Raw genomic sequence first — 288,358 nt, forward strand, 5'->3', positions numbered from 1 at the left:
CTGTACTATACCTGACAGGAGAAGAGATGTCAGACTTCGTGGATTTCCTCAGGAGAGTATCGAACGGATCATCCTCAGCCCTGGAAAGGCAACATGCAAACAGCACACATGTAAATTTAACATACATAGCATTATGTGATTAAAGTAAACAACATACATCAGAATGACAGAGTATATCTAAGCAGGAAACAATGTTATATTATATAAACAGAAACTAAATAAGGAGTGCTAGAGGATGAGGTAGTGTTATAGTGTTATATTAGTAGTGGTCATGTCTTACGTGGAGGAGGTTGTTGTAGTTTTGGTGGTCGTGGTAGTTGTACTAGTACCATCCCTGGGGAAAACAAACACGCAGAAGCTTTACCCGGTAGATGTATCAATTCACATTCACATGATGTATTTTGGTACAATAGCATATAGCCATGTGGCTCTACTTTCCTATCCATTGTCGCATAAGACTTACCCTTTAATGCTGCTTTTCACGCTCACAGTCTCTTTTTTGGACACACTGTAATTAAAAAACAAACATTAAGTACATGCACAATTACCTATTATTATAAAAATTAAATCAAGTTCCAATGACATTTGAGACGTTTCCAATGTCAATTAAAAAAAGGAAAATATTAAAATTACCTCTCTGGAGAATCGTCTTTGACAGACTTGGGCATCATGAGTGTATCATAAAGCTTGTCCTCAGTTCTACACAGTAAAATAAAAAGTGTAACATTATTATTATTATTTATTAGTATTGAAGATGAAATAATTGAATAATTATGTCAAAATGATTTTTACTAGATGTTAATTTAAAATAATTTAAAAGTTGCACACATTCCCAAGAACTTAATTTAGTCAAGAGATTATATCTTACGCTTTATTGTTTGTATCAGTTGTCTCTGTCACTTTGGTTGTTTTAGTAGATGACGAATAGGATGGGTGTGTTCTGTGTTGTCATGTGTGAACAGATATGAAAATCAATCAACGTATTATTTTCTTTTGTGATTTGTTCTTGTTCTTCTGTTTAATCTCTAACCAATATGTTTTATTATTTTATTTACCCTTTCTTGACATCAGCGAAAACCCGGTCAGTGAAGGCGGTAGGTTTATTCACAGAGGACCTACAAATACAGAGAATATTAAGGTCACACAAAATCTGTCATGTTTTTGCCCGTCTGTCTGCGATCAACCATCTTCCATGAAATTTGTTCTGTATATTTATGGTCCCAAGAAGAAGAAATCTATTATTACTTGCGCAAGCAGACTGCGCAAGTATTGTGGTCGTGCTGTCTTTTTTATGCGTATGCTCGGAGGTATATAAACTAGATGTTGATGGTGACATAATTAAGATTCAGGCCTTGGTGAAGGTCTCCACTCTACTGTGCATTCTTTATAGGGTCTAGCTAAATAATTGATATTGAAATTGAAATGGACCTGGTCCCACACATCAGATTCTATTTGTACACAGTTATCAAATCAATCATTCATTTTTTGTATAAAATGGGGTCCTATTAAGCCTAATGCAGCTCCTTGAAATTAAAATGTTTGAAAATCACAGTTGCTCAATGCTCTAGTGTCTGCTGCCTATACCTGCTAGTGCTGGTGGTGGTTTCAGTGGTCTTTCCATCCTTGGTAATGGCAGTGGTTGTGGTACTGTCAGAAAAGCAGTAGAACAGAACATTTACCTCAAGTGTCTCAGTGTGATAATGTTTTTAATAGCAGTTTGCTGAAGTGAAGGGATCAATTTTCTACCTGGTCTTAGGAGCCTCTGTATCTGTCTTGGTGCTCGTACTTCTGTAATGATATAATATTACACAATTAGACGCTCAATACATGTTTAAAAGAAACAACTGTTCTATTTTAACTTGTACTGAATTGTTGATGTTGATTGTATAACCCCAGATGTAAATATATATATTCCGAGCATTGGATGCATGCTACAGAAAAATACAGTATTTAGGGTGTTTCTACAAAGTAACTCCTCTATCATAAATAGCAGCTTTTTTAAAGTATACCTTCTGGTATAAGATGTGGAGGTCCGTCCATAGCTGGAAGGTAGTGTGCTGTCAAATAGAAGTCATAATTAATCCATGATTCTGAAGTATGTCAAGTGGATTTTGCCATTAAATTATACTCCAATATCTATATCCACTTTACTCATTGAAAAACATTGAGTATTGTTTAAAGGCAAAAGTGAAGTGCAGTATGTTTGTTGAATGGGAATACACCAACCTGCTGTCATTGAGCTCATCCTGACTTGCACTGAATCTGTGAGCAAAAGAAATAGGCTTTAAAGTAAGCACAGTTGTATCAGAACAGGATATCAGTGATGATAGAACTCAATTAAAGTCAGTTACCTCTTGCTGAGAGACTGCACCGAGGATGTCGAACTTAGTTTTGTTGGGCTTGTGGTTTCAACAGGCTCAGCCCTATGAGAACAAAAAGTGGTTAACACTGTCTGTCTTACATTTAAATGAAAGTATACAGCGATTCTGTGATAACATTAAGTCATTGTCAATGTATTGTCTAGATGGCTATATTATTTAAAGAAATGTGTAAAAGGAGAAATGTATCAAAGATTTTACCTGTCAAGAGTCTCACTGGACTTATAGCTATATCGGCCCAAAATTGTCTTGCCAAAATTGGGATCTCGACTAATGGGGGAAAAGAAGACAAAATTATTCAAACAGGATGACTTAACATAACCATGCACTGACATGTACGTGCATGTGTCCGAAAAATGTGCGACAACAGAAAACTGCACAGTATGAACTTCTATAATGAGCTCCTATGACAAGTGACACAGGTGTGGTGTCAAACCATGTGTGTACACAGTACACACACATGGTGGCTGTGGCTCAGGAGGTAGAGCAGGTCGTCCAATGACCCGTGGGTTGGCTCCTCTATGAATGAATGAACCATTGTAAAGCACTTGGAAAAGTGCTATAAAAATGCCATTCATTATACACACCCATTATACACACCCCTAGGCTAATGTATCTTTCCGAGTAGTCTATCTCTATCTATCTTTGACAATGACCCCCAACATACCCAAAACGTTATGATATTGTGCCGCATGTTTAAGATTTTGGACTACAAAAACCCTCCAAACAGACAAGGCCTCACCCCCCGACAAGGTGGTTCCGGACCCTAGGTTGAGAACCACTGGCCTATCTTATTTTATATCACAGTGAGTGACTTACTCGACTGCTTCATCCTCATCATCATCCTTCTTAATCCAGCTGCTGTCTTTTAGCAGAGAATGAGATGACTTCTTCTTGCTGTCCTCAATTGCCTGGCTAGGACTGGTGCTCTTGGCTGGAAACACGTGGTGATGACAGACATTAGTTTACTTTAAACTCAAGAGGAGCCACAGGCATTGGCAACACCATGCATAACTACTGTATTGTTGGAATGATGTTGACAAATTGACACAGAAGAAAATGTCACCTAATGTCTTATGACACTACAGTGAGTGAGTGAGTGGTAGCCTAATTAACGCTCACTCGCTCAGTGCCTGTGTGAATGCTTTCTAACCATAGCACTTACGTGTCTGGGAGGTGTAAGTCCTTCTTGTGTAAGACGACATGTTTTGTATTTTCACCTAAAATAGATGGATGAAAGGAGAACAAAGACAAAAGGAGAAAACATTAGAGCATGAACTGTATGTATATGAGCCACTAGATGGCACTGTTCATTGTGTTTGTCATGTATATTTACCAAGCACTATCAACTGTAAATATTAAATATTAGCACATTTAGATTTTAAATCAGACCATAGATATCAACTAATTCAATGTAGTCTTACTGAACCCATTTTCTACAACTTTTTGTTGATTCATTTGAAAACTAAGACTTGCAAACTTAATTTAAAGAATAAATGTAATTTTAACCAAATGTGGTTATGTTAATGACCATATTGTTAATAGCCTGGTGGTTGGAGGAGGTATTCATATAGACATTTTGACCCTGGTGTCAGTTGTAGCCTATCCAGCCTGAAGCTCATACGCTGTGATATCTCCCCAGGCCAAACAAGCATTCCATCTTGGAAGAGCGTTAGAACCTATAGATTGCAGGTTTAACACCTGTGCATGCTCAGTCATTCTATCATTGTAGTGCTTGTAGTGCTTATAGTCTGTCAAGCACTGCTCAAGCCTGACTTGCTGATTAAGCCCCAAACCAGTTTGGCTTGATTTGACCCCGTATGCAGACAGAGCAGGCACACCCGTCACCCACCCTCCACAGCATGCACCTTCCCTAAACACACCTTTGGCAACAGAACAGTGCGTGCAGCCATGGGCAACATTCCATAGACCATTCATGATAAGGATTATACACTTTCTGCTGCATGAACAGTACAGTATGAACACTATAGGCTACTCTGTGAGTGACTTATCACACACACACATCAACAACTTGTTTAAACAGTAATTTGTAATTTGTTTGACTTATGTTGCATGACGATTGTGGATCCTTTTAAGATAAATATACTAGTATAATGCATTTAATGGGACTTTTAAGTAATCATATTGCTAGGCTATCATAATGTATTTAATCAAAGTCTAAATAGGCTATGGACAGCTTCCATAAGCTTGATGTTTAATATCTGTTGTGTGAGTTGACAACACAACACCAGATAAAGGAATTTAGTTTAGGTTTAGTCAGGATGATTCTGGAACTGTAAACCCCTCAGGCACAAGCCAAATCTTACAACACATATTGGACTGTATTAGAATAATTCATCTGTGCTACAGCACATTTATACTACATTCCAAAAGTAAGAAAATGTAGATAAAAGTATTAAATCTTGATCTTGACTACATGCCATGGATTTGTAACCTGAAATTATGATTATTTTGATAAGCAATGTGTGGTTTAAATGGGGCAGGAGAAAGCTTGAAAAGAATACCAGATGCTATCTTTATTTGTTTGCACTATCAAGTTCAAGTGAGGATACCTCACTTGAGTGGATGTATCAAACATATACCAAAATGAAGGTATTAATGCTTTCATTCTGACAATAAAACACAATCTACTGCACTCCCAAAAATGAATGTGTTGGGAGCAAAAGTACTAGTAATGGATAATTAGGCTTAAAAGCTTTTGGATTTTTGACCTTCATTAGAGCATTAATTCCATTAAATAATAATTTACAGTACCACCTAATACAGCCCTAATCTATTTCACCACCAAACATCGAGTTATCTCAAAATAAGCAGTATGATACAAACGCAAACCTGTTAAAAATTGTAATTTAAGTCCTAGACTAGCACATTTTCACCCAAGCTTACAATGCTAGTGTTAATATTAATGCATTAGGAATCCGAAAAAGAGAAATAAGCTGCATACCTTTGCTGACGGTTTCTCCACACGCAAAACACGCAGCTACGAACTTTGCCAAGAGATCAGGTGTTCACAACTCTCACTGCTTTACCCCCCGGCTTTTGACCTAAAGGGAGGAGATTCCATGGCCACCTAAGGGTGTGGCATTAGACAACAATCCAATAACAGTGGGTCTCTCTCTATCTCTCTGCACTCCAATTATTGTTTTACAGGTTGAAATGGAATTAGGTGGAGTGCTGGAGAACTTGTCCATCGACATGTATTCCAGGAAATTGCCCTTTCAGCCATTGCCCTACAGTGCAGGGTGTGGAGAGTCCTGCCTTTGTTTGTAATCATCGTTTGGTGAGTCATCTCCAAAAATGAAATTCTTTAGATAACTGAACCCACCCCATAAAAAAACATTTAATTCACACGTGTCAGCTTATAGCTACCGTACAAGTCTTAATGGAATGCAAAAACAGAGGTTTGACAGTGAGAGGAGAGATTGTTTAAGAACATGATAGTGTTATCTTACTGCAATAACCTTTGAACTACTTAGTTCTACTACGTAGTTATTACTACGTGACGTTACGTGTAAACAGAACACATAACTTTCAAATGCCACCACTAACATTACACAAATTGTAAAGGGATCACTGACATCATTAGAAGCTTAATTGATAATTATACAGAGCAATGTTTTAACTATCATACATCAGCTGAACTTTTGTGTATAGATTCCCAGTAGTTTTAGCTTCGATTTAGGTTCAGTGTCGTTTTACTTGCTTCATGTATCCTGCAACGTGACAACGTATTTGTATTAGTCTGACATTTGTCACAGTGTGTGACTGGGCATTTTTTCTATTCAGACTTCATAAAAAAAACTTTTTTTGATTCCAATCTGGATAAACAAAAGATCTGATTTGGGGCACCAGTGTGAACATAGCCTTAAAACTACAGCAGTACAGCCAAAGACAGTGAAGTCATGGGTCAGGGTTCAACATAGTTGAATGCCATGTTTAGCAGAAGTTGCAGAAGTTGCTGTGTCACAAGAACTAATTAGCTAATCTGTGACCGTAGCCTCAATTTTCAAGCCTTCCCCACACACAGGAAAGAGTCTCTGTGACTCTGTCATGATAGCATCCCAGGCGCATAATCTCTGTCTCTGAAAAGGAGGAGAAGGGTGGAGTTGGCTGGTCACTCTGGGGTAGAGTGCCTCCCACAGTCAGGTATGTGGTGTGGGTGTGGTGGCTGTCACTGCTGGTCCAGAGTCTGAAATCAGCCACCACCCACACTACATAGTTCTAGCCTAACTTTGAGTGTGAGTTCTATAATAAAAAACTTTATTTGTATAGCACCTTTCATGACATGAGAGTGATTCTGAGATGCTTGTCAATACAAACTCAGTGAAGATTGCTGGTCTGGGGTCAAAGTGTGCGTAGAACAAGGCCAAGGACACTGGCATAATACAGCTTCTACATACACACAGACGTACACGTACTGTAAATGGATGTAGAATAGAACGCTAAAGAGGTGTGTGTGTGTGTGTGTGTGTGTGTGTGTGTGTGTGTGTGTGTGTGTGTGTGTGTGTATTATTCAATAATAAAATAAACCTTGTTTCAAAATATCCCATTGACTCCTCCTATGAATTTCTTTCAAAGACACCGTTTCTTAACTTTGTCTAGAGAATAATAGACGATCGTTTTTGCATTTATGTCTTTTGTCCTATGAAAGTGTCCTAATCTGTCTCCTACGTCCAGTTTGGTAAAGAGTTGGATACATGCTTTGGTGCAATCTCTTCCTATGTACTCAGCTACTCTTAAAAACCTTAGAAGAAATGCTAAAGAAAATCAGACTTGTCCGAAGTGAGTGGTGCAACAGCGTCCCCTGTTGGTACGCTAAACATACATAGGGACGGACGGACATTGCTGGTTCTACTTCTAGGAGTGGTTGCACCACTCAGAAATATATAGAGTAGTAGGCCTATATATATATATATATATACATATATATATATATATATATATATATATTTTTTTTTTTGTGTGTTCATTTAAGTCATACAAGTGTGTAGGCTACAAATGGAACAAAATTGACAAGTAGGTTTGCTTACATTGTAATTCAGAGTTAAATTAACATTGAGGATGTTACATTGTATAATATGCCCCTCAATGGATCTCTGCTTGGCACTCAGCATAGATGAGATGAATTGGTGCAGTTCATATGGCATTAACAAAGCTGGGGATTATGGCTTTTACCCCATATACTGTAGAATTATATGTAGAACTCATGGTACTGTAAAGGAGCTTTTGGATATAAAGATAATAGCATCCACCAAATGATACATATTCTATATTAATGACTTGGGCCTAAGCCCTCACCAGACTGGCATTCATGTCCATGAGAGGTGTATTTAGTACAACTAAGCTGCTTCAGGACACAGGATTGGGGACTGTGAATAAAATAAGGATCGATTACTTAATTTAAAAGAAATCACAACCGTATGTGAAGTGAGGGGCGCTCTTATCATCAATCACAATCATACATCATCATACAGTACATCATCTCATTCTGGCCAATCACAATTTGCGTCCTCACTTTCTTCTTCAATGTTTGTGTTTACACACTTTTGTCTTCAATGTTTGTGTTGTGCACAAACACTCAAAGCTGGGCACAGGAGCGCCCCTCAATAAATTGCATGCTACTTGGGGTTGGGGAAGACAAAAAACAGGGCTGAACTGTACACAAACAGTTGTCATGATTGTATCAACATTTTTGGGAGTGTCTGAATGTGCCAGACTGAAACTATGAAGGTGCATACCATGCAAGGGTGTGACAGAAGAACAGATCAATATGCCACCCCTCCCAACTCCTGAGGAATGCAGGCATTACATCATTAAATTGTCCGTGTTAACCCATTCTGACCTGAGATCAGATTCATACGAGGTTTCCACTGGACACACACTGGTCTGATGAACCCATTCTGACCTGAGATCAGATTCTAAAAATGTCAGTCGTTCTTCGAATCTTTCAAAAATAGCAGACCTACAAGCTCGTATCGCGCCACTCGGTGGCGCGATATGAGCTTGTAGATCTGCTATTTTTCAATAGGTAAAGCATAACATGATGCTAACACCAAAATGGGTGCCCGGTCAGAATGGGTTAAAGGAGAATTCCATGCTAGAAGGCTTTCTTACCTTTATTTGTAGTTGTTACGTCCTCCCCACCAAAGAGGTCCAGGTGTTATTTTGTGCAAAAGCGCATTATTGGCTATTTCCCCTACCATAAGCCCTCAATGAATTGAATTGAATTGCATTGAATTGAATGGGGCATTGGGGTGTCGTGCTAATTCGCTTATTTCCATCGCTCAAAAATAATTCTTTACTCTTACATTCATAATGTAATAGTATCCCAAGTTGCACACTAAGTGAATACATCGACACCAAGCTAGACAGGAACGCCCACAAATGTCACATCCGGTTTTAGCCCGGGGTAAGAATTTTCTATTTTCTAATCCTTAATCACATATGGACAAACATCTATGCCGATAATATGTAACTTGCGGAGGTACGTAGTGTGCCTTGTCCACGGGCAACAGATCTTTCAACGTATGGCATTGCAAATACGTTTTATAATCGCTACTCTGCGCAATATTGTTTTGGAAATGCCGCAAATTGCATTGCAGTGAACGAGAGCAAATCACAAAAACCCAACCCCCATTGAGTGCTTATATTAGGGGAAATAGCCAATAATGCACTTTTGCACAAAATAAACCTGGACCTCTTTGGTGGGGAGTGACGTAACAACTACAAATAAAGGTAAGAAAGCCTTCTAGCATGGAATTCTCCTTTAAGTGTAGGCCTACAAATGGACAAATGAACACTGAGGATTTTACTGGGTACTGACAACTTTACCACAGTAAGTATATAAACAAAAAAACAAAAACAAACAGAGGGAAACCGAAAAGGCAAATATTTCTATTAATAAAGTAAAGAAAACTGTCTTTCATGAATGAACATTTAACTTACAGGGTGCATTGCAAATGCTCTGTTTTGCCCATTAGAAGTGGCTACCTTTAAGCAATTGGATATCCATATGAGAAATGTATTAAACTGACTGACAGTCTTGAATTATATCTAACATGAAAGAAATGGTACAAGTAATAATAATAATACTGTTTCTGTGTTTAGTAGGAATAAGCAACACTAGGGGGCACCAGTGTCAGCTAAATCAAAATACAATTTGTGCAAAACTATGTACAAAACATGCAATCCCCTGGCCTGAAGGCTATAAAAGCTCTATCATTTAATTGAACAATAAGAGAGGGGAAATGAAGACAAACATTATATTGTGTTATATTGTGACCACTAAAAGAGGCAGCATATAAATGTGATACCACTCCTCTGATGCCATGGAAACAGATCTTCCTGAACTCAGCATCTGTATTTCATTTCCACGTTAAAGGACCATTTCACCACTTTTCAATCTATCTTCATATAATGAATTGGCATTCACTAATGTTCATGATAAAATAGCACCATTTCTTTCTTCTCTGTCTCATACTCATAGGAGGGCTGTGAGCAGTTTAGAAACCAGTACACACAGACACACAGACACAGACACAGACACACACACACACACACACACACACACACACACACACACACACACACACACACACACACACACACACACACACACACACACACACACACACTTCAAAACGTTATACATAGCAGCAGTCCCAGTCCCTGAATGAGGTGGACAATGGACAGTAACTGGATACCATCTCTACAATCCTAGCTCATCATTGTGACACTCGTGACTGACCTGGCCTGGGCGCCGCTGTCCTCTAGACAGAGAGGGGTCAATTTGTCCCCAACCCTCCATTATTCTCATCTTAGTTTCAACAGTTATAGGATAACAGGAGATGTTGAGCGGCCTTTGCTGCCAGTTCACGTTGATGCCAGTTGCACTCTCACTCTATAACCTGCATACCCAGAAGTGTATGTATACTGTATAAAGAAAATAAGCATTTGACGTCAGTAATGTATGACTCAGGGTGTACACTAGGCCTTACACCTACATGTATGACACAATTGCTATATTGCTACCATCCATCACTATTGAAATACATTGTTTGCTTTATAACCTGGGAATGCTTCCTGGGTTGCTAAGAGAAGAGACTGCAGACCTACCCCTCTTTCCTCATTGGGCCACACAAAAACAACCAATAAAGCACCACTAAGGGCTATGTGAACCTCAATTTATCTCTCTCTCTCTCTCTCTCTCTCTCTCTCTCTCTCTCTCTCTCTCTCTCTCACACACACACACACACACACACACACACACACGCACACACACACACACACACACACACACACACACACACACACACACTAGAGTACTTGACAGAACAAGCAAGCAGGCTGGGCACAAGTTGGATAAAAGTTTAAAACATATGATCTGGAAATAATGTCAATAAAGATGTTTGTGCTTGGTGGGTCCCCAGACTCCCCACCGATGTATAGTGACTATTTCACTAGTCACTATACAGTACACAATCATTTGTTTTGAGTTCTGATGTGTAAAGTAGGCTATGTACAAGTTATAATTTATAACAAGTTATAATTATGATTCCCTACAGTACCTCACAGCTCACACCCACATGTGCCATCTCTTGTCAGAGTTCAGTATCATCATGTTATGTTACAGTGACTGTAGGCTACAACATATTATAAATTATGCACCAGTATGACTCCCCTTTCTTTATGTTGAAGTCTATTTTATACAGTCTATGGTTGAAGTGCAAAACAAAGGAAATAATGTTTCATTGGCCAAGTTGGCCTTGTGTACGTGGCAATTGACATCTTCTATGTCAAGCCACAGTGAAAACAATGAGACATGAATCATGATCACTATAACAAAGAGGTTAAAAATGTGGTTGTGCATGGCTATAGTCATTCATGAATAGATCATATCTTGGCTCAAGACCTAAAGAGATAATACAACCCACACTCACATAATTTATCAATTGGCAATGGCAACCATTTAATCAATTAATTGCAGAGTAGGCCTATTGCACAGAAGATTAAAACATGAATTGTATGTAGTCAGCTGCTCCAGGGGTCTGCATTGTGCTTTTCCTTTTAAAAGTATTAAATTGTGAGGCCTATACTGACCTTGGTCTGTTGTAAGAAACGCATCCTCTTCTGTCCATCATGATATGAGCTGTCAGTTTCATTATTATTATGATTATTATTTTAAAAAAAAAAAGATTATGGAACTATGGAACCTTTATTGTGAGGAAATTGATATTCAGCCTAGAAATATGCATGAGATGTCAAAATGATAATAGGTAGGTTAGGTAATATAGGCCTACCATGTCGAAAATGTACCATTATACGAAATGTTTTTAATTTTGCAATTAAGTGGCGAATACGCCTTTGGTACTTGGTTTAGCCACATGGAAATATCCCAGCATGCTTACAGCGAAACAAGCCTGAGCCAGGCAGGCAGGGGAGTGATGATGAAGCTAAGATGGCAGCCCGACTGAGGGTGCTGCCTCTCCGGGGTCAAGAAATATTCAAGGAACAAATTAAAACTAAAGACGACCAGGCGCGATTTTGAGATTAAAACGGTTGTTGATGCAAATGGGAATTTCATTATGGCTTGAGGACGTAACCTCGCCCGGAGATAAGGACCGTGTTGACGCTCGGATCGGGATCGGAAGCCCATCTAGTACAGTTGCACCACAGTGGCTACAATTTACGCCGATAATTATTGGACCTACTGGATGCTAATCAATCAATTTCTGCATTTTTTCAACAGACCCATGGCGTGACTTGTGGGGTTTTCCAGTGACAAATGGGTTATGATTGTTGCCTTGTTATTATCTAACGTTTAGTAGTCGTATCTTTGATGTGATATATATGCATTGTTCTCCAAAACGATGATGTGTGCTGCTGCGGCAGCGGCCGCCGGTGGTGGGATCCTGCCACCCTCCTCATCCCCGTCGATGGGGCTGGGTGTCAGGGTCGGTTCTGGAGCTGGAGCCGATTTCCCCAACATGGGTTCGGGACTGGGTTCGTGTCCGACACCCGGAGCCCAGTCCGATTGTCGGAGTCGGTACCAGCTTCTACTCTCAGGGCGAGCTTTGGCAGAACGATACAGAAGGATTTATACCACAGCTATCAGTGACAAAGAACAAGGGATCAATCAAGGAAGGTGAGTTGGACTGGCCACTTCTCGTTGAGAAGATTGTGTCAAATATAGCTTGGAATGGTTTGACATGGCGTTAGCTAAAGACCCGTTACAATACCACAGCATTTCAGCTGGAATGTTGACTTCCCTAGCTTGTCTCAACTAGCTAGGGAAGCTAAACTAGCCTTGACTCTCGGGCTTGAATGGTTTGTTCACTTCTGTAGCCCGGGTGCGCTGAATTTCGCATTTCGTTGCATTGACAGAAGCACTGAAAACGAGAACTCCGCCCACTCGGACCATGGCGGAAGAAAAAAAACGAGGTCTCATCGAGAAACCCTTTTAGATAAGGGTCGATCCACACAAATGACGTTATTTCTACTGGAAAAGAGTGTCGACGCAAGTGGTGTCGACACTTTCTGCACTAGAAAATAGCATTTTTGTAGCGCAAAAATATCACGTGACGAAGTAAAGAGTGCCTCTCCAAAGCAAAGCTAACTGGTGGCTAGCTGTCATGATGACAGCAGCCCTATGATTTGTCTTGCGCTATTCTTTTTTTTTTCTTTTTTTGGGGAGGGGAGGGGGGGGTGTTGCCGTTTACTGAAAGAATAAACAATCAATCTCGGACCCAAATATTACTTTTCGTTTGCTGTGCATTTTATAAAGGCTATTGTTGATGTTGTCAACAAATGCATTTGCTATAACCGTGTATTTACTAGGGGACAGCAGCAGCCCCGCTGTCTAGGTGGGCCCAACCGCGTCATTCTATCTCTACAGACAGTACCAAGAGCATCAGCTCAACGGCAAATTGCTTGATTTTTCTGCCTTGGGTGATGGGTCGTCTAAAAACGCACAGTGGCACGTACACAACCTTATTACCCTCGTGTGCCCCCCCGGCCCCTGCACCCACCCACACACACACCCTACTGCTCTAAGCATGAAATTATGCATACTTTTTGGACAGGACTGTGTTGGGAAATGGGTGAACTCTGCTTTTCTGGCTCAAGCGGGTATTAGACTGACGTCATCCAGCAAGTCAGGTTGTGGAATGAGAAGGTTGATCATTGCAGAACCCGCCCTCAGAGGACTGTGTTTTTCTCATCCTCCCATGTGCCACAGTGTATATACCATTACCACTGCAGCACCGCATACTGTAGCCAGTTTCATGAAACACATTTCAGCAAGAATTATGAAATAATTATTGTGGTTAAATGCAATGCAGCTTAAACTAATTAGTCTAGCCATGGTTCACATTAGGACAGTCATGTTTCAGGGCTACTAATAGTCCTACATTTGTGAATATGATTTAGAGATTGTTTTCAACACTGTTTAGAGTGTTGCTGGTATTATTTCTAAATAAGATACCTGCATTACACACATTACACAAGCAGGCTGAACTGAAGCAGCTTGCCCAAAGAGACACAACTGAAATAAGTTAGGCAACTGTTGGTGGAGACTTTGCTTGTGAATACATTTGGCTGGGATTAGGGGTGTCCAACCGACAACCGTTAGCTGGGATGTTGGTGAGAAAGTTTAACTCAGAATGGCATTGATTGATCTTCGAATGGCTACCATTTCTCAAGGCAGTGTTCTGTAGGATTTCAAATAGTTTGTATGTTCATGAAAGTGGAATACTTATTAGTTTGTATCATCACATGGTGTGTAAATCATTAAGACTGTTAGACTGATGGTGATTAATTCCTAAAAAGCTTCCAGAGTGGCTAGGCTATCCTTTGCAGTGCTCGGATTGAAAATCTATAATGAGTATAGTAGATCGTAATAGATGTCTAGTATACATGAAACATTCATTGTCAAAAGCTTGAGAAAGGCAATTCAGTTTATCATAATACTAATTTATGTTATTTTAAATGAAACTGAGCTTCTGCAACTCTCTTAATAAGGGAGATTGTGCCCTCTGGCATGATCTCAGAAGCATTACATCATACACTCAAAGCAATGCCATTGGTTGGGTTTGACCACATGGGCACCTGACACCTCCCCTATAGGTATCAGGGCGCACATCTTTGAATATATATTCTTTCAGAGCGATGTTTTCAACTCCTCTTTGCTTCTGGGGGGTCCCTGGAACTACATATTTTCAGATGGGGGTCCGCAGCCAAATACAGATAATTCTGGGGGTCCTTGACATTAAAAAGGTTGACATGGAAACAGAACCCTTTAAAAAAATATCTGCCTCAGATCTATTTGGGTTAAGGTGAAGTGGCACTCTACTCGGGGTATTTCGACATCCTGGGCCCTTTGTAAAGGGGTCCAGCATGTGTGTACCGCCTCACGTTGGTGGTCCATGTCAACTTTTGCCAACTCGGACAGTCTGGATGTGACGGCAGCACCAGTGGCGCATGAGAACCGTGGTTCCTTAGGCCTATTGAGAACCACAGGGGAGACCGGGTCTCGCCACATGTGGTGTGTGGATCTAAGGTTTTCTCTCTCTCCCTCCCGCCGTAGGCTGGAAGGTGTGTGTGTGGCAGTTATAGTCTACAGGACTTTGATAAACTGTCAGGCCTAGGAGTAAGAAAAAAAGAGTGGGGTACGGAAGCAGGTCTTTGGACCGTCTTGGTACTCTAGTAGCCCTGAGCATGTAAATGACTGTCAGGCTCTCGTGTTTTGAGAAATGACGACCCCTTTGGTTGTTCATATAGGTCCTCAATATACCTTACAAGCGATGGGTCTGGATCCTCTTCACTCTGGGTCTAGACTAGAAGGGAGTGTATTTATGTCTCCCTTAAGCGAGTTGCTAATGCGCAGTTTAATTTAAAATAATTTAAGGTTACGAACGTAACCCCGGTTATTTAACTAAACTAGAGAATTCGCCAAAACACCCTTCTTGTGAATTTGCTTCATGAGAAGTTTCAATGTTCTCTATGGAATGGCGACAACATGGAGGGACACGCTACATCCGAGCAAAGACTTGGTAACGCCCCGCCTGCCTCTGATTGGCATTACCAGAGTTTCCTCCGAGGTGGAAGATACATGCTGGATAGTCTTCTGCGAGGTTACTCTTGTGGCGTGAAATAAATAAATAATACAAGTACGATATAATACAAGAGAATGACAGCTTGGCACGCGCGACAGTAACCTTTATTTTAGGCAAACTAATATTATTTTATGCCGTTGGCTTGTTTATTTGTATACATGTGTAAACTTGAAATAATAATAATAATATCTCAAACTTATATAGCGCTTTTCTGAGGGGGGCTTTACAGAGGTAACGACAAAATAAAAACAACTATTAGAAAAAAAGGAAAAAAACACTAAAAGCTAAAGAACATTAAAAGACTGTGAAAAGCTAGGGAAGGCAATATTGAAGAGGTGGGTCTTGAGGGTGGTTTTGAAAGTTTGGAGGGTTTCCACAGGGTTGGGGCAGCAAAGGCGAAAGCTCTGTCACCCCACGTACGGAGTTTGGTTTTGGGGACGTCGAGGAGGTTTGCAACTTTGCATCACCAGACCTGAGGGAGCGAGAGGGGACATGGGTATGGTATGGGGGAGCCAGGTTATTTAGTGCTTTGTAGGTGGTCAGGAGTGTTTTGAAGTGGATTTCTTTGTTTAACCGGTAGCCAGTGAAGGTCACGGAGGACTGGTGTAATGTGGTCTCTGGAACGGGTACTGGTGAGCAGACAGGCAGCTGAGTTCTGGACATATTGCAGTTTATTGAGGACTTTGGAGGTGGTGCCGTAGAGGATACTGTTGCAGTAATCAAGGCGGGATGTGACGAAAGGCATGGATGAGTGTTTCAGCTGCGGAGAATGACGGAGTGGGTCGGAGACGGGCGATGTTCTTGAGGTGGAAGAAGGCGGTTTTGGTGACTTGGTTAACATGGGGGAGGAATGAAAGGGTGGGGTCAAAAATGATGCCAGGGTTGCGGATGCGGGTGGAGCGTGTAACAGTGGACCTGTCAATGTTTAATGAAAGATCTTGGGTGGAATTGGTGAGGGAGTTGGGACCGATGATGATAATGAAACATTATTGTACTGTAAAAAGGTGTCTTTTCCCTTGATCCTTTAACAGTATTAGGTTTACTATAATTAGATTAATACCTTGATCTTTATATATTTTTTGTATAATAGTATTAGTTTACTATAACTAGATTAATACACGATAATCAACATGTACAAAATTCCCTATAGTTATCTTTATTTTGCCCTTTGTGTGCAGGCTTTTCAGGCACCTCGTAATTCTCCAGGGCACCCTCAGTTGTTCAGGACCCCAAGTTGTTTATACTGAGCATCTTACATGCATACAGACAAACAGAAGCTACAGAATGTGTTCTTGAAGAAGTAGGTTACAATATAAATGTATTTGCAAAGATGAGTATATATACATATACTGTCCAAAGATCGTTTTTGTATGTTATTACCATGCTAATTTTAGTTGCTAATATTAGCTTCCTGATTCCCTGCTACATATACTGCCCCCAAAGATCGTTTTTTGTTAAGCTAATTACCATTCTATGTTGCCAACACTAGCTTTCTGATTCCCTTAGCTCATGAGGCTCCATTTAAGCTAACTTTGAAACATGACTTGCATATGTCTGTAATTCCTTTAGTATGTGGTTCAGTGTGCTAAAGTTACATTACTAGCCTGTTACCTACAGTACACCAGGGCCTCTATTGTTAATACCCAACTGTATTTATTCCATATCCCACATCTTTCATTTCTGTCACTATTTCAGATACCATTCGCTTATGACCACCCTGCATGTCTGTACTAAAACGAATAAACACCGTCAAAGTCATCCTTGTCCAAGCTCCCTGACCAGAGCCCTGTGGTGGGCATATGCATCGAACACCCTAAGCCTAGACAAGCTGCTATTTTTTACACAACACTTAACACTTTATTCAATCAAAGCAAACGCACAAACAATATTAGTTTGCCTCTTCTACAAGAATTAAAGTTATACAGTACCCTTGCATCTCGGAGGACAGACAAGACGGGGCAGTGTCGGTAGGCCAATCAGAGGCAGGCGGAGCCTTAACATGTTGTCTATGCTCGGACGTAGAATAGAGTCCCCTTTTGGTGTTTTAAACATTGTTATAATTTAGCTATTGAAAAATGGCAGATCTACAAGCTCATAGAGCGCCACCGAGTGGCACGCTATGAACTTGTAGGTCTGCTATTTTTGAAAAATCGTTAAAATGTGCCTCTAATCTTTCCGGAAATTGTCATGATTTAGAAAACTTTTTTTTTAAATTTCGACGTCAGGCCTGAATGGGCTAGCTGCACTGGGAGGATCAGGGATCAGAGGTTCAGTGTTTTGCTCAATGGACACTTTGACACCAAAAGGAGGAGAGCTGGGGAACGAACGATGGACCTTCCCGTCCTCCGCCACTGTTGTAAATGTAGTTGTGGCAACTGGCAACATGTAATCTTTCAACAGACATAATGGTCACACGATCTTGCAGGATTGTTTCCTTTCCATGCCTAGCAGCCTGAAGTTAGGGTTGAGGCAATATTGACAGATTCACATTTTTTTCCCCTTCATTTCTTTTTACCAAATACAAATATATATCTACAAATAAAAAAATATCTACAAACTCCTCATGTGTTCTAAGCGTGTAGATTTAGCTGTTTTTGAAAACCTTTGAAAGTATAAAATAAATAAAATAAAAGATTATATATATCTAGTATCGATGTATTAAATATTGATATTATACTGCCCAGCTTTCCTAAAGTAGAATGTTTGATCAGAGTAATTAAAAAGTCACACGGAATTATTGTGACCTTAAATTGAGGATTCATTGATTTTATTCTAAATACTTACTTCAATAATGCTATTATGCTGATCATTATGTACTTTCAGGGGGAAAAAGGCCTTGAGTAAGAAGAAGCTGAAAAGACGACAGAAGGTCAAGTCAAAAGTCAAAGCAAGAACAAAGGTAAGATCCAGGACTCACAACTTGATATCGGTATTAAACTGCTCCTGTGTATTGTCACTCTTGAGTCTTGACATCTTGATATTGGTTTCAATGACCTAAGCTGCTAAGTTGTGCCCACACCACTCTGCCAGAAGCGGTGCTGCTCAACCAAGCCAGAGCATCAACATGTCTTTTAAATGCATGCATGAGGTCAGTCCGTTGCTCTCCACAGGTTGGCAGAGGGAATGTACTAGTGCCCACTATTACATTAGATAATTGACGCTGTGCATGATATGACATTACTATTCCAACAACTAAATACAGGGAAATGTTAGAGGGAGAAACGGCATCTAACTAATATCAATCAGCTACTTTAACTTCATTATATAAAAGTGTTGGACTGTTGGTGTATCACACAGTGATCAAAGAGTGGCAGGCCATAAGCCATACAGTATATGCCATTTTAGCAAGTTAGCCAAGGGTGCTAGCATTGGACAATCACTATTAGGCGTGGGGCTTAGCGAAGGGTATATCATTTAGCTATACAGTATGTGAAAGAGTTGCACATTTGTAAGGGTTGCATATAAAATAACTGGATTATTTGTAACTATTTGTTTCTTTATAGAATATACGGTAATTCATGCTTTACATTTGAGGTATTTCTAAGCCTTATGATAATAAAACACAAAACCAACTCTCAAGAAGATAAAATGTGCATAAACACATTTGCATATGCTGCTCTGTGTTTATTAGCTGTGCATGATCAGGACCTTGCTTGCGAGATTCACTCCCCAAACAAAAGAATTTGGCAGATTGATGATAACAACATTAGTGCATTAGGTTCCCCCCCCCCGCAATCTTTTAAGTTGATTGCCAGGAACATGGTTTTAATTGGCAGGGCTGAACAGGTGCCAGTAAGTGAGAGACAGAAGGGATGGGGAGAGAGAGAGAGAAACAGAGAGAGAGAGAGGACGAGAGGCAGTGTTGGGAGTGGTGCTGGATTGGTCATGATGATGGCCTGTTGCTGAGCGACCTAATGTGTGCCATATCTCCATGGCAACGCTTGCCTTCCCTCATCTCCATCCAAAGCATCAGATGTGTGTTTGTCTGTATGCATGTAGATTACATATGTAGAGTGTGTGTGTTAACTAGCTGCCTATAGTACCAAACTCTGTCAACAAACATAATCCCCTCTTCTGTCACCGGATCATTCCCTTTCGCCTCTTTCTGTTAATACTGCTTGGCTGTGTTCGTATTGCACATTTTGTTTTCGGATTAACTTTGTGTTGCTCGTCTTGGTTTCCCCCCTTGTGCACGGAGCAGTGTGCTGCCAGAGGGTAGAGATTAATGTGATTGCTTTAAGACGGTGGTTTTCAACCCTTTTCACATCAAGGCCCATCATTATTTTATTCAGCATTTGAGTCCACGGAACCACCATTTGGTTAGATTTAGCCTCTCGGACCCAAAACTCTGAATATTTTGTTGTCGTTGGATACGGTTTTGTCCAATTAGGCAAACATACATTCTCTAATTGTGTCGACTTCTTGTGAATCAAGTAGTGCAGAGGCTTAACAATAATACGGGTCCATTTGGATTAATCTCACGCTCTCGAGAGTTAAAAGATCCATTTGGTTATACCAACTTTAGCTGGGGACCAACTGGAACCCCCTCAAGGAACACTGGTGGTCCCCGGCCCACTGGTTGAAAACCAGTGCCTTAACCCATTCTGACCTGAGATCAGATTCTAAAAATGTCTTCTACACATCCTGACAGTTTTCTGAAAAAGCTATGTTTCTATGCCAGTCTTTCTTTGATTTTTCAAAAATAGCAGACCTACAAGCTCGTAGCGTGCCACTCGGTGGCGTGCTATGAGCTTGTAGATCTGCTATTTTTCAATAGCTAAAGCATAACATAATGCTAACATCAAAAGGGGTTCCTGCCCAAAATGGGTTTTAAGAGCAGGTCATAGACACAATTCAGCCACATAATCGTCTGTCCCCCTACACCCCAAACCCTCGCTAGGCAGGCAAAAAAAAGAGTTGGTGTAGCAGGAATCCTTCGGTGAGTTTTGGGCCTCCATTCATGAATAGAATGAATAGATTAACCTCGCATTTATTATTATTATTATTGTTATTATTTTTATTATTATTAACCTATACCCATGAGGGGGTGGTGGAGTTGGCTGGCTGGCAATTGTGTAGTCAGTCACACGGGCAGTCATGCTGTGCTGTGTTTGGACGGGTTGTGCTCACTCTCTGGCTCTGTCACGCCTCTCACTCGGACACAGCTGCGTGTCACAGCGTGGTTTAAAAGGACCACGTCTCCGTCTTTCACTATTCCTGTGCTTGCAAGCATCAGGGAGGGATTAACCCTCACAAGGGCCCCTGGGGCCCCCATAGCGCTCGTGCGTGCGACATTTATGTTTTTTTTTGTTGTGTTTTTATCACATTTTTGACCTAAATTTAACAAAATCAATGGCCCCAGGAGCTTTTTTCAAGGCCTCAAACCCAGTACCCGAAGGGCCCCTGAGAGCCAAGGGCCCCTGGGCCACGGCCCCACTGGCCCAATGGATAATTTGGCCCTGGCAAGCATGCCGGGGTAGAGTCAGGGCAAAGAGACGGCCTTTAATTCTAACAAGGAGTAATGTCTTTTTCCTCTGCAGACAGGATATTTGTCTAAATGTGTTTCTAAAGCTACATTATAATTGAATGCTTCTAAGCACACCGCAGTGGTATCGAATGACAGAATATTGTCAACCTTGCTATATAAAGCGGGTGGCGGCCGGTGCTTAGCATAGAGCTAAATCTTTGAAATATTTATGGCAAAGCCATGGATGAAGCCATGACGTTAGATGTGGCCTATATTATTGACTCGAGATCATGAATCAATGGCTCACTCCTGTCGGACCAGCTGTAGTATATATTGACTGATTTAGAAATGAGGGTACCGACCTACGCGGCGGGTTACAAATCACCCGTGCTGCGGGTTACAAATCACCTGTGGCTTCCTGTGAGGTGAGGTTAGGGTTTGGGATAGTGTTAGTAATGGTCAGACTGATGCCACGCTACCATAAATATACCATGGTTGGAATTTCTTCCTGCTGCCGTTCACGGTTTCGGAAAAGCACACATGCATCATCAGGTTTCAGTAAAGGTTTGTTGTTTTGGCTGCTTTCGGTAAAAAGGCGTCATTTTGAACCTTGAACCTTGAAGACTTCACTGAATGGACAGCATCAGCACTGGCTCGATGTTTTTGTTAGTCGACGACGTCAGGCTCTTCATGGATTTGCTTCTTTTAGCAGTCAGGGAGGTGTTGAAAGATTCAGGGTGCAAAGGCTTCATTCTACCAAGAAATGGAATAATTGACTTATCAAACTCAATTCCACGTCGTCAATCCAATGCCTGTCTGTCAGGCCTGCGGCCCTGACATGCTGTGTGTGTGTGTGTGTGTGTGTGTGTGTGTGTGTGTGTGTGTGTGTGTATGTGAGTGACAGTCTGGGCATGCCGAGCTGAGAGGTGAGAGAGGCAGTCAGTCGTTTCATGCTGTCATACAATACTATAAATCATTATTAAGCGTAAGAAGTTGACAACTGCGCAATTTGTGCTGTAAGCTTGTCTCGTTGGTACTGGTACGTAGGTGGTGGTGTTGTGTACTATGTATGAGAGAGAGGGAGGGAGAGAGAGGGGAGGGAGATGCTCACACCCAGGCTGGCTGGCTGTGTGTGTGAGAGACAGGCTGTTGTGTAGCCTATAATATATATCTGCATCTGCAATTACTCCTCATTATACAGCAACCACCATATCTTCAACACAGGACCCCTCTACTTTTAATTAGGTGCTTTTTTAAGCCTACTCTACTATAATGTTTTCGCCGTAGTTTTATTTTGCAAATACATTTGTCACGTTGTTTTTTTCCCTCACCCCGGATACATTTTCATCAACACATGAATATATATACCGTACATGAATGTAACCATAATTCTAACCATATATGTTGAAACCCGAGTTAAACACGGCAATTACTAAAGAACGAGAATGTCTCTGGGATCCCATCCGCTGGACCACCCCGTGAGTCCCGGAATGCAATACATTGAAAACCTAGCAATCACTGCCTTCCTCTCTCCCTCTCTCTCTTGTTAATCGAGCTCCGGTCCCAACGTGGGTGAAATAGGCTTGTGAGCTTACACAGATCAATTATTTCCACTCTATTTGAAGAAATGGAGCTAAAGCGATTAAAGTATTTTTGTAGGTTTGGGTCCATAGCCAGGGAGAAAAAACAACTTTATCTTTTTGGATCTTGAGCTTAAATGTTTAGTAACCCTGGCCTGGACTAGGTTGACTGAATGACAGACAGACGGACAACTTGAACATTATCGTAGACGGGGATGTGTGCGATTTTGGGCAGGATCTCCTTGTTTATCTGAGGACTCTAGACAAGCCCTCATCCCTAAACATTTAAGCTCAACACCCAAAAGAGGGTGCACGGTGGCACAGTTGGTAGTGCTGTCGCCTCACAGCTAGAAGGTCCTGAGTTCGATTCCCGCTCGGGACGCTGTGGGTGCTGGTGGCGTGTTTCCTCCTCCGCGTCATCAGTGCCCATACCCAAAGGCGGGGTTGGTGAAAGGGCCTTTCTGTGTGGAGTTTGCATGTTCTCCCCGTGTCCCCTAGGGTAGGTACCCTCACAAAAAACATGCAGTAAACCTGGTCACTAAACTGCCTCCCCCTGGCCAGCCGGGGCGCCTGATGGAGGGGAAAGGAACTGGTTGGAATAACGTGTTACTTCCACGCGCTACGTCCAACCAGGGAAACTCCCCCCTGTCGGGTGTAAAGGAGCAACTTGGACACTCAGGCAAGAAGGAAGCATGAGTTCAAGTCCGTTGCTCTCCCCTTGTCCCCCATATATGGGGACTAGGTTGGTGGAGGGTGTGTAGAGCCCAGGATCACATTAGATGATTGACACAGGGGTGAAAAATGGGTTACAAAATCGTGGGATAAAAAATATATTAAAAAAAAAATAGACCCAAAAGATAAAGTTGGTGTTTCCCTGCCTATATGGACCCAATCTTACAAAAATACTTTAATCGCTTTAGCTCCATTTCTTCAAATACAGTGGGAATAATTGATCTATGTAAGCTCACAAGCCTATTTCACCCACGTTGGGACCAGAGCTTGATTAACAATGCTGTACCTATGCTGTACCTCATGGTTTACTGTCCCGTGTACCTAAAAACAAAAGTAATAGACTTGTCAACTAGCCATGGCAGGTGTCACTTACCGGCGGCGGTACTCACACTCTGTGGGACACGCAGTCCTCAAATTGAATAATCTCTTCTAGTGAGGGTTGTCAAGTACTATTATGTATTTTTTTATTAGCGTTTTACAGTCCTGGAAAAAGTACAAGCACACAACGTGCTGCAGCGCGATCATATGCCCTAGGATAGGTGGCGTTCCGGAATGGAATTATACCATTCTATATTCTATGCCTGATTTTTGCACATGGAGAGACTCATTATTGCGCTGAATGATTGTTATATATAGGCCTGGTTATTATTATTAATTATGTTAAATATTCTGGAAAAGTTTTGGAAATTCATTGGTGAAAATGTGTGGGAACCCTGAACGTCTCAGTTAATTTGTATAGCACATTTCATTGTGATTTACATAAAATGTCGGACCGTTTAGCTTATTATTTTAAGTACAAATTATAGGCAAATTGATGACATTGATCACTGGAAGAAGCGAAAATATAGAAGAAATCTGCTCCATACCGATTTGGCGATTTGGTGTTTTTTGAGTGGTGCAGTACAGTACAGCAATGTCCGTGTTCCCGTGTTCACCTATGTGTTCGTCTATGTGTTGGTCATGCACCAGTATGTACCAGTAGGGGCGCTGTAGTACTGCACTGTTGCCTGCTAATTAGAGAGAGAGAGAGAGAGAGAGAGAGGGGAAGGGGGAAAGAGAGAGAGGGGAGTTGCACCATTCGGTTCACACGGGTGTGATTTTATTTTTATTTTTACATCTGGTGTAGATAATGTGGAAAATAAGTCCACACAATGTTTGGCCCAGCCTACCTTCTTAAGCCCTAACCACACCAAAGGGTCACCATGCAACGAAAAATGTTAGGATTTTGAAGCCTTTTTTATCCACCTCAGTCCACAATGGTTTAAATCCCCAGCACCCTATATAATTCGTATTCATTTCTTTCGCCACTAACGGTGGTTCACCGACACATTATCAACATATTTCAGTAAAAAGAAAAGGCTACTGCGGAATTCTCCTTTAATTTAAAAGGAAACGGTGCATAAGATAAGGCGTGTCATTTGGATACTTAGTGGTTAATGTACTGTAGGATTTGCATACACATTTCCTTGCATACACATTTCCTTTTAGCATACCGGTAATTGGATGACATAAATACAGAGCTGGATGATGTTAGCCAGCTTCTACATTCTACAGTTCCATGATGAATGACTGTCAGCAAGTCTGGCTTGAGTCTTCTTAGAGAGCGCTTGGACAATTGTTTAAATCTCAAATCCAGTTAATGTCAGAAGTTAGCGCTTTGGATGAAATTGCTTGCTTAAATTAAATTGGCTAACTGTCAGAAGAATCATTGTAGAGAATTATGTGTAGTCGAAGTTGCACTTTATTGACTAGTTGATGATTTTGTAGGGCAGCCTGACATTGGATATTATAAACAGAATAATCAATTGATTTATTTGCTAATAGAGCCACTGTTATTTAGGCTATAGCTGTCTTCAATATTATTTTTGTCCAAGAAAGAAAAGAAAGTTATGCACTGTCAAAATCCACTTAGTTATTCACTTAGATTCAACGCAACACATCCGTGTCTTTTCTCCAAGTAACAGAAATAACGGTGATGGATCGCACACACACCCAGAACGGCTTCAGTTTTTATTCTTGCATGATAGTGAATAACAGACAAACGTTTCAGCTATCCAGCCTTCATAAGTGAAAAGTGATTCTCCAAGAATCTTTTCTCTGAGTCCCCCCTCCTATATGCACTTGGACCATTATTGTACAGTACTAAATGGTTTTAAGTGCTCTTTCCAGGCAGTGTGGTCCTTGCTGAATGCTGTATAGCTGTGCTGGAAGTGCTACCCTTTGGCAGGGGAGGAGGAGGGGACAGGGCTGAGTGCAGGCATACAGTAGATGAGAGGCGATGTCTCCTCCCCAATTTGGTGTGAGCCGAAAATGAATGACCTCTATCTCCAAATAGATGACATCACCACCCTCTGCCATTGCGATGCCAAAAAGGCAACTTGCAAAACAACAATGGGAAAATGTGGCCACTTGTGTGTGAGTTGTGTGTCAAGGGGAGGCAAACATCTTAAGATATTTATTAGGGATGTTATTGACTCACCATTTGGCAAATCGATTAGTCATGGTCATTTACCGACGTGTTGACCGATTTCTTTTTTCTCTCCCCTTTTTTTGTGCTACGCAGCAGTTGAGGAGAATGCAACTATGCATTCCTTTAACCCATTTTGGACTGAGGTCGATTAAAAAAAAGACAGTTTTCAGAAAAACCCTATGTTTCTATGTCAGTGGTGCTCAACCTTTTTCATCTCAAGGACCCCCAGAATTATCTGTATTTGGCTGCGGGCCCCCATCTGAAAATATGTTGTTCCAGGGACCCCCCAGAAGCAAATATTTTTGTTAAAAACGTGTGCTCTGAAAGAATATACATTGAAAGATTTGCGGCACATTTCTTCAAAGACCTACAAGCTCGTAGCGCTACAAGCTTGTAGGTCTGCTATTTTTCAATAGCTAAAGAATAAAATAATGCTTAAAACACCAAAAGGGGTTCCCGCCCAGAATGGGTTTAAGCAACACAACTTCTGCAGCTGCAGTTGCAAAGTCGTGGGACAACATTTGTTTTTAAATAGAAAGGATGTTGGACAGGTGGAAAACTTTAATTTGTGACTCATAATAGTGACTCATTACTTTACCTGGGTATAAAAGCTGGGTTACATCTTCTGATACTTGAATGTTGACAATGAAATAATAATCCTGTTTACTGTTTAGCATGCTGAGAGGCTAGGATACAGATACCAAGGATTCTACAGTGTCAGTGATGTCACTTTTTATGCGACACTGAAGGAGCAAAATGTTTTTATCTGTGGCATAATGTCGCTGACCGCCTGCCTCTGTTCTCTGACACCCCCCCCCCTCCTCCTTTGACCCCCGCCACCCTTCCTAACCACAGACGGAGACTCTGGACGGGGCGTTTTGCATTCCGGACATCAAGCTGCACAGCAACCCCTCGGCATTCAACGTCTACTGCAATGTGCGGCACTGCGTGCTGGACTGGCAGCAGCGTGAGGCCTCCCTGGCGCTGGCCTCCAGGGGCTCGGTGCAGAGCGGCGACTCGGACAGCGAGGAGGAAGAGGAGTACCGAGAGCCCGCCGTCAAGCTTCCCAAGGTAGGTACACATGGTGGTCCGAGCAGGTGTTGCAGAATGAGATGAGTACCAGCTGTCGGCACCGCTTGCGTGGTGATGGTGGTGATAATAATACCAGTACTGTGACGGGCTGACACACCGTACCGTACCGGAATACTGTCACTTCATTATGTCAGCTCTGTCACAGAAGTTTCATTTTAAATGGTTTCATATAAGCAGGGGCGCACATTAATATTTTGGGCTAGTTTTCAAAGGAACACCTGAACAGTGGACAAGTTGGTGCAGTGAGGGGGGATACGGACATTTCTACACTGGCGCAATGTTATGCTGCCCACACGGGCAGATGCAAAAGATACAAAGATGCTAAGCTACACAGAGTCACAGACACTGTATTTGTGGTCGTTAAGCAGCAGGAGGAAGGGGATACGACGTTTCTACTCTGCCACAATGTTATGCATTAAGCGTTGCCAGGTCCGCGTATTGTAAGCGAGTGGTAGTGTGTGTAAGAAGGCTGTAGAAAGTCAGGCTCTCCGGGTACCACCGTTATGACTTAAGTTTAAATACAGTCGCGTACACCTAACCTATCCCATCCATATTCACATAGGAGGCAAATTAATTCTAATTAATATATAAAAACCTGGCGTTTTGTTTTCATTTCTCTGACCCCCCACTCCAGTTATGTTGAACCCTAGTTTCTGCGTCATATTTAATGGTGTGTTTTTCCATTTGAACGGCGACCACAACACCAGCCTGTGTGTCACTTCACTGGCGCTCCTGAATGCAGCAATATTGTTGCTGCATTCGTGTCTGACAATTTGTGTCTGACAATTTACCCTTAGTAAATTGTGTCTGACAATTTGTGTCTGACATTTTACCCTTAGTAAATTGTGTCTGGCAATTTCTGTCTGACATTTTACCCTTAGTAAAGAAGCTCTTCTCCTTTTGTGTGACATACTATATTATTATGATAAAAGACGTGTGTTCATGAATCCACACTGGGAGAGGAATGGAGCTGCTGTTGGCTGTATCGATATTGATTGAAACCTTTATTTCAGGGAAATCCAATTGAGACCAGGGTCTCTTTTGGAATGGTGCCCTGTATACAAAAGAAATTACATTTACAGCAATGATTTTAAATACAAAATGATATAGTACAAAAATACACACACAAACAAAACCTTAAAGCCAAATATTACAAAAAGCAAGTGCATAATCCTCCCTCTAGTTTTAAGGCGTATGCACCTGCTTTTTGTAATACTGTATGTGATATTGATACCATTCACTCTCGTGATAACGTGTGTGCCCCTTTATCCAGGACCATTACTATGTTGTAACAATTAAGATGACATCCCCAATTAATTAAGCCTGATGAAATTCGTATCCTGTATATTTTGACAACACTCCGTTCTGTCTATGCCTGCTCTGTCGCACCAGATCTGCGAGTGGCAATGTGATGCGTTGTTAATAATAATAATAATATTTTTTTATTTATAAGGCGCCTTTCAGGGCACTCAAGGTCGCCGCACAACAGATTAAAAAACAGTCAATACAGACAGAGCACAGTTAATTAAAAGCGAGTCAAAAGTACAGCTTGCAGCAGAGACAACAGAGGTCAGCTGTTGTCAGTTGTTAGCTTGTAGGTGTGTTCTTCAAGGCAGAACACTGTCATACTGCGGAGTCCATTTGAGACTCTTCCAGGTACGTATGAATGGTTTTACCATCGTCATATATTTGCATGCCCTTAGTAGCCGTCCCACTTTGACGATATTTTTTATCGAATGAACGTCTCTACCTTAAATAATCAGATTGTTCATTTTACACTGATGATGGTCTAACATTGCGTTCAATTCAACCAAACTGCGTTGGATGCCTGGCATGCGAAATAACAAGACACAATGTCTTGATATATACGTTATACAATTAGACTTCTAGTATTGCAGAACAAGCATGACAATTTTTCTTACTTAACCAGAGTCCCGTGGCGCTAGTATACAATTTCTCACCTCTATATCAAACTAACCCTTTGCCTAGCCGCTGCTATTTTCGGTGAATGTTCTCCCCTGAACAGAAATGCTAGGTTTCATGTGGTTAAAACAACATGGTTTTGGTTTTGGTCATTTTTAGGAAATCGAAAGTGAAAGCAGGCTGACGGCGACATATAATATCTGCAATGGCAGTGTTTCAAAGGGCGTCAAGTTTACCCACATTGGTTGATAAATAATTGGTTAATACCATGCATCTGTAATGCAATATTGAATCGGTAGGCCGACTATTGGTAGATAAATTACTCTGGAGTTGGAAGCAAAGAAATATTGACCCTAGATTATTACTAATAAACTCACGCAAGGGACCGGCGGGGGGGGGGGGGGGGAGAGACAGTTTTCCAAGTACTTTTCAATCAAAATCACTCAGACCCATTTCAAAGGAGGGGCACCTCGGAAATTTTTAAATGACTGTGAAAATTGGTCTGGCTGTAGATGTTAGAATGTAAAGCTAGCCAGCCGGCACTTGTGAGACAACAGACAACCACAACTTGTGAGACAACCACAACTTGTGAGACAACTAAAACAAACCAAATGTCTACAGCATGCCGTTAGTTCAACATTATGCTGTGCTTTTGTTGTAATGCCACAAAACAAGCTCTTTACTTAGACTGGGAAAGACCGAGGGACTTTTTTGCGTATTTGATTCATACTAACGAGCTATACGGAGGGAGTAGGGAGGCAGACTTTTCCGGGCCAAACTCTAATGGCGTCCCTCCCTCGACAAGCATGCCACTCTTTTGTTGTATGGCGATGAGGGTGTGGAAAAACCTCTCCAAGTACGTCCTGCTATACTCATCGGTCATGGGAAGAAGAACAAGCCTCAATTGTCTTTTGAAGGCAGACATGACTCGAAACCAACCTCCCAAATGCTGTGCATTAGTAGAGTATCGTATAGTTTTCTGTTGTTGATGAGCCTTGCTTTGTCCCATTTGCTCTGGGCGGTGTGTGGTCCTTTTTTTAAAATCTCGTGTCAGTGGCACCAAAACCACCAAAACACAATGTCAACAAAAGAAAAAAATGTCTGTACTGTATTTTGGCAGTTAAAGTGATTGTGACTGTAATGCTGGTATAAGATACATTTGTAAATGCACTTTCCTTTAGCATCCATTCTCTGGCTGGGTGACAGACAGTGCTGCGCTGATAGTGCCCTAACTGTGGTGTGTGTGTGTGTGTGTGTGTGTGTGTGTGTTCCTCCCCCTGTGTGTCCATAGATCATTGGTATCGGACTGTGTGGGGTGTTTGAGCTGATAAAGGAGACACGGTTCTCTCACCCCTCGTTGTGCCTGCGCAGCCTGCAGGCCCTGCTGGACATGTTGCAGGGACAGCAGCCTGAGGGCTTCCAGACCGAGCCACCCGATGTGCTAGGTAAGAGCAGTGATGTTTTGTGAATGCAAGGCGATCGTACACAGTACACACAGACGTACACACAGACGTACACACACGCACAGAGCGGCTGGTATGAACTCCCTCTACCCTCCTCGTGTTTTTTCTCAGAGTCTCTGTTCCAGCTGCTTCTGGAGACCACGGTGCGGAGCACGGGGCCCAACGACCCCACGGGTCAGGCCCTCACCGCCCTGTCCTGTGCCTGCCTCTTCAGCCTGGTGGTGTCCTGGGGGGACACCGGCAAGACCCTCCAGGCCGTCTCCGCTATTCTCACAAACAACGGCAGCCATGCGTGCCAGACCATACAGGTGAGAGACCCAACCCTACAGTAAGCAGGGTCCTATAACTATCTCGCACGCACGCACGCACGCACACCCGCAAGCACGCACACACACACGCAAGCACCCACGCAGAATACTGTGCTTGCTTTTGTGTAGGTCGGATGTTCTTTTGGATTCACATGAAAACTTCAGTTGCACGCGGAGTTGGATGAGGCTACAGCAACCTCTGGCTCCTCCGTGCATCAGAGCAGTGGCTGAAGCACCCAAATTGAGTTGGGGAAATGTCAAGGCTCTTTGAGTCTCCTGTCTTATTATGTTACCCTGCCTGCATTCTTCCGCCAATTACTGTAGCCAGCCAGCTCTCTTCTCCGTTTGCCTTTGATCTCTCTCTCTCTCTCTCTCTCTCTCTCTCTCTCTCTCTCTCTCTCTTTCTCTCTCTCTCTCTCTCTCTCTCTCTCTCTCTCTTCCTTCCTCTCTCTTCCTCTCTCTCTTCCACGTTCTTCCTCTCAATTTGCATTAGCCGTTTGGCAGTGTTCTTCGTATGAATATCTGGTGTAGGTTTTATGGCATAACTTGTTTTTGGCTTCATACAAATTTCTCCTCCCCCTCTGCAAATTTGATGGCATCGCCTGGTCAGTCAGCACTTTCATTTAGCAGGCGACCGTTTAATGTAATTGTTTATTGTGCTGAGGTGACTTAAGGTAACCACGCAATGTTTCTTGGCATTGCGTGTGCGAATGGCCAGTGAAGGTTTTCGTTGTAAACACACACAGACAGACAGACAGACAGACAGACAGACACATTGATGAAGTAGGGGGGGTCTTCCCTGCTGTCTTGTGTTAATACCCTGCAGTACTGCTAGGGTGGCCATAGCGGAGTGCGTAGAGACGCTCACGGGGAAATAGAAAGTCCCCTGGTTCACGTCCCATGGTTCACGTCCCCTGGTTCGCGTCCCCTGGTTCACGTGCCCTGGTTCGCGTCCCCTGGTTCACGTCCCCTGGTTCGCGTCCCCTGGTTCACGTCCCATGGTTCGCGTCCTGGTCTGGAAGTGTCTCTGAGGAAGACACTTAACCACCAGCTGCTACCTGTGCAATGTACTAACGACGCTCACTGCTCCTAATTTTGTTATAGGATGGGTAAATGCAGAGGGCAAAAACGAAAGTAGTGGGCCTGGGCCATGGCTCAGCGGTCCAGGCACCTTGGCTGGTAATCCAGTCTGGCAGTGTACCGCGGGTTCGACTCCCGATCCCGACGGCCTTTACTGCATGTCTTCCCCCCTCAACACACACACACACACACACACACACACACACACACACACACACACACACACACACACACACACAGAAACCCCTCCCTCCCCCTCCCCATCCTATTCACAAAACAATCAACCCACAACACATCAATTACAATATCACCGGGTCAGTAAGTCTTTCAGGTCTGATATTAGGTCTGTCCACATTGAAATTGTGCCCTCTTGGGCCTGATTAAACCTTGCCGATGACAGTTCCAGATAAGCAATGTCCAGAAAGCTTCGCAGCCAATGTGTTTTTGAAACATCATGGGATGCAAGTTGATAGGCCGGACCATATCATTCTCCACTGCATCTTCAGCCCCAGACTGACTGTATAGTGTGAGTCATCACAATGGCTGGCTGGCAGGCAGGCAGTCGGGAAGTGTGTGTGTGTGTGTGTTTTAGTGTTGTACTTACTTACATGTGTGGATTTTGTGCACGCGACTGCGCATGTGTGAATGCTGAGCTCAACAGAGTGTGAAATCGCTGCCAGCAAGTGATGGAGTGTGTGTAAAACTAGTCAGGCGGAGAAAGACATGGAAATTGCTGGCTTTCCAGTGATACCAGAATTGTATTGTATTAATACTCACTACCCAGAGATGAGATGGAACTCTTCAGAGATTAAAATAGGGTGCATTTTTCACTATAGTTATAGTTTATAGTTATAGACGCAATAAAACAACGACCTCTGCATCCACAGCACTACTGTACTGTTTTTTTTATTCTAGTTTTTTTTGCTAGCTTTAGTTATAATAGTCATTTCTTTTTCATGAATATAACTATATTATAACCATATGAAATGGGAGGTAAATGTTGCAATTTGTAAAAAGGGCTCATAAAATGTCCCGGGGACTCATCTAAAAGACCCCCCCCCCCCTGCGTCCCGGGACTCATTACATTGAAAACCTATTTACATCACTGACTCTTCTGTAGCGATACTAATAAAATCATGAAATGGCCTCCTACGAATCCACAGGCCCAAATCCCAGTCTAATATTGGAGGTGTTCTTAGTCAAAGTGACCCCCCCCCCCCCCGGAACCAGTGGCACATCAGGGAGAAGAAGCTCCGTCCTCCAACTAAACCGACCTCTTAAATTCTCCTCTCCCCCGGCCTATAAGGTACCCACCATCCTGAACGCGCTGCAGAGGAGCGTCCAGGCCGTGCTGGTGGGCAAGATCCAGATCCAGGACTGGTTCGGGAACGGCATCAAGCGGGCGGCGCTGATGAACAAGTGGGTCCTCAAGGAGGTGTCCATCGACGAGGACGAGCGCTGCCTGCTGCAGACGGACGGCTCCTTCCTCTACCTGCTGTGCAAGGACGGACTCTACAAAGTGGGCTCTGGATACAGCGGAACCGTCAGGGTACTACAGCCCCCACACATAGCCATTATTTTCGTGTGTTCGTATCAGTGTTGTTGTTTTTGGCAGCAAATTTCTATTTTAGTTTTAGTCATAGTCTCCTGAATGTTTTTCACTTAGTCTTAGTCACATTTTAGTCACCTGGAATGTATTAGTGTTAGTCTAGTTTTAGTCGACTGAATGTCATAAGATTTTAGTCGACTAAATCTACAGGTGATTTAGTCAACTAAAATGTATTTATGCGGGCCTTGTTGCCGTCATAATGACTTTTTTTTCCCACTTGCTGAAAATAGACGATCTACGAGCTTGTAGATCTGCTATTTTCAGCATGCAACCAAGTGTAAATGACTTATACTGGATCTGTTGTCCACTAGTCCCTTCCTAACATTTTAGTCTAGTTTTTATTTGTTGACGAAATTGTCAGTATATTTAGTCTTAGTTTTAGTCACCATAGCATAGTTTTAATTTAATTTCCATTTAGTTTTCTTCAGTGAAAAAGGTAGTCGACGAACATTTTTCGTCTTAGTTTTAGTCGACGAAAACAACACTGGTTCGTGTGTGTGTGTGTCTGTCTTTCTATAGCGCACAGAATAATGCTTGTCAGAAAATTGCATGTGCCAGCAGTGCTCTTGAGTGTTGAAAATGGGCTTATAACGTGGACACGAATGATTTGTCTACCAAGAATAGCTGTTATTTTATCAGGCCTGATTTATTTTTGTAGTGTTGTGTGTCCATGCCGGTGCCATAAGTGCCAAATATCAAAACGGTGGACTCTTTTGTTTCTCTTGTTTATTTCCCCAACTGTTTTAATCCCTATACCTGCAAGAGAATAGTTCCCAAAGTACTCTCTATGAGTTCTGATTTAGGTGTTTGTGTTTGCGGTTGTGTGCTGACATAAGATCCATGTTCTATATAGGGTCACGTGTACAACTCCACGTCTCGCATCAGGAATCGGAAGGAGAAGAGGTCATGGTTGGGCTTTGCTCAGGTGCAGTCTTTAGCCTTTGTTTTTATATTTATTTTCATTGTCTTTAATTACAACACCTGTTTATTTAAACCTGTATTTTAAATTGCAATCTAATCTCAATTGTGATTTTTGTGGTATTTGCTCGTTTCATTGATTTAATTTCAACTAGTTTGGCACTAAACTCGGCCGGTAATTGGGGGGGGCCTCAAGGCCTTGGGTCAATAGTTCTTGGGGATGTACAGTACTGTAGCCATGTCCTCTGGGAGAATAGGACACAAAATGTTTTATTTTCAAAGAAGCTAAAAGTCTCGTGGCCGAAGAACTCGCAGGCTAAATTGACCGAATAGGCGTTTATCCTGCGCCACCGAGTGGCGTGCTACGAGCTTGTAGGTCTGCTATTTTTTGAAAAATCGAAGTACGACTGACATAGAAACATAGCTTCTTCAGATAACTGTCATTTTCAAACAGACATTTTTAGAATCTGATCTCGGGTCAGAATGGGTTAATTTGTGGGGGGTTTCATTGCGTCTTGTCTCACGTCCTCAGGGCTTCCTGTTGTATCGGGACGCAAGTAATCATAGTATGTCAGCCATCAAGATCAACCCGGAGACCCTGGAGCACGAGGGGACCGTCACCATGCCAGGTACAGCCAAACTTAAAGGACCACTTTTCAACCTATCTTGTCCTCACTAATAATCGTGAAAAAATGGCACGATTTTTTTCCACTCAGTCTGTGTCTCATAGGAAGGCTGTGGGCAGTTTAGAAACCGTCTTCCAGTGACATCATCATTAGGCAGATGTTTTTTTTTTTAAACAAGATTTCTTTACAAAAATATTTAGATTTTCATTATCGTGAGAACGATGGCTTCCATTTTTGCATTGCAACTTTTCAGGCCTAGAAAGCCTACAGTTTCTATTAGCTTGTATTCCCCATCGATGATGTCACTGGACATGAAGATGGTTTGAACCGTCGTTTGATGAGCTCTGCAGAGGCCGAGGCTCCTTGCATAACTGCAAGCCCACCTTGAATATTATTAAAGATGCAATTTAAGCCAACTGTGTGTCCCTCCCTGCTCTCCTTTGCCAGGTCAACACGCGGACGGACAGAACATCGTCTTCACCGACGGAGAGTACATCAACCAGATCGCTGCATGCAAAGACGTACGTTAAAACACGCTCTCCATCCAATTCAACCATTGTTCCCGTAATTGCTTTCATCGCCTTTATAGTCTGGCTCCTTAAATAAGAAAAAGAGGCTTAGGCTAGTAGGGCCATCTTAATTGGAATGAATACATCCCCAGAGCTCCAGCGACGACCCCCCCCTCCCCCCCCCCCCCCCCTCCCGGTCATCCTGTGTTATTGAATCTAATAAGAATCCGAGCATTGTCACGCTGGCCTCCTGTCTGTCGCAGCAGCAGCAGACATCATGGGAGGAGGACTGATTGTATTATTATGCCTGGTGCTGCTCGGGGGTGGCTGCAAAAAAAAATCTCTGGAGATGGAAACGCTGTTCACGTGACACGTATCTCAGTGTGTGTGTGTGTGTGTGTCGATGCAGCCCAAGCCTGGCAGTGGTCTCTGCTTTGTTTTTACTGAGAACGGAGGAGGACCGATGAGATGCAGAGGCTTGTTGGGGGTTTCATGATCTCGTAAGACTATTTAGGAGATTTTAAACTTTTCACACTTCACGTTTCATAACCAGTCGCTCCTCCTGATCATGCCTGCTGACTCATGTCACCGCCACTCTCTCTCTCTCTCTCTCTCTCTCTCTCTCTCTCTCTCTCTCTCTCTCTCTCTCTCTCTGGCCATGACGGCTGAGGCTCACTCTTAACAGAGGAGGGACCCCCTCGAGCGAACGCCAGCTGTGCCACAGGAAAAGGGTAGAGGAGTGTGTCTGAGGCTGTGTGTGGGTGGGAGTGGCGATGTAAGGGCGTGAGTGTAGGGGGGTGGAACCGCCGCATGTGGCTGTTCTCCAGAGGGCTTAATCTCGCATGCAAGATATCTGCATAAGTAGTAGCGGGGGGAAGGGAGGATGTGAAATTCATACATCTATACCGCCACAGCCAGTCTTCCTCCCGGGGTATAGCAGCCTCTGGGCTGAACGAGGGAGCTGGATGCAGAGAGAGAGACACAGAGACAGAGACAGAGAGAGAGAGAGAGAGAAAAGTGGGCTAAACTCCTCGGCAACCCAGCGGCAGCACGTATTGGTTTGTGCAGCCAGCCAGTGCACCCATCACATCATCACAGAGACCGGCTCCTGCAGAGGTGAAAGAGAGGATGATGTGAGAGAGGATAAAAAAGACGAAGAAAGGATGATGTGGGTAAACGATATGAGGTCAAGGGAAAGGGAGGAGAGCAAAGGGGGAACGGAATAGATCCAAGGCAACCGAGCTGATGAGAAAAAAAGAAAGGGAAGAAGGCGTTCTGTTCTGTGCTACGGCTACAGTCAAAGTGCAACAGAGGAGATGTGTAATCATGACCCCATGAGAGTGGCTGAGCTCCTTGACGCTGCTTTACTAGCCTTCATGCCCTCCTCCAACTCTCTGCTGTTCCCCCTCGTCCCTTCCCCTCGTTATGCCGCTTGCAAAACCTGAACTCTCTGCTATAAATCTTCCTTCTCTCAGCCACGCCCCCTCCCCAGCAGCCTGTGCCAAAAGCACATCCCTGCTTTGGCTTGTCATGGGCTGTGCTGCGTCAGTTCATTGTCCAGTCAATATACCAACCGAGCTACCACAGTTCGAGGGATATGGCAACCGTTTTCGATATGCACTCTAATATATTCACTAATTGTGCTGTAGTGTACATATATATATATATATATATAAAATATATGAAGTATGTATGCGCCTGCAGTACAAAAAGGAACATTGACTTCAGCAAAAAAGTAGTGGATATATCTGTTTGGCTGATATATCGACTATTATTTGACTGGTTTCATGTCCAAGGTATTGGCAAGAGTTGTGAGCATGTTTTAATTTTTTACATTGTTATGGGGATAATAATTGTGTCAAACCAGTAACGGGGATAGTGTCAAATGTGTCTCAATATAAAAGCAGGGAGTTAAAATTGTATAAGTTACACCACATACAGATTGACAAAATAGATTTGTATTCGCTAAGGAAATTACATAATAAATCTTAATTGAATTCCGTTTGTGTGTGTATATTTAACACTTGCTTGCCTGCTCATTATATAACTAAAGTAAAATGTTTTATTCATTCAAGTGATTTAATTATATCAGGTATGTTCACATTGATTACAATATTCTCCAAAATTGCGATCGGCATCGGACCCAAAGATCTCGCATTGGCTGTGCTCTATGTAATTGGTAGGCGCAGCCCATCTTTCTGTTCGTAGTCCCAGAGTAGATGGATCCAGCCACGTCACCAGTGAATAGACCCCACCACCACAACCCCATCCAATTCCATGGTGTAATCCTTTTCTCAGAGCCTCGTGCTATTGAAACATCTCTAATCCTCAGCACAGACTAGGTCTAGCTGCACATCTAATGTGCTAGACTCTAGCACATTAGATGTGTTGCGTGTGGCATTGTAGTCCATGGGGAGAATGACGATGTGGTATGTGTTGGCCCTGTGCTATAACTTTGGGCGTGGCCCATGTACTGATCTCACTCACAGTCTCACACGCACACACACACACACACACACACACACACACACACACACACACACACACAATTCAGCTGTGTTCTATAGTCTAGGGTTTCAATTGATTTTGGGGCTTTTTATGCCTTTATTGATAGGGAATAGTAGTCAGACAGGAAAGGGGGAGAGAGATGGTGAGTGACACCGGCTAAGGCCGTCGGGCTTGGGAGTCGACCCTGCGGCACGCCGTCTGGCTGGTTTGGCAGCCTAGGTGCCCAGACGGTTGAGCTAACCGTCAGGGCCAATGTAAGAGATCTTACCATTTAAAGTCCAAGCTGTCTCCCTGAGGCAAATCAAACAAGCTCTTTTTTCTTTTTTTTTAGATTCGTTTTTTTTGCCTTTATTGATAGGGAACAGTAGTCTGACAGGAAAGGGGGAGAGAGATGGGGAGTGACACGCGGCAAAGGCCGTCGGGCTCGGGAGTCGAACCCGAACCGTCCGGGGCCAATCAAACGAGCTCTTAGCGCCTTTTAACCCACCACGTTCAGGCAGCTGAGTTCGAGGTTAGGTTTTTACTCTATTCCATATCAAAGTATCTCTTTGACTATAAAAAAGTGTGAAGATGTGTTGAGTCAATGTTTCAAGATTCAACATTTTATTTGTAATAATGTGTCGTAGTGAAAATAGCCGATCTACAAGCTCACACAAAGCATTGCCAGGTTGTAAGCTTGTGGATCCGATTTAATATAAAATACGAACGGTTTTGGACATACAGGGTTTCCCCCCCCCCCGACAACGATATACTGTACAGCTACATGATTTGGTTTGGCTCCTCGACATTGTAGCAACAATATATTGTTGTGGAACTAAAAATGAGTCCTGTTGTCCTCGTGCCCTCAGGACGGATTTGTGGTGCGGATCTACGCTACAAGCTCGGACCCGGCCCTGCAGCAGGAACTGCAGCTGAAGCTGGCAAGGAAATGTCTGCACGCTTGTGGCATCTCTCTGTTCGACCTGGAGAAGGATTTGCACATTATTAGTATGTCACGCATTGCTTTGTTTTTGGCTGTCATTCTGAGGTCACGAGACTCTAATTTTGCTATTCGATTGTGCATGTGTGAGCTGATGTTCATTACCCATGGCTGCGTAACCGTGTGCTTCAAGTAGTTGTAAACCGCCAATAACGATTTTAAAGTTGTGTTGCATATAGCATATAGCGGGTTTATAACTCGTATAGGACATGTCTTATGCCATGCGTGTATGTTTGTGCGTATGCTAGTGGTTCTAAACTGTGTCACTCTCTTAGGCACAGGGTTTGACGAAGAAGCAGCGCTGCTTGGAGCCGGGAGGGAGTTCGCTTTGATGAAAACTGCTTCTGGAAAGGTGAGTCAAAGCCTCTGCTGCTGCTGCTGCTGTTTGTGTGTACATTTTCAGGCAGACAAATATGACAATGGGGCTGCGTGCGTCGGCGCAAACATTTGCTATTGCAAGCACCTGCTTTTGATTTCTTCAATCTGCATGTCCTTCATTTTTCGTGGCTCTAAGCAGCTGTGCTTTCAGTGCTTTGGTCTCGCTAATGACAGGGCTATTGCTTTAGAGGGTGCACCTGTGGGGGGAAAAAAAGGCTTTCACTTGATAGTTTTTCTACTCCCCTGCAGCCTTGTACCGCTAGACTAAAGTCTCTCTGTCATTATTACCATTCTCTGATTTCACAACACCTGCTTACAGTTAACAGCGCTGACTTATTTATTTTCTCTCCCAGGAGCAAGATATACAAAAATATACCCAGGAAAGGATTAAAAACTCCTTGTTGTGGTCGACCCTCTTACAGGCTAAATTGTCTTTAAAGGAGCATTCAGTGATTTTGGGGGAAAAAACCCGTCCGCCCCGGTATAACAAGATGTGCACATACACGCTCTACAGTGGGGGGGGGGGGCATGTGACAGGCCAACAGCACACACACCAAGACCCCACTCGATCATGATTGGCGGAAGGCCCCTCTCTATCCTGATTGGATGAAGGCTGGGCCACCTATAGCCAAAAACTAAACCTACAGGGTTTTTTGACCCCCAGGGGTTAACTGGGGACATGGAGGAACTCCTTATATGGTCAGCACACTCTATAGTAGGGAAGATTATCGCAACAAAACAAAGAAATAAGTGATATTTGAATTAAGTGAATGCACTGGATATACCTTTTAAATCATTAACTTAATGGGTAATAATGTGATTTTGTGTGGTTAAGTGAGCAGGCAGCAGGTTTACAATTCAGGACTGAGATAAGCCGGTGCAAGGTGTAGTTAATACCGTGTGTGTGTGTGTCTGTCCATCCGTCTGTTTATCTATCTATTTTAAGGTTTTGATTTGAACATACCTGAGAACTCTCGGTGCGAGAGATAAGTACTTGTTCGGTGTTGGTACTGTGCTTCTGCTCCCCTCTGGCCACGGTCTGCGAGCGTACACTGAGCTCATGAAGAGCTTAAAACAGTGGAAGTGATTCGATTATTCCATCCGTTGAGCTAAGCAGCAGCTATGGCCTGTGGAACGCTATAGCCTCTGCAACCCAGGCGTTTTTATTTCCAGGGAGATAAAAAAAAAAGAGTCCACTTCAATTCGGCATAGAATAGCGCAAATCACTCTGCTGATTTCTGATCGTCTGCACCTTTGTTAAATTGACGCACACATGCACACACAAACACACACTCCTCTCTCTCTCTGTCGCTCGAATTAATTAGTCTGATGACGCGCAGCTGCGTCTGGATTCTCCCGGCGGATCCTGCCGGGAGCTGCCTATATGCCATAGAAAGCATAGGTGGACCCCAGGCTAATGCAACACTGCTCGATACCTATAAGACAAACCAGGATCTGTCATCGGGAAGACACTGGCACTCGGCATCAAACTGGTACTTGGCTGGGAGGGAGGGGCCCCACCTCTTGGCATGTTGAACTGCGGGCAGCGGGCCCATTTAACCACTTTTGGTGTTTTAACCATTATTATAAACTTTAGCTATTGATCTACAAGCTCGTAGCACGGCAACTCGGTGCCACGCTATGCTTGCAGATCTGAGCCGAGCTTGTAGATCTGCTATTTTTGAAATAATTATCGTCAAAATGTGGCACAAACCTTTGAATGTATATTCTGTCAGAGCGAACGTTTTTAACTCAAATATTTGCTTGTGAGCGGTTCCTGGAATAACATATTTTCAGATGGGGGTCGGTCGGTGGCCAATTACATAATATAGTTTCTGGGGTCCTTGACATGAAATATTGAGCACCACTGATATAGAAACATAGGTATTTCAGAAAACTGTCAGCATTTAGAAGACATTTTTTAAATGTCGGCCTAAATGCGTTAATGCATTACCATCATACCCCTCAACTACTTTCATCTCCTATACAACATACACAGTAGTGGATGATTTAGCTGAGTGCCATGGCCCGTTGAGTCCCCTCCAAATGTTAGTGAGTAGTCTGTTGCGAAACTGAATCTGTACTTGAACTAATGGTCTGCCTTGCCAACTTTTCCTTCCAACTATTTATAATTTAGCTACAGACAGTGTTGCTTATTAGTCGAAGTGGGTTCCAAAATATCATGTTCGCTGTCCATGGTGCTGAACTCGCATGCTTGTAAGCCCAGCAGTTGTGGTGGTCATTTTTGTTGTACAAGCGATGTACTTTCTAATAAAAACACACTTGACTTCAAGCTTTACTTTATTATGGAGCCTTGCCTATAGCACCACGAGGTATACCTACCATGACGATATACCGGTAGTTATTTCTCTGACTGGCTGGCTATGTGTAATAGTTGAGGTGTCGGGTGGGGTCCCAAATCTTCCCAAATCATGCAGGGGCGGCTTTGATTTGCTCCGTCACTGAACTTGGGGCTTTTATGAAGACATTGCTGTAGGAATGTGTGTGGGTGTTATGGCAGGGGAATTACATAATGTGTGTTTGTGTACATAAAGGCTAGGGCACGGGGTTTCTTTACTCAACTATGTGTTTCACCTGTGGGTTCTTTGTAATATGTCAAATCAGTCAGCACACGCATTAGCACAAAAAGGCATGCTATCTGTAGGTGGTTAGGGCGTGCTGTTTCTGTTGTTTGTCTGTTTGCTGCTGATGTGATGCTGGTAAGTGGGTGTGGTGCCCTGGCCTGTGCATCCTTTAGCAGATAGGAGCCACAGGCCAAGTTAACCCCCTCTGTACAATGCAACATATACGCGTGCTGAGGCCCTAATCTCCCAGCAGGCCTTATCGGTAGATTACCCCATCGCCAGACTGGGCCCGACAAAGTAAAAAATAGGAGTAGTGAGTTGACCCGTGCCTCGGCATAAAAGTTCACTCTTCAGTCACCTGGACTATAGCTATATAGACTATAGCTGATCTCGGGTCAGAATGGGATAGGGACCGTAAGCTCGGTAGTGACACACCGTGCCTGGGAGACTGTGAGGGGCTAATGGCAGTCGGAGTCAAAGGCCTGCGATTCACTCCCGTCGTTTTATGGGCTCTAATCCTCTTGTCATCACCATTACACCAGTGTCTTCTGTCTTCAGGGATTATTTCATTCTGTGCGACAGAATGTTAGGAGCGGTAATACGCATATTACCGCATATTATGCATCATCACCACCGAGTGCCCCTAGCTGCACTATTCCAATAGCTCTAATGACACACAGTGCGTTTGTGTGCCGCTGACGGCAGTATATCGTCGAGGTAATGATGATGATTGTGCCGTCGCATTTTGTTCTCCTTCTCAGTTGGTCCCTTGACTACAGAGGCTCTGCCGTTCTGAATTAGGCCCTGTAGCAGCTGCAAGTTAGCTAGATGCATCACTTTACTGGGAGCTGCCAGGCAGGGGAGAGCTATAGTGTCGGCTGTTTACCCTCTCTTTACACTTTGTATTTTTGCCCATTTGTCACTCGGGGCTAATAAAGTGTAGCAAGTGTTCTTTCTTTGCGAGCTTACTCCTCCAGTTATCAATAACAGCCACAGCAAAGGAAGGTATTGCGTGAGCTTCTTCTCTGTGGTTTTCACTTACAACGCCTAACCCCCTTGGTTTTCTTCTTTTCCGTGTTTCTCCGTTCTCCTCCTCTCCCAGATATACTACACTGGGAAGTACCAGAGCCTGGGCATAAAGCAGGGCGGCCCGTCGGCCGGTAAATGGGTGGAGCTGCCCGTCACCAAGTCCCCCAAGATCATCCAGTTCTCCGTGGGCCACGACGGCTCCCACGCCCTGCTGGTAGCCGAGGACGGCAGCGTGTTCTTCACAGGCTCCGCCAGCAAGGGAGAGGACGGAGAATCCAGTAAGACCCAGTAACACCAAATCTCCCACTGAGCAATAGTCGTCTAATAAGCCCTACTACACAACACACACCGTCTGCGAACGCCGCGCGTCAAAACCGGCGGCGTCCGACGCGCGTTCACGCCTCGCCTGACGCTCCGATACGCCACTGTTCTATTTTCCAGGGCGTTGCCGCGCGGCAACGCCTGACGCCTGTGCCGGCGTCAGTTTTTTAAACGTCATACAGTATAGATGTTGAAACAACGTTGTTTCAATGTCTAATCTAAGCCTAGACCGCTAAAAACGTTCATTTTTAGACCTTTTTTGGCGGCCCTTATGCGTATATTAGACAAAATAATTGCGCTTGTATAGTAACTGGCAAGCATGGGTCAAGCATAATAATATCCATGACCCCTATATTATTATTATATAGGGGTTAAGTACTCAGGGACACCTCATTGATCAATAAATCACTCCCACGCAGGGCTCTACACCTCAACACATTTTCATTCAGCTTATGGCTGCCAAGTTCCTACTAGCCAAAAGTAAAAGCCTGTGGTACCGAGGCTAGGTTCCTACCCATCACCGTGGACTGTGGAGACGTGTTAAATTCCTCTGTGGTGCCTCCGGCTCAGCCAGAACCCACAACTGTCCATGTTTACGGGTTGGATAGCCAGCAGCAGCGGTAGTTCTGTCGCTGCATTAGCAAGATTCAATAATTTATTTGACCATGTCAACGAGTTGATAGGAATTTGTCTTGGTTCATACTCAACATATACAGACAACCATAGATACACAAACAAGAAGGACACAATACAAGGACCAGCAGCATAGGAAATTACATTCAGTTTTTTTAAAGTGCTACAAGTTCAGATGTCTAATGGCTACGGGGTAAGTGCTATCTCTGAAGTGAGATGTTGAGCTCTTGATATCTCCTGCCTGATGGCAGGATGATTGAAGAGGTGATGTGCAGGATGGGAGTTGTCTGCAATGATTTTGTTTGCCTTCTTAACTATTCTGGTGGAGCAGAGTGAGGAAAGTGTAGGGAGGCTACATCCAATGTTTTTTGATGCGCGACGTACAGCGTACTACTCTTTCCAGCTTTGATTTGGGAGGGGGGGGTAGCGTGTTCCTCTGTGTGCGTTACGCCCACCTGGTGAAACTCCTCAGTGTCGGGTGAAAATAAGTGGCTGGCTGTGTATCACAGGAAATGTAGGGACAAATGTTCTAAACGAATGCATTGGGGAGAAAAGAGAAAAACAAAGACAAGGGGAAACCGTGGGCCCGTTCCGTAATATATTCTCATTCTCAGTGTCTCCATTCTTCTTCTTCTTTCAGCCAAGAGTCGCCGACAGCCAAAGCCCTACAAGCCTAAGAAGATGATAAAGCTGGAAACCAAAACGGCTCTGCACACGGCCTGCAACAATGGCAGCAGCAGTATTGTCACCAAGGACGGAGAGCTCTACATGTTTGGCAAAGATGCCATCTACAGTGACAGCACCTGTGAGTAGACTAGAAGACCAGGGGCTATTTCAAGCTCTTAACCCATTCTGACCTGAGATCAGATTCATACGAGGTTTCCACTGGACACACACTGGTCTGATATAACCCATTCTGACCTGAGATCAGATTAAAAGAATGTCAGTCGTTCTTCGATTTAAAAAAAATAGCTAAAGCATAACGTAATGTTAACACCAAAATGGGTTCCCGGTCAGAATGGGTTAATGCCCACTTCAATTGTTTATAATTGATGCTTAAAATTATGAAACTACAATGTTGGTATCCACACTGGAACAGTGCAGTGTATCTGTGTTAAAGAGGCTGAAAGAAGACTGCAGCGCTACACAGGTGTGTTAATCAGCTGGGTGGTGCACACACACACGCGAACACGCACGTGACATAATTTCAATATGGCGGATTAATTGTTTCTGTGCCGCTAGCTGTTAGCATAAATGTAGTTAAATGTAGTTAACCACCATCAGCGTTCACTTTAAGTGGAGTTGTTTCCAACCCACGCCAGCCCCATACAACACACACTCAACACACACGCTTTGCTATCATTAGCATTAGCGCACACAGTGTTTACATTTACATGTCGGGAGCGACGCGCTACAGAAAGAATTAATCGGCCATATTGAAATTATGCAGACATGCAAAAGTGTAGCTTTTCGGCGAAAATCGCCGTTTTTATCCCAAATATAGGACCTGTGTGATTCATGCAAATCCGTTAAAAAAATGTTTGGGGGGGGTGAGGGGGTCTGTGGGTGGGGGTGGAGCCCGAGCTCGCTGCCCGGAGAATTATCTGACGGACTACTCTCGTGAGTCACTAATGATTCTGAGCGATATTTCTGCTTGCATCTGGGCGGCATGATGTGCGCCGCCGCTGGTCGCTCCGCGGAAAAAAAACCTGTTTGTGTGGACTCGGCAGGAATTTTGACACACTGTCTGTGACTCGCCAGTCGATCCATTAGTTTAGCTGCTACAGTTAGCATTAGCAACGTTAGCACTTTGCGTTATACTGTCTGTGGTGTGGACACGCCGGCGTCAGTTTCTCTCGCTGTGTGTGTGTGTGTGTGTGTGTGTGTCTGTCTGTGTGCTCGTGTGTGTGCATGCATGCGTATGAGTAAATAAATAAAGCACGTGTGTGTGTGTGTGTGTGTGTGTGTGTGTGTGTGTGCGTGCGTGCGTGCGTGCGTGTGAGTAAATAAATAAAACGCTTGATACATACAACTGGTAGTCCTACATCCCCCCCCCGCCAGGGCTTATACTAAATGGATATATTAAAAACGAAAACATGCAGCTCAACTGTTGAATAAGGAGAGGATGTTACTCTACATGTCTTAAATTGACTAAGGCTAAAATAATGAAGTAAACTGACCCTGTTGACTAAACCATCCCAAAACATTTTATTTGTATTATAATTCATTATTTTGCCAGTGAATATAATTTTCTATTTTACATGATGTGAAGAGTGTAACTGTAAGGGATTTTGAGATGGGAGTGTGAGTGCTGGACCAGTTTCTTTCTTTAAATCACACCTGTGTGAAGTGACCCTTATCATCATACATCATCCATTCATTGTCATTTTTGTGACAATGAATGTGTAGGATTGTGTAGGACAAAAATAGCCGATATATGACAATTCATTCATTGTCAATGGCATTTAGGACACAAATCTACTGAATATAGGAGGGGCTATAGTGCTCCTCGAGGGGCTAGTGCTCCTGTTGGAGTAAATTAATTGTTCTATGACTATCAGGACATGAATGTTAACATCTTGCTCAATACTGACTAGATTTGTACTGATTTAGTAAATAATCATGTGTCATTTTTGAGTATTGCAGCCACTCAACCACACTATAGACAGCTACAGTATGTGTGTGTGGCTGTGTCCCTGTGTCTGTCCCTGGCTGGGTCCCTGTGTCCCTGGCGGTGTCCCTGTGTCACTGGGTCTGTTCCTGGCTGTGTGCCTGTGTCACTGGGTCTGTCCCTGGCTGTGTCACTGTGTCATTGGGTCTGTCCCTGGCTGTCCCTGTGTCACTAGGTCTGTCCCTGGCTGTCCCTGTGTCACTAGGTCTGTCCCTGGCTGTCCCTGTGTCACTAGGTCTGTCCCTGGCTGTCCCTGTGTCACTGGGTCTGTCCCTGTGTCACTGGGTCTGTCCCTGGCTGTGTCCCTGGCTGTGTCCCTGTGTCACTGGGTCTGTCCCTGGCTGTCCCTGGCTGTGTCCCTGTGTCACTGGGTCTGTCCCTGGCTGTCCCTGTGTCACTGGGTCTGTCCCTGGCTGTCCCTGTGTCACTGGGTCTGTCCCTGGATGTGTCCCTGGCTGTGTCCCTGTGTCACTGGGTCTGTCCCTGGCTGTCACTGGGTCTGTCCCTGGCTGTGTCCCTGGGTCCCTGGCTGTGTCCGAGCACGAAACATAGCGTTATAGCATTTGTTCACCACCAAGTGTCACTGTTGCACAGCCTAACACACAGACACACAGGCCGGGAGGAGGGCTAGTACAGTACAGTGTAGTATATACTGTCCCCCATGACACTCCCCCCCCCCCCCCCCCCCAAAGTGGGTTTAGTACCGATAAAAAAAAAGATTCTGCAGGATTGCCACATACAGTGATTGGTCTGCTCATTCTGCCCCTCTTTTTAAACAACTCAATATTTTACCAATCTTTAATTTAAATACATACCAAACCTGCAACTTTATTTTCAAAGTATTGTTCCAGCCAGTTTCATTTCCTTTGCCATGTAAAGACTTTTTTCAGTTCAACAGTGATGTGCACCACTTCAATACGAGACAGTCAAATCATTTACATCTCCCAAAGTTCCGTACTGCTCTGTGTCAGTTCTCCATCAGATACAGGGGGGCCCAGCTATGGAACACCTATACAGCAATCTCATCAAATTCTACTTCATTAAAAAATTTCAAACATAAGTTTAGGACCCACTTAATTGACCAGATCACCTAATTATAATTATATTTCTTTGTATCATCTATTATTTTCTCTAATCATGTAAATAACCAAAAATTCTAATCATGTTCTTGTTGTGTTTTTGTTTTGATTTGTTTATGTTTTATATACTGCAATCATGTTTTCTGGATATTCTATATCTCATATACAATGTTTCATTTTAATTTATATAGGTAGAGGCCTCGTATAAGCCCCTTGGGCTTTTTTGCCTCAGCCTAGCACCCTACCCTTCTCATATTTATATGTTCACTATGCTGTTTTTTATACTGTGCTGAATAAATAAATACAAATACAAAAATACAATAAACGCTTAAAAGATTTGCGCCGCGGCTTTGCCCGCGGCACAACGTTGGCCCCGCACACTGTCACCTTTTTCACCTTGGGCCTGTTTGCATGCCTGATTATGTCACATGCGTGTTCGCGTGTGCACCACCCAGCTGATTAACACACCTGTGTAGCGCTGCAGTCTTCTTTCAGCCTCTTTACCACAGATACACTGCACTGTTCCAGTGTGGATACCAACATTGTATAGTTTCAAGTCACAAATTACATTTGTATGGCTGAAGCTCCACCAAGGACAGTTCTCCTGGATTCAGACTTATGGTCGGTTTGAAAATCCTGCTTGTAACCGAGGTAAACTGATTTAAAGTCCCATAGCTGGTGGTGACCTGAGGCGTTGCCTAGTAACCGGATCTATCTTAAAAGCTGCCGTGGGGCTCAACCATTATATACACGGCAGTATACGTTGGCGTCCGTATATATACAGACCTAGCAAATAGCGTCCCGTAGCTGGGGGGTACGTATATACGGACATGAGAGAGAAATAATTAATTATAAAGTTCTCGGGTAAACTATATTATTAATAACTTATTTTAATATATTTTTGTAGATACATTTATGGTTCATTAATTCACGACGATGACAGTTAAACTGCAACCTCTACCCTCTGCCCTCTACAGGCCAGGTGACAGACCTGAAAGGTCACTTTGTAACTCAGGTGGCCATGGGGAAGGCGCACACCTGTGTCCTGACGAAGAGCGGGGAGGTGTGGACGTTTGGGGTCAACAACAAGGGACAGTGTGGCAGAGACACTGGCGTCATGAGCCAGGCAGGGAAAGGTGAGAGAATATCTATTTTAACTGTATCTATTATCTCTCTCTCTCACACACACACACACAGCATTGCATATTTAAGCAGCTTTTCTTTGTCACAAGGAAACATCTTAAGGGTCAATGTTTTGGCAGTTAACGCCTAAACGTAATGTCCACTCCTGACCAGGACATGGGCTTGGTGTTGTGCAGTCCCCCTAAGACTCCTAACTCGTTGTGTTTTCCGTTTCACGTTTGCCGTCGCAGCGTTCGGCGTGGAGAGCATGGCCACGGCCATGGACGAGGACCTGGAGGACGAGCTGGAGGAGAAGGAGGAGAAGAGCATGATGTGCCAGCCCGGCATGCACAAGTGGAAGCTGGACCAGTGCATGGTGTGCACCGTGTGTGGCGACTGCACCGGCTACGGGGCCAGCTGTGTCAGCAGCGGCCGGCCAGACAGAGTGCCAGGGGGGTAAGTCGTCTGACTATCGTTCGCTATAATCTTGTCCGTTTTTGTGTGTCCTGTCTGTGTTGCACATCACAGGGGGGTAAGTCGTCTGACTATCGTTCGCTATAATCTTGTCCGTTTTTGTGTGTCCTGTCTGTGTTGCACATCATCACCGGTATGACTTATCTCATCCTCTATACCAGCATCTGTGGCTGTGGGTCCGGGGAGTCGGGCTGCTCGGCGTGTGGCTGTTGCAAGGCCTGTGCGAGGGAGCTGGACGGCCAAGAGGCCAGACAGAGGGGCATCTTTGATGCCGTCAAAGAGATGATTCCATTGGACCTGCTGCTAGGTATTATCATGCTTGTTCACTTCCTTTTGCAAGACCTTGTCTTCCCCCCAATGTTTTAGGCTGATATCTTGGCGTCCATTACTTCTGGCATCTTCACTCACTTTTGCACTGCTGCATTTTTGTTGTTGTTGTTGTTGCTGAAAACACTGGGCCAGATAAAGTATATAACCCTAATTGCTCTCTGCCAGGCCGGAGGCGTGGCTGAGACAGTTTTTTTCCCCCCTGTCTGTCCGTCCGTTTTGCCCCTGTCCGACCGTGTGTTCGTCTATGAACAGCTAATCTCCGGCCAATTATCAGTAACTATTCGGCACTACCTCGCGGTTACAATATTAACGCTTCTGCCGATAACTACTTCCGGTTCATCCGGGATGAATTATGGGGTTTTCAAAATAAAAGACGGGTGGCAGTGAATTTGTGTAGAACTGTTCTACACTGTGCGAGTGTAGATATTCTACACTCCGACAAATTAACATATTTTGTCAATGTGCAATAACCTCATCAACATCAATCCCGCAACTTCTACAGATTCCACTCACCTCTATAATGACTGAATTCCGAACATTGTTGGCCCACAATAACCTACCTTGAGGCAGCGGTGGCCGAACAGTTTGCGTCGCTAGTTCGTATCCCCGGACCGGTTAAAATGACCACAGCTGAAGTGCCCTTGGACAAGGCATTGAACCTCTACCATGAAATGTTCTATGAGCAGGGCCTGGCTGTAAACAAGTTCTTGAGCTTAGTCCAGTTAACCTGGGTAAACATAGTACCTTTCCTTTCCTTACCTGACCTGGCACCTGTGCTCCGAGGAGCACTTTTTCTAGTTCAAAGTTTACCTATTTTGTCTCGGCTCTTCCTAAACCAGTGATTGTCAAACTGGGCCGTATTATTCTGCTCCATGCAAGCATGCCACTTGTGCCGTCACACAAGCACATTTTTTACATTTCGCTTGATGCAGTATTTGTATTCGTGCTTGGGTTTCCTCGTGGTCATGTTGTGCAGATTCATGGAACTCATCGCTCCTCCTCCTCATCATGTCTGCCCATCATTCATGTGTGTGTGTGTCTTGTCCTATTCCGCTCTTTGCCCCCCCTATACCTCCCTCCGTCTCTTCTCTTTGCCTGCATCCTCCTTGTCTTGGGGTTGCCTCTCCCTCCACCGTGGGGCCCTCTGTGTTTCAGCTGTCCCTGTCCCTCCCCCTCCAGGAGTGAACATCGAAGAGCACATCCAGATCCGGCAGGAGGAGAAGCGGCAGAGGATCAACCGTCGGCACAGGCTGGAGGAGGGCCGAGGTACGGGGAGAGAGAGAGAGAGAGAGACAACAAGAGGAACAGAGCAGCGAGGGGAAATGTTGAGCACTGGATATGTGCCCGTGTTGGTGTTTTTGCTATGATAGAAGAGAATTAGCCCAAACATTTAGACTCTCGTAGACGAATCTCTCTACGAGAGTCTAAAAGCGCGGACACCCAAATATGGTCTAGGGATCAACGTTTGTGCCTCAAAATCACTCTTACCTTGTACAAATGCAAAATCTAAGCTGCTTTTTCGTTTGCCCCACTTGTCCGGTGGGTGTGCGGCACCAATTAAACACAGTAGGACTGTAGTTTTCAATAAAAAAAGGTATTTTGATCCACTCTCTCGGAATCCTCCATTGTAAATGCGAAACAGAACATTGGCCCCTAGCGGCCAGGGTTCTCTTGCGCATTTACAATTGGGAGAAAACCAAGATGGCCGCCAGATTTCCGAGACAGAGTATGCATCAAAATAGCCTTTTTTTTTATTGAAACCTCTACGAGAGTCTAAATGTTTGGGCTAGAAGAGAATGTGGATACTTGGTAGAAGCGGGACGTATATACCCTCAAGGAAAATGTTGGGGACAGCGAGGGGGAAGGGAAATAGTAAGCAACAAAAGGATGAGACTACGAAACGAAAAAAACGCCATGTGTTCTCCAAGTTAGCATGTGATAAATCTCCACCCTCGGGTATACCTGCCTTGAGTTTGGATGTTATTGCCTTGGTGACTTCCCTCTTGCTTTGTGTTTTTTTTTTTTTTTCATAATTTTGCAGTGTGTGCGCGTGTAATGTTGTGTTGTGTTAGTATTGACATTGTGTTCTCTCCCATTTGTGAGCCTTGTGCATGCATGTGAAGGTTTCTTTCTCCCCCAGGCCCCCTTGTTTTCCCCGGCCCCATATTTATGAACCAGCGTGAGCAGGCCCTAGCCAGAATAAGACCCCTTCAGGCCCTAAGGCATAAACGGGACAAGCACAAAGGTACTATGGTCTTCACTTATCTTAACGCAACGGGTGCAAAGACGCCTCTCCCCCACCCCTCTGACTCACCTCCCAATGTGGCTGTCCCGCCCACCTCCTCTCTCACTCTCTGGAGACAAGAAGCTTATGCTGTCTTTACCAACATCTTATGGTAAAGAACGGTGTATAGTCTGTAGGCAGGATAGACTCACTCTGGACCAAATGCAGAGGGATGGGGAAACAGGAGTAGTCTAACAGGCCCAGGGTTATAAGATCTCTTCGACGGGAGGGGATGTCTTTACATTGTCGTTGCATTTGAATGCTACTTGTTTTATAGTATGCTGGATTGAAAATAAAATTTCAATTGCAAAGACATACAGTATAGCATGGAATTCTCCTACACAATCTCTCTCCCGGTGAAACTCCTCGCTGTTGGTGAAAAGGTGACCGGTCGGTGACTCCATGTTTATCGGAGGAGATACATGGTAGTCCACATGCTTCCCAGACCTAACAGTGGGGGGTTGGCAGTGCCAGGGACTGCAGTACAGAAGGGGGCAATTGGCAACTACTAAGCTGGGGAGAAAATGTCACTGAATATTTCATTGACATGACCAGTAAGCAAATGATTTCTCACTTTTCTGGTCTGCTCTGCAGGATTAAAAGAAGATACATCATTGTGCACTGGGGGAGAACAGGCTTTTGGTAAATGACAATGGGACACATCTGACAAGGAGTGTAGTTTGAGCTATTTTTGAGGATGTGAGGAATTAATCGAACACGACTCATTTGAAGAAAATATAGTATAAATAGACATTGGCCTTTCCCCCCCCCCCCATTGTGTAACAGTTATATCTGGAAACAATGGGATATGTAAAGAGCTGCAGCAGTTTCCTTCCTTTTGTCACTTGACGCTGTACTGCTTTGCTAAATTATGATTCTATATGGGAGTGAAGTATTACACAAAAATTATGAATCCTATCTGAAAGGATGCCGTTGAAAAGGCCATGTTCAGTGGTGCTACCACTTAACACAGGTGTTCCACTTCCTCCCACCCATGCCGCTATAGGCCGCATAATAGTGATACACTGGTGTTCCCCCACTGCAAACGTCACCAAGAAAAAGTTAAAAGAGTGCCCACAGTTTTTGTCAGTTAAAGGCGGTTCACTATAGTACTGATTGAGATCATGTCCGCGAGCTGGATCTTCAGCCCTATCCTCTGCAGATTCTTGGGCCACGGACCAGCAAACAAACCCTCTTAAGGTCCCATTTACACAGGGCAGCCTGAATCAGATCTGGGCCACATCCCCAGATTGGGAATCTGATTTTGTTTAAATGAGTCCATGTGACCATTTAAACCAATCGGATTTGAATCTTGACGTGGCACATATCTGATGAATAAAGGGTCATTTATTTATTTATATGAATAAAGGGTCAACTCACAGTAATTGATCCATAAGTAGTGCGATTCATTTCATTCAAACCTTTATTTGTTCTCGAGAGACATTGGGGTTACCCTCATTTGCAGTGTCGTCGAGACACAGTACCACATTTTCAAAGCGATAAAGCTAAAAAACTAAACGGAAAGCATCATTTCCTCATCGTATGATCTAATACATATTTAAATAATAATAATAATAATAATCTTTATTGACCCGAAGGATATTTTGTCTTCACAGTCTGTTCCAAATACCCACATCAAAAAACAACACATTGCACATAACACCAAGACAATTACAATACAAAAAAACCCTTTTGGTGTTTTAACTAAGCATTATGTTATACTTTTAGATATTGAAAAATAGCAGATCTACAAGCTCATAGCGCGCCACTCGGTGGCGCGCTACGAGCTTGTTAGGTCTGCTATTTTTGAAAAAAATCTTAAAAATGCGGCACAAAATCTTTGAATATATATTCTTTCAAAGCGAAAAATTTTATTTATTTTGACGCCACGACCTAAATGGGTTAATCCTTACAGGGCTGTTTGAGTAAAGTCACCGCTGTATGTGAGCTGGTCCATGGCCCAAAACCGGGGTGTTCATTCATAGACACCGTACGAGTAGCAATGCATGGGCCTGCCTCTACTGTACCTCCACTGTACCTCCATGCTCTGACACCATCATGACCTCTGAAACAGGGGCTTGGGTTCAACCAGACTCCCTCTCTCCTGTAAAGGAGTCCGTTTGATGAGGGCTAGGACGGTGCACAGAAAAATGACATACCAAAAAAATCTCCAATTGATGCCAAAGATCTATTTTCTTCAAAAGGTTTCCAAAAATAATGTTCAATCATTGTTCACTCATCCCTCATGTGAAAATTTGCACCTAACCAGATTCAACAAAGTAAAAAAAAATAATCATTCTTTTTATTTTTTTTATTATCAACAAATGTAGCTATTGAAGAAAGGATTTTTGTGCTCAATACTTTTTAACACACGGGTGCTGGTTTGCCAAAAAGCCTTTCTGTTTTAGACGTTTTTGCTTCCCTTCCCTAGTCTTTTTTAGCATGTTCCTCCTATTCTTTTGTTGATTCTACTCCTTCCAGCTCTCTTCCCCAACCCCCCCCCCCTCCCCCCACCCACCAGGACTGTACAGAGACGTCCACCTCTGGGGGGGGGCTCTGAAGTTGCAGCTTTATATCTTCTGCTCTTCTCTCTTTCATCTGTGTGTTACTGTCTCTCCCGTCCCTCTCCTCCTCCTCCGCTCACCCTGTTCTGACTGAATGTTTGATCTTGTGTATAGACGGCAGCAGCGAGCGAGGGGAAAAGGACGCCAGCAAAATCACCACCTATCCTCCGGGGGCCGTGAGGTTTGACTGCGAGATGCGGGCCGTGCAGGTCAGCTGCGGTTTTCACCACTCCGGTAAGGTTGACGACCTCCTTCAATCAAAGCCACTTTCTGTTAGGCACTTTCTATTATTTTTTTTGTCTTCCACTGTGGTGTTTAAGCATAGGACGGGACCACTTAGCATTATCGCCTCAGCGATTCTTTTCAAAGAAACAACGAAATCAAGAGTTATTGGCTTTACTAGTGTAAAGGGAATTATAAATGACCAAAAAACCAATTTTCCATTAAAAGAAACATGTTACTTCCTTCCTGCCTCCTTTAGTGGTACTGATGGAGAATGGTGACGTCTACACATTTGGCTATGGCCAACATGGACAGCTTGGACATGGAGATGTCAACTCCAGGTAAGTAGCCTGCTTGGATGAAACTACATGCATACTGTAATACAGTATGCATGTAGTTGTACATGTACATTGTACAGGCATACAGTAACTGTATGCCTGTACAATGTACATGTACAACAGGGGTGGGCAACTTTGACGATGGCGAGGCCCAATATATTTCCACACTCACTCCAGAGGGCCACAGTGCATATTACTGTCGTAGCAAAAATAGCCGATCTACGTACAAGCTTGTAGATCAGCTATTTTTGCTATATTTGAATTGGAAACCTGAAATTTATTTTGCTATTTTTGAATTGGAATCCTGAAAAGTAACCTAGTTTTTATTGAATTTCAAATGGTATAGTGAACTATGAACTGTTAACATAAATACATTGGACACAAAAAGACAATAACATGTTAATACTAGTCATTAAGTAGGCCTACTAGTCGTTTTAATACTAGTCATGAAGTAATTAAAGCGGGTTTTGGAACAGCTGAAATTAATACTATATCAGTGTTCTGATATTAACATGAGGGCCGCATTAGGTGAAGGTGGGGGCCCGCATGTGGCCTCCGGGCCCACCCCTGATGTACAGTTTATGTATGGTTGCAAGCCCACACACACTCACACCCCTGCCCATGCCTGCCCAGTGCCTACCCCAAACCATGCCTGAACTGCTGCTTTCTGGGTGTAGGGGTTCTCCCACGTTGGTGCAGGCCCTCCCGGGTCCCAGTGTCCAGGTCACTGCTGGCAGTAACCACACAGCTGTGCTCCTCATGGACGGGCAGGTGTTCACCTTCGGCAGCTTCTCGGTAAGGGAGTGTTTTCACTAGCATTTTCTTTGTTTTAGTATTATTTTGTTGACGTTTTATTTTAATTTTTTATAATATTTGTTTTATTTGGAAATAGCAATACATTATAGACAGCTTTTTTTTTTTACATAGGACACAAGTGCAATTCCCAAAGATATATATTTTTTTTCACCCCTCTTCCCTCCCTCCCCCCCCTCATCCCCCCATACAAGTAGCTCCATCTCCAATGTCTCTCTATAGTCCTCTTTCTTTAGATGAGCTACATATGACATCAAGTCCACACTTAACCCATTCTGACCTGAGATCAGATTCTAAAAATGTCTATTACATCCTGACAGTGTCATTATTAACACATTGAGTACGCCAACGTGCATCAAAATAAAGGCCGCTATAGTGCCAGAGTAGTCTGATCGCATTTACTCTGAAAGCCAAGAACCGGAAATACTTTCTTAAAAAAGTTGACTTGACAAAGTGAGCTCATAATCCCCGATCAACTTAATATATTTATATAAACTCCAAAAAGCGTTCATATTTTGCGGGAGAGACGGATGAGGAGCAGAAATGCAGCGCCAGCATATCGATCCATTCATCACCACGGAGAGCGCCCTGGATGAGGAGATACGAGTCATTCTTTCCGCCGCGCTAACATGGGAGTCAATGACAAGCTAATACTTGCACAGAGCGTTAGCATACGGCAAGCGAAAAGCGAAATGCCAAAAAAAAAAATAGGAATAATTCTGATTATTATTATCTCGCCCCGCGTCGTTTGGACGTCGCTAGGACGTCCACAGACGTCTAAGGTATTACTCGTTTCTGATCCTTATGACGTTTCCAGACGTGTTTTGTACAGAATGTGTTAACCCATTCTGACCTGAGATCAGATTCTGAAAGTGTCTTCGATTTTTCAAAAATAGCAGACCTACAAGCTCGTAGCGCGCCACTCGGTGGCGCGCTATGAGCTTGTAGATCTGCTATTTTTCAATAGCTAAAGCACAACATGATGCTAACACCAAAACGGGTTCCCGTTCAGAATGGGTTAAACAGGGCAATATCACTTCAGATTGTACATTTCAGAAGGATAAAAAGAAAAGAGTGGGCAGACAAAAGACAGACAAAAAAAAACAACCAAATAAACGAAAGTATTTACATTATTGCTGAGGGGGACAAAAACAATACAGCTTTGGTCTTCGACCATGAGAGAAGGAAAGGTGTCTTAAACATTTTCTACAATCATAAAGCAGGCAATGGACCAGTGAGATCACACGGAGTCCGCTCTCAGAGGGGCAATGTGCACTATCCAGTTGTTCCAAATTTGGTAGAAATTGTCTAATCTAGTTCTTAACATGTATAGTAGGGAGTGTTTTCACTAGCATTTTCCATATGTGTTTTTTACAATAGTGTTGTTGTGCCCCAAGTTTTTCCTTAGATTCCTATTTGATCCATATCCGCGTAATAGAGCGCCGCAGTCCCCGCCCCCTTTCAGAAAAGCGAGTGGCCCAGGAAGTGGAAGCCCCATGCATTCTGCCATCGGCACTTTTAATATAATTTATTTAAAGACGGTTACGCCGCGGACAAAGCCAATTCGGATCGTGACGAATCATGACAATGAACACAATATTTTGGGACGATCAAATCATTAGAAAGAAGAAAAGAAAGTCAGGAGACAACACTATTTGTTTTATTTTTCGTCTTATAAATTATTTGATCGGCCCAAAATATTGTGTTCATTGTCATGATTCGTCACGATCCGAATTGGCTTTGTCCGCGGCGTAACCGTCTTTAAATAAATTATATTAAAAGTGCCGATGGCAGAATGCATGGGGCTTTCACTTCCTGGGCCACTCGCTTTCTGAAAGGGGGCGGGGACTGCGGCGCTCTATTAGCCTCTGTGCAATGACGTGATTGGCCACAGAGTGTGGTCTGTTGGCTGAATGCTGGTCTGTTTGTTGTCTTGCAGAAAGGACAGCTGGGCCGACCCATCCTAGACATGCCCTACTGGAATGCCAAGCCCTCCCCGATGCCCAACATCGGTGCCAAATATGGCCGAAAAGCCACCTGGATCGGCGCCAGTGGAGACCAGACCTTCCTGAGGATCGACGAGGCCCTCATAAACTCGCACGTCCTCGCCACGTCGGAGATCTTTGCCAGTAAACACATCATAGGCCTGGTGCCCACCTCGGCCTCCGAGCCCCCTCCCTTCAAATGCCTGCTCATCAACAAGATGGACGGCAGCTGCCGCACTTTCAATGATTCTGAGCAGGAGGATCTGCAGGGCTTTGGCCTGTGTCTCGACCCCGTCTATGATGTAATATGGAGGTATGTCACTTAATGCTGTAAGGATTTATCAAAGGATAGATTAATCGACATGGATGAGTGACTTAAAGTGAAATGAAAAATACCTTTTTCACACTTTTAGACCATATCCGTGGTCATCATATCCATAAAAAGACCATTTTAATGACTTCCTTTGAAGGAAAACGTGCTGCGTGATGACTCGCATGCATATAAATGAATCTTAATTCACGGCCGTCTGTCACTCTGTAAACCATCACTCTGCATGGGTCGTGCATGAGACGGAGCTACGTCCTGGGAGAAAGAGAGTTGGGTGGGAACCGAGTGGGAGTTGCACCACTCGGTTCACACGGGTGTGATTTTTTCATTTCACTAGGTCTTTGATAATCCCTGGGTTTTTCAATCTATAACAAAGGGTGTGTACGAACATAATCGGGTTTGCGTATTTTATACCTCCTTTTTCTTTTTGCCTACTCGACCGATACCATGGCCGTGACCCGTGTGTGCTGCTATTTCCAGGTTCCTGCCGGCCTCCAGGGAGATGTGGTGCTACAACGCAGTGATCGCTGACGCCAGGGTACCGTCCGCCACAGACCTCCAGGCTCGCTGTAGCATCCTCAGCCCAGAGCTGGCGCTCCCCTCCGGATCCCACGCCACTACCACGCGCTCTCACGGCGCTCTGCACATCCTGGGTAATGAGCCTGTCTGTCTCCCAAACAAGACGGTTTCCATGATTTCTCTTTTTCCAACGTGAAATAAGACTACATGCATCCCTACTACTATACTGATGATGAGTAATACTTTATGTAGGCATTCATGTAGAGCAGTGGTTCCCAAAGTGGGGTTCCGGGGGACCCCCAGGGGTCCTTGAGGGAGTTCCAGGGGGTCCCCAGCTACAGTAAATGATAGTTTGGAACCAAATGGACCCTTAAGGCCTTTTCATAGTCTGGATTTTCGGTGGTGAGGTGACCACCGCTCCGGTTTGTGAGCTGACCACCGGAGCTGAAATAACGCTGAGCGGTGGTGAGTAAAAACAGAGAGAAGGGCTGGAGCGGTGGCGGTGGTTTGATCTTCACCGCACCTCGTGACGTCATGTTGTAGTTCAGGTGGTAAACTAACCACCGAAAATCTAAATGTATGAGCCTTTATGGGTCTGTAACTCTGAGAGTGTACACTCATTTGTACACTCTCAGAGTTAAATTAACATTGATTTTACAATATAAATTGGGAGTCCCAGAGATAGAAATGCCATTAACCCATTCTGAACGGGAACCCATTTTGGTTTTAGCATCATGTTATGCTTTAGCTATTTTTGAAAAATCGAAGAACGACTGACATTTTTAGAATCTGATCTCAGGTCAGAATGGGTTAATCAGACCAGTGTGTGTCCAGTGGAAACCTCATATGAATCTGATCTCAGGTCAGAATGGGTTAATGGATCCGTAGACTAATGCATGTCAAACTGGGGTGTCATCGATGAAAAGGTTTGGAATTGGGAACCACTGATGTAGAAGGAAGTGTCAAGGTAAACTTTATTGTCCACGAGGGGAAATTTCAATTTGTCTTGGGCTTTCAGAGCCCTGCTGCAGCCACACATAAAACATCAGTGACAAACAAAAAAATACATAACGGAGGGAGACACACGACAACAATACACAGTGTGTGTAATCTAACCTCTCACATGCACTGCTGTTTCAGAGCTTCGTTCAACATCTTAGTTTATGCTGAGATGTTGTTGTATACGTGTGTGTGTGATTAGGTTGCCTAGATACGCTGGCGGCCATGCAGGAGTTGAAGATGGGCGTTGCCAGTGCAGAAGAGGAGACACAGGCCGTCATGAAGGTCTATTCCAAGGAAGACTACAGCGTGGTCAACCGCTTCGAAAGTGAGTGGACACGGCTTGTGATGTACTGCAAAAAAAGGGGGAAAATACACTGAAACGTTACATTTTGTGACATTTTACGTGTCCAGTACACTATAGGGATGGGACGTTATTGATCCATTTGCAGACGGCGGCCATGTTTCCATCAGAGTTCGGAAGCACTCGTTTTCAGTAAAGCAATAATGTCCTGCTGCCTCTTACGTTATGTGCTAATTCAAAACAGGTGGTGCTCACAGGGCAGTTGAGTGATATCTAACGAGCATTTCCAAACTCCAGCACTTAGAAGAATAATCATCTGCAAGGACACAAAGTAGCTCATAACATGTCTACAGTGGATTTGAATGAAACAAACACTTGATAGAAGTGATAGAAAGAGAATAATTCAAGCTTTCCGTACAAGCTGCAATGTTGGTGAGTTTTGATGTTGTTTAATACAATTAGATAGGACTTTTCTCTTTGGATGAATGGGCTGCCATTGGAAGTTGCACCTAGGTACCACCTTGCCATTAACTTATATGGTGCCCAGGCGGTGGCGTAACCGTCTGGGCACCCGACTGGTAATCCATGCAGTCGCAGTGTGCCGCGGGTTCGACTCCCGAGCCCGACGCGGCCTTTACTGCATGTCTTCCCCCATCTCTCTCCCGTTTCCTGTCAGCCTACTGTCTGTCCCTTCAAAAAACCAATAAAAGGCGTAAGCCGCAAAAAAATATCTTAAAAAAATATATATATATTATATGGTAAGATGGCTGCGGTCTGCATATGGAGAATATGACATTGTGTGCGTGTGTGTGTGTGTGTGTGTGTGTGTGTGTGTGTGTGTGTGTGTGTGTGTGTGTGTGTGTCGCTCCAGGTCACGGTGGTGGCTGGGGTTACTCGGCCCACTCGGTGGAGGCCATCCGCTTCTGTGCAGACGCAGACATCCTACTGGGTGGGCTGGGCCTGTTTGGGGGTCGAGGTGAATACACTGCCAAGATCAAGGTGAGCTGTCCTTCCTGACGTGTATCTTTTTCTCTGCATTGGGGCCAATATTTGCGGCAGCATTTTGTTGACCCATTTGTTTTCCTCCTGTAGCTGTTTGAGCTGGGCCCTGACGGAGGAGATCACGAGACTGATGGGGATCTGCTGGCGGAGACTGACGTGCTGGCCTACGACTGTGCTGCCAGGTACAGCACCATACAGTACAATATCAGTACCTCTCATTTCCTTGCTGTCTGGCAGAAAGCGTGGATCTTGTTTTTATTTTGGATGGCCTACTACCTAAGCAAAGTTCTTTGTTTACCCAGGGAAGTGGACTAAGCTCGAGATGCTCGTTTACAGCCACACCCTGCTCATAGAACATTCCATGGTAGGGACCGTTCAATGCCTTGCTCAAGGGCACTTCAGCGGTGGTCATTTTAACGTGCTGGTCCGGGGATTCGAACTGGCGACCTTCCGGTATCAAGACCGCTCCGCAAACCGTTCGGCCACCATCGTATACCGATCCACAAGCATTTCATTAGATCTGCTATTTTGGGGTACAAAAAAGTATTTACGTTTGTCTGTGTGGGGGTATTTAACCAATGAAAAGTATCAACAAGAGCTTTTGACAAAAATGACTACGTTGGGTCCACTTTTTCATTTCTTGAAAAGTAACTGTTTTGGAAGGTTTTTCGGCCCGACGGCAACGCTTTTCAAACCTGCAGGCTTTTACCGTTTCCCTCTGTTTTTTTGTTGTTGTAAATCTCGGCGCGCACACAAGAGGTTATGATGTAATGTCGATGTGATATTTGACCATGATGCATGTCTATTCCGTTGTCTTTAGGGAGAAATATGCCATGATGTTTGACGAGCCAGTCCTGTTGCAGCTGGGCTGGTGGTATGTGGCGTGGGCCAGAGTGTCTGGTCCCAGTAGCGACTGTGGTTCCCATGGACAGGCTACCATCACCACTGATGACGGGTAATGCAGTGGACATGTTACTGTATAAACCAGTGGTTCCCAAACTTTTTACCATGTCAAGGACCCCCACATTGACACTAATTGGCCCGTGGGTTCCCCATTTAAGCAATATTACACGAGAGGGTGTGGGTTAACGTGATTATTGCCACGACAGGGATGCGGTCAGGAACGAGACGAAGTCGAGTTCGGCAAGCATCACTGAACTACGACCACAAATGTCCCAAGAAACTAGCTAGCCTAGCCACCGAGTTTGCTAGCGCTCTGGGAGAACAGAGCAGCTGAATTCTTTGTTTTGATTAGGTGGTGAATGGTGCTGGTTTAACCCACGGCTAGAAGGCTGTTTCAACCAATCAGATTGCTTCCTCGAAACGACCTGTGGTAGAATTGAAAATATATGCCAAGGACCTCCATAAGAGCAGATCTTTGCGGCTCTTAGCAGTGATTTTCACCGGTTTGACCTGAATTAGGCTACGGTCCCCTATTTAATGGCATTGTTTTTTAAATCTCTGGGACCCCCAATTTATATTGTAAAATCAATGTTAATTTAACTCTGAGAGTGTACAAGTTTAGTTCCATTTTGTTTTTGTACACTCAAGAGTTACAGACCCATTAGGGTCCATTTGGTTCCTAATTATCATTTAGCTGGGGAACCCCCGGGAACTCTCTCAAGGACACCTACTTTGGGAACCACTGGTATAAACCAATGTTTTTTTGATCCTCACATTTATCGTATTTAAATCGACTTGTTCAGGCTTGACTTGTTGTGTTGTCCGTCCCCCGTTCTCTAGTGTGGTGTTCCAGTTCAAGAGCTCCAAGAAGTCAAACAACGGTACCGATGTTAATGCAGGTCAAATACCTCAGCTACTGTACAGGTATATACACACACTGTACATATTGACACACACACACACACACACACACACTGTACGTTATCTCAGTTGTCTCATATTTAACCGCTTTCAACCTTCGTCACTTTTATGGCATTCTAGGTGTGGTTAGGGCTAGTGTGGTTGCCTAACAGGGCAAGCACACTACAGAGCGTCGCAGTCCCGCCACCCCTACCAGGGCCCAGGAAATGATTCTCCGTTGTTCATTTTCCTCATAGACATTTCAAAAAGTATTTATTTAAAGACCTTTTTTAAGCCTCGGACAAAGCCAACTCTTGTCGTGACAAATCATGACGACAAATTTTTCGGGCCGAACAAATAATTCGAAAGAAGAAGAAAACACTTTCTTTGTTGTTTTTCTTCTTTGTAATTATTTGTTTGGTCCAACATATTGTGTTTGTTGTCATGATTTGTCACAACTCCAGTTGGCTTTGTACGACGATTATAAGGTCTTTAAAATAAATACGTTTTGAAATGTCTATGGGGAAAAATGCATTGGGAATTATTTCCTGGGCCTGGCGTCGTCATGAAAGGGGGCGGGACTGCGACGCAATAGTAATTGCCTGACTTTATCTGTAGACCAACGCCCAAAAAAGTTTAACTTTTATTATTCTGGCCCTTGTCATCATCTTCATACATCATCAATCATACTGTACTTGGCAACCACACTTGCAATTTCCCAGAATTGCAGAATTCTCTAGTTGTCCACATTTTTCCTGGTTATCATTGATGTTCATTTATCACCAGGCTTCCATCAAATGACGGCAATGCATCTAAAGGGAAACAGCAGACTAGTGAACCGGTCCACATACTCAAGCGCTCGTTCGCTCGCACAGTCTCAGTGGTGAGTACCGTCGTACTTGTCAGCACACAGTGATTACCCTCTGTCTGCCAAGGAGTGATTTTTGTAGAGCATCATGACAGTGTTTATTTTGTCGACTAAAACTAAGATAAAACAATGTTCATCGGCCACCTTTTTCCACTGACGAAAACTAAATGGAAACTAAATAAAAAACTAAGCTATGATGACTAAAACTATGACTGAATATATTGACAATTTCATCAACAAATAAAAACTAGACTAAAATGTTAGGAAGGGACTAGTGGACAAGACATCCAGTAAAAGTCATTTTACAATTAGTTGCATGCTGAAAATAGCCGATCTACAAGAAGCTCACAACGCATCGCAGCGCGACGTGTTGTGGGCTTGTAGATCGTCCATTTTCAGCAAGTGGAAAAAAAAAACATTTTGTTCAATTAAATCAACTGTAGATTTAGACTAAAAAACTAGACTAACACTAAAACACTCCAGGTGACTGATTTAAATGTGACTAAAACTAAATGAAAACTATTCAAGAGACTTATAGGACCAATACTAAAATCAAAATTTGCTGCCAGAAACAACACTGGACAGTCTCAGTTGGCATTGCATTTATGTCTCTCTCTCTCTCTCTCTCTCTCTCTCTCTCTCTCTCTCTCTCTCTCTCTCTCTCTCTCTCTCTCTCTCTCTCTCTCTCTCTCTCTCTCTCTCTCCCTCCCTCCCTCCCTCCCTCCGTGAATATGCAGGAGTGTTTTGAGTCTCTGCTGAGCATCCTCCACTGGAGCTGGACCACGCTGGTCCTGGGGGTGGAGGAGCTGCGCGGCCTGAAGGGCTTCCAGTACACCGCCACTCTGCTGGACCTGGAGAGACTGCGCTTCGTGGGCACCTGCTGCCTCCGTCTGCTCAGGGTCTACATCTGTGAGATCTTCCCCATATCTGGTAATGGAATGGCCCCCACTACTACACACTGTAGGAGTTTTAACGTTGTCGGCGAGTCATCAGATATCGTTATGTACTTCACACTGCAGGAGTCTTTTTTTCCTTCTTTTTTTTATCGTCTGTCATTATATCGTTGTGGCTTTCACACTAAACGATTGGTCGCCGACTCGGCATCACACACTGCGAGAGTTCACCAAGATGCGATCCAGACCCGATAGCCGATACATACTGTAATAGATAATTTTGATATCTCACGCGCGTGCAGGATACAAGCACGAGACCGACACAGGACGCTGAACGCATCTCTCTCTCTCTCTCTCTGCGTGCACGACACACACACACACACAGGAATAGCCGGCTACACACACACACAGGGCGAAATGTTTGTGATAGCCTATAGCCTACGTGTGTCGTGCGCTATTACCGTACGAGACAGGACGTTAAATCTAGATTTTCATTAAATAACATGCGGCGGTGTGTGTGTGTGTGTGTGTGTGCGCGCACGCACACACACACACATACACACACACACACAAACACACGCAGCGCACGAGGTCCAAAAATTTGCTCTGTACTGTTGAATCCGATGCGCTTTTATCAACATTGTTCAAGTTGAAATGCGTTGGTTTCATAGACTATTTAACAGCGACATTGGGCTAATATAGCTTGCATGTACGACACAGGACAGGGATTTACCCCTGGAATAACGGTTATATATATTCATCTGATCATCTATCGATACAGTCAGACAGTGAGTGCTCTCATTGGCTGTAATACAGGACTTCTCTGGACGTGATCGCAACCCTTTTCATACTGTACGATGCCCAGTCGGCGACAGAGCCAAGGCGCCAGCGAGCACTTTTATCGGCGCTATATCTTCCCGCAGAGCCTTTCACACACAGCGAGCAAAAACCTCTGCGATCAAAGCCCGATCTCGCGTCAGATCGGCAGTTTGCCAAAAATGGTCCCCGACAGCATAATCGGAGCAAATATCGTGCAGTGTGTATGACCCATAAGGAAGGATACATAACGGTTACTACTTCTTGGGGAAGGGGAATATATATCTCTGCTGTCGGAAGGAAACCTCATGACTCCAAAATGACTCAAAAATATACATTTTTCAGGAAATTAAGAAAACCATTATATCTTTTAAAACAAAGCAATACAGCCTTGTAGTTGGTGTTTTATATATTGTCAATTACTTCCATGAGAGGGGGAGAGGTGGTGGAGTTAGTTGCTTTAGCAGACATTTTGAGGGTCCAATGGAGTTGAGAGGTTTTGTCCAAAGCACTTTTTACTACTTTCCATTGGTTCAATATTTTCGAAACAACACACAGACGTAAAGGGTGTTCAAAAAAAATCTAAAACCTGAAAAATGGAGTTATGAGGTTTCCTCCCGACAGCAACGATATTTCAAATCCCATCTGCAGCTCTCCCATGAAAAATAAATAAAAAGTGAGATAACGTACAGTATATACAGGAGGGGAAACAAGCTCTCGTTCAAGAGTTTTCCAGATATAATCACACATCATCATAACACTGCTTTGACATACAAAATATATTTGTATTAGTATCTCCCCCAGCTCACCCCAGACTATAATCTAACATCGTCTAAATCCTCTTGTCACCTCTTTCTCTCTTTCGTTCGCCGTCTTTATCCCATTTTGGGGCGGGAACCCCTTTTGGTGTTTCAAGCATTCTGTTATACTTTAGCTATTGAAAAATAGCAGATCTACAAGCTCATAGCGCGCCACCGAGTGGCGCGCTATGAACGTGTAGGTCTGCTATTTTTGAAAAATCTTAAAAATGCGGCACAACTCTTTGAATAGGTATAATTATATTCTTTCAGAGAGCGAAGGTTTTTTTTTTATTTCGACGTCAGGCCTAAATGGGTTATTATCTATCTCATTTTGGTCTCCACGATGCAGCCAGCACCAAGGCCGTGGTGGAGGAGTCCAGCAAGCTGGCGGAGTGCGTGGGCAAGACGCGCAGCCTGCTGAAGAAGGTCCTGTCCGAGGGCATGGACAACTGCCTGACCAAGCTGGACAACGACCCCGAGGGCTACCTGTCGCAGCCCCTCACCCTGCTGGAGGCCGTGCTGCAGGAGTGCCACAACACCTTCACCGCCTGCTTCCACTCCTTCTACCCCACGCCGGCCCTGCAGTGGGCGTGCCTCTGTGACCTGCTCAACTGCCTGGACCAGGTCAGACCTACATTGTGTAGCTTTACTGTTGCTCCGCTTGCGGCTTGAATGGCCCTCCTAAAGGCCTCACACCGTGGGTTTGTTGGGGCTTCTTCCTCACGGAAGACACAAGGCTGGGGCCACCAGAGGGCTAACGATTACACACCTTATAGCAGTGGTTTCCTTCAAATGTTTTCATGTCAAGGACCCCCACATTGACACTTAATTAGCCCGTGGACCCCTATTTGAGAAGATATGCCAGGGACCCCCATAAGAACTGATTTTCACGGCTCTAGCAGTGATTCTCAACCCGCTTAATTTCAAGGACCCCCAGTTTGACCTGCATTAGTGACCACCCTCCATTTAAAGGCATTTCTACCCCCGATTTTATATTGTAAAATCAATGTTAATTTAACTCTTAACGGGTCAATTTGGTTCCATTTGGACACTCAGAGTTACAGACCCATAAGGGTCCATTTGTTTCATAACATTTCGCTGGGGACCCCCTGGAACTCTCTCAAGGACCGCTGGGGGTCCCCGGACCCCACACACGGAGAACCACTGCCTTATAGACTGCGTCTTGTACAGTAGTTAATTTTCTTTTGCATACAACATACAGTAGGATTGCTGGGCCTTTACATACATTGTTTTCAATATGAATATGGTTCCACAGATACAATTGTAATTAAACTATTATTTTATTTAGAAATCAAAATTCCTTAAATAGTATTATATAAAACATGATATGGTATATGATATAGTACTTTATTGTCAGTTCACACTGAAATTTGTCTTGCGACACAGCAGCCAAGTATGCAGAACACATATACACACATTTGACATAACACAAAGAACAAGACAATTTACATACATAAAGACATGAAGACAAGAGCAATATCCACCGATCTCAATATATATATATATCTTTTTTTACTTTATACTATACGTTATACGGTACTATACTTACTAAAGTATCAGTACTTTCCAACACAAACCTTGAAGACAAAAGTGAGAACGCAATTTGTGATTGGCCGGAATGAGATGATGTATGATGATAAGAGCGCCCCTCACTTCACACGGGTGTGATTTTTCTTTTTTTTTTGAGGAGCACTAGCCCTTCCTATATACAGGTTTAATGTTTGTTTTTCCTTAAACAAACGCCATTGACAATGAAGGGAAATGTACGTCATCTTGTCCCTAACACAAACATTAAATGCCATTAATAATAAAGAGAGTTTAATGTTTGTTTTACGTCACCACCACATCACCTAATCATAGCAACATGAGTTAGACTTTAATATATTCGTGCACCTCACTTCACATGGATGTGATTTTTATTTTAAACTGGTTTAAGTAAACGGGGCAAGTTGAGACAAAACTTAACCAACCTCTTTTGGCGGCATATCATTTATAAATATTCACTTTGGTCTACATAGTATTATGTACTGTATCTCTATATTATACTATTTGTTATTAACCCATTTAGACCTGAGGACGATTCTACGAATGTCTTCTAAATCCCGACAGTCTTCTGAAAAACCCCATGTTTCCCCATGTCAGTCGTTCTCAAACATTTTCATGTCGAGGACCCCCAAAAATATATGTAATTGGCCGCCGACCCCCCATCTGAAAATATGTAGTTCCAGCCAGGGACCCTCCCCAGAAGCAAAGATTTGAGTTAAAAACGTTCTGCTCTGAAAGAATAACATATATTCGAAGATTTGCGGCATATTTTCACGACTCTTTCAAAAAAATATTTTTCCAATAGCTAAAGTATAACATGACCAAGAGGGGTACTTCCCACCCCAAAATGGGTTAATCTCCCTATAGCTCGCCGTAGTTTGAAAACCCACCTTTTCAGACTCCATCATGGCCCATAGCACTTACCCCACCCCCTTAGATAGCAATTCTGTAGACTTAGATAGCATTTGATACAGACTTATAGCATGTTATGTAAACAGCATAAGTGCATTGTATGTAGTCATAGCACGTCATAGTACATAATGCATATCATAGTAGTATAGATGTATAGCTTATATGTATAGTTTCATTATAGATATTCCACTGTTACTTTCTTAGCTTACGCATGTTTCATGATAAATGTTTTTATGTGATGTATTCCCATGCTTTTTGTTCTTGCTTAATGTAAATCGCTCTGGATTAAGAGCGTCTGCTAAATGCCTAAATTGTAAATTGTAAATTGTATAGCTCTCTACAGATGGACTAATTCTCTCTCTCTCACACACACCTCTCCCCCACCCACCCATATACTGCAGGACATCGCCGAGGCCAACTTCCGCACCTCCAGCAGCCGCCTGCTGGCGGCGGTGATGTCGGCCCTGTGCAACACCTCGGTCAAGCTGACCTCCATCCTGCCCATCGCCTACGACGGCGAGGTGCTGCTGCGCTCGCTGGTCAAGCAGGTGAGCACGGAAAACGACTCAGCCCTCGCTCACCGCTTCCCCCTGCTGGTGGCCCACATGGAGAAGCTCAGCCACGTGAGTGCATGGGCACGTTCAGCTCGCGCTCGCGCGCACGCACACACAGTCACAGACACACACACAGACACACACAGACACGCACACGCACGCACGCACACACACACACACACACACACTCCTCACCGGGTTAATATTGGTGCTGCACAATTAATCGAAAAAAAAGATTGAGATCTAGAATCTAGACATCTATGCAATCTAATTTCTAAACGTGAGCAAGGGTCGTGTATAGCACTAGTTGGCTGTCCAATTCATTTTAGTTATACTCTTATGTTTTTGCTACAAGATGGTGGTGTTAAACATGTCTTTATGCCCTGTCAGAGATATTTTATGCAAAGGGGGGGGGGGGGGGGGGGTGTTTATAATCCTTTCCATGTCCATGGCTGCTCCTGAACAAGTGCAATAACCATGCCGAGGTGTGGTTTGGTTGTAACAGCTTGTAACAAACTGAGATTTACACCTTTTTTTTCTCTTCTCCACTCCCCTTTGCCACAACGCCTGCCCCCTAGACGGAGGAGAACCTGATGGGGATGACCAGTTTCCGGGAGGTTCTGGAGAAGATGCTGGTGATCGTGGTGCTTCCGGTGAGGAAGAGCCTGAGGAAAGAGGTGGAGCTCTTCTCTCCACACCTGGTCTCCAACACCTGCGGTCTGCTGGCCTCCATCGTCTCTGAGCTCACCGCCTCTGCTCTGGGATCTGAGGTTGGCCATTTTTTGTTGTTGTTGATCAAACTAACTAGTATGCACGCACCAGGGTGTCATCATCGCCATTTCGTTGGCTTGTGGTTGTCCACATTCCATTTTTGTCACGACATTACAAAATGGAGTGGACAAAAATCTTACCAGAAACGCATGAATAGATGGCCCTGAATGACCATAACGGGTCTGTAACTCTGAGAGTGTTCAAATGGAAGAACGAAGAACGATTTTGAACACTCTCAGAGTTATGGGGCTCTTTGCATTTGAACGCTCTAAGAGTTATGGGGCTCTTTGCAAATACAACATTTGAGAACCACTAGTACTAGTTGGACTCCTAACGTGTCCCTAAGTGTCACAATAAATAATTGTCATAGTTATTCTGAAGAAATCCTCAAGACTTGACATTCAGTAAGTGGGTGTTATGATCAAAATGAGAACATCATAATGGTGTGTACATTCTTTGTCGGACATGTTGGTGACCCCTGGCGCGCACACGCACGCACACACACACACACACACACACACACACACACACACACACACACACACACTGCATGTGGGATCTAACTATGTTTCATATAAAAATCAATATTGTCTGCACTAATGCATTCAAACGCCTTCAAGCACAACAGAGGTCCCTTTGGTTTTCCATACATGTATGTGCTTGCCACGGTTGGTGCTGATTAATGCGCTCTCTCTTGCGAGATGGAATGAATTATTCATACCAATGTTATTATATGGCCTCATTTGAATGAAGCTGTGATGGTTTAGAATACAAGCCCCAACTTGTCTGGAGAAGTATGTGATCATTGTGTTGGGATGGAAGTTGGAACCGTTTTTACCTCGACTTGAAACTCAGGAAATTCAATTTATTTGTATTTATTTTGTAGCACAGTATAGTACAGTACAGTGCTACAAGTACTAGCACAGTACAGTACTGTAACATACTACGAAGAACAGTACAGTAACAGTACTACGAAGTACAGTACAGCACCACTCACTTCAGATGGGTCTGATTTTTTTTTTTACCCATTTTGACCTGAGATCAGATTCTGAAAATGTCTTCTACATCCTGACAGTTTTCTGAAAAAGCTATGTTTCTATGTCAGTCGTTCTTCGATTTTTCAAAAATAGCAGACCTACAAGCTCGTAGCGCGCCACTCGGTGGCGCGCTATGAGCTTGTAGATCTGCTATTTTTCAATAGCTAAAGCATAACGTAATGCTAACACCAAAAAGTTACTGTGCATGTGTCTGCGTTGTGAAGTCTGTGTGTTTACACAGCGAGGCAGCTGATTTATCCTTCGTCGCATGACCATGTCCCGTTGCGTCAGCAAAGCACTGAGGACTTGCAGATCGGTGCGCAATTCACATAGATCGGCTCGCCTTCACGTCGTACGATGCAGTATTAAACTGCATAATCTGATCTCGTCAGATCAGCTGACGTATACGGTTATACGATAATAGTGCCCTCGCGAGAACTCGCATGGCAGATTGTTTTTTACTTTAATTCGAACACACGCAAAGCTACCATCATATCTAATGCGCTCTCTGCCTTACCTTTTGTCCTAGACCTAGACATTACATTGTAATCACCCACCAGCCACCATACCCAATCAAATTCATTTCTATTCTTGGATCAGCCACGATCACAATTGAATCAGCCCCTTCCCCCCCCCCGTTGCCGTGCCAATCAAATTAGAGTTGGTGCAGAGGTCTGTGTCGGAGAATGAGACCACTGAATGATGAGACTGTCTGCCGTTCAGAAAGCATCCATTTTCCTCTGTCTTCTCCCCTCCTCCTCTCCCACCAAAACAACAAACAAACAAATGCACACACGCACCCTCCAGCGGCTGCATTGTTCATCAGCCTTTGCAGAGGGACAAAGTCACGGCACTGATCCTCACTGTTGCCAAATGTAAGATAACAGAAAGATGGAGCACCGGTTTTGTTTTTTCTGCGATGCTGAGTCACGAGTGGGGGTTGGGTGGTGGGTACGTCAAAAGTCTAGGCAAAAGTGTGGTGTTGCCGCCTGTCTTCCCCCTCTGTCCCCTGATCGGTGATCACTCCCGTCACCTTCCCCTTCACCCACGAATTACTGCAATATGAACTCTCGACTCGCGTTGCCACGGTAACCGCGCTGTGGGCTAGGGTGCCTTGACGACAGCCTTGGCCACAACTGTGTTTTTGTGCCACTCCTGTCTCGTGTTGTCAGGGAAACAACTATTCTGCTCTCTAAAGCACCTGCGTGTTGTCTCTGCCTTTCCCTCGTGCTCTCTGTGGCCCGAGATCATAATGGCAAACCACTGACCACACATCCTGTGTTTTTTTTGTTTTTTTTAGTTAAAATTCACACTGCAGATATTCTTTCCATTTTGCCTTTCTACGGTCAAACTGAGAAAACACTGTCCCTTCCTCTGTCGGCACATCCCTTTCACCCGATGTAGTCCCAGACTGCGCGAATTACGCAGTCTGGGCCCATACGATGGGAGACATTTATAGTAATTCCTGTGCATTCGATGGGTGGATTCATACTACATCGGGTGTCCCTTTCTCCTCCTCCTTGGGTTGGCCTGAAAATGAAATGGCACATGATCATTGAACATTGGCAGGGGCAGGGTCTGATTAAACTGTTTTTGCCATGTCTGTGTTGTTGGGTTCTGCGATCTGTAGTCATGCTATGTGACCCATAGCCCAGACTGATGGCTATGTGGTGGTTTTAACTCGTAGACATATAAAGGTAGACGCCTCTTCTGGCTCTGGGGTGTGTGTGTTCTCGAGAGGAGGCAAAGCTTTCCCGAGATTCCTTGCGAAGCATGAGCGGGAAGCTTCCGCGTCCGCCACAGAGCGGATTTTCAGGTCTGACAAGTCCCGGAAAAGATGCGCTGTGATTGGCCAGTAGTCACTTGAGTGGCAGCGTCTCGTAAGCGTGCCTTCCACACACTTCCAGCTCACTTCCGCCCCCAGAGTGTAAATTGTTCCGCCCTCCTGTCGATACACATGGCTCCGCCTCCAACGAACTGCAGCGGCCAATGAGCATCTATCTTTTGGTCTATCTATGGTTTTTCTGGTTGTTTTGTATCAGCAGGGAAACACCTTAACTGATTGCCTGATGGGCTCTCTGGGCTCTCGGGAATTAGGAAGAAAAAGTCAATAGCAATTATGTAGCCAATAGCAATTAGCAATAACAATAGCTATGTCATTCTTTGGTGAAGAAAACCTGACCGATATCCTGTGCTACTCAACCTGTGGCCCGTGGGCCACATGCGGCCCCTGCTGAATGTAACTGTGGCCCGTTATTTTTGAACAAAAGTGGAGGTATTGTTTGTTCCAAGAGAAAGTGATATGGCCTGATGTCAGCTGAGAATTAACCATTTCACCTGTGATAATCTGTTCATTATATGTTCTCATTTGGTAACCTTTTCTTTTTGTTTATTGAGGTTTGGCCGTATAGATGGAAATGTGGCTTTTTACTCAAGTTTCCTTATTTTTTTAGACTAGTCGTGTAGTCTGTTACAAAATATATGTATAGCTTGCGGCCCTTGGATTTTTGGAGTGGCCCCTGAGCAATCTTAAATTAAAGTAGCTCTGTCTATGCCACTCTTCAAGTAACACTAATGCATGCTTGTCAACACAATGACATGACCCTGCAGTGAACTAATGGAAGGTTGGATGTTCATCTTTGAACAAATTCTGGCATGTGCAGTGCTTTCTGTGTGATCTTGGCATCTATATTAACAATTGGTTTAATTACTAGCCCACAAAAAGGGATCTTGTTGTTATTTAGAGATGGACATCTCTAAATAACAGTAAGTAACAGTAATGATGTTTAACAAAATCACACCCGTGTGAACTGAGTGGTGCGCAATCCCCCCCCGCTCTCAAGACTTAAAGATGTGTAACGGTTAATTAACCAGTTAACCAACTCTCCATCATTTAGCTAAGGGACCACCTGGAACTCCCTCTTTGGGAACCAACTGATCTGATAAGCCTGCTTTGTTGTCACTCTCCAGGTGGACGGGCTGAACTCGCTCCACTCGGTGAAGGCCACTCCCAACCGCTTCACCAAAACCAGCCAGGGGCGGAGCTGGAACACGGGCAACGGCTCCCCGGACGCCATCTGTATGACGGTGGACAAGCCCGGCGTGGTGCTGGTGGGCTTCTGCGTCTACGGAGGTGGCGGCATTCACGAGTACGAACTGGAGGTGCTCGCCGACGACGTAAGAGACAAACTGCTGTGCCATTCATTTATATTGTTGTGAGTGGGGTGACGGGGCTGGCTTTGCCAGCTCACAGGCGCACCTGCAGCATATTGTGTCAATTAAATATGTGAGAGGGAGGGTGACTGATTTAAGCAGTCACACCTGGCCTGAGTCAAACTAGAACTGGACTCAGAGCTGGGTGTGGCTTAAATCAGTCACCCTCCCTCTCACAATTGTATTGTTTATTGTTTTATGCTTTTTACCAGTGTTGACCGTTTTGGTATAGCACCATGTTATTCTTTCTTGTGTTCTTTCTCACTTTTTTAAATGTCATTTCTGTTATCTCTCCATTAGGCCCAGACGGAGCATCCAGGAGACTCGGCCCACACCCATAGATGGACGTCTCTGGAGCTGGTGAAGGGAACCTACAGCACCGATGACTCCCCGAGTGACATTGCTGAGATCCGCCTAGACAAAGCCGTTCCACTCAAGGTACACAGGAGGACATTGTTGCATGACAGTTCACATACCCATTTGACATTTTGACCTGATTTTTCAAAAATAGCAGACCTACAGGCTCGTAGCGCGCCACTCGGTGGCGCGCTATGAGCTTGTAGATCTGCTATGTTTCAATAACTAAAGCATAGTATGATGCTAACACCAAAAGGGGTTCCCGCCCCAAAATGCGTTTCACAAGGAACTAAAAGGTCATGAAATAATAACAGCGGAGCTGATAATAATGTAATTGGTTTATCATAGATTATGGTGGTTTTCTGATGGAACACGTTTATACTTTGTCGACTAGGAGGGCGTAAAGTATGCCGTCCGTTTGCGTAACTACGGCAGCCGCACGGCCAACGGAGACGGCGGGATGACCACGGTTCAGTGCTCCGACGGCGTCGCGTTCACGTTCAGCACGTGCAGCCTGAGTAGCAATGGAACAAACCAGACCAGGGGTCAGATCCCTCAGATCCTCTACTACAGGTACACACACACACACACACACACACACACACACTGTATGTATTCTACCATTGCATTGAATGTTTGTCTTTTTCTGACCGTCCTGTACTCTTATTGGCTGTAGGAGTGAGTATGACGGTGATCTACAATCCCAGCTGCTAAGCAAAGCCAACGAGGAGGACAAGAACTGCAGCCGGGCTCTGTCGGTGGTCAGTGCCGTGGTCAGAGCCGCCAAGGACCTTCTGCACAGAGCGTTCGCTGTCGACGGTGAGAAACATGGCGTCAACATGCAGTACTTTGGTCTAGAGTCCTCTAGTCTATACAATGAAGACACTTTTTGGTTGAATCCGCTTGGTTTATTTTTGTTGTTAAAACATTTTTTTGTCCTCCAATTTTATTCAGCCGAAGACATTCCAGAGCTACTGAGCTCCTCCAGCCTGTTCTCCATGCTGCTGCCCCTTATCCTGGCATACATCGGCCCTGTGGCTGCCTCCGTACCCAAGGTAAGAACAAGCCAGTTGTGCATCTATTGTCATGGTAGTATGAATTGTGGTACTTTTGATGTAATATGGTGGTTTAAATCTACTGTACCGTCCTCTCTCTCTCTCTCTCTCTCTCTCCTTCAGGCTGCTGTTGAGGTCTTTGGCCTAGTCCAAGAGCTACTACCTGCTGTCTCTGCCCTCAACCAGAAGTATGCCCCACCCACCTTTAATCCCAACCAATCAACAGATAGCACTACAGGGAACCAGCCCGAGCAGGGCCTATCAGCTTGTACGACCTCTAGCCATTACTCTGTGATTGAGAGTGACCACCCGTACAAGCAAGCTGGAGTGACTCAGTACAGAGTACGTCATACCGTTACCTCACCATAACATATTTTAGCAGGAAGCGTACTTCAAAAGAAGTCAAAAAAGAAATATTACCGGCTGTGGACGAAATTGTTTTAGACTTGAAGTTTCAATGGCTGACTTGATATTCTTCACCTAAATGGACTCTACTGTCACGGGAACAATGATTAACCGGTGTTTCCATTTGCTCTTATTCCCCTTCCCCAAGGTGTCCTTCCCAGACTGTGTCCGTTGGACCACCATAGAGTTTGACTCTCAGTGTGGCACGGCCCAGCCTGAGGATGTCCTGCGCCTGCTCATCCCCTGCCGCACATTCCACCTGGCCGGCCTCGGGGGCAAGCCTCTGGCCAATGACACCATCAACACCTGGACAGAGCTCAAGAAGTTCTCTGGTGCCACTGGCTGGCCCACCACTGTCCTAGTGCTACCAGGTACAAACCCACCACTGTCCTAGTGCTACCAGGTACGAAACACCACTGTCCTAGTGCTACCAGGTACGAAACACCACTGTCCTAGTGCTACCAGGTACGAAACACCACTGTCCTAGTGCTACCAGGTACGAAACACCACTGTCCTAGTGCTACCAGGTACGAAACACCACTGTCCTAGTGCTACCAGGTACAAACCCACCACTGTCCTAGTGCTACCAGGTACAAACCCACCACTGTCCTAGTGCTACCAGGTACAAACCCACCACTGTCCTAGTGCTACCAGGTACAAACCCACCACTGTCCTAGTGCTACCAGGTACAAACCCACCACTGTCCTAGTGCTACCAGGTACAAACCCACCACTGTCCTAGTGCTACCAGGTACGAAACACCACTGTCCTAGTGCTACCAGGTACAAACCCACCACTGTCCTAGTGCTACCAGGTACAAACCCACCACTGTCCTAGTGCTACCAGGTACAAACCCACCACTGTCCTAGTGCTACCAGGTACAAACCCACCACTATCCTAGTGCTACCAGGTACAAACCCACCACTGTCCTAGTGCTACCAGGTACGAAACACCACTGTCCTAGTGCTACCAGGTACAAACCCACCACTGTCCTAGTGCTACCAGGTACGAAACACCACTGTCCTAGTGCTACCAGGTACAAACCCACCACTGTCCTAGTGCTACCAGGTACAAACCCACCACTATCCTAGTGCTACCAGGTACGAAACACCACTGTCCTAGTGCTACCAGGTACGAAACACCACTGTCCTAGTGCTACCAGGTACAAACCCACCACTGTCCTAGTGCTACCAGGTACGAAACACCACTGTCCTAGTGCTACCAGGTACGAACCCACCACTGTCCTAGTGCTACCAGGTACAAACCCACCACTGTCCTAGTGCTACCAGGTACAAACCCACCACTGTCCTAGTGCTACCAGGTACGAAACACCACTGTCCTAGTGCTACCAGGTACAAACCCACCACTGTCCTAGTGCTACCAGGTACGAAACACCACTGTCCTAGTGCTACCAGGTACAGACCCACCACTGTCCTAGTGCTACCAGGTACAAACCCACCACTGTCCTAGTGCTACCAGGTACAAACCCACCACTGTCCTAGTGCTACCAGGTACAAACCCACCACTGTCCTAGTGCTACCAGGTACAAACCCACCACTGTCCTAGTGCTACCAGGTACGAAACACCACTGTCCTAGTGCTACCAGGTACGAAACACCACTGTCTTAGTGCTACCAGGTACAAACCCACCACTGTCCTAGTGCTACCAGGTACAAACCCACCACTGTCCTAGTGCTACCAGGTACAAACCCACCACTGTCCTAGTGCTACCAGGTACGAAACACCACTGTCCTAGTGCTACCAGGTACAAACCCACCACTGTCCTAGTGCTACCAGGTACAAACCCACCACTGTCCTAGTGCTACCAGGTACGAAACACCACTGTCCTAGTGCTACCAGGTACAAACCCACCACTGTCCTAGTGCTACCAGGTACAAACCCACCACTGTCCTAGTGCTACCAGGTACAAACCCACCACTGTCCTAGTGCTACCAGGTACGAAACACCACTGTCCTAGTGCTACCAGGTACAAACACACCACTGTCCTAGTGCTACCAGGTGCGAAACACCACTGTCCTGGTGCTACCAGGTACAAACCCACCACTGTCCTAGTGCTACCAGGTGCGAAACACCACTGTCCTGGTGCTACCAGGTACGAAAAGGCCCTGCATTTTGTAGCAGTTTGGATTTGTAGGGCTCCTGCTGCTTGACCATTTAGACCTGAGATCAGATTCTAAAAATGTCTTCTACATCCTGACAGTTTTCTGAAAAAGCCAGTGGTTCTAGTGGTTCTAGACCTACAAGCTATGAGCTTGTAGATCTGCTATTTTTCAATAGCTAAAGCATAACATAATGCTAACACCAAAAGGGGTTCCCGCCCCAAAATGGGTTAATCCACTTAACCCATTTAGGCCTGACGTCGACGTTCTAAATTTTTTTTTCCCTACCTATTCCTGGTGGGGGGGCTCCTCACTGGCAGGCGAGCCAGTAGGATGCATCACAACAGCAGTGATAACACAGACATGTGTGGGGTTGGAATATGCATAACGGCTAAATTGGGCCGAAAAAAGGGATCAAAAAATGTATTGGCTACTCAAAATGAAATAAATAATAATAAAAATGTAAGGCAATTGACATTTATTTATTGTTGTACATACTGAAATGTATTCTTGTATATAATGGACGTTTACTAAGACACCTGGCCACGCTGGCTCTCTTTTGGTCTACCCATGACTGATCTGTCACTGTCAGTCTTTCTTTTGGTCTACCCATGACTGATCTGTCACTGTCAGTCTTTCCTGTGGTGTCAAGGTCATGATTTTCCGCCCTCTCCTCTCCTCTCCTTTCAGGAAATGAAGTTCTGTTCTCGCTGGAAACGGCATCCGATTATGTGAAAGACGAGAAGGCATGCTTCTATGGCTTCAAGTGTGTCGCTGTGGGATATGAATTCAACCCTGGGACTGATGAGGTAGGAGGAGGAGGAGGAGTGCCTGGGATAATATTCTGCTGTGTGTAGTCTCACGAATGCATCAGTCGATTTCTTTCTTTATTTTTCAACTGAGAGATTGGCAGTCGAATCGGACTAATCAAAGCCAAGATTTAGGTAATAACTAAAGTGTGTGTGTGTGTGTGTGTGTGTGTGTGTGTGTGTGTGTGTGTGTGTGTGTGAGTGTGTATATATAACACACACACACACACACACTGTACAGTACATACACATGTGAATTGTGAATATACAGTCTTTAAATCTAATCCAATCTGTAAATTGAGCAGTTGTCTTTTTTTTAACTTTTTGCGTCAATAAAACTTTAATTGACGGAAATAAATGAATCCAATCGAGATTATTAAAAAGCCATCCGGGCAGAATCACTTGTTATATAACTATCCAACCATCCATCTATAATTAGTATCACTGTTACAAAGACATCCAGTCAGACTACAGAGTACAGTAGGCTGATGGGGAGTGACTTACAGTAGCAAAAGTCGTCTGAGAAACAGCGATTCGAACACGCAACACGCTGTCAGGCTGAATTAGCAGCCTTGGTGACCGGACAATCTATGGCAGCCATCCAGTTGTTTGTTTAAAAAAGAAAAAAAGCCATTATATGAAAATTCTATCACCCATGTGCATGTATGTGTACAGTATGTCGTTCCTGTCGGGCAGAAAGCTCATATCTCATTTGGACATATAGAAGGCACAGAATGTGCTGATTGTGGTGCAAGGCAAATGGTTAATAATGACACAAGTGTTTTTTTGCGTTGTGTCAGGGCATCATCCAGTTGGAGAAGGAGCTGGCCTACCTGGGCAGTATGTGTGCTGCAGCTCTCATGAAGAAGGACCTGGCACTGCCCATAGGTAAGGAAGGAGGGCCACTGGATTTGATCAATTATATGGCTCACAGAGCTAGCTCACACTTTGGGAGTTTGCGGCCTCCTGGCGTGAACACGGAAGCACTTATTAACCCATTCTGACCGGGCACCCATTTTGGTGTTGGCATCATGTTATGCTTTAGCTATTGAAAAATAGCAGATCTACAAGCTCATATCGCGCCACCGAGTGGCGCGATACGAGCTTGTAGGTCTGCTATTTTTGAAAAATTCGAAGAACGACTGACATTTTTAGAATCTGATCTCAGGTCAGAATGGGTTATTATAAGCTCACAGACAACTTTTGACTGGGACTTTTAAGACGCACGGGGCGCTGACCCCGCCCGCCTCCCCGGGCAGAGGGTATGCAGCATGCTTAGAGTGAATGGCACATCGAGTGGCAAAGCAACATACGTACAGTACAAAGTGAGTTTAACATTGTTCAATGTTGTTTAATGCAATCAGATATGACTTTTCCGTGTGGATCTATGGGCTGTCAAAGGCCAGAAAGTACTCTTTTGCCACTCTAGTAGGCGTTTCCTGCGTAACTTCCTGGTCTGATGATGATGTCATGCGCCGCATACCCTTCTATAACAGTGCGTCATAGCCCTGCGTCTTCATTCGTATTGGTCTTCTCACGTGTGACGCACAAGGCAGCGAAGTATCCCGTCTTCCCGCGTGGAATGGATTGTCTCATGCCTCATTCTGCTCTGGTACTGTGTGTACAGTACAGTACAGTACAGTACACGCAGTGGTTCTCAATGTGTGGGTCGGGGGCCTACTGGGGGACAGTGAGGGTATTGCAGGTGGGCCCACAGATAATTGCCAAAACGCAAAAGATTTAAATGATAAAATTGATGAAATTCATTTTTTTTTCACAATCGAGTTGATTGATCATAAAAAATAAATATGCTCCGAAAATGCAATTCGGTCCACCCATCTGACCACTTAACATGGCAGCGGAACACTTTCGACTTTCATGATCCAGAAAATGTTGAGAAACGCTGCTGTGCACGGTTGCTTTATTTCTTCCATCTTTCTTTCGTTTTTTTTCCCACAGGCAACGAATTAGAGGAAGATCTTGAGATTCTCGAGGAAGCCTCTCTCCAGGTACACACACACCTTTAGCTGTGATCTGAGAACTCATAGTCTCCTGTAAAGCAGGAAAACGATATGCAGCACATCCCAGTTTCAGAATACGGTGCTGGATCCAAAAAAATGACTAAATGAAGAAAGAAGTGGAATGTCCGCACACGATATAATTCTGCTCCCCGTTTTTTTTTTCTCCAACCTATCAATACAACAACGTTTCGCCCCTCCGGGCTTTCTCAAGTTACATGGGTATATGGCCTTGACAACCTTAAATAGGTGGAACATAACTGGGTGTCGTCATTTAATCAATTGATAAGCCAATAGGCTGTGTGTGAAGATCCACTCCAGAACAATACAAATACATCAATTAAGGGGCCATACACTCACGAACAATAGGTTTAAAATACAATACGTACATACACCAAAATATAATACATATATATACAATATAATAGGAATACACAGAGATAATAATAATAAGCGGCATGTCAGGCAGGTGTATTACAGGAATGGAATAAAAAAAAAGACGGGGAGCAGAATTATATCGTGTGCGGACATTCCACTTTTTTCTTCAACTAATCGTCTCCCTCACAGATATTGTCCCTGTCTTCAACCCTTTTTCTTTTTACCAGGTGGTAAAGTCCCACTCGGGTATACTGGGGAAGGGCCTGGCCTTGTCTCACTCCCCCACCATCCTGGAGGCTCTGGAAGGGAACCTGCCTCTGCACCTCCAAACCAATGAACACTCCTTCCTGGAAGATTTCATCACCTGCGTGCAGAGCTCGAGTGGAGGACGCCTAGCTAGGTGAGATATTGTTGTGTCTGATAATCTTAAGATAACCTGATGACGGTCTTAACAGACCTCATTAAACCTTTTTATTTGCATATGAAGAGTTTCTTCTTTTTCAAGATATTGACTGATAAAATATACACGAAGAAGTATCTCATTTTGACCTGAGATCAGATTCTAAAAATGTCTTCTACATCCTGACAGTTTTCTGAAAAAGCTATGTTTCTATGTCAGTGGTTCTTCGATTTTTCAATAGCTAAAGCATAACATAATGCTAACACCAAAAGGGGTTCCTGCCCCCAAAATGGGTTAAGGATTTTTTTTTATGATGTCTTGCCTGCACAAGATAGAGTCAACACTTTAGTTCGGTGTTAAATCCCTGCTTCTTAGTGCTCAAAACAACAACAGACATCGAAACGTTGTTCCTGTTATTTTCCGCTGCTCGCAGGTGGCTGCAGCCGGACTCGTATGCGGACCCCCAGAAGACGTCGCTGATCCTAAACAAGGACGACATCCGCTGTGGGTGGCCCACGACGGTCGTCGTACAGACCAAAGACCAATATGGAGACGTGGTGCACGTCCCCAACATGAAGGTCAGAATACCTTTTTTTACATTCTGTCTCGTCATTTCTTCTTCTTAACTCTTTTTTTCCCCAGTTATGTATATATACGGACGTCAACGCTAGGTGGCGTCATATCCCAGGTCCTGTATACACGTACCCCAACGTATACTCTTATATAATGGTTGAGGCCTACGGAAGCTTTTAACATTGGTCCGGTTCCTATGGCAACGCCCCACCGTTCCAACTATGGGATTGAAAATATATTCACAGTGCAAAGCAGTTGAAAGGAGGATTTTCAAACCTCCATAAGTCGGACTCTAGCTGGATCGCTCTCCTTGGTGGATCTTCTGCCATCCACATTTCGGATTTAATTTGGGCCTTTGTACCTCAACGCTGCCGCCATGTAAAAGCTTCTGAAGCTTCTGACGAAAGGTAAAAAGTGTGTTCTTGTTCCAAAGGGGGGGGGGGGCAGGCAAATTCCGTCTTTTAAAGTAAACGCGTATGCTGGCACTGGGAACTGGGGTTTATGCTAACAGCTAGCGGTAGAGATAGAGTTAAGTGCTAAATAGTTCATACATGTGTAAGTAAGTAGATAATTTATTGGCCTGTGTGAGAGTATAGAGCCACTGTGCCGGCTGTTCTATGACATGTTGCAGTGCAGGCTGGTCTGTTTTACCGTGCACACCGTCCCCGTCCAGGTGGAGGTGAAGGCCGTGCCGGTCTCCCAGAAGAAGTCCATGCAGCAGGACAACGTGAAGAAGCTCCAGAGGCTCCCTGGAAGCGCCTCCTCCTCCTCCCTGGGCACCGATCTGACCTTCGGCGGTCTGCCCACGCCCAAGCTGGAGGCCACCTACGAGCCCATGATCGTCAAAGAGGCTCGCTACATCGCCATCACCATGATGAAGGTCAGAGACCTTTTCAACACATGCTTAAAACACTTTAAATGCACTTATTGGTCAAAAATAGTCGGTTACTCTGGAATCAATATATTGCACTAAAGGTTAGCATTGAACAACTTTAAACATATATATATATATATATATATATATATATATATTTGGGCAGCTCCCAAAACATTTCAGGGTCGCACACTCAATGAGGTGCCAATTATAGGGCAGGAAACTTTGTATTTTGGCTGTTGTTGACTTGGTGCATTTGGGGGTTTTTTGGTCACTTAACAGGCTTATGAAAACTACTCCTTTGAAGAGCTGCGTTTCGCCTCCCCTACGCCGAAGAGGTAAGCAGGCCACTGCAGGAATGGTTTTTGCTCATCCAGAAGTGATGCGACATTAAGTCCGCTCACAGTTGGATCATTGTCTTTCTCCCCCTACAGACCCAGCGAGAACATGCTGATCCGGGCCAACACGGACGGAACCTACAGTGCCAACTGGACTCCTGGGGCAGTAGGCCTCTACACAATCCATGTCACCATCGACGGCATTGAAATAGGTACTTCAAAAGTCGCCACATGCAGCCATTGGCACAGTAGCAATCCTGTCCGCTCTCAAACTCTCTTACAGAGAGAATGTTGAATTCTTTATTATGCTTGTGTGAACATGCAATTTTGTCGTTTTTTTTTTTTAAGATGCTGGTATGGAGGTGGAAGTGAAAGACCCTCCCAAAGGCATGATCCCACCCGGCACTCAGATGGTCAAACCAAAAGCTGAGCCTCAGCCTAGCAAGGTGAGCCATTAGCTGTTCTACACAAATCCATTCATGAAATGCATGCATGCGCACTGCCGATGGTAAATTGCAATGCACAACACAGACAAAAGTAAATGCATAGACTCAACCGTGTGGCGTGTGTTGAATGGTTGAGCAGTCAAGCCGTTTGTGAAAAGAATAGTTGGATAAATGCTTTGTTTAATCAGCCCTTCACTAAATCCCACCCCAAAAAGCGATTGTCCAATGCCAATCCAAATAGTTTAGCAACGGTTGCTAATATATGCAGGTCATGCTTTCTTCGCTGCTAACGTGCCTATTGGACAAGGATCTGTTGGGGAGGGACTCGGTGGAGGGCTAATTGGTAAACTCCAAAGTTCAAGGTGCTAAAGATGAATACATCATTGTCACAACTCGCGAGAAGATCATTTTGAATGAGGCATAATTTCTACTGACATTTTGCCGCTACAGTTATGTTCTTTTCGTTTAACTTTTCACAAAAACACTTGACACACCTTGGGGAAACAAGCAACAAGGTGTGCATATTGAATCGAATTCAGCACAATGTTTTTTTTCTTTCTGAGAGCACAGAAACCACACCTGCATGCATGTAGTTCAGTTCAGTTCAGTTTATTTTGGTCATAGAATGAGCATTAATTTAATTTAATTTGATCATAACTTTGCACTAAGACCAAAATGGTATAGGCTGAAGCCAGTTGCTTATTTTGCCTATCCTATTAACACCAAGCACATGTACAGTATCTGTATAACAGGATTAAAAACAGAATTCATCCAACTGGGGGGGCACTGTTGGTGGTGGTGGTGTGGGGGGGGACTCCTGCCCTTTCTGACGTTTCTGCCGATGGTTTTGCTTTGTGCGTGTTGTGTTTTCACTGAAAGCCGTGTGTGAGAGAGTTGTGCGTGTGTTTTCACTGAAAGCCGTGTGTGAGAGAGTTGTGCGTGTGTTTTCACTGAAAGCCGTGTGTGAGAGAGTTGTGCGTGTGTTTTCACTGAAAGCCGGGTATGAGAGAGTTGTGCGTGTTCACTGAAAGCCGTGTGTGAGAGAGTTGTGTGTGTGTTTTCACTGAAAGCCGTGTGTGAGAGAGTTAATGCGTGTGCCCCCCCCCCCCAGCTGTCGGTGTGCTCTGCCTCTTCCTCCTTCTGCAGCACTTTGTCTTATTTGTCTCTCTCGTCTGTCTGCTCCGGCGGCTCACTGTTTCCCTGTCTTCCTCTGCTTCCTCTCTCAGGTCCGCAAATTTGTGTCCAAGGACAGCGCAGGCCTGCGTGTGCGTAGTCACCCCTCCCTGCAGAGTGAACAGATAGGCATAGTGCAAGTCAATGGCACCATCACTTTCATTGATGAGGTAACCCACGTGGGACCGGGCGGAGTTGAGCCTGTGTTTTTAGAAGCACTGTCCACTTTCGCTTGAGCTCCCATTTCACTATTTACACACTTCTGTCAGTTAGTGAAGGCAGATTCATTTTTAAATTATTGTTTAAATGTCTTCGGAGTAAATCTGACACATTTATTAAATGCAATTGCGTGTATGTCATTGTTGATTCAGAACCCACTTCTAAGCTCACAGATTTGTTGCTTTTCTTTGATTTTGCTGCATACCCATGTGAGACTTTTCTGAGGCTGCAGGGAGAGATAAAAAGAAGAAAAAAAATCTAAAAGCATGAAAGGCATAAATGCCTACACAGCATTGCTCCCTTCGAAATTAAATAATCTACTAAAAGCTCCCGACCCCCCAGCACACACACACACACGCACACACACGCAGCCCTCTATATGTCTGACATATAATTGGTTTGACAATAAAGAAATCTTGAACACTCACACACTCGCTCGCTCATTGCTATCGTCTTTTTTGGCTTCCCTATCCTCAACATAAACTCTTAAGTTCAATTCATACTGAATCCCAGTGCACTGTTTGCTCGCCATCTCAACTTGGCAATTGTGAATTTTTTTTTCTCTCTCTCTTCTCTTTTTGACTCTGTGTAGCCCCCCTTTCCCCTTCAAATTGACCCGGGTCTCTCCTGCAGCCTCCAGAGGTGTTCTGTTAGAGGGGCTCTGCCCCCCCCCCCCCCCCCCTCCTGTTTCCATAGTAACAGGAGGGGCGTGGCTCTGCTCTGTTCCTCTTGTTTTCCCCCCATAGATGCACAATGACGACGGTGTGTGGCTCAGGCTGAACGACGAGACGCTAAAGAAGTACGTTCCCAACATGAACGGGTACACCGAAGCCTGGTGCCTCTCGTTCAACCAGCACCTGGGCAGGAGCCTGCTGGTCCCGGCTGACGTAAGTAAACGGGCCTGCTCGCGCAGAAGGGGGCAGAGGTTTCTTACGCTGCCCACACATGCGGAAAAGACACTAGAGATCACCACCCCTGTTGAACTCAGTAGAGAAAAGGCTTCGAGTCAAGAGAAACCCTCCCCCCACCCAGACACATGCTTCCCAAATGCTTCCCTTTTAAAGCATGAGAGCCTCTTCAGAATGATAGGACTACTGCAGGGGGGTGTGTTCTCTTGCATGATGTGTTTACCTGAGCAAGCACTGCCAAGCGTCACAACTTTCACTAACAAGACGGCAAAAAGGAGGCGCAGCAGCTGAGTGCGTTGCATGCCTTAACTCATGTGCAAGGGAGAGACATTTACTGCAAATATAACCATGACGTGTCTGTGTGTCAGTGTGTGCGCCCGTGTGTGTGTGTGTGTGTGTGTGTGTGGATGGATTTGACCCTTGTAAACCCTCACGGAACTACAGTAGTTAGTACTGTGCGTGTTTCAGAGCACTCAAGTCAACCTCCCTCCCCACTTCCCCAATGCAGGAATATTGTCTGGAAAAAAGGGAGCGGTAGCAGTTGAGAACTGTCTGTGTATGGTTTAGTGGGTCCAACCCAACTGTGTCGTTTCCTCACCGTTTGCCTTCTCACAGCTCACAAACGCAGCAGGCGCTGCAGCACAAAAGGGTCCAGGTGTTGTTGCTCCATGGTGCAGAAACCCCTAAAAACTCTAGATTAAGTAGATACAAATAATATATAATAATAGCCCAAAATGCAGTTGCCAACATACGTCGAAAGTGGTTTAATGTCCGTTCCTAACAAGGTATCACAATCTTGTGAGTGCGTTTGCTGAGTGAGTATCAAAATTAAAGGTGGTTTTCTGTCATGAAGCAATCACTGGTTCCACACAACGCTTCTGCAGTAAATTGCACTTTTTCTTCTACCACCACTCCACCAATTCCACCTTTTGCATTGGGGCTGCTTTGAGGTTCTATAAGAGGCTTCCATGTAAGATCTTTGTCTTGAACAGCATGACACACTACATCATCCAAAGTGGAGAATTTTTTTGGAAGTTCTTTTTCTTTTCTGGTGCTGTTGTTTTTGCTGATCGAATCATGTTTTGCAGATATTCTGACCCTAAACGTTTTTAAGTTCAAAGGGAAGGTCCATCCATATTTTTGCTCATGAATGCAAGAATGCATCAAGATCCCACTTGGCGCCAAGCAATCACATTATTTAACAGGCTTTGTCAGTGTTCCCAGTTCCTCATGGTCACCCACACATCCCTGCATCCCTAACTAACAGGCCTCGCTATACCTTAACACTGGGCAAAATCTGTTACTCTTTTCTCTCTTCTTTGCCTTCCTAAATTACTTTAAATGTGATAAAAAAAAATATATCAGAAGAGCCAAGCCAAACATTGTTTTCCTTCCAAAAAAATACATCAGCGTCCCCGTCCCCCCTTCCCCTCCTTTACGCTCTCATCTCGAGTCCTGTGTCGTTTTTTGACTTGTCTTACAATCTGTTGCTCAGAATGTCTTTAATGCTAGCCAAGGAGTCAGGGATATCGCCTTTTTGTCGTGGACCCCCTTAACTATATTCCCACCACAGGTGAGTTGTGTATGAAGGAGAGATGTATTCAGCCTGGCTGTCCTGTAGCTTTGCCATGAGTTTTTTATTTATTTATTTTTTCATTTCTACCTGTCCCCTCGAAACCCCTCTGTGATGTTGTAGACTTAAAGGCCAGAGGAGATCAAGACACAATTGCATGGTTGTTAATTGTGTTCTGGGTTTTTTTTTTAGAGCAGTGATGGAAGCTTAAATATCACTGCTATTACCCTAGACTCCTTGACATTATTAAACGGGATATATTGTCGTCATGACTGTTAACCCCTGTCTTGATTCAACATTGATTGGAAAATGAAAGTAATGGGGAATGAAGCAAGGCCAAGTTTGTATGTTTGCATGAGGATAAAGAAATCTGGAACTAATTTGTTGCATGAGGGTTGCCATGTACTGTACAGTGCTGTATCCCCGTGTGTAATGGCATGCTTCCCAAGTAGATTATTTGGAAGAGGTTCATTCACTGAATTTGAGCTGGTCCATTTGTCTACTGGTCACTTACCTGCATCACTACAATGTTGGAACGTTGTGTCGAATTATTTATTTGTTTTACATGCAGGTATTTTTTTTTAATCTCTTCGCCGTTGTGTATAGATCATTTACATTTATTACAATTTGACAATTACAGTGTAGACATTTAGCAGATACTCTTATGAGTGATCTAAGTGCATGAACACTAGTCAAGAAATGACAGCGTATTATTATTTTATTATTACTTATCTGTCAATTATATTCTGAAGTTATGTCAGAAATACAAAATGCCTAATAAAAACAGTATTTAAAAAAAAAGAAGAAATGACAGGGTACATAATCACAAAACACTGTAGTGCTTCAAATACACTATGATATCGGTTAAACGTCAAACCTGCTTGTCTAAACAACACATCTAAATAATATTCTTAACATAATTTGTGCCCAAGACGTCTCCAGACGTCCTAGGAATTATTATTTGTTTTCAAGCTAATTAGTTGTGGAAAAACATGCATTGAAATTTCCGTTGCCACCCTGAAAAAGAGTGGATTCACTGAATCCGGGGGAATAATAATTTGAACACTAGCACTGACTCGCTCTCCCATCACGTTAACTCACGACTCATCACTCTCTAACTCAGTCCTTTGCTTTCTTTGTTTGTTTGTTGTTGTCGCACTCTCTGTGTACTATCCTGTCTCTAACCCCGTGTCCATTCCCTGTTACAGGAGGCCAGGGGCCAGTCGGAAGAGAACATAAAGGAGGTGAGCAGCCGGGCCCCCTCCCACGAGGCCCCCATGCGGGAGCAGAGCGGGGCGGGGCAGGGCGGCGGCCCGGGGCTTTATAAGGTAGTCAAGACCGGCCCCTCTGGTCACAACATCAGAAGCTGCCCAAACCTTAGGGGTATCCCCATTGGAATGTTAGTACTGGGGAACAAGGTCAAGGCAGTAGGCGAGGTACGCACTCAACCCCCCCACCACTCCCTCCACCCTAAAAAAAAAAAAAAAACGAAAAGAAATGCTGTGTTTTTTGTTTTTTTTTGTGGCTTCAGCTGAATAAATCTAAAATTGAGATCACTGTGAATATACTAAAAGTTCTTGTTGCCAGATATTGCCCTTTTCCTCGCTAACAAAGACAGGAATCACCATTTCTCACTTCCGCTTGGATTTCTCAAATTATTTCACTGTAAAAGAATGTAATTTATTTATTTTTTGCAAGGGGGAATATACACGATGCTTCTGGGCGAGGGTGTGTGCTCTGTGTCTTTACACTCGTCGTGGACTTCTCTTTTTCCCTGGTTACAGCATTTTGACCTTTTTCCTTATTTCTTTCAGCCTGTCTGTGAACTCACTTCATTCTCATTGCTCATGATACTCGAATGCCTTGAAAATACTTTTATTTTGAATCACAAAATGCTGGAGCCACTCTGTGACTTGCTATATCCTTTTTTTTTTTTGCACTCTCTTTAACTTACCTGTGAATAACGGCACTTTTGAGATCTCTAAACTGCCTCTGACCCTATAACTGAATGGAGCCTCTCCTTATCCGACCTGACCTGGCCTCTCATTGGCTGCTATAGTGTGTCATGCTGTTCTAGAACTTCCTCTCTGAACCTGTTCTGGATTGCCCTGTCTGGATCTGAAACGTTGCAACCCCCCCCCACACACCCCACACTCACTAACGCTTCCTCATCTATGTCTGTTTGTCCAAAATGATGATATTTCAGGGAGTTAAGAAAAATCAGCCCCATGCATTTACCTTTCAATAAGCTACCCTTTTAGAGTAAGTTTTGTTCTTCTTTTAGTTACATACATTTTGTCCCCTGGTGTCGTTTTAATGCCATGAAATCGATTAAACCAAATCAATGTGATTTGCCACTGTAGGGTGTGCTTGTAAATCGGATGATAAATGGATCGTGTATTTGCATGGACTGATCTCGTGTAGTGTCTGTGTCTGTGTTTGGGGATTGTGTGGCTGTGCTAATGGTTTTCGTACCTTGTGGTTGCAATGAGATTTTAAGTTGTATGATCCCCGGGTTGGCTGTATAACGAATGAATTTCAATTGGACGTGATGTGTGCGTGAGGACGGTGGTTCACGGCATGCGAGTATGTACGGATAAAGAGGATTGTCTGTGCAATCAGGTGGTCAACTCGGAGGGAACATGGGTGCAGCTGGATAAGAACAGCGTGGTGGAGTTTTGTGAGAGTGACGAGGGAGAGGCCTGGTCGCTGGCCAGAGACCGCGGGGGGAACCAGTACCTCCGCCATGACGACGGTGAGTTTTCCTTTGACGCCTGAACGTTTCACTTGATTTGACAGAAATGGGTTCAACCCGACAGTCATCCCACCAATGGGTAGGGAGCTGCACGTGTCGGATCGGTGTAGTCAAAGTGATGTACTCACTGTTGGTCTTGCTCAGGTGCAAACAAATAAACTTAAACAAGACTATGTATAAATGTAGATTAAATTCAAGACACACTAGAAGGAAATGTACAAAAAGTACAAAGAAACATTTAAGACACTTAAAAGGGACAGCACAATTAATATAATAAAGAGAGGACATAGTCCCTGTCAAAACTATATTTTGGTAATAAAATGCAGACATTAGTACCCTTTTTTAAAGTATTAAAATAATGAATGTCAGTCATTTCTTTGTATATTTCAGTTATACAAATTGAGATATACAACATACCCTGTGCATCTTTTGATTACCAGCCAAACAGAAATGTATTCTTTATCCATATGTTCCATTGTTCAATGCCAAAAATCTATTAAATCGTTAAATCACAATTATTTGTGTGACAATTAATCTTAAACTTAAATTTGTAATCGTGACAGCCCTACATACCCATAATTGTATTTATTAAAAAACACAAGAGTTAATTTTACAACTACCGTATATGATTAAATTACTGTCTATATGAGGAACTGCTCCATTTAGTCCTGCCGGGGATTCCCCAACAGCGTGGAGGGAGTTGGCTGAAAAACATGGCTGGTGCTGCTTAGCCATTCTGTGATCAGCTGCCATAATATGGCTTTGTTCAGCTGCCGTATCGGCAGATATTATCTGCCGATACGGCAGCTGAACAAAAAAACCCTGCTTTTATCATCCTCGCGGGGTAAATAAAGTGTGGGTATGTGATCAAATATAGTAGCATAACCCAAGAATGTAACAGTAATAGAATGCAATACCAGTTAATTGCGAACGCAATGAGCCCCCGAACTATGAGACCTAGCAGCAGGGGCGCAATAGCCTAGGGGACGCGGGGGACGCGTCCCCTGCCAGCGTCACATTGGTCCCCCCCAGATGAGTTTGGGCCTGGTACGAGACTATAGGTACAGCTGTTGCTTCTTTCGAAAAATATAACGCAACATAGGAACCCCGCTAGTGTTTTTGGTCTTCGTCTGACAGTTTCTGTAGCAGAAAGACCTCTTTTCTGGAGGGGGGGGGGGGACAGTCGGTTTGGGGGGGTTCCCGACGGCTGCGCGTAGCTTCCACCTCTGACAGAGGGGAAGCGAGTAAGCGACGCCGTCAGAAACCCCCTCACTCAGGAAGGCCCCCTCACTCAGATCTCAGACGGACCAAATTGCGACAATAACATGTAAAGAGGAATATAAACAAGACCTTGGCGCAAAACTTCATATTTACCCTGCTCTAATACAACAAAAGTGTGTTCTTACATCCTCCATTTCACATCAGCACTCGTGAGTAAATTTAATTGCCATTATGAAAGTTTTCAGTGACGTTGGACCCACAGGTTGCATTGTCGTCAATAATTAATCTGTCTTTAAAACGTTCTAATGTTAATATAGCATATTGGCATTGTCTGTTGGTGGTCTGGTGGTATGTTATATGGACCATGTAACAACATGGTCAACAGCACTGTTTGCAAATGTAGCTACATTTGTTGGCCACAAAGACAATTTAGACAAAACATGCTGCTGCCTGCTAATGGAGCTTGTATAGATATAGGCTAATTATTTTTCGGGGAAATTGCAGATAGTTTAGCTTCCAGTGACTCAATGATTGAGTCACTGGAACAACCTCTCTGTAGTCCGACCCTAACCATAACCCCACGTTTTGGTGGTTAGACCCCCCCATCCCCCCCTCCCCTAGGGTAGTGGGGGGGACGGGGGGGACGGATTTTTCGGCGGCGCCGCTTCGCGGCGCCGCTCTATATCCCCCCCTAGCGTTCGGTCAGTGTTGCGCCTCTGCCTAGCAGAACATGTCTGTCTGTGTGTCACGCTGTAACACCACCCGCCCGCCACCAGAGGGCGCAGCTGTATCACACACAAAACACACGCAAACACACACACACAAAAACTTAACTTAAAAACAAAATTAACTTAAAAAATAATTAACTAAAAAGAAAACTTAAAAAAGTACGTAATTTATTCGAATTGTTATTGCAATTTACGAGCTGCGTTCGCATCCCACGTCCGCGCGTCTTACTTGTGTTAATGTTAATGTTCATTTATTTGCTCTTGTAGAACAAACTCTAGTGGAGCATGGGGCCCAGACCCCGCCGCCCAGCCCTTTCTCTGTCCAAGCCTTCAACAGAGCCACCACCTCCAACGGAGCACAAGGCTTTGACTATGGCATCTCCAACAACAAAGGTGAGATCAGCTTATAATGGTTCTTTGTCCTCTCTGATGTGACAGGATTTTGTCTAGTATTCCACTCCGACTCTACCTGGCATGAAATCACCTTTTTATATTTCCAACATCCAAACGGTTTCGTTATGATGTTCACTTTTTTTGTTTGTTTAATGGTTGCCTTTTCATTAACCACATTCACACGGTGGGCAACCCGGTGTCTGGGGTATGGCAGCAGAGCCAAAATGGCCACCGTGTGATTATGGTCAGTTAGCGACACTCCTTTCCTGATGCATATCTCACCCTTTGCACTTCTCTTGCCCTTTCGTTTACTCCCTGCTTTATCTGATCTGGTTTCCTCAGGTTTAATAGGACCTTTCAGTTGGATGCTTTGTCCCATTTTCACAATATTCTTCTTTCACAATATTTAGGCTAACCACTTAAAGGGGGGGGGGGGGGGGGAGCAGGGACATTTCCCATTAACCCATTTTGACCTGGGAACGATTCTGCAAATGTCTTCTAAATCCTGACTGCTTTTTTGAAAAAGCTATGTCAGTCGTTCTCAAACACTTTCATGTCACTTTTCACGATTCTTCAAAAATAGCAGACCTACGAGTGCCACGCTATGAGCTTGTAGATCTGCTGTTTTTCAATAGTTAAAGCATTACATAATACAACACCAAAAGTGGTTCCCGCCCAAAATGGGTTACGAATAACGATGCATATCTATCAAAGACCCCCTAAGGATGTCCCTTTTACCCTGTACTTACCCTGTACTGTCGCCTCTTTATTCCCATCTACAAGTACATTTATTCGCCAAAGCTAGCCAATCCACAAGCTCACAACATTGAGAGAGTTTATAGATCTGCTCATTTCTTTGCCACAACGTTTTTTGCCAATTACTGTATTACATGCCCCAGAATATGGAAGCTAGGGTTCATGTGGTTTTGCGAGGCATTTATTCTATTCTAAAAAAAAAAAGAAAACGCTAACAATCTCCACACCACTTGGTGGTGTACAGTAACACCTTCATATTGTGTGCACGTCGTGATACAGTATGGATCGATCAATCACTCTCTAAAGTCACAAATGCCACCATTTCGCCACTCGTCTCTCATCCATTTTTCTCTCTTTTTTGTTTTGTTTTGCGCATGGTTCTTATTGCGTGGTTGTATCTTTGCCTAACATTACTGCAGTGTATAAGGCATGTGTGTGTGTGTGTGCGCGTGTGTGTGTGTGTGTGTTTGTGGCATTGTTGCATGGACCAGTCGGTGTGCTTCTTGTCCAGTCGGTCTGGGCTGTCTGTCCAGCTGCTGCCGCAATTCACCCGTCTTGACGAGACGGACCGTCCTAAACACTAGTCTGTGATGACATCACCCCATTATCCCACCTCGCTATTAGTTTACTCCCCAACAAAACTGCCACCTCACCCCCCCCCCCCTTCCCCCCAGCATACCCTCTCAAACCCCCGTTAGCTGATTGATTGATCGATATGGATAATCTCAATGGTTAATGTTGAATGACTTGACCCACCCTCAACCCCCAACCTCCCCTTTGGAATCCTAAAAACCGTAGTGTAAGCTGTAGTTTTCCCCCCTTCCTCTGTCTCCCATATTTGCAGGTGACCGGTTGAGTGCCATACTGAATTCCGTTCAGTCTGGGCCCTTCCTCCCGGCAGCTCCCACCTCCTCCTCCTCCGTATTTGAGCAAGCCGCCCAACCTCCCTCTTCCTCCCTTGTCCACAGCCCATTTGTGTTTGGACAATACCCCTCCCAACTGTCTCAGCCGCAACCACAGCTTCCGAGTAAGTCTGTCCGTCTGTCTGACAGTGTCGGCGCTTGCTTGCACAGGTGCTGGTGTCCTCCTTCCTCCCCAGCTGCTCTGCTCCCCCTCGTTAGTTTTGTATTTTGTCGTTCCCCCCTGTCTTTTCTGTTACTTTATCTTGCTTATGTTTTATGTTTTAGATTTTTTTGGGGAGGGAGGAGAGGGGGGGGGGGGGGGGGGGGGTGACATGTGACACATAACATTGCTGTTATGATGTGCTGAAGTTTGATTTGTGGGGCTGAGCTGCTCGTCTTATTCAGCTTGATTGCTTTTTCCATGTTGAATGAAGTCGGCGTTTTCGTTCTCCTTCCTCGTCATCATCATCGTCATCATGTTCATCCCTGCTTTGCCTTTTGGCTCTTGCTGCTTCCGTCCATCCTTGCTTGGCCACCCTGTCTCAACCAGCCCAGGGGCCACCCTGTCTCAACCAGCCCAGGGGCTACACCCACCCTGTCTCAACCAGCCCAGGGGCTACCCTGTCTCAACCAGCCCAGGGGCTACCCTGTCTCAACCAGCCCAGGGGCTACCCTGTCTCAACCAGCCCAGGGGCTACCCTGTCTCAACCAGCCCAGGGGCTACCCTGTCTCAACCAGCCCAGGGGCTACACCCACCCTGTCTCAACCAGCCCAGGGGCTACACTGCAAACTTTACAAAGACAGCAGCCTCCTTCGTTTGATATCTTCAGGCTAGAATTTTATGCTGAAACGGCATAGCTAAAAAAACACTTTTGTACATCACTGGGATTCATTCATTTCATACTAATAAGAAAACGTAAACTCTTTTAATTGAGTGGTCCTTACTAGCCCCGGGTTCAAAATATCTGTCTGTGCTAGTTCTATATCCCTCTACATATATATATATATATCTGTTTGTCTATCTCCCTTTATTTGTCTATCGTAGTCTATCTCCCTCTGTCAATCAGTCGATCTTCCTGTCTCTCTATCTGTCCATTAACCTCATCTGTCTGCCTATGGATATGTATATTTTATTGCCTCAATCAATGCCTCTTGGGTGTTTTCTCACCTCACTATTAAATCTCAAACCCCTCGATTCCTCTCTCTATGCCTCCTTTCTCTCTCTCTCTCTGTGATGGCCTCCCTGCATTCCGTGCATTGTTTGTTTGTTTGTTTGTTTACCTGCCTGCTGTTTTCCGCTGTAGATGGTTCATCACGCGGCCTTGCTTCTCGTGAGCGTGTGCATAAAAGCAGTTCTTCTGTGGCTGGGCACGGTACTGCGCCTCTCTCATCTCTCGCTCCTCTCAGGCAAAAGGGTGGGTAACCACAGAATGCATGCCTACTTTAGACCGAACAAAGGGTGGGTAGAAACGTACTTGGCCCCCCCCCGAAACATGATCTATTCTCTATTGAACTTTTTTTATTGTATTTTGTGAATGACGTGTTGTTAGTGTAATGTTAACCCTTAAAGAAAAGTGTCCATAATGTAGGTCTTGACATAATACTGTCATATTTATAATAGGATAATCAGAAGTAGGCATTAGGGAAAGGAAAACTAAAAACATTGAAAAGAATACCCGTAAGTTGGTAACACAAACCTATTGTTACTGAATTTCGGTTGAGATATCTTATCGGGGAGAATGTTTACATTTGGACTAGTTTCCAATCTTGTTCAGATTGTTTGGATTTAAAAACAACAATGGCCGTCGACAGGATTCATTTTGGGATACTGGTTAAAATAAATTACTTCTGAATTGTTGGTCTCAGGGCTGGGCTAGACACCATGTTCCATCAGCCTCCTCCCCATGATCCATTACCTATTTCCATCTGCATCAGACACTTAAACTAATACATTGGCAGAGTGGTGAGAGAAATACATTATAAAAGTGTGTAAATTGCATCCAAACTCATTCATTGGACATCATTCTCAGTAGCGCTGCTTCTTTTCTATACGTGTGAGATCTCATTCACCCTTGCGGCCGGTCTCCGTTTCATTTAATTTCTTCCTTCAATTTTGTATTTCCTTTCCATGACTCACTTTGTTTACTTGCTCAGAGAGGTCGAATGTTGTGCCCAGAGAATAGAGTGGCTGTGCCATCACCCCTTAAGTCAAACAACTTTTCCCGTGTAATTGTTTTTGAATTGTGAATTGTTTAGGTGAACGAGGTAACCTGCTGCCCGGCGCGCGGCCCATGTCTCCGGCCTCCAAACACCGGCAAGAGGGCCGCTCGCCGAAACAGGAGAACCGGGGGAACCGCTCGTCGCACGACCAGAGCCGAGTCAAGGCGGGCGAGGGCAGCCTCTCCGCCAGCGAGGCCCTCATCCTGCGCTCGGACACGGCCAAGCTGAGGTCGGACTCCCACAGCCGCTCCCACTCGCCCAACCACAACACCCTGCAGGCCCTGAAGGCCGACGGCCGGAACTCGGGACTCGGACGCGCAGAGTCCCCGAACCCCAGCTCGCGCTCCTCTTCCCCTAAACAGAAAGGCCACTCCACCTCCTCGGGCAGGTCCAGCCCTTCCGGCACGCCCTCTCAGCAGCGCTCCTCCTCGCCCCACCACGACAAGAACCCCTCGCCCAAATTGAGCCCGTCGTCCAAGGCCAAACAAGACCCGCCCAGAGAGAGGTCCAAGTCGGACTCGTACACCCTGGACCCGGACACCCTGAGGAAGAAGAAAGTCCCACTTACCGAGCCCCTCAGGGGTCGGTCCACCTCCCCCAAACCCAAACTGTCTCCTAAAGATCCAAACAACGGAGATCCAAACAACGGAGGGATCGGCAATCTGGAGAACCGCGCGCCGTCTCCACACGTGACCCAGGAGAATCTCCACAGCGAGGTGGTGGAGGTGTGCACCTCCAGCACGCTCCTCTCCAACGAGGAAGGCAACGATGAGAACGTGGACGCCATGCAAAACGCCGAGGATGGCTCGGCGAAGGTGCACTTCAGCATCGGCAAGGCGCCCGTCAAAGAAGAGCAGGAGAGCCGATCCTCGCCGAAGGTCAGCCGCAAGGCCTCCAGTCGGCACGTGCGCCCCAAGAAGGACAAATCCGGGCCGCTGTTCAAAGGCGAAAGCACGTCCAGGCTCACTGAGCCCGCCAAGCAGGCCATGTCACCGTCGGTCGCGGAATGTGCCCGAGCGGTCTTTGCGGCTTTCTTATGGCACGAGGGCATAGTCCACGATGCCATGGCCTGCTCCTCCTTCCTGAAATTCAACCCAGATTTGACCAAAGAGCATGCCCCCATTCGCAGCTCCCTCGGGGCACAAGGGGCGGAGGAAAAGGAGAGCAAGTTGAAAAACCGCCACTCCTTGGAGATCTCGTCTGCGCTGAACATGTTTAACATCGCTCCGCACGGCCCCGACATCTCCAAGATGGGAAGCATCAACAAGAACAAGGTGCTCTCCATGCTGAAGGAGCCGCCGCTGCCGGAGAAGTGCGAGGATGGCAAAGGAGACGCCGTCTCCTACGAGACGGCCTCCAACTCCAACCCCTCGATGAGGGCCAAGTCCATACTGCCGCTGACGTTGCAGCATCTGGTGGCTTTCTGGGAGGACATCTCTTTGGCCACGATCAAGGCGGCCACGCAAAACATGATCTTCCCCAGCCCGGGATCCAGTGCCATCTTAAAAAAGAAGGAACACGAGAAGGACGGTAAAAAGTCCAAGAAGGAGAAGAAGAAGAGGGACAAGGCGGAGGTTCGTCCCAGAGGGAACCTGTTCGGGGAAATGGCCCAGCTGGCCATGGGCGGACCGGAGAAAGACACCATCTGTGAACTGTGCGGGGAGTCTCACCCTTACCCCGTCACCTACCACATGAGACAGGCTCACCCAGGTCAGTCTCTACATTGCCTCTGTGCTAACCGAGTCATTTGACCAGTGTTGTTTTCGTCGACTAAAACTAAGACGAAAAATGTTCGTCGACTACCTATTTTCACTGACGAAAACTAAATGGAAACTAAATGAAAACTAAGCTAACATTTTAGTCTAAAATTGTCAATACATTTAGTCTCAGTTTTAGTTAGACTAAAATGTTAGGAAGGAACTAGTGGACAAGAGATCCAGTGTAAGTCATTTTACACTTGGTTGCATGCTGAAAATAGCCGATCTACAAGCTCAGCGCGACGCGTTGTGAGCTTGTATATCGGCTATTTTCAGCAAGTGTAAAAACACTCATTACGACGGCATCAAGACCCGCCAAAATCCATTTTAGTCGACTAAATCAACTGTAGATTTAGTCTAAACTAGACTAACACTAAGACATTCCAGGTGACTAAAATGTGACTAAAACTAAATGAAGTTTCAGTCCAAAGACTATGACTAGACTAAAATAGAAATTTGCTGCCAAAAACAACACTGATATTGACTTATTTAGTTTTTTGCTTTTTCTTATTCAAATGTTCATACTTGTGTCTTTCTGCTTTTGTCAGGCTGTGGGCGATATGCTGGAGGCCAGGGCTACAACAGCATAGGCCACTTCTGTGGAGGCTGGGCTGGGAACTGTGGAGACGGAGGCATAGGAGGCAGTACCTGGTATCTGGTGTGCGACCGCTGCCGAGAGAAATACCTGAGAGAAAAACAGACCGCTGCCAGAGAAAAGGTAATCTAACATGTGTTTTATAAAATGCTAATCGGGCATGTTTAGTCCATTAACTATAACTTACAGTATACTGTAAGTTATAGTTATAGCCAATATTTACATTAGTGTTCGCAGTTACTATGAAAACCAGTAGCAAGCTGTCACGCACTTCCTGTTACGCTCACACACACAATGTGCTATTGCAGTTTCGAGCAGCATAGACTGACACCCACAAATGTCACATCCGGTTTTAGCCCGGGGTAAGAATTTTCTATGGCTGCCAATGCAACTGGTCCAATCCTTAATCACATACGGACAAACATCTATGCCGATAATATCTAACTTGCGGAGGTAGCGTGCCTTGTCCACGGGCAACAGATCTTTCAACGTATGCCATTGCAAATACGTTTGATAATCGCTACTCTGCGCAATATTGTTTTGGAAATGCCGCAAATTTGCATTGCAGTGAACGAGAGCACATCACAACTTACCCCCGGGGGTGGGCGGAGTCACAGCTTGAAGTTCTGAATACACGCCGTGGTGTCAGTCTATTGGGCCAACACACATGAGCACGCACTAGGCTCCGCCCACTCCAGAAAGTTTCAGCTCCGGAGTAACAGCGGAGCGTTAAGCGACCGCCCGCATTAAACCAGGAAATGTCGCATCAGGACTTTTGCTTATTCCTTATTAATCTGTGTATATAAAATATAGCCAACTCGTCGAATCTCTTGGGCACAAACCAACTATTTTATAAGAACAATATTGATGTAACTAAGTATTAAGATTATAAAGATCGCTTTTGTCATTTTGACTGCCAGGGACTTCCCATTCACTTCCCATAGGCTTCTGTAGAACTAATCCAAATTCAAAAAACTTTTTTTTTTAAATAGCTGCAGGTTGCGTTACAGGCATCTCTGTTCTTTCTACTCTGCTCCATGATTCTCAATTATGCTCAGCTGCACGCAAACTTTATCGCCATTTAATGTCCGCCCCCACCATGTCTCATATGCACGGCTGTCTGTATTTATGTTGACAGCCCCACTTCCCCTTGCTCCTGCAGTCGCTTCTCGCCCTTAAGGCGTCTTACTGGTTAGTAGTGTTGTCACTTCTTTCATTTGGTGGCAAAAGACAGACGGGTAGAGAGAAAAGTGCTTTGGCGAGACTGTCAGAGGGAGGAGGGTGGGATGACTGGAAATGGGCGGTGCAAAAGTCTAGTTTACAGGCTATAGTTTACAACTGACGCAGTTGTAGTCATTTTCATGCCCAGCTTGTGCAAATACTTGGGCCTATATGTCAGTCTCAAAATTAGGTGTGATCAAGGAAATTCCCACATACTCTGCTGTCAAAACCCCTCCGAATTTCATGTAAGGTTTTCGGGTAGTGCAGAGATTTGTTTAACCTTTCTCAGTGACATGTCAGTGATGCTGGTATTTTTTTTAAATCACTAAATGCACCGTGGCATTTACCCTCTCCAGGTGAAACAGTCCAGGAAAAAGCCTCTGCAGGTGAAGACGCCCCGGGCGCTGCCCACCATGGAGGCCCACCAGGTGATCCGGGCCAACGCGCTGTTCCTGCTCTCCCTGAGCAGCGCCGCAGAGCCCAGCATGCTGTGTCACCACCCTCCCCGGCCCCTGCACTCACAGCTGCCCAGCCTCAAGGAGGGCGTCTCCGATGAACTGCCCAACAAAATTGGCTGTCTCTACCTGCAGACGCTAGCAAGGTACGTTACGTACTGTAGCAACTATAACATACTAATTGGTTGCCTTTGGATAGACTGGACCGGTGCTGACCCGAGGAGCACCCGAGTTGGGAACCATGTATAGTAAACCGGAAAGTAAGCAATCTGTCGTTGTCTGCGATACGCACAACGACTTTGAGGTCTATTGGTTGGACGGTTATTGAGGTATAGACTGACTTGCACTCACACACACACACACACACACACACACGCAGAGATTGCATCGGATTCTGCCTATATACTATCATGTTGGTTGTATCGACATTTCTGCCTAGAAACAGCCTAGCCGACCAACTTTGTCCCCTGGACACTGCACTCCCTTGGGTCTTTGCCGATATGCGATATGTATGCAGAGTTTGAAATCAATCTGTCAGGCGGTTCTCGAGATACATTAAGGACAGATATACTCACACGCGTGTACGTACATATGCAGAGATTTCACACATTCATAGTAGGATTGTAGATGTTATGATGTGGCATTATTGAAAATGTGTGTGTGTGTGTGTGTGTGTGTGTGTGTGTGTGTGTGTGGTGACTCGGGTTAAACACTAAAAACGTTAAACTTGCAGGCAACACACGGAGAACTTTGGAGGTTACCAAGACGACAACCTTTTCCAAGATGAGATGAGGTACCTTCGCTCTACCTCGGTTCCTGCCCCCTACATCTCAGTCACGCCTGACGCCTGTCCCAATGTGTTTGAAGAACCAGAGAACAACATGAAATCCATGCCTCCCAGGTAACACAAATCCTGACGTCTTTTTCCCTGCCACTTTGCATGACTGAAGCATTTTGTCCTACATCAAGAATTACATTTTAATTCTAATGTCTTGAACATTAATTTACACTCCTGACACTACTTTTGTATTTCGTTCAGCCTGGAGACGAGCCCCAACACGGACATCGACACAGCCAAGCGGACAGTGTTTCAAAGGTCTTATTCAGTAGTAGCCTCCGAGTACGATAAACAGCACTCGGCCTCAACAGCCCGGATCAAAGCCGTACCCAGACGCAGGGTCCACAGTGGTGATGCAGGTGAGCTAAAATGATCATAATATAGTCATTTTCCATCCAGGAAATGAATGATCGAGCTCTGAATGTTAATGGGAAGTTGAACGAGTTCTAAACAAAAACGTTCAATGAATGAACATGTATTGACCGAGTCAATTTATTGGGCCAGTGAAATATGAATGTAGATTAATATAGTTATTTTTAGTATATTTTTATCATTCATGGAAAAGGTACTTTTGGAGCTTGCGTGTCCAGATAAAAGCATTATAGTACTTGCTTAACCCAATTTGGTGTTAGCATTATGTTATGCTTTAGCTATTGAAAAATAGCAGACCTACAAGCTCATAGCGCGCCACCGAGTGGCACGCTACGAGCTTGTAGGTCTGCTATTTTTTGAAAAATCGAACAACCACTGACATTTTTCAGAAAACTGTCATGATGTAGAAGACAATTTTTAGAATCTGATCTCAGGCCTAACTGGTTCAACTTAACACCCTCCTCCATGCATCCAGAAGTGGGCTCCTCTCTCCTGCGCCACCCGTCTCCGGAGCTGTCCCGGCTGATCTCGGCCCACGGCTCCCTCAGCAAGGGGGAGAGGAACTTCCAGTGGCCCGTCCTGGCCTTCGTCATCCAGCACCACGACCTGGAGGGCCTGGAGGTGGCCATGAAGCACGCACTGCGGAAGTCTGCCTGCAGGGTCTTCGCCATGGAGGTACACTACAGCAGCTGTCTGCTTTGATTGTTGGTGGCTCTCATTTCATCAGGTCCATCCATGCCTCTGTAGTGTGTGACACTGCTGTTAACAATCAGTCAAATTACATCGTCAATGAACCAAGGTCGTTGGCAATTAGCTGGCTGTTGTCTTGTTCATCTCTCTGCCGTTTTGCGGGTGGTCATACAGTAATTAGAGATGCTATCGCGTTCATATGTGTGGACTAATTGGTAAGATTTAACCCATTCTGTGCGGGAACCCATTTTGGTGTTGGCACTATGTTATGCTTTAGCTATTGAAAAATAGCAGATCTACAAGCTCATAGCGCGCCACCGAGTGGCGCGCTACGAGCTTGTAGGTCTGCTATTTTTGAAAAATTGAAGAACGACTGACATTTTTAGAATCTGATCTCAGGTCAGAATGGGTTCATCAGACCAGTGTGTGTCCATAGTGGAAACCTCGTATGAATCTGATCTCAGGTCAGAATGGGTTAATCTCATTCTTCCTCATCATAGGCCTTCAACTGGCTGCTGTGTAACGTGATCCAGACCACGTCGCTGCATGACATCCTTTGGCACTTCGTAGCGTCTCTCACGCCGTCGCCCTTTGAACCCGAGGAGGAGGAGGAAGACGAGAACAAAGGGAACAAAGAAAACGTGGAGCAGGTGATGGTGGTCAGTAGATATTTTTTCATAAAAACATTTTATTTTTTAACCATTAGAACCATGCTCTGTCAACGTTCTGCAGTGTTTTAAACCCCCTTCAGGACGGGAACCCCTTTTGGTGTTTTTTAAGCATTATGTTATACTTTAGCTATTGAAAAATAGCAGATCGACAAGCTCGTAGCGCGAAAGATCGTGAAAATGTGGCACAAATCTTTGAATATATATTATTTCAGAGCGAACGTTTTTTAACTCAAATCTTAGCTTCTGGGGAAGTCCCTGGAACAACATATATTCAGATGGGGGTGGGGTCTGCGGCCAAATACAGATGATTCATTTTCAAAATGGTTTGAGCACCACTGACATAGAAACATAAGGGTTTTATAAGAAAAACGTTTATATTGTTCCACACAATCTCGTCCACGCAGGAGAGAGACCTCGGCGTGTGTGAACACCCTCTGTCGGACATCGTGATCGCCGGCGAGGCGGCCCACCCCCTCCCCCACACCTTCCACCGCCTCCTGCAGACCATCTCTGACCTCATGATGTCGCTGCCCAGTGGCAGCTCGCTGCAGCAGATGGCTCTCCGGTACTGTTTGTATCATCACTTGAAATAAATATTTCTATTTATAAGAATTGAAGTGAAGGGGCGCTCTTATCATCATCATTTGCTCAGACACATCGTGCGAGAGTCTGCCTGCACATTCATACAAAGTGTTTTACGAAGCCTGCTTGCCAGTTTTAGGGACTACTTTTCCATTTCATGAGAATCTAAAGCATATATTTATCTCTCTCGTCAGGTGCTGGAGTCTTAAGTTCAAGCAGTCGGACCACCAGTTCCTCCACCAGAGCAACGTTTTCCATCACATCAACAACATCCTGTCCAAGTCAGACGATGGAGACAGCGAAGAGAGCTTCAACATCAGCGTGCAGTCGGGCTACGAAGCAATGAACCAGGTAACCCCAGCCTTTAACCAATGAACCAGGTAACCCCAGCCTTTAACCAATGAACCAGGTAACCACAGCCTTTAACCAATGAACCAGGTAACCCCAGCCTTTAACCAATGAACCAGGTAACCCCAGCCTTTAACCAATGAACCAGGTAACCCCAGCCTTTAACCAATGAACCAGGTAACCCCAGCCTTTAACCAATGAACCAGGTAACCCCAGCCTTTAACCAATGAACCAGGTAACCCCAGCCTTTAACCAATGAACCAGGTAACCCCAGCCTTTAACCAATGAACCAGGTAACCCCAGCCTTTAACCAATGAACCAGGTAACCCCAGCCTTTAACCAATGAACCAGGTAACCCCAGCCTTTAACCAATGAACCAGCATTTCACTAAGCAATGAACCAGGTAACCCCAGCCTTTAACCAATGAACCAGGTAACCCCAACCTTTAACCAATGAACCAGGTAACCCCAGCCTTTAACCAATGAACCAGGTAACCCCAGCCTTTAACCAATGAACCAGCATTTCACTAAGCAATGAACCAGGTAACCCCAGCCTTTCACTCGGAAGTCATGTTTATTCAAACCCAATTATTCCCACTGATGTGGTCATTTGCGTGCATGAAAAACACTGTTTTAGCCCAGTGCTTCCCAAAGTGGGGTCAGGGAGGACCTTGAGGGAGTTCCAGGGGGTCCCCAGCTAAATGATAGTTTGTTACCAAATGGACCCTTATGGGTCTGTAACGCTGAGAGTGTACAAATGGAACCAAATGGACCCTTATGGGTCTGTAACGCTGAGAGTGTACAAATGGGACCAAATGGACCCTAACAGGTCCATTTGTTTCCAGTTACGTCAACATTGATTTTACAATATAAATTGGGGGTCCCAGAAATGGAAATGACAATAAATGGGGGTCTGTAGACTTAATATGCATGTCAAACTGGGGGTCCTTGAAGTTAAGGTTGAGAATCACTGCTAGAGCCGTCAAAATATTATCTTATTGGGGGGGGGGGGTCCCTGGCATTATCTTTTTCAAATGGGGGTCCGCGGGCTCGTTAGTGTCAATTTGGGGGTCCTTGACATGAAAAGTTTATTTTTTATTTTTTATATATTAGTCCTTATTGGTTCTCCCTTTGAGCTTCTTCGGTAGTGGGTACTGTATTTATGAGCATTGTATGCTGTTGTCTGTCCTGTTTTTTTGTTGTGTATTTTTTGTTACTGGCAGAGCTGTGTCACTTATTTTGCCTCTTGTCTTGGCCAGTTCACACCTGTAAAAAAAAGAGACTTCAGTCTCAATGTGGTTTTTACTGGTTAAATAAAGGTTTAAAAAAGAAACCCCACTGTTTTAGCCCATGATGTCGTGGGCTAGATATGATGCTAACTAAGCTCTCTCTCTCTCTGTGTGTGTGTGTGTGTGTGTGTGTGTGTGTGTGTGTGTTGTGTAGCAGGACCTCTGTCTGGTGACGTGTCTGAAGGATCTGACCAGCGTGGTGGACATCAAGACGTCCAGCCGCCCCGCCATGATCGGCAGCCTGACGGACGGCTCCACCGAGACCTTCTGGGAGTCCGGAGACGAGGACAAGAACAAGACCAAGAGCATCACCATCAGCTGCGTCAAGGGCATCAACGCATCCTACGTGTCTGTCCACGTGGACAACTCCAGAGACATCGGGGTGAGTGGGCAGTGGGGTGGGGTGAGGAGGGCAGTGGGGTGAGGAGGCCAGTGGGCTGTCATGGGGTGAGTGGGCCGTGGAGTGAGGAGGGGAGTGGGCAGTGGGGTGAGGAGGGCTGTCATGGGGTGAGTGGGCAGTGGGGTGGGGTGAGGAGGCCAGTGGGGTGAGGAGGGCTGTCATGGGGTGAGTGGGCCGTGGAGTGAGGAGGGGAGTGGGGTGAGGAGGGCTGTCATGGGGTGAGTGGGCAGTGGGGTGAAGAGGACAGTGGGGTGAGGAGGGAAGTGGGGTGAGTGGACAGTGGGGGCGATGAATGATTTTTTTATTTTAGTTTCCTTGCAGGTTTCGTATTTTAAATTTCTACTTTTCTCCTCCACAGAACAAAGTCACATCAATGACGGTCTTGTGTGGAAAAGCGGTAGAAGACCTCTGCAGAATCAAACAGGTATTAAACCCATTCTGACCTGAGATCAGATTCTAAAAAATGTCTTCTACATCCTGACAGTTTTCTGAAAAAGCTACGTTTCTATGTCAGCCGTTCTTCGATTTTTCAAAAATAGCAGACCTACAAGCTCGTAGCGCGCCACTCGGTGGCGCGCTATGAGCTTGTAGATCTGCTATTTTTCAATAGCTAAAGCATAACATAATGCTAACACCAAAAGGGGTTCCGGCCCAAGCATTTGATGTTCCTTTTGACTTCCCAGTGAAGACGTCTGGGGTGGAATAACCAATATAGCCTCTGCTTTAGTGGATGATGCACTGCCCAGAGAGACTGGGGGCTTATCTCTGCCATCCAGCGTTTGAAGCGCAGTTTAAAGAATACAGTTTACATCAGAGTATTTTCCTGCCAGGAAATCACTGCTGGCCTGTCTTATCTCAGCTGTGCTTAATTTAATTTAGCTGTATTATTTATATTATCTAGGTCCATTCTCTATGCTCCAGAGTACAGATCATCATGTTATTTTTGGATGGACCAGCCCCAAATAGACATGTCTGGACTGACTGATGACGTTACAGCGTCTTACAAAACAAACATTGAACTAAAGACAAACATTAAACCTGTGTATAGGAGGGGCTAGCGCCCCTTAAAAATAGCAGCGCACTGAGTGCCGCGCTACGAGCTTGTAGATATGCTGTTTTTCGTAACGTAATGCTTAAAACACCAAAAGGGGTTCGTTTACGATAGTCAGTCAGTCATATTTGATACAGTCTGTCGTGTGGTCGGGGCCAGAGGGGCGGGGAGGCGGGTGGGCATGGGGGGGAGCCCCACGGCAACTGGCATGGGAATTAGTCACTCACGGCATGCCGGTCCATGATAACCTTACTATAGGAATACTGGCCATTTCAGCACCACGGACAGCTCCACTCTCTCCATCTCCATCTTATGGATATTGTCACGGGCCACAGTCGGTGTCAATTGATGTTAAAATGATCCTTTGTCAGAACTCTCAATATGTATGTCTAATAGGTTTGTGAATTAATTACTCGTATGTCTGGTGATGTAATGTTCACTGGTGCAATATGTATTGTAGTTTTTAATCAAGCCTAGTTTAACCATGTCATGGGATTATGCCACTTCAGTACACTTCACAACATATGACTGCTGCAGAAGATTGCACATCATATCACTTGCCTACAATTTTGCACATTTCCCAAAGTCCAGTCATACATGGTAGGTTTCAAGGAACATATAATATGGTGGAGTAAGAATTGAGGAGGGGAGAACACTGCACACACTCAATTTATCTCTATTTAGATTATTGTAATGTCCAATGTTTTGACAAGTTGTCTTCCATCAGATAACCATGATATAGTGTGAAGACTATATTCTACACTATTTGAATCTCCCAACACACAAAGAGGCTTGTACCGGTACCAGCCTGAACGGATCCCCTATTCTTCCTCTTCCTCACTCCCAGGTTGACCTGGACTCTCGTCACATCGGCTGGGTGACGAGCGAGCTCCCCGGAGGCGACCACCACGTGATCAAGGTGGAGCTGAAGGGCCCAGAGAACACCCTGAGGGTGAGGCAGGTGAAGGTGCTGGGCTGGAAGGAGGGCGAGAGCATCAAGATCGCCGGGCAGATCTCCGCCAGCGTCGCCCAGCAGAAGAACTGCGAGACGGAGACCCTGCGAGTGTTCCGCCTCATCACCTCACAGGTCTGTCAGCCTTGCCTTTATCTCCTAGAAGATACCCAGTCTGTCTTCATTTAAACCAGCTGCTCAGATTAAGATAACCAGCCTGTCTTTATCCAAGTCAGCTGCTCAGATGAAGATAACTGTTTGTCTTTAATCTAGAGGCCTAGATGAAGATAAGCAAGGAATATATACATTTATTTTCTTTCTTTGACTGTTTATAATAGTGTGCTTGTTAATTTTCACACTATTTCTGCAAAATGTTTGCCTATTGTGCTTTTGTCTAAGGTTGCATTGAGCTTGAATCTGTCATTAACACGGTATACCCGTCTTGTATGGTCAGGTGTTTGGGAAGCTGATCTGTGGAGATGCAGAACCAACTCCAGAACAGGAAGAGAAGAACCTGCTTTCGTCACCCGAAGGAGAAGACAAGGTCTGCACTGCACCAGTAGAGCTTTTGACCACATGAACCCTATATAGCGTCCCTATTCTCAGCTCACAATGTTGCAATGTAGATCAGCTATTTTCAGCAAAGGGGGTTCGTTGTAGAGGGAAGAAACGTGGTGGCCTCGTAGACCCCCATGGGGATAATTGAAGAAACGTGGTGGCCTAGTAGACCCCATGGGGATAATTGAAGAAACGTGGTGGCCTAGTAGACCCCATGGGGATAATTGTACTCGCAGTGCTTTGACAATCTCTTGATTTTGACGTATGGATCCTATCCAACCAGGCGCCATCTGATGCAGACCTGAAGGAGCACATGGTGGGAATCATCTTCAGCAGGAGCAAACTAACCAACCTACAGAAACAGGTCAGTAGACATTCTCCACACATTCCAGTTAAAACGAGTCACAGTCCCCTTACAATTGGCGAAAGTGAACATCATGTCTGAGGTGTTATGCTACAGAGAGACCAGTGGTTGACCACCTTGATGGAAACTTATGATAGCTGTAGTTAGTCTTTTTGTTTTTAACCCATTCTGACCTGAGATCAGATTCATACGAGGTTTCCACTGGACACACACTGGTCTGATGAACCCATTCTGACCTGAGATCAGATTCTAAAAATGTCAGTCGTTCTTCGAATTTTTCAAAAATAGCAGACCTACAAGCTCGTATCGCGCCACTCGGTGGCGCGATATGAGCTTGTAGATCTGCTATTTTTCAATAGGTAAAACATAACATGATGCTAACACCAAAATGGGTGCCCGGTCAGAATGGGTTAAATGTTAAGCTTGAACGGATGTAACTCGCCCTCCCAGACATGTTCTCAGTTCATAGTGCTCTCGCAAGGACCCGAGTAGGACATGAATATATTACTAATTGCAGCTTCAACACGTTGAACATAAGAAATCCTAACTTTACAGCCTCACTATATGTCATTTTAAACTTTTTAAGCAGGTCGGCTCTATTAGCTCAAACGGTAAAGATTTCAGTGCAGGAAAACTGGGTTCAAGTCCAGGGGGGTAGAAGAGGAAAGTTACATAGTGCTGCCTTAACCCATTCTGACCGGGCACCCATTTTGGTGTTGGCATCATGTTATGCTTTAGCTATTGAAAAATAGCAGATCTACAAGCTCATATCGCGCCACCGAGTGGCGCGATATGAGCTTGTAGGTCTGCTATTTTTGAAAAATTCGAAGAACGACTGACATTTTTAGAATCTGATCTCAGGTCAGAATGGGTTCATCAGACCATTGTGTGTCCAGTGGAAACCTCGTATGAATCTGATCTCAGGTCAGAATGGGTTAAAGCCCGTGAACTAATTCCTTTCCCCCCCTCCGCAGGTGTGTGCACACATCGTCCAGGCCATCCGCATGGAAGCCACGCGCGTGCGGGAGGAGTGGGAGCACGCCATATCCAGCAAGGAGAACGCCAACTCCCAGCCCAGCGACGACGACGCCTCCTCGGACGCCTACTGCTTCGAGCTCCTGTCCATGGTCCTGGCCCTCAGTGGCTCCAACGTGGGCCGCCAGTATCTGGCTCAGCAGCTCACGCTCATGCAGGACCTGTTTTCTCTGCTGCACACCGCTTCGCCGCGAGTACAGAGACAGGTGGGGGCTGGCTGTGTTTTTGAATTGAATATCACAAAATAGTTGACGGAATTATAGGGCATTTCTGTATCCTGCGTGGATGTTATGTGTGAGTCGGAGGGGGCTTTATGTCGGGTATAAATGCTGTCATTTATTTAGGTGGGAGGGTGAATGCTTATGCTAATGGTTATGCTACTGTAGTGTACTTATCCCTTTGTACAGGTACGTACCGTATTTAGTTTACTGTCCTTTGATGTGAAGACCATTGAATATCTTGCGCGGGAAAATGCACAATTCAAATACACTTCTCAAATAAACCTCTCAACCACCTGACACCCTTTTATCCCGTGCCTATAGGTGACGTCGCTCCTCAGGCGAGTCCTTCCGGAGGTGACGCCCGTGCGCCTCGCCAGCATCATCGGCGTGAAGGCCCTGCCGCCGGCCGACATCAGCGACATCATCCACTCCACGGAGAAGGGCGACTGGAACAAGCTGGGCATCCTCGACATGTTCCTGGGCTGCATCGCCAAGGCCCTCACCGTGCAGCTGAAAGCCAAAGGGACCACCATTGTGGGCACGGCTGGCATGGCTGCGGGCAAGGGAGTCACCACTGTCACCCTACCAATGATCTTCAACTCCAGGTGGGTTTGTTTCTAACTACACCTCACCAAACTGAAGCTCGGTAAGACTTCAGACATCCTATAAGGTCAAATAAATGATAGATGCTTTTGAAAAATTACCAGCATGTCTTTTTTTAACCTGGTCTCTGCCGTCTACATTGTCCAGTTATATCCGCAGAGGGGAGAGCCATTGGTGGATGAAGGGCTCGACTCCTCCTCAGATTGCTGAGATTATCATAAAGCTGGTGAAAGACATGGCAGCGGTGGGTTGGCAAACACAGACACTTTTAAAATAAAGTTTCATAAATGAAAATGCAATTGTCTTCACCGTTGATGTTTTCCATTTAATGATTTATAAATATTGCCCCGAGTGGGTTTTTAATAACCTTATTGTTGTTTTTTGTTTTTAGGGCCACCTCTCGGACGCGTGGTCCAGAGTCACCAAGAATGCCATTGCGGAGACCATCATTGCGCTGACTAAAATGGAGGAGGAACATCGCTCCCCTGTGCGCTGTATTGCCACCACCAGGGTATGACCTCAGTTCATAGTAGTACACACCAAGGACTGTCTAAAGAGGACGAGACGCGAAGACCGTACGGGCGACGCCATGTTGCTCCATGGTGCTCCATGGAAGGAAAGAAACATGCGCAATGGGCTTTATGCAGCCAACACATCCGCGAACAGCTTCCTTGGTCTCAACTGCACATGTTTCTTTCCTTCCATGGAGCAACATGGCGTCGCCCGTATGGTCTTCGCGTCTCGTCCTCTTTAGACCGTCCTTGGTACACACTAAACAGCCATGCTTGTTTCTGAGAGTGACCATGTTAATCTCTTGTTTACTTTCCTCTGGACTCAGCTGTGGCTTGCCCTGGCCTCGCTGTGCGTGCTGGACCAGGACCACGTAGACCGGCTGTCCTCCGGACGCTGGATGGGCAAAGACGGACAGCAGAAACAGATGGTAAAAAAACACCCAGAAGCACTGTCTATAACAGCTACGCTGTCCAGGAATAATAATAATAATAATAATAGGCATAACATTTGGTAGCTGACCATCAGAGAATTAACACGCCGTTCAATTTTCCATAAACAGCCCATGTGCGACAACCACGACGACGGCGAGACGGCGGCCATCATCCTGTGTAACATGTGTGGTAACCTTTGCACCGACTGTGACCGCTTCCTGCATCTGCACCGACGCACGCGCTCTCACCAGAGACAGGTTCGTTGATCAGCGTTCACCTGAAGAGGGCGCTCTTGCCCTTACGTATTCTATGAATGTTGAAGGATGCTGAGGTGTTGGGGTGGGAACCCATTTTGGTGTTTTAAGCATTATGTTGTAGTTTAGCTATTGAAAAATAGCAGATCTACAGGCTCATAGCGCGGCACTCGTGCCGCGCTATGAGCTTGTAGGTCTGCTCTTTTTTAAAGATCGTGAAAATGTGGCCCAAATGTTTGAAATGAATATATTCTTTCAGAGCGAACGTTTTTAGCTCAAATATTTGCTTCTGGGGAGGTCCCTGGAACAACATATTTTCAGATGGGGCTCGGCGGGCAATTACAGAAGACATTTTGTAGAATTGTCCTCGGGTCTAAATGAGCTTAATTTCTTCTTCTCAAATGGGTTCAGGTGTTCAAGGAGGAAGAGGAGGCGATCAAAGTGGACCTCCACGAGGGATGCGGGAGGACCAAGCTCTTCTGGCTCATGGCGCTGGCGGACTCCAAGACCATGAAGGCCATGGTGGAGTTCAGAGAGCACACGGGTATAACAACAAAGAACCCCCTCTCTCTATGAGACGATAAGCTCTGAAATGGCTAGACCTCGATGTCTTTGTCTCTTCAGCTCCAGAGTCCAGACTCACGCTGCCTAAGATGTTTTCACAGTGGTCCTCTTCCTGTCACTCAGTTTGCCTTGTGTTGAGTTAATACTTCGTCTGCAGACGTTGTTTTGCATCCGAAACAGCTTCCCATTCGCCACATGATATGCCTACATTATGTACATATACTGTATAATGTATATATGTATTTATACATAACCACCACACAAAGCATGCTGTTTTTGTTATTGCATGGTCTGGTTGCACTTCTATAGCGGTGGACCATTGCGGATCCATCAGCTTAATTACATGCGAACAAACGAGTTAACTTTTAGTTTAGCATTTATGTTGTGCTTTTCTTTTTTATAACAAACCTCTATATTTATGTAGGTAAACCAGCCTCCAGTAGCTCGGACGCCTGCAGGTTCTGTGGAACGAGGAATGGAACAGAACTCTCTGCAGTGGGTAGTGTCTGTGCAGACCCGGACTGCCAGGTACCAAACATTGCCCCTTGGGCCCTTTCCATGCCTGCACATTAGTGATACACACTATTAGCTCACCCATATGATTTTTAGTCTGTTTAAATTCTCATCTGTAGTCTGGTCTACACAGCAAATTGCACTCAAACGTTCAACTCTGTTATTTTGTAAGCGTCTCCAATCCTGTCACTGTTGTCTTATTTTAGGAGTATGCCAAACTGGCATGCTGCAAGACGCATCCCTGTGGACACCCGTGTGGGGGAGTTAAAAACGAGGAGAGCTGCCTGCCATGTCTGCATGGCTGCGACAAGAGCACTGGCTGTCTGAAACAAGATGCAGACGACATGTGCATGATATGCTTCACGGAGGCGCTCTCTGCTGCTCCTGCAGTGCAGGTAAATGTGTTCCTATTCCACAAGAGTCCATTTTTAATACAGTTAAGTCCTGGGTGTTCACTCACTGGGACTTTACTGCGTTATTCGTACGTTCTAATAACGTTGTGCGACACAGCACAACATTCTCATGCATTCAACTCCCATTGGTTTGTTTCCCAGTTGGACTGCAGTCACGTGTTCCACCTCCAGTGCACTCGCCGTGTCCTCGAGAACCGCTGGCTTGGACCCCGGATCACATTCGGATTCATGTCATGTCCTATTTGCAAGGTAACGTGCTACCATGAACCTACAGTAGTGGAATTATTGGCTTAAAGGTGCACCCATTTTCAACCGCATCTTAATATACATCCAGTGACGTCATACTGTAGGTGGGCAGGTTTGGTCACTTCAAACAATATTTCATTTGACTTTTTATTGATGCAAGAACAATACTTTCTATATAAAGGTTTCTGAATTGTCCACAGCAGATCTTATAATGAGCACAGTAAGGACCAATTGTATGAAAATAATGCTGAAAATAGGTGACTTGCTCCTTTGACCAGGGAATAAAGGGCTTACCGCTATTCACCATGCCTTGAAATTGGTTTACCCTTATTTTCTAAGCTTTGTTAAAAAGAAAACCTGTGTAGTCTCTCAGTGTGCCATATCGAGTATTGAGCGTAATCTCGTGAAATGACATTGATTGTCGCCGTTTGTCTTCAGCATGTGAAAATATCCACTATGGGCTCTCTGAGATGCTGAACAATGGCATTTTCCCCCCATTCATTTCCTCCAGAACAAAATCAATCACTCGGTTATCAAGGACCTGCTAGACCCCATTAAGGAGCTCTATGAAGACGTGAGGAGAAAGGCTTTGATGAGGCTGGAGTACGAGGGACTCCATAAGAGTGAAGCCATCACCACTCCAGGAGCACGCTTCCACAGTGACCCTGCAGGCTTTGCTATGAACAGATATGCATACTATGTCTGCTTCAAGTGCAAAAAGGTACCGTATGATATTATGTACAATGAGGAAGGATGTGAAGGGCCAGCAGTGTGCTCAGAAGAAGGTAGGGCGGTCGCCTGGGAGTCTGAAGATTCCCGGTTCGATCCCTGGCTCCTCCTCCTGGCTGCGTGTAGAAGTGTCGATGAGCAAGATATACACGCCTTACTGCTCCCGATAAGTAGGTTGGTGCCACGCATGGTTACCCCTGCTGTCGCCGTAGGAATGTGTAATGGTGTTCCACCATTGCAGTGAGTGCATGGGGCATTTGGGGCAATTATAATTACATTATATATATATATATAGGGCATTTGAGTTGTGGGACAGACGAAGAATATTTTTGCAATATATATGCAGTCCTTTAAACGTGGTGTAGTGATGTTGACTGATTGCGCTTTCTTCATCTGCAGGCGTACTTTGGAGGAGAGGCACGCTGTGATGCAGAGGCAGGACAAGGAGATGACTATGACCCCAGTGAGCTGATATGTGGAGCATGCTCTGATGTCTCCAGGGCTCAGGTGGGTTAAAAGGAAGCCTGGTTAAACCTTAACTATAACGTCATGTGACTTTGTTGGACTTTTAGTAATCAAGAGTATATGTATCCCATGTTTTCTTAATTTTCCAATTTGTTTGTTCTTTGCTAGATGTGCTCCAAGCACGGCACAGATTTCCTTGAGTATAAATGCAGATACTGCTGCTCGGTGGCTGTTTTCTTCTGCTTTGGTACCACACACTTTTGCAACGCCTGCCATGATGACTTCCAAAGGATGACCAGTGTCCCCAAGGAGGAATTACCCCATTGCCCTGCAGGTATGTGTAACAATGATGGCTGGTTACGATCATGAAACTTTACTTACACAAATTATTCCAATTTTTAAAAAATGATTTCGTTTTTGACATTGAACATTGGAACACCTAAATGAAATTTACATTTCAGTTTGGCCCTATGGACAAAAAACCTCCGACAAATACAATATTTCACTTTATGCTTTCAAAATGGAAATAGCTGATCTACAAGGCTACAATGCGTCGCACTGCGATGTGTTGTGAGCTTGTAGATCTGTTATTTCCACAGTTTTGGGAAGAAATTGCATTTTAAAATGTATTGTTGATTCAAGAATTTCAACAATTATGACTGTTATGCGAAATAATAGACATTATCTCAAATAATTGTGATTAGGCGATTATGTAATAATTGCGACGGGCCTGACAATGATCACACCAGTCCAATCTTGTTCAATATTGTCATGGAACCCAGTTGCTCACAGTCACATTCAAAGACGCACAGACAGATTTCTGTGTTCATAATAATACTCTCCATCACAGGTCCCAAAGGCAAGCAGTTGGAGGGCACCGAGTGCCCTCTGCACGTGGTGCACCCACCCACTGGGGAGGAGTTTGCTTTGGGCTGTGGAGTATGCCGGAATGCCCACACCTTCTAGGACATCCAGAGACCTCCTTACTGAAAGCTTGTTCAACTACTGTGATTTCGGGCTGCTGCTGAAGCTCTCAGCCTCAGGGCTCGGCTCCGGTGTTGTCAGAATGCCCTGGACGACGCAAGGGACCAGGTTTCGACCGTAGCCACAAGCCCTCAGATCCACTCGTCTTACCAACCCAATGAGTGTCCAGGATCTAACCATAAACATGAAAGAGAGCCGCCGCGGCTCTTTTTGGATAAAGACGAACGAAACTGAACGAATAAAAGAAAAAAATATTAAAAAAGGAAAAAAACTTGTGACGTGTTTGCATGCGGCCGTTGTATCCCCTCGGCTTCCATAGACGTTACACTCCTCCTGATCACTGAAGTGTAACAATATATTGAAGATTAAACATTGAAATAAATTTGCTTAAAGGCAACTGTGGATGAACGTGGATAGAAAAAACAAGACAGGCCGTATTTCCAGCTTCCTAACTATAAATTTAAAATGTTGTATGTAAACTGACTTTTTCGTAATCCTGTACAGTATTCTCCACTGTCAAGTGCATCATGGGTTGACGGACAAAAAAATTAAATGGAGTTGGTTAATAAGACTGTTAAGAATGTCACGTTTGGGAGGAAAATAGTGTACGATTTATCTAATCTTGTATATAATGATAGTATCCAAAATAGCTGTATTCCGAAGTTGCTACTCTCCACTTCAGTTTTGTTTGATATTCTGGGTTATGTTTTGAGCCAGAACTTTTAATGAAGTGCAATACTGGGTGTGCCTCCTATCTTGCAGCTGTTTAACCTATGGAATGTATGTCAATAAATGCCACTGTACATTTTTATACAGTAGACACAGTTGTGTTCCCCCCTCCAAAATGTCAGTCAGATCACTTCTCTTTGGAAAAGTTAAAGAGCCCAGCACCTGCAGTGAATGATGGTGGCTATGGACCCCATTTAAATCTCCATATTAAAAAAAAGGATTGTGGTACCAAACCATTCTAGATGTAACAAAAAAGAAGAGAAAAAAAAAGAAATTCCTCACTAATATTTCAAGGAGTGACTACTGAAGGTTTTGAGGGCTAGTGTTCACACCAAATATTGATATCATTGTGAATCTGTAATGCTTTTTCCCTATTAGGAGGCAGGGGGAGTGGGGGGGGGGGTCTTGGGAAAGGAGTGTGACAAAAACAGCTGCTGTTATATAAAAAAGCTTATACTTGTGAATCTGCTCTGTAATATCTGTGGTGGATGGAGTTGAATGGTAATAAACCAGGTTCTCTGTTTCGCAAAGTACACACTGTCACTTTTTAATGGTTTATTGACATTTCCTCAAAGATGATAACATAATGCATATAGTCACTACTGCATTGTTTGCCAATAATGACCAAGTGTCATTCAAGTGAAAGATTTTAAAGGTAAGAAGCCCACATCTTTATTGTACAAAACCTTAAATAATATAATCTGTGGCTTTTAATATAGTGCAGGCTGCAGGGGTAAAATGGTAAATGGTGCATTTATATAGCGCCTTTATCCAAGGCGCTTTACAGAGATTGTGCATTACATTCACACATTCATACACAGATGGCCGCTGAAACCATGCAAGGCACCAACCAGCACATCAGGAGCAATTAGGCTGGGGTTCAGTGTCTTGCTCAAGGACACTTCGATAACTCTGGGGGAGCCTGGGTTCGAACTGGCAACCTTGCTGTTACCATCCAGCCTACCCCTGAGCCACCGCGGGCCGCGGCCCAGGCCAGGGGTCAACCATACTCGACCATTAATTAAGTCTTAGACATGAATTTGTTATTATTCAAATGAGAATATAATGCACAAATGTCTTCTGTGGGTTTCGTCCGAAACTACTGTGACTATCAGGCTCAATTCACTTTGCAGGTTGCAGATCCGGTATAGGGCGCGTGTGTGTTTGTTTGTGTGTGCGCGCGCGCGTGTGACACACCTACATTACCGTAAGTAGTAGGCGGGCTCTAGTCCGGATCTGAGCAATGGACAGTAAATGGAAAGTTGAGGGTTAAGTGCGACACAGCCATTTCAGAATTCCGATTTCATTTCCCACAATGCTTGGCTGCTGTCACAACAACAACAACTCTTCGCCATTTCAGCCCATTAAACTCCCGCGAAGGAATTAGGCCAACCGACCTGCAGCACCAGAGAGCATTGTTATTACCGCTTCTTTACAATTGTGACGAGGGTATTTTTATATTATATATTATTATTTTTTGCCCGAAGCGCGTCTCTGAGCTTTTGAAGCGCTGGTACGGGTTGAAGAATTGTCGATAGCTGATCGGATTTTTCCACCGCTAACAGCTAAGTCAGCTAGCCGACTGTAAACAAGCAGGTACAGTAGGATGGATAGTATAGTTCACTTACACACTGGTTATCACTGTGAAATAGCATGTTTACACCTAGCTAGCCTCTGGTCCATAGCTCTAACGGCATTAGAGCTATGGAACAGATCTATAGTTTACAACATAGAGTTATAAATGGTTTACACTGGTTAGCACTGTGAAACTAGCATGTTTACACTGTTGTTTATGGTTAGCACTGTGAAACTAGCATGTTTACACTGGTTAGCACTGTGAAACTAGCATGTTTACACTGTTGTTTATGGTTAGCACTGTGAAACTAACATGTTTATACTGGTTAGCACTGTGAAACTAGCATGTTTATACTGGTTAGCACTGTGAAACTAATAATAATTCACTTTCAAAAAAACTTTTGGTCATTTCATCATCTACTCAGTCTTATGTGAACACCCCGGGCAGTTCCTAAGTTGCTTGATTCAGTATTATTTAGATATTTGATATTCATTTGAACTGCCCCGCCCCCTTCCTATACAAACCCATTATAACTTCTATCATGGTTAAAATTGAGTTTTAAGTTATAATGGGTTTGTATAGGGAGGGGGCGGGGCAGCAAAATTAATATCAACTATCTAAATAGTAGTAAATACGGACTTAAAAACTGTCTGGGGTGTTCACATAAGACTGAGTAGACAATGAAATGACCAAAAGGTTTTTAGAAAGTGAAATATCCCTTTTAAGAAATAAAAAATCACACCTGTGTGAACTGAGTGGTGCAACTCCCCTCTCCCGCCTCTCTCTCTCTCTCTCTCTCTCTCATAGCAGGCAACAGTGCAACACTATCTCTCTGTTTCTGGCACAACAGCGCCACTTTTGCCCCTACTGGTACTAAAAAGGACATCTATGCTATAGCATCAATAACCTAAGAAATAAAAAAATATGTTATGTATTTAAGCTGGTAGAATGTCTGTGATATTACCTACATTCCATAAAAATGCGTGCAATATCACTGATATTCTAGCGCTACCCCATCCATTGAGCTGTAGCTTAACGTTACTTAGTGTTTATATTGCCATAGTAGATATCAGTTGCTATAAGTTGGCTATGACTCCCAGCAGTTGGTAGAAAGCTGCCACGGTTTTATTTGCAGAATATCACAGGCATGTTTGCATCCTGTACCGTGTGTGTAGGATGAAACGGGCGAACGGGGACGAGGAGGATGCGGACGGCTCCTTCAGTGAGAGCTCAATAGAGGCTTCTAAGAAGATGCGGAGCGGGCCCCGTGACGAGAGTGAGACGGAGGAAGAGGTGGCCGATGACTTTAACGGCGACTGGGCACTGCTGCCGCAGGAGATGCTGCTCCACATCTTCCAGAACCTTCCACTCTTGGACAGAGCTTATGCCTCGCAGGTGTGCCGGTCCTGGAACCAGGCCTTCCACATGCCAGAGCTGTGGAGGTGCTTTGAATTTGAACTCAACCAGCCGTCGAGCTCATACCTGAAGGCCACGCATCCTGACCTCATCAAGCAGATCATAAAGAGGCACTCCAAGCACTTGCAGTATGTCAGCTTTAAGGTGAGACGAGGCGAAAGCTGGTGACCTTTTTATAACGGAACGCTAGCTTCAAAACGCGTCGCCTTGGCCGTTAATCCGACAGAGCGGTAGAATGATCTCTACCTGGTGTTCTTAAACATAAACATCAGTACTATGCATAAACATTTAAACCTAACCAACCTAATTTCTAACCATACCTCAGTAAAACGATGCCTTAATCTATTCCTAAACTTAACCTCAGTAAAGACTATGCCTAACCCTAAACTTATTTCTAACCTTCTCCTCACTAAAACAAATACAAGAACCGAGCGAGCGAGGGCGAGCGTGTTTTAAGGCGAACCTTTCCGGTTACCGTATAATGTATTAAACGTTGTGGCTAGTGATTTGTGATAGATGCTTTTAATTTAAACGTGCATTTTCTTCCCCTGTTTTTCCCAGGTTGACAGTAGTACAGAGTCTGCAGAAGCAGCTTGCGATATTCTGTCACAGCTGGTGAATTGTTCACTGAAAACCCTGGGGCTTATCTCCACAGCCAGACCCAGTTTCATGGAGCTGCCAAAGGTATTCTTATCAAGTGAACAAAACAATGCCTGGAATGGATAGTGTGAACTGTGAAGGAAGTTACGTTTCTTAGGTTCGTGTGCTCTGTGCTATGCAGGTGTCATAGCCACACCTCAGGCTCACATTGTCTATTATTTCAAGGTACAGCCATAACACGTATGCATCTTTATACATTCAAATGTGTATTTTTATTTTATTGTGTCTCCTATAGTCGCATTTCATCTCAGCCCTGACAGTGGTGTTTGTCAACTCCAAATCGCTGTCATCGTTGAAGATTGACGACACACCAGTGGATGACCCATCTCTGAAAGTGCTGGTGGCCAACAACAGCGACACTCTGAAATTGCTGAAAATGAGCAGCTGCCCTCACGTGTCTCCAGCAGGTACACTGGGAATCTGGGATTACTGAAACCATAGTTTCCTTCCCACAGTGGTAATGGATACTGTAGGTATTCCAATTTCCATGCTACAGTAGGTATTCCAAAACCATGCCATTGTCACAACTATTGAGCCTAAAGGCAGTATAGTGTTTTTTTTATTTTCTATCCAGTGGATTATTTGTGGCCTTTAATTATCTTGTGTGCAGAGAGGAAATGGTTTTGTTTCATCTAGCAATAATATGTTGTATATGGATGCTTGTTTATCCTCTGACTGTGTGTCAGTTGTGATAATGGGTCGAAGCCAGTAGTGATGTGTGGGTCGACCTGTAAACAGAGATCTCTATGTGGGACACAGACAGATAGTTAAAACGGGTGCTATGACAAGTTGACAACGGGTATTATTACATTCCCAAGTTGCATCGCTCTCAAGTAGACCGGTGGCCAACGGGCATGTACAGGTCTAGTCTTACTATATAAATGCGCCACGTCTCTATCTGTGTGCGTGTGTGTAATGCACGTAACTCGAGAACCGTTTCCTCCAACGGCTTCAAATTCGACACACTAACTCCCAAGTAGAGTAGGAGCGCCCAGCCGCGGGGAAGCACGGGAGGTGAACTTGCAGCCCTTTTTCAATCTGACTGGTTTTTCAATCGTACTGTAACATCTATACCGTGTGTGTGTGTGTGTACACACACACAGTATCTCCAGGAATCTATGGCCCTTTTGTTTAAGAATTTGCTTTTGATGGTCCTACTCCTACCTAGTAATTGCTCTGTGTTTTTAGGCATTCTGTGCGTAGCTGACCAGTGTCACGGACTGAGAGAGCTGGCGTTGAACTACCACCTCCTGAGTGACGAGCTCCTGTTGGCCCTCTCCTCAGAGAAGCATGTTCACTTGGAACACCTGCGCATCGACGTGGTGAGTGAGAACCCTGGCCAGCACTTTCACACCATCAAGAAGAGCAGCTGGGACGCCATGGTACGGCACTCGCCCAAGTTCAACCTGGTCATGTACTTCTTCCTCTACGAGGACGAGTTCGGCCCTTTCTTCTGCGAGGAGATCCCCGTCACGCACCTCTACTTCGGCCGCTCGGTCAGCAAGGACGTCTTGGGACGCGTGGGCTTGCATTGCCCCCGTCTGGTGGAGCTGGTGGTCTGTGCCAACGGGCTGCGCCCGCTGGACGAGGAGCTGATCCGCATCGCTAAGCGCTGCACACAGCTGTCAGCCATTGGCCTGGGCGAGTGCGAGGTGTCCTGCAGCGCATTCGTGGAGTTTGTCAAGATGTGCGGCCGCAGGCTGTCCCAGCTGTCCATCATGGAAGAAGTGCTCATCCCTGACCACAAGTACTCCTTGGACGAAATCCACTGGGAGGTGTCCAAGCACTTGGGCCGGGTATGGTTTCCAGACATGATGCCCACGTGGTAAAGCAAAGCCACAGAGGCAACTGTAGTTCGTAGCACACTCACTTTCATGGTCCACATGTTTGCACTAAAGGACCACTGACTGATCAGCAGTGTAACATGGGGGTCACACACTTGCTGAACTTCATATAGGGCAGAGATTGTCACTGGTTCCCCCTCTCTCTCTCTCTCTCTCTCTCTCTCTGGAGCCTGATAGGGCCGAAATTCCCTGTTTTACGTCTTTCTTAGTATTGTTATTAAGAAATACAAACGCATAATAAGACTCTCACGGTTGGCTCCTCCTGAGAGAGAACTAGTTAGACTTGCTCATTCATATTTTTGGACAATCATTAGGTGGGGGTAAAACATTTAAAAAAAAGTTTTTATAAGGTTGTAAATTGAATTCCATGGACTACAACTACAATGTCCAGTTAATGATAATAACCCCTGGACTCGACGCCGCTGATGTAGCTGGCCGTGTTTTGTAAAACACGTGGCTGTTGGAAACTCAGCGATTCGGTTATTTCGTACTCCTTATTCTAATTTGTTGAAAAATATCATTCTTTCCTCAGCCAGGCTCAGTAGACTTTCTGTATTTTAGTTGTGGAAACATTATGGTGGTAGGTTCTGAGTAGAACTAGAAAGCATGTGTATAGAAGGCTTAAGCCAATATATTTGTGAAATGAAGGTGTACAGTTTTCCCCCCGCTCGCCCTCTCTCCCTGCTAAGCAGATTTGTTTTTACGTAAAGGTAGTTGGTGTAAGTGATATTTTTTGGTTAAAACAAAATTTTCTTCCTCGTCTCATCAGCTATTATCAGGTGGGATACCAATTTCAGTTTTATCAGGAGAGTACCCATTTATCAGCTTAATTTTTAGCACAACTTTACAATTGGTACAATTTTGTGCAATTCATGCTCACTTCTTTGTGTCATCTAATTAGTGAGGTTGCCAACCATACTAGTAATTGCCCGACTATATTTATAGACCCCAAATGGTTTTAGTTTTATTATTCGGCCCCTTTGTGACGTCATGTTGATTTACTCTACATCATCATCATACTGTACTTAGCAACCACACTTACAATTTCCACTATGCACATGCATCACTTTCCCACAGGGACACGGACACATCCCCCTCATCTAGACTGAGTGGCAAAACATTGAGCAGCATGGAGTGTTGGAGTTTGAAAGCACTAGTTGGACATCACTCAACACAACAGTCCTGCTTATCACCCGTTTCTAAATTGCACAACAAGCGCTTTCAAACTCTTGATAGAAAGTAGCTCATAACATGTTTATGGTGATTTTATTTTATAAAACAAAAACTTTGCAGAAAGAGAATAATTCAAGATGGCCTTACACCTGCAATGTTGCAGAGTTTAACGTTGTTTAATACAATCAGATTTCTGTTTGGAATCTTTGGGTGTATGGGCAGTACTTACACCAAATGCCGGTACTTCCATTTAGACACTCGCCCGGTTAGGTCTTTCCCAGCGTCATCCAGTGTCCTGCAGTATAGAGGGTAACTATGCGCGTGACATCATTATACCCGGACGTTATGAGGGAACGCCTACTTTGTGGCAAAAAAACTACTTTTCTGGCCTTGATAGCCTATACATCCAAACAGAAAAGTTCTTTCTAATTGCATTAAATGACGTTAAACGACATTAAACTCACTTTGCCAAGTCACATTGCCACTCGATTTCCCATTCACTTTATGCATGCGCATACCCTCTATAGTTCGCTCTCCTGATTGGATAAAATTGGTATCCAGACTTGAAAAGGCATTTTCATTTGACTGTTTAGAGCTGGAGAGACAGAATATAGAGCTATTTAACACTTATTTTAACAAAAGTGGCTTATGTGATAATTACCCAGCTTTAACGATGGGTACATACCGTTTTACTAAGCACCTTAGGTGAATACCAAATGACAGCTGTTGCAAGCAACTTCAGTAACTTGTTTGTGCAATATCTAATGCCAGATGAAAGCAAAGGGGGGGATCTCTTTCCGTCCTATGTCTCATTTGGACCGTGGTTCTATTATTTGGAATTTGCTATATAATATGAATACCCTGGACACATGTATTGTAAACTAACTAAAATCAAGCAATAATCAAGAATTGCATGAATCATGTGTAAATACTGATTCTACGTAATGGCAGAATGTGGTGGTAGATGTCAGGAACTCTGACAACTGTGGACAGATTGCTTTGTTTTCATTTAATAACGATAGTACTGTAACTGCCTACTTGGCTTATGATGAGGGCCGGGATTTCAAATTCTGCAATTCAGGTGTGTCGAAGCTTATAATTATAAATATATATAATATAATATAATATAATATATAAACTAGGTTTCATTTTTGTCTTCTGCTATTTGCCTGTTAAACTCGGAACCTCGACTGTCGTACATATCCTTCCTATTCGCCCATATTTGCATCACATACAGGAAAGGAAATGACATTGCAGACATCACGGTTCGGTTCCAACATTCATTATAGTCTACTTGCCAGAATGTGAACCCGGACATTTTGAGTTGTAGTGTCTTCTTCCCAAAAGGACTTTCAAACTAGGAAGGGTCTGGTCAGCCTGCAATGACATGCATAAGATCTGGTCATCCCAGCTTAGTAAGATGTTCAAGTAAAAAATATTTAGGATGACCGTTGAGACGATTCTACTCTATGGCTCTGAGACAAGGACACTTTCAAAGAAATTAGAGAAACGGTTGGATGGCACTTATACACCCGCCTTCTAATGAGAGTGCAAAATCTGTCTTGGAAGAGCCACCCATCGACTAATCTAATAGACGGCAAACTTCCCTGTGTTTCTTCACTAGTCCGAGAAGAAGAACCAGAAGAACACAGACATTTTGAAAATGTTGCCTTATATTGGATGTTAATGGTACCCCAGCTTATTATGCTAATTATGAAAATTGCCCAACGTATGCAAGTTAGCATCTGGCAGTTTCTAAATGCTGGGGACCCATACTCAACATTTCTAACATAGAACTTTAAGGTACTCAAAATGTCCGGGTTCACAATGGGGCTCTATGGACTGGCAAGTAGACTATTAAGTTTCAGTGCAGAGATATGGCAATTTGGATGAGGCGAAACAACATTTTCCTTTAAGAAGGAAGTCTAATGCATCTGTATATAAAACGCTGTGTGTTTGATTATTTGAATAGAAATGTACTTATTTCTCTATATGCCCTCTGTCAGGGATTTTTAAGTTTTACTTAACTGATGGCTTTTGTTTTTTATATGCCTGACTGTGAGTTATCCTTTGCTAGATGGATCGATCTTTCTTTTAACCTAATCACTAGAGCTGTGACGTTTTAGCAAATTCCTGTGAAAATGTTAAATGAAATTACATTTTTAAAAGGATTGGAAGTTGCATTACTGGCACATGACACATTTGGAAGTTCCAAATGTGTCATGTGCCAGTAATGCAACTTCCAATGTACCAGGGAATTGGAACTTTGAAGTCCTATTGTGTGCTGTGAGTCAGATTTAAACTAAGCTTGCTACAGACACGCTGTACATCCTCACTGTACACATTTTCCTCAGAACTCGATGTTTTGCCATTTTGTTTTATTCCTGTTGATTCTGTTTTTATTATTAATTGGTGGTATTCAGTCATGTGTACAGTAACAATCGGTATGAAAACAATGACTTTCTGACATGTCATTAGGATATGCAGATGATGTGGGTTTTAACTCATTTGTTTAATGCCATTGGGACATTATCACTCATTTTCAACTCCATAGCATGGGTATAGTTACAGAATTTCCAAATTACTGTTTTGCAGTGAACAAACACAACTACCTTGGTTTCTTTTGTATATGGAAGAGGACATCTCAATAGTCAAGAGGGAAAGTTATTTGCCTTTAATCAAAGTCTAAGCTGGCCCTGGTCAGATAAATAAATTACAATATTACAATCCCATGTTTTCCTGCAGAAAGTAAATTAGGAGTGAAGTGAACTGAGACAATGCTGTTCTTAGTTTTACTTTGTCTACTTAGCTTTATTGGTTACCCGTCTTGAAATGAGAATATTGCTTTTGGACATGTGATCTTGAAATAAATGTCTGATTGTAGTTTGTTATCGTCCATTCACTGCAATCAAATGTTGGGTAATAAAAAGAGCACACGATCAAAAATGTTTTACAAGAATACATTCCAGACAGAATATTGACTGATGTATGGAACAATGGAGATTTACATCTTCAAATCTACTGAAGTCAGCAGTCAACATTTTACTAAGGAATAAGTAAATATTTGTCACATAACTCGATCTGTAATAAAAGCTCCGACCTTGAAAGAAAGAATGTTTACAATTCTGTTCCACTTATTACAACTATTCAAATAACCACAACTCTTTTTTTCTTATTTTTTTCAAGAGAAGACATTTTCAAAACATCCCCAGATTTCAGAGCGACAAAGAGTCAACCAGGTGGTGGACTGGTGCTACAAAGATCCGTGGACCTAGAATACTAGAAGAAAAAAAAAGGTGATCCGAGCACAATCGACGTACTTTATTTAGAAAAGTTCAAAACAGCCAACATGTTTCGTCTCACAGGTGTCTTCATCAGGGCAGGTATGAAGAAAAGGTATGAAGCGCAAACAGGTTCATATATTCTAGACAGGCCAGTCAAACAATCAGCATTAGTGTGTGAACAGAACACACCCAGAACTACACACGTGTGTGCGCATGTGCGTAATCTCTGAACACTGATGGGCAAATTATCATAGGTAATACAAGAATAAGCACAAAAACAAAGAAAATAGGATGGTACATTTCAAAGAAAGAAAAGAACGCAGCAAAAAAGAAACATGATGCCGCAATAATAAGTAATGAAGAGAAAACAAATAAAACAAATGCAAAATATAAATTTTAAGAAAACACAAAGTCAATGTCCTCATTTAACCTCATTTAACTCCAGGGAGTGGATCCAAAAAGTTTCCCGTCGGTTACGTTTTCTGAGTCGGTCCCTTTGGTTAGAGGTTTTTCATGCTCCCCAGAATTCAGTTGAAAAGAAAAAGAAAACGCTCACAAATTGCGTAGTGAGTTTAGTTTATAGATCGGATATTTTGACCGTTTTTAAAATGGGGCAGGAGACACCAAATTTCTCTTTTTCATGTTGGCCATGCAAAAGCATGGCCGACATGATTTATATGCAATGGTATAAGGAAGCGCACTGTACATTAAGTGTTTAGTTAAAACCTAAACACATCAGAGCTGTCACAATCATGACATTTTAGTTGATTCATTGTCAAATAAAATAAAACGAATTGCAACTAATAATGCATTTGCTTTTTACATTAAACAACATTTAGGCTCTGTAAACAAAAATCCTTCATGCAGACCAGCAGAAGGCATAATAATTAGAAATATTGTTTTATAGACCTGGCTCAGTTTAGACTTTAAATGTATTCTGTCCACAAAGGATTCACTGTCTGCAATGACTCAAAGTATTGTCAGATCGTAACACATTACATGGAACTTTATATATTAGATATATAAAGTATATATATATATATATTAGCTGACATATTGTACAATTAAAGGTAAATAATTAATAGACCGAAATTACCAAACGTAATTATTCATCATACAAATTAAAGTGATGACAGATGGTGTTGTATTTTGTCTCCTGCTCTTCTATTGAGACATCATTTTGTGTCCAAGGTCATGTTTCAGCTAGACACAGGATCTGAGCTGATGGTCAAGATTAAATGTATCCCCTGAGCTCAATGGTAAAAATGTCAGCACTTAAAAACGGGTTCAAATCTGGTGTAGAAAAAGGAGCTGTGCATCCTTGAAATCCTTTTCAATAAAATGAAATAAAGAGTTACATACTGCAACTTTAAGTTGTCTTGATGACCCAAGTTATTTAACATGTAAAGAAAATATCGCACTGTACATTAGGGTAAAGGCACTTCCTCAAATGTGATTTGCACATAGGGAGATTTCATTGGCAGAAGCCAGTACTCAAAGTTGTAGTAAAGGTAGAACCTCTTTTCCAACGCAACCGTTTCATAGGCCTCCATTAAACTGATGGCAAAGTCTATGTAGGATTGGTGCGGTCGGAAGTTGTGGTAAAATTTACGGATGTCCGTTGCCAGATCCTTCATGGCAGGGTGTTCAAATATGGCGCTATCGTTGCCCAGGTAGACGGGTTCGCCACTGTATAGGTAGATCTTCGTGTAGTTGGTGTGGGATCGACTCGCGAGTTTGGCTCCCAGCTCGGCCAGTTTCCTATATGTGCGGTGGACAAACTGGGAGCAGTCGTATGAATCGAACCAAACTGTGGCATTGGGACTGGGATCGGATCTTACTGTCCAGGTCTCATAGTAGATGCCAGTCCGGTTGTCGTCGTGCACCCACCGGGCCATGTCACTGAACTGGGTCCCTGGGAAAGGAAAATGAATGGATTTATACTGAATGAAAAAACTATTGATTAATGGTCAGTCTCAGCCAAAGAGTAAAGACATTTAGTGCATTTGGCTGAAGCTTCCTATCCTCTGCTCCATTAAAAGCCGAGGATAACGGCATCAGCCAAAGATAGCCCCATAGCTGTCCCTGAACTCTCACACAGTATAATAGCTGCTCTTTACCTCAAAGATACCAAAATGGCACCGTTTTAGGGATAATAATAATGAATTGCATATTTTCCAAGTGCACAAGGCACTTTACAATGGTTCATTCATTCACACATTGGGAGGTGAAGCGGCGAACAGTCCTGCTCTACCTACGGAGCCACCGTCAACCCTAAGCCATTCCAGCCTGTCATAGTGGACAGGGGTGAGGTGGGTTCGGGGGGGGGTGAGGCCCAGTAGTAGCCTGACCAGTTTGTTTTGGGAAGTCTGGAGCCTTGTTTTAAGGGCCTTTGAGGTGCTGTGGTACCAGGAGGAGCATGCATGGTCGAAGACACCTTGTACGAGGGGTCCTGTTAGGGTCTTCAAGGTGTTTTTGTTGACCAGTGAGGAGATCCTGTATAGGAATCTTGTTCTTTGGTTGACTTTTTTGATTACGTTGGTGGCCATTTTATCACCGGAAAGATTTGCCTCCAGGATGGAACCTAGTTAGGTCCTTTCATATTTCCGTGTGATATTATTGCCACCCACTCTAAGCTAAGCAAGAAGCCATCTGCCTTGCTGAGATTACTATTTGATCCAAAAATAATGGATTCAGTTTTTCCCAGTGTAAAAATAGTTTGTTATCAGCGAGCCAGGTGCAGAGTTCAGAGCTGAGGGCCTTTTCAACCTGCAGTTTGTTCCTGTCCGAGACCAGCAGTGCTGAGTCATCAGGAACAAGTTGCAGTCACAAGCTGATGTCATGTTGTTTTAACTTGTTTACATATAATTGGCTTGCCATTTAAGCTGTTGAGTCTTGCCATACATATTCTTACCAGTGATTTCTCCTATTTTCTCCAAAGTGCCATTCTGTGACCAATGTATGTCATCAATTCCCTCAAAGAAGCATGCAGCTCCCTGGTTGCACCAGAAAGGTGGGTCGATCTTGTCTCTTAAGTGAGGGAAGGTGCAGTTGCCCAACTGAAATAGCTCATACCACTCCATGGTATAGTTGGTCCCCGACTCAGCACTGCTGAAGCCAACAGCATCATGCATTATATGCTGTTAATGAAAAAAAGATACATTTTTGACTTTTTGGTATTGGTGGATCATATGGGAGAGATAAATATAAATAGCCGTTTCCTCCTTACATTTTTCTACTCACAAATTTCCCCAACACATTTCCATACTTAAATTCCCAAACTGGTGCTTGAAGTCGATACACTGAAATGACATCGTAGTCCCTCACGTAGGGCATGCGTCCATCTCTGTCACCAGTTGGGCAGAAGGGGTACATAGCCTGACAATAGGAGTCCACATCTGGGCGACGATCGAACCGCCTGTCCAAGAAATGCCAGTCACACAATGTAAAGTCATGAAGCCAGCCAGGTGTATGTCAGTCAGTATTAGTAGTAGTAGCAGCAGCAGCACGGTGTTGGACAGACAACAAGCAGAACCACGAGATTCCCCTACGAGTTAAAATGTTATTCTAACGTCACAATGGCAGGCTCTTATCACATGATTGAAAGGATGATGGTATTCATTGAAACTCTGGGAGTGTACAAATCAATGGAACCAGTAAATTACGGTACGTTCCATTTGTACACTCTCGCATAGCACAAAAATGTAACTCTCGTAGTCATAGATGTATTTATCGATTCTGACATTTGTCAGAATCGATAAATACATCAATTTTGGGCTAACTCTCGGTCGCAGTATGGCGGAGTTATGTTTTGCATTTGCATCGTACCTGTACGGAACGGGCCACTCTTGCTGTCGATGGACATCCCCGACATATGCGACAACAAGACCGAAGATGAGGTACAATAAAAACAGAACAGCCTCGAGGTGTCTCATTGTAGACTGTAGCGCCTCCTCTTGCACACAACTTTTCCACAGCAGACAGCACAACTCAGGACGACATGTTTTTCTGAGATACTTCCTAGTAGTTGCACATGAGTCATGACGTGCGGTCACGTGGTTTTGTTGATAATTAGATATCACATGATTGACTGTCCGCGTACCGGTATGTTATGAAATGTAATTATCCATAGGCACTCCTATTTAACAGTTTTACTTTTGATATTTCAATTCCCAGTAAAGGCATTATGGATTTCAATCATTTCATCCTCTAAATAAAAAAATAATTAATACATAAATTAAACTAATTTAAATTATTTCATGTATTTATAAAATAAATTATTAAATATAATAAATGTTCCTCGGCTCCTTCTGCGCGCGCGCGTGCCACAAACACGTGCGTGCGTTGTGCGTCTGCCGCGACAGCAGAGGGCGACTGGGACTTTTTTTTTTCACCGTCGCTCATTGCTCGCCTCTCTCTCTGCTACAGTGACAGACAGCAACACATTGTATTGACCCGCTGGCCTAGTAATAAACCTCTATGGTAGTGACTTTCTGTCTTTAGCAAAGGTGAATAAACGTGACTGCATCACTAGCAGTAGCATACAGTAGCACCACAATAGTACTAAGCTATTAGCCTATTAGTATTATGGCTAAACGGGTCGCTGTGGTGTTGGCAGGCTGCGGAGTTTTCGATGGCAGTGAAATCCATGAGGCCTCCGCTGTTCTGGTCCATCTAAGCAGAGGAGGAGCAAGTGTAAGTTTTATACTTTTAAGATTTGCATTGACAAATTTCACACATTATGTCTGATTCACAGCACAGCCTGACTGTTACTGCACGTCTGCACCGCGGCAGTGTGATTGTCATGGTTGACTTACCACAGTATCAATGTGCTACACTTGGACAATGGACATATCATGATAGCCCCTCTCGGAACCCTCCATAAAGCAAAGCTTTTATGAAAAATGTCAGAAACTTTACTACCATTGGGTTCTGCTTGTGGGGCTAGACATATCAATGCTTCAAGTGGGGTGTCTGTCCAATAAAAGTTCAAACATTGACTTGGGTTGGGAGTGGGACACATTGGCTATAGTAAACTCTTCATGTGACCACCGCGCTCTGACTTAAGATACCCGTTGTCCCGTTCAAATCATATCATATAAATAACGGTAATGGGTCGCACACACCAAGATTGCATTTCAGTAATTTATTCTTGCACATTTGTTGGACAGGACTCGGAGACAAACGAAACGTTTCGGCTATCCAGCCTTCATCAGTGTGGGAGAGTGTCTGGTCTGGATGTTTTTCAGACACTCCACACTGGTGAAGGCTGGATACTAGCCCAAGAATAAATTACTGAAATGCAGTCTTGGTGGTGTGTGCGACCCATTACCGTTATTTATATGATTATGATGTGTCCCGTCCCGACCCGACCCTTTGGTGTGATTTGGGCTTTACAGCCCCAGGGTCTGTAACTCTTGATGGTATCAAGTTGATAGCAAAATGAGCCTTATTTGGCTCCATTTGTACACTTTTAGAGTTATTGGGGGTCCTTGCAATTCAAATGTTTGGTTGAAGTAGCAGTATTAACTGTACACTGTAGAGTGAGGTTTATGCACCATCATCATGACTTGTATAAAATCATGCCTGCGATTAATGGATGTTATGATGTGCAAAACACACCAGCAATATAGGCACTTTATAGGTGATATTAGCTTTTGTAGCAAGAATTCTCAATCTCACATTTTCGAATTGCAGGTAAAGATGTTTGCGCCCAACATCGATCAGATGCATGTAGTGGATCACTTGAAAGGCAGCCCCACTGAGGAGAAGAGGAATGTGTTGGTAGAGAGTGCAAGGCTGGCACGTGGGGAAATCCAGGATCTTTCTAAGCTCAGTGTCCAAGACCATGATGCCATCATATTCCCAGGTTTGATTCAGGCTGAGGGTTCACAGCTGTCAGGAGGAATACACTAAACTAAAGTCTACTCTAAACCCAGGATCACACATTTTCATGGGTTGTTACTGTAGGCTACTTTGATCAAATGCACTGTACGGTAACTCTACCGGGTAGAGTTCTATGTTTGAAACTGGTTGCACCATGGTGCATTGGTAAGAATGCATGGACAAGTGGAGTTCCGTTTACGCCTCTGTTGTTCCATTGAACACATTTCAGAGTTGGAGTAAGGAGTTTGTGAGGCTTCACGGTTATGTTTAAATAAACAAAAACAATTATCATACAATTCAATATCACATTTAACAATAGACAAATAATTGAGTACTACCTGGGACTGTTATTTGCAAGATTGACACCAATCTAACGCAAACACACCCATTATTAATTTCATTAGCTCCAGCTACGTCGCTTACTATGTCTTATGTCTTATGCAGCGTTCCATGTTTTAGTTTTACCCTGTTGTATTTTTTAAACAGAATTGGAAAACTAAATCAGCCTAGGGTTTCATCCCCCTTTAAGTGGTTAATAGTTGTTAACACTTAAAGCATATTTAATTTCCTCTGTGGGTGATTATGTCCCGCATAAATGGGACTTATTTATGATTTGCTGACATCGTTACTTATGTCTTGACTCTCCCCTACATTATGCTTCTGTGCTAAACAGGTGGTTTTGGGGTAGCTAAGAACCTGTGTACCTGGGCAGTGCAAGGGAAGGATTGCTCTGTAAATGAGGAGGTGAAGGCGACCCTACAGGCATTCCACAGCGAGGGAAAACCCATAGGTCTCTGCTGCATCTCCCCTGTTCTGGCTGCCAAGGTGTTCCCCGGCTGTGAGGTCACCGTGGGTCTTGAGAACGATGAGAAGTGAGTCACATACTCACATAAAAACTTCAATTTACATGTCATTGCAACAATAGTGTCGCTTGTTATTGCTATGGCAAGCACTGTACTCTAGATTTATATTGCGATTCCCTGTTCACAGGTACCCAGGGACTACTGCCACCGCCGAGGCCATCAACCAGCTGGGCTGCAAGCATGTGAGCAAGAGTGTCAGCGAGAGCCACGTGGACGAGAAGAACAAGGTAGTCACTACCTGTGCCTTCATGTGCGACGCCCCCCTCCACGAGATCTCCGACGGGATTGGAGCAATGGTGCGGGATGTGCTGAGACTTGCCTGATGTGAGTGTGACTCAATGGTTGGAAAGAGAGAGAAAGAGAAAAAGTAGCCTCTTATTTTCACTACTGAAATGTTCACGTGCTATAGATTTCTAATGAATTATAGAGGTGTTAATGAAATAATACCATATTAAGGAAACCCTTGGAAAACATGTCCCCCAGAGAGCACTTGTCTTCCAGTCAAATCAAATGTAAGCCACCAGGTATTAATGTGTACATATACTACCACTACTGTGCTCTCTGAGGTTTATTTATGTTGTAAAATACCTTGAATTCTGACCACAATTGAATAAAAAAATCACACCCGTGTGAAGTAAGTCGTGCAACTCCGTGTGGGGGTCCCCGGGGGGGGGGGGGGGGGATTCCAGACCCACAGGAATTCTCGCCTGATTCCGGCGAGCCGCCCCGCGTCCGAAACGGTTGAGAATGACAGAGTTACCGTGTGGGGGTCGCTCTACTGTACCCTCTACTGTATACTGTACTGTCACTGTACTGGCACACCTGAAATCACCATATATACAGTTAATATGTGCGTGTGTGTTTGTGTTGTGCACAGGTGGTGAAAAACAACCATGCTGTTTTCGTGTTCACACATACCCAGCCAGGCAGCTACCCACAGTGGTGATTTTTTTAGTGGTGCAAACCACTTCCTTAAGTCACTTAAGGAAGTGACTTAAGGAAGTGGTTTGCACAACTTAAACATCAGGCAGCTGCTGTGTCCTTCTGACCCCTGGCAACTGTTCATTGTATTTATTGTATTCCCCCTCTCAATATACTGCAATATTATGCAGTAGCTTATTACCTCATCCATGGTGGATGAATGTAACAGCAATATAGTTATGTTACCGTTGGCCTGCACCTCAATAGGACTGGCATTTGTTTCACCTCAGTGAACTTTACATAAATAGTTATTATGACCAAGAAGGAGAGCAGAAATGAAGTTGAATCTCACAGAACTTTATTCACATCACACAGAACAATAATGATGAAGATATTCAGTTCTCTCAAGCTGTGGCAATCGACAGATAACATTGACAGAAGGCTGAGACATTAAAACCTTTACAAAATGTATAGGCTGCATTTGCACACAAAAAAAATCTTTCATTTGCTTTAAAAAAAAAGGTTTTCATTTTCATGATAAATGTTAACTTTTCCCACCATTTTCAGATATGAAAACAGTTCTGAGTTATCTTTTTTTCTCTCTATATTTCCTATCATATCAACTACTAGCCCCGCAAGCAGAACCCGAATGTAGTAAAGTTTCTGACACTTTTAAGACTTTACTTGCATTGGGTCCTGCTTCAAGTGGGGCTGTCGCCAGTTACGCACAAACAAATACAATGTAAACAAGCCATGTTACGGACTTCTGCGCGCTTCTACCATGGTTATTCATGTATTGACTTACGAATGTGCGAACTATAAGTACCTTACATACCATACCGACACATCTCCTGTGTCGCGGAAGCCGTTAAGTATTTTTAATCCATGATTGATTAAAAATGTCGCTTCTTCCTACCTTGTTTATTGACACCTCATTGTACCGCCTATCTGGCTAGCTAGTGGTGCTACAGCTATGACGGAGCAAATCAGAGGAAGGGACATAGCCCGCAAAGCCAACCGCACATCGAGAGGCGGTCAATAAACGGTAAATAAACAAGAAGAAATCAAAGCGACATTTTTAATCAAACATGGATTAAAAATACTTAACGGCTTCCGCGACACAGGAGATTTTATCAGAGGTATGTAAGGTACTTATAGTTCGCACATCCGTAAACAAACACAATAAAAAGCGTCCTAATTCCGCGCCGATGGACTAAACGATGAGTGTGTGTATATCCGCGTCCCAACAATCGCATTGAAAAATCTTAGCTTGACCAGGAACCCTACGTCAGCCCGGTTCGGTTCGGATTGGGCTGACCCAGGGGGTTCCGAGAGGGGCTAATCAACTACTCCTTCCACCCCCTCCATGGACAATACCACAGAGGCATTGTCCTTGAACTTCCTTACGAGATCCTCTTGGCTCAGGGGCTTCCTCCAGTGGCCATAAAAAGTATCACATTTGGCCGTACAACTCTGTCCCTGTTCGGTTTCTATCTCAACCTCACAGTACATCTTGTTGAAGTTGGGGTGGTTATCTGCAGGGTTCTCCACCTCCACTCTGGAGAGGAGCTCCTTCAGAGCGGGCCTTTCCATCTGAGCTCTAGTGAAAGAGTCTACTGTCACCTGGTTGTCCAGCAGAGCTGAACAGGCATTGAATTGGAATGAGTGCCTGGCCTGATGTTCTGTGACTGGGAAAGGACAATTGACATAGTTGGAGGGAGGTACTCTAAGGACCACCCTAGTGATTTGACTGGGCTCCAATATTATACCCTGGCTTTTAAGCTTATCTTTGGCTGCCAGCACTGCATCCACAACCCAGTGCATTCCCAAATGGGCAGGGAAGCGTTTGATGGCGATGTTCTGCTCTTCCAAAGTCCATTTGAACCCACCAGCGACAGAGCTAACCAGCTCTGATGGACAGTAGTCCGCGTAAAAAGCTCCGAAACCAGACTCCAGATCTAGGATACCTGGATTCCCCTCTAGTCCCATCCATGCCAGCTGGGCTGCCTCCAGGCCTCTCCGTGCAGCATTCCCAATGTGAAGAGGTTTGGTCTGGGTGGCAGCATTGGCCAATGGAGCCCCAGCGGAAGAGGCTGCAATAGCCAGGGCATGGGCACACTGGGTTGGGGACAGGCCCATGAGCTTAGCTGACGCCGCAGCGCTGCCCATCACCCCCACAACAGCAGGAGGGTGGAATCTGAGAGTGTTGGGGAAGGAGTGAGAAAGATGTCCAGATTAGAATGTGATTCTAATCTATAGTGAAGGATGCATTGCTTCAGATGCAAATGTACTTAATAGTTGAGTATTGATAATTCAACTCAAGTGAGTGGGAATAGATTGCTGAACCAGGCCTCACCTTTTGGGAATGTCGTAGGCTTCCTTTGAGAATCTGAGCAGTCTGCCCTGGACATCAATACCAACATTGAAGGCTAGCAGCAAGTCTAGTCCAGAGGGCTGGTATGGCAGGGTCTCTGCCAATGCCAACAGGGCAGGGAGCACTGCTCCTGATGGGTGTGTAGCAGGGTGCCAAGTGTCGTCAAAATCCATAGAGTGCACCTATACACATAGTAAAATCCCCAGCATTAATTGTCATTAAGAGATCAAACTGGTGCAAAACTTTTGACGATTTCCTCAAATCTAATCTATAGGTGTCCTGTATTAAGGTATTATTTAATAGAGTAAATAGAAAATCTTCCTTACCGCTACACCGTTGACAAAGGCAGCATAGTGAGGAGGAAGAGACACTCCTGGTTTCCCCCAGACACTGCTGCTTCTATCAGACCTGTATAGCTGTTATTAGACAGGAGAAAATATTTGACGAAACAATGCTACACATGCAAAATGGTGTAAATTATGGACACACACACACTGTATACTTTACCTGGCTGTAGTGAAGAGTCTTGTTGAAGACAGATGTCCTAGTTCCAAGTAGACCCACACCCAGAGTGTCCAGCATCATCCTTTTGCTCCTAGAAATCACCCTATCTGTCAGCTGAGATGCATTCAGACCAGAGATAGCTGCTCCGAAGCTTTCTGTGATGCCCTGTGACCACAAACATAACACAATTTACATAATTTACCTGTGTTTGAATTCACTAAAGTATTATGTATTATATTTTATTTGCCATGTTGTCTTGGCAATATCAAGTTGTTATTTCTATGGTCCGTGCTGAAGAAATATGCCACTAATAATGGGACGATAAATACCTTGCGTAGCATTGTTCTCTCTTACCAGTACTGACAATTGGAGTTCACTTTTATACAATTTGCATGGTGTATCAACTTTCCAGAATTACCAAACCCAGGCATGTTGAGAAGAAGTAGGAAGTTTCACTATGAGCTTGATTGGCTGGTGACTTGGTGGAACAGGGCTGAGGAATCAAATTAAATTATTTTTTTGTTTTGTTTTTGTAAATATACTCAGAGCTTGATTGGCTATAGTGACTTGGTGGAACAGGGCTGAGGAATCAAATGAAATGCTTTTTTTGTTTTGTTTTTGGTAAATATACTGTACAGTATATCATTGTGTCATTGTGGATGTATTGTGGAGCTAGAGAGCATTCTTTTTCTACTGTAGAGTATTTTTCACTGGTAACCAAAGTTGGGCCAAAACAGAGGACATAATGTTCCCTTTTCTTTGTTCCACTTAAAAGTCTAGAAGCTGCATTTTGACCATGCACCAACCATAAAGAAAGGGAAAGGGTGGACTGAGTCAATGCCAAACAACAGGGGGTTACAGAAGTCCAACTGGGAGGCGATTCAAGCGTGGATAACTGGAAAGGTACCGTATAATTACAAAATGCATAATGCAGCGCCAGTGAACGATCAAAAACCTCCATAAAAAGGATCTTGGTGATAAGAGGAACCATTTTTGAGTGGAACTGAAAGCTTTGTTAATAGGGAGTTTTTGAATAGGGAAATGAGACGCTTCAACTAAACCCCAATGCAAACATGTGACAACTAGACGTTTTATTTAATTTTATTTCCCCAGATTTCAAACAGCTGGATATCCTTACATTGCTTGTTCAATGTCAAGTAAAGAACGACTAAAAGTAATGTTAATGTGACACTCTCTGAGCCACTCTGCTATATAGTCTCCAACCTGTGGAAGAATTGACCCCTTGAACTTTACACCTCAGGAAGTTCATTGTCAAACTCTGTCCCAAAGATGCTGAAAAGCTTGTCAATGCCGCAGTCTTTGTCTCCGCAGGCTTGTATGCTTTTGTGTGATTTTATTTATTATCATTTTTCCTATTTATTATCATTTTTCCTATTTTCCTATGTTGGAGGGGTGCTAGCCCCTACATCCAGATTTTGGTTACAGTCCACAAACTTTGTCTTCGTCGGCCCATTTGTGATAACCATCACATTTTGTGATGACGACTATGGCCGTTTTTAGCCCAAGGAGTGTTTTTGTGCAAAACTAATGCTTGCAATGGATTCAGCTACTCAAATATTTTGCCTTATTTTAGCTCTTTTCTTTCTTAGGTATTCTGATACGTTGTTACTAACATATTTATGAAACAAAAAATTTGAATGAGTTTCTGTTGGAATTAGTTTGAGGTTAACCTCTAATAATGCCTATACTAACTACACCGTTCTTACCAGCAGGCAAATACAGGAGAACAGAGAATTGCTACACAAATATGATGGTAGGCCTATACGTATGTTCATTTCAACTGCTCAACATTATTCAATAAATACACCCAGACTGGAACGACTGGACATCCACAAACATGGATGTCCAGTTGTGTGTGTATAGGAGTCCTATACGCAGGAGACAATAGGAACTGGAAGGGGAAAATATGCCGTTACATAATAATTCAATCTATCTATCCTTGAAGGAACTCTGAGCTAATAATAATCCTGACGACAGAAAACTCGCTAGGTGTCGCCCTTTCCATGATTTCTAAGTCATGTTTACTTTGCTTTTAATAAAACTGACAACTCAAAGTAGGTATCGGCAAAAGGTTTGGTGTTGATTCAAAAGGACTTGACACATTTATCACATAACCATATTGGTTTTTTTTTCCTACTTATATTTTCTATTCCACACTGAACTTGCATGGGAAAACATAGCCCCATATGTGCCCTCTCCCTACGCTCATTCTGTAGCTCCGAGATGAGGTCACACACTAGCCCCCTCCCACGCGTTTCAGGAACGGCCTTCAACGGCGCAAGCTTCCGCAGTGTACATTTCTTATCCTTACCACACCATTAATCCAAAAAGTGTATGGACAATGCACCTTTACACTAATTCATACATAGGAGCGGCGCAGAAAATCCCGCCGCTCCTATGTATGAAAGCCTTTACGTCCCGTCTTTTGTCAGTCGCTTCCATGTTTATCAAGGAAGTGTGCGTGTGCGCGTGCATGTCGAGTGAACTGAAGTCAGTTGGAAATTTCGACCAGGGGAGGCGCCGGGGAGGCGCTAAAGCTTTTCAACTTCCTTGATAAACATGGAAGCGACTGACAAAAGACGGGACGTAAAGGCTTTCATACATAGGAGCGGCGGGATTTTCTGCGCCGCTCCTATGTATGAATTAGTGTAAAGGTGCATTGTCCATACACTTTTTGGATTAATGGTGTGGTAAGGATAAGAAATGTACACTGCGGAAGCTTGCGCCGTTGAAGGCCGTTCCTGAAACGCGTGGGAGGGGGCTAGTGTGTGACCTCATCTCGGAGCTACAGAATGAGCGTAGGGAGAGGGCACATATGGGGCTAGGGAAAACACTGTGAAGATACTTGGGAATGTGCTAGCGTGTGTCTTTGTTGTGCAATGTGCATCCATCTCGTTAGTGAGTGAGTGTTGGTGTTGGGTGATTTGGGGGAACATTGACAGACAGGCCTACATTACGCGCGCGGCACACTATCATGTGGGGAGGGGGCGGGGTGCTGTATGTGTTATACCGGCTGGCAGTTAAATAGTTACATGGTACAGCGGTCAACATCCCCTCCTACACCCACTTGCTTGGGAGGACAGGCTACATAAACAGCGCGCTGACATTCTCCCTTCCAGTAATTCTATTTGAGCATCATCAGCCTATAGCGGAGTCGGAGAGACCGTGCGTGGCTGCTCGAAGATGGCACTGGCGGACACAGAGCGCGGAGTATCTAACGGCGCAGAGTCAGGCTCTCCATTTTCTGAGATCATTGAACTGAATGTTGGCGGACAGGTCTATGTCACAAGGCACACAACTTTGGTTGCCGTTCCGGACTCACTGCTATGGACCATGTTCGTCAAGAAGTCCCCAAAGGAGTTGGCTAGAGACGGAAAAGGGCGCTTCTTCCTGGACAGAGATGGCTTCTTGTTCCGTTATATTCTAGATTATCTCCGGGATCTGAACTTGGTCCTTCCAGATTACTTCCCCGAGAAGAGCAGGCTGCAGAGGGAGGCTGAGTTCTTCCAGCTGCGAGACCTTTCCAAACGCCTGAACCCCAGCATGAGTAAAGAGAACTCCATCACCGAGGAGATTTGCCAAAGTGACACCGAGGAGGGCGCGCTTCAGAGCTCCAGCGGCATGGACACTTTACGCACGATGTCTACAGTCGTTAGCAGCAGCACCCGTTCCGCCTCACTGGACTCCAGAAAGTCCGGCTACATCACGATAGGATACCGAGGCTCCTACACCATCGGGAGAGACATCCAGACCGACGCCAAGTTCAGGAGAGTCGCTCGCATCACGGTGTGTGGGAAGACGTGCCTGGCCAAAGAGGTATTCGGAGACACGTTGAATGAGAGCAGGGACCCCGACCGCCCACCAGAGAGGTACACGTCCCGATATTACCTGAAGTACAATTTCCTAGAGCAGGCTTTCGACAAGCTCACGGAGGTGGGCTTTCACATGGTTGCGTGCAGCTCCACAGGCACGTGCGCCTACACCAGCAACGATCCCAACGAGGACAAAATCTGGACAAGCTATACTGAATACGTGTTCTGTCGAGACTAAAGTTCTGAGGATGTCAACTGGCCTGGCCAACATAAATACACGTTGAGTTGTGTACTTTGTTGAACATAAAGATGTACATAAACATTAGAATGCTCTATCAAATGTATGGCAGCTCCATGGTAGCCTATGATCTATAGCACAATATGTTCCACCAATTAGCACAAATCCGTTTTGACAAGCCATTATCAGCTATGAAATCTGTAATTTACATCTCAGTTAACTGCATATCAATCATGTTTCCGTTCTATATGACAGACTGAGTGATACTCTGATAGCTAGGTGTAAAGTGTATGCTATTCAGGCAGAAATAACCTTGTAATTACTATTCAGTGTTATTCTAGACTTGCTTAAAATAGTTTGATCAAGTTTTGTATTTTCTATAGGTTTAGGCTACTCCTAGCAGTTTCTCAATGATATGATTGCAACGGTGTAAATCTGCTTAGTAGAGTTGTATTTGTTATCCTGTTCATATGAAATAAAGTCTTCTACTGTCTTCTGAGCCTTTGTTAATCATCCCAACTTGTTCACCAGTTCAGGTTTACAAGGATGACATGATGAGAATGGTATTATTAAAAAGTTTCCAAATCCAAAATGATATTGATATGACAAGGATTGAAGGATATAATTAAACAGTTTCCAAATCCAAAATTCTATTCCAGTTCACACAATGTCTGTGTAAAGTACAGTATAGATGAGTCGACAAGGAGTGTATTGTCATCTTTAACAAAGGATACAATTCTTAAAACATTTCTTTTTTTTCCCCCTTTTTTACTATATGGGTGTGATTTATTTGGTGAATATCATTCTAAAGCCCTTTTTCCTTTTGGAATTGTATTCCATGCATGGTGAATCAAAACAACAAATGCATCGTGAACCGAACGTCAGCATTATGACAATAAAAGCTGCACCATTGTTAACAACACAGTTCTTCTAAGATTACCTTTAGGCTATATCACTGGTAATGATTGACACTATCATTACAACATTTGAAGGGAAATAGTTTATACCCTGTATTGGGATCTGCGGCCCTGACCTATCTCGGTTTAGTTTATTGTTTAAAATAACGACCAAAGAAACCAACATCTGAATGCATGCAGGCACACATATTCCAATTTCCAATTCCACCCACCCTTTTTGTCGCACATTCAAATGCATGATCTCTACTGTAGCCTGATGCAAAAAAAAGCACAGCTGTGCACATGCACATATGATGTCATTACCATTTCAAGTGTAAATAATGAAAGGGTCCAGCTGCAGAGGAATATAAGAGCTCTCCGTCTGCCAGACATCATGACTGAATGCAATAAAGTGTTCTTGTTTATTAGTGGCTATGTACTGTACAGCCTGAGTTGTGTACTTTAATTAACATTTAAAAAGGCTAAATGTCTCTCTAAGTTATATTTGTGGATAGCAAATACTAAGCCGAATTTAGTCCATTCACAAATAACTTGAAGGCAGGTATTACAGGTAACATGTGTCATCAAAGAATGTATTTGAGTACACATTAATCTGATATACAATATCATTAGAGCAAGGTGCTGTGATGTTTCTAGTTCGAACAATAACATGTTTTGTTAAAAAGTTGAATCTATATATTCTGAGAGTAATCACAGTTTGACCAGTAACAAGGGTCTGCCCAGCTCTACGTGGGTGTGAAGTCAAGCTGTCAAGTGTAACATAAAAGCTTTTGCCATTTCAACATTTATTTTCCCCGTATTAAACCTTGACCTTGTGTTCACTTGACTGTAGTATGGAGCAGTTCAATTTGAGTTTGTATTGTTTGTGTGAAACAATGTTCAAGCTACTCTCTTGGCTAAGTACCTCTTTTGTTCTTTAAAGTTATTTTTCAGGCTTTTCTTGCCTGTATTGATAGTTACAGTGTAGAGAGACGAAACAGGGAGAGAGACTCAGAAGTGACATGCAACAAAGTTCCACCCAGCTGGCAATCAAACCGGGAGATGTCAGGCATCAGAGTCTACGTTACACGTTACATGCCTTAACCACTCAGTTATCAGCACCCTTGGAAAAGAGATTTTACTGAGTCTTACTGGCGGAATCGATTGAGGTATAAGCTACTCACTAAGTCATTTTTCAAAGACACCCCATCGATGCTAGTAACCAAATTGTTTAACTGCTGATGTGTTTTCTGCAGGTTAACTATTCTCAAACCAACTTCATAGAGAAACGGTAATACAATGAGGGCCCCATAATATATTACTCAGTTGTGTGTCTCAATCGTCATTCAACAAACTGCTACAACACACTCCCATTTGGCACTCAAATCAGTATCAGGGTCTCAAGACAGATTCAGAGCTCCGGATTTCTTTTGTATTCCTTTTTTATTGAATTAATTTTGAATTAATGTGGCCTGAGGCTATATGGAGGCATATAGTATGAATGAAAAAACGATTAATTTTTTTTTTTACTGAGATGCTGATCATAGAGCGGGATTATTTTGTATGTTGGAGTTCACCGGAAAGGTCACCGGTGATAATGATTCATGGTGCCTGAGGCCACAGTATTAATGTCATCATCAGTATGTTTTAAGGGGCCCAATTTTTTCAGGCCCAGCTTGTCTTAATTTTAGATCACAAGCTGAAGTTGAAGCAATTTAACTAGGGCAGTTGAGTGTATGGTGAAGTACTTTGTGCACACTCATGCACATGTCATCACCCAGACAAATTATATAACCTAAAAATATATTTTAACCCATTTCAATCTGTTAATCCATATTTTGGTTATGGTTAAACCTTTTATTTGACCGTAGTGAATAAAAGTAAAAGTTTACATCATTATGAGAGTGATATCACGTATGTGTTACAAGGGCTATTTTGCACAGAACATGGTGTGTCTCTTTGAGATTTGGACTTGGCAGACTAGTGCAGACCTGTAACCGTGTGTGTGTGTGTGTGTGTGTGCGCGTGTGTGTGTGTGTTTGCGTGTGTGTGCGCGTGCGTGCGTGTGCGTGCGTGAGCGTGACATCATAAAGTGATCTTGTCAGAACACACGTGACATCTTAAAGCATACCAATTTGCTTGGATGATTAAATAGCGACACGCCACACTGTTGTGTGTGTGTGTGTGTGTGTGTGTGTGTGTGTCCAATAGGGCCTATAGGCCTGCAAGGAAGGCACTCAACCCTCAATTTTTTCAAATCAGCCTCACTTTGCCAGGTCACTAATATGCATTTTGGCCTATCAGTCTTGAACTGCAGGTCATACATTTTGTCCCCTGGATTCCTTAATAATGCATTAACTCCCCATAAACATTAGGCCATGCCCATTTCCAGCATTTCCAGATAACCATTATTAGTCATGTGATGAACATGTATCATTCAGATTTTTCATAATTAGGCTACATTTAAAAATACAGATTGTCTATAATTGCCTTCCATGGCTTCCAAAGTGTGCAGGCCAAATATTGCAAAAATCACGTCCAATCCCAACTTGGAATTGTTACGGCTCACTCCTCCTCACCTTCACACATACAAGCACTGTTTAGCCACTGACTACTCCATGGCTCTACTCAGCACACCTGCTCTCCTGCACCAATTCTCTGCACCTGTCTTCCATCCTGCAATCAAGCACTGCCTCTACAAAAGCCCAGCCAGTCTGCCCTTCATTCCATGCCAGAGCTTCACATCTACATCTACAATCTACATGTATGGTAAAGTACAGCACAAGCCTTTAGTATTGTTAAACTGAGTTTTAGCCTTACTTTCCCAGCTGTTCAACTTTACACGGTTGCAGCTCCTGCCTTTGTTGTGTTTTCCCGTGGTGGTTGTTTCTATGAAGACTGTCGCCTCCTCTCTTGCTGTGCACTTGGGTCACACTTACTAAATATAACAGGAATCACACATTGAGGGCCCTCTAAACAACACAGAGCCAAAATGTATTCACTTACGACACCACAAATTCTACATATGTCACATGATTTATTTTTCTCAAGACATTGTCTCATGAGTCATGAGTAATGTAACAATAACTGTCAAAAAGGATTTGATGTCCCATTCTACTATTTGCCTGTAATGAATGCAACATTCAATCAACCCCTGAATTAGAATCACATGTTGAGGGGCCTTTATAGAGCCCACCTCCAAAAACCTCCTTTCTCTTCTGTAAATAGGGGGTGAACTGAACCTGCTGGCTGCAACCCATGACTTCCACATGCAGCTCGACAAAGGCTACGCAGCTTGACAAAGACGTGGGCTCAAAAGAGCACCCTTTTCTAGTTCTATCAACAGTCTATCCGTCGCTAACCGGGCAAAGCCCACACGCATAACCAACACTGCTGCCAGGATAATTGGTCTCCTTACACTCACCCTCACAGAACTAAACAACAAAGCCATTGCAATGTCAATAGCATCATCACACACCCACTCAGAACTACCTTAGCCTAATGCCCCGCTCCGGGTGCTGGAACAGAACATTATAGTGCAAAAGGGCTCGCTTTGTGAAATGCCTGATACCTAGCAGTTAAGTGTCACCTTAAACAACATCCCTCGCTGAACAGACTTGAGTCGATCTGCTCCTTCTCTCTTGTTGTTATTGATGTGTGCTCATGTACTGCTATTTTTGTCAAGTACAGTGCTGTGGACAGGAATTACTCCATGTGGGAAGATAAAGTCTTAAACTGTGTAAGTGTAATTTAAATGCCTCCGTTGATGCTGAGCTCATGAGGTGTTCTTATTTTAGACCACGCTTCTATCATTTTGCAATCAGCAACCGCCTGACTGATGTAATCGGCTACTGAATGATTCCCCTGGCTTTAAATGATGCTGCAAATGATGCTGAACCATTTTTACCTCCTACCTTTTAAAGTAAACCCAGCGAGATCCTTGGAAATTTCAGTCATCAAACACAATGACCTTTTCCACAGCTGCTATGGCAGTGGCACCTAGCCTGGCGCAGCCAGACTTCCACCGCCCCTATTTGCATATGCATATTCCCTTGAGCACAGCGGAGTTGGTATATTAGTATTGCAAAAGCGAGGCTAAGTGGCACCTATTGTGGAGACCCCTGTGTAGAAGCTGTTTCCGCTATTGGTCTCGTTTGCAGGTTGGCACCTGGCAGTGATGGGTTGATTTGAGAGTTCAGAGTTCTCTCTCTACATTCCCATGGTCGCCGCTCGGTCGGCCCTTTTAGCAAACCTGCTGCATGCTTGTCCAAAAGTTCAATTCCACTCCTGGGCGCTGGAAAGTAACCTCTCATGCCGTTTCTCTTTCATTCCCCACATCAAACAGTGATCCCTGTTCTGGATGTTAAAGCCTTTTCTTCTGCACATGGCCCAGTTTCCACATAGAAAAAAACTCCCTCTTCCTGTGCATTCACAGCCTTTCCTTTTCTGAATCTCAGATTCAGTGGTTTGGGGATACTAACTTGGTGATGGTGGTGGTGGTTGGGGGTTAACAACAACAACAATTAGGCCTACCCCATATATTCTACTTTCCTTCTAACATTCCGTCCAAGCCTCTAGGATTGTGCTGACTACTACTACTGAGGTTTTCCACATACTGTACGTACTGTCTGAGTTACTCGCATGCAGTGTCCGTGAACCTGATCAGGGTTCAGTCCTGTACACTGTGGTTTAATTTCCAGCAGTATAATCACGAGGGTTCAGAAGATTATTGCATATACATTTCTCTAGTTTCAGGCTTTCCACATCTGGGTTATTTTCTTTTGGTAGAACAACGCTCTCTGTGTTGCACAGGCTGGAGCAGTACAAATGGTAAAGAACCGGGTTTATAAGTTCAGTTTCTGGAGTCAAGAAAAAGCTATGAGAAGATATTTCTCTGAATGGGAGTATAGAGTGGAACCACTTTTCGCCTGAGGTGTGGCTGCTATGCAGCACCAGGCTTCATATAAAATTCTGTGTCATTAATTTGCTACTGTGGAAATGGCAATTAATTCTTGACAGCATTTTCCTGACCCCAGAAAAGCGCATACCACTGATCATTAGGCTGTTCCAGCTTGCACTTATGGTCCTATAGGAATAGCATCAGTACAGTATACTTGCTCCTATAATACCCTGAACCTGAATAGTGTAATTGCGAACGCAGTGATTGCGAACGCACTGAGCACTTACTATGAGACCTAGCAGACTGTGTCTGTCTGTCTGTCTGTCTGTCTGTCTGTCTGTCTGTCTGTCTGTCCCGCTATACGTCCAAATATGGAGTGTGTTGCATCATCACCTCCATATATGGGCACAAAAGGGGCCAGGTCCACATATACAGTAACAGCGGGACAGACACACAGGGCTGTATTTTGCGTGTCTTAAGTACCAGGTCTTATTCCCTAACTTGAGTAAACTAAAGACCTGGAGGCGTGATCAATGCTCTTTGGCCACTCAGAATAGCCAAATGGCATTGATCACACCTCCAGGTCTTTAGTTTACTCAAGTTAGGGAATAAGACCTGGTACTTAAGACACGCAAAATACAGCCCACAGACTGCAAGTGAATTGACAAAACAGTGCAATACAGTTCAAGGTCAGCTGTTCAGCAGCCTGACTGCCTGAGGGTAGAAACTGTTACTGAGACGGGTGGTACGAGATTTGATGCTCTGGTAGCGTTTTTTGGAAGGGAGTGGTTTGAACAGGGTATTTGCGGGATGGCTGGTGTCTTCCATGATGTTGTGGGCTTTTTTCATACAACGAGTGTCGTAGATGTTATGGAGACTGGGTAATTCTGTGCTGCCGATGATTTTAGCTGCTGTTTTAACGGTCCTCTGCAACCTGTTGCAGTCCTGAGCGGTCGTGTTACCGTACCACACTGTGATAGAGCCAGTTAGGACACTTTCAATTATACAGCGATAAAAGTTCACTAGTCCTTTTGTACTTGAGCCGAATTTTTTAAGGCGCCTCAGAAAGTACAGTCGCTGCTGCGCCTTCTTGAGGATGTACTCGTTGTTGAGTGAATGTGAATGCCCAGGAATTTAAAGTTATCAACTATGTCGACAGATGACCCTTTTATGAAAATGGGGGTGTGGATACCTTTGGACTTCCTAAAGTCTACAATGATTTCTTTGGTCTTATTGGTGTTAAGTGAGAGGTTGTTGTTATCGCACCATAGAGTTAGATCTTCTATCTCCCTCCTATACATAGGCCCTCTCATCACCGTCGGTTATTAGTCCGATCACTGTGGTATCATCCGCACATTTAATTATGCTGCTATTCCCACATCTGGGGACACAATCAAACGTAAACAAACTGTACAACAGAGGACTGAGGCAGCAGCCTTGCATGGGGCGCAACGGTTCTGGTGAGAATTGTGGATGAGCATCTCTCTCCTATGCGTACCTGCTTGTCAGAAAATGAAATAGCCAAATACAGATGGAGCTGCCCACACCAAGGCCACTGAGTTTCAACACTAATGTAGATGGTATAATAGTGTTGAATGCGGAACTTGAGTATGGTACGTTGTGAGGTGGACTGTACAGTATCGGCTCTCATGCTTGAGTCAGTATAATTGGGAGCAGCTGGTGCTAGATGTGCTGTAAGGACATTTCTATACCCTCAAATTACCTTTTCAACATTTGAGCTGGGCCCCAATGGTGTACCAAACTATTCTTAAGATTATAATATTGAATGTTTTGACCACGGTTATGTGGCCATGGCCTCTGCCAGCCTTTACATTGCAAAGTAGCCTTCACAAAATGAGGTTTGGACTGAGAGCAAGAAAAAGCTCTGAAATTGGATCACTGGAAAAAGGAAAACACTATAGAGTGTATTGCTGTTACAGCAATACAAAACTGTTCAGTTTTAGTTTGCTTAATAATGCATAAAAGGGGTGACCAGGTTTGCAGCCTCTTGTTTCGCCAGAAGCCTGATTTGAGTGTTTGTTGGGGACCTGGAGGCATGAGGTCTGAGGTGTACTGCAGAGCCTAGCCTATAGTACTTGGTAAGAAAACCTCAAACAAATGTTGATGCTTTGCTATGGTAATTTATTTTGATCATATGGGAATGTATAGTTTAATGTCAATGAGTGAATTAATATTCCATTTACACAGTTCGGCAGGTGCGATGTTTTGTGAGGGGAACTAGGACGCTTGCCAGAGTTAGTTTATAAAGGGTATAGCTGTAGTCTAACCTTGAATTATCCTCTATTCAATCTGCCGAGCTTGTTTTTCATAAAAATCCACCGTAGACATGTTATGAGCTACTTTCTGTCAAGAAATTCTGTGCAGGTGATTCTTTTGGAAGTTTTGGCAGTTTGGAAGCACTAGTTTATGTTAACGGGTCACGCTGCTGCCTCCTGCATTATGTGTAAATTCGAAACAGGTGGAACGCAGGGCCGTTCAGTGACATACGACGAGTGCTTCCAAACTCCAGCATTTAGAAAAAGAATCACCTGCAGAGGGATGAGTGTGGAGTCTTGGAGGGTATTGCAACTCTATTCATCCCATTATAAAAACATCTAGAGTTGCAAATTGCGGCTACTAGAGGCCCCTGGGACCTTTAGACGGAGGCCAGAAGGATAACTTATATCTGTTACTAGAGGCCCCTGAGACCTTTAGGACAATTTATATCTGTTACTAGAGGCCCCTGGGACCTTTAGGACAATTTATATCTGTTACTAGAGGCCCCTGGGACCTTTAGGCGGAGGCCAGAAGGGAGTAGCCTGTATTCAGAGCTGAGGGGATGAGAGTTGTCCATACGAATGCACTTGGCCTTCTTAAGCACCTGTCTCTGGAATACTTGATCCAGGCTACTGAAATTTACTCCGGCTATCTTTGATGCCGTTCTCACAATCCTTTTTGGTTTTGGCATTTTGTTCTAATTTAGTCATTTTGCTACATTTTGTAGTTTGGGCCATAGTGGTGACATAGGTGTATACTGGGCCATTAACTAATAATATTTGCATGGTTTACTTTGAATTTGGTTTGCTGCGATTACTTTATTTACTTGCGTATTTATATTGTTTTGATTTGTTTATTTGCTGTGTTATGTTTAGTTTGGACCAGTGGTTCCCAAAGTGGGGTCCGTGGTTTCCCAGGGGTACTTGAGGGAGTTCCAGGGGGTGCCTAGCTCAATTATAGATAGTTAGGAACCAATTGGACTTACGGGTAACTCAGAGAGTGTACACATGGAACCATTTGTACTCTCTCAGAGTTAAATTAACAGTGGTTTTACGATATAAATTGGGGTACCGTATACCAGAGATAGAAATGCCATTAAATCAGGGGGTCCCGTAGCATAATGCGTGTGAAACTGGGGGTCCATGAAATTCATATGTTTCAGAATCACTGCTAGAGCCGTAAAAATCCTCCCTTATCGGCGTCACTGGCATATGTTTTGAAATGGGGGGTCCGTGGCCTAATAAATGTTGATTTGAGGGTCCTTGACACGAAAAAGTTTGGGAACCACTGGTTTGGATGACCCAGTAGGCTCTGAAGCCTTCGCCCTAATATCACCTGCACTTTTATGATCATTATTTCCCAGCTATTGTAACTCCTTTTTGTATTTTAACTTGAATATATTTTTCTACAATGAACTTGACACTTTTGTTACATCAGCCTCTGGTGGTAGCCTATTGTTATTCTGAACCTGTAGCATAGTTTTATTATTTATTATTTCATAATAGCCCCAGCTGCTACATTTCTTTAACAATGGCAAGGTGCAAAGACAGACATTGTCACATCTAAAATATCAGGTTTATCCAGGTTTAAAAAAAGACACTATGCAAATAGCCCAGGTGAATTTGCGCTGTGCTCATTTTGCACTATTCCTCATAGTTTGCATTTCACGCATTGGTATCAATTTAATTTATTTATTTATGGTATAATATTTATTTTTCATTTACTTTTTGGTATGAGCTTTTTGAGTCACTTTTTATACATTGACCATGTATGTAAGCAATGTAACTTGAACCATATGTGTTCCTAATCTGGGATTCATATTATATTGGGCTAGAATAGCAGAGCTACAAGCCTATACAGTGCATCGTGTTGTGAGCATCGTGAGTTTGTAGATTGGCTATTTAAGAGATTAGAGGGAACTATTAGGATGGAGCCAAGGTCAACTTTATTAACCCATTTTGGGCGGGAAAAACACAGAGTGGCGAGCTTGTAGGTCTGCTATTTTCTTTTAATTGTGAAAATATTTATTTAGAAGATTTTTAGGTCAGGCCTAGTAGAGGCACACAGAGGCACACGGTGCATATGCTCCCTCTGGGCTGCTTGCAGGGTCTCTTAGCGTATCACATTTTTGTTGTTTTATTTTTGTTCAAATAATCTCGCTTTGACAGTAGTGATATATGCCTAATTAGGGGAAAATTAGTTATTCTGAAATATCTATTCCTTTCAGATGAGTGTACTTTGGGGAGGGAGATGACTCAGACAAGCAGGAGACATTCTGTTCCCCGAGAGGTTGTTTGTACACTGAACCCTCAATAACCCTGACTATTTTGGGCATGTCAGTGAGTGAACGATATTCAATGAATTGTAGATCAGCTATTTTCAACTAGAACAGTATTAAAAAGGATATGTGTGACCACAGCTATAACTGCTCCCTTGCTTCGGAACGGTTCTGTTCTGTGCAGGGCCATAGGGAGAATCTTGGATTTAGTTAACATCTGCCTGGCTATTTTGAACGGACAGATGTCCTATACTCCTCTCAGCCATTGTTTACAGGTTACAGCTTGATTAGATATCTAGGACGAAGAGATACGGCAAGACACAGCTTTTAGTGTTCTTACATGGTATACACACATATAGTCTTATTTCAGTCTTGAAATGAAAGGGTATGGCAGGTATGCTTATGTCGATCATCAATGATGTGCTCTAGAATCAGATCATTGTCTCTTTTTGGCCAGAGCCTGACATTTCTGCGACAGGGCCTGACAGCTGACATCCCTGTGGCAGGGCTTTGGCAGGATGTTGACCCGGCCATGATACCGACATGATACTGACCACGATACTGACATCATGGTCATGTCGGATCATAACAGGCCAACATGGTAACATGTTGCCATATGACACAGGTCACACTACAGCGCGTCGCATGCATCATGATAAGTAGATGTGTTCTTTTTTTTTATCAGCAGCACTGTTGCGTTATACGGTCTGTAGCTTATATGTGATATAGGATTATGAATAGATTAGGCTTTATAGTAGCCTTTCCAGACATTATTCCACCTGTACAAACCCCATTAAACACTTACACACAGGTAGTGGAAGAACAACCATGCTGTTTTCGTGCTCAGACGCACCCACCCAGCCAGCCACCCACCCACCCACCCAGAGACACACATAGTCACTTAAAGAAGTGGTTGCACCACTTAAAAACATGCAACTACACACTTCAGAAACGGCACCTCATTTTACTGCAGAGTTGAAACATAAAGATAGCCTGATGAAGGCCGCATAGGCCGAAACGTTTCCATAAAAAATAAAAGTTGGTCACTGCATTTGAAGACAGTGTGCGGTTGTTTTCCTTGTTCATTTTTGGGGCACCGTACCCTCTCCTACGCACCTGTCGCCTGTAGCTAGGTGTGCAAAAGCTTTGCTTTTCACTGCAGAGTTGATGACAAAACGTCTAGGCTGAAATATACAACGTGCACTGGAATATTCATGTACCCCCCGCAGGTCTTTAACTCAGACCTGTAAAAAGACCTTGTTTTTTTGTCAAGTGACACATTGACGCGACATGTGGAGTTGAAATACTGCTATTTTACGAATGAAGTATAAGAATGAATGAATGTGAATAACGCCCTGCAGATTCTGCAGCTTTATGGTCTGCTAGTGATGGTGTGTAGAGAGATGTGGTGCCGTCTCACTGTGCCAGCCATTTGCTTGATACAATTTTTACATGTAAGCTGTTGTGGGAAGGAAGGATACGCTTTGAGAACGCTGAAAAGATACGTTTGTATAACTGCGTGGATCCAATGGCTCACGTAGCGGGTGCTCTTCAGTGGACCTGAACAATGTGTATCGACTCCTTCGGCCTTCATCAGACCCTGACCTTGATGCAGAGTCGATTGGTCTACACGTTGCCTTGATTGTTTTTTCACTCTATGATTGATTGATTGATATCCTTTTAGCATAATTAACCTTTGACTGTAGGCTACAACCTACTGTAGTAGTATACTTACACTGTTAATAATCATCCTACTATAAATGCGCCATGTCTCTGCGTGTGTGTGTGTGTGTGTACGGTTGTAATGCACGTAACTCGAGAACAGTTTGACCCACCGACTTCATATTCGACACACGTGTTCCACACCACCGCAGGGACTGCAGTGCCCGGACTCGAGTCGGTCGGACCCATTGTTCTCCAGAACCACCACAAAAGGCTCCGGTCTGGCTCTGCCAGTGGGCCTAATCGGTCTAAATCCCCTCACCTGTGCAATTTCCAGCCTCTGCCTTAGCCAATTGATTGCCATGGCAACCCCACACCTGACAATTCATTAGCCAGTCCACTTTTCACAGTCAGTCAGTTTGCCCTTTTCAGACACGGGCAGATACAGAGATGTGGGACACAGACGGGCCCCTTTAACACCGGTTGGATCCCAATGGGAACCGGTTCAGTTCTTTTTGGTTTTTAGTCCATGAGAAAGAGTTCCAAAATGGTAACGTTAATTATGAATTGAGTGTGCAAAACCGTATATACCTATATTAGATTACATTTCAAACAAAACCTTGGTGTCTGAGATAGCTGTGGAATGAGTGTTTCTTTTGGACAATGTCTCGCTTTCGACCATCATGAATAGCTGCAAAATGCTGCCTTTGCATAGTGTGTGTGTGTGACTGTAAAAGTATTATTTACAGCTGGTTTGTTGGGGGTCATCATGAGCTCTCATTGGGTACATTTAGGATCTGAACTGAAGCTAGTTTAGCTGTGTAATATTTAAAATGCTCAACGAATACACAGATAAATTGTATAATTTACAGGGGGCTACAGTAGGCCTAATTAATATTGATACAATACAGCATGCCTTCAAACCAAAAGAAAAAAAGAAATGCAATAGCCAAAAGGGTGCTATTTAGATTGGCCTTTTAGTGACTTTTGATATTAAAAATGTAAGGTATGCCCTTATGAACATACCACGGATATGCTCTAAAAGTGTCAAAAACATATTTTTCCTTTCACCAGATGCCACTGGGATGTCCCGAGGATGTCCTTTAGAGATGGAGATCTGGAGATCTCTTTATCTGTGGATTTGCTTCCTGGTTTCCTCTGAAGACTGCTCAAAGTAGGTCCGTCACGATTAAGATGTTTAGCTGCCGATTGAATTGTGGCTCAAATAATTGTGATTAACATGTAATTGCGTCGTAACATTACGAATAAAACTTTGGCTTTTTTTAGGCTTCGTAAACAAAGGTCCATAGAGCTGATATGATGCATAACATGCATAATTCAATCCTTGTGGTGTATGCAGTTGGGGTTGGACGCTGCTTGTTGTGTGTGTGTGTGTGTGTGTGTGTGTGTGTGTGTGTGTGTGTGTGTGTGTGTGTGTGTGTGTGTGTGTGTGTGTGTGTGTGTGTGTGTGTGTGTGTGTGTGTGTGTGTGTGTGTGTGTGTGTGTGTGTGTGTGTGTGTGTGTGTGTGAGAATATTGAAACAATGAAAAGTATTAGCAAACGCTTCCATAAAAACCTCCTAACTCCACTTGAGCTGGATGTTTTTTCCTGAGTTAAGTGGTTTCTTCCAGACATGTTAATTCTTAACAGAGATGTTAATTCAAGTCTGAGTGTGCAATTATAATAACAAAATGGACCAGTTGATTAGTAGTGATCTTTTCAGGGAAAATGACCTGAAAATGTAGATGAAATTCTGTCATCTGGTAATATGCCAAAGAAGTCATGCCAAAGATGATTTGACATGAAATTGCGAACGCTTTGATTGTCATCTCTTCACGCTGCATTACACACAGGGCAGAGTTCCTATAGACTATTTCCTATACGGTGTCCAAGACATACAGTTTTCCGCTGTGCTGGCCTTCCATAACTGCCATTGGGAATCAATTCCGTCTCTCGGCTGCCATTGTTGTCAGGTCCATTAGTTCCATAACTGTCTTGCTGTGCCATTGAACTATGTGCTTTCTATTCTACACAAAGTAATCAATGGCCATTGGAGCACAAAACCCTCGCGATTACTGTACCCGCTGTTCTCCAGCACTTGCGTCAAGTGACCTGGCTTGCCAGGTCCTGTTCTTTGGCACTTACATTCTAATGTATTCTGCTCTGATCTCAAGCACCCTTCTGTCTGCCTGACTGTCGAGAGGTTTTACTGACTGATTCATCCTGACTACCCATTGGGAACAGCGGTGGCTGGCTATTATTACAATTTAGGCATTTAGCAGCTATAGACTCTTATGCAGGAGTGAGTAAATGGCATGAACCCTAGGCTACAAAGAAAACAATTATGTAGCATATAGTCGAAAGTAACTACAGTAGGATATAAGGTAAACATCAAACCTATCATCGGTCTAAACAACATCTATCTATAAATGCACCACATCTCTGTACGTCTGTCTGTCTGTCTGTATGTACGTACGACGTACGTATGTATGTATGTACAGTATGTATGTATGTATGTATGTATTTGGTTAAAATGGGTAGGGTTTAAAAAAAGGCAAGAGTTTGCTCTGGTGCACTGGCCTAAAAGTGGGTCCTTAAAAACTGCTAAAACTTCTGAAATGTATGCATGTAGATATGTATGTATGTATGTGTGTAGTATTTAAAAGGGGGGCTTTTTTGTAAAAAGCCCAGCCCACGAACCTTAATTTATTTAAAACTACTCCAAAATAGGGTTACCAGTGAAGGGCAAAATGCCTATTCACTGGGGACTATGCAAGGCAGAGGCGTCCACCCCCCTGAGTCCAAGTTAGGCTAGACCGCATACCTAACAGTACAGTATGTATGTATGTATGTATGTATGTACGTACGTGTACACGGCTGTAATCCACGTAACTCGAGAAACGTTCGCTCCACAGACTTCAAATTCGACACACGTGTTCCACACCCCCACAGGGAGTGCAGTGTATAGCAATAAAGGGACACAGAGACAGATACAGAAATCTCCATATATGGGCATAAAAGGGACACGGACAGATGGGTGGAACGGGTACTCTGACACGGTTACAACAGGTGTTTCATAGCCAGGTGGGGCACGGATCTTCAACTTCCATCGTTACAGACTCTGTGCTCTACAGCCGGGCACCAGTCAAAATTACATTCTTAGGATTTGCGGCCAAGCAAACCTAATCTAAATAGCATAAAGTGAAGTAGCCAACTTATGTACAAATTAGGCAACAATAAGTGAATGTTGAGTGTTTGGGGGGTCCAGGAGGAGAGTCTAGAAATCTTGGAGTGATGGCCATGGCCTTATAGTAAATGGCTCCTAGAGAGAGTGTGCGTGCGTGCGTGCGTGCGTGCGTGCGTGCATACCCAGTGGGGATGTGCAGTAAGACCTGCCAACACAAACTGCTTTGAAGCTGAGCACTCACTTGTTGTTGCTTCATGGCACAAAAATATGGATCTGTGCCCAAGAGGAATAGTTCTCTGCTGTCTCTCCCTACCTTGAAAGTAGCCTGAGTGTAGCTTTGCTCCTTCTCTGAGCCTGAGACCGAGAGTGTCGGCGCTTTATAAATGTCGACAACACGAGTTCCTCATGGTCAGGGCTGGAAGAGACCGTTGATAATTCATCTCAAATTAATATCCATTTTAAGTGCCTGATTTATGTGCTGTGCAGCCTGTGTCTCACAAACTAATGTTTGCTTTCCCCCTTGAGGAAGTCGATTCAATTTGCCAGGACCCAATTACCGGCTTCTGTTTCCTTACACAGCTCCGTTGTCAGAGAGTTGCTAAGGACCCTGCTTGTTGTGATTTTGGTTGACCACCTGAGTGAGGCTCCATCTAAACCAAACGGGTGGTGGGTTACTGAGGATGTTGGTGTGTCGCAACATGTGTCAACACCAGGCCGCATTGCACATTCTATACTTTATGACAGTATATTGAACAGCGGAAACATGACGCGCCTGGCAAATATGAAAGCGAGAATAATCACAGAATGAACAGGACTGGAGCATGCATCTCATTGCGCACAGAGGTTCAGTCTCTCGGATAATGTAGTTGGGCGTCGTATCATGGATGTCAATGTGCTTATACGTAGATGAGTGTTTCACAGCTGGGTCAAGCATGAATCATAACGCTGCTATTTTACATTCTTTTGTCAAATGACTGTATTCAGTTTTTCTGACTTTAAACTAGAATGTTGTGATCACTACAAGTAAAGGTTAAAGGTTATTGTCCCCAGAGGGGAAATTAGTCTTGGGCACAGTGGTGCAGTCCATTGCTTCTCACACTCAAACTGGATCTTCAGCGTGATGTCATGGAAGTTTTGGGTTCCAGAAAGGACCTTTCAGACCAAGATTCTTTGAAGGACCTTTTATTCTATAAAGAACCCATAAGCACTTAACCCTTAATCAACCGGTGTCTCCCGGCGGTCCTGAGTGCCACGGGCGGGCAATAATTGTAAAGAACCGCCTATTTGAGTGGTATGACCATATACAGTACATAAGGGCAGAAAAGGGACCCAGACGGACAGAACCGGAAATCTCAATATATGGGCCTAAAAGGGACATGGCCAGACGGGTACAAAGCTAGTCCATATCCATGCAGGGCATTTATTTCCATCTGTCATTGTTCCTGAGTAGGCCGGTGCACTGGTCTAGTACTGTGAATTAGGCTTGAAGAATGTCCTTTTTAACAGGCCTTCTGATTGGCCAGTATGAGATGATGTATGATGATAAGAGCTGCTAAATATGACGTAAATTAAACATCAAAACTTTAAACGCTATTGACATTGAAGGGAAAACTTACGTCATATGTAAACGAGCAAATTGGCTAACCAATCACATGTTGGTGGGAGCGCTTGGCCAATGACATTGCTACTGTACATATATATGTACCTTTTATGTAGCAATGTCAAATGTCCGCTAACATAAATTGATGTACGATGACAATAGCGCCCCAGTCATTTCACACGGGTGTGATTGTTCACTTCTAAATGTGCTGTGTTGTGCCAGAGAGCAGGTGTACCAGGGCCCCACGGTACTCCCGCTGTGCTCTGATCAATGTTCAACGGAAGAAGCAGGTTTTCAGCTTACCCACCTAGAAGGGAGTAAGAAGCTAATCGGTCCCTTCAGATCGAATGCCAGCCTCCTGCACCCAGGGTGGTGTGTCTGCCCTCTTCCTGCTCACTTAGCAGGCTTATCTCCCCTAGACTGGAAAGGGGTGTGTGCACGCTCGCTATGGTCATGCCAGAGGAATATGGCTGCTCGGGTAGCATATTATGGGATATTGATTTGATATTGATTTGAAAACCTGGGTGGTGATCTGAAGGACTTGAACTGAAGGCTACAGCAACTGTGCTCTTCCAGCTGGTGAATCAGCAGACAGTCTCGCACAGAATGTAGTACAGCTAATAGGTTTAATAAAGACAAAACCTCTCGATCTAGAAACCCATCGATTAAATGATTAGTCAGGTATACTCGAGAGGTTAACTTGTTGACATGGCAAATAAATTATTGAATCTTGAATCTTGAATCTTGAGGTTAATACGCTGCATAACTGTTTTATGTCATCAAATAAAAACGTTTTTTTTATGATATTTATAAAAATTAACATGACTTACACAAAAGAAAAAGACAAGAAAAACAAAAAACAAAACACAACTAGCAGTCAAAAAATAATAAAAAACCCCATGGACAACACCCCTCCACATTCTGTTGTTGACAATAGTGATTATGTTATGTATAATACAAATTGTTACTGCAACAATCCTTTAATATACAAATAAAAGTAGTCCCATATTTCATGGAACTTTCCTTTGACATTGTTCCTCCTGGCAATACGCTGCATTACTATATGTGGGTGTATTCAGTGTTATGCAAGACCTATATGTCGTATCATCGTATGCTGATGTGGCAATCGGCTGACCAATTGGGTGGGGTATTTAAGCTCACCTAATGCTGCGTTCACACCATAGACTGTAAAAAATATGGACAAAGCGTTCCGCGGGTCTAACATTAATGTAAAATGAAGCCAGCTGTCAGTCCTTGCAATGGAAGTCGCCATCTTTCTAGATCCGTTTGGGCCCAGCTGGCCCATTGGCTGGCCCAGACAACGAGGCGGGACTTCCCCCCTTCTTCTTCATTGGTTTTTATTTTGACTCGAGTGGGTGGGGGATCCCGTTCATAGACTGTAACGGTAGCCACGCCCCTCAGAACATGCGCGACTTTATGGTCATTTTTTTTTATAAATGGGACCAAAAAGAATTATGACATTAGAAATGAGACTTTAAACTAGTGACTGGAAGCAAAAAGTATTCATGACCATGTTTATTAAGGTAATACAGTCTAGGTGAAGTTGGGCCCAAATACATGGACTTCTATGGGGCTATGGGTTTTTTTGAGCCCACAACAGGCCATTATATGAACTTTCATTTCCTTAGTGGCTTCACAAAATATCTGTCTGACTGCCCCCCTGGTTCACACTGGCAGATGCAAAGATACAGTCTACCATTCATTGTCAATGGACGCCAGCGACATGAAGATGCAAAGACGCATCCGACGTTTGTAGCTGCTGCAAAAGCTACAACTACAGCTGCAATATGAGTATGACACACGTTACTACGGACGCACACTTGGTAACATCAACGACCGTGTGAGCAACATATTTTACATGGCGACAACGCAGCAAATGATGCTGTGATCTTTGCATCTGCCCGTGTGAATGCAGCATGTCTGTGTTCTTCCTGCGTTCCTTCTGCATATCATGCGTTCCTGTTTGTTGTGCGCTGCTTGCTCCCACCGCCACCCCAGCACCACCGGTGGGCTCTGCTATTCTGTTCTCCATGGGGGGTTGATATTGTATATCTCTATCTCCCTGCTCTTAATGTTTAATGATGTTTGTTTAACTGTGCCGAGCAGGGAGAAAAATGTAGCGGAGCCGAACACCAAGATGAAATATTTGTTCAGTCTATTCGTGAGTTATCTGACTGAACTTGAGGTCAACAGCTGCAATTTCTTGACAGCTGTGGGAGACTGCTGAAGGATAATCGATGTAAGTAGGAGTCTAGGAAGGACGTGAGATGAGCCAAATTTTTTGCAACTGCTACTAATTCTACTCCGCCAACATACAAATTGTGGTAGGCTAGTGGATTTGAACTGGAAGAAAGTTCCTTCTGGGACACCAATTTCAACTACAGTCCAACTAAACAGCCAGTAGAAATACTAGTATTGACATACGCAAGTTGAACTCTTCAATAAATGATGGGTAAAGTTGTGAAAGTTACTGCCGATAATTGAGCACTTGAAATAGCACCATGTAGAGATAGTAAGCGGATAAGCCCTTGGAAATCAATCAATGGCTCAGAGACGCACATTGAATCTGACGGAGTCGAGCGGATTGCATTACAATGAGATGCAATTTACCAAAATCTCAGGCTGCCTGACTTAGCAGCATTGTCGATTAAGGAAAAGGATTAAAAAGGTTCCCCAAAATCATTCAAAAAGCAGAGCAGCAATACGTTACAAGGTTACATCACCTGAACCGCCTGACAGCAGATATACGTGCAGTGGTAGCAAGATGAAGACAGCAGTAAGGCTAGTACTACTAAGGTGGGGAACAGAACAGCTAATGTAGAGATGCTCGGATCGAGAGGCAATGTTTCTTCCATTAGTGGGCCATGGCATAGAGAGCGTCGCAGTCCCTCCCCCTTTCAGAACAACGAGTGGCCCAGGAAATGAATCGCAATGCATTTTGACCATAGGTAGCCGCATTTCTTTTTTAAGCGTCGTACGAAGCCAACTCTTGTCGTGACAAATCATGACAACACAGAACACACACAATACTTTGGACCAAACAAATAATTAAAAATAAATTCTACTTCCTAATTGTTTGGTCCAAAATATTGTGTGTGTTGTCATGATTTGTCACGACAAGAGTTGGCTTCGTACAACGCTTAAAAGGTCTTTAAATTAATAATTTAAGAAATGCCTATGGTCAAAATGCATTGCGATTCATTTCCCTGGTCCACTCTTGTTTGAATGAATGAATGAATGACCTTTATTTATATAGCACCCTTCTCAGCACGAGTGCACAGGGTGCTTTACAATAGTACAAAAATAAAACTGTAACAAGAGCAGGCAGCCATTATCACAGGGTCAACAGTGAAAAAACATAGCAACAAAAAGGACAATAAAAACACACAGATAAAAACATAAACAGTAGAAAAACAGTGTTATAGGTGACCAAATGCCTGTCTGAACATGAATGTTTTCAGTTGTTTTTTAAAAGAGGCCTCAGGAAGGACAGTTCTTAGGTCCAGGGGGAGGGCGTTCCACAGTCCGGGGGCTGTCACTACAAAGGCACGGTCACCCTTAGTTTTTAATCTGGTCCTGGGGACCACGAGGAGGTGCTGATCGGCTGATCGGAGTGAACGTGTGTTTGTGTAGGGTTGAATCAGTTCGGTGATGTAGGCAGGGGCTTGGCCGTGGAGTGCTTTGTGGGTGAAAGTGAGGATTTTGAAATGTATTCTGTATTGTACTGGGAGCCAATGCAGTGAGGCTAGAATGGGTGTGATGTGACATGACTTTTTTGACCTGGTGAGTAATCTGGCAGCTGCATTGTGAACCAGTTGTAGTTTGTCAATGGATGTTTTGTTGAGACAGGTGAAGAGTGAATTACAGTAGTCTTACCTGGAAGATATAAATGCATGTACGGACAGTTCTAGCTCAGAGTGGGAGATGATGGACCGGAGTTTTGCAATAAAACGAAAGGGGGAGGGACTGCGACACTCTAGTTACAGGTGGTCTACCACCTGCCCTGTCGTGTGTGTGTGTGTGTGTGTGTGTGTGTGTGTGTGTGTGTGTGTGTGTGTGGCTCATTGATGATGTGTGTTGCTTGGGAATTGTTTCAGTTTAGATACAGGTCTGGTAGCTGTTTATTAAACTAACTAAACGAACCCTATCCCTCAGTGATCCAGGTTATTCTATATGATTCTATGCTGGAGATGCGTTCTCTGTTACAGCAGGTGCACATGTTAACACAACTTTGTGTTCATTTCCCTTGGGTTGTTACAGGATCAATTGACTTTCTCTTGTTTTCTTTGGCTCAATCTAAATAAACACTATTAACATTACTCGTTTGTGAACCACGTTCATGTGCACACAAATTGTATTTTTTGCATAGATAACACCCGTGCAGATTTTTAGGATTTAAAAAAGCAAAATATTTTTGTTTTGTTTTGTCAAGACTCACAAGCGTATTGTGAATCACACAGAAATGTATTAATATTAATTTTGACAACACAAATCATTTATACAGGTACGTGCAGTACCTAACATAATGAAGTATTGATGCATGCTATACTCAAATATGAATTTAGACCATGGAATATAACACAGCTTTTAAAGATTGGCAGCCCAACTTGAAGCTGTGAAGTGAAGACCCCTAATGGCAGAAATCAATCAAAATGCTGCCCCGCCCTCAACATTTCAAATAATGGCAAAAATGGACAATACTAGAATGCATTACAGCTCGGAATGAGTACACAATATGGTACACTGTACAATATTTATTATAATACAACAATGATGTTAATTGTTAACAGCCTGCATCCTCCGTGAGGAGGAAGCCCAAAAAACCTGCGGTGAGGCATTTATGAGGACCATTCGAGCCTGCAGAACCATTGCGACTCAAGGATCCTGCACCACTCCTGAATGAAGTGTCTGGTGCTGGGAGTCTGGTGCAACACACAGGTCCTGGCTGCACCTGGTGAGAGCAGGAGTGGACCTGTTGAGACCAGGGGGGCAGTCAGACAGATATTTTGTGAAGCCACCAAGGAAATCGGGATTTCCTGAAAGTTCATATAATGGCCTGTTATAGTGGCGCTGTCATTGGACCCAGAAAAACCCATAGCCCCATAGAAGTCCATGTATTTGGGCCCAACTTCACCTAGACTGTATTACCTTAATAAACATGGTCATGAATACTTTCTGCTTCCAGTCACTAGTTTAAAGTCTAATTTCTCATGTCATAATATTCTTTTTGGAAATTTATGGTCCCATTAATTAAAAAAAGGACCATAAAGTCGCGTATGTTCTGAGGGGCGTGGCTACCGTTACAGTCTATGATCGGGATTCCCCACCCACTCGAGTCAAAATAAAAACCAACGGAGAAGAAGGGGGGAAGTCCCGCCTCGTTGTCTGGGCCAGCCAATGGCCAGCTGGGCCAAAACAGATCTAGAAAGATGGCGACTTACAATAGAAGGACTGACAGGCTTCATTTTACGTTCATGTTAGACCCGGAGAACGCTTTGTCCATATTTTTTACAGTCTATGGTTGAGACATACAGTAGGAAGGGCCCCGGACAGGAGTCAACCCACAGAGCCTATTCCCTCCACACGCCAGAATTGCGCCTCCCAGTCCCGGCAAAGTCAAAGTCATACGATTTGTCACACACGTTACCGCAGTGAAATTTGTTCTCCGCATTTGACCCATCTCTTGGAGCGGTGAGCCGCAAGCCAAGGAGCGGTGAGCTGCAGCGTGCGCCGCGCTCGGGAATCATTTGATTAGTAGATTTGACCCCCAATCCAACCCTTTGATGCTGAGTGTCAAGCAGGGAGGCATTGGGTCCCATTTTTACAGTCTTTGGTATGACCCGGCCAGGGATCGAACCCTGACCTCCCAGTTTCAGGGCGGACACTCTAACCACAAGGCCACTGAGCTGGTCTGAGCTGGCAGAGTAGTTCTGGAGTGGTTCCAACGGATTGTGTGGCCCCATGGTCTTTCCGTAATGGGTCTGATCGAGGGTAGCTACTGGGACGAAAGTCGGGACTTGATCACCCCGGCTGGGTCACCCGAGTGAGGGGTATGATGTTCGCGAGACCCGAAACCCCGATGACCTTGGGATACATCACTGAGGATACGTCCCAGGTGCATCCATGCAATGTATTTTCGTTCTTCATAGGGTATTTTGTATTATACTCTGTGATGATCGGGGATCATTATATCATTATAGTGTATGGTTGGGAGGATATATATGAATATTTATCAGAAGTTCTCATATTGTTCTCAACTACACAGTACTAGCGTGGGGGGAGTGGTTGCCTGTGTGTGTGTGTGTGTGTGTGTGTGTGTGTGTACAATTAGCACCATTGTATAATCGTACCGCTGTACTATTTGCAAATTAATGTTAAAGTATTCAATCAAACGGCATGTCTCATAAGATCAGAACCCCTCGACCCCCAGCCTGCTCACAAAAAAACCAATATACCGTACAACTCAAAATCAGCCCAGAATATGGTGTATAATTAATTATGTTGGTGTCACAGCATGTCTCATCAGTAGTTTAAGAATTCACCCAACACCCCATCTCCACCCCAACCCGCTTGGCAAAATGTACCGAGTGTCACGTTTAATTTTGTTGAAAGAAAGTTGTTTGCGTCATGGTTTGAATTCACCTTTGAGTGTATATATAGTAGGCTACTAATGCATCAATATTTACTGTCTCATGTTATGGTACAACAGCAGTTTGTGTTTTTTTACAAGCAAAAACATTTACAAGCAAAACCAGCAGCAGCAGCATAAGATTTCAGTCACATATACCAGTCAGAGTGAGAAAGGTACACTCTGTTTCACCGTCGGAGCCTGAAGGTGACTTGCACTATACCTGCATCGAGTGATCTTGGTACATAGAATTTGATCTATTGAAGATTCTGACCTTCAAATGTACATAATTTTTGTTTTGATTGTATTGCTGTATTGTTGTATTATATTCTTTCTGCTTTGGCAATGTAAACGTATGCCAATAAAGCCCTTTGAATTGAATTGAGCCACGTGAGGCACCGCCGAGCAAGCTAAAGTGATTGAGTCGCAGGCAGCGAATGGTTTGCGGAGCGGTCTTGATATCGGAAGGTCGCTAGTTCGTATCCCCGGACCAGCACGTTAACATTACCACTGCCGAAGTGCCATTGAGCAAGGCATTGAACCCCTACCATGAAATGTTCTATGAGCAGGGCCTGGCTGTAAACAAGTTCTTGAGCTTAGTCCAGTTACCCGGGGTAAACATAGTAACTTTGCTATGCTTTGCTTAGCCGTGCCGAGCATTGCGAAGTCCCCTTCAGTCGAATCGGCACCATCCGAGTTATGTACCGATACTTAGGGACAGAATCGTAAACCATCGTTCCTACGAGTCTCGGTAACTCTGACACGCCATTTATTAGTTTTAGCAATCAAACTCGACAGTAGAAATACTATTGACATCTCGCGCAACTTAATCGCTTCAATAAATGATGGATAATGTTGAGTGGAATATTACTGCTGTCACCACTGAGAATTGAACGCTAGAAATAGCCACTATCGTGTAGAGATATAAATGGGATAAGCCCTTGGAAATCAATCAATGGTTCAGAGAAACAGAGTCTGGCAGAGTCAAGCAGATTGCATTACAATGAGATGCAGACTGTTGTTTACCAAAATCTCAGGCTGCCTGGCTTAGCAGCATTATCTATTAAGGAAAAGGATTAAATAGCTTTCCATTCCCATAAGATTATTTTTAAATAGGTTATGCTATTATAGTGAGTGTTAATAAATGTTTTTGTAAGCTGCTAAATATCCCTTATCCTACATACAGTGGCCATTGAACTGAGAATGGAAGGCCCTTATATGTGATTTTATTCCTTTTTGTTTTGTTAAACTTTCCCATTGTGTAGTAAACGTGCAAACTCATCATCCTATAAATAGTTCTACTCATTAAACAAAGTAAATAAGCTCTTGATTGCCAGGCAGCCAGCCCCCTGTGTAATTAACAGAATAAAATAACCCATGAGAAATTATTTAATTACGTGGATGTGCAGGAACGTCTCTCTCAAAACACTGTATCAACCAGCCCACTAAGCAGGACTTAATTATAAGTTATAACCAACTTTTAGCTATAGCGTAGCGCACATTCAAAGTGCTTATGGATTTGAACGTTACAACTGACTCCACAGCATGCCCCCATGCCACGCTGTCTGTCACTCAGGGGCACACATACAGTGCCTCCCGCATGCTCGGCCTGCTTATCACCTTTCTCCCCGGGACAAAAGCGTCAGCTCGGGAGAGCATGAAATTGAGTTTGGAAACAAACGGACGTAAGTGATGGCTTTATGGTCACCTCGAGCAAACACCCCGGACCATTAGCAAGTTAACAAGCCAAACATTCTAATAAGCTCAGCATTTCTCTGTGCAAGGAGCCCTGAGCACTTATACCGGGCTTAATGATGAGCAGGAGTAATGGATGGTACTGCAAACAGACAATAAAAAAGGCAGCCGGCCTAGGGCAACTGAGAGTTAGTTGATCGCAGTGTTTCAGTCCATCGGCTGTATACTGACGAGCTGCCAACTGTGGAATCCTCAGTCGGTTCTGTTAAGACGAAAGTTTAATCCGTTTTACATGCATGGGGGCTACAGGAAAAAGACAGGCCTGGCAGTGGGGATTGTTGAAACGGAGCAGCTGCAGCATACAGTATACATACATGCACAATCACTCATTTAGACCTGAGATCAGATTCTCAAAATGTCTTCTGAATCCTGACAGTTTTCTGAAATGTCAGTGGTTCTCAAACTATTTCATGTCAAGGACTCTCAGAACTATTATGTATTGTATATGGCCGCAGGCGCAGACCATCTGAAAATATGTTGTTCCCCAGAAGCAAAGATTTGAGATAAAAACGTTCGCTCTGAAAGAATATAATGTTCAAAGATTTGCGTTCTACATTTTTCAAAAAATAGCAGATCTACAAGCCCGTAGCTACGAGCTTGTAGATCTGCTATTCTTCAAAAGCTAAAGTAAAACATAATTGAGGGGCAAAGGCAGCATTGTGAACACGTATGACAGTATGAAGTTAACCAAACGTACCACAAAGAATACACCAACATTTTCCCAGAGTAGACAAGTCTTTCATTCTGTTTTAGCAATAATACGGTAGGCCAGTCAATCTAAGGCCATATAGCAGTCTTCACAACTTTGGGCATGTAGCTATGGCCAAATTTAACCCAAAGAGTGTTTTTCGTGCAAAACTAATGCTGTGGGGTTCAGAATCATGAATAACCCCTAGTTTGACAAATTTGAAAATTTTGCCTTATATAGGTTCAACTCCTGAATTTACCATGATCCAATGATTTTTTTTAAATGTTATTTGGATTATCCTAAGGATCCTAAAAAGAACTTGAACGATTACTATTGCATGGTTGCACCTTTTTGAGTGGTGCAACCATGCACTCCTATAGACAGCTGTGTATATGTGGCTGTGTCCCTGGGTCTGTCCCTGTGTCCTGGCTGTGTGTCCGAGCACGAAAATAGCGTTTGTTCACCATCAAGTGTCAAGATTGACTGGCCTAATAATGGGCCAACAAAGTGCATCCACTGCACCGTGAGGATCTTTTTTTCCTTTTCTTTTTTCTGGCTTTATTGATAGTATCAAGTGAAGATAGACAGGAAAGAGGGAGAGAGAGAAGGGGAGATTCATATATACTCTAAGGGAGAGACACGCAGCAAAGGCCGTCATGAACGGGACTCGAACACGCGACGCGCTGTCAGGCCAAAGCCTCTATATGTGGCCGGCGCCCCACCGCGAGGATCTTTGTGTATTTATTTTGCATTTGCATGGATATGACTCGGGGGAGGGCATATTATAATAATGTTTTGTTCAATATCTGTGAGCAGTGCCTGACAGTTTGAATATGAATGATGATCATTCATCCAAAACAAACAAGTTGTTGAATAGCGATAGAGGAGCGAGGGCTTGAGAGTATTCCCCCGAGGAGGGGGTCCTGTTCCAGTCCCGGATCCATCTCCTTTCCCACAGGGCCTGCAGTCAAGTATGAAGAAGATAGCAGAGCAGCTGGCGTATCAAAACTCCCATACGCCTGGCGTATAAAACTCCCATACGCCTGGGGACTCGGGGCAGAGTTGTCGGCGCTGCTGACTCATTTGCAACCTAAAACTCCAAATGATGATTAGCCCTACTCTGTCCGCATGTGAACCTATAGCGTCACTTATTTTGGCAAGGGCAAAATAACTGAGTTAACGGAGTTAATTCATTTGTGGAATAAATTTGATTAAAAATGCATGGGTCATCCTCCATGCTTGGATGACCCACCCCATGCATATCATAATCCCATCCACTCTGCACTATCTATTCTAGCCCTATCTGGACGAGGAAAGAACACAAGTCGGCTATTGCCATAAAAGGCAGCACAATTTACATAGGCAGCGGCTCAAATCACATGGTAGCACGACAACAGGGTGAGAGACAGAGGGACACCATCCTACCACACTGTATTTGTTATAAAAGAATGAAACATGCATGTATTATTTCCATATTCCCAAAACATAGAAAAGCGGAAACCCCAGAGTTGGCTTATCACTGTAAGTGCACATGGAGTTGAATCTTTTGTAGTCGAGAGCCTTTCTACCCCAATGTCCTCATGTTTCTCTTGTCAGAATCTGTCTTCTTTGTGATTAGGCCATAATGTGTTATTGGCATGAGCTTACAATTGTGAATGTCAATACAGTCAATAACAATATCTATAAGCTCCTCTGCTGTAGGATGAACAAAACGAGGCATTTACTGTATAGATAAGTGGGTTTTGAGAAATTACAGTAATTACCGCACTGCTTTGGAATATTGAATGGACCACAAAGAAAAGATTGTGCAGACAATTTCATGTTCTAGTGGCACATTTCTGATTGCATTTTACCCTGCTTACTGTAGTTGCAACAATAAACCCCCATCGTGAGTCGTGACTGCCATGTACCGCTCAGTAAGCCTTGCAGTCTAGGACTCCTTTGCACCAATAATTATTTTGGGAAAATTTGGCAAATTCAAGCTATATGTAAATTACCAAATGCACAGCTGCTGAGAGAAATGAGGACAGGCTTATACATGTTCATCTCAATCAATCATTGTTCCAAACACATCTGTTTTTATAGTCTAAAATGAATGATTTTCACAAAACATCCGTTCCTCTGTCTCTTGTGTCACAGTGTCAGTATTGACCAAATCCCATATGTGACCGTGAGCGTGACATCCAATGATTTATGCAAGTTACTGTGGACTTTGAACAGCCTTGTTGTTCAGTCTCCAGTTCTCCACAAAGCAAATGAGGATGAACACAGCACAGCCTAAGTAACATTTACCAGAGTAAAAAATGTGCATGTTATTTGTGCTTTTGCCAGTTTCGGTGATCAGATATCCCCCACAAATGGAACATAAATAGCTTTATGTCAGCGAGAGGAATCTGCTGTTTGCCCCAGGAGGAAGCAACGGTTACGTAGCAGTCCCACAACGCTAGTGTTACCACACATTTTGTATTTAGTAATTAAAGTCACGCTCAAATGTCTAATTCGTAAGTAGAAAATACTGTCCATGAAGAAAGGGTGTGAGCTTGCTGTGTTGGTAGTCAGTATGTAGTTAGAATGGTGGTACTCATTATTGATAGTGTTAAAAGTGTTGATAGTTTTAAGTAGAGAGCATATTATAGTTTTAAGTTGGGAGATGAGACTGAGTTCTCAAATCTAGTTTATATTTGGGTTTCAATCACTGGGTGAACAAAAACGACAGCCCAACATGTCCATTGCCACACATCCTAATCGTATATTAAATCAAGATTAGAAACAATAATTTATTGATGAATCTATTGCATACAGTAGCTACAGTATGACTGACCAGGCACAATATTAGGCTAAGACTTGTTGGGTCAGACACACGCTGTTCATGAAACAGTCTGGCCGGCAATTTACAGTGGGAAAACGATACATTTTAGGGGGAAAATATTAAACAAATGTTTTGTATATCAAGTCTCCTCTATCTCGTGTATTGGGGGAGGATGGCTGTATGTCAACATTTCTGTCTTTGTGCCGTTATGTGCATTGTTTATTTTTTAATCGGAAATGAAGAACAGATTAAGAACTTGTTATCCTCCCTTTTAGGTTTTTCTCAGATAAAATTCTAATTAACTGCAACGCTGAGTGACAAGTGATGACAAGGGGGTGGGCACTGGAGTGGGGCTGGTGGTGGGAGATGAATTATGGGCTGTGATGTGTTTAAACACGACGGGCCCCAGTCAATTTCTATATACGAAAGATACCGCGCAGTGCAGTGTTGGCCTGATTGCCCAGTGGAATTCTGTTGAAACTCATTTAAGATTCAGCCGGGATTCCGGGAAGCTCATTCCCTTTACTTGTAGATCATTTCGGCACTATTGAACACAGAAACAGACGCTCACTGCAGTCTAAGCAATCTAATATAAATGAAATGCTGCCTGTCTCGTACAAAGTGTACCTGATTCACAGTGAACGGTGAACATCCATGTTACCGTGTAATCATGCTGCTGTTCCAGTTATGGGTGATTGGACAGAGGTTCTAAGATTGCCTTTAATGTGAAAGGTGAGAGGGGAAATAATTGCCACATACGCACATGCCGTGCAGCATGTGTATAGGTTCCAATCAATTCACAACACCACTGTACCCTGCTCTTCTCCTTACACAATTATTGCTGAAAAATAAGTCCAGAGGAGCTTAGAGAATTAAGTGGGAATCAGTATTCCGGTTCGTGCTCGGTCACAACAGTGAGACAGGATGAATTAATACCGAACCTGGACACTCGGTCCCCGGTCACCCCAGGCATAATAACTTCCCAAGCATATCGGGGCACTCCAGCTGTGGCTGTGCAATCTTATCGCCCCCACTGCAATGTTACACATTCACTCCCGTCCTGCACAACATTTTTAAATTCCAGGGGCATCACAGGAATGAATACTTAATGACACAAAACCAATCCGAAATACTTTGTTGTGGTCCTTCCTTCGTATCGGATGGAATCAGGATTCTATGCCTTTTTTGCTATTGCCAAAACATGCACAGCAATGAAATGGAAATTTCGGAACTCACTGTTAATTGGATTGTAGGCATACGGAGGTCAACAGCTGTATACCCCATATACATCACATACTCTCTAAGAAATGGCGTACACATATTTAGTATGTATGTAGGTGTATGATATGTAAACGAAACGAGTCAGCCAAATAAAAATAAATGATTCCCTTGGTTTCCTCAAACTTTCCTGAGAAGTCCCTTGACAAAAGGAAGGACCCTTTGTTGCAACAAATGTCTTGAGTTGAGTTGTGAGGTGGACAGATATATTCATTAGAGAAAAGCCAATGCCTAAGTTATGCTTTGTCGTACGACAGTGTTTTGTGCTAGAAAGAGCAGATCTGTAAGCTAAGAAAGCACTGCATGCGCGATGCGCTGTGTGCTTGTAGATCGGCAATAGTCAGACAATGATTGTCCACGGAAAGGTGACGTACAATATTTTGTGTATCACTATCAGTCACTCTGCTACAAAAAGACCCCAACCAAAGACATACATTAGGCCAGTGGTTTTCAACCTTTTTAATGCCATTGCCCATTATTTATTTGGACCCAAAACTAAACAATATTTTGTCAGATCAGATTTGGTCCACAATAGATAACAGACAAACGTTGATCAACATAACAATTCTACATTCTCTAATTGTGTAGACTTCTTTTAAATTAAGTAATGAAGTTGTTGGGTCCATTTGGTTACCAAAACTCTCCATCATTTAGCTGGGCACCACCTGGAACCCCCTGAAGGACCACTGGTGGTCCCCTGGACCACTGGTTGAAAACCACTGCATTAAACACATAAACATTGTCAGTGCAGTGCCATTCAGACTGTGCAGATCAATCTCTTCTGAATGACCTTTTGTAAGCCAGAGATAAGAGTCAGCATTCATAATGAGGAAATGTAAGGATAGGGATCTAGGCTATTTCACAAAAGGTCATAAAAGTGACAAAAGGGTTTCTTATCCATGTTGATAATCAGAGTGAGTTCCACCAGAGTGTAAACAAACACAATCTGGAAACCCATGGGCAACAAAAGGAAAAACAGCGCCTTCTGCTGTTTCCTTTGAATTTACCACTTTCACTTTCTGTGGCGTGCCACTGCCTATGATTTCATTCCCACTATCAACAATGTATTCACCTTTTTCTTACAGCCCATAGTGCATTGCGTTTGTGTGTGCATAAGTTCCTCTTTCTCTTGCTGTGTTGCCAGTTTTGCAAGAGAAACAAGTGGCCAGGTCTATGAAAACAAGCACAAATGAAAATAGCTGATCTACAAGCTCACAGCGACACATAAAATATTTTGGATATTTTTTAAACATTAAAAAAAGGCACCAAATATGTTCAGATGGATGTCTGTGGACAATTACATATTAATCTGGGGTTCCTTAATGTGAAGAAATGTGGAAGCAACTACTATACAGAATCAAGCCCAAAAAGCATCAACCAGCAACTAAGAATAATTTATTTGCAAGTGACTTTACAGAAAAAACAAGTGAAAGGTTTCTTATAATAAGCAGACATGGCAACACGGCCTGAAGGAAGCAAAGCACACATGCACACAAGGAGCCCCAGTACTTTGGCGAGGGAAAAACGTGAATACGTTCTGAATGGACCTGTAGCGCAGCTCAAAATCTGTTTTTGAGAGATAAAAAGAAACATAATCGAGTAGCCCAGGGGTTGGCGGTTGTCGTGCGGGTTCGGGTAAGCCTCAGATGCCATTATCGTGTTTTGCGGGTCGCGTGAGTCAGCCCCGGCTACGATAAAATGAATGGAACAGGTTGCATCAGTATTGGACATTTTAAAATAAAATAATAGTTAACTTTCACTAGTATGGGCACACCCTCATGACAAAATTACCCACTTAAATACATGAATCCTATCGTCTCTGTTCGGAGCATGTCGAGCTCACACAGTGCACTGACCACATGATAGTGCACTGACCACATGATAGTGCACTGACCAGTGACACATAGTGCACTGACCACATGATAGTGCACTGACCACATGCTCCCCAGTTTTAATCCATATCAGATCATGTAACGAAGTGGTTACTTATACCGTGCACATTCATGCTTATTTTGCACACACTTTGTACCCGTGTTTACTTTAATTATTTATATTGGCACAGCATGCACTTTAGTCATTTGCATATTTGCTCACAGAGGAAAAGCAGCCATGATTTTAATTAGTTTATTGGAAGTATTAACATGAGTTTGTTTTTCCTAGCCGGCAAGATGGCCAGTTGGCCACTCAGCATTGGACAGTACCAGGAAACAAAGGAATGTTTGGTCATGGGCAATACAATTAAGCGTGCAATATGTTTCAGTGCAATATAATTACAATATGTGATATGTGACACACATATCATATATGATATATGATATGATATGGGTAATTGCCATTGAATACTTACTACTTCTGTTCCAGTGTGTTCGGGCAAAAGAGTCATCAGGCTACCAGAGTACCATATGGGTCTGGACTGGACCACCAAATGGCCAGGAGGGTGTTTGGGTTGTGCATTGGAACATGGAAGCTGCTAATGATAATGGGATATGTGGTTTATTTTGCAATAGTGTGCGAAATTGATATTTTCTTACGTAATGTACATGTAGTAGTCCTACATGACGTGGGGTTTAGAATGTGTTGCATGTTTTGAGGTTAACATGGTAGAGTCCACACTGATTGGTTCAGCTGGCTATAAAAGGCTGCCAGAAGCACACATAACAGTGTCAGATGAGTGAGAGGACATGGTGGAGCTGTACACCAACATGGCCTATTTTTTGCTGCTTGTGCGATGCCATTTGTTGGATAGGAAATTGTGGAGGGCAGAGATCCAGGAATCCCGAGTTGGTGTTGGCTAGACCTCACTCTCGCAGCAACTAACTAAACTAACTTTCCTTTTTCCATGCCTGTAACCCTTTTTTGGGGAATAAATCACGGTTTGGTTGCATTTTACCTTCTGACTCTGTGCTCATTTCCAGCCGCTCGCTGGGCCAAACCCTACAGAAAAGAAGATCAGAGACTTTATTGTGACATTGTGCTCATTCCTGCACTTCATTTACCTATGTAGGGCCTGAACCCCTTTTTGGGGTTTTTACCCTTCAAGATGGGAACCCATTTTGAGGTTCTTGTTATGCTATGTACATATAGCAACATAACATTTTTGTAGGTTTTCAAGTTTTTCAGAAAACTCAGGAAGGCCTCAGTCCTAAATATAACAGAATACAACTTTATATATATATATATATATATATATATAATAAAACGCTAAAGTGTCACATGTCTCCTCTTTGTAAGAACATGCCAAAATATATTATTAAAAAGAAATTTAGCAAGTGGCATGGTCTTACATCAAAGTAAAGATTTCATTTGAGTCAACTCCACGAATAGTAATAGCCAACTTGTCACTGCCTACTAACGTAGGTAGGGCCCATAAAGAAAGACAAACTAAAGATGACTCAAATTCACATTTGAAACCTTGTATTTCCATGAATCTTGAGTTAAGAATTGTAAAAATGATTAACGTTGGGGAGGGAGAAGCTACGTTAGAAGGATACGTCATGCAAAATAACATTCCACTGAGTACTACAGTACAAGAGACTATTCACTGAAGCACATTTATAGAAATGTGTCTACCATAGGGTCTGTACTGATTCTAAGCCAATTTGTCCATACTTGACAGTAAACGATGCCAAATGATCATCTATCTATAAATGCACCAAGTCTCTCTACGTACAGTACGTACGTGTGTACGTCTGTAATCCACGTAACTCAAAAACCGTCGCCCCACCGACTTAATATCCGACACAGGCGTTCCACACCCCCACAGGGAGTGCAGTCAGTGCCTGGTGTCAAGGCTGTCGGATAGCCGGTTATCTAGAACCAGTACAAAAGCCTCTGCCCTGGCTCTGGACCTCCATATGGAGCTGGCCTGTTCTGACGTCACAACACTTCATATTTGGGCATGCCTGACACAGAAATCCATATATAGGAATAAAAGGGACAAAGAGAGACGGATACAGAAATCTACATATACTGTATAGGCATAAAAGGTACACAGACAAACGGGTGGAACGGGTACTCTGACACGGGGACAACGGGTATTGGATCGGGTGGGGGGCATGGATCTCTAACTTCCATCGTTAGCGACTCGGTGCTCTACAGCCGGGCACCGGTCTAGTCTCATCTAATTCATCATTTTATATTACTGTGTGTGTGTGTATGTGTATAACAAAAGGTACTTGGAAATATAGCTTAGAGTAGGAAGCCACCTGAGTATAGGCCAATTCATTAACCATGTCGGATGCTGATATGCAATAATTTGAATGCCTTCAAACGGGTGAACACCTGTTGGGCGACTGGTCCTACGGCATCACAGGGGAGTGCCAGGGGTATTGTCAACCTCTCCGAAGCAGTACCACCCGCAGACCTTAAGTTGTCACCAAACGAATCAAGGTATCATGTCTGAGCGACTGCATGGAGACCTCATCTCAATTGCCAGTAAATGCTTTGAGAGGATGGTGAGGAAATACATTTGACAAATGTCATTTATTTCATGTTGCCTGCCTCACCGGACTGGTGGCAATTTGCATATCATCAAAACAGTGTAGCAAAACCCAGCTTACCAGATTGGCTTTTGCCGGCCATTTTGCCTTTTCTTCAAAACACACATTATGCTACTATACCTACAGATTATGTACAGAACTCAAACAAATCTGTACACATTATCTGTGGGTTCATGTGATCAAGATGTATGAGTGAGATTTATTAGATCCCATTCCAATTGGCTATATGACTGCCTTCCAAAATGTGCTGGCCCTGGGTAGGCAACCCGGCCTGGCTGACAGGGATAGATGCAACCACTCCTATACGGAGCTTTGTGTGTCTCTGGCTGGCTGTGTGGCCCTTTGTCCCTGGCTGTGTCCGAGCACGAAAATAGCGCTTGGTTGGTTTCCATCACCAAGTGTCACTGTTGTGCAGCCTAGTAATACACACACGCATATTAATTGTATGACGATTTTGGGTGTGACAGTACAGTAGTAGTATAATAGGGTGGGTGTTCACTACACTTTTTGGCCACTACCACTGGTGGCGCTAGTGAGCAATTAATGCATAATTTGCATAATTAATTATGCAAATTAGTAATTAAAATAGATAGATATAAATAGATATAATTAGCATAATCATAAATAATAATAATAATAAATATCCATAACCAATAAAATATCCATAAATATAATTAGCATATAATAGTTTATAATTAAATAATAATAAAAACTAATAATAGGTTATTTATAAAATGCATGATGTGTGTTTTAAAAAAAGCTGATCTCATCTCTCTCTCTCCCTGCTTCTCCTTGTGACATGCCTCCCCAAAAGCCAGCAGAGATTCTGACTCGAAGGTGTGAAAAACAAACAAATGTAAATTTGTTTGTTTGTCACTGGGGCTGAGGTGGGGGGATGGGCTCCCAGTCTTTGTGGATTGCCATGGGCCAGACATGCAAATTAAATGAAGCGGGGGTGGGGTGGGGGGATGGGTTCTAACCAGGTGCCAGACATGCAAATTAGATAAACAAGGGGGGATGGGCTCTAACCAGGTGCCAGGTGCGACATGCAAATTAAATGAAGAGCGGGGGTGGGTTGGGGGGATGGGATCCCCCCTTTGTGGAATGCCAGGTGCCAGACATGCAAATTAGATAATCACAGAGGTGGGGGCTCCACTCTTTGAAGTGAATTGTATGCATAAATTAATCAAGTTAGTAATAACATTCCATGGATTCCTTAAATTCCCTACATACATTGACAGTGGGTGTGTGATTCCACCTAGTGGTCAATCTCTATATATAAATATTTACACTGCAATACCATTTATGCCCTGATGTGATCTCAGTCATCTAGGGAAATGTTTTTCAATCATTGGTCTGGGGACCACCAGTGGTCCTTGAATGTAATTCTTGGGTAAGTCAAGGATATCCCCCCTAGTGGTCAATTTCTATATACATATTTACAACTGCAATACCATTTATGCCCTGATTTCAGTCACCTAGTGCAAATGTCTTCAAGCATTGGTCCGGGGCTACCGATGGTCTTTGAGAGGGTTCAGGTGACCCTCCCCCCCAGCTAAATCATGGAGAGTTGGTAACCAAATAGTCTCCTTATAGATCTTTAACTCTATACTTTTCAATTTTTTGTGTTTTTGAATTTTTATGTTTCATGGTGTCCTAAGGTGTATGGTTTATTGTCTGTCTTGTATTATTTTTGGTGTTTTGTGTTGTGTCTTTGAATATTGTATGCTTCATGTGGTACTAATGTGTTGGGGTTATTGTCTGTCTTGTATTATTTTTGGTGTTTTGTGTTGTGACTTTGAATTTTTATGGTTCATGTTGTCCTAATGGGGTTGGGTATTGTAAATCTTGTATTATTTTTTGTGTTTTGTGTTGTGTCTTTGAATTTTGCATGCTTCATGTGGTACTAGGTGTTTGGGTTATTGTCTGTCTTGTATTATTTTTGGTGTTTTGTGTTGTGACTTTGAATTTTTATGGTTCATGTTGTCCTAATGGGGTTGGGTATTGTAAATCTTGTATTATGTTTTGTGTTTTGTGTTGTGTCTTTGAATTTTGCATGATTCATGTGGTACTAGGTGTTTGGGTTATTGTCTGTCTTGTATTATTTTTGGTGTTTTGTGTTGGGATCTTTGAATTTTTTATGTTTCATGTTGTCCAAATGGGGTTGGGTATTGTAAATCTTGTATTATTTTTTGTGTTTTGTGTTGTGTCTTTGAATTTTGCATGCTTCATGTGGTACTAGGTGTTTGGGTTATTGTCTGTCTTGTATTATTTTTGGTGTTTTGTGTTGGGATCTTTGAATTTTTTATGTTTCATGTTGTCCAAATGGGTTGGGTATTGTAAATCTTGTATTATTTTTGGTGTTTTGGGTTGTGTCTTTGAATTTTGTATGCTTCATGTGGTACTAGGTGTTTGGGTTATTGTCTGTCTTGTATTATTTTTGGTGTTTTGTGTTGGGATCTTTGAATTTTTTATGTTTCATGTTGTCCAAATGGGGTTGGGTATTGTAAATCTTGTATTATTTTTGGTGTTTTGTGTTGTGTCTTTGAATTTTGTATGCTTCATGTGGTACTAGGTGTTTGGGTTATTGTCTGTCTTGTATTATTTTTGGTGTTTTGTGTTGGGATCTTTGAATTTTTTTATGTTTCATGTTGTCCAAATGGGGTTGGGTATTGTAAATCTTGTATTATTTTTGGTGTTTTGTGTTGTGTCTTTGAATTTTGCATGCTTCATGTGGTACTAGGTGTTTGGGTTATTGTCTGTCTTGTATTATTTTTGGTGTTTTGTGTTGGGATCTTTGAATTTTTTTATGTTTCATGTTGTCCAAATGGGGTTGGGTATTGTAAATCTTGTATTATTTTTTGTGTTTTGTGTTGTGTCTTTGAATTTTGCATGCTTCATGTGGTACTAGGTGTTTGGGTTATTGTCTGTCTTGTATTATTTTTGGTGTTTTGTGTTGGGATCTTTGAATTTTTTATGTTTCATGTTGTCCAAATGGGGTTGGGTATTGTAAATCTTGTATTATTTTTTGTGTTTTGTGTTGTGTCTTTGGATTTTGCATGCTTCATGTGGTACTAGGTGTTTGGGTTATTGTCTGTCTTGTATTATTTTTGGGGTTTTGTGTTGGGATCTTTGAATTTTTTATGTTTCATGTTGTCCAAATGGGGTTGGGTATTGTAAATCTTGTATTATTTTTGGTGTTTTGGGTTGTGTCTTTGGATTTTGCATGCTTCATGTGGTACTAGGTGTTTGGGTTATTGTCTGTCTTGTATTATTTTTGGTGTTTTGTGTTGGGATCTTTGAATTTTTTATGTTTCATATTGTCCAAATGGGTTGGGTATTGTAAATCTTGTATTATTTTTGGTGTTTTGGGTTGTGTCTTTGAATTTTGCATGCTTCATGTGGTACTAGGTGTTTGGGTTATTGTCTGTCTTGTATTATTTTTGGTGTTTTGTGTTGGGATCTTTGAATTTTTTATGTTTCATGTTGTCCAAATGGGGTTGGGTATTGTAAATCTTGTATTATTTTTTGTGTTTTGTGTTGTGTCTTTGAATTTTGCATGCTTCATGTGGTACTAGGTGTTTGGGTTATTGTCTGTCTTGTATTATTTTTGGTGTTTTGTGTTGGGATCTTTGAATTTTTTATGTTTCATATTGTCCAAATGGGTTGGGTATTGTAAATCTTGTATTATTTTTGGTGTTTTGGGTTGTGTCTTTGAATTTTGCATGCTTCATGTGGTACTAGGTGTTTGGGTTATTGTCTGTCTTGTATTATTTTTGGTGTTTTGTGTTGGGATCTTTGAATTTTTTATGTTTCATGTTGTCCAAATGGGGTTGGGTATTGTAAATCTTGTATTATTTTTTGTGTTTTGTGTTGTGTCTTTGAATTTTGCATGCTTCATGTGGTACTAGGTGTTTGGGTTATTGTCTGGCTTGTATTATTTTTGGTGTTTTGTGTTGGGATCTTTGAATTTTTTATGTTTCATGTTGTCCAAATGGGGTTGGGTATTGTAAATCTTGTATTATTTTTTGTGTTTTGTGTTGTGTCTTTGAATTTTGCATGCTTCATGTGGTACTAGGTGTTTGGGTTATTGTCTGGCTTGTATTATTTTTGGTGTTTTGTGTTGGGATCTTTGAATTTTTTATGTTTCATGTTGTCCAAATGGGGTTGGGTATTGTAAATCTTGTATTATTTTTTGTGTTTTGGGTTGTGTCTTTGAATTTTGCATGCTTCATGTGGTACTAGGTGTTTGGGTTATTGTCTGTCTTGTATTATTTTTGGTGTTTTGTGTTGGGATCTTTGAATTTTTTATGTTTCATGTTGTCCAAATGGGTTGGGTATTGTAAATCTTGTATTATTTTTGGTGTTTTGGGTTGTGTCTTTGGATTTTGCATGCTTCATGTGGTACTAGGTGTTTGGGTTATTGTCTGTCTTGTATTATTTTTGGTGTTTTGTGTTGGGATCTTTGAATTTTTTATGTTTCATGTTGTCCAAATGGGTTGGGTATTGTAAATCTTGTATTATTTTTGGTGTTTTGGGTTGTGTCTTTGAATTTTGCATGCTTCATGTGGGACTAGGTGTTTGGGTTATTGTCTGTCTTGTATTATTTTTGGTGTTTTGTGTTGGGATCTTTGAATTTTTTATGTTTCATGTTGTCCAAATGGGGTTGGGTATTGTAAATCTTGTATTATTTTTGGTGTTTTGTGTTGTGTCTTTGAATTTTGCATGCTTCATGTGGTACTAGGTGTTTGGGTTATTGTCTGTCTTGTATTATTTTTGGTGTTTTGTGTTGGGATCTTTGAATTTTTTATGTTTCATGTTGTCCAAATGGGGTTGGGTATTGTAAATCTTGTATTATTTTTGGTGTTTTGGGTTGTGTCTTTGAATTTTGCATGCTTCATGTGGTACTAGGTGTTTGGGTTATTGTCTGTCTTGTATTATTTTTGGTGTTTTGTGTTGGGATCTTTGAATTTTTTATGTTTCATGTTGTCCAAATGGGGTTGGGTATTGTAAATCTTGTATTATTTTTGGTGTTTTGTGTTGTGTCTTTGAATTTTGCATGCTTCATGTGGTACTAGGTGTTTGGGTTATTGTCTGTCTTGTATTATTTTTGGTGTTTTGTGTTGGGATCTTTGAATTTTTTATGTTTCATGTTGTCCAAATGGGGTTGGGTATTGTAAATCTTGTATTATTTTTGGTGTTTTGGGTTGTGCCTTTGAATTTTGCATGCTTCATGTGGTACTAGGTGTTTGGGTTATTGTCTGTCTTGTATTATTTTGGTGTTTTGTGTTGGGATCTTTGAATTTTTTATGTTTCATGTTGTCCAAATGGGGTTGGGTATTGTAAATCTTGTATTATTTTTGGTGTTTTGTGTTGTGTCTTTGAATTTTGCATGCTTCATGTGGTACTAGGTGTTTGGGTTATTGTCTGTCTTGTATTATTTTTGGTGTTTTGTGTTGGGATCTTTGAATTTTTTATGTTTCATGTTGTCCAAATGGGGTTGGGTATTGTAAATCTTGTATTATTTTTTGTGTTTTGTGTTGTGTCTTTGAATTTTGCATGCTTCATGTGGTACTAGGTGTTTGGGTTATTGTCTGTCTTGTATTATTTTTGGTGTTTTGTGTTGGGATCTTTGAATTTTTTATGTTTCATGTTGTCCAAATGGGGTTGGGTATTGTAAATCTTGTATTATTTTTGGTGTTTTGTGTTGTGTCTTTGAATTTTGCATGCTTCATGTGGTACTAGGTGTTTGGGTTATTGTCTGTCTTGTATTATTTTTGGTGTTTTGTGTTGGGATCTTTGAATTTTTTATGTTTCATGTTGTCCAAATGGGGTTGGGTATTGTAAATCTTGTATTATTTTTTGTGTTTTTGGGTTGTGTCTTTGAATTCTGCATGCTTCATGTGGTACTAGGTGTTTGGGTTATTGTCTGTCTTGTATTATTTTTGGTGTTTTGTGTTAGGATCTTTGAATTTTTTATGTTTCATGTTGTCCAAATGGGGTTGGGTATTGTAAATCTTGTATTATTTTTTGTGTTTTGTGTTGTGTCTTTGAATTTTGCATGCTTCATGTGGTACTAGGTGTTTGGGTTATTGTCTGTCTTGTATTATTTTTGGTGTTTTGTGTTGGGATCTTTGAATTTTTTATGTTTCATGTTGTCCAAATGGGGTTGGGTATTGTAAATCTTGTATTATTTTTGGTGTTTTGGGTTGTGCCTTTGAATTTTGCATGCTTCATGTGGTACTAGGTGTTTGGGTTATTGTCTGTCTTGTATTATTTTTGGTGTTTTGTGTTGGGATCTTTGAATTTTTTATGTTTCATGTTGTCCAAATGGGGTTGGGTATTGTAAATCTTGTATTATTTTTTGTGTTTTGTGTTGTGTCTTTGAATTTTGCATGCTTCATGTGGTACTAGGTGTTTGGGTTATTGTCTGTCTTGTATTATTTTTGGTGTTTTGTGTTGGGATCTTTGAATTTTTTATGTTTCATGTTGTCCAAATGGGGTTGGGTATTGTAAATCTTGTATTATTTTTTGTGTTTTGTGTTGTGTCTTTGAATTTTGCATGCTTCATGTGGTACTAGGTGTTTGGGTTATTGTCTGTCTTGTATTATTTTTGGTGTTTTGTGTTGGGATCTTTGAATTTTTTATGTTTCATGTTGTCCAAATGGGGTTGGGTATTGTAAATCTTGTATTATTTTTGGTGTTTTGTGTTGTGTCTTTGAATTTTGTATGTTTCATGTGGTACTTCAAAATATTATATTAATACAACAGGCCGCCTGTTTGTATTAATAATATTTTGAAGTACCACATGAAACATACAAAATTCAAAGACACAACACAAAACACCAAAAATAATACAAGATTTACAATACCCAACCCCATTTGGACAACATGAAACATAAAAAATTCAAAGATCCCAACACAAAACACCAAAAATAATACAAGACAGACAATAACCCAAACACCTAGTACCACATGAAGCATGCAAAATTCAAAGACACAACACAAAACACAAAAAATAATACAAGATTTACAATACCCAACCCCATTTGGACAACATGAAACATAAAAAATTCAAAGATCCCAACACAAAACACCAAAAATAATACAAGACAGACAATAACCCAAACACCTAGTACCACATGAAGCATGCAAAATTCAAAGACACAACACAAAACACAAAAAATAATACAAGATTTACAATACCCAACCCCATTTGGACAACATGAAACATAAAAAATTCAAAGATCCCAACACAAAACACCAAAAATAATACAAGACAGACAATAACCCAAACACCTAGTACCACATGAAGCATGCAAAATTCAAAGGCACAACCCAAAACACCAAAAATAATACAAGATTTACAATACCCAACCCCATTTGGACAACATGAAACATAAAAAATTCAAAGATCCCAACACAAAACACCAAAAATAATACAAGACAGACAATAACCCAAACACCTAGTACCACATGAAGCATGCAAAATTCAAAGACACAACACAAAACACAAAAAATAATACAAGATTTACAATACCCAACCCCATTTGGACAACATGAAACATAAAAAATTCAAAGATCCTAACACAAAACACCAAAAATAATACAAGACAGACAATAACCCAAACACCTAGTACCACATGAAGCATGCAGAATTCAAAGACACAACCCAAAAACACAAAAAATAATACAAGATTTACAATACCCAACCCCATTTGGACAACATGAAACATAAAAAATTCAAAGATCCCAACACAAAACACCAAAAATAATACAAGACAGACAATAACCCAAACACCTAGTACCACATGAAGCATGCAAAATTCAAAGACACAACACAAAACACCAAAAATAATACAAGATTTACAATACCCAACCCCATTTGGACAACATGAAACATAAAAAATTCAAAGATCCCAACACAAAACACCAAAAATAATACAAGACAGACAATAACCCAAACACCTAGTACCACATGAAGCATGCAAAATTCAAAGACACAACACAAAACACAAAAAATAATACAAGATTTACAATACCCAACCCCATTTGGACAACATGAAACATAAAAAATTCAAAGATCCCAACACAAAACACCAAAAATAATACAAGACAGACAATAACCCAAACACCTAGTACCACATGAAGCATGCAAAATTCAAAGACACAACACAAAACACCAAAAATAATACAAGATTTACAATACCCAACCCCATTTGGACAACATGAAACATAAAAAATTCAAAGATCCCAACACAAAACACCAAAATAATACAAGACAGACAATAACCCAAACACCTAGTACCACATGAAGCATGCAAAATTCAAAGGCACAACCCAAAACACCAAAAATAATACAAGATTTACAATACCCAACCCCATTTGGACAACATGAAACATAAAAAATTCAAAGATCCCAACACAAAACACCAAAAATAATACAAGACAGACAATAACCCAAACACCTAGTACCACATGAAGCATGCAAAATTCAAAGACACAACACAAAACACCAAAAATAATACAAGATTTACAATACCCAACCCCATTTGGACAACATGAAACATAAAAAATTCAAAGATCCCAACACAAAACACCAAAAATAATACAAGACAGACAATAACCCAAACACCTAGTACCACATGAAGCATGCAAAATTCAAAGACACAACCCAAAACACCAAAAATAATACAAGATTTACAATACCCAACCCCATTTGGACAACATGAAACATAAAAAATTCAAAGATCCCAACACAAAACACCAAAAATAATACAAGACAGACAATAACCCAAACACCTAGTACCACATGAAGCATGCAAAATTCAAAGACACAACACAAAACACCAAAAATAATACAAGATTTACAATACCCAACCCCATTTGGACAACATGAAACATAAAAAATTCAAAGATCCCAACACAAAACACCAAAAATAATACAAGACAGACAATAACCCAAACACCTAGTCCCACATGAAGCATGCAAAATTCAAAGACACAACCCAAAACACCAAAAATAATACAAGATTTACAATACCCAACCCATTTGGACAACATGAAACATAAAAAATTCAAAGATCCCAACACAAAACACCAAAAATAATACAAGACAGACAATAACCCAAACACCTAGTACCACATGAAGCATGCAAAATCCAAAGACACAACCCAAAACACCAAAAATAATACAAGATTTACAATACCCAACCCATTTGGACAACATGAAACATAAAAAATTCAAAGATCCCAACACAAAACACCAAAAATAATACAAGACAGACAATAACCCAAACACCTAGTACCACATGAAGCATGCAAAATTCAAAGACACAACCCAAAACACAAAAAATAATACAAGATTTACAATACCCAACCCCATTTGGACAACATGAAACATAAAAAATTCAAAGATCCCAACACAAAACACCAAAAATAATACAAGCCAGACAATAACCCAAACACCTAGTACCACATGAAGCATGCAAAATTCAAAGACACAACACAAAACACAAAAAATAATACAAGATTTACAATACCCAACCCCATTTGGACAACATGAAACATAAAAAATTCAAAGATCCCAACACAAAACACCAAAAATAATACAAGCCAGACAATAACCCAAACACCTAGTACCACATGAAGCATGCAAAATTCAAAGACACAACACAAAACACAAAAAATAATACAAGATTTACAATACCCAACCCCATTTGGACAACATGAAACATAAAAAATTCAAAGATCCCAACACAAAACACCAAAAATAATACAAGACAGACAATAACCCAAACACCTAGTACCACATGAAGCATGCAAAATTCAAAGACACAACCCAAAACACCAAAAATAATACAAGATTTACAATACCCAACCCATTTGGACAATATGAAACATAAAAAATTCAAAGATCCCAACACAAAACACCAAAAATAATACAAGACAGACAATAACCCAAACACCTAGTACCACATGAAGCATGCAAAATTCAAAGACACAACACAAAACACAAAAAATAATACAAGATTTACAATACCCAACCCCATTTGGACAACATGAAACATAAAAAATTCAAAGATCCCAACACAAAACACCAAAAATAATACAAGACAGACAATAACCCAAACACCTAGTACCACATGAAGCATGCAAAATTCAAAGACACAACCCAAAACACCAAAAATAATACAAGATTTACAATACCCAACCCATTTGGACAATATGAAACATAAAAAATTCAAAGATCCCAACACAAAACACCAAAAATAATACAAGACAGACAATAACCCAAACACCTAGTACCACATGAAGCATGCAAAATCCAAAGACACAACCCAAAACACCAAAAATAATACAAGATTTACAATACCCAACCCCATTTGGACAACATGAAACATAAAAAATTCAAAGATCCCAACACAAAACCCCAAAAATAATACAAGACAGACAATAACCCAAACACCTAGTACCACATGAAGCATGCAAAATCCAAAGACACAACACAAAACACAAAAAATAATACAAGATTTACAATACCCAACCCCATTTGGACAACATGAAACATAAAAAATTCAAAGATCCCAACACAAAACACCAAAAATAATACAAGACAGACAATAACCCAAACACCTAGTACCACATGAAGCATGCAAAATTCAAAGACACAACCCAAAACACCAAAAATAATACAAGATTTACAATACCCAACCCCATTTGGACAACATGAAACATAAAAAATTCAAAGATCCCAACACAAAACACCAAAAATAATACAAGACAGACAATAACCCAAACACCTAGTACCACATGAAGCATGCAAAATTCAAAGACACAACACAAAACACAAAAAATAATACAAGATTTACAATACCCAACCCCATTTGGACAACATGAAACATAAAAAATTCAAAGATCCCAACACAAAACACCAAAAATAATACAAGACAGACAATAACCCAAACACCTAGTACCACATGAATCATGCAAAATTCAAAGACACAACACAAAACACAAAACATAATACAAGATTTACAATACCCAACCCCATTAGGACAACATGAACCATAAAAATTCAAAGTCACAACACAAAACACCAAAAATAATACAAGACAGACAATAACCCAAACACCTAGTACCACATGAAGCATGCAAAATTCAAAGACACAACACAAAACACAAAAAATAATACAAGATTTACAATACCCAACCCCATTAGGACAACATGAACCATAAAAATTCAAAGTCACAACACAAAACACCAAAAATAATACAAGACAGACAATAACCCCAACACATTAGTACCACATGAAGCATACAATATTCAAAGACACAACACAAAACACCAAAAATAATACAAGACAGACAATAAACCATACACCTTAGGACACCATGAAACATAAAAATTCAAAAACACAAAAAATTGAAAAGTATAGAGTTAAAGATCTATAAGGAGACTATTTGGTTACCAACTCTCCATGATTTAGCTGGGGGGGAGGGTCACCTGAACCCTCTCAAAGACCATCGGTAGCCCCGGACCAATGCTTGAAGACATTTGCACTAGGTGACTGAAATCAGGGCATAAATGGTATTGCAGTTGTAAATATGTATATAGAAATTGACCACTAGGGGGGATATCCTTGACTTACCCAAGAATTACATTCAAGGACCACTGGTGGTCCCCAGACCAATGATTGAAAAACATTTCCCTAGATGACTGAGATCACATCAGGGCATAAATGGTATTGCAGTGTAAATATTTATATATAGAGATTGACCACTAGGTGGAATCACACACCCACTGTCAATGTATGTAGGGAATTTAAGGAATCCATGGAATGTTATTACTAACTTGATTAATTTATGCATACAATTCACTTCAAAGAGTGGAGCCCCCACCTCTGTGATTATCTAATTTGCATGTCTGGCACCTGGCATTCCACAAAGGGGGGATCCCATCCCCCCAACCCACCCCCGCTCTTCATTTAATTTGCATGTCGCACCTGGCACCTGGTTAGAGCCCATCCCCCCTTGTTTATCTAATTTGCATGTCTGGCACCTGGTTAGAACCCATCCCCCCACCCCACCCCCGCTTCATTTAATTTGCATGTCTGGCCCATGGCAATCCACAAAGACTGGGAGCCCATCCCCCCACCTCAGCCCCAGTGACAAACAAACAAATTTACATTTGTTTGTTTTTCACACCTTCGAGTCAGAATCTCTGCTGGCTTTTGGGGAGGCATGTCACAAGGAGAAGCAGGGAGAGAGAGAGATGAGATCAGCTTTTTTTAAAACACACATCATGCATTTTATAAATAACCTATTATTAGTTTTTATTATTATTTAATTATAAACTATTATATGCTAATTATATTTATGGATATTTTATTGGTTATGGATATTTATTATTATTATTATTTATGATTATGCTAATTATATCTATTTATATCTATCTATTTTAATTACTAATTTGCATAATTAATTATGCAAATTATGCATTAATTGCTCACTAGCGCCACCAGTGGTAGTGGCCAAAAAGTGTAGTGAACACCCACCCTATTATACTACTTACAGTACAGTAGAGGGACCCCCACACGCTAGCTGTCATTTCTCGACCGATTCGGACGCAGGGACTGATAACTTTACCTAAATCCAATTCTATGAAGAGGCACTAATTTACCTATTTTATAGGTCAAATGTATTCTGGAACAATCTTCCAGGTGATGTTCACTACATCAAAGGAAAGTCTTGTCTTAAAAGGAATAAATAAAACCGTAGTATATGCAGGCTAGTTTGAGGCTTTGTGGACCTGTTTGAGGCCCTGTGTGGCCATGTTGTCTTGACAACACAGGCCATGACACAAGCACTATTGTTGTGTATAGGTGACTGTACTTGATCCACTTGCACAGCCACGCACTGCAGCCAGTGTTGTTTTTGGCAGCAAATTTCTATTTTAGTTTTAGTCAGTCTCTTGAATAGTTTTAATTTAGTTTTAGTCACATTTTAGTCACCTGGAATGTGTTAGTGTTAGTCTAGTTTTATTCGACTAAATATCAAAAGATTTTAGTCGACTAAATCTACAGTTGATTTTGTCGACTAAAATGTATTTTGTCGGTCCATGATGCCGTCATTAAGACTGATTTTACACTTGCTAAAAATAGCAGATCTACAGGCGTGAGCTTGTAGATCTGCTATTTTCAGCATGCAACCAAGTGTAAAATGATGACTAGTTTTTATTTGTCGACGCGAAATTGTCAATATATTTAGTCTTAGTTGTAGTCATCATAGCTTACTTTTCATTTAGTTTTCGTCTGTGGAAAAAGGTAGTCAACGAACATTTGTCGTCTTAGTTTTAGTCGACGAAATCAACACTGACTGCAGCTACTGTACGTACAGTATAGCCCGGTGGTTCTGAACCTTTTCAGGCTGTGATGACACCCAAAATAATCCTACTTTAACTGGGGACCCCTCGCCCTGAGAAGCACCTGGAATGTAAGACTTGAGGCATTACATTTTGTTTGACTCTGTTCCACGGATAAATATTATGATCTATAAGTATGGCTCAATACAGTCCAGTCCAAGTATTAGCACTGAAACCTTTCTTTATATGCTCTCATAGAAAGATGTAATGTGTCATGCCATGATGCACTCATTTCAATATGTTATACTGTCAAGAACAGAGTGCCCCCTTCTGGCTAGACTGAAATATGTGTATGCCAAAAGATTGAACCAAAAGAAACATCCAGTGGTGGAAAAATACTGTTTTACTTAAGTAAAAGCATAAATACTGCAATGTAGATGTACTCCGTTACAAGTAGAAGGCCTGTATTCAAAATGTAGGCCTACTCAAGTAAAAGTACAAGTATCGGCATCAAAATGTACTTAAAGTTAAGTACTCGCATTGCAGAATGTCCCATTTCACAAATTCAAAATGTGTACAAAATCTTTTGAAAATGGCAGATCCGACGCATTGTGAGATTGTAGATCTGCTATTTTCAAATGGCCGAAAAAATACTGTAGGGCTAACGTACGTGGTTAGTGTGTTTTCTAATCAAAACAAAAAATTAAAATAAATACATGTACTTCGTTACTTTCCACCACTGGAAACATCATTGTAAACATCTGTAATTTGTGTATATTCGACCTTCTGAACAGCTGCAATATTTTCTCTAAGCAACACAGCATTTGTGTTAGAATCTAAGTATCTAACCATATACACCATACTGTATTATAGGCCTACTGTCTACACACCAACAACTCCTAACTAAAAAATAGGTGGCGATCCGAGCACTCAAAATGTTATAAAAATGAGGAGAGGGTGGAAATAAAATCAAGGTACTTTATTAAAGTTTAAAAGGCCAACATGTTTCACACAGGAGTCTTCATCAGCTGTGCTGCCCCAGATAGCAGTGTTATTATTCTTATTAGTATGAATGGGAAAGGAGTAAGGAGATGGTGTTCCTTTGAACAAAGTCTCATGTGTTGTGGCCTTATGGAAACCAACCTTATGAATGGCTGATGTGTGATTGTTTGTACAGTGTGTACAGGACGGACACACACACACACACACACACACACACACACACACACACACACACACACACACACACACACACACACACACACACACACACACACACACACACACACACACACACACACGCATGTCTGCCATAATGTATCCTCTCCTCCTCTCCTTTCTTCTCCTGTAGGACTGCTGTCAAAGAAGCGTTGTTATGGATCCCACCAACATTATAGGTGTCTGATTGGCTCCCAGGCAGACAGTTTTACTGAGGTTAGGGTAAGGTTAGGTTTAAGTAGGGCTATAGCCTATAGTTTTACTGGGGCTAGGGTTAGGTTTCTGGGACTTCAGTGTTTTGTATGTAATTGTATGTAAAAAGAACAAAGAATGGTTGCTTTAGCCATCTTTGTTGAAGAAGAGTCTGGGCAATTATGTTTTTTTGAGGGGCGCTATGCGCCAGCCCCTCCTATATAAAGGTTTAATGTTTGTCCTTAGTTCAATGTTTGTTTTGTAAGCGCCATTGACAATGAAGGGAAAATGTACATCATAATGTACCTCATTACGTCATATTGTCTCTTGTTAATGGCATTTAATGTTTGTGTTGGCACCGTTTTACATGTTTTACATCACCATTACATCACCTAATCAACATGATTTAGACTTTAATAATTAGCACCCCTCACGTCACACGGGTGTGATTTTGTTTTTCTTTTATGCCAGTGTTAATTTTTCGTTGGCTAAGATTAAAACTAAATTGTTTAAGTTACCTAGGCAGGCCTAAGGTTCAATGATGTGTTCAAAGACTGAGCTTAAATGCTAAGGTTAGGTTTACAGTAGGACTATAGTAGCATGCCAGAGTTTGTGCCATTGCCATTGAGAATGCATTGGGCGTTTAAGTTAAATAACTTAAACTTCAAAACATTTCAAAGTAAAAAAGTTCCAGCATGTGTCTCCACAGTAAGCTGCATTATAAAAAGTGTGAATGGAGTTTCTAGGTGAAAGAAATTTTTTCTAGGTGAAAGAATTTTTTTGACGTGCCTATATAGAGCTGCCATTGAGCCCCATTATAAATGTCTCAAATTTGAAAGCACTATATATTTCTAAAACTATGAAACATTTCAAAGATTCCTTTTCAGGCAAACATGTCCACCGTAAGATGAACCTAAATCGGTTTGAATGGGGTTTCTAGGTGTAAGTATGTAGGACTAGTAGCATGCCAAAGTTTGTGCTATTGCCTTTGAGAATTCATTGGGCGTTTAAGTTAAAAAACTCAGAAACTCTAAAACATTTCAAAGTAAAAAGTTCCAGCATGTGTCTGCACAGTAAGCTGAATTATAAAAAGTGTGAATGGAGTTTCTAGGTGAAAGTGACTTTTTATAATTTAATAATTTAAATTTAATAATAATTCTACTCGAGTTGGAAGCATTAAAGCCCATTTTAACCCTCAATGGCTTCCTTTCTGAAAAATAACGTTATTGTAAAAATTAAAAATTAAAGATTCACGCGTTCAGAATCATATGTAGCTATTTAGTACAATGAGAAGCGGACGGGACCCGGATGTAGCGGGATGCCTAGTCCATTAGTAGACCACTGAGGACAGAGGCCCAATCCCAATTGCCTCCCTCAAGCCCTGAGCCCTGGACCCTCATTGACTTTAATGACGTCAGCTGTAAGTGCTTGAGGGTGAGAGGCTGCAAGGGCTCCACATTGTTGTGAAAGAAATGGGACAGCACTTTGAAGATGAGTCCACCATGCATGAGTCCATGACACTTTGCATCACTTTATAAAACCTGTCCTTATTCACAGCCAGTGCCTATACCTACGTGCTTGGCCTATTTATACATGTCTATCATGTCTATTTTAGTATTTAAGCTGATCGTTTTATTATTAGTTTCATAAATACACTTTCCTGTGTGATATGGGTTGTAATATTCATATATAATAATATTCATTATACATTTCATTTCCATATTCTTTTACTTTGCTCATTAGTCATTTCTCATCATGTTTCCCTTATTATTATTATTATTATTATTATTGTTATTAAATATATAGCCTATATCCTTCCATTCCGTCTCCTTTTGAGAACAGTGAGAAAGCACTATTGTGTTTGTTGACATTCCCCACTAAGGCACTGGTGTCTTACTTATAGCCCACGGTCCAAAATGATGAGAAACGAGGCTAACTTTTTTCTCCAAAATTTCAAAAAACATGGGCTATAACCCATCGTTTTTGTCATTTTGTCATTTTTTTCAAATCCTCAAAAATGATGAAAAACTGCGCGCTATAGTATGCCGTACGATATGGGCTATAGCCCACGGTCCAAAATGATGAGAAACGAGGCTAATTTTTTTTTTTCAAAATTTCAAAAAACATGGGCTATAACCCATCGCTTTTGTCATTTCGTCATTTTTTTCAAATCCTCAAAAATGATGAAAAACTGCGCGCTATAGTATGCCGTACGATATGGGCTATAGCCCACGTTCCAAAATGATGAGAAAGAGGCTAATTTTTTTTTTTCAAAATTTCAAAAAACATGGGCTATAACCCATCGCTTTTGTCATTTCGTCATTTTTTTCAAATCCTCAAAAATGATGAAAAACTGCGCGCTATAGTATGCCGTACGATATGGGCTATAGCCCACGTTCCAAAATGATGAGAAACAAGGCTAACTTTTTTTTTCAAAATTTCAAAAAACATGGGCTATAACCCATCGTTTTTGTCATTTCGTCATGTTTTTCAAATCCTCAAAAATGATGAAAAACTGTGCGCTATAGTATGCCGTACGATATGGGCTATAGCCCACGGTCCAAAATGATGAGAAACGAGGCTAACTTTTTTTTTCAAAATTTCAAAAAACATGGGCTATAACCCATCGTTTTTGTCATTTCGTCATTTTTTTCAAATCCTCAAAAATGATGAAAAACTGCGTGCTATAGTATGCCGTACGATATGGGCTATAGCCCACGTTCCAAAATGATGAGAAACGAGGCTAACTTTTTTTTCAAAATTTCAAAAAACATGGGCTATAACCCATCGTTTTTGTCATTTCGTCATTTTTTTCAAATCCTCAAAAATGATGAAAAACTGCGCGCTATAGTATGCCGTACGATATGGGCTATAGCCCACGTTCCAAAATGATGAGAAACAAGGCTAACTTTTTTTTTCAAAATTTCAAAAAACATGGGCTATAACCCATCGTTTTTGTCATTTCGTCATGTTTTTCAAATCCTCAAAAATGATGAAAAACTGTGCGCTATAGTATGCCGTACGATATGGGCTATAGCCCACGGTCCAAAATGATGAGAAACGAGGCTAACTTTTTTTTTCAAAATTTCAAAAAACATGGGCTATAACCCATCGTTTTTGTCATTTCGTCATTTTTTTCAAATCCTCAAAAATGATGAAAAACTGCGTGCTATAGTATGCCGTACGATATGGGCTATAGCCCACGTTCCAAAATGATGAGAAACGAGGCTAACTTTTTTTTCAAAATTTCAAAAAACATGGGCTATAACCCATCGTTTTTGTCATTTCGTCATTTTTTTCAAATCCTCAAAAATGATGAAAAACTGTGCGCTATAGTATGCCGTACGATATGGGCTATAGCCCACGGTCCAAAATGATGAGAAACGAGGCTAACTTTTTTTTCCAAAATTTCAAAAAACATGGGCTATAACCCATCGTTTTTGTCATTTCGTCATTTTTTTCAAATCCTCAAAAATGATGAAAAACTGCGCGCTATAGTATGCCGTACGATATGGGCTATAGCCCACGTTCCAAAATGATGAGAAACGAGGCTAACTTTTTTTTTTTTAATTTCAAAAAACATGGGCTATAACCCATCGTTTTTGTCATTTCGTCATTTTTTTCAAATCCTCAAAAATGATGAAAAACTGCGCGCTATAGTATGCCGTACGATATGGGCTATAGCCCACGTTCCAAAATGATGAGAAACGAGGCTAACTTTCTTTTCAAAATTTCAAAAAACATGGGCTATAACCCATCGTTTTTGTCATTTCGTCATTTTTTTCAAATCCTCAAAAATGATGAAAAACTGCGCGCTATAGTATGCCGTACGATATGGGCTATAGCCCACGGTCCAAAATGATGAGAAACGAGGCTAACTTTTTTTTCCAAAATTTCAAAAAACATGGGCTATAACCCATCGTTTTTGTCATTTCGTCATTTTTTTCAAATCCTCAAAAATGATGAAAAACTGCGCGCTATAGTATGCCGTACGATATGGGCTATAGCCCACGTTCCAAAATGATGAGAAACGAGGCTAACTTTTTTTTTTTTAATTTCAAAAAACATGGGCTATAACCCATCGTTTTTGTCATTTCGTCATTTTTTTCAAATCCTCAAAAATGATGAAAAACTGCGCGCTATAGTATGCCGTACGATATGGGCTATAGCCCACGTTCCAAAATGATGAGAAACGAGGCTAACTTTTTTTTCAAAATTTCAAAAAACATGGGCTATAACCCATCGTTTTTGTCATTTCGTCATTTTTTTCAAATCCTCAAAAATGATGAAAAACTGCGCGCTATAGTATGCCGTACGATATGGGCTATAGCCCACGGTCCAAAATGATGAGAAACGAGGCTAACTTTTTTTTCCAAAATTTCAAAAAACATGGGCTATAACCCATCGTTTTTGTCATTTCGTCATTTTTTTCAAATCCTCAAAAATGATGAAAAACTGCGCGCTATAGTATGCCGTACGATATGGGCTATAGCCCACGTTCCAAAATGATGAGAAACGAGGCTAACTTTTTTTTTTTTAATTTAAAAAAACATGGGCTATAACCCATCGTTTTTGTCATTTCGTCATTTTTTTCAAATCCTCAAAAATGATGAAAAACTGCGCGCTATAGTATGCCGTACGATATGGGCTATAGCCCACGTTCCAAAATGATGAGAAACGAGGCTAACTTTTTTTTTCAAAATTTCAAAAAACATGGGCTATAACCCATCGTTTTTGTCATTTCGTCATTTTTTTCAAATCCTCAAAAATGATGAAAAACTGCGCGCTATAGTATGCCGTACGATATGGGCTATAGCCCACGGTCCAAAATGATGAGAAACGAGGCTAACTTTTTTTTCCAAAATTTCAAAAAACATGGGCTATAACCCATCGTTTTTGTCATTTCGTAATTTTTTTTCAAATCCTCAAAAATGATGAAAAACTGCGCGCTATAGTATGCCGTACGATATGGGCTATAGCCCACGGTCCAAAATGATGAGAAACGAGGCTAACTTTTTTTTTCAAAATTTCAAAAAACATGGGCTATAACCCATCGTTTTTGTCATTTCGTCATTTTTTTCAAATCCTCAAAAATGATGAAAAACGGCGCGCTATAGTATGCCATACGATATGGGCTATAGCCCATGGTCCAAAATGATGAGAAACGAGGCTAAATTTTTTTCAAAATTTCAAAAAACATGGGCTATAACCCATCGTTTTTGTCATTTCGTCATTTTTTTCAAATCCTCAAAAATGATGAAAAACTGCGCGCTATAGTATGCCGTACGATATGGGCTATAGCCCACGGTCCAAAATTATGAGAAACGAGGCTAACTTTTTTTTTTCAAAATTTCAAAAAACATGGGCTATAACCCATCGTTTTTGTCATTTCGTCATTTTTTTCAAATCCTCAAAAATGATGAAAAACAGCGCGCTATAGTATGCCATACGATATGGGCTATAGCCCATGGTCCAAAATGATGAGAAACGAGGCTAACTTTTTTTTTCAAAATTTCAAAAAACATGGGCTATAACCCATCGTTTTAGTCATTTCGTCATTTTTTTCAAATCCTCAAAAATGATGAAAAACGGCGCGCTATAGTATGCCGTACGATATGGGCTATAGCCCATGGTCCAAAATGATGAGAAACGAGGCTAACTTTTTTTTTCAAAATTTCAAAAAACATTGGCTATAACCCATCGTTTTTGTCATTTCGTCATTTTTTTCAAATCCTCAAAAATGATGAAAAACTGCGCGCTATAGTATGCCGTACGATATGGGCTATAGCCCACGGTCCAAAATGATGAGAAACGAGGCTAACTTTTTTTTCCAAAATTTCAAAAAACATAGGCTATAACCCATCGTTTTTGTCATTTCGTCATTTTTTTCAAATCCTCAAAAATGATGAAAAACTGCGCGCTATAGTATGCCGTACGATATGGGCTATAGCCCACGTTCCAAAATGATGAGAAACGAGGCTAACTTTTTTTTTTTTTAATTTCAAAAAACATGGGCTATAACCCATCGTTTTTGTCATTTCGTCATTTTTTTTCAAATCCTCAAAAATGATGAAAAACTGCGCGCTATAGTATGCCGTACGATATGGGCTATAGCCCACGTTCCAAAATGATGAGAAACGAGGCTAACTTTTTTTTCAAAATTTCAAAAAACATGGGCTATAACCCATCGTTTTTGTCATTTCGTCATTTTTTTCAAATCCTCAAAAATGATGAAAAACTGCGCGCTATAGTATGCCGTACGATATGGGCTATAGCCCACGGTCCAAAATGATGAGAAACGAGGCTAACTTTTTTTTCCAAAATTTAAAAAAACATGGGCTATAACCCATCGTTTTTGTCATTTCGTCATTTTTTTCAAATCCTCAAAAATGATGAAAAACTGCGCGCTATAGTATGCCGTACGATATGGGATATAGCCCACGTTCCAAAATGATGAGAAACGAGGCTAACTTTTTTTTTCAAAATTTCAAAAAACATGGGCTATAACCCATCGTTTTTGTCATTTCGTCATTTTTTTCAAATCCTCAAAAATGATGAAAAACTGCGCGCTATAGTATGCCGTACGATATGGGCTATAGCCCACGGTCCAAAATGATGAGAAACGAGGCTAACTTTTTTTTTCAAAATTTCAAAAAACATGGGCTATAACCCATCGTTTTTGTCATTTCGTCATTTTTTTCAAATCCTCAAAAATGATGAAAAACTGCACGCTATAGTATGCCGTACGATATGGGCTATAGCCCACGGTCCAAAATGATGAGAAACGAGGCTAACTTTTTTTTCCAAAATTTCAAAAAACATGGGCTATAACCCATCGTTTTTGTCATTTCGTCATTTTTTTCAAATCCTCAAAAATGATGAAAAACTGCGCGCTATAGTATGCCGTACGATATGGGCTATAGCCCACGTTCCAAAATGATGAGAAACGAGGCTAACTTTTTTTTTTTTAATTTCAAAAAACATGGGCTATAACCCATCGTTTTTGTCATTTCGTCATTTTTTTCAAATCCTCAAAAATGATGAAAAACTGCGCGCTATAGTATGCCGTACGATATGGGCTATAGCCCATGGTCCAAAATGATGAAAAACGAGGGTAATTTTTTTTTCTAAAAGTCTAAAATGGACGTCTAAAACACGTCATTTTTAGACGTGTTTTAGACGTCTATTTTTAAAGACTTTTAGAAGAAAAAAAAATTGACGTTTTTTATCCCATTTTTAGACACACGTCTAATAGCCGGCTATTGCTCAGTGGGATGGTCAAAAATGATGAAAAAACAAGGATTCAAATTTTCTTCTTCTTCAAAAAAAAAAAAAAGGCTATAACCCATCGTTTTTTTTATTTTTTTTCAAATCCTCAAAAATGATGAAAAACGGCGTGCTATTGCATGCCGTACGATATGGGCTATAGCCCATGGTCCAAAATGATGTAAAAAGAGGGTAATTTTTTTTTCTAAATTTAAAAAAACATGGGCTATAACCCATCGTTTTTTTCATTTTTTCATTTTTTTCAAATCCTCAAAAATGATGAAAAACGGCGCGCTATAGTATGCCGTACGATATGGGCTATAGCCCATGGTCCAAAATGATGAAAAACGAGGGTAATTTTTTTTTCTAAAAGTCTAAAATGGACGTCTAAAACACGTCATTTTTAGACGTGTTTTAGACGTCTATTTTTAAAGACTTTTAGAAGAAAATTTTTTTTGACGTTTTTTATCCCATTTTTAGACACACGTCTAATAGCCGGCTATTGCTCAGTGGGATGGTCAAAAATGATGAAAAAACAAGGATTCAAATTTTCTTCAAAAAATCAAAAAAAAAAGGCTATAACCCATCGTTTTTTTTATTTTTTTTCAAATCCTCAAAAATGATGAAAAACGGCGTGCTATTGCATGCCGTACGATATGGGCTATAGCCCATGGTCCAAAATGATGAAAAAAGAGGGTAATTTTTTTTTCAAAATTTCAAAAAACATGGGCTATAACCCATCGTTTTTTTCATTTTTTCATTTTTTTCAAATCCTCAAAAATGATGAAAAACGGCGCGCTATAGTATGCCGTACGATATGGGCTATAGCCCATGGTCCAAAATGATGAAAAACGAGGGTAATTTTTTTTTCTAAAAGTCTAAAATGGACGTCTAAAACACGTCATTTTTAGACGTGTTTAAGACGTCTATTTTTAAAGACTTTTAGAAGAAAAAAAAAATTGACGTTTTTTATCCCATTTTTAGACACACGTCTAATAGCCGGCTATTGCTCAGTGGGATGGTCAAAAATGATGAAAAAACAAGGATTCAAATTTTCTTCAAAAAAAAAAAAAAAAAAGGCTATAACCCATCGTTTTTTTTATTTTTTTTCAAATCCTCAAAAATGATGAAAAACGGCGTGCTATTGCATGCCGTACGATATGGGCTATAGCCCATGGTCCAAAATGATGAAAAAAGAGGGTAATTTTTTTTTCTAAATTTCAAAAAACATGGGCTATAACCCATCGTTTTTTTCATTTTTTCATTTTTTTCAAATCCTCAAAAATGATGAAAAACGGCGCGCTATAGTATGCCGTACGATATGGGCTATAGCCCATGGTCCAAAATGATGAAAAACGAGGGTAATTTTTTTTTCTAAAAGTCTAAAATGGACGTCTAAAACACGTCATTTTTAGACGTGTTTTAGACGTCTATTTTTAAAGACTTTTAGAAGAAAAAAAAATTTGACGTTTTTTATCCCATTTTTAGACACACGTCTAATAGCCGGCTATTGCTCAGTGGGATGGTCAAAAATGATGAAAAAACAAGGATTCAAATTTTCTTCAAAAAATCAAAAAAAAAAGGCTATAACCCATCGTTTTTTTTATTTTTTTTCAAATCCTCAAAAATGATGAAAAACGGCGTGCTATTGCATGCCGTACGATATGGGCTATAGCCCATGGTCCAAAATGATGAAAAAAGAGGGTAATTTTTTTTTCTAAATTTCAAAAAACATGGGCTATAACCCATCGTTTTTTTCATTTTTTCATTTTTTTCAAATCCTCAAAAATGATGAAAAACGGCGCGCTATAGTATGCCGTACGATATGGGCTATAGCCCATGGTCCAAAATGATGAAAAACGAGGGTAATTTTTTTTTCTAAAAGTCTAAAATGGACGTCTAAAACACGTCATTTTTAGACGTGTTTTAGACGTCTATTTTTAAAGACTTTTAGAAGAAAAAAAAAAATTGACGTTTTTTATCCCATTTTTAGACACACGTCTAATAGCCGGCTATTGCTCAGTGGGATGGTCAAAAATGATGAAAAAACAAGGATTCAAATTTTCTTCAAAAAAAAAAAGAAAAAAAGGCTATAACCCATCGTTTTTTTTATTTTTTTTCAAATCCTCAAAAATGATGAAAAACGGCGTGCTATTGCATGCCGTACGATATGGGCTATAGCCCATGGTCCAAAATGATGAAAAAAGAGGGTAATTTTTTTTTCTAAATTTCAAAAAACATGGGCTATAACCCATCGTTTTTTTCATTTTTTCATTTTTTTCAAATCCTCAAAAATGATGAAAAACGGCGCGCTATAGTATGCCGTACGATATGGGCTATAGCCCATGGTCCAAAATGATGAAAAACGAGGGTAATTTTTTTTTCTAAAAGTCTAAAATGGACGTCTAAAACACGTCATTTTTAGACGTGTTTTAGACGTCTATTTTTAAAGACTTTTAGAAGAAAAAAAAATTTGACGTTTTTTATCCCATTTTTAGACACACGTCTAATAGCCGGCTATTGCTCAGTGGGATGGTCAAAAATGAAGAAAAAACAAGGATTCAAATTTTCTTCTTCTTCTTCAAAAAAAAAGGCTATAACCCATCGTTTTTTTTATTTTTTTTCAAATCCTCAAAAATGATGAAAAACGGCGTGCTATTGCATGCCGTACGATATGGGCTATAGCCCATGGTCCAAAATGATGAAAAAAGAGGGTAATTTTTTTTTCTAAATTTCAAAAAACATGGGCTATAACCCATCGTTTTTTTCATTTTTTCATTTTTTTCAAATCCTCAAAAATGATGAAAAACGGCGCGCTATAGTATGCCGTACGATATGGGCTATAGCCCATGGTCCAAAATGATGAAAAACGAGGGTAATTTTTTTTTCTAAAAGTCTAAAATGGACGTCTAAAACACGTCATTTTTAGACGTGTTTTAGACGTCTATTTTTAAAGACTTTTAGAAGAAAAAAAAAATTGACGTTTTTTATCCCATTTTTAGACACACGTCTAATAGCCGGCTATTGCTCAGTGGGATGGTCAAAAATGATGAAAAAACAAGGATTCAAATTTTCTTCAAAAAATCAAAAAAAAAAGGCTATAACCCATCGTTTTTTTTATTTTTTTTCAAATCCTCAAAAATGTTGAAAAACGGCGTGCTATTGCATGCCGTACGATATGGGCTATAGCCCATGGTCCAAAATGATGAAAAAAGAGGGTAATTTTTTTTTCTAAATTTCAAAAAACATGGGCTATAACCCATCGTTTTTTTCATTTTTTCATTTTTTTTCAAATCCTCAAAAATGATGAAAAACGGCGCGCTATAGTATGCCGTACGATATGGGCTATAGCCCATGGTCCAAAATGATGAAAAACGAGGGTAATTTTTTTTTCTAAAAGTCTAAAATGGACGTCTAAAACACGTCATTTTTAGACGTGTTTTAGACGTCTATTTTTAAAGACTTTTAGAAGAAAAAAAAATTTGACGTTTTTTATCCCATTTTTAGACACACGTCTAATAGCCGGCTATTGCTCAGTGGGATGGTCAAAAATGATGAAAAAACAAGGATTCAAATTTTCTTCAAAAAAAAAAAAAAAAAGGCTATAACCCATCGTTTTTTTTTTTTTTTTTCAAATCCTCAAAAATTATGAAAAACGGCGTGCTATTGCATGCCGTACGATATGGGCTATAGCCCATGGTCCAAAATGATGAAAAAAGAGGGTAATTTTTTTTTCTAAATTTCAAAAAACATGGGCTATAACCCATCGTTTTTTTCATTTTTTCATTTTTTTCAAATCCTCAAAAATGATGAAAAACGGCGCGCTATAGTATGCCGTACGATATGGGCTATAGCCCACGTTCCAAAATGATGAGAAACGAGGCTAACTTTTTTTTTCAAAATTTCAAAAAACATGGGCTATAACCCATCGTTTTTGTCATTTCGTCATTTTTTTCAAATCCTCAAAAATGATGAAAAACGGCGCGCTATAGTATGCCGTACGATATGGGCTTTAGCCCACGGTCCAAAATGATGAGAAACGAGGCTAACTTTTTTTTTCAAAATTTCAAAAAACATGGGCTATAACCCATCGTTTTTGTCATTTCGTCATTTTTTTCAAATCCTCAAAAATGATGAAAAACTGCGCGCTATAGTATGCCGTACGATATGGGCTATAGCCCACGTTCCAAAATGATGAGAAACGAGGCTAACTTTTTTTTCCAAAATTTCAAAAAACATGGGCTATAACCCATCGTTTTTGTCATTTCGTCATTTTTTTCAAATCCTCAAAAATGATGAAAAACTGCGCGCTATAGTATGCCGTACGATATGGGCTATAGCCCACGGTCCAAAATGATGAGAAACGAGGCTAACTTTTTTTTTCAAAATTTCAAAAAACATGGGCTATAACCGTTTTTGTCATTTCGTCATTTTTTTCAAATCCTCAAAAATGATGAAAAACTGCGCGCTATAGTATGCCGTACGATATGGGCTATAGCCCACGGTCCAAAATGATGAGAAACGAGGCTAACTTTTTTTTCCAAAATTTCAAAAAACATGGGCTATAACCCATCGTTTTTGTCATTTCGTCATTTTTTTCAAATTCTCAAAAATGATGAAAAACGGCGCGCTATAGTATGCCGTACGATACGGGCTATAGCCCATGGTCCAAAATGATGAAAAACGAGGGTAACTTTTTTTTTCTAAATTAAAAGAAAATGGGCTATAACCCATCGTTTTTTTCATTTTTTCATTTTTTTAAAATCCTCAAAAATGACGAAAAACGGCGTGCTATAGTATGACGTACGATATGGGCTATAGCCCATGGTCCAAAATGATGAGAATCAAGGATAACTTTTTTTTTCAAAATTTCAAAAAACATGGGCTATAACCCATCGTTTTTTTCATTTTTTCATTTTTTTCAAATCCTCAAAAATGATGAAAAACGGCGCGCTATAGTATGCCGTACGATATGGGCTATAGCCCATGGTCCAAAATGATGAAAAACGAGGGTATTTTTTTTTTCTAAAAGTCTAAAATGGACGTCTAAAACACGTCATTTTTAGACGTGTTTTAGACGTCTATTTTTAAAGACTTTTAGAAGAAAAAAAAAAATGACGTTTTTTATCCCATTTTTAGACACACGTCTAATAGCCGGCTATTGCTCAGTGGGATGGTCAAAAATGATGAAAAAACAAGAATTCAAATTTTCTTCAAAAAAAAAAAAAAAAAAAGGCTATAACCCATCGTTTTTTTTATTTTTTTTCAAATCCTCAAAAATGATGAAAAACGGCGTGCTATTGCATGCCGTACGATATGGGCTATAGCCCATGGTCCAAAATGATGAAAAAAGAGGGTAATTTTTTTTTCTAAATTTCAAAAAACATGGGCTATAACCCATCGTTTTTTTCATTTTTTCATTTTTTTCAAATCCTCAAAAATGATGAAAAACGGCGCGCTATAGTATGCCGTACGATATGGGCTATAGCCCATGGTCCAAAATGATGAGAAACGAGGCTAACTTTTTTTTTCAAAATTTCAAAAAACATGGGCTATAACCCATCGTTTTTGTCATTTCGTCATTTTTTTCAAATCCTCAAAAATGATGAAAAACGGCGCGCTATAGTATGCCGTACGATATGGGCTATAGCCCACGGTCCAAAATGATGAGAAACGAGGCTAACTTTTTTTTTCAAAATTTCAAAAAACATGGGCTATAACCCATCGTTTTTGTCATTTCGTCATTTTTTTCAAATCCTCAAAAATGATGAAAAACTGCGCGCTATAGTATGCCGTACGATATGGGCTATAGCCCACGTTCCAAAATGATGAGAAACGAGGCTAACTTTTTTTTCCAAAATTTCAAAAAACATGGGCTATAACCCATCGTTTTTGTCATTTCGTCATTTTTTTCAAATCCTCAAAAATGATGAAAAACTGCGCGCTATAGTATGCCGTACGATATGGGCTATAGCCCACGGTCCAAAATGATGAGAAACGAGGATAACTTTTTTTTTCAAAATTTCAAAAAACATGGGCTATAAATAACCCATCGTTTTTTTCATTTTTTCATTTTTTTCAAATCCTCAAAAATGATGAAAAACGGCGCGCTATAGTATGCCGTACGATATGGGCTATAGCCCATGGTCCAAAATGATGAAAAACGAGGGTAATTTTTTTTTCTAAAAGTCTAAAATGGACGTCTAAAACACGTCATTTTTAGACGTGTTTTAGACGTCTATTTTTAAAGACTTTTAGAAGAAAAAAAAATTTGACGTTTTTTATCCCATTTTTAGACACACGTCTAATAGCCGGCTATTGCTCAGTGGGATGGTCAAAAATGATGAAAAAACAAGGATTCAAATTTTCTTCAAAAAATAAAAAAAAAAGGCTATAACCCATCGTTTTTTTTATTTTTTTTCAAATCCTCAAAAATGATGAAAAACGGCGTGCTATTGCATGCCGTACGATATGGGCTATAGCCCATGGTCCAAAATGATGAAAAAAGAGGGTAATTTTTTTTTCTAAATTTCAAAAAACATGGGCTATAACCCATCGTTTTTTTCATTTTTTCATTTTTTTCAAATCCTCAAAAATGATGAAAAACGGCGCGCTATAGTATGCCGTACGATATGGGCTATAGCCCATGGTCCAAAATGATGAAAAACGAGGGTAATTTTTTTTTCTAAAAGTCTAAAATGGACGTCTAAAACACGTCATTTTTAGACGTGTTTTAGACGTCTATTTTTAAAGACTTTTAGAAGAAAAAAAATTGACGTTTTTTATCCCATTTTTAGACACACGTCTAATAGCCGGCTATTGCTCAGTGGGATGGTCAAAAATGATGAAAAAACAAGGATTCAAATTTTCTTCAAAAAAATAAAAAAAAAAGGCTATAACCCATCGTTTTTTTTATTTTTTTTCAAATCCTCAAAAATGATGAAAAACGGCGTGCTATTGCATGCCGTACGATATGGGCTATAGCCCATGGTCCAAAATGATGAAAAAAGAGGGTAATTTTTTTTTCTAAATTTCAAAAAACATGGGCTATAACCCATCGTTTTTTTCATTTTTTCATTTTTTTCAAATCCTCAAAAATGATGAAAAACGGCGCGCTATAGTATGCCGTACGATATGGGCTGGGCTATAGCCCATGGTCCAAAATGATGAAAAACGAGGGTAATTTTTTTTTCTAAAAGTCTAAAATGGACGTCTAAAACACGTCATTTTTAGACGTGTTTTAGACGTCTATTTTTAAAGACTTTTAGAAGAAAAAAAAAATGACGTTTTTTATCCCATTTTTAGACACACGTCTAATAGCCGGCTATTGCTCAGTGGGATGGTCAAAAATGATGAAAAAACAAGGATTCAAATTTTCTTCAAAAAAAAAAAAAAAAAAAGGCTATAACCCATCGTTTTTTTTATTTTTTTTCAAATCCTCAAAAATGATGAAAAACGGCGTGCTATTGCATGCCGTACGATATGGGCTATAGCCCATGGTCCAAAATGATGAAAAAAGAGGGTAATTTTTTTTTCTAAATTTCAAAAAACATGGGCTATAACCCATCGTTTTTTTCATTTTTTCATTTTTTTCAAATCCTCAAAAATGATGAAAAACGGCGCGCTATAGTATGCCGTACGATATGGGCTATAGCCCATGGTCCAAAATGATGAGAAACGAGGCTAACTTTTTTTTTCAAAATTTCAAAAAACATGGGCTATAAATAACCCATCGTTTTTTTCATTTTTTCATTTTTTTCAAATCCTCAAAAATGATGAAAAACGGCGCGCTATAGTATGCCGTACGATATGGGCTATAGCCCATGGTCCAAAATGATGAAAAACGAGGGTAATTTTTTTTTCTAAAAGTCTAAAATGGACGTCTAAAACACGTCATTTTTAGACGTGTTTTAGACGTCTATTTTTAAAGACTTTTAGAAGAAGAAAAAATTTGACGTTTTTTATCCCATTTTTAGACACACGTCTAATAGCCGGCTATTGCTCAGTGGGATGGTCAAAAATGATGAAAAAACAAGGATTCAAATTTTCTTCAAAAAATCAAAAAAAAAGGCTATAACCCATCGTTTTTTTTAATTTTTTTCAAATCCTCAAAAATGATGAAAAACGGCGTGCTATTGCATGCCGTACGATATGGGCTATAGCCCATGGTCCAAAATGATGAAAAAAGAGGGTAATTTTTTTTTCTAAATTTCAAAAAACATGGGCTATAACCCATCGTTTTTTTCATTTTTTCATTTTTTTCAAATCCTCAAAAATGATGAAAAACGGCGCGCTATAGTATGCCGTACGATATGGGCTATAGCCCATGGTCCAAAATGATGAAAAACGAGGGTAATTTTTTTTTCTAAAAGTCTAAAATGGACGTCTAAAACACGTCATTTTTAGACGTGTTTTAGACGTCTATTTTTAAAGACTTTTAGAAGAAAAAAAATTGACGTTTTTTATCCCATTTTTAGACACACGTCTAATAGCCGGCTATTGCTCAGTGGGATGGTCAAAAATGATGAAAAAACAAGGATTCAAATTTTCTTCAAAAAATCAAAAAAAAAAGGCTATAACCCATCGTTTTTTTTATTTTTTTTCAAATCCTCAAAAATGATGAAAAACGGCGTGCTATTGCATGCCGTACGATATGGGCTATAGCCCATGGTCCAAAATGATGAAAAAAGAGGGTAATTTTTTTTTCTAAATTTCAAAAAACATGGGCTATAACCCATCGTTTTTTTCATTTTTTCATTTTTTTCAAATCCTCAAAAATGATGAAAAACGGCGCGCTATAGTATGCCGTACGATATGGGCTGGGCTATAGCCCATGGTCCAAAATGATGAAAAACGAGGGTAATTTTTTTTTCTAAAAGTCTAAAATGGACGTCTAAAACACGTCATTTTTAGACGTGTTTTAGACGTCTATTTTTAAAGACTTTTAGAAGAAAAAAAAAATGACGTTTTTTATCCCATTTTTAGACACACGTCTAATAGCCGGCTATTGCTCAGTGGGATGGTCAAAAATGATGAAAAAACAAGGATTCAAATTTTCTTCAAAAAAAAAAAAAAAAAAAGGCTATAACCCATCGTTTTTTTTATTTTTTTTCAAATCCTCAAAAATGATGAAAAACGGCGTGCTATTGCATGCCGTACGATATGGGCTATAGCCCATGGTCCAAAATGATGAAAAAAGAGGGTAATTTTTTTTTCTAAATTTCAAAAAACATGGGCTATAACCCATCGTTTTTTTCATTTTTTCATTTTTTTCAAATCCTCAAAAATGATGAAAAACGGCGCGCTATAGTATGCCGTACGATATGGGCTATAGCCCATGGTCCAAAATGATGAGAAACGAGGCTAACTTTTTTTTTCAAAATTTCAAAAAACATGGGCTATAAATAACCCATCGTTTTTTTCATTTTTTCATTTTTTTCAAATCCTCAAAAATGATGAAAAACGGCGCGCTATAGTATGCCGTACGATATGGGCTATAGCCCATGGTCCAAAATGATGAAAAACGAGGGTAATTTTTTTTTCTAAAAGTCTAAAATGGACGTCTAAAACACGTCATTTTTAGACGTGTTTTAGACGTCTATTTTTAAAGACTTTTAGAAGAAGAAAAAATTTGACGTTTTTTATCCCATTTTTAGACACACGTCTAATAGCCGGCTATTGCTCAGTGGGATGGTCAAAAATGATGAAAAAACAAGGATTCAAATTTTCTTCAAAAAATAAAAAAAAAAGGCTATAACCCATCGTTTTTTTTAATTTTTTTCAAATCCTCAAAAATGATGAAAAACGGCGTGCTATTGCATGCCGTACGATATGGGCTATAGCCCATGGTCCAAAATGATGAAAAAAGAGGGTAATTTTTTTTTCTAAATTTCAAAAAACATGGGCTATAACCCATCGTTTTTTTCATTTTTTCATTTTTTTCAAATCCTCAAAAATGATGAAAAACGGCGCGCTATAGTATGCCGTACGATATGGGCTATAGCCCATGGTCCAAAATGATGAAAAACGAGGGTAATTTTTTTTTCTAAAAGTCTAAAATGGACGTCTAAAACACGTCATTTTTAGACGTGTTTTAGACGTCTATTTTTAAAGACTTTTAGAAGAAAAAAAATTGACGTTTTTTATCCCATTTTTAGACACACGTCTAATAGCCGGCTATTGCTCAGTGGGATGGTCAAAAATGATGAAAAAACAAGGATTCAAATTTTCTTCAAAAAATCAAAAAAAAAAGGCTATAACCCATCGTTTTTTTTATTTTTTTTCAAATCCTCAAAAATGATGAAAAACGGCGTGCTATTGCATGCCGTACGATATGGGCTATAGCCCATGGTCCAAAATGATGAAAAAAGAGGGTAATTTTTTTTTCTAAATTTCAAAAAACATGGGCTATAACCCATCGTTTTTTTCATTTTTTCATTTTTTTCAAATCCTCAAAAATGATGAAAAACGGCGCGCTATAGTATGCCGTACGATATGGGCTGGGCTATAGCCCATGGTCCAAAATGATGAAAAACGAGGGTAATTTTTTTTTCTAAAAGTCTAAAATGGACGTCTAAAACACGTCATTTTTAGACGTGTTTTAGACGTCTATTTTTAAAGACTTTTAGAAGAAAAAAAAATTTGACGTTTTTTATCCCATTTTTAGACACACGTCTAATAGCCGGCTATTGCTCAGTGGGATGGTCAAAAATGATGAAAAAACAAGGATTCAAATTTTCTTCTTCAAAAAAAAAAAAAAAAGGCTATAACCCATCGTTTTTTTTATTTTTTTTCAAATCCTCAAAAATGATGAAAAACGGCGTGCTATTGCATGCCGTACGATATGGGCTATAGCCCATGGTCCAAAATGATGAAAAAAGAGGGTAATTTTTTTTTCTAAATTTCAAAAAACATGGGCTATATATAACCCATCGTTTTTTTCATTTTTTCATTTTTTTCAAATCCTCAAAAATGATGAAAAACGGCGCGCTATAGTATGCCGTACGATATGGGCTATAGCCCACGTTCCAAAATGATGAGAAACGAGGCTAACTTTTTTTTTCAAAATTTCAAAAAACATGGGCTATAACCCATCGTTTTTGTCATTTCGTCATTTTTTTCAAATCCTCAAAAATGATGAAAAACGGCGCGCTATAGTATGCCGTACGATATGGGCTATAGCCCACGGTCCAAAATGATGAGAAACGAGGCTAACTTTTTTTTTCAAAATTTCAAAAAACATGGGCTATAACCCATCGTTTTTGTCATTTCGTCATTTTTTTCAAATCCTCAAAAATGATGAAAAACGGCGCGCTATAGTATGCCATACGATATGGGCTATAGCCCATGGTCCAAAATGATGAGAAACGAGGCTAACTTTTTTTTTCAAAATTTCAAAAAACATGGGCTATAACCCATCGTTTTTTTCATTTTTTCATTTTTTTCAAATCCTCAAAAATGATGAAAAACGGCGCGCTATAGTATGCCGTACGATATGGGCTATAGCCCATGGTCCAAAATGATGAAAAACGAGGGTAATTTTTTTTTCTAAAAGTCTAAAATGGACGTCTAAAACACGTCATTTTTAGACGTGTTTTAGACGTCTATTTTTAAAGACTTTTAGAAGAAAAAAAAAATTGACGTTTTTTATCCCATTTTTAGACACACGTCTAATAGCCGGCTATTGCTCAGTGGGATGGTCAAAAATGATGAAAAAACAAGGATTCAAATTTTCTTCAAAAAAAAAAAAAAAAAAGGCTATAACCCATCGTTTTTTTTATTTTTTTTCAAATCCTCAAAAATGATGAAAAACGGCGTGCTATTGCATGCCGTACGATATGGGCTATAGCCCATGGTCCAAAATGATGAAAAAAGAGGGTAATTTTTTTTTCTAAATTTCAAAAAACATGGGCTATAACCCATCGTTTTTTTCATTTTTTCATTTTTTTCAAATCCTCAAAAATGATGAAAAACGGCGCGCTATAGTATGCCGTACGATATGGGCTATAGCCCATGGTCCAAATTGATGAAAAACGAGGGTAATTTTTTTTTCTAAAAGTCTAAAATGGACGTCTAAAACACGTCATTTTTAGACGTGTTTTAGACGTCTATTTTTAAAGACTTTTAGAAGAAAAAAAAAATTGACGTTTTTTATCCCATTTTTAGACACACGTCTAATAGCCGGCTATTGCTCAGTGGGATGGTCAAAAATGATGAAAAAACAAGGATTCAAATTTTCTTCAAAAAATCAAAAAAAAAAGGCTATAACCCATCGTTTTTTTTATTTTTTTTCAAATCCTCAAAAATGATGAAAAACGGCGTGCTATTGCATGCCGTACGATATGGGCTATAGCCCATGGTCCAAAATGATGAAAAAAGAGGGTAATTTTTTTTTCTAAATTTCAAAAAACATGGGCTATAACCCATCGTTTTTTTCATTTTTTCATTTTTTTTCAAATCCTCAAAAATGATGAAAAACGGCGCGCTATAGTATGCCGTACGATATGGGCTATAGCCCATGGTCCAAAATGATGAAAAACGAGGGTAATTTTTTTTTCTAAAAGTCTAAAATGGACGTCTAAAACACGTCATTTTTAGACGTGTTTTAGACGTCTATTTTTAAAGACTTTTAGAAGAAAAAAAAATTTGACGTTTTTTATCCCATTTTTAGACACACGTCTAATAGCCGGCTATTGCTCAGTGGGATGGTCAAAAATGATGAAAAAACAAGGATTCAAATTTTCTTCTTCAAAAAAAAAAAAAAAAGGCTATAACCCATCGTTTTTTTTTTTTTTTTTCAAATCCTCAAAAATGATGAAAAACGGCGTGCTATTGCATGCCGTACGATATGGGCTATAGCCCATGGTCCAAAATGATGAAAAAAGAGGGTAATTTTTTTTTCTAAATTTCAAAAAACATGGGCTATAACCCATCGTTTTTTTCATTTTTTCATTTTTTTCAAATCCTCAAAAATGATGAAAAACGGCGCGCTATAGTATGCCGTACGATATGGGCTATAGCCCACGTTCCAAAATGATGAGAAACGAGGCTAACTTTTTTTTTCAAAATGTCAAAAAACATGGGCTATAACCCATCGTTTTTGTCATTTCGTCATTTTTTTCAAATCCTCAAAAATGATGAAAAACGGCGCGCTATAGTATGCCGTACGATATGGGCTATAGCCCACGGTCCAAAATGATGAGAAACGAGGCTAACTTTTTTTTTCAAAATTTCAAAAAACATGGGCTATAACCCATCGTTTTTGTCATTTCGTCATTTTTTTCAAATCCTCAAAAATGATGAAAAACTGCGCGCTATAGTATGCCGTACGATATGGGCTATAGCCCACGTTCCAAAATGATGAGAAACGAGGCTAACTTTTTTTTCCAAAATTTCAAAAAACATGGGCTATAACCCATCGTTTTTGTCATTTCGTCATTTTTTTCAAATCCTCAAAAATGATGAAAAACTGCGCGCTATAGTATGCCGTACGATATGGGCTATAGCCCACGGTCCAAAATGATGAGAAACGAGGCTAACTTTTTTTTTCAAAATTTCAAAAAACATGGGCTATAACCGTTTTTGTCATTTCGTCATTTTTTTCAAATCCTCAAAAATGATGAAAAACGGCGCGCTATTATGCCGTACGATATGGGCTATAGCCCACGGTCCAAAATGATGAGAAACGAGGCTAACTTTTTTTTCCAAAATTTCAAAAAACATGGGCTATAACCCATCGTTTTTGTCATTTCGTCATTTTTTTCAAATTCTCAAAAATGATGAAAAACGGCGCGCTATAGTATGCCGTACGATACGGGCTATAGCCCATGGTCCAAAATGATGAAAAACGAGGGTAGCTTTTTTTTTCTAAATTAAAAAAAACATGGGCTATAACCCATCGTTTTTTTCATTTTTTCATTTTTTTAAAATCCTCAAAAATGACGAAAAACGGCGTGCTATAGTATGACGTACGATATGGGCTATAGCCCATGGTCCAAAATGATGAGAAACAAGGATAACTTTTTTTTTCAAAATTTCAAAAAACATGGGCTATAACCCATCGTTTTTTTCATTTTTTCATTTTTTTCAAATCCTCAAAAATGATGAAAAACGGCGCGCTATAGTATGCCGTACGATATGGGCTATAGCCCATGGTCCAAAATGATGAAAAACGAGGGTAATTTTTTTTTCTAAAAGTCTAAAATGGACGTCTAAAACACGTCATTTTTAGACGTGTTTTAGACGTCTATTTTTAAAGACTTTTAGAAGAAAAAAAAAAATGACGTTTTTTATCCCATTTTTAGACACACGTCTAATAGCCGGCTATTGCTCAGTGGGATGGTCAAAAATGATGAAAAAACAAGGATTCAAATTTTCTTCAAAAAAAAAAAAAAAAAAAGGCTATAACCCATCGTTTTTTTTATTTTTTTTCAAATCCTCAAAAATGATGAAAAACGGCGTGCTATTGCATGCCGTACGATATGGGCTATAGCCCATGGTCCAAAATGATGAAAAAAGAGGGTAATTTTTTTTTCTAAATTTCAAAAAACATGGGCTATAACCCATCGTTTTTTTCATTTTTTCATTTTTTTCAAATCCTCAAAAATGATGAAAAACGGCGCGCTATAGTATGCCGTACGATATGGGCTATAGCCCATGGTCCAAAATGATGAGAAACGAGGCTAACTTTTTTTTTCAAAATTTCAAAAAACATGGGCTATAACCCATCGTTTTTGTCATTTCGTCATTTTTTTCAAATCCTCAAAAATGATGAAAAACGGCGCGCTATAGTATGCCGTACGATATGGGCTATAGCCCACGGTCCAAAATGATGAGAAACGAGGCTAACTTTTTTTTTCAAAATTTCAAAAAACATGGGCTATAACCCATCGTTTTTGTCATTTCGTCATTTTTTTCAAATCCTCAAAAATGATGAAAAACTGCGCGCTATAGTATGCCGTACGATATGGGCTATAGCCCACGTTCCAAAATGATGAGAAACGAGGCTAACTTTTTTTTCCAAAATTTCAAAAAACATGGGCTATAACCCATCGTTTTTGTCATTTCGTCATTTTTTTCAAATCCTCAAAAATGATGAAAAACTGCGCGCTATAGTATGCCGTACGATATGGGCTATAGCCCACGGTCCAAAATGATGAGAAACGAGGATAACTTTTTTTTTCAAAATTTCAAAAAACATGGGCTATAAATAACCCATCGTTTTTTTCATTTTTTCATTTTTTTCAAATCCTCAAAAATGATGAAAAACGGCGCGCTATAGTATGCCGTACGATATGGGCTATAGCCCATGGTCCAAAATGATGAAAAACGAGGGTAATTTTTTTTTCTAAAAGTCTAAAATGGACGTCTAAAACACGTCATTTTTAGACGTGTTTTAGACGTCTATTTTTAAAGACTTTTAGAAGAAAAAAAATTTTGACGTTTTTTATCCCATTTTTAGACACACGTCTAATAGCCGGCTATTGCTCAGTGGGATGGTCAAAAATGATGAAAAAACAAGGATTCAAATTTTCTTCAAAAAATCAAAAAAAAAAGGCTATAACCCATCGTTTTTTTTATTTTTTTTCAAATCCTCAAAAATGATGAAAAACGGCGTGCTATTGCATGCCGTACGATATGGGCTATAGCCCATGGTCCAAAATGATGAAAAAAGAGGGTAATTTTTTTTTCTAAATTTCAAAAAACATGGGCTATAACCCATCGTTTTTTTCATTTTTTCATTTTTTTCAAATCCTCAAAAATGATGAAAAACGGCGCGCTATAGTATGCCGTACGATATGGGCTATAGCCCATGGTCCAAAATGATGAAAAACGAGGGTAATTTTTTTTTCTAAAAGTCTAAAATGGACGTCTAAAACACGTCATTTTTAGACGTGTTTTAGACGTCTATTTTTAAAGACTTTTAGAAGAAAAAAAAAAATGACGTTTTTTATCCCATTTTTAGACACACGTCTAATAGCCGGCTATTGCTCAGTGGGATGGTCAAAAATGATGAAAAAACAAGGATTCAAATTTTCTTCAAAAAAAAAAAAAAAAAAAGGCTATAACCCATCGTTTTTTTCATTTTTTTTCAAATCCTCAAAAATGATGAAAAACGGCGTGCTATTGCATGCCGTACGATATGGGCTATAGCCCATGGTCCAAAATGATGAAAAAAGAGGGTAATTTTTTTTTCTAAATTTCAAAAAACATGGGCTATAAGCCTATAACCCATCGTTTTTTTCATTTTTTCATTTTTTTCAAATCCTCAAAAATGATGAAAAACGGCGCGCTATAGTATGCCGTACGATATGGGCTATAGCCCATGGTCCAAAATGATGAGAAACGAGGCTAACTTTTTTTTTCAAAATTTCAAAAAACATGGGCTATAACCCATCGTTTTTGTCATTTCGTCATTTTTTTCAAATCCTCAAAAATGATGAAAAACGGCGCGCTATAGTATGCCGTACGATATGGGCTATAGCCCATGGTCCAAAATGATGAGAAACGAGGCTAACTTTTTTTTTCAAAATTTCAAAAAACATGGGCTATAACCCATCGTTTTTGTCATTTCGTCATTTTTTTCAAATCCTCAAAAATGATGAAAAACTGCGCGCTATAGTATGCCGTACGATATGGGCTATAGCCCACGTTCCAAAATGATGAGAAACGAGGCTAACTTTTTTTTCAAAATTTCAAAAAACATGGGCTATAACCCATCGTTTTTGTCATTTCGTCATTTTTTTCAAATCCTCAAAAATGATGAAAAACTGCGCGCTATAGTATGCCGTACGATATGGGCTATAGCCCACGGTCCAAAATGATGAGAAACGAGGCTAACTTTTTTTTCCAAAATTTCAAAAAACATGGGCTATAACCCATCGTTTTTGTCATTTCGTCATTTTTTTCAAATCCTCAAAAATGATGAAAAACTGCGCGCTATAGTGTGCCGTACGATATGGGCTATAGCCCACGTTCCAAAATGATGAGAAACGAGGCTAACTTTTTTTTTCAAAATTTCAAAAAACATGGGCTATAACCCATCGTTTTTGTCATTTCGTCATTTTTTTCAAATCCTCAAAAATGATGAAAAACTGCGCGCTATAGTATGCCGTACGATATGGGCTATAGCCCACGGTCCAAAATGATGAGAAACGAGGCTAACTTTTTTTTTCAAAATTTCAAAAAACATGGGCTATAACCCATCGTTTTTGTCATTTCGTCATTTTTTTCAAATCCTCAAAAATGATGAAAAACTGCGCGCTATAGTATGCCGTACGATATGGGCTATAGCCCACGTTCCAAAATGATGAGAAACGAGGCTAACTTTTTTTTTCAAAATTTCAAAAAACATGGGCTATAACCCATCGTTTTTGTCATTTCGTCATTTTTTTCAAATCCTCAAAAATGATGAAAAACGGCGCGCTATAGTATGCCGTACGATATGGGCTATAGCCCATGGTCCAAAATGATGAGAAACGAGGCTAACTTTTTTTTTCAAAATTTCAAAAAACATGGGCTATAACCCATCGTTTTTGTCATTTCGTCATTTTTTTCAAATTCTCAAAAATGATGAAAAACGGCGCGCTATAGTATGCCGTACGATATGGGCTATAGCCCACGTTCCAAAATGATGAGAAACGAGGCTAACTTTTTTTTTCTAAATTTAAAAAAACATGGGCTATAACCCATCGTTTTTTTCATTTTTTCATTTTTTCAAAATCCTCAAAAATGACGAAAAACGGCGTGCTATAGTATGACGTACGATATGGGCTATAGACGTGTTTTAGACGTCTATTTTTAGACTTTTAGAAAAAAAGAAAATTAGACGTTTTTTATCCCATTTTTAGACACACGTCTAATAGCCGGCTATTGCTCAGTGGGATGGTCAAAAATGATGAAAAAACAAGGATTCAAATTTTCTTCTTCTTCTTCAAAAAAAAAAAAGACTATAACCCATCGTTTTTTTATTTTTTTTCAAATCCTCAAAAATGATGAAAAACGGCGTGCTATTGCATGCCGTACGATATGGGCTATAGCCCATGGTCCAAAATGATGAAAAAAGAGGGTAATTTTTTTTTCTAAATTTCAAAAAACATGGGCTATAACCCATCGTTTTTTTCATTTTTTCATTTTTTTCAAATCCTCAAAAATGATGAAAAACGGCGCGCTATAGTATGCCGTACGATATGGGCTATAGCCCACGTTCCAAAATGATGAGAAACGAGGCTAACTTTTTTTTTCAAAATTTCAAAAAACATGGGCTATAACCCATCGTTTTTGTCATTTCGTCATTTTTTTCAAATCCTCAAAAATGATGAAAAACGGCGCGCTATAGTATGCCGTACGATATGGGCTATAGCCCACGGTCCAAAATGATGAGAAACGAGGCTAACTTCTTTTTTCAAAATTTCAAAAAACATGGGCTATAACCCATCGTTTTTGTCATTTCGTCATTTTTTTCAAATCCTCAAAAATGATGAAAAACTGCGCGCTATAGTATGCCGTACGATATGGGCTATAGCCCACGTTCCAAAATGATGAGAAACGAGGCTAACTTTTTTTTCCAAAATTTCAAAAAACATGGGCTATAACCCATCGTTTTTGTCATTTCGTCATTTTTTTCAAATCCTCAAAAATGATGAAAAACTGCGCGCTATAGTATGCCGTACGATATGGGCTATAGCCCACGGTCCAAAATGATGAGAAACGAGGCTAACTTTTTTTTTCAAAATTTCAAAAAACATGGGCTATAACCGTTTTTGTCATTTCGTCATTTTTTTCAAATCCTCAAAAATGATGAAAAACGGCGCGCTATAGTATGCCGTACGATATGGGCTATAGCCCACGGTCCAAAATGATGAGAAACGAGGCTAACTTTTTTTTTCAAAATTTCAAAAAACATGGGCTATAACCCATCGTTTTTGTCATTTCGTCATTTTTTTCAAATTCTCAAAAATGATGAAAAACGGCGCGCTATAGTATGCCGTACGATACGGGCTATAGCCCATGGTCCAAAATGATGAAAAACGAGGGTAACTTTTTTTTTCTAAATTAAAAAAAACATGGGCTATAACCCATCGTTTTTTTCATTTTTTCATTTTTTTTAAATCCTCAAAAATGACGAAAAACGGCGTGCTATAGTATGACGTACGATATGGGCTATAGCCCATGGTCCAAAATGATGAGAAACAAGGATAACTTTTTTTTCCAAAATTTCAAAAAACATGGGCTATAACCCATCGTTTTTTTCATTTTTTCATTTTTTTCAAATCCTCAAAAATGATGAAAAACGGCGCGCTATAGTATGCCGTACGATATGGGCTATAGCCCATGGTCCAAAATGATGAAAAACGAGGGTAATTTTTTTTTCTAAAAGTCTAAAATGGACGTCTAAAACACGTCATTTTTAGACGTGTTTTAGACGTCTATTTTTAAAGACTTTAAAAATGGGATAAAAAACGTCAAATTTTTTTTTCTTCTAAGACACACGTCTAATAGCCGGCTATTGCTCAGTGGGATGGTCAAAAATGATGAAAAAACAAGGATTCAAATTTTCTTCAAAAAAAAAAAAAAAAAAGGCTATAACCCATTGTTTTTTTTATTTTTTTTCAAATCCTCAAAAATGATGAAAAACGGCGTGCTATTGCATGCCGTACGATATGGGCTATAGCCCATGGTCCAAAATGATGAGAAACGAGGCTAACTTTTTTTTCCAAAATTTCAAAAAACATGGGCTATAACCCATCGTTTTTGTCATTTCGTCATTTTTTTCAAATTCTCAAAAATGATGAAAAACTGCGCGCTATAGTATGCCGTACGATATGGGCTATAGCCCACGGTCCAAAATGATGAGAAACGAGGCTAACTTTTTTTTCCAAAATTTCAAAAAACATGGGCTATAACCCATCGTTTTTGTCATTTCGTCATTTTTTTCAAATCCTCAAAAATGATGAAAAACTGCGCGCTATAGTATGCCGTACGATATGGGCTATAGCCCACGGTCCAAAATGATGAGAAACGAGGCTAACTTTTTTTTTCAAAATTTCAAAAAACATGGGCTATAACCCATCGTTTTTGTCATTTCGTCTTTTTTTTCAAATCCTCAAAAATGATGAAAAACTGCGCGCTATAGTATGCCGTACGATATGGGCTATAGCCCACGTTCCAAAATGATGAGAAACGAGGCTAACTTTTTTTTCCAAAATTTCAAAAAACATGGGCTATAACCCATCGTTTTTGTCATTTCGTCATTTTTTTCAAATCCCCAAAAATGATGAAAAACTGCACGCTATAGTATGCCGTACGATATGGGCTATAGCCCACGGTCCAAAATGATGAGAAACGAGGCTAACTTTTTTTTTCAAAATTTCAAAAAACATGGGCTATAACCCATCGTTTTTGTCATTTCGTCATTTTTTTCAAATCCTCAAAAATGATGAAAAACTGCGTGCTATAGTATGCCGTACGATATGGGCTATAGCCCACGGTCCAAAATGATGAGAAACGAGGCTAACTTTTTTTTTCAAAATTTCAAAAAACATGGGCTATAACCCATCGTTTTTGTCATTTCGTCATTTTTTTCAAATCCTCAAAAATGATGAAAAACTGCGCGCTATAGTATGCCGTACGATATGGGCTATAGCCCACATTCCAAAATGATGAGAAACGAGGCTAACTTTTTTTTCCAAAATTTAAAAAAACATGGGCTATAACCCATCGTTTTGTCATTTCGTCATTTTTTTCAAATTCTCAAAAATGATGAAAAACTGCGCGCTATAGTATGCCGTACGATATGGGCTATAGCCCACGGTCCAAAATGATGAGAAACGAGGCTAACTTTTTTTTTCAAAATTTCAAAAAACATGGGCTATAACCCATCGTTTTTGTCATTTCGTCATTTTTTTCAAATCCTCAAAAATGATGAAAAACTGCGCGCTATAGTATGCCGTACGATATGGGCTATAGCCCACGGTCCAAAATGATGAGAAACGAGGCTAACTTTTTTTTTCAAAATTTCAAAAAACATGGGCTATAACCCATCGTTTTTGTCATTTCGTCATTTTTTTCAAATCCTCAAAAATGATGAAAAACTGCGCGCTATAGTATGCCGTACGATATGGGCTATAGCCCACGGTCCAAAATGATGAGAAACGATGCTAACTTTTTTTTTCAAAATTTCAAAAAACATGGGCTATAACCCATCGTTTTTGTCATTTCGTCATTTTTTTCAAATCCTCAAAAATGATGAAAAACTGCGCGCTATAGTATGCCGTCCGATATGGGCTATAGCCCACGGTCCAAAATGATGAGAAACGACGCTAACTTTTTTTTTCAAAATTTCAAAAAACATGGGCTATAACCCATCGTTTTTGTCATTTCGTCATTTTTTTCAAATCCTCAAAAATGATGAAAAACTGCGCGCTATAGTATGCCGTACGATATGGGCTATAGCCCACGGTCCAAAATGATGAGAAACGAGGCTAACTTTTTTTTTCAAAATTTCAAAAAACATGGGCTATAACCCATCGTTTTTGTCATTTCGTCATTTTTTTCAAATCCTCAAAAATGATGAAAAACTGCGCGCTATAGTATGCCGTACGATATGGGCTATAGCCCACGGTCCAAAATGATGAGAAACGAGGCTAACTTTTTTTTTCAAAATTTCAAAAAACATGGGCTATAACCCATCGTTTTTGTCATTTCGTCATTTTTTTCAAATCCTCAAAAATGATGAAAAACTGCGCGCTATAGTATGCCGTACGATATGGGCTATAGCCCACATTCCAAAATGATGAGAAACGAGGCTAACTTTTTTTTCCAAAATTTAAAAAAACATGGGCTATAACCCATCGTTTTGTCATTTCGTCATTTTTTTCAAATTCTCAAAAATGATGAAAAACTGCGCGCTATAGTATGCCGTACGATATGGGCTATAGCCCACGGTCCAAAATGATGAGAAACGAGGCTAACTTTTTTTTTTCAAAATTTCAAAAAACATGGGCTATAACCCATCGTTTTTGTCATTTCGTCATTTTTTTCAAATCCTCAAAAATGATGAAAAACTGCGCGCTATAGTATGCCGTACGATATGGGCTATAGCCCACGGTCCAAAATGATGAGAAACGAGGCTAACTTTTTTTTTCAAAATTTCAAAAAACATGGGCTATAACCCATCGTTTTTGTCATTTCGTCATTTTTTTCAAATCCTCAAAAATGATGAAAAACTGCGCGCTATAGTATGCCGTACGATATGGGCTATAGCCCACGGTCCAAAATGATGAGAAACGAGGCTAACTTTTTTTTTCAAAATTTCAAAAAACATGGGCTATAACCCATCGTTTTTGTCATTTCGTCATTTTTTTCAAATCCTCAAAAATGATGAAAAACTGCGCGCTATAGTATGCCGTCCGATATGGGCTATAGCCCACGGTCCAAAATGATGAGAAACGACGCTAACTTTTTTTTTCAAAATTTCAAAAAACATGGGCTATAACCCATCGTTTTTGTAATTTCGTCATTTTTTTCAAATCCTCAAAAATGATGAAAAACTGCGCGCTATAGTATGCCGTACGATATGGGCTATAGCCCACGTTCCAAAATGATGAGAAACGAGGCTAACTTTTTTTTTCAAAAATTCAAAAAACATGGGCTATAACCCATCGTTTTTGTCATTTCGTCATTTTTTTCAAATCCTCAAAAATGATGAAAAACTGCGCGCTATAGTATGCCGTACGATATGGGCTATAGCCCACGTTCCAAAATGATGAGAAACGAGGCTAACTTTTTTTTTTTAATTTCAAAAAACATGGGCTATAACCCATCGTTTTTGTCATTTCGTCATTTTTTTCAAATCCTCAAAATTGATGAAAAACTGCGCGCTATAGTATGCCGTACGATATGGGCTATAGCCCACGTTCCAAAATGATGAGAAACGAGGCTAACTTTTTTTTCAAAATTTCAAAAAACATGGGCTATAACCCATCGTTTTTGTCATTTCGTCATTTTTTTCAAATCCTCAAAAATGATGAAAAACTGCGCGCTATAGTATGCCGTACGATATGGGCTATAGCCCACGGTCCAAAATGATGAGAAACGAGGCTAACTTTTTTTTCCAAAATTTCAAAAAACATGGGCTATAACCCATCGTTTTTGTCATTTCGTCATTTTTTTCAAATCCTCAAAAATGATGAAAAACTGCGCGCTATAGTATGCCGTACGATATGGGCTATAGCCCACGTTCCGAAATGATGAGAAACGAGGCTAACTTTTTTTTTCAAAATTTCAAAAAACATGGGCTATAACCCATCGTTTTTGTCATTTCGTCATTTTTTTCAAATCCTCAAAAATGATGAAAAACTGCGCGCTATAGTATGCCGTACGATATGGGCTATAGCCCACGGTCCAAAATGATGAGAAACGAGGCTAACTTTTTTTTTCAAAATTTCAAAAAACATGGGCTATAACCCATCGTTTTTGTCATTTCGTCATTTTTTTCAAATCCTCAAAAATGATGAAAAACTGCGCGCTATAGTATGCCGTACGATATGGGATATAGCCCACGTTCCAAAATGCTGAGAAACGAGGCTAACTTTTTTTTTCAAAATTTCAAAAAACATGGGCTATAACCCATCGTTTTTGTCATTTCGTCATTTTTTTCAAATCCTCAAAAATGATGAAAAACGGCGCGCTATAGTATGCCGTACGATATGGGCTATAGCCCATGGTCCAAAATGATGAGAAACGAGGCTAACTTTTTTTTTCAAAATTTCAAAAAACATGGGCTATAACCCATCGTTTTTGTCATTTCGTCATTTTTTTCAAATTCTCAAAAATGATGAAAAACGGCGCGCTATAGTATGCCGTACGATACGGGCTATAGCCCATGGTCCAAAATTATGAAAAACGAGGGTAACTTTTTTTTTCTAAATTTAAAAAAACATGGGCTATAACCCATCGTTTTTTTCATTTTTTCATTTTTTCAAAATCCTCAAAAATGACGAAAAACGGCGTGCTATAGTATGACGTACGATATGGGCTATAGACGTGTTTTAGACGTCTATTTTTAGACTTTTAGAAAAAAAGAAAATTAGACGTTTTTTTATCCCATTTTTAGACACACGTCTAATAGCCGGCTATTGCTCAGTGGGATGGTCAAAAATGATGAAAAAACAAGGATTCAAATTTTCTTCTTCAAAAAAAAAAAAAAAAGACTATAACCCATCGTTTTTTTATTTTTTTTCAAATCCTCAAAAATGATGAAAAACGGCGTGCTATTGCATGCCGTACGATATGGGCTATAGCCCATGGTCCAAAATGATGAAAAAAGAGGGTAATTTTTTTTTCTAAATTTCAAAAAACATGGGCTATAACCCATCGTTTTTTTCATTTTTTCATTTTTTTCAAATCCTCAAAAATGATGAAAAACGGCGCGCTATAGTATGCCGTACGATATGGGCTATAGCCCACGTTCCAAAATGATGAGAAACGAGGCTAACTTTTTTTTTCAAAATTTCAAAAAACATGGGCTATAACCCATCGTTTTTGTCATTTCGTCATTTTTTTCAAATCCTCAAAAATGATGAAAAACGGCGCGCTATAGTATGCCGTACGATATGGGCTATAGCCCACGGTCCAAAATGATGAGAAACGAGGCTAACTTCTTTTTTCAAAATTTCAAAAAACATGGGCTATAACCCATCGTTTTTGTCATTTCGTCATTTTTTTCAAATCCTCAAAAATGATGAAAAACTGCGCGCTATAGTATGCCGTACGATATGGGCTATAGCCCACGTTCCAAAATGATGAGAAACGAGGCTAACTTTTTTTTCCAAAATTTCAAAAAACATGGGCTATAACCCATCGTTTTTGTCATTTCGTCATTTTTTTCAAATCCTCAAAAATGATGAAAAACTGCGCGCTATAGTATGCCGTACGATATGGGCTATAGCCCACGGTCCAAAATGATGAGAAACGAGGCTAACTTTTTTTTTCAAAATTTCAAAAAACATGGGCTATAACCGTTTTTGTCATTTCGTCATTTTTTTCAAATCCTCAAAAATGATGAAAAACGGCGCGCTATAGTATGCCGTACGATATGGGCTATAGCCCACGGTCCAAAATGATGAGAAACGAGGCTAACTTTTTTTTTCAAAATTTCAAAAAACATGGGCTATAACCCATCGTTTTTGTCATTTCGTCATTTTTTTCAAATTCTCAAAAATGATGAAAAACGGCGCGCTATAGTATGCCGTACGATACGGGCTATAGCCCATGGTCCAAAATGATGAAAAACGAGGGTAACTTTTTTTTTCTAAATTAAAAAAAACATGGGCTATAACCCATCGTTTTTTTCATTTTTTCATTTTTTTTTAATCCTCAAAAATGACGAAAAACAGCGTGCTATAGTATGACGTACGATATGGGCTATAGCCCATGGTCCAAAATGATGAGAAACAAGGATAACTTTTTTTTTCAAAATTTCAAAAAACATGGGCTATAACCCATCGTTTTTTTCATTTTTTCATTTTTTTCAAATCCTCAAAAATGATGAAAAACGGCGCGCTATAGTATGCCGTACGATATGGGCTATAGCCCATGGTCCAAAATGATGAGAAACGAGGCTAACTTTTTTTTTCAAAATTTCAAAAAACATGGGCTATAACCCATCGTTTTTGTCATTTCGTCATTTTTTTCAAATTCTCAAAAATGATGAAAAACGGCGCGCTATAGTATGCCGTACGATACGGGCTATAGCCCATGGTCCAAAATTATGAAAAACGAGGGTAACTTTTTTTTTCTAAATTTAAAAAAACATGGGCTATAACCCATCGTTTTTTTCATTTTTTCATTTTTTCAAAATCCTCAAAAATGACGAAAAACGGCGTGCTATAGTATGACGTACGATATGGGCTATAGACGTGTTTTAGACGTCTATTTTTAGACTTTTAGAAAAAAAGAAAATTAGACGTTTTTTTATCCCATTTTTAGACACACGTCTAATAGCCGGCTATTGCTCAGTGGGATGGTCAAAAATGATGAAAAAACAAGGATTCAAATTTTCTTCTTCTTCTTCAAAAAAAAAAAAGACTATAACCCATCGTTTTTTTATTTTTTTTCAAATCCTCAAAAATGATGAAAAACGGCGCGCTATAGTATGCCGTACGATATGGGCTATAGCCCATGGTCCAAAATGATGAAAAACGAGGGTAATTTTTTTTCTAAAAGTCTAAAATGGACGTCTAAAACACGTCATTTTTAGACGTGTTTTAGACGTCTATTTTTAAAGACTTTAAAAATGGGATAAAAAACGTCAAATTTTTTTTTCTTCTAAGACACACGTCTAATAGCCGGCTATTGCTCAGTGGGATGGTCAAAAATGATGAAAAAACAAGGATTCAAATGTTCTTCAAAAAAAAAAAAAAAAAAGGCTATAACCCATTGTTTTTTTTATTTTTTTTCAAATCCTCAAAAATGATGAAAAACGGCGTGCTATTGCATGCCGTACGATATGGGCTATAGCCCATGGTCCAAAATGATGAAAAAAGAGGGTAATTTTTTTTTCTAAATTTAAAAAAACATGGGCTATAACCCATCGTTTTTTTCATTTTTTCATTTTTTTCAAATCCTCAAAAATGATGAAAAACGGCGCGCTATAGTATGCCGTACGATATGGGCTATAGCCCACGTTCCAAAATGATGAGAAACGAGGCTAACTTTTTTTTTCAAAATTTCAAAAAACATGGGCTATAACCCATCGTTTTTGTCATTTCGTCATTTTTTTCAAATTCTCAAAAATGATGAAAAACTGCGCGCTATAGTATGCCGTACGATATGGGCTATAGCCCACGGTCCAAAATGATGAGAAACGAGGCTAACTTTTTTTTCCAAAATTTCAAAAAACATGGGCTATAACCCATCGTTTTTGTCATTTCGTCATTTTTTTCAAATCCTCAAAAATGATGAAAAACTGCGCGCTATAGTATGCCGTACGATATGGGCTATAGCCCACGGTCCAAAATGATGAGAAACGAGGCTAACTTTTTTTTTCAAAATTTCAAAAAACATGGGCTATAACCCATCGTTTTTGTCATTTCGTCTTTTTTTTCAAATCCTCAAAAATGATGAAAAACTGCGCGCTATAGTATGCCGTACGATATGGGCTATAGCCCACGTTCCAAAATGATGAGAAACGAGGCTAACTTTTTTTTCCAAAATTTCAAAAAACATGGGCTATAACCCATCGTTTTTGTCATTTCGTCATTTTTTTCAAATCCTCAAAAATGATGAAAAACTGCGCGCTATAGTATGCCGTACGATATGGGCTATAGCCCACGGTCCAAAATGATGAGAAACGAGGCTAACTTTTTTTTTCAAAATTTCAAAAAACATGGGCTATAACCCATCGTTTTTGTCATTTCGTCATTTTTTTCAAATCCTCAAAAATGATGAAAAACTGCGCGCTATAGTATGCCGTACGATATGGGCTATAGCCCACGGTCCAAAATGATGAGAAACGAGGCTAACTTTTTTTTTCAAAATTTCAAAAAACATGGGCTATAACCCATCGTTTTTGTCATTTCGTCATTTTTTTCAAATCCTCAAAAATGATGAAAAACTGCGCGCTATAGTATGCCGTACGATATGGGCTATAGCCCACGGTCCAAAATGATGAGAAACGAGGCTAACTTTTTTTTTCAAAATTTCAAAAAACATGGGCTATAACCCATCGTTTTTGTCATTTCGTCATTTTTTTCAAATCCTCAAAAATGATGAAAAACTGCGCGCTATAGTATGCCGTACGATATGGGCTATAGCCCACGGTCCAAAATGATGAGAAACGAGGCTAACTTTTTTTTTCAAAATTTCAAAAAACATGGGCTATAACCCATCGTTTTTGTCATTTCGTCATTTTTTTCAAATCCTCAAAAATGATGAAAAACTGCGCGCTATAGTATGCCGTCCGATATGGGCTATAGCCCACGGTCCAAAATGATGAGAAACGACGCTAACTTTTTTTTTCAAAATTTCAAAAAACATGGGCTATAACCCATCGTTTTTGTCATTTCGTCATTTTTTTCAAATCCTCAAAAATGATGAAAAACTGCGCGCTATAGTATGCCGTACGATATGGGCTATAGCCATGTTCCAAAATGATGAGAAACGAGGCTAACTTTTTTTTTCAAAAATTCAAAAAACATGGGCTATAACCCATCGTTTTTGTCATTTCGTCATTTTTTTCAAATCCTCAAAAATGATGAAAAACTGCGCGCTATAGTATGCCGTACGATATGGGCTATAGCCCACGGTCCAAAATGATGAGAAACGAGGCTAACTTTTTTTTTCAAATTTAAAAAAAAACATGGGCTATAACCCATCGTTTTTGTCATTTCGTCATTTTTTTCAAATCCTCAAAAATGATGAAAAACTGCGCGCTATAGTATGCCGTACGATATGGGCTATAGCCCACGGTCCAAAATGATGAGAAACGAGGCTAACTTTTTTTTTCAAATTTAAAAAAAACATGGGCTATAACCCATCGTTTTTGTCATTTCGTCATTTTTTTCAAATCCTCAAAAATGATGAAAAACTGCGCGCTATAGTATGCCGTACGATATGGGCTATAGCCCACGGTCCAAAATGATGAGAAACGAGGCTAACTTTTTTTTTCAAAATTTCAAAAAACATGGGCTATAACCCATCGTTTTTTTCATTTCGTCATTTTTTTCAAATCCTCAAAAATGATGAAAAACTGCGCGCTATAGTATGCCGTACGATATGGGCTAAAGCCCACGTTCCAAAATGATGAGAAACGAGGCTAACTTTTTTTTTCAAAATTTCAAAAAACATGGGCTATAACCCATCGTTTTTGTCATTTCGTCATTTTTTTCAAATCCTCAAAAATGATGAAAAACTGCGCGCTATAGTATGCCGTACGATATGGGCTATAGCCCACGTTCCAAAATGATGAGAAACGAGGCTAACTTTTTTTTTAAAATTTCAAAAAACATGGGCTATAACCCATCGTTTTTGTCATTTCGTCATTTTTTTCAAATCCTCAAAAATGATGAAAAACTGCGCGCTATAGTATGCCGTACGATATGGGCTATAGCCCACGGTCCAAAATGATGAGAAACGAGGCTAACTTTTTTTTTCAAATTTTCAAAAAACATGGGATATAACCCATCGTTTTTGTCATTTCGTCATTTTTTTCAAATCCTCAAAAATGATGAAAAACTGCGCGCTATAGTATGCCGTACGATATGGGCTATAGCCCACGGTCCAAAATGATGAGAAACGAGGCTAACTTTTTTTTTCAAAATTTCAAAAAACATGGGCTATAACCCATCGTTTTTGTCATTTCGTCATTTTTTTCAAATCCTCAAAAATGATGAAAAACTGCGCGCTATAGTATGCCGTACGATATGGGCTATAGCCCACGTTCCAAAATGATGAGAAACGAGGCTAACTTTTTTTTTTCAAAATTTCAAAAAACATGGGCTATAACCCATCGTTTTTGTCATTTCGTCATTTTTTTCAAATCCTCAAAAATGATGAAAAACTGCGCGCTATAGTATGCCGTACGATATGGGCTATAGCCCACGTTCCAAAATGATGAGAAACGAGGCTAACTTTTTTTTTCAAAATTTCAAAAAACATGGGCTATAACCCATCGTTTTTGTCATTTCGTCATTTTTTTCAAATCCTCAAAAATGATGAAAAACTGCGCGCTATAGTATGCCGTACGATATGGGCTATAGCCCACGGTCCAAAATGATGAGAAACGAGGCTAACTTTTTTTTTCAAAATTTCAAAAAACATGGGCTATAACCCATCGTTTTTGTCATTTCGTCATTTTTTTCAAATCCTCAAAAATGATGAAAAACTGCGCGCTATAGTATGCCGTACGATATGGGCTATAGCCCACGGTCCAAAATGATGAGAAACGAGGCTAACTTTTTTTTTCAAAATTTCAAAAAACATGGGCTATAACCCATCGTTTTTGTCATTTCGTCATTTTTTTCAAATCCTCAAAAATGATGAAAAACTGCGCGCTATAGTATGCCGTACGATATGGGATATAGCCCACGTTCCAAAATGCTGAGAAACGAGGCTAACTTTTTTTTTCAAAATTTCAAAAAACATGGGCTATAACCCATCGTTTTTGTCATTTCGTCATTTTTTTCAAATCCTCAAAAATGATGAAAAACGGCGCGCTATAGTATGCCATACGATATGGGCTATAGCCCATGGTCCAAAATGATGAGAAACGAGGCTAACTTTTTTTTTCAAAATTTCAAAAAACATGGGCTATAACCCATCGTTTTTGTCATTTCGTCATTTTTTTCAAATCCTCAAAAATGATGAAAAACGGCGCGCTATAGTATGCCGTACGATATGGGCTATAGCCCATGGTCCAAAATGATGAGAAACGAGGCTAACTTTTTTTTTCAAAATTTCAAAAAACATGGGCTATAACCCATCGTTTTTGTCATTTCGTCATTTTTTTCAAATTCTCAAAAATGATGAAAAACGGCGCGCTATAGTATGCCGTACGATACGGGCTATAGCCCATGGTCCAAAATTATGAAAAACGAGGGTAACTTTTTTTTTCTAAATTTAAAAAAACATGGGCTATAACCCATCGTTTTTTTCATTTTTTCATTTTTTCAAAATCCTCAAAAATGACGAAAAACGGCGTGCTATAGTATGACGTACGATATGGGCTATAGACGTGTTTTAGACGTCTATTTTTAGACTTTTAGAAAAAAAGAAAATTAGACGTTTTTTATCCCATTTTTAGACACACGTCTAATAGCCGGCTATTGCTCAGTGGGATGGTCAAAAATGATGAAAAAACAAGGATTCAAATTTTCTTCTTCTTCAAAAAAAAAAAAAAAGACTATAACCCATCGTTTTTTTATTTTTTTTCAAATCCTCAAAAATGATGAAAAACGGCGTGCTATTGCATGCCGTACGATATGGGCTATAGCCCATGGTCCAAAATGATGAAAAAAGAGGGTAATTTTTTTTTCAAAATTTCAAAAAACATGGGCTATAACCCATCGTTTTTGTCATTTCGTCATTTTTTTCAAATCCTCAAAAATGATGAAAAACGGCGCGCTATAGTATGCCGTACGATATGGGCTATAGCCCACGGTCCAAAATGATGAGAAACGAGGCTAACTTTTTTTTTCAAAATTTCAAAAAACATGGGCTATAACCCATCGTTTTTGTCATTTCGTCATTTTTTTCAAATCCTCAAAAATGATGAAAAACTGCGCGCTATAGTATGCCGTACGATATGGGCTATAGCCCACGGTCCAAAATGATGAGAAACGAGGCTAACTTTTTTTTCCAAAATTTCAAAAAACATGGGCTATAACCCATCGTTTTTGTCATTTCGTCATTTTTTTCAAATCCTCAAAAATGATGAAAAACTGCGCGCTATAGTATGCCGTACGATATGGGCTATAGCCCACGGTCCAAAATGATGAGAAACGAGGCTAACTTTTTTTTTCAAAATTTCAAAAAACATGGGCTATAACCGTTTTTGTCATTTCGTCATTTTTTTCAAATCCTCAAAAATGATGAAAAACGGCGCGCTATAGTATGCCGTACGATATGGGCTATAGCCCACGGTCCAAAATGATGAGAAACGAGGCTAACTTTTTTTTCCAAAATTTCAAAAAACATGGGCTATAACCCATCGTTTTTGTCATTTCGTCATTTTTTTCAAATTCTCAAAAATGATGAAAAACGGCGCGCTATAGTATGCCGTACGATACGGGCTATAGCCCATGGTCCAAAATGATGAAAAACGAGGGTAACTTTTTTTTTCTAAATTAAAAAAAACATGGGCTATAACCCATCGTTTTTTTCATTTTTTCATTTTTTTAAAATCCTCAAAAATGACGAAAAACGGCGTGCTATAGTATGACGTACGATATGGGCTATAGCCCATGGTCCAAAATGATGAGAAACAAGGATAACTTTTTTTTTCAAAATTTCAAAAAACATGGGCTATAACCCATCGTTTTTTTCATTTTTTCATTTTTTTCAAATCCTCAAAAATGATGAAAAACGGCGCGCTATAGTATGCCGTACGATATGGGCTATAGCCCATGGTCCAAAATGATGAAAAACGAGGGTAATTTTTTTTCTAAAAGTCTAAAATGGACGTCTAAAACACGTCATTTTTAGACGTGTTTTAGACGTCTATTTTTAAAGACTTTAAAAATGGGATAAAAAACGTCAAATTTTTTTTTCTTCTAAGACACACGTCTAATAGCCGGCTATTGCTCAGTGGGATGGTCAAAAATGATGAAAAAACAAGGATTCAAATTTTCTTAAAAAAAAAAAAAAAAAAAGGCTATAACCCATTGTTTTTTTTATTTTTTTTCAAATCCTCAAAAATGATGAAAAACGGCGTGCTATTGCATGCCGTACGATATGGGCTATAGCCCATGGTCCAAAATGATGAAAAAAGAGGGTAATTTTTTTTTCTAAATTTCAAAAAACATGGGCTATAACCCATCGTTTTTTTCATTTTTTCATTTTTTTCAAATCCTCAAAAATGATGAAAAACGGCGCGCTATAGTATGCCGTACGATATGGGCTATAGCCCACGTTCCAAAATGATGAGAAACGAGGCTAACTTTTTTTTTCAAAATTTCAAAAAACATGGGCTATAACCCATCGTTTTTGTCATTTCGTCATTTTTTTCAAATTCTCAAAAATGATGAAAAACTGCGCGCTATAGTATGCCGTACGATATGGGCTATAGCCCACGGTCCAAAATGATGAGAAACGAGGCTAACTTTTTTTTCCAAAATTTCAAAAAACATGGGCTATAACCCATCGTTTTTGTCATTTCGTCATTTTTTTCAAATCCTCAAAAATGATGAAAAACTGCGCGCTATAGTATGCCGTACGATATGGGCTATAGCCCACGGTCCAAAATGATGAGAAACGAGGCTAACTTTTTTTTTCAAAATTTCAAAAAACATGGGCTATAACCCATCGTTTTTGTCATTTCGTCTTTTTTTTCAAATCCTCAAAAATGATGAAAAACTGCGCGCTATAGTATGCCGTACGATATGGGCTATAGCCCACGTTCCAAAATGATGAGAAACGAGGCTAACTTTTTTTTCCAAAATTTCAAAAAACATGGGCTATAACCCATCGTTTTTGTCATTTCGTCATTTTTTTCAAATCCTCAAAAATGATGAAAAACTGCGCGCTATAGTATGCCGTACGATATGGGCTATAGCCCACGGTCCAAAATGATGAGAAACGAGGCTAACTTTTTTTTTCAAAACTTCAAAAAACATGGGCTATAACCCATCGTTTTTGTCATTTCGTCATTTTTTTCAAATCCTCAAAAATGATGAAAAACTGCGCGCTATAGTATGCCGTACGATATGGGCTATAGCCCACGGTCCAAAATGATGAGAAACGAGGCTAACTTTTTTTTTCAAAATTTCAAAAAACATGGGCTATAACCCATCGTTTTTGTCATTTCGTCATTTTTTTCAAATCCTCAAAAATGATGAAAAACTGCGCGCTATAGTATGCCGTACGATATGGGCTATAGCCCACATTCCAAAATGATGAGAAACGAGGCTAACTTTTTTTTCCAAAATTTAAAAAAACATGGGCTATAACCCATCGTTTTGTCATTTCGTCATTTTTTTCAAATTCTCAAAAATGATGAAAAACTGCGCGCTATAGTATGCCGTACGATATGGGCTATAGCCCACGGTCCAAAATGATGAGAAACGAGGCTAACTTTTTTTTTTCAAAATTTCAAAAAACATGGGCTATAACCCATCGTTTTTGTCATTTCGTCATTTTTTTCAAATCCTCAAAAATGATGAAAAACTGCGCGCTATAGTATGCCGTACGATATGGGCTATAGCCCACGGTCCAAAATGATGAGAAACGAGGCTAACTTTTTTTTTCAAAATTTCAAAAAACATGGGCTATAACCCATCGTTTTTGTCATTTCGTCATTTTTTTCAAATCCTCAAAAATGATGAAAAACTGCGCGCTATAGTATGCCGTACGATATGGGCTATAGCCCACGGTCCAAAATGATGAGAAACGAGGCTAACTTTTTTTTTCAAAATTTCAAAAAACATGGGCTATAACCCATCGTTTTTGTCATTTCGTCATTTTTTTCAAATCCTCAAAAATGATGAAAAACTGCGCGCTATAGTATGCCGTACGATATGGGCTATAGCCCACGGTCCAAAATGATGAGAAACGACGCTAACTTTTTTTTTCAAAATTTCAAAAAACATGGGCTATAACCCATCGTTTTTGTCATTTCGTCATTTTTTTCAAATCCTCAAAAATGATGAAAAACTGCGCGCTATAGTATGCCGTACGATATGGGCTATAGCCCACGTTCCAAAATGATGAGAAACGAGGCTAACTTTTTTTTTCAAAAATTCAAAAAACATGGGCTATAACCCATCGTTTTTGTCATTTCGTCATTTTTTTCAAATCCTCAAAAATGATGAAAAACTGCGCGCTATAGTATGCCGTACGATATGGGCTATAGCCCACGGTCCAAAATGATGAGAAACGAGGCTAACTTTTTTTTTCAAATTTAAAAAAAAAACATGGGCTATAACCCATCGTTTTTGTCATTTCGTCATTTTTTTCAAATCCTCAAAAATGATGAAAAACTGCGCGCTATAGTATGCCGTACGATATGGGCTATAGCCCACGGTCCAAAATGATGAGAAACGAGGCTAACTTTTTTTTTCAAAATTTCAAAAAACATGGGCTATAACCCATCGTTTTTGTCATTTCGTCATTTTTTTCAAATCCTCAAAAATGATGAAAAACTGCGCGCTATAGTATGCCGTACGATATGGGCTATAGCCCACGGTCCAAAATGATGAGAAACGAGGCTAACTTTTTTTTTCAAAATTTCAAAAAACATGGGCTATAACCCATCGTTTTTGTCATTTCGTCATTTTCAAATCCTCAAAAATGATGAAAAACTGCGCGCTATAGTATGCCGTACGATATGGGCTATAGCCCACGGTCCAAAATGATGAGAAACGACGCTAACTTTTTTTTTCAAAATTTCAAAAAACATGGGCTATAACCCATCGTTTTTGTCATTTCGTCATTTTTTTCAAATCCTCAAAAATGATGAAAAACTGCGCGCTATAGTATGCCGTACGATATGGGCTATAGCCCACGTTCCAAAATGATGAGAAACGAGGCTAACTTTTTTTTTCAAAAATTCAAAAAACATGGGCTATAACCCATCGTTTTTGTCATTTCGTCATTTTTTTCAAATCCTCAAAAATGATGAAAAACTGCGCGCTATAGTATGCCGTACGATATGGGCTATAGCCCACGGTCCAAAATGATGAGAAACGAGGCTAACTTTTTTTTTCAAATTTAAAAAAAAAACATGGGCTATAACCCATCGTTTTTGTCATTTCGTCATTTTTTTCAAATCCTCAAAAATGATGAAAAACTGCGCGCTATAGTATGCCGTACGATATGGGCTATAGCCCACGGTCCAAAATGATGAGAAACGAGGCTAACTTTTTTTTTCAAATTTAAAAAAAACATGGGCTATAACCCATCGTTTTTGTCATTTCGTCATTTTTTTCAAATCCTCAAAAATGATGAAAAACTGCGCGCTATAGTATGCCGTACGATATGGGCTATAGCCCACGGTCCAAAATGATGAGAAACGAGGCTAACTTTTTTTTTCAAAATTTCAAAAAACATGGGCTATAACCCATCGTTTTTTTCATTTCGTCATTTTTTTCAAATCCTCAAAAATGATGAAAAACTGCGCGCTATAGTATGCCGTACGATATGGGCTAAAGCCCACGTTCCAAAATGATGAGAAACGAGGCTAACTTTTTTTTTCAAAATTTCAAAAAACATGGGCTATAACCCATCGTTTTTGTCATTTCGTCATTTTTTTCAAATCCTCAAAAATGATGAAAAACTGCGCGCTATAGTATGCCGTACGATATGGGCTATAGCCCACGTTCCAAAATGATGAGAAACGAGGCTAACTTTTTTTTTCAAAATTTCAAAAAACATGGGCTATAACCCATCGTTTTTGTCATTTCGTCATTTTTTTCAAATCCTCAAAAATGATGAAAAACTGCGCGCTATAGTATGCCGTACGATATGGGCTATAGCCCACGGTCCAAAATGATGAGAAACGAGGCTAACTTTTTTTTTCAAATTTTCAAAAAACATGGGATATAACCCATCGTTTTTGTCATTTCGTCATTTTTTTCAAATCCTCAAAAATGATGAAAAACTGCGCGCTATAGTATGCCGTACGATATGGGCTATAGCCCACGGTCCAAAATGATGAGAAACGAGGCTAACTTTTTTTTTCAAAATTTCAAAAAACATGGGCTATAACCCATCGTTTTTGTCATTTCGTCATTTTTTTCAAATCCTCAAAAATGATGAAAAACTGCGCGCTATAGTATGCCGTACGATATGGGCTATAGCCCACGTTCCAAAATGATGAGAAACGAGGCTAACTTTTTTTTTTCAAAATTTCAAAAAACATGGGCTATAACCCATCGTTTTTGTCATTTCGTCATTTTTTTCAAATCCTCAAAAATGATGAAAAACTGCGCGCTATAGTATGCCGTACGATATGGGCTATAGCCCACGTTCCAAAATGATGAGAAACGAGGCTAACTTTTTTTTTCAAAATTTCAAAAAACATTGGCTATAACCCATCGTTTTTGTCATTTCGTCATTTTTTTCAAATCCTCAAAAATGATGAAAAACTGCGCGCTATAGTATGCCGTACGATATGGGCTATAGCCCACGGTCCAAAATGATGAGAAACGAGGCTAACTTTTTTTTTCAAAATTTCAAAAAACATGGGCTATAACCCATCGTTTTTGTCATTTCGTCATTTTTTTCAAATCCTCAAAAATGATGAAAAACTGCGCGCTATAGTATGCCGTACGATATGGGCTATAGCCCACGGTCCAAAATGATGAGAAACGAGGCTAACTTTTTTTTTCAAATTTTCAAAAAACATGGGCTATAACCCATCGTTTTTGTCAAATTGCGGAAATTTTGGAATTGCGGAAATGGAAATTGCGGAGATGGAAATTGCGGAAATGGAAATTACGGAAATGGAAATTGCGGAAATTGCGGAAATGGAAATTGCGGAAAAGGAAAAATTGCGGGAATTGCGGAAATTGCGGAAATGGAAATTGTGTAAATTGCGGAAATGCGGGAATTGCGGAATTGTGGAAAAAACACATAGCAAATTTTCCCCAACACTCCGCAATTTGCTACTGTTTCTCATCCTCCGCAACACTACATTTTATCTTATCATCTTAGGGCCTGGCCTTGGCTTTTGAATACCGAGGGTTCTGCAGCTTATTCACTACAAAACTTTCAGATTTCTTATCGTTATTATCTACTCTGTGCCCAGCATCGTTTCTAAGCATTAGAATGATATAACCCTGCAACAGAAGCCAAGAAAACATATTTAAAAATAAATAAGAATGCTTGCCTCCTGGCATTGGCGGTGCTCTCTCTCAAGTATCCCGGCCACTTCAGTGCTCCCTTCGACTTATTTCAATCCATCACTTCAAAAGAGCTCATTTTCATATTGGGGAACATTGAGGACACCTTTAGCTTTAAGATGCATTTGGGAACTCAGAATGGAGCAATCAGGAGTTTCCACTCGTATGCATATTGAAACGTATCTTTTATGCAGATGTCATTTCACTAAACAGCTGATATGGAAGAATATATTAAGAGAAGAGCTTATCACAGAGTAATCAAGTGTAATGCATGCACGCCGACTGAAATATGCATGACAAATTGGCTTTGAACATGGAGCACGCAGGTCCTTGCACAAAGCCTCATTGAAATTCCTTTCAGTAGGAGAGAGAGAGATCCTGTGAGAATGAGCCAAACATCACAGAGTAAATATAACCACATTAACATCCTACAGTTCAGTGAACACAAGTACACAGTCAGACGACAAGATGAGCATTTGGTCATTTTATTTACAAAACGTTACAGAAGAAAGTTTGCCTCAATATCATTCCAGACAATATGTTTGCGTTTGTTTTTTTTTCTCTCAGGAAAAAGTCCTCGATTTGTAATTCCAACAGTGAAAACTCATGATAAGTGCTCCAAATAACCGTGAAAATGTTTAAATACATTTGGAAATAATTTCACCTCTATTACTTCTCCCTTGTTAGGAAACATGAAGGCACATAGACATGGTAAGCACAGCTTAGTTGACAAAACATTTTTTAATAGCGCAAGACTCAGCAGAAATAAGGCCTAGATGAGAGGAGATGAAGGTGCAAGGTTTCCCCCAATCTAATCTTCTGTCTCCGATACCCTTTCATAATATTTATCAAAATCGGTCATGATCTGCCTTATAATAATTTTAAAAACAATATAACACTTGAGCAGTGTTTTCTTGGTGAAACATCTAAAAACTCTCTGCTGCATGCACATCCCTTATACTTTGTACAATTTGTAATACTTATTAAGATATAAACACATTAACGTTTGCTAAACCTTGACGAGATTACCCTCTCAATCACACACTGTAAAGAGAATGAATATGATGATCAGAGCGGGGTTGGGGGGGTGGAGGGGGGTCTTTGTGGAATCATAAATGCGAATGCATCTAGGCTGTGGTGTTCCTGGCCTGGTTTCCATGGCTGCGGTTGTTCACGGGTTGTTGTCCAGAGTGGTCTCCTCATCGATTTGCTGGAGTGCAGTCCCGTCACATGGGGGTTGGCTGGCCAGCTACAACAAGGACGGGAACCCACAGGATTATTAGCCTGAAACCTCTGGCCATACAGAGATTGTGGGGCGCCTAACCCATTTCGACCTGGGAACGGTTCTGCAAAATGTCTTCTAAATCCTGACTGTTTTCTTGAAAAAGCAGTTTTTCTATGTCACGTCATTCTCAAACACTTTCATGTCACTTTTCACGATTCTTCAAAAAAATAGCAGACCTACAAGCTCATAGCGCGCCACTCGGTGGCGCGCTATGAGCTTGCAGGTCTGCTATTTTTGAGTGGTGCAACCACTCCTACAACCAGCAATGTCCGTGCCTATGTGGCCATGAGCACGAGTATATGACTTATTTGTACCAGTAGGGGGTGCCAGAAACAGAGAGTGATAGTGCTGCTGTGTTGCCTGCTAATGAGAGAGAGAGAAAGAGAGAGAGAGAGAGAGAGAGAGGTGGTGGTGGGGGGGGGGGGGGGGGGGGGGGAGTTGCACTACTCAGTTCACACAGGTGTGATTTTTCAATAGCTAAAGCATTACATAATGCAACACCAAAAGGGGTTCCCGCCCAAAATGGGCTAATATACTCACTTTTGAGTCGATTGTAGCAGGAGTTACAGTAGAGCTGTCTGCTTCGTATCCTGACTTCGGCCCCGATCTCTGACCCTCCCAGGTCGGACTTACAGTCGATGCACTGTGGGGGGGGGGGGACAAAGTATATACATATATACCAGTAATGTGTGTATAATGTATACCAGTCAAATACAATCCTCACTGTTCATTTATCCAATGTTGTAGCAACTCATAATGTAATTATGAGGCAGTTATAAGTTCATTTTTTGACGAGCTGATTATTACATGAGTTTTTATTACATTTAAATTATTACATTATGAGCTGTTATTACATTATGAAGGTATTATTATTACATCATGAGTTGCTAAACATGTGTAAATCAAAGGGTGTACAAATGTGATCTGGTTACATTTATTTTTATACACGGAGTTAAATGAACATTGGAGGATTTCATTATGGGTACGTCGTACATTAGGCTTTTATTATTATGTTTCTTGAAATGAACACTGCAGAATTTTAGCACGTACAGCCTTAACCCATTCTGAACGGGAACCCATTTTGGTGTTAGCATCATGTCATGCTTTAGCTATTGAAAAATAGCAGATCTACAAGCTCATAGCGCGCCACCGAGTGGCGCGCTACGAGCTTGTAGGTCTGCTATTTTTGAAAAATCGAAGAACGACTGACATCTTTAGAATCTGATCTCGGGTCAGAATGGGTTAATCAGACCAGTGTGTGTCCAGTGGAAACCTCGTATGAATCTGATCTCAGGTCAGAATGGGTTAAATGTCCCGCTCCGCAGGAGCAAAGCCAGATTTATGCTCCGTTGCACGTTTGTTGCGTGCCGGGAAACAGCAGACCTACGTGCTGGCATTGAACCCGCCGCGGACTGTGAGCTTGTAGGTATGCTATTTTCAGCACGCGACACCCATGTGAGTAAGTATGAGCCGGGGCTTTAGAGCACAGACTTGACTGACTGGCTCTGGGACACATACTGTACATTTAAGTATACTGCAGAACATGAGCCACGGCAGAGAAACGGCAGAAGTCACAGAGAGAAGAAAAAAGAAAACATCAGAATGATTGACAGACGGCTGAGGGGATGACAGCCATGATAACCAATTAGATGCAGGAGAGCGACAGTTTCAGAGAGCCTAGTAACAACCAAAAGCTCCACGTTTCTAAAGACCAGCAACCAGAATCAGGTGTTATAGGAAGAAATAGAATAGGCGTGTGAATTGATTAGTGTGGCTCACAGATTAGTGGGAGTTGATGAAGAAGTGTGTTAGTTAGTGCAGTAAAAAAGGGATCAGCTTCCATTGCGATCCATCTGGTTAGTAGAATATAACTAAGTCTAGGCTACGGGTTAACAGACGAGATTAGTTTCTGGTGCAGGTGATCGACCAAGATTGGCAAGAATCTCCAGGCCAAGGTTGGTCCGACGATGTGGACGACGTTTAAACTCTCACCTTAAAACAGCCCAAATGATAACAGAGCCCAAGGGACTCGATGATCATGGCGGCTCCCTTTCCCAGTGGGCTGTCACAGAACGTACAGATTTTCTTGCCACTCACTGACCTAGATTTGCAGAATGTTAAACCATGATTGAGGAGCTAAGAAATAATACAGTAATGCAATCTTAGGCATTAATTATACATGTGTGAATGTACTGTGTTGTTTTATGTATTGATCTTTTGTGTGTGTGATCTAAAGAAAACCATTTAATTACAAAGATATTATGCATGTGTACACAACTACACACACACACACACACACACACACACACACACACACACACACACACACACACACACTAATGTATGCAACCGAATGACAAAGCCAAGGGGGAGATGCCATCCAACAGTTACACCGTATCGCCTCCATGTAATCATTTGGATCTGAAGTGAAGCGAATGTATATTAGTTTGACAAAATAAATGGAACCATCCAAACACATCCAAAATAAATAACTGCATGACAGACAAAGTTTCCCTTTTACCACCACTCCCAAAACCAGGGTTATGCAATCGCAATCGCAGTGGTTATAATAATGGGCCTAGAAGAAGCTGGACCAGTATTTGAGCCCGTATCAGACAGGGTTTAGAGGCATTAAATAAAGGGACACTTCACCCTTTTTGCAAAAAAATATATGTTAATGACGTTTAGAAGCTTTAGAACACTTTCCTGGGGGTCTTTATGTGTGTGATATGTGGTTTTAGATATTTTAGATTGTAGCAGTGAGCCTGCAGTGTCTCTGATGTCATGGACACTGGGATCACTTACTTCCTGGACTACATGTGGTCTCAGTAAGACAGACCTCCCCTATCCACAAGGAGGAGCAGTGCACCAAATTATTATGGGAATTGTAGTCCAGGAAGGAAGTGAGCCCAGTGTCCATGACATCAGAGACACTGGGCTCACTGCTACAATCTAAAATATCTAAAACCACATATCACACACATAAAGACCCCCAGGAAAGTGTCCTAAAGCTTTTGCAAAAAGGGTGAAGTGTCCCTTTAAGAGCGTTTTCCTGGCCGTTTACCTGCTCCGGTGCTGAGGAGGCCGTGACTCCGAGGGGGGCTCGGGGGAGGTGGTGGGGGAGGGAGACGACGGCGACGGGGAGGACGAATGCTGAGACCACTGGGAGGACGAGGGGGTTCCTGCCCCACCTCGGAGGGAGCCCATGGAGTAAGAGGAAGGCAGGGTGGCCGAGCCGGGCCGTGGCCCCCCGGCCCCTCCCTGCTGCTGCTGCCCGCCGCCTCCGACGCCGTAGACGCCATAGGAGGAGCCGGTGCTGCCGGAGAGGGCAGAGTGAGGCCGGCTGTAGTTGGGGATGGAGGAGGTGCTGCCCGGCGTCCACGACGACCGCCAGGAGCTGCGAGGCGTGTCCAGGTTGTCGAGGGACTCTCCTCTGCAAAGCCAAGTGATCACCACGTTAGACCAGTTAGTAGAAGAATTTCCTAATAGGATGAACTGGCTGACAGTCTATATCTTTGTTTTCCGCAAAACAAGTGAAAGATACGGTTCAAACTATCTTTCAGCAAACGGGCAAAACATGTGAAAAATGAGATGACAAGCCATTGCATAATGCCACAAAGAAATGTTTATTAATAGCCTTAAATAGGTCACCCTTTACAACGTTTTGAGTAGGGCTTCGGAATTGCGGAAATGGAAATTGCGGAAATTGCGGCTTTCTTTTCCCATTTTTTTCAAATCCTCAAAAATGATGAAAAACTGCGCGCTATAGTATGCCGTACGATATGGGCTATAGCCCACGGTCCAAAATGATGAGAAACGAGGCTAACGTTTTTTTTCAAAATTTCAAAAAACATGGGCTATAACCCATCGTTTTTGTCATTTCGTCATTTTTTTCAAATCTTCAAAAATGATGAAAAACTGCGCGCTATAGTATGCCGTACGATATGGGCTATAGCCCACGGTCCAAAATGATGAGAAACGAGGCTAACTTTTTTTTTCAAAATTTCAAAAAACATGGGCTATAACCCATCGTTTTTGTCATTTCGTCATTTTTTTCAAATCTTCAAAAATGATGAAAAACTGCGCGCTATAGTATGCCGTACGATATGGGCTATAGCCCACGGTCCAAAATGATGAGAAACGAGGCTAACCTTTTTTTTCAAAATTTCAAAAAACATGGGCTATAACCCATCGTTTTTGTCATTTCGTCATTTTTTTCAAATCTTCAAAAATGATGAAAAACTGCGCGCTATAGTATGCCGTACGATATGGGCTATAGCCCACGGTCCAAAATGATGAGAAACGAGGCAAACTTTTTTTTCAAAATTTCAAAAAACATGGGCTATAACCCATCGTTTTTGTCATTTCGTCATTTTTTTCAAATCTTCAAAAATGATGAAAAACTGCGCGCTATAGTATGCCGTACAATATGGGCTATAGCCCACGGTCCAAAATGATGAGAAACGAGGCTAACTTTTTTTTTCAAAATTTCAAAAAACATGGGCTATAACCCATCGTTTTTGTCATTTCGTCATTTTTTTCAAATCTTCAAAAATGATGAAAAACTGCGCGCTATAGTATGCCGTACGATATGGGCTATAGCCCACGGTCCAAAATGATGAGAAACGAGGCTAACTTTTTTTTTCAAAATTTCAAAAAACATGGGCTATAACCCATCGTTTTTGTCATTTCGTCATTTTTTTCAAATCCTCAAAAATGATGAAAAACGGCGCGCTATAGTATGCCGTACGATATGGGCTATAGCCCATGGTCCAAAATGATGAGAAACGAGGATAACTTTTTTTTTCAAATTTTCAAAAAACATGGGCTATAACTCATCGTTTTTGTCATTTCGTCATTTTTTTCAAATCTTCAAAAATGATGAAAAACTGCGCGCTATAGTATGCCGTACGATATGGGCTATAGCCCACGGTCCAAAATGATGAGAAACGAGGCTAACTTTTTTTTTCAAAATTTCAAAAAACATGGGCTATAACCCATCGTTTTTGTCATTTCGTCATTTTTTTCAAATCCTCAAAAATGATGAAAAACGGCGCGCTATAGTATGCCGTACGATATGGGCTATAGCCCATGGTCCAAAATGATGAGAAACGAGGATAACTTTTTTTTTCAAATTTTCAAAAAACATGGGCTATAACTCATCGTTTTTGTCATTTCGTCATTTTTTTCAAATCTTCAAAAATGATGAAAAACTGCGCGCTATAGTATGCCGTACGATATGGGCTATAGCCCACGGTCCAAAATGATGAGAAACGAGGCTAACTTTTTTTTTCAAAATTTCAAAAAACATGGGCTATAACCCATCGTTTTTGTCATTTCGTCATTTTTTTCAAATCTTCAAAAATGATGAAAAACTGCGCGCTATAGTATGCCGTACGATATGGGCTATAGCCCACGGTCCAAAATGATGAGAAACGAGGCTAACTTTTTTTTTCAAAATTTCAAAAAACATGGGCTATAACCCATCGTTTTTGTCATTTCGTCATTTTTTTCAAATCTTCAAAAATGATGAAAAACTGCGCGCTATAGTATGCCGTACGATATGGGCTATAGCCCACGGTCCAAAATGATGAGAAACGAGGCTAACTTTTTTTTTCAAAATTTCAAAAAACATGGGCTATAACCCATCGTTTTTGTCATTTCGTCATTTTTTTCAAATCCTCAAAAATGATGAAAAACGGCGCGCTATAGTATGCCGTACGATATGGGCTATAGCCCATGGTCCAAAATGATGAGAAACGAGGATAACTTTTTTTTTCAAATTTTCAAAAAACATGGGCTATAACTCATCGTTTTTGTCATTTCGTCATTTTTTTCAAATCTTCAAAAATGATGAAAAACTGCGCGCTATAGTATGCCGTACGATATGGGCTATAGCCCACGGTCCAAAATGATGAGAAACGAGGCTAACTTTTTTTTTCAAAATTTCAAAAAACATGGGCTATAACCCATCGTTTTTGTCATTTCGTCATTTTTTTCAAATCTTCAAAAATGATGAAAAACTGCGCGCTATAGTATGCCGTACGATATGGGCTATAGCCCACGGTCCAAAATGATGAGAAACGAGGCTAACTTTTTTTTTCAAAATTTCAAAAAACATGGGCTATAACCCATCGTTTTTGTCATTTCGTCATTTTTTTTAAATCTTCAAAAATGATGAAAAACTGTGCGCTATAGTATGCCGTACGATATGGGCTATAGCCCACGGTCCAAAATGATGAGAAAGGAGGCTAACTTTTTTTTCAAAATTTCAAAAAACATGGGCTATAACCCATCGTTTTTGTCATTTCGTCATTTTTTTCAAATCTTCAAAAATGATGAAAAACTGCACGCTATAGTATGCCGTACGATATGGGCTATAGCCCACGGTCCAAAATGATGAGAAACGAGGCTAACTTTTTTTTTCAAAATTTAAAAAAACATGGGCTATAACCCATCGTTTTTGTCATTTCGTCATTTTTTTCAAATCCTCAAAAATGATGAAAAACGGCGCGCTATAGTATGCCGTACGATATGGGCTATAGCCCATGGTCCAAAATGATGAGAAACGAGGATAACTTTTTTTTTCAAATTTTCAAAAAACATGGGCTATAACTCATCGTTTTTGTCATTTCGTCATTTTTTTCAAATCTTCAAAAATGATGAAAAACTGCGCGCTATAGTATGCCGTACGATATGGGCTATAGCCCACGGTCCAAAATGATGAGAAACGAGGCTAACTTTTTTTTTCAAAATTTCAAAAAACATGGGCTATAACCCATCGTTTTTGTCATTTCGTCATTTTTTTCAAATCTTCAAAAATGATGAAAAACTGCGCGCTATAGTATGCCGTACGATATGGGCTATAGCCCACGGTCCAAAATGATGAGAAACGAGGCTAACTTTTTTTTTCAAAATTTCAAAAAACATGGGCTATAACCCATCGTTTTTGTCATTTCGTCATTTTTTTCAAATCCTCAAAAATGATGAAAAACGGCGCGCTATAGTATGCCGTACGATATGGGCTATAGCCCATGGTCCAAAATGATGAGAAACGAAGATAACTTTTTTTTTCAAATTTTCAAAAAACATGGGTATAACTCATCGTTTTTGTCATTTCGTCATTTTTTTCAAATCTTCAAAAATGATGAAAAACTGCGCGCTATAGTATGCCGTACGATATGGGCTATAGCCCACGGTCCAAAATGATGAGAAACGAGGCTAACTTTTTTTTTCAAAATTTCTAAAAACATGGGCTATAACCCATCGTTTTTGTCATTTCGTCATTTTTTTCAAATCTTCAAAAATGATGAAAAACTGCGCGCTATAGTATGCCGTACGATATGGGCTATAGCCCACGGTCCAAAATGATGAGAAAGGAGGCTAACTTTTTTTTCAAAATTTCAAAAAACATGGGCTATAACCCATCGTTTTTGTCATTTCGTCATTTTTTTCAAATCTTCAAAAATGATGAAAAACTGCGCGCTATAGTATGCCGTACGATATGGGCTATAGCCCACGGTCCAAAATGATGAGAAACGAGGCTAACTTTTTTTTTCAAAATTTAAAAAAACATGGGCTATAACCCATCGTTTTTGTCATTTCGTCATTTTTTTCAAATCCTCAAAAATGATGAAAAACGGCGCGCTATAGTATGCCGTACGATATGGGCTATAGCCCATGGTCCAAAATGATGAGAAACGAGGATAACTTTTTTTTTCAAATTTTCAAAAAACATGGGCTATAACTCATCGTTTTTGTCATTTCGTCATTTTTTTCAAATCTTCAAAAATGATGAAAAACTGCGCGCTATAGTATGCCGTACGATATGGGCTATAGCCCACGGTCCAAAATGATGAGAAACGAGGCTAACTTTTTTTTTCAAAATTTCAAAAAACATGGGCTATAACCCATCGTTTTTGTCATTTCGTCATTTTTTTCAAATCTTCAAAAATGATGAAAAACTGCGCGCTATAGTATGCCGTACGATATGGGCTATAGCCCACGGTCCAAAATGATGAGAAACGAGGCTAACTTTTTTTTTCAAAATTTCAAAAAACATGGGCTATAACCCATCGTTTTTGTCATTTCGTCATTTTTTTCAAATCCTCAAAAATGATGAAAAACTGCGCGCTATAGTATGCCGTACGATATGGGCTATAGCCCATGGTCCAAAATGATGAGAAACGAGGATAACTTTTTTTTTCAAATTTTCAAAAAACATGGGCTATAACTCATCGTTTTTGTCATTTCGTCATTTTTTTCAAATCTTCAAAAATGATGAAAAACTGCGCGCTATAGTATGCCGTACGATATGGGCTATAGCCCACGGTCCAAAATGATGAGAAACGAGGCTAACCTTTTTTTTCAAAATTTCAAAAAACATGGGCTATAACCCATCGTTTTTGTCATTTCGTCATTTTTTTCAAATCTTCAAAAATGATGAAAAACTGCGCGCTATAGTATGCCGTACGATATGGGCTATAGCCCACGGTCCAAAATGATGAGAAACGAGGCTAACTTTTTTTTTCAAAATTTCAAAAAACATGGGCTATAACCCATCGTTTTTGTCATTTCGTCATTTTTTTCAAATCTTCAAAAATGATGAAAAACTGCGCGCTATAGTATGCCGTACGATATGGGCTATAGCCCACGGTCCAAAATGATGAGAAACGAGGCTAACTTTTTTTTTCAAAATTTAAAAAAACATGGGCTATAACCCATCGTTTTTGTCATTTCGTCATTTTTTTCAAATCCTCAAAAATGATGAAAAACGGCGCGCTATAGTATGCCGTACGATATGGGCTATAGCCCATGGTCCAAAATGATGAGAAACGAGGATAACTTTTTTTTTCAAATTTTCAAAAAACATGGGCTATAACTCATCGTTTTTGTCATTTCGTCATTTTTTTCAAATCTTCAAAAATGATGAAAAACTGCGCGCTATAGTATGCCGTACGATATGGGCTATAGCCCACGGTCCAAAATGATGAGAAACGAGGCTAACTTTTTTTTCCAAAATTTCAAAAAACATGGGCTATAACCCATCGTTTTTGTCATTTCGTCATTTTTTTCAAATCTTCAAAAATGATGAAAAACTGCGCGCTATAGTATGCCGTACGATATGGGCTATAGCCCACGGTCCAAAATGATGAGAAACGAGGCTAACTTTTTTTTTCAAAATTTCAAAAAACATGGGCTATAACCCATCGTTTTTGTCATTTCGTCATTTTTTCAAATCCTCAAAAATGATGAAAAACGGCACGCTATAGTATGCCGTACGATATGGGCTATAGCCCATGGTCCAAAATGATGAGAAACGAGGATAACTTTTTTTTTCAAAATTTCAAAAAACATGGGCTATAACCCATCGTTTTTGTCATTTCGTCATTTTTTTCAAATCTTCAAAAATGATGAAAAACTGCGCGCTATAGTATGCCGTACGATATGGACTATAGCCCATGGTCCAAAATGATGAGAAACGAGGATAACTTTTTTTTCAAAATTTCAAAAAACATGGGCTATAACCCATCGTTTTTTTCATTTTTTCATTTTTGTCAAATCCTCAAAAATGATGAAAAACGGCGCGCTATAGTATGCCGTACGATATGGGCTATAGCCCATGGTCCAAAATGATGAGAAACGAGGATAACTTTTTTTTTCAAAATTTCAAAACACATGGGCTATAACCCATCGTTTTTGTCATTTCGTCATTTTTTTCAAATCTTCAAAAATGATGAAAAACGGCGCGCTATAGTATGCCGTACGATATGGACTATAGCCCATGGTCCAAAATGATGAGAAACGAGGATAACTTTTTTTTCAAAATTTCAAAAAACATGGGCTATAACCCATCGTTTTTGTCATTTCGTCATTTTTTTCAAATCTTCAAAAATGATGAAAAACGGCGCGCTATAGTATGCCGTACGATATGGGCTATAGCCCACGGTCCAAAATGATGAGAAACGAGGCTAACTTTTTTTTTTTAAATTTCAAAAAACATGGGCTATAACCCATCGTTTTTTAAATTTTTTCATTTTTTTCAAATCTTCAAAAATGATGAAAAACTGCGCGCTATAGTATGCCGTACGATATGGGCTATAGCCCACGGTCCAAAATGATGAGAAACGAGGCTAACTTTTTTTTTCAAAATTTCAAAAAACATGGGCTATAACCCATCGTTTTTGTCATTTCGTCATTTTTTTCAAATCCTCAAAAATGATGAAAAACGGCGCGCTATAGTATGCCGTATGATATGGGCTATAGCCCATGGTCCAAAATGATGAGAAACAAGGATAACTTTTTTTTTCAAAATTTCAAAAAACATGGGCTATAACCCATCGTTTTTGTCATTTCGTCATTTTTTTCAAATCCTCAAAAATGATGAAAAACGGCGCGCTATAGTATGCCGTACGATATGGGCTATAGCCCATGGTCCAAAATGATGAGAAACGAGGATAACTTTTTTTTCAAAATTTCAAAAAACATGGGCTATAACCCATCGTTTTTGTCATTTCGTCATTTTTTTCAAATCATCAAAAATGATGAAAAACGGCACAGTCTGGCAACATGAGACTAAGGTCACATTCCCACCTAATATTTAATTTGCTGCGGTTTGCCTTCACACTGTCATCCGCAGCAATTGGGAACGCAGCAGGGGGGACCTTTATCAATGTGTTCCATTCATAAACTAGCCTACACAGTGAAATCTATGGTGATAAAATTATACTCATAACGTGCATGTGTCGTGCCGTCTGGGACTGGACCCCCCCCCCCACCCACCTCTCTCTCTCTCTCTCGCTCTCTCACTATACACATGCAGCCACGCATTGTTCTTTGAGCCTTCACACCCTGCCAAACAATGTGCACTTTCTGAAAATGCGCAGCAGGATTCGTTTTAATCGCAGCAAAGCTCTCTGGTGTGAATGTGACCCAAGTGTAGTGCAGTGTAGCAGTGTTACCTGCGCATTGGCAGGTGGACGGGCTCCTTGGGGGCCGCAGCGGCGGCGGCACGCTGCCGGATCCAGCTGTTGTCCGTCAGCAGGGGCGTTTTCTTCTTCATCTCCTGCAGGATCTGCTGTCTCTCTAGCTCCGCCTGGGACTGGCCTTTCTTCTGAGAGTCTCTCCATGACGACGTCTCCCCCACCACGCCACTGCCCGTCACTGGACAGAGAGACGGAGAGAGAGAGAGAGAGGGGGGAACGGCATTGAGGGACAGCATTGAATGGTGCTCAGTCTGTGGTCATCATTAACCCATTCAAAATTTAAAGAAAATCTTCTAAATCCTCCAGTTTTCTGAAATAAATATTTTCACGATTTTTCAAAAATAGCAGACCTACAAGCTCATAGCGCGCCACCGAGTGGCGCGCTATGAGCTTGTAGATCTGCTATTTTTCAATAGCTAAATTATGACATGTTTAAAACACCAAAAGGGGTTCCCACCCAAAATGGGTTAAAAGAATGACCTTCAGGACAATTTAAGTAATATGTTATTGTTCACATTACGCAAATCGCTGCAACTACAATGTCATATTGGATGCAAAAAGCATGTATGAAACGACGTGCAATGCGAGAGCACGCAACGTTTAGGTATACCGTATAGGTCAGGATAAAATACCAACATTGCACTCAAAGTAATTTTCTGGGTAACTGATTGATTGGTTGATTGATTGATAGGCTGGTGAGATGTGAATCAATGTAAAAGATTACTGATTGGATCTGTGTATGACTGTAGTCCCGGTTTTCAGAAGGTGGCATACCTGTTTCCTGTTCAAAAAATCATTTTCTCATAGCCTTGTTTGATTGGCTCAGCCCAAGGCCTCATTCACACAATGCTTTTCCCAATGGGAGTCACATGGTTTGACCAAACATTTGTGTTTGATTGCTGATTGCTGATTGCACCCCACTCATCAAACACAAATGTTTGGTCAAACCCTGTGACTCCCATTGAAAATGAATTGGAGCAGCAATCAAACGGCAATCAGACATCGCACACGGACCGAACATTTGTTGTGTAGGTGTGTACGAAGCCCAAGACAAACACTTTGTTTGATTGGCTCAGCCCAAGACAAACACTTTGTTTGATTGGCTCGGCCCAAGACAAACACTTTGTTTGATTGGCTCGGCCCAAAACTCTGAAAACTGGGACTAGTTGTGCACAGAGAAGATTGAGTGGATCATGGCGGTAATTAATTGATTTGGAGACGAGCAGGTCTGTGACTCGGCACCACACCTCTCTCTGGCTGTCTGTATCTCATGGCATTGAGGATGTGTCTCCTCTCCAGCTCCAGTTCTGACGCTGCCCTTTGAATCTGTGCCCGTTTGTCTCCCTTACGCCTCAACTCGTCCTCCACCAACCAGTGGGTCATGCCCCCCAGTTGCCCATGCAACCCTGTGGTACAGCCCACGTACAGCATGGTCGTTTAGGTCAGGATTATTATCGTTAGATCGTTGATATGCAATCCTAGATTCCTACACACTGACCGAAGTGTACATGCAGATATGATTGTTCACAGATATGCACCGACACACGCAGACATTTTCAGGACGCACACACACACACACACACACACACACACACACACACACACACACACACACACACACACACACACACACACACACACACACACACACACACACACACACACACACACACACACACAATACAATTAGCAGCACTGAGGCTGATCTATAACATCTCTCTTAATTTGTGGAATTGAATCGGGAAAACTGACCTTTACTCTGCGGTTTCTCCACTTCATCGAGGTGAGGCGTGGATTTAGACTTTGCCCTGTTAATTAAAATAGATTCAAGGAAATCGATCAAACCCTCGTCATAATTATTTCATCCCGTTTACAACGCAAACGGATCAATTCAAACAGCCAAACAGATCAACGTTAGCTGAAGGTGCTGATGGTTCATTGCTTTGATACGGTACAGTCACGTATATCATATATAATTTTGCTGTCATGAAATTTTACATTTAGCAACTGGAACATTGTCATCACATGAAACTTTTTCTTTTTTACATTTAGCAATTATATTTCTGAAATATTACAGGCAATGGTTTCACCAGTGGAATTACTGTGATTTATAATTACAGTAGCTGTGGAGTGGATATACACAACGAGAGCCAAAGCAGCAGAAGTACAGACATGCATGCTCATTGCTCTCATGCACTAACCTGTCTGTAAATGATAGCTCAGGCTGGACATTGACAAAGCCATAGGATTCCCCACCCCTTTGGTGAAGGGATAGGTTTAGGGTTTAGAGAGGGTGGGGGGGGGGGGGGGGGGGTGTTACAGCGGACAGAGAAGCACATGCATACACACGTCAGTGGGATGTCACGATAACGCACAGACAATGAGGCAGCTCACAGTTTAAAGTTAGTGGTTAATTCTCTTAACATTAGCGTCATAGGCGAGGCATGATGAAAAACACGGCACATTTAACCCATTCTGAACGGGAACCCATTATGGTGTTAGCATCATGTCATGCTTTAGCTATTGGAAAAACAGCAGATCTACAATCTCATAGCGCGCCACCGAGTGGCGTGCTACAAGCTTGTAGGTCTGCTATTTTTGAAAAATCGAAGAACGACTGACATTTTTAGAATCTGATCTCAGGTCAGAATGGGTTAATCAGACCAGTGTGTGTCCAGTGGAAACCTCGTATGAATCTGATCTCAGGTCAGAATGGGTTAAGCACGTTTTATGATTAGCCGCAAGTGTCGCTCGACACAAAACGCTGTATCTTCAACTGACTGACTGAAGTTTAGTGTCAACACATTGAAAATACGTAATTAAAAAAGCGAGCATTTTCAGCGAGCATTCAGAGCAGAGGTAACTAAAGTATATTTACTTAAAGGACCACTTCACCACTTTTCAACCTGTCTTCATATAATAGGTCCTCACTAATAATCATGAAAGAAATTTCTTTTTCTACTCGGTCTGTGTCTCATAGGAGGGCTGTGGGCAGTTCAGAAACCGTCTTCCAGTGACATCATCGATGGGGAATACAAGCTAATAGCTAATAAATTGCAGGCTTTCTAGTCCTGAAAAGTTGCAATGCGAAAATGGAAGCCATCGTTCTCACGATAATGAAAATCTAAACATTTTTGTAAAAAGAAACTTGTTTTAAAAAAAATCTGCCTAATGATGATGTCACTGGAAGACGTTTTCTGAACTGCCCACAGCCCTCCCATGGAACACAGACTGAGTAGAAAAAAAATCGTGCCATTTTTTTTGGATTATTAGTGAGGACCTATTATATGAAGATAGGTTGAAAAGTGGTACAATGTTGAGGTACTTTTACCCCGCAACCCGACTACGGATAAGCGGTTTTAAGATGGATGGAATTTACTTTACTTCATAATTTCAAATATTGAACGTTTGACTCCACTCACTGCAGATTCAGATTAGAATGACAGAACCTACATTATACTTTGGCAAATGTTTTACACATTGGGGCTCCATTTTCGTCACCACTAAAGCCCTTATCCTTTTTTTTTACTATTTTGAAAAACATTTTTGAATAGTTCAACTAGCCAATCTACATTGACACGTTGTGAGCTTGTAGACTGGCTATTTATATTACTATTCAAAAATGTTTTGAAAAAAAAAAGGCAAAGAAGTTTATGGATAAGGGGTTTAGCAGTGGGGACTGCCCTTAGATCCGAAGTCCCGTTAGTCCGACTCCAAACATGCATTAAGGTTGGCGAACATGCACTGCTCACGTGCATGCAGTTATGTTTAGGTTAGGGTTAGAGAGAGGGATAGTCATTTCGGAACAATGAACCTTCTGACTAATGACACGGTGACGAAAATGGAGCCCATTGTCTTTTAAACTTGGTGAAATGGGACATTCTGCATAATCGACACTGTAAAGTACATTTTGATGCCAACACATTTGTACTTTTAACCCTAGTGAAATGATTAATGCTACTTTTTAAGTACCACGTCTGAGTTATTCCCCCACAACATCTTCAGATACACTGACTGTGGCCTACTGACCACTGTTGCTGCTGCTCCTGCAGTTCCAGTGCTCTCTCCGTCTCTCTGCGCTGCTGCTCCTGCAGTTCCAGTGCTCTCTCCTTCTCCCTGCGCTGCTGCTGCTGCAGTTCCAGTGCTCTCTCCGTCTCTCTGCGCTGCTGCTGCTGCAGTTCCAGTGCTCTCTCCGTCTCTCTGCGCTGCTGCTGCTGCAGTTCCAGTGCTCTCTCCGTCTCTCTGCGCTGCTGCTCCTGCTGCTGCTGCTCCTGCTGCTCTGCTGCCCGGCGCCTCCTCTCCTCCTCCGCCCGCTCCTCCTCTTTCCTCCTCTGCCACCTCAGCTCCTCCTCCTCCATCCTCGTCCTCTCCTCCTCCTCCTGTTGCTCTCTCCGCTTCCTCTCCTCCTGGAGGCGCTGTAGCTCGCGCTCCTCCTCCTCGCGCCTCCTCCTCTCCTCCGCCTGCCTTTGGCACTCCTGCTCCTCCCTCCTCTTCCGCTCGTCCTCCATGGCGTCCTCCTCGTGCAGGTTGCCCCAGGACGAGGCCTGGCTGAGGGGGGAGACCGGGGTGAAGGGCGAGAGGGGAGAGTGCGGGCTGACGGGGTGGCTGTTCACCTGTAGGCCCGGCTGTGGCTCCTGGACGTCGGACTGGAAGAGGGAATCAAAGATATATTATATTTAGTCTAAAGTCTGATGATCACTTTGAGTGGCACCGCACGAAGCCACGGGTGAACGTATGTACAGTAGCCTACTGTACGTCGGACATTACTAACCCTACCCCAAACCCTAACCTCAGTCTTATCCGCCCGTGTATGTTGGACGCCGTCACCTCAGTCTTATAACCGGCCATGGTCTAAAACGTTACTTTAGTTACTTTTGCAGTTGGCACAAAAATAGTGGCGTATCTATTGACTAACGAGCCTTGCTACGAGCTTGCTGCCAGAATGTTTTTCCAGGCTTTAGTAGATTATGACAACGCCCAACTTGTGTAAAAAGAAAAAGAAGTAGGGGAGGGAGGGGTAAGAAAAGCCTTGCCACAGTAAGGGGAGGGGATGGGGAGGGCAGCCTCGCGGCCTCCCCTCCCCATATTTACCCTTCTGCGTAAGGGGACTTTTGTACCTCTTTGCTGGTTGCCACTTCCTGCTGGGCCTTAAGCCACTCCTCTTGCATCTTCTCCTGGTCACGCTTATACTTCTCCTGGACACAGAGGCGAGGAGGAAGTGGGTCACCGACTTGAATCACACTCGACCACACGCATTACACAGACCTTTGAAGTCCACAACATTGACATTGATTCTCTGGAACAAGGATTTATTATTTTATTTAATACAATACTTCCAAATGTACTCCCAATGTCTTTAAAACACTGTCCTGGAAGCTGTACTGTACTTGGTTCTCCACCTCATTAAGAAATCAGGCCGTTTGACCAACAGGGAATAAGACTGCAGGATAACTAGTAGGCCTCTCCAGCTACAGCAACACTGTGTGGACACCTTTGATCTCTTTGTCCAGAACTAAGGAGTGCTTGGATGTCACGATAATATGTTAGACAGATGTGAAGAGAGAGTGCATTTATATGCACAAGTGTGTCTGTGTATGATGTGTTAGAGGTCGTATTCTGAGACCATTAGGAACAGTAAAGGAGGATTGGTTGTGATCCCGAGGGGAAATTACTGCTAGGTATTGATCGAGCAAGTGAGCAATAAAAAGCCTGGAGGAGGCTGGAACAGGGGACCTTTCTGATTCAAAAACAGCCAGCTGAGCAATAGCTGGACTGAAGTATTAACTTAATGAGAGGACACCACAGTGAAGCAAATTCTGTGTGAAACAAAAGTAAGTAGCCTTAAACAAAGCTGTCTCCTGTTTCCTGAAACATTAACGGTAGATATAAACGTGGAGCAGACAGCGTAGCCTTGCCTTAAGATCAAAAATCAATATCTCCCGTTGTTAGGGTTCAAATATAGAAAAATTGTGAAGACCAGAAGCGTCTATTCGCAAGGCGATGTGTGATGCATGGCTTCCCAAATGGGACAACAGTGGCGTGCACAGACAATCAGCTCAAGTGGGGGAAAAAATGATGAAAAACGGCGCGCTATAGTATGCCGTACGATATAGGCTATAGCCCATGGTCCAAAATGATGAGAAACGAGGCTAACTTTTTTTTTCAAAATTTCAAAAAACATGGGCTATAACCCATCGTTTTTTTCATTTTTGTCAAATCATCAAAAATGATGAAAAACGGCGCGCTATAGTATGCCGTACGATATAGGCTATAGCCCATGGTCCAAAATGATGAGAAACGAGGCTAACTTTTTTTTTTCAAAATTTCAAAAAACATGGGCTATAACCCATCGTTTTTTCATTTTTGTCAAATCATCAAAAATGATGAAAAACGGCGCACTATAGTATGCCGTACGATATAGGCTATAGCCCATGGTCCAAAATGATGAGAAACGAGGCCAACTTATTTTTTTTCAAAATTTCAAAAAACATGGGCTATAACCCATCGTTTTTTTTATTTTTTCATTTTTGTCAAATCATCAAAAATGATGAAAAACGGCGCGCTATAGTATGCCGTACGATATGGGCTATAGCCCATGGTCCAAAATGATGAGAAACGAGGCTAACTTTTTTTTTCAAAATTTCAAAAAACATGGGCTATAACCCATCGTTTTTTTTTTTCATTTTTTCATTTTTGTCAAATCATCAAAAATTAACCGGGAACCGGCCGGTTGCCTTAATAGTGTGAGATTTATAGATTTTGGGGCCTAAATAATATATAAGAAGCTTTTTATCAAGAATTGATCAATATCAATATCAATACTGTACAGTGTACACTGTACAAAAAGTGTCTATCTGTGCACGCCACTGTGGGACAACCAGGTTCAAACCCAGGTGGTTTTACCCAATGAGCACCGTGTGTACCTGGAGGAGGCGCTCTTGCTCCTTTTGCCATTTCTCCTGTCTTCTGCGCTCCTCCTCGGGATCCCACGACCAGCGGTTAGAGGAGGGAGTCATTGTGGGAACAGGTAGCTGGTAATGAGAGAGAGCAGACACACCCAGTGTCAATCAACACACACACACGCAGTTATTACATTCCACGACTATTATGTCATTATGAAAACTGCATGACGACAATCATCTTCTTAACCACTATTACCACCCCTATGCACTTAGTTGACCGGTTCCCCCAGGGGTCTATTCATTTGCCCACCCCCCGCACCCTCGATACTTTTTTCCCCGGTTTAGCCAATCTGCTCTTTTTGCAGAATGTTAGCCTATTATGACATTCCCAGAAAAGGAACACTAGGTTTAATGGAGTTAAACTCATAATGGCTAACCTATTCAGTGGCTTTCAGTGATTCTCACTGGCAGTGGTTAGTACATTTCAGTATTTCACATCTCAATATTCAAAGCGGGAAGCACCCATTAAAAACAACAGCAGCAGACCTCGACAATCGTTATGCTTTGTGTTCACATTATATCGCCATGTGACACATTGTGAGCTTGCTATGTCCAAATAATAGGCACTAGGGTGACAGTGGCATGATGATGGGCCTGGCATCCTCTTTGCCTGATTAGATTGCATCTTAGGCCTCACTCACACCTTCGCAACCAGACTGATGTATGCTTGTTGTATACAAAGGGTCTGATACATCTTGCCCCAATGCATTTCCAATGGGAGTCACATGGTTTGACACAACATTTGTGTTGTATGAGGAGGAGGGGGGCAGTTGAAACACAGCCGAAAGCCATACAACAGCTTGTAGTCCAAAATGTTGTATCAAACCATACATTATGTGACTTCCATTGGAAATGCATTGGGGCGGCCATGACACTTACATCTTGCTTACATTTAGCATGCATCAATGTTGTACGCTAGATCGAAAGGTGTGAGTGAGGCCTTTGTCTTTTGTTTACTTCGTTTGTAAATAACTGTAATATATATTTTTCCTCCGTTTATCTGTGTGCAAAAATCTATCGAGAGACAGAACAGTCACACTAAAATAGCATAAATTAAAAGTGGCAAAACATACTTTTATATATGTGTATGAAAACTGTATATAAAACATTACTCACAGTCACATCTGATATTACTGTCTCTGATCCCCCTTTAGAAGGACAGAAAATTGTTCAATGAATACCAAGTATATTGAAGCAGCAGAATAGATAACAGATCTCACACAAAAACAGCTTATAGGCACGTTAAAACCTAAGCACTATTTGCAGTCTGGTGCAAATTCGCTTTTGGTAATGGAATTTAACACCACACTGATAATTTACATTGTTAACAAGCCTGGAGCAAAAAAAATGGTCCCCAAAGTTCACCTCCTCGATTTTATTATCAATTTGACATTTACACTGGGTAATAGTCATTGATGTCTTCTGTGTAAAATATATCATTAAATTGATTGTAGAGGAAATAACATCGAACAAACAAAGCAATATCATACAACAACAAAAAAACACTTCAGAAATCACAAACCGGGCACATGCACAAGATGGAAAGTATACAGTCATCAATCATCAAACTGCACTTCATTCAATGCATGCAGGCCAACTATTAGTAGTCAAACGAGTGCGACAAGAATGCTTTCATCATCGTGCACAGTAGAATGAAAAGCGTAGTGTGTTTAACCTGGACACCATACAAAACACACACACACACACACACACACACACACACGGCAAGATACAGATCAAACGAGGATCTGTATTTGTGGTCAATATGTTGACTGGCGTGTCTGGCATGCTGTGTAGCTTCATGGGCTAGATCTGTTACTTTAAAAAAAAAGTGATCTTATCTAACGTAATCTAAACTAACTAACTAACTAGATTAGACAGTAATAGAGGACCTGAATTGTAAATTGTTAAATCATGTTCTGTACAGCACTTTGGTCAACGAGAGTCGTTTTATTTAAAAAAAATAAAAAATGAATTTGTTTCATTTGAGGTGGAAAAATCATGAAATTTGTCAAATATTTTGAACTAAGAAAATAAAAAGCCACCTTTGGTGTTAACCCATTCTGACCGGGAACCCGTTTTGGTGTTAGCATCATGTTATGCTTTAGCCATTTAAAAATAGCAGATCTACAAGCTCATAGCGCGCCACCGAGTGGCGCGCTACGAGCTTGTAGGTCTGCTATTTTTTTTAAATCGAAGAACGACTGACATTTTTTTAATCTGATCTCAGGTCAGAATGGGTTAATCAGACCAGTGTGTGTCCAGTGGAAACCTCGTATGAATCTGATCTAAGGTCAGAATGGGTTAAGTTCCCACTAAGGCGCTAAGCCTGATTATATAGTAGTTGCCGTGTCTGTGTAGGTGCGAGGGCCAGTGAGTGTCGGTGGACGCGACATTGCTGTAATTCTAATTTTACTACAATTTGGTGTCTGCAGATAACCTTCTTCCAGACAAATTAAGGTTTTGTGAGAAGTGGTCTCTCTTATCTTGTGTCAATTATTTCTTTTTTTTATTTTATTCAGGCTTATTCTGTTCCGTTTGTATTCCATCTGAAAAAAAAACCTGCCAACGGACTACAAGAAATGTAAATTTCAAGTCCTCTATTGTAACATAATATAATACGGTGACCAAAATGGAGTCTGTATTTCTTTTCTAGCACACGTGTAGTCATTGCACTCGCCTTGTATGTATGTACGGTACGCAGATGTCCCCGTGGGCACGGACATCACTTGGTGACAGATTTATGACATGTGACACTGTAATGACACCGCTACGCAGACGCGGCAAGTACAATTTGGTCTTTAGTGTGCCTTAACCCATTCTGACCTGAGATCAGATTCATACGAGGTTTCCACTGGACACACACTGGTCTGATGAACCCATTCTGACCTGAGATCAGATTCTAAAAAATGTCAGTCGTTCTTCGATTTTTCAAAAATAGCAGACCTACAAGCTCGTAGCGCGCCACTCGGTGGCGCGCTATGAGCTTGTAGATCTGCTATTTTTCAATAGCTAAAGCATGACATGATGCCAACACCAAAATGGGTTCCCGTTCAGAATGGGTTAAGACTTGTCAACCACAACACTATCTCTGTGTTCCCTTATAGCTTTGACAGCATGTCAGGTTATACCAGGTGGAGGTGAAGACATCACCGCACGCACAACACGCAACCCTGTTTACCACAGAGGTAGACCAGCGCACTGACACTGGGCCCTGAGCAGCCTGAAGAGGGCAGAGCAGAAAGGGTTACAAACTGTACCCAAAACCAGCCAGACGAAAAAGCTGTGACCCCCAAGTTGGAACCCTGGAGGATCTCAAACATTTGCATTATGTTTCTATTTCAGTCCTCGGGGCGACCTATGATCAACTGATCTTTAACCACTTGAATCCTATAAACGTCCCAATTTTTGTCTTTGGCGCCTGAATTTCCCCAGCGGCATCAATAAAAGGTCTCGTTTTATCTCGAGTCTCTGGAGGGAGCATTCGTAGAGAATAGCAGATCTACAAGCTTGCAACGCCTTTGCGTTGTTGTGTCAACACACGTTGTGATGATTGGAAAAGAGAGGGGGGAAAACAAGCGGACCAAAATATAGCTACAGAGCCAACGCTGGTCAACTAAGTAGAGGGTTTCAGTGGTTTAGCACATTGCTGAACAGTTGAACATGAGGTCTTGATTGGTGTGTAAAACATGCATAAAAGACAATAAGCCCAATAGAACCCAGTGGGCTTGAGCGAGATGAAAGCATGGAGCACCCAGCCACCAGATTACAATAGAATTCAACCCAACACTGACGGCCCTGCTAAGGTCAGTGCTGTTTACCTTGTTCAAAAAACTCTGACCTCCGCTTTAAGTTTTTCATAGATATGGGTTCTGAGTCTACATGGAGAACAGGGGAACAGGAAGAGAAAGTAGGAACCTATGTAAATAACATTTGAACACATTTAATTCAACAATTAATATGGTACTATAAGCAAGATTCGACAAAAGTAGAACATTGTGCTGATTTCAATGACTTCAAAGTATTTTCTACAATAATTTACTGTACAGTACCCCCCCCCCAAAAAAAAATCTTTCTTCCTAAATCATCATGGCACCTAAAGTAGATAATGCTTCTATGTTTTCGTTAAGGATTGGTGTTCTACTTCAATACATCCCAATCGAAATGCGCTTTACCTTTGTTTCTCATCGTCACTGGCTCTTCACGGAAGCCGCCATTCATTCCGTTGGAGGCCACGTTCTGCAAGGAGACAAATGATGGCGGAACTTCGTTAAATATAAAAGGCGTCACGGAATGAACACTTGCATCTGAATAATATAGTAGACTCACTGATCTGTCCACATCCAAGCAGTACTGGAAGCACGTTTAAAACAAACCTCACAAACCTAATTAACCACATTATAGTTACTGTGGAATGCACTTCCCATTGCAGTCAGAACTGCAGCATCACTCCCAATCTTCCGCCGTAGTTTGAAAACCCACCTTTTCAGACTCCATCATGGCCCATAGCACTTACCCCACCCCCTTAGATAGCAATTCTGTAGACTTAGATAGCATTTGATACAGACTTATAGCATGTTATGTAAACAGCATAAGTGCATTGTATGTAGTCATAGCACGTCATAGTACATAATGTATATCATAGTAGTATAGATGTATAGCTTATATGTATAGTTTCATTATAGATATTCCACAGTTACTTTCTTAGCTTACGCATGTTTCATGATAAATGTTTTTATGTGATGTATTCCCCATGCTTTTTGTTCTTGCTTAATGTAAATCGCTCTGGATTAAGAGCGTCTGTTAAATGCCTAAATTGTAATTGTAAATTGTTATAGTTGTCAACTTCAGTTATCCTACGGGTCACTCACAATGGTTGAGTGGGTTGGCGGCGCCTCCTGGGATGTCGGCGGCGCGTCCGTAGTGGGCAGTCGCGAAGTGAAATCCAAGCTGGTGGTGACCGTTTGTGTGTCTGAGGCACCTACAAATGTCGGGTGATCCATAGTGGTCAGATTGATGGTCTTATGGCCTTTAAATGGTGGGGAAGGTAGGTCTCTGTCCCAGTCTGCATGCAACACAACGCAGCAACGACACAAAGACAATTGGACGGGCATGTACGTATGTGTTATTATAGACATTATAGTACGTGTGAAGAAGGTGCATTTGTGTGAGTTAGTTAATGCACAATGTGTGTGTTTACTGTCATAGATCAGCTGGATTAGGTGTATGGTCTGTAAGTAAAGCATTTTACATAAGCATGAATTTGCTGCGTGCGTGCGTGCGTGCATGCATGTCTCCATGCATGTGTGTGTGTGTGTGTGTGTGTGTGTGTGTGTCTCTGTGCGTGCGTGTGTCCGTGCGTGTGTGTGTGTGTGTGTGTGTGTGCGTGCGTGTGTCTGTGCGTGTGTGTGTGTGTGTGTGTGTGTGTGTGTGTGTGTGCGCGTGCGTGTGTGTGTGTGTGTGTGTGTGTGTGTGTGTGTGCGTGCGTGCGTGCGTGCGTGCGTGTGTCTGTGCGTGTGTGTGTGTACTGTAACATAATGTTACTTATTGGGTCCCTGATACGGTTATCAAGCGAGGAATGCGGTTATCAAGCGAGGAAATGAAGGTGCTGTTATGGTGTTAGAGGAGCAGCATGGGATTGAGAGAGAAACCACCTTCCCCAGACATGCAGTCTATATACCAAAGCTGCCATAAACCCCACAGTGTCGCCAACAGGCTCACACACACCCACACTATAGACCTATAGAATGATTATTTCAACACGGGACTTATAGAAACACTACTCGGTTTCACTCAGCTATAGGCTGGAAGGCATATTAATTATGTTAGCAACTAAGTGATGATAACTGCGTGAGGAGAACAGGTATTTGTATTAACCCATTAACCCATTCTGACCGGGCACCCATTTTGGTGTTGGCATCATGTTATGCTTTAGCTATTGAAAAATAGCAGATCTACAAGCTCATAGCGCGCCACCGAGTGGCGCGCTACGAGCTTGTAGGTCTGCTATTTTTGAAAAATCGAAGAACGACTGACATTTTTAGAATCTGATCTCGGGTCAGAATGGGTTAATCAGACCAGTGTGTGTCCAGTGGAAACCTCGTATGAATCTGATCTCAGGTCAGAATGGGTTAAGACCTGAGGGATGATTCTACAAATCGGGTGGAAACCTCATATGTCCAACACAGTTACTTTTCGGGATTCAAATTCCAAAAACGGCAAATGTAGCAGATCAATAAGCTCATTGTGGATCTGCTACTTTTGGTGCTTTTATGTGACGTTGTAGTACGATCAAGTAGGGCATTCATTTACGGGGGGAAAAAAGTTGGCACGGTATAAGGTATATGGAGATAAGAGGTTTCTGCCCCAGTTTTAATGGGTTAACGCTCTAATCAAGAAAAAACACAAACTCATAGGACCAGGCACCAGCTGGGCAGGGTTAGTTTTTCTAAACACCACATGGAAACAGAGGAAATCTTATTTATAAGAGAGTAAAGCCTGACATGCATAGTTTCGACTGAAAAGGTGTCGCTTCGACACCTTTCCAGTTGAAAATACACTTAGTTGTCGAGCGACATCGTCGCACGTCAATCAAGCTTTAAGAAAGGACATAATGAACAAATAGACACAAATAAAGGGTCAGACATTAAGAGCACAAAGAGACAACAGTCAGAGAGGACAGACTATAGTCTCTTAATTCTCAGTATGAGCGCGAAAATTGACACCACCGTCGCCAGAATGGAAATGAACGGAAAGAAACAACAGTAATGAAAACCTTTACCATTTAACTGTCATGAGATCATTCACGGACGGTTTCACAGCAGTTTGCGGACCAATTTAGAGTGTCAAAACCGTTTAGCAACCCAACCAGCATAAGCAACCTTGTCACCCTTAGAAATGCAATCCTTTAAGTGGTTCAGCTCTGCTATTCTCTCTCTCTCTCTCTCACGCTTTCTCTCTCTCTCTCGCTCTCTCTCTCTCCACCACTGGATAAACTATTTCACTCCATTGCAATTTGTATCTCTTTGACTCCTTCACTCTCACCCCCGTCTCTCACCTACGCCCACACTCAACCATGTACACGGCAGCACACGCACACACACACACGCGCACGCACGCACGCACACGCACACACAGGTGAGGTGACTCACTGTTCCTGCCGTGGCGGCGTATATCCATGACCAAAGTTCCCTGCTGCAGAGCCTGCTCCATGCCGCCCTTCCAGTCTGCGTAGCTCATGTCTGCCACCCTCTGACCGTTCACCGTCAGCACCTCGTCGCTGACCTGCAGCTGGCACATCTCTGCCGGGGTGCCTGCATGCATGCACACACACACAGGGGGAACACAGACAGACGCCGCTGGTCACTAACCAACATTAATGTATTGTAGACCCACCGTGAATGGGAGACAGTCATTGGATTATTATACTTTTTTTTTGGTTTTTTCCATGTCGTATGAAAGCAGGGAATCATTGCTTCAAATTGACATATTTACTTTGTTCAGTTTGACCCACCAGTTGTGGAGATATGGCTTATAAGAGTATAATGTCTTGCAGAAAACAGGCTTGAAAGGTTCACTTTTGTGGACTCTTAACATTACACCTAGCTACGTGTTTAAGCATTTCATATTCGATTTCAGCTCTGACATTTATTTCAGACATGCTCTAGTAAGAGTCTGCCTGTGCCATTAACTTATTTTGGATAAAATAATAATAAATTCAGTTTTTCTCCTCTGGTGAAAAGCTGGAGGTTGCATGATGACAGGCCCTCAGTCAAATCAGTCCAACCAGGGATAACTCCCCCCTGTCAGGATGTAAAGGAGCAACTTGGACACTCAGGCATGAAGGAAGCATGAGTTCAAGTCCGTTGCTCTCCCCATGTCCCCCATATATGGGGACTAGGTTGGCGGAGGGTGTGTAGAGCCCAGGATCACATTGGATGATTGACACAGGGGTGAAAAATGGGTTACAAAATCGTGGGATAAAAATTATTCAAAAAAGAAAAAAGCCTCAATACGGGAGGTTGAGAAGCCTCTGCAAAGAGACAGAGAGAGGCTCAGGCCCAGCAGATCTGACCCAGATAGATGCTGCCCTACATAGGCCTGGCATAGTACCCGCTGCACCCGGCCCCTAGCTGCCGCAAGGCCATCCGAGAACTAGGCAGTAATTCCTCACTGCTACAACAGCGTAATGAACTAGAGCTAGAACACAGGGTTTTCAATACTACCACTCTGTGTTGGTTTTGACAGCACGTTTTGATTTAGTTTTAATCATGGTCTTTTGACTGAAGTTTCATTTCGTTTTAGTCAAACTTTTGTCATCTGAAATGTTTTTCAGAAAGTTTTAGACAGTCGACTAAATATAAGATTTCAATCTGCGAAAATGTATTGTGGCAGGCCATGATAATGAATTTATTCATATATTTCAAGACAGTCACTAAGTGCTTTACCAAACAGGGTAAAAGAAAGCAACGTGATAAGCATTAGAGATAAACTACAACAAAACATCAGTAAATAAAATAGCAGGCACAAAATGTAAAATCGAAACGTACACATCAGTTAAACAAAAATGTCAAGAGGAATTTAAGAAAGGGCCTTAATATAGAGGTGGGTTTTCAGAAGAGATTTAAAAGACGACACCGATTTGACACTTCTTAAGTCTACAGCTAGGGAGTTCCAAAGCTTGTACGGGACCAGATTGCAAAAGCCATGGCCACCCTTTGTGATGAGGCTTGTAAGGATCCAGCATGTCAGAGACATAACTGGGAGCCTGTCCATTCAGAGCTTTAAAAGTTATACACAGTGTAAGTAAAATCTTAAAATCGGTATTCTGAAACCAACAGGTAACCAGTGAAGAGCAGCTAAAATGGGAGTGATGTGGTCACGTTTTTTTTTAGACTGAAGAAGAAGACCGGAGATGAAGATGGTGGCGTTATAATGGCCGATTTTACGATTGGTTACATGCTGAAAATAGCCGATCTACAAGCTCACAACGCATCACGTTGTGAGCTTGTAAATCTGCAACACCCAAGCACAACCAAACATAAAAATGACATATCTTTTGGTTCTATATTGGATCTCTTCCCCACTAGTCCCTCCCTAACAATTTAGTCTAGTTTTGTTGACGAAATTGCCAATACATTTAGTCTTAGTTTTTGTCATCATAGCTTAGTTTTTATTTCGTTTTCGCCAGTGAAAAAAGTATACGACGAACATTTTTCGTCATAGTTTTAGTTGACGAAATCAACACTGCTACCACTGTATCTCTAAACCCAACAACAAGTCGCTTTGGGTAGTTTTACTCTTGCGAGTCGACTGTCCACTGAGCCATGCTGGACCAGTGTTGTGGAATCTTTGGTATAAAATATTAAGAATGAAATTGGAAAGCAAATTTTGTTCCCCGTTTTTCAATTCATGGCTAGTCCCTTTCTTCTTCTTTGTTGTAATGACATTTGTGTTGTGTTCAGACGTCAAAGGTATATTCAATTGTTTTGTTGTTGTGATAATCCTCCCTACTATAGAGAGTGTGCTGACCATATAAGGAGTTCCTCCCTTCCCCCAGTTAAACGTAGGTTTCGTTTTTTGGCTAGGTGGCCCAGCCTTCATCCAATCAGAATAGAGAGGGGCCTTCCGCCAATCATGATTGAGCAGGGGCAGGCCATGGTAAGAACCTCAACACGGATTTTCCTGGAGGCTTAAACAAAATCGATTTCACAAAATCGTGACAATGTGGCCCAAATGTTTGAATATATTCTTTCAGAGCGAACATTTTTTGCTCAAATCTTTGCTTCTGGGGAGGTCCCTGGAATGACATATTTTCAGATGGGGGGGTCGGCGGCCAAATACATATAATTTTTGAGGTTCTTGACATGAAATATTGAGAACCACTGATATAGAAACATGAGGTTTTTCCAGAAAAGAATACATTTAAAAAAAGACATTTTCTCAGGCCTAAATGGGTTAAGCAAAGTGTACCTGTCTGGATGGACGACACGTGAGCCCCGGTCGAGTCCCAGTCGGCCTGGAAACCAAAGTCTCGGCTGCTGTTGGGTTTCTGATTCAGATTAATGCGCATGTCACAGTAGCTCTCCTAGAACACACACACACGCGCACACACACACACACACACACACTCAGAGTGAATATATATATTTTAAACATCCCTGTTACAAAGTGCTTCACAGAACCGACATGAACAGACACACTCCATCTGTCTAATATGACACACTTCAGTGTTTTCCTATTTCCATAACTTTCCTCTCTAGCTGCTCCGGAGGAGGAGGAGGAGGAGCCGGCATGTCAGGTTCTGTGTGGAAGCAGGCCTGTGCTGGTTAGCCTCGTTAGGCTCTCCAGAGCCAAGGAAAGCAGAGCCATTGTTCCTCCTCTGTATGTATGAATGATTTATGTCTGTCTAATACAGCCAAGCTTGGATCCTGCGCTGTACTGTACCTACAGTGTAGCTGCCGTGTGTGTGCATGTGCGTGTGTTGTGTGTGTGTGTTGTGCAGCCTTTAGTTCAACAGTTTTGTATTTACATTTGAACACCAGCCGTGTCTAAAAAAATCATGTATTCAGCGTTCAAGCTCCGCTTTCACATAGGGTTATATTATCACAGTCTACAGTATAAGAGCCGACGTGTCTTTGTCAACGGTTTGTAATCAATTCAAGCACCTGGTTGGTGGTATCCTTGGCCGGAGGAGCGGGGGGACTGACCGGGGCTTGGCTCCTGACCTGGGGGACAGCAGGGACGGGTGAAATGCTCTGCTGCTCTGTGGCGCCGACGCCTTCTCGCTCTCCGCTCTCGCCGCCGTCCTCCTCCTGCTCCTCCTCTTCGTCCTCGCTGCTGCCGAGCGCCGAGCTGGAGTGAGACTGAGCCTCGTCCTCGGAGGTCATGAACTGGTGGTAGCGGCTCGGCACGGAGGACTTCGTCGTAGAGACGCTCACATCGCCGTTCACGCGCTTTATGTGAGGGTCGTCCATCTGCTCCCCCCGCCCCCCGAGGGAACGAAGAGCGGTTATTATTATTAAGTACAGACATGGCTGGGTGCAACGTTCCAATTTAAAAGACACGGGAATTAATCGTATAATCTTTTCATCGTAATACAAGGTGTTTCAGGCGGTGAAGACAGAGATGAACTACACGGTAAATGTGCTGTACTATAAATGCATGTGTACATGAAATGCAGTTAGACATTCAAGTACTTGTCTGAATAACGTAGGCCTATTTAAAGCTGACAATAATTTATATATGCAGTGAGTTAGTTCTGTAGACAGTGTATAGTAAGAAATAACGTTATCTTCGTCCATTATTTACAAAGTAATCAGATATTAATTTTGAGTTACTCTACTGTACAGCCCAATAGTTGACACTATAACACACCTGAAAAAAACAAGTTTCTCCTAATGTCAAATACAGACATAAGTGTCCCAGCCTGCCTGCTAGATGCCCTTCAGCCTAAAACAGACCTGGGATAGAAGTACAGGTACTTGTTATCTTTAGCCGCGCAACAATCAAGTGTACTCACGGTGACGGCTCGGGGAAGGGAGGCCATGCGGGTGGACTGGGTCCCGAAGGGCCTGGGCGCGACGACTGAGGTGAGGCGCGCGCTATCCGATCTCTGGTAGCTCCTGGGGAGGGAGGCGGAAACCCGATACACCCCGGGAGGCTTGGGTTCCACTGAGTTGTACTGTGTCGGTGGTTGTTTGTACAGGGAACCGGGGGAGGGGGGGGGCTCGCTCTCGGGGCTCCGCGTAGTACTACCCGCCGAGGGGCGCTTTGCTGCCTCCGGCGCCGTTTGAAAGGCGCGGCGGGGCGCGGCGGGGGCGGCGGCACTGGAGGACTCCTGCGACTTGGCCGTGCTGGTGGTGTGCTCCAGCAGCGCTGGCCCGGTGTTCATCTCTGTAGGTGCAGCGGTTGGAGGGTGGAGCTTGGGGACGGAGGTATAGCTGCTGGAGGAGGAGGTGGTGCTGGTGGTTCTGGTGGTGCTGGTGGTGGTGGTGGTGGTGTCGCTGCCAGCAGGACTTTCCACAATGTCAACTTCCCGTGTGGTGGGAGGAGGAGGAGGGGAGGCAGCCCTGTTGTCGGTAGATGGCGCGGCGGCGGGAGGGTCCTCCTCCGTCAGAGAGGGGTCAGAGTACAGGCGGGGACGGTCCGCGAAGGAGGAGGAGGAGTAGGGAACGTCGATGGTGTTGCTCCTGACTGCGTAGGTGCGGGCGGAAGGGACGGGGCGGTCAAACACGTCCTCCTCGTCGTCCGCCAGGTGAGAGAGAGAGCTCTGGAGACGACTGCCAATGGAACTTCTGTCTCTAGTCCCCACTCTGTGGGGGGAGGGGGGGAGGGGGGGAGGGTAAGTGGTATAGGACGGGCAGTAACAGGTAAATGAAGGACGGACAGGGTGGGACAAAGAGTACAGGGGTGGGGTGAGCAGGCATTGGAGTTGGGAGGGGGACAAGTGAAAGGGAGGAGAGAGCGGAACGAGGGACACGGGATGAAAAGGGAGAGAGAGCAGGCAGAGAGAGAGGTGGGGCAAAAAGAGAAAGGGGCAGGCAGGGAGGCGAGTTATAAGTCACTATTAGATTACGCTTTCACACTGGCTAGAGAGGGGACAATTAGAGTTAGTCCATTCGATGTCTCTGACCACAGGTCCACTGCGGTCCTTGCACAAGCTGATTTTTCTTTTCTTTTTTATGTCATTAAAAAAAAAGAAGCAAAGTTTGTATTAAAGTAAACTTGAATAAACTAATTGAATTAGTTTCCTGGTGCCATTAGGTAAAAGCAACTAAAAACAACTGTGAACAGATAGTTTGGAGCAGACATACCAAAATTGCAACCATTGCAACATTCTTCAGTTCGCTCATGCACATCATCCAGTGTTTTTTCCATACCTCCCCTCTTGCATTTCCTTGAAGGTCTTGGACCTTCTGTTGGTGACGGCGACCTGCTCAACGACCTGCTCCCGCTCCTCTTTCTTCTTCACGATATCAGAGTTGACACTCTTGCGTCGGTTCTTCCATTTGGTCAGGTCCTGCAGAAGAGACACGAGACCCAGACCACCATCTCAGAAATATGGACCGTATATGAAAACCAAACTGAAACTCGGCCCACGTTCAACCTAACATGGACGATGGAAGGAATCTGTTGAGCTGGTTTAACGCCACAGAATTGACGTGAAGTTGAGAAGGGGAAGGGAGAGAAAGAGTGGGACGGAGAGAGAGAGAGGGAGAAAGGGCTACATTTGAAGGTGTTCTATTTGTGTGCTTTAGGCTCCTCCCGGCTCAGGTCCCCCGAGTGTTGGGACTCTGTTGACCTAAATGCCGCTTTTAAGACTCCATTATTCTACAATGACACCGTGCTATCAGAGACCACCGATTGACGTGTCCACATAGTAACTACATGTGGACAAAAGGCATTATTAATACATCTATCTGAAGAGGACTTTAAGTGAGCATGACGGAGCGGACGAACCAGCCTCCTTCAAAACTGGAGCGATAGGCTTGGCCTCCTTTTCGAAAGGAGGAGGTTTCTGGCACCCAAGGTGCGCCGCATTTCCAGCGGATGTTGTTTAGGGATATAGCGTTATCCTAATTAAATCTATCCTAGCAAGCATTGCTAGACGTCTCGGTTATCATCTCTAGACATTACATCACGGCATCGTCATTGCACAATATATTCCTGAGTGGAAATTGGAACGAGGGCAATCCATAGCCAGAGGGCAGTGTCGCTCTCTAATCAGTGTCTGTCTCTCCCTCTCTCTCTCTCTCTCTCTCTGCCTTCTGTATATAAACAGCTCTGCTTTCACCCCCGTGGCCACTATAGGCCATTCTCCCGGCTGCGCCGTAACACCTGTTCTCTTTATGGGAGTAAATAGAGTGCACTTAGTTTTCAATTTCTGGGTACACTATTTCATTATTCGCCTCCTTGCAAAAAAGGTCAGCTTATACACAGGTATATTCAACAGTTGACGACAAACGAGAGGTGTTTTGATTTGGAGATACAAGGAGGCTGCTATAGGTGACAAACGGGGATCCTGCAGGTGTATTGTACCGTGTGTGTGTGTGTGTGTGTTTTATGGATGTTAACCCATTTTGGGGCGGGAACCCCTTTTGGTGTTAGCATTATGTTATGCTTTAGCTATTGAAAAATAGCAGATCTACAAGCTCATAGCGACGAGCGTGTAGGTATATATTTTCGAAAAATCGAAGAACCCACTGACATAGAAACATAGCTTTTTCAGAAAACCGCCAGGATGTAGAAGACCATTTTTAGAATCTGATCTCAGGTCAGAATGGGTTTTAAAAATGCTGAAAATAGCCAATCTACGACCTCACAAACGCGTCGCATCGGCTTGTAGAGCTGCCGTATATTCGGCACGTGACACACGCACACACACACACACACACAACTAAGTATGAATTCATCAGAGGCTTCAGCGTGGTTATACTCACATCCTGCCATTGGTCGTCGCTCTCCTTCACCGTCTCGCGTAGCTTCTGCAGCTCCTCGTAGCGCACCTGTCGCAGGACGGCCGGGTCCACTTGGATGTCACTCATGGACTTGCTCCTGTGATTGGTGGGATGGAGGGACGGAGAGTATGGTAGACGGGACAGCAAGTTTTGGAAAGATCAGGGAACCGGCAAGCAAATGCGTGCGAAAGGTGTGATGTGATGTGAAGTGTTTATTTCCACAACAGGTCATTTTCATGCAGCGTGAGAAGTGTAATACTTTATGTCATACAAGGTGTTGAACAATACCACGTCTTCTAGAGTCAATGGCATCGACGTGTTTTGCGTTAGCCAGGTTATTAATAATATGTCATCTGTGTAAAGGTGTTAGTGCACAAACACAGCACACGGGTCAACCACACGAAAGCTTGAATGGGTTACAGGACAACATGCTGCAGTACAGTACAGTACGGTGTATATTCACGGGCTATAAACCATCCCCTTCATGCAAAAACACAGCAGCATTACGAAGCTTTCGGGGGTGTCAAAGTGCTCGCTGTCACTCACCTGTAAAAGGTTTATGCATTCCACATAAGTGCTATCAGTGTTCTGAGAGTATTTGAGAGGAGGTGCAGCTATATGGAACATTGACTGAAACGCTCACTGGGACATACAGTACTGTAGCTGTATTTGGGCAGTTGTCCCTGTGTGTGTATTGGTGCCGTATGCATCGTCACGCCTCACTTTGTTGCTTTGTCAATAGCGCTTTGTAGAGCAATACCCCATCCGTCCCCACTTGGCCCCGTGCCATACAGCCAAACTTGTGCGTCAGCGCTTTTAGCAAACTAGACAGTGAGAGCAGCAGCAACAAGTAACAACAACACAAAAGCAGGAGCTGTGGTGTGGTGTGGCGGTGGTTACGACTGCAGAGGGCAGAGCAAACGCGCAAAAGTAGCCACATTCCTGAGACCCCGCATCAACTCACCCGTCGCTACCATCACGCTTTTGGAGCAGTCTAGGAAACCAAAGAGAACCACACAGACAAAAAAGGTCACAATCTAAAAACGGTGCGAGTTCCGACTGCTGTCGGTGTTGCCCCGAGGGTGGACCGCTGTTACTTTAAGATCAAGGTCAAGAAGAGCGTGGACTCCCTGACTAGAGGTCAATTAGGAAAACCAGCATTCCATCTCCAAAGCAAATCCAAGATCAAAGATTATTATTTCCCTGGTCTGGACTTTCTCTGTTTTGGTGTTGAACAGTGTTTCAGGTATATAATGTAAAGAGTTTCAGGTGTATATGGACAGAAGTATAAGCCTGTGCTAATAGCTCCTGAAGATGTTGCGTGAAAGGGTCATTTCTGGAGCTTTATTTTTAAGTTATACAACTTTTTTTCATTGAACCAGTGGTTCCCCTCTCTACAACATACTCTGACATAATCTGACGTAATTGGAAACACAGCTTTCCATAAAGGGAAGTAAATCCAGATGGCCTCAGGCCAGGTTAAATTGCTGCTGTGTGTGTGTGTGTGTGTGTGTGTGTGTGCACGCACGCACGCACGCACGCACGCACAGGTGTGTGTGTTTGTGTACACACGCACGTTCACATGTCTCTGTGGTATAGATGTGTTTCCATGTTCCTATGGAGATTAACTTTCATCTTCTTGCTGAGCATTGGGAAATCTCAGTAGAGTACATGTAATGATGACTCTGCTTGATGTAGTGCATTCAGGCATTTCCTGGTTTAAAATTGGCCTATTAGACCGTAAAGCTTTCTACACTATTACGGGCACATTACATCAGCTTTCCATGTCAAGTGTGAAGTTCCCTTCACTCCAAAGGAAACAACAGTTTGTTCTGTTCTAATACCTGTGCTATGGAGAGGCTGCGGGGTCCAATGCATTCCATCACAAAAGCTTGAAGTCTGAGGTTTTTCTTTTATTAAGCTTGGACAAAAAAAATTGTTCCATTCACAGGCAAATTCAGTCCAGGGGAGAAGAAAACAAGAACATTATGAAAACCAAAACAATCTGTTTTTCCCCATCAGAAATGTACTTGGGTGGTATAGATCCTGTGAGAATTCATGCAAATTGCGTTTGTACAGTATGTACTGTACATCTTAGAAAGATATACTTTATTGGTCATTGTGCTCAGAGAACAATGAAAGACCGTTTGAACAGTAACACTTCAAAAGACAGAAACACGGTAGCAGCAGTGGGTGTACATGTACAGTAAGGATATCCACTGAGGGTGCCTCGCATTTCTCTCCCTGTTATTGTACACTGTACAATAACAGGGAGAGATTATACACTGTACAATGTACAATGTAAATATAGAGGGTATGCACGTGATGACATCACCATCATATGCGGAGGTTATGCAGGAACGCCTAATGAGTGGCAAAAAACTGCTTTCTGGCCTTTGACAGCCCCATGCATCCAAACAGAATGGTCCTATCTGATTGCATTAAACCATGTTAACCCATTTAGGTCTGACCTTAAAATAAAAATAAAAACGATTTTTCAAAAATAGCAGATCTACAAGCTCATAGCAGATCTACAAGCTCATAGCTCATAGGTGATGTTTAAATCACCAGAAAGGGGTGCCCGCCCAAAATGGGTTAAACAAAGTCAAACACACTTTGCCACTCGATCTGCCACTCGCGTTATGCACGCGCATACGCTCTATAACGAAAGGCCACGTGAAGGCTGGATACAATCGACCCGGTCAGCAAAAATGCATATTATTTTTTCACAATTCAGAGGCAACATCAAACCAAACACGAAAATAAAATGATCAAGTAATATGATGTACATCAATCAGTCTGCTACATTTCCTCCACTGGGATATTTGTGTTTCGATATTCCTATAGCTTTAGATATATTATAGATTTAAGGGAGTGTGGAAGGCACCTGCTTTTGCAGGAGGAAGTGCTTTGACTGGTAAAGATTCCCCCCCATCTCTGACACCATTCCACGACAGGGTATAACAACAACAACAACAACAACAACATGCATGCAACTTCAGCTCCAGTAAGAGCCAGATGTCACCAGGGGAGCTCTCACACAAAGAATGAAAAGGAATCAATAAAGGGAAGGAGAAAGGAAAAGAAAAAGACACAACCTGCAGTGTCAATAAAAGTAACGGGAGGGGGGGGCACCGTAAAACATGAAAACAACTAGACTCGTTCCTCCGATCTGAGAGCTAGTAGCCTTTCCAACAACAGCTTCCTCTTAAACCTCAGCTGACTGGCCTCCCTGATGGCCCGCATCTTCAGCAGGTCGCCCTCGCTGCAGGACGTCGGCAGCGACGGCGTCATCGGGTTGCCCCTCGGCGAGCCGCCCTGAGCGAGGACGGAGGCGCCGCCTAGCTTACGGAGCAGCATGTCGTCGCTTTTGAGGCGGACCTCCTCCTCCTCCTCCTCCCCCTCCTCCCCCCCCTCCCGATTCTTATCCACTCCTTTCTCGTGGTTCAAAGGGCACGGGGGACAGAGCAGCCTGGCCTGGAGGTTGGGGGGCAGCGCCCAGGGCTCCGGGATCGACATCGGGGCGTAGTTGTCGCCCGAGAGCGGCCGCCACCGCTGTGGCTGAGCGTGCGCGGCGGCGGTGGCGCGGTACGCCACGTCGTCCAGCTCGATGTCGGGGAGGAACTCCAGCCGGTCCTTGATGTCGCCGCCGAGGAGGAGGCCGCCGCCGCCGCGGTGCGGCTGGACCACGATGTTGAGCTCCGGGTCGGAGGAGTAGAGGTGGCGCGGCGTGCGCTGGGCGCACAGACGGGTCTTCATCACGGCCATGTCGGCGTTGGACTGGAAGGCCAGCGTGCGCCGGGTGAACATGTCGTCGTTCTCCAGGTCGGGGAGAAGGCCGTCGTAGTCGACGGGGTCGGGGGGCTCTTTGGGGTCCTGGCGGCCCAGGAGGGGCCGCTTCTCACATTTGACCAGTTTGGGACCCGAGGTGGGGTCCATTTTGGCAAACACCAGAGGGAGCTGGGTCTCTAACTTAGGGGACTGTAGCTCAGGTAGCAGGAGGGGGGCGGGGTGTAGCTGAATGTGAGGACTGGGAGGGTGGGAAAGGAGGAGGGTGGGAAAAGGAGGAAAAGAGAAGGATAGAGAGATGATGAGTGCATGCATGTGAACCGGAAAAGTACAGAAAGAAACAAGAAAAGGAGGAAGGGATAAAAAACGAGCAGGCAAAGTGGTGATATTTGATCACAAATACACTAAATTTGATCAAACGAGGATTCAATAATCACTCTGCGTGATGCTATAGCAGCTAATATATTATCTAAAAAAAAAGAAAACGCACTAAAAGTATGTGCAGCCTTTATTCCAACAAAGTCTGTGCAAGCAAAGCTGTCTTCTCAAGCGTGTTAAGGCGACATCAGTGGCACAGTTTTGTGATTGTTGTCATTAGTATGTTAGGGGGGGAGGGCAGCTCATTAGAAAACATCTGCCCCACAGTAAGAGCCCTTCATATTGCTCTTATTACATCAGCATGGCTCTCTAGAACATTCCTGCATCGTCACAGTCATGCAGCTGTATCGACCTTTTCCCCACAACACGGGTGGTGGTGGTGTGGGCGGAAGTCTCAGGTGTGTGGGAGTGAGAGGGAGAGGAGGGGCCTGCGGGGGAGGAGGCCGAGGAACGCCAAGGACTGACGTCACAGTCTGAGTCGTCAGAGGACGTGCCCGACTTCTTAGGGCTACACAGACACCGGCGACAGGGAGGAGAGGAGGAGGAGGAGGAGAGGAGGAGGACGGGAAGGCAGCAGGTGGATACGGGGATGTGGGAGTGGTGGGGTGGAGCGGGGAGGTCAAGTTACAGGGAAAGGGAAGGAGAGAAAGGGAAAAGAAAGAAAGAAAGAAAGAAACATAGGTCAGATGGGGAGAATCCATATAGGGGAATACAGTAAAACGAAAGAAGTAAAAGGAATTTAAGTCTTATAACCGAGGTTGACATAAAGTAGCATGCAAGAGGGTGGCATTAGTCCACAAGAAGAAAAAAAAAAAAGTTAATATGAAAGCAAGGAAGCTATTTTAAATAGTGGGAACTGAAGTAGGTAACATTTAATTAATTCAATGCTGGAGATTGTCTGTATGTTATCTTCCCTCGACATGAACATTTTGCGCATTGCCGATATTGATATGATGATACGCTTCCACACTGTATGTGTGGAACACATACAGACTGTTCCTGCAGTGCATGCCGATGACGGCTACAGCATGCAGACGGAATGAACAGGGAGAGCTATCTGATATATATCACTAATATATATATATCTACGGCATGGACTGTATATCTCACACCGTTGTTTGTTTGCGCCGCAGCCAGTCACACACCTGAAGCCTTGCATCTTCTTGTACCAGGGCCTCCTCTGAGAGCCCAGCTTAATCTTCTGTATGTGAATGTCTTCTTCGGGCGTCCAGAACTTGGGCAAGAACTTGTCGTAGGGCGTGTTGCTGGCGGACTGGGCCGCGGTGAGGCCCACCTTGCGGGCATAGAGGTCGTCGTGAACGGGGTCGCCGTAGCCCACGTCGTCGTCCTCGTCGTCGTCACTCGAGTCGTCGTACATCAGCTCTCGGAAGAGGCTGTCGGCGGACATGGGCCGGCGTTGGTCGGCGGACATGGGCCGGCGGGGGTCCATCCTCACCGCCGAGTCCTGCTGGGTGGGCTGTGGGGCGCCACAGTGGTCTCTGCTGTGCTCAAAGGACAGCCAATTCAAACTGGTCAAAGATATATATATTTTTTTATATCAGGAAGTACACCACACCAGTCAACACAGCAAGGAGCAGAGTGTCTGTTCCTGAGGTTTGCAAACATTCTCCAGTGAGAGCATTCGAAGGGTTAGGAAACCAACACAAAAACTCCAAACCAAAATAAAAAATGGCAAAAAATAAACAAGGAAAAGTCCATTCAAGAAGCTTCATGACTGCAAAAACCACTCAGCAGCTCATCAAACTCTGAAGGGGCAAATAAACTTGCTGAACCTCAAGCTCAAGCAAAACAATTCATACTGTAAATCAATGCGCAAGCAAACAAACAAACAAAAGAGAACAAAAGCGATGACAAAACTTCCAGCTCGGTTAGAAACGGCACACTAGGCCAAAAGGCCTTTTGCTCATGGTTATGGTTACCAATAACCATGCAAACTGAAGGTAAGAGAAGCACTCTCTGAATCTGAACCCTCATCAAGCAGGCAAATCCAAAGCCACTCTCTCGCGCCGTGTCGTGGTTTGCGCTGACCTGAGTAAGGTCACGTTCTGCTGAAGGGGGGCGACCTTTGGCGTCATAGTGACCTTGGGCCAGGGGCCCTTTCTCTGCCCCCCCGCCTGACACCGCCCCTCCGCCGCCCCCGCCGCCACCGCTGGACTCGGCATGGGAACGGCAAAGTTAGTGGGGGGCGCGGGGGAGGGGCTCTGGAAGCGTCTGCCGGCCAGGTCGTCCAGGACCAGGTCGGGGTCCGGCCGGGAGTCCGAGTCCGAGTCGCTGCCGCTCTCGTACTCGTACACCCACTGCAGGTGGGCCGCGGGCTGCAGGGAGCTCTGGGAGGACGCTCTGGGGGCGTCGCGGGAGTCCCAAGACGGCCGCGCCGACTCACTTGACGTCGTCGTTTCCATGAGTGAGTGAGTGATCGCAAAACAAAACATGACCACAACAGAGAGCACAACGGCCATGGAGACATCATTCACAGCAGCAACACACACACACACACACACACACACACACACACACACAGCACAACGACAGTGGGAGGAGAGGAGAAGTTCAATAATGCAATGGTACAAAGAAGAAGCATCGCCGGGTAGGAGCACTAAGTTGACTTGTGTGGCACAAACTGGGACTAAAGTCGAAGAGGAGTGACGTAACTCCTGCATGTACCCACCAAGAGTGTCTACATGTAACCAAATGGACCAGATCGGGTACATTTTGTATACACTCTACAGCACCGTGTGAGCGAGAGCCATGATGCGAAGTGTGACCCGTACCTGGTGAACGTGCCGTCCTCCTCCGTGTACTGTGGACCGACCCAGCTGCGCCGGCTGTCCTCGTGGCGCTCGGCCTTCTTCTTCCTCAGCGGAGCCGGCACGTAGGCCGAGACCTTGTCCTTGGTGGGCAGGAACTGGTTGAACTGAGTGGCGGCCTTGGGCGCGACGACCGCAGAGCGGCGGTAACTGATGGACTCTTTGTTTTCCGCCATCCTGAAGAGGGAGTCTGCTTCCGCGTCGCTGCAACAACCTGGAGCAGAGAGGGGAGACGAGGAGTGGAGATGAGGAGGAGGAGGGTGGCAGGTGTACAGTAAAATAGCTTTTTTACAAATGGGGGAAGTGGTCAAGTTTAGTGATAGGCAGTAGGGTGATAATAGGGGGAGACAGTGGAGGTCCAGTGAGCAGACTAGTGTGTTGTTCCTCCTGCTATGAGTCTGCAGCGGGAACAGAGGGGTGTTGGTGGAGAATGGAGGCCTCCTCATTTACAAGACTGTGTGGAAGACTGTGGAATGTCTCGCCGGCCTCTCACCCAGGGGGAGCAGTCACTCTCTAATTGCTGAGGAACTTTCCCAGCAAAAGTCCTGTTCTCCGCTCTCTCTCTCAAAGGAAAATTAAACCCCTCATCAGCTGATTTTTTTTTTTCTTCCTTTTTTATTATTATGTTTAAATATTAGTTCTCCTTAGTTGAACCTGGTGAATTTTCCTAGGTGGAAATAATTTACAACAACAAACCACTAGGTGGCGATAGGCATTTGTTTTCACATGTGGGAGTTTGGTTTCTGGCTCTGAAATGGCATATTTTACTTTTTACAAATATTTTATGAAAGAAAAAAGCTGAAATCCTGGAAAGCTCTTTATACTCTGACCCAAATTAGCATAGTCACTGACAAGTACATTTCCTGCATCAACACATGCTGGGTGAGTCTTGGACTGAACCCAAACTGAATGTAACTCAAACACATTCAGCAAGTCAGTTCTGCTCAGGATTTTTAAAAGACATACGCAACTGTACAGTAGAAGTACAACAGCCAAAGACCAAGCATGGTCCAAAGATATGTCACTATAACATTTGTTTTACCAAGCCTCAAACGTAAAATATAACAAATAAAATTAAAAAAGGGTTTCAACAACTCGACTCGTCGGATGTTCCGAGCGGGCGTGTGAACGCGCATGCATGTACGTGAGAGTGCATGCATAGTGTGTGTGTGTGTGTGCGTGTGTGTGTGTGTGTGTGTGTGTGTGGTGTGTGAGAGAGCATGGTCGTGATTGGCAGTTGTGCTCCTACCCTCACTGCTGCCTTTAAGTGTGGTGTCAGATGAGACGCTGTGGGGTCGGGAGCCCAGAGAGTCCAGACTGTCCAGGGAGTCCTCTCTCCTGCGTCCTCCTCCTCTTCCTCCTCCGAATACTCCTCCTCCTCCTCCTCCTCTCAGCTGGAACAGCTCCTCTCGTTCCGAGTACCAGCTGTCTCCAAAACCACTGTCTCTGACACTGCTGCCTCTCTGGCTTGATGAATCCTCGAGTGCCTGAGACACACACACACACACAGTCACACACACACACACACACACACACGCGCACACGCACACGCACACAAACACAAACACAGTCAGTTAGTAGCATGCCAATTACAGCATTCAACTCGCGTGCGTGCGTCTGAGAGAGAGAGAGAGAGACGGATGTCCCATGTGGAGTGTGAAGTCTGGTCATTCCTGCAGACTCACCATCAGTGACTGTAAACAGGCGCTGTGTGTGCGCGCAACGGGCAACACATGCTGCAATTTCAACTGCAATACCTCATTGTTTTCTATTCACTGTCATCTAACTGGAAACAAACAGCGCTGTTACCCATGTCCTCAGTCTAGATGATTGTGTTTACCACCCCTAAAAGAGGGGCGTTGCATAAACACACAAACAAGCCATGGTGGAGCCACTTTAGCCCGGGTTGGTTGTAAACATGCGAAGACTCGTCAGCCACTTTCAAAGGGCAAAAAAAAAGACGTGCTCAGATCTGTGATCTCCACCGAGTCCTGGCAGACAGCACGAGTCCACTAACTAAGCTCAGCTTTACCCTGCTCCAGTGAACTTGGATTATCGTAGATAAACGTAACAAGACGTGTCGTAAGCAACTGCCATTATGGAAAAGCCCCAAAACGCTGTGGAATTACAGGGGCTCAACACGCCGTGCAAACCTATAAATCTGAGTGTAAACAACGTGTCAAATTCAACACTGGCACGACAAGGGGCTGGCGAAAGGGCGTCTTGACTGAGGCAAAGGGCTATTTTCAACATGTGTAGCATGATTTTTGAATTGTCTGCCAAAGCGGTAAACAAGATTAAAATAGCTGAGTCGAGGGATCGGCTCATTTATGACTTATAACGTAGCTATGGTTTCAGTGGCCAGCATTCTGAGGCCCTCCTCCTCAGCCTATCACATCCATTCCCTCCGCCACAAACATAGTCTACATACCAGGAAGGATAAAGAAAATGTACAGCAGTTGTAAAAAAAAAGACGGTTTCATTCATTTCATTCGTTCTCGCAGATTAATTATTGTTCTTGGCACACGTGCTGTATAAGACGAGGCAGATGTCTTGTTATACAGTATTTTGGCTCGGTTACCTTGGCTAGTGCTGTTCCCAATAATCCCTCAAATGCCTTGAGGTTCAGGTAAGGTCCATCATAGAATGGGTCACAATGAGCCCTTCTACCCAGCCAGTATACGGTAATCAGCACCTGTAGAGTAAAAAAAAGAATGCTTAAGTTATTACATACAGTAGTCTTACAACCTATGGCATGAACTGTACACAGTAAAGAGGTGTCATTTATCCATTCGTAACTCTGAAGACTCTCAGAGTTGAGTATTTTAACGTCTACGCCCTGTGCACTTATACACGGAGGGATAAAGCCTTAGTAGGCTTAGCCTACAGTAGCTCATCATCAGCCAACACGTACTGTATTGTATGTTTGGTTTGCTTGAAACTCACTCACTCTTCTGTCTGTGCTCACTGTGTTGTTCCAAAGTGTAAACGCTAGGGTGGTTATCGTTATATATCGTTATAGTCCTGTTCTGGCAGGTCATGTCGTGCACAGTATATACCGCACGGTCAAATCCTTACATTTCCCACACTTTCAGAGTTACATAAACAACTTTGTATTTTGCAGTGTACACTACGGTATGCTCTTTGTTTGCTGGCCCGGCATCCAGAACGGTCTGTTGTTTACTGTTTGTTTGTGTGAGTAGTGCGGGGGATGGACAGGTCAGGTACTACTGAGACAATAATAAACACAACTGAGGCCCCGCCCATACGTTTCTGGTTTTATTTTATGATTCTGATTTTGTTTTATGAACTTAGCCCCACCATCATTTAAATGGCAATAGTTTCCAGCTGGAGCTCTCGGAAGAAACCCTCCTTGATGAAGCATTGATGTCAAATGTTTCATTGGAGAAAGTATTACAAAAAACTATTATGCTATGAGTAAAAGTTATAAATCTATAGTTCTTAATTAAATAATGTGGTATTCTGTAGTCGAGTAGAATACCGTGTTATAGTCCTGCCATTGACTTATAACATTCATACAATATTGCCCTACACATAACTGTTTTTTGAAGGACATTTTTCATATTTGGTTAATCTAAGGCCTGCACGACTCCAATTCGTCTCAATTCTTGCCAGGTGCACGGTCGAGGAAAGTTAACTTTTCAAGAAAAAAAAAAAGAATACTCACGGAAATGCATGTCCTTTAATGCACTTTATTCGTTTATATTAATAATATTGATATAAACGAATAAAGTGCCTTAAAGGACATGCATCTCCGTGAGTGCTGGTATTCTCTTTTTAGAGATTTCTTGAAAAATATTTGGTTAATCTCTAAAAAAACTAAAAAAAAATCACTCACATTTTTCAGCCTCCGGTTGGTCTCTTGATGCCTGTGGGAGAGAGCAGAAGGGACAGGTGTGTTTGTGAGGTTTAAACCACAATAAAAGAATGGAGGGCATTTTGAGGGCTCTGTGTTGTGAGCAGTGAAAGGGCTGGAAACTCAGAGCACAATCCAGAGTGCATCACCCCTTCTGCCTCACACAACAACACAAAGGCTGAGGGAATACACACACGCACGTGTATGCACGCACGGATTGCACGCACAAACATTGCACACACACACATGCACGCATGCACGCATAGACACACACACACGCACACACAGTGTTTTTTCCAGATATCCCCACAAAGCTGAATACAAGACATTGTGAACTCTCACATTAGTTAAATCTGTGTAATAGAGTGTATATTGTAACAACTAACTAACATCACAAAATCATGAAGCCATAAAAATAATTGGTGATACAGAAAGAGCTCTTGCCGTTACCGATATAAGAAATTACTAACGGATAAATAACAGTTCAACAAATGATTCTCTAAAAAAAGTTCTTCTCTGTCACAGCTTCAAGAGTCAGCCTATATAGAAGTCCTATTCTTGGGTCTGGCGATTGACCTGGGTGTCATTAAATCACTTTCCCAGTGAAATGCCAGCTCACTTTTACTCCGGTAAAAAAGGAAAATACAGCAACAGAGCCCACAGGCTAACCGGAGTCTCACAGGTATAGACAGTCAATCCACGTGCTCCGGGGGCCCCCACACTGTAATCTATTTAAAAGGCATTAGTGACTGCGATAAGGTGCTACACTAACCTAACCACAGTGACAGAGGGAGATTTATGGCTATATACTTCACAGCTTCATGCTACACATTCCTCCCATCATGCAGTAATACAATAGTCACACATGCCCTTTTACCATAAGAGTACTTGGGTATCCTGTAGCCAGTTTTTTTCCCAGCATGCACACGTAAAGTTGGGAGCACCTGCTGAGCATCTAGTGAACATTCTGTTCCGAGGCCTGAGACGGCATTGCATGTCAATCAAAAACAATATTCATATTTCCTACAGGTGCTCAGGGGGACGGAAAAAAGTAGCCGGGAGAAAGTAGATAAAGGTGCAACTGAAAACACATTATTCATGCAACAGCGATCATGTACATGATCGCTATTGCTTTCATGAGGTTCACAGACGTCAGCATTGACGACGTAATGCAGCAGAGTGGATTAAGAGTGAGATCTACCCGCCCACCAAGACGTGCGTCATTTCACACCAGGGTGATCCATCACGCAGCAGAACTTCACAAGTGAAAATTGAAATAAACGTACACACAAATTCCACATCTTGCAAATTTATGGGCCCTAATAAAAGCAGTGGGAGCAGTGGTAAAGCCACCTCCTCTTGTGTGGCTTGGAACACAGTCACAACAGCTACAATTATAGCCCTGGTCCAAAGGGAGGGTGTGTACAGCGGACCAAATTACCACAGCACTGGTTACCTAATGCTAATTTATGTTTAGTGGTAATAGCCGAGGGCTTGTTTAAGGGGAACAGAGGATAAAGAAGGCTATTCTTCAGCCAGCTTCGGGGCTGTGCAGTGCAGTAGTCTGCATCAGCTGAGCACTCACATGAAGGAAGACAACGATCAAGGTTTTGCACTTTATACTTGGCAGACTAGGAATAACACTGTCGACTCCTGAACAAAGACAAACCCGGGATCATTGAACATGCAAGACGCCCGCATAGGCCACAAGATTATAGGTCAATCTTTCAATTCACCTTCCTATGAAAATATATTTCAAAAACACTTTGCGTGGAATATACAGTAGTTAGATGCCCGTCTGTCCCGATGATTATACAGATTATGATTATTCAGAAAACCTAAAAGGAATATATTTTATTTTAACAATTTTGCGCTACGTCCAACCAGGGAAGTCAGGTGTAAAGGAGCAACTTGGACACTAATGCATGAAGGAAGCATGAGTTCAAGTCCGTTGCTCTCCCCAGGTTGGCGAAGGGTGTGTAGAGCCCAGGATCACATTAGGATTAGATAATTGACACGGGGGTGAAAAATGGGTTACAAAATTGTGGGATAAAATTAATATATATTAAAATAAAACAATGTGTAATTTTCTTCCCATTTGTTTCATTTCCGTGCACCTTAGGAACAAGGAGGAGAAGAAAAAAAAAGAGTTGTTGACCTTTGTAATGAAACCCGTGTCAACATGTTCATCTCATAATCCCACAACGTTTATGACGGCATGTGGTTTAAGGTGGTTTAATTATTTAACGATTATAATTTCACGGTCCTGAACGTGAACCCTTGTTCCTTGACAATCGAGCGAAAGGATCGCCTACTGTCAGCTCAGTCATGAAAGCAAACACATCTACCGAGGCTGTGAACCCACCCACCTTTAACCCCGCGCTCTTCTGGATACACAGCGGTCTTGACAGAACAGTATTCGGCTTGACGGATTAGCAGGAACTCCTCATCACTTCCTCCCCAGCATCTCCCTTTGAGTCACAAGGCTCAACCTTTGCTGGCTTTACAAGAGCTTTCACGTCTCCACACTCCTGGAGAGGTCGAAGGCCGGGTTGCCGGCAACCAATCACCAACGGGTTTGTTACATCCTTCCTTGTTCAACCACCAGTGGAAGTCTAAAAGACACCAGACAGCATTCTCGAGTAGTTCAAGCCCCTAAGGGAGAAACCCAAGCTTCTGTGGTCTATGTTAACACAGGCACCTTCTGCATCGCACCGGATCCGTCAATCAAAGTTGATACCTCCACGCATATAAACAGTTAAATCACTATGGGATCTCTTATACATTACGTGGTGCTGTACGTGGAATGGGATTTATGTTACCGTGTTGTTGGGGCCTGTTTTATTCGGTTTTATGTTATCTCATAGTGTTACTTTATGTATCTTCTATTTGGCATGAGCTTAAAAAGAGGGCGTGTTGCAGTCGTAAGCTTCGAAGGCTCGTTAATATTCAAATATTAGACAAATAACAACTTAGCGAAAGCCAACGCAAATCATTTTGGCACATCCACCAGTATCAGTATACAACACCTGATAATATTACTCAAGTCTATGAGTTCCCACTGGCTCTCTGGCTGTGCCGGAATAGAGGCAGAACCACAGATCAAAAGAAAATGCCATGCAAAATAAACAACAGTTATGGTAAGAAATATGGTCAAAACGTTGTAGTTTGCTTGTGTTTTTGCACAGAACCAACAGATACTGCAGACCTAGAATTAATAAAGATTAATAAACCAACAATGCTCCTGCATGGGAGACCATCGAGAAGTGTCAATCTATGTAACGCTAACAAGTCCAACCCAGTCCCAGCCAAGCCCTTATTTAAGACAACAACATTGCAAAGGACAAAGACAGGATAAGACATTGAGCCACGTCCCATTGCTTACCCGTGCACTCCCCAGACTCTAGGAAGGAATAACAGAGCGATCAGATCACCAACCCAATACCAAAGCTTAAAAGTAATGGGTGTGCACAACGCTCACGAGCATACCTGTGCAATGAAGATCACCTGCTCTGCTGCATTCAATACCACATGGAATGTTCTCTGTCCGCCTTGTGGAAAATAAAACGCCCCGCATTGAAATTGCCCTGTCACTCTGCATTCATCAGGAGTTATAGCAAATATGCACGCTTTTTCAGGAGCGCTGGACTGAGCTTATAGAAGCGAGCACATAAGTGGAGACTGATTAAAGAAAGGCATCAGCATGTGCATGATACAGTGTTACTTGGGAAGCATTGTGTCATGCTTATCAGAGACAGTGCAGCCACTGTGAGCGGGGTGAGGCTGGTATTTCTCTCTCCAGACAGCCAAGCGAACACAAATATAGTCCTTGTGTAATGTGTTGGCCATTTACAGCCAGGGCCGTAACCATGGAGCGGAGACTTTAATGGCGGTTCACCATCATCAGTCCTTTGGCTTCTTTCACAATCTGTCCACGGTTTGTATACACACGCAGTGGCGTGCACAGATAGACACTAGGGCCCTTTTGGCAATGTGCCCTTTTGGGGAAGAAAAACAAAAACGTTTTTTTTTTTTTTAATACACTGTACACTGTACAGTAAGTGGACCATGGTGACATTTGATCAATTGATAAAAACCTTCTAATATATATTATTTAGGCCCCACAATCTATAAATCTCACACTATTAAGGCAACCGGCCGGTTCCACGCGCTGCACATGGTGCCCTTTTTTTTTCACTTGAGCACCTAAATGTCTGTGCACGGCACTGTACACACCACTGCTTAAGAAGTGGTGCCATACTTGCAGCCATGAAAGTGTGCAGTGCCAGCACAGTGTGCCACACCCCAAATACTAATAAGACAGGTTTCGTCTATTTCTCTCTATTTCTCTTTCTCTTTCATGTGAAGTTAAAAAGATTTCAAACAATGAGACTGTCAACATGGGTGAAATGACAAAACGCACATGCTTGAGGAACATTGTTCAATGAACTATAACATCAGAGAAGGTGAACTGGATTGTGCACATCCACCCTAACTGGGTGCAGGTGCAGTATAAAGACAGGCATTCAGTCAGGGGAAAGGCATCCTGATGCTAAATACTGTAGGGAGCTTATTGTGCAGTGTGTGCAGATGTTTCGTCCTTTTGTAAATTATGATAACCATGAGCCAGTCAAGCTCACCCTCGCAGAGTCGTGTGGGAAACGAGACATTCCTTCAGGTAATTTTGGTCAACATGGAGACAGCCATGGAGTCTCGTAATCAAATCAGGTTATCAGACACTCCTCTTTATTTATTGTTGAGATGGGAACATTCAAATTCCTCAAATGCCGAACCGTTTTGATCTATGTCCCGCGCAGCTCCCTACTTTCCACTTGAAAGGTATCCAGTTCTTGTCAATAATTTGCTCAATCCGACGACCGCCACTATAGAGAGAGACTTTGAACCTCTCTCTCAGTGGGGGGTTCATTCTGTCAGTTACTGCTCGCAGCTAGGTCACAGAACAGAAGCTGACTCAGGGACAGTTACACTTCTCATCATGTCAGTCAAATAGACAGACACATCTGATCTACGATCAGATACGTTATAATTCCTTCCTAGCCTTAAGTATAGGGGCGAGGAAAAATACTGTATGTCGTCGGCTTGGGGTTATTTCAGCTCACACACACTTAAGCTGAGTAAGCATAAGCGTCTGAATTCCTCAGTAGTTCCAACAGAACAGTGTGTAATGGGATAATAACCGTGTATCATTGGCACTGTCTGCTGTAATTTCTGCCCTTTACGGCGCGAACAATTAGATCTGAGTGAAAACGATGCATTGAGGTCAGGTACATAACGCAATGGGGTTGACAGAGAGGGTCAGTGGGGTAAAAAAATAAATCGGGTATTTTCCTTCTCAGCCACTCAGGCCTGTGACTGTGACATTAGGCTGGTCTGAACTCTGGGGCTATTGCTGATGGATTGCAGTGTGCCCAGCTAAGAACAGGGTCAAAAGGAAGTGGCTAAAGCTAAAATAGAGTAGTCCTCTGTGTGCTATGGGTCTGTCCAGAAGCCACAATTCATCTAGCACTTAAATCCACTCAAATGGCCTCATTTCCTGGGCAGGCAGCTGTTTGGAAGGCTGAGTGCACATGGATCCAAAGTAGCCTGTGAATCATATCCTCTCCGATGATGAAGCAAATCCAATCTGGTCAGCATGACACCTCTGGGCACAGGACCACTCTGTATACATGACAGGTGGATGAAGCTGGGAAATCTTCCAGAGCTTTCCACGCATGGCTCACACATCCACCGGAGGCACCACACATCATCTCAGACACTCTTATCAGGGATGTTGTTGTCCATTTGGTTGCCCTATACTCGTCATATATTTGTGCTTTCTCCCCCTCCCGACGAGAGTGCTGTGTTTCCTTATGCAAATTGGCTACTTTGGGCGTTGGGGGGGGGGGGGGGGGGGGGGGACACGCACACAGAGGCGCTCATTATTACGCGGCGGAGCCGTGGAGAAACTTGTTATAGGAGGGTCGGCTTGGCACTTTTTGGCACATTATGTTGCCCCCGCTCGGCGCGTTGCCCTACTCGCAGTGCGTACTGCGCGTATACGTAGCGACGGCGCTGACTCTTATCAGTCTCTATCTTCTCTATCACAACAGCTTGTCACGATACACGACAATTTGATATCGAAAGTATGCGGGTTATGACAGATAACCGTCTTTATCAGAGGGCAGGTTGCATAACATGAGGCAATAGAACAATATAAAAACCACTACCACAACAAACCGGTGAAGCTCAAAGGTCAAAGCAAGCTCCATAACCTTTTATGGTTGTGACAACAAACGCAGTACTGTGTGTGAAGTGAACTGCAATCTTGCTTGTGGCAAATGCAGGATTTCAACTCAACACAGGAAAACACGTGTAAGTAAAGGTGTTAAACACAACCTACAGCCAACACATCAACAACTTCAGGATTTCCCACGAGAAAAACTTTTTTCTTTTTTTTTAAGCGAGGCCTCTCAATCCTCAGTCTACGGACGGACGGCTGACCCTTTTCTGCGTCACACGTCGGTACCACATGAATTCAACTTCACGTCAAGTGCAGGATGCTGCTGCCGAGAAACAGGATGCACTGTGGCCCTGAAGACAACATAGCAAAGGGATGATGAGACTTGAGAGCAGACATAATTGCTGGTGGTGCTATGGCACAGGAAGGGGAGGCTGTGCAGAGCACCTGTCAGCCTGCGTTAAAGGAACTGCACGTTGGATATACACCAGAGGTAGAAACCTCTGTCTGTCTGTCTCTCTCTCTCTCTCTGTGTCTCTCTCTCTCTCTCTCTCTCTCTCTGATGAGAAGGAGTCCAAACCAAGCCACTGTTTGCTTGTCTGCATCCCTCTGATCCTTTTAGGATCAGAGGGAGGCGTGTATGTCCTCATGTTGCTCCCTTTGACATACACTCTGTGTATCTCCTTAAGGGCTGTAAGTTCCCCTGCCGGAGAACAACAGAGGGTTAGGGTTACATTTTTCTCCCCTCCTCTTCTTCACATTTTGACAAGAATTCCGTCGGACGGGAGGATTTAGCCCTGATGAGGTCTGACAAGGTCAGCTGTAATCATCGACTCCAACCTGAGGAGTCACATTCCGAGACAATGAGGAAATCGCATCCTTAATTAGCAGCATGACCAATCCCACTGACTACCGTAATCACACATTATTGTATTATGGCCAGTCATTACAGATTCATCTAAAAAGATAAGAAGACTGAGGTCGCACTGCATGCTCGTCGAGTAGTGAATGAACCCTGGGGCCTGCGCGGCTCCAGTGATCAGCTCCAACACAACAAACTATTCATGTCCTGCTCGGTGTGAGCGGACCGAAGTCATTAAACCACAGCTGTGCATGAGTGCTTTCCTCACTCAGCCCCAAACGTGCGAACCTCGACTAACAGCCCGAATCAAGTTTCAAACCGCAGCGGATGCACCCACGGGCACACACATGTAACATGTCACACCGCACAGACTCTCAGACCTGATACAGGGGAGAATGCAGTGGGAGGAGAAAGTGAACTCTATAAAAAGCCCCTCTCCCATGAGTCCTGTCACCATTCCAATCAATCCAAAAGGCTCAAAGTGACCCCCCCCACCTCCTAATAATAACCCAGTGAGCGTCTCTGTACAAGCCCCCCCTAACACATACTGGTTAGACGAGGGGGATACGTAGAACCAAGAGAACATAAACAGTGGGCGTTTGGCTTCAGAGCAGGGGTTTCACAGATCTAGCTAGAAGGATATTCTTTTTGTTTAACTAAACGCAACATTATGGCAAAAATGTCAGATTAAAGAGGAGGGTGGCAATATACAGTGTCTCCCAGTTGTACATGAAACTCTTGGTCATTGGTCAAATACATTGCATAACCTGCTTTATAATGTCATCAGAATGCCCTGAGGGTTGGTTAAAGGGTGTGCCAACATGACAATAGTTAAGCAGAGTTGTTAATTTTGACTTTGTGTGGATGTTGTAATAGTGTGCGTGCGTGCATGTGTGTGTGTGTGTGTGTGTGTGTGTGTGTGTGTGTGTGTGTGTGTGTGTGTGTGTGTGTGTGCGCGGGTGTGCGTGCGTGCGGGCGCACACATGTGTGTTTGGAATGAGTGTGGTGTCTTTTTTTGTGCCATGGAAGGGTGGCTGACTATAGTGGCTCATGGGAACAGAAATACCCCGAAACATGTTGTGCCAACGTATCAAAAGGAGTGGTTAAAATGAGCATAATTAGATTATTGGGCAATGCTGAATGACTCATACTGGAGCGTTTGTTGAAAGACAATCAAATTCATACCAGATCGCTATTTCATAACACCCTTCTGTCACCATTTGAAGTGCATTTTGTAAAGCACTCTTATGGCGTCTTTGAACCGTGAGTTCAATTACTGCCAGTATTGTTGTTGAAGGAGCCTCACTAAAGACTCATTCATATGGATAAATGAGCCATTATGCTGGCACGGTGTGAGCACTGCACGGCGCGCTGCCTGGGAGAACGTGTCAGAACGGATGGAACCGGGCCTCACCTCGCCACCCTCCTGAGGGCACACCTGTGTGAAAAACTGAACAGGTTGTTCAACATACCGCATGCATCCTCACTCGGCACGCAGGTGAGGTGACACCAGAGCAAACTGACAAAAACACAGAAACAATAAACAACCGTATATAGGCACGGTGCCATTTTAACCCATTCTGACCTGAGATCAGATTCAT

General features: G+C 42.1%; 9 protein-coding genes across 32 annotated transcripts in view; 4 read left to right on the forward strand and 5 right to left on the reverse strand.

Moving 5' to 3' along the window:
* scel (sciellin) overlaps positions 1-5,588 on the reverse strand; it is a 10,558-nt gene extending 4,970 nt beyond the window's left edge. Inside the window, exons 1-14 of the mRNA XM_080785249.1 lie at positions 5,344-5,588; positions 3,544-3,598; positions 3,198-3,312; positions 2,580-2,648; positions 2,352-2,423; positions 2,227-2,262; positions 2,010-2,057; positions 1,747-1,788; positions 1,585-1,647; positions 1,056-1,115; positions 634-699; positions 464-508; positions 281-334; positions 12-80 (exon numbers count right to left, since the gene is read on the reverse strand). Of these exons, the coding sequence (XP_080641375.1) occupies positions 12-80; positions 281-334; positions 464-508; positions 634-699; positions 1,056-1,115; positions 1,585-1,647; positions 1,747-1,788; positions 2,010-2,057; positions 2,227-2,262; positions 2,352-2,423; positions 2,580-2,648; positions 3,198-3,312; positions 3,544-3,583 (779 nt within the window). The 5' untranslated portion in view covers positions 3,584-3,598; positions 5,344-5,588. The remainder of the gene's footprint in view (positions 1-11; positions 81-280; positions 335-463; positions 509-633; positions 700-1,055; positions 1,116-1,584; positions 1,648-1,746; positions 1,789-2,009; positions 2,058-2,226; positions 2,263-2,351; positions 2,424-2,579; positions 2,649-3,197; positions 3,313-3,543; positions 3,599-5,343) is intronic.
* Positions 5,589-11,833: 6,245 nt separating this feature from the next.
* On the forward strand, positions 11,834-116,982 carry mycbp2 (MYC binding protein 2). Of its 20 annotated transcripts, none has more exons than XM_080786273.1 (84): positions 11,834-12,543; positions 18,335-18,410; positions 26,616-26,831; positions 30,067-30,220; positions 30,350-30,546; positions 32,933-33,175; positions 34,089-34,160; positions 34,686-34,782; positions 35,227-35,300; positions 38,645-38,783; positions 39,051-39,127; positions 42,841-43,045; positions 44,362-44,526; positions 48,449-48,607; positions 48,845-49,049; positions 49,229-49,374; positions 50,553-50,663; positions 51,538-51,642; positions 54,360-54,479; positions 54,727-54,808; positions 55,483-55,600; positions 57,558-57,916; positions 58,412-58,584; positions 59,652-59,777; positions 60,625-60,752; positions 60,846-60,937; positions 61,576-61,710; positions 62,499-62,582; positions 63,345-63,441; positions 64,164-64,356; positions 66,285-66,559; positions 68,815-69,036; positions 69,546-69,737; positions 73,746-73,952; positions 74,289-74,426; positions 74,740-74,918; positions 75,022-75,164; positions 75,300-75,400; positions 75,524-75,742; positions 75,954-76,176; positions 78,614-78,732; positions 79,533-79,620; positions 80,692-80,741; positions 81,356-81,528; positions 81,962-82,106; positions 82,775-82,981; positions 83,258-83,313; positions 83,410-83,525; positions 83,662-83,759; positions 84,986-85,102; positions 85,898-86,038; positions 88,841-89,068; positions 90,255-90,387; positions 92,604-92,729; positions 94,330-94,512; positions 95,692-95,802; positions 96,644-98,317; positions 98,913-99,082; positions 100,537-100,781; positions 101,369-101,536; positions 101,675-101,832; positions 102,321-102,520; positions 103,036-103,194; positions 103,611-103,771; positions 103,983-104,139; positions 105,579-105,806; positions 106,183-106,248; positions 107,723-107,962; positions 108,282-108,371; positions 108,669-108,749; positions 109,724-109,990; positions 110,327-110,610; positions 110,756-110,852; positions 111,000-111,119; positions 111,447-111,548; positions 111,681-111,809; positions 112,218-112,350; positions 112,795-112,898; positions 113,090-113,278; positions 113,438-113,545; positions 114,054-114,263; positions 114,671-114,778; positions 114,905-115,070; positions 115,587-116,982. In XM_080786273.1, exons 1-84 carry the CDS (start codon positions 12,269-12,271, stop codon positions 115,700-115,702), a joined length of 14,343 nt encoding a protein of 4,780 aa, XP_080642399.1. In that variant the 5' UTR covers positions 11,834-12,268; the 3' UTR covers positions 115,703-116,982. The 20 variants fall into 20 exon arrangements, with proteins under 20 accessions (XP_080642399.1, XP_080642410.1, XP_080642413.1 ...); XM_080786284.1 differs by having other exon boundaries at positions 105,582-105,806; XM_080786287.1 differs by having other exon boundaries at positions 103,036-103,185.
* An 810-nt stretch (positions 116,983-117,792) lies between these two features.
* fbxl3a (F-box and leucine-rich repeat protein 3a) lies at positions 117,793-126,001 on the forward strand. The gene is made up of 5 exons (XM_080786613.1): positions 117,793-118,045; positions 119,201-119,585; positions 120,003-120,125; positions 120,337-120,508; positions 121,290-126,001. The coding sequence occupies exons 2-5, from the start codon at positions 119,202-119,204 to the stop codon at positions 121,928-121,930; spliced, it is 1,320 nt and encodes a 439-aa protein (XP_080642739.1). The 5' UTR covers positions 117,793-118,045; position 119,201; the 3' UTR covers positions 121,931-126,001.
* A 417-nt stretch (positions 126,002-126,418) lies between these two features.
* cln5 (CLN5 lysosomal BMP synthase) lies at positions 126,419-130,406 on the reverse strand. Its single transcript, XM_080785602.1, has 4 exons — positions 130,231-130,406; positions 129,646-129,820; positions 129,317-129,542; positions 126,419-128,317 (listed from the first exon to the last, which is right to left on the reverse strand). The coding sequence occupies exons 1-4, from the start codon at positions 130,335-130,337 to the stop codon at positions 127,830-127,832; spliced, it is 996 nt and encodes a 331-aa protein (XP_080641728.1). The 5' UTR covers positions 130,338-130,406; the 3' UTR covers positions 126,419-127,829.
* Positions 130,407-130,834: 428 nt separating this feature from the next.
* On the forward strand, positions 130,835-133,780 carry LOC308330535 (glutamine amidotransferase-like class 1 domain-containing protein 3, mitochondrial). Its single transcript, XM_080785431.1, has 4 exons — positions 130,835-131,097; positions 132,100-132,271; positions 132,962-133,160; positions 133,279-133,780. Exons 1-4 carry the CDS (start codon positions 130,990-130,992, stop codon positions 133,472-133,474), a joined length of 675 nt encoding a protein of 224 aa, XP_080641557.1. The 5' UTR covers positions 130,835-130,989; the 3' UTR covers positions 133,475-133,780.
* A 1,630-nt stretch (positions 133,781-135,410) lies between these two features.
* Positions 135,411-137,291, reverse strand: acod1 (aconitate decarboxylase 1; the record flags this gene model as incomplete). Its single annotated transcript, XM_080785250.1, has 5 exons — positions 135,411-136,269; positions 136,429-136,628; positions 136,773-136,862; positions 136,954-137,115; positions 137,280-137,291. The coding sequence occupies 5 exons, from the start codon at positions 137,289-137,291 to the stop codon at positions 135,411-135,413; spliced, it is 1,323 nt and encodes a 440-aa protein (XP_080641376.1).
* A 2,598-nt stretch (positions 137,292-139,889) lies between these two features.
* kctd12.1 (potassium channel tetramerisation domain containing 12.1) lies at positions 139,890-141,514 on the forward strand. Its single transcript, XM_080785401.1, has one exon. The coding sequence runs from the start codon at positions 140,155-140,157 to the stop codon at positions 141,019-141,021; it is 867 nt and encodes a 288-aa protein (XP_080641527.1). The 5' UTR covers positions 139,890-140,154; the 3' UTR covers positions 141,022-141,514.
* A 94,049-nt stretch (positions 141,515-235,563) lies between these two features.
* The window catches only part of lmo7a (LIM domain 7a), a 70,432-nt gene continuing 17,637 nt past the window's right edge, over positions 235,564-288,358 (reverse strand). For 2 of the 5 annotated variants that reach the window (XM_080786255.1, XM_080786259.1), the window contains 25 exons: positions 279,640-279,670; positions 278,362-278,475; positions 277,030-277,267; positions 275,745-275,994; positions 269,750-269,779; positions 268,768-268,882; positions 267,208-267,347; positions 265,848-266,640; positions 264,994-265,302; positions 264,299-264,413; positions 261,478-261,639; positions 259,198-259,391; positions 258,502-258,565; positions 258,148-258,204; positions 255,443-255,474; positions 254,288-254,395; positions 252,482-252,559; positions 251,394-252,010; positions 249,566-249,622; positions 249,117-249,172; positions 247,341-247,542; positions 239,444-239,812; positions 238,372-238,480; positions 236,920-237,022; positions 235,564-236,343 (listed from right to left, as the gene is read on the reverse strand). In XM_080786255.1, coding sequence (XP_080642381.1) covers positions 236,321-236,343; positions 236,920-237,022; positions 238,372-238,480; positions 239,444-239,812; positions 247,341-247,542; positions 249,117-249,172; positions 249,566-249,622; positions 251,394-252,010; positions 252,482-252,559; positions 254,288-254,395; positions 255,443-255,474; positions 258,148-258,204; positions 258,502-258,565; positions 259,198-259,391; positions 261,478-261,639; positions 264,299-264,413; positions 264,994-265,302; positions 265,848-266,640; positions 267,208-267,347; positions 268,768-268,882; positions 269,750-269,779; positions 275,745-275,994; positions 277,030-277,267; positions 278,362-278,475; positions 279,640-279,670 — 4,366 coding nt within the window. In that variant the 3' untranslated portion in view covers positions 235,564-236,320. The remainder of the gene's footprint in view (positions 236,344-236,919; positions 237,023-238,371; positions 238,481-239,443; positions 239,813-247,340; positions 247,543-249,116; positions 249,173-249,565; positions 249,623-251,393; positions 252,011-252,481; positions 252,560-254,287; positions 254,396-255,442; positions 255,475-258,147; positions 258,205-258,501; positions 258,566-259,197; positions 259,392-261,477; positions 261,640-264,298; positions 264,414-264,993; positions 265,303-265,847; positions 266,641-267,207; positions 267,348-268,767; positions 268,883-269,749; positions 269,780-275,744; positions 275,995-277,029; positions 277,268-278,361; positions 278,476-279,639; positions 279,671-288,358) is intronic. The other 3 variants (XM_080786258.1, XM_080786256.1, XM_080786257.1) reach the window with 3 other exon arrangements.
* LOC308331105 (LIM domain only protein 7-like) lies at positions 270,502-274,550 on the reverse strand. The gene is made up of 3 exons (XM_080786261.1): positions 274,098-274,550; positions 273,305-273,460; positions 270,502-272,815 (listed from the first exon to the last, which is right to left on the reverse strand). The coding sequence occupies exons 1-3, from the start codon at positions 274,400-274,402 to the stop codon at positions 271,939-271,941; spliced, it is 1,338 nt and encodes a 445-aa protein (XP_080642387.1). The 5' UTR covers positions 274,403-274,550; the 3' UTR covers positions 270,502-271,938.

The sequence above is a fragment of the Protomyctophum bolini genome (assembly GCF_963924005.1).
Source record: "Protomyctophum bolini genome assembly, chromosome: 16".
Lineage (NCBI taxonomy): Eukaryota > Metazoa > Chordata > Actinopteri > Myctophiformes > Myctophidae > Protomyctophum > Protomyctophum bolini.

What these genes read in the sequence shown, in the direction of transcription:
- mycbp2 (XM_080786273.1), top strand. Translation starts at nt 12,269, where the DNA reads ATGATGTGTGCTGCTGCGGCAGCGGCCGCCGGTGGTGGGATCCTGCCA. An exon ending in CCGCCGTCAAGCTTCCCAAG is followed by an intron (nt 26,832 to 30,066) that starts GTAGGTACACAT and finishes GTGTGTCCATAG; the next exon opens with ATCATTGGTATCGGACTGTG. An exon ending in ACCATCACCACTGATGACGG is followed by an intron (nt 61,711 to 62,498) that starts GTAATGCAGTGG and finishes CCCGTTCTCTAG; the next exon opens with TGTGGTGTTCCAGTTCAAGA.
- fbxl3a (XM_080786613.1), top strand. Translation starts at nt 119,202, where the DNA reads ATGAAACGGGCGAACGGGGACGAGGAGGATGCGGACGGCTCCTTCAGT. An exon ending in TGCAGTATGTCAGCTTTAAG is followed by an intron (nt 119,586 to 120,002) that starts GTGAGACGAGGC and finishes TGTTTTTCCCAG; the next exon opens with GTTGACAGTAGTACAGAGTC. An exon ending in GTTTCATGGAGCTGCCAAAG is followed by an intron (nt 120,126 to 120,336) that starts GTATTCTTATCA and finishes TGTCTCCTATAG; the next exon opens with TCGCATTTCATCTCAGCCCT.
- cln5 (XM_080785602.1), bottom strand. Translation starts at nt 130,337, where the DNA reads ATGAGACACCTCGAGGCTGTTCTGTTTTTATTGTACCTCATCTTCGGT. An exon ending in GAGTGGCCCGTTCCGTACAG is followed by an intron (nt 129,821 to 130,230) that starts GTACGATGCAAA and finishes TTTCTTGGACAG; the next exon opens with GCGGTTCGATCGTCGCCCAG. An exon ending in GAAAATAGGAGAAATCACTG is followed by an intron (nt 128,318 to 129,316) that starts GTAAGAATATGT and finishes TTCCTTTCCCAG; the next exon opens with GGACCCAGTTCAGTGACATG.
- LOC308330535 (XM_080785431.1), top strand. Translation starts at nt 130,990, where the DNA reads ATGGCTAAACGGGTCGCTGTGGTGTTGGCAGGCTGCGGAGTTTTCGAT. An exon ending in TAAGCAGAGGAGGAGCAAGT is followed by an intron (nt 131,098 to 132,099) that starts GTAAGTTTTATA and finishes TTCGAATTGCAG; the next exon opens with GTAAAGATGTTTGCGCCCAA. An exon ending in GGTCTTGAGAACGATGAGAA is followed by an intron (nt 133,161 to 133,278) that starts GTGAGTCACATA and finishes CCCTGTTCACAG; the next exon opens with GTACCCAGGGACTACTGCCA.
- kctd12.1 (XM_080785401.1), top strand. Translation starts at nt 140,155, where the DNA reads ATGGCACTGGCGGACACAGAGCGCGGAGTATCTAACGGCGCAGAGTCA.
- LOC308331105 (XM_080786261.1), bottom strand. Translation starts at nt 274,402, where the DNA reads ATGGACCCCCGCCGGCCCATGTCCGCCGACCAACGCCGGCCCATGTCC. An exon ending in AAGAAGATGCAAGGCTTCAG is followed by an intron (nt 273,461 to 274,097) that starts GTGTGTGACTGG and finishes GTGTCTGTGTAG; the next exon opens with CCCTAAGAAGTCGGGCACGT. An exon ending in ACCCGTGTTGTGGGGAAAAG is followed by an intron (nt 272,816 to 273,304) that starts GTCGATACAGCT and finishes CCACCCTCCCAG; the next exon opens with TCCTCACATTCAGCTACACC.